Source organism: Cygnus atratus, chromosome 29, assembly GCF_013377495.2.
Source record: "Cygnus atratus isolate AKBS03 ecotype Queensland, Australia chromosome 29, CAtr_DNAZoo_HiC_assembly, whole genome shotgun sequence".
Classification (NCBI taxonomy): Eukaryota; Metazoa; Chordata; class Aves; order Anseriformes; family Anatidae; genus Cygnus; species Cygnus atratus.
This window is the reverse complement of record NC_066390.1, coordinates 458070-728982: the sequence shown is the minus strand read 5'-3', so window position 1 is coordinate 728982 and position 270913 is coordinate 458070. Positions and strand designations below refer to the sequence as shown.

Sequence of the window (270913 nt, the reverse complement as noted above, 5' to 3'; positions counted from 1 at the left end):
GGCCAAGGTTTTGGGGTGAGGGTAAGGAGGGTGCAGACATGGCAGCAGCTGCTATAAGGAATTTTTATACTTCCCTCTTCCCTTCCCAGTGCTGGAGGGAAACAGCAAAATTGAACATGTGGGACCCATAAAAGCCCAGCTCTGAGTCATAGCTGTAAGAGACCCTGCCAGGCACAACTCCTTCCCATAGCATCAGGGAATCACCCCACAGCCCGCAGCGCTCATGCGTTACACTAAGGGACACCCCTAGAATAGGGGCAGCAGCACAGGAAACCTTGCCTTCCCAAGGGAGGGAAGGTAGGACAGGGCAGGCACTCAGACACGCTGTCATCTGTCCTCCTACTGCAGCCAGTGAAGTTCACATCGAGCCTGTTCCCACCCCAACAGTTCCATTCTGCAGGATTCCTCAGAATGGGGCAGGAGTATGTCCAGGACATCTTCAGCAGTCATTAAAGCATTAAATACGCAACAGTAGTGCCCTTTAAGCTGTAGAACTGCTTGCTGAGCGGTGGAGTAAGGTAAGCACAGCACTTGGGCATTTAAGAAGTTACTCCTTCTTTGGAGCAGGAGACCCCTGCTTGGGGGGGCGGAGGGGGGGGGGGGGGGTTGTCCTCCTGCCATACCCAAAAGCTGGGGCATGTTCCTCTCCCAACGTATCTGCCACTGTTGGAGGTGAGTGGCGCAGACCCCTGCTCTTCCCGTTCCTTGAGCAGAGCCCCACTCTGCCCATCGCAACCCCAGGGCTCAGAGCCACGCTCTCTGCCATCAGCCAGGGCTTTGCTCCCCCCAAGATCAGGGGTAGGAATTTGAGAAGGGGTGGGAAATGGATGTGTGCTTGCACTACATCTGGAAGCACACACACACACACACCAGTCTCAGACCCGGATGCAGCAAAGCTGAAACCTGACTCTGTGTTTTTGCTGCTTGTTCCCAATCTGTGGCAGCTATTTTATCAGCTGTTCGCCTTGTTATTCTGCAGCTTCTGAAGGGTTTTGATGTGCCATAAGGATGGGGAACAGGGGGGTACAGTTGCCGTGTTCCTGTAAGGATTTCTGTAGGATGGGGTTTTTCTCAGTCCTTACCAAGAACCCACCCAGTGGACCCTTGGTATTTATCACATCACTGGAATTGATAAACACCAGAAGATATCAAGAGAAACTGAGGCATGCAGACAAAGAGACTCCAGTCCCAGGGATACAAGAGACTGACCAGGTAGATAAATGTGCACACATGTACAGGTATATACAAACAGGCCCCTCGATACATGCATCTGTAGGTGTGCATGCAGACACACAGATTCATACATGCCCCAGGGAATGCTCTGGGTGCAGGAACTCTCATTCTGACCAACTCCTGGGCATTAGAGGATTCCCTCTTCCAGTATGTCAGTAGAGATAGACAAGGACAGGCCCACTGTAGAAGGCAGGCAAGAAATCAACACAAATACCCTTTAGTGAAAGCCACATCACGTGTGGAAATGTGTGTATGGGTTCACATATGTCTGCATGCATATGTGAGTGTGTGTACATACGAGGCTGCTTACATGTACAGGTGTATGGATGTGCAAGGCTGTACACGCTTGTACAGCACACTGAAGTGGTGGGGAGAATCACACTGGCCAGGGAAAATGAGCTGGCCCTGCGGCTGGCGTTCTGAGATGCAGTGTGTCCCTGACAGCATCCCTCTTTTGCACGGGAAGGGCCCTCGTGGCTCCCGCCCACCTGCCCACCCACTCTCCGCACGCTCCAGAAGTGAACTGCAAATCCCCTCCAAGCCCAAGCTCAACACCCACCTCCCAGGCTGCACCGACGCGACAACACACGTCACAAGGTGTCCACGCTGACTCACACCCCCAGATGGAAACTTCCCTGCTCCGGGGAGATCTCAGCCAGCTCCAGCACTGCCAAACACAGCTCACTGCCCCCCCTCCAACTACACCAGCCACGGGGGTCTGGTGGCCTTCGACTCCAAACCTGCTCCCAATTTTCTGCTCACCTTTTTGACAGAAAAGACCCTGGTATGGGGAGGGGAGACACAACCCTCCCCGCAGAGCAACCAGGGAGATGGTGACAAGCACATGCCCTGAGGGCCTCCGGAGCCCACTCATGAGCATTGCTGGGAGCTCAAGCACACGGTGGGAGCTGGGCTGGCACACGCACGAGGGTGTGTGTGCACGGGGTCCTGCTAGGGATGTGCCACCCTCTTCAGAGGTGCTAGGATCCTCAGTAGCTCCAGAGCTGGTGGGTCCTGCCAGGCACAGGGAGTTCTGGTGTGGATCCCTCCCAGGGTCTGAACCTCCAGCTGACCCCCTTGCCTTGATGACTGACATCGATGCTACTTGCACTGGAAAAGGCTCAAGGGAGGGCATGGGCCAACCCAGCTAGCGTAATGCAGGGACAAACGCATCAATAAACCAGCTTCAGACACCCGCAACAGCACAGAAAGGACAGTAGGTGCCTTTGCCACCATCCCCTGTCCACCACAGAAGCAGGGAAAAGTTTTCCCAGGTCTGAGTTTCCGAAGGAGAAAGTTCATCCGTCTGCTTCCTCCTCCCTTCTCCCCAGTCTGCCCCTGCACCAAAACCCAGTGCTCTCCTCCCTCAGGAAGCTGCATCCATCAGCTCAGGTTTGGGCACACATCCTACAGAGCGGGGCGGGGAAAAACTCTGGTGTCTGGGCGTCCAGCTGCTTCTGCGGGGCCCCCGCAGCTGGGCACAGGATCCTGGCTGTGGCTGGAATATCTTCTAGTTTTCCAGACTCCAAACATGGCATTGCAAACGCCCCAGACATCCAGTCCCACTCAGACCCAGCCGCCTGCCTCTCCATCCTCGTAGGAGAGATGCAACCCTCAGGCTGTCGCTGTCACGCTGAGTCCCCCCCATTCTGGTTAGGGACCATCTGGACCTCATCTGTGTGTGCAGGGCCTGACCCAGGGCACCACAACACAGTTCTCTGGAGAAACGTTTCCTCTGCCTTCAGCATCCCTGGACCCCTGGCTCACCGAGGGCTTGGAGAAATGTGGGCAGCCTTGCAGTGAATTCTGCTTAAACCCCAGAAAGGTGGCCCTATGCCCAAACACGTTCAGCCAGCTCACACTCAGCTGCAGGCTGGGCTGATCAAGTCTCACGATGTCCTGCTCAGGTGCCTCTCACGCAGACGAGGAGGCTGGTTCCCTCCCGCTCCTCTGCGCCATGCTCAGCCCTGGGCAGCCTCCTCCGCCAGCCCCGGACTCCTGATCCCAGCCAGGGGTTGACACGGAGACAACGCCTGAACCCAGCAGTCCCGGAGCCTTTAGCACGGGGGCGAAAGGGCTGGCAACCAGTGAGGCACCAGAGATGCCTGGAGCCACCCACCGGAGAGCTCAGACCTGTCCTTAGCTGCAGGGGGACTTGGGGCTGAGGTCCCCCACCCAACACACCTGCCCCCAGCCCCATCTCTCTGAGTACTGAAGCCACCAGCAGTCCTTGCGCAGGAGGACCGACGGACATTCGGAACGTGCACAGACAAGGACCCCAGGTGTTCCACAAGTGATGTGAAAAAGCAGCTCTGCCCTCCCCGCAGAACCAGAGGGGTTTCCCTGGGCACGACACTTCTTTGGCCACTTCTGTGGGCCGCACAGGGAGGGCAGAAGTGATGCTCCAGGGTCTGTGGGGCAAGGGCTCAGAAGCCCAAGTGCACCGGGGCCTGGGTGTTCTGCTGCGGGTTCTGGGAGGCTCCTGAGGGTGTCCCCAGGCCTCACCCCAGCGAGATGCTGCGCACACAGCCCGGCAGGCTGCCAGGGGAGCCCCTGCGCCCCCTTGGCTCAGCACCAGACACCTCTCCCCTTGGAGCCTTGCCCAGGGCGCCCAGAACTCTCCGAGCTGTGTGGGCCAGGCCAGCCAACTCCTTCCTTGCCCTGCCGGGGCTGCAGAGGCCCAAAAGGTGGCTGGCGGAGGCCCCCACGTACACCACCACACCCGGGGCAAGAAGGCTCCGGCTGGCCAGGAGCTCTCAGCAGCGATGCGGGTGGCCCTGCTCGTGGTTCCTGCGCGTCCTGGAACCTTCCCGCAGCTGCTGCGTCACGCGGGCTGGGGCAGAAACTTCCACCCGGCCGCTGCTCTCAGCCCGACACCCTCGACCGGGCAGCAGCAGAGCACCCATGGACGGGGCTGCGGGAACCCTGCATCCCCTGCTCGGGCCACCCAGAGCTTGGGTGGCCTGGCAGAGCAGGCCCTCCCAGCCGGTGCACGAAGCCCGCTGGGGCCGTGAGGGCGTGGGAGTGGGTGCGAGCTCCTCTGGACGTGTTCGGGTGCACGGCGAGCCTGGGGAGCTCCGCTGGCCGCACGGCACCGCCCGGCCCGGCTCGGCCCCGGCCGCTCCCCAGCACGGTGCGACCCCCCGGCTCGCCCCCGGTGCCCCGTGCGGGGAGCCCGGCGGGGGTCCCCCGGGGGATCCGGCGCCGTCCGGTCCCGCGGCACCTCCAGCAAACCGAGCCCACGGCCCCAGCACCCCCGACGGCCCCGGCGGCTCCTACCTCCGAGCGGCCCCCGCCGGTCCACGCTCCCCCTTCTCCCGGCTGCGGCTCGGGGCCGGCGAGCAGCGGCACATCCAGGGGGGTCCCGGGCTAGGGACGGGACGGGGCGGCCCCTACCCCCCTCCTTCCCTAGCACTTCCCCGACCGCGCTCCCGCTCCTCCCCGGGCGGCCGGAGCAAGTTGCCGGAGCCCCGCGGGGGCGGCGCGTCCCGGTAAAAGTCGCGGCGCGCCGGGGAGCCGCTCCGCCAAGTCGGGCGGCGGCGGCGCCGAGCCCGCTCGGGACGGAGACCCCGGCCGGGAGTGCCGCCGGTCCCAGCCACTCCGAAAACCCGGGCTGGATCGTGCACACGCGCGCACGCGGGGCACGCGCGCCCGCCACGGGGCTTGCACACGCGCGGGGCCCCGGCGCGCCCCGCAGGAGCACGGCCTCGCAGGGCGGCCCGGCGCGCTCACGGCCGTGCACCCCGTGAAGCCGGTACCCTGCGTGCACACATGACTTGGTGCACACACGAGTCCGTGCACACACGAATCTGTGCACAAACAAGTCCGTGCTCACACAAATCCATGCACACACAAGTCTGTGCACACACAAGTTTGTACGCACACAAGTTTGTGCGCACATGAGTCTGCGCACACAAGTTGGTGCACACACACACGTACCAATGCAAACACACAGTTGCAGGCGTGTACATGTGGCGGTGTGCATGTGCGGCAATGCACACAAGTCCATGCACACACGAGTTCATGCACACACACATGCACCAAAGCAAACGCACGGTTGCAGGTGTGCATGCGCGGCTGAGCACACGCATGGCTCACACACATAGGGCATGTGCGCCCACATGCCTTCATGTGTGCCTCAAGTTGTGCCAGGGGAGGTCTAGGTTGGAAATGAGGACACATTTCTTCTCAGAAAGAGCGGTCAGGCGTTGGAACGGGCTGGCCAGGGAGGCGGTGGAGTCACCATCCCTGGGGGTGTTCACAGAAAAGTTGGAGGTGGTGCTTAGGGACATGGTTTAGTGGGTAACATTGGTTGTAGGGGGGTGGTTGGACCAGATGATCTTGGACAGCTTTTCCAACCTTAATTATTCAATGATTCTACACAAGTGCAACCTGCACGCATCTGTGCAGCCACTCAAATGTGTGCACACGGGGGACAAGCAGAGGGCCACGTGCACGGACACCCCTGAGCACATGCATCTGTGCAAACTTGTGCACAGAAGCACACACACATGCTTTTGCATGTATAAACACACACTTGCACGCACAGCACACACTTGCACACAGAGCACATGCACATGTAGGACGCGGCACCAGCAGCCAACACCCCTAACGCCCAACCTGGCCCTGGTGAGGCGGCGCGCCAGGGTGCCAACACCTATCAGCCCAGCCAGGAGAGGTCAACCCTCCAAGGAAGGGAGCAGGCAGAAGGGTGACACCTCAAACTGACACCTCCCAGCAAGACAGCGAGGGCTCAGCATTGCACCTCACCCAGGCACCGCTGGGCTCCAGACAGAGCATGGGCGCAGCAGCAGCTGCGCGGACGCTGCCATCCCCAGCACCGGAGCTGCAGCCCCACAGGAGCAGCCCCATCCGCCCAAGGGGAGCCTCGGCAGGCCAAAAGGCAGCTGTGACCACGGCAAGCTCCTCTGCTGCCGGGGACGCCCTGAATTGCTTCGTGGTTTGGGGGGGAACCGCTGGGACTGCGCTTGGCAGGAAGCTCCGTGTCCTGTGCAGTCTGGGGGGCTGCAGTGGTCTGGCAGAGGCCTGTGGCAGGGACACCGCAGGGCACGAGGCTGAGCAGGGAAGCAGCACATGTGACCCTGCGTCCTCTGGGGTCACTGCTGTGGCCGGGGAGGTGGCGCGGCTGGGCACAGCAGAGCCGCAGCCAGGGACCGCCGGGGCCGCTGCAGCTGGGCATCCCCCTGGGCACGCCGAGGGGGTGCACAGAGCACCCCCGCCTCAGCACCCGGGGGGGTGCGGGCCAGCGACCCCTGGTGGCACTTCGGGAGGTGGCCCTCTCGAGGGAGAGGGGCTGGGTTCCCAGACCGTCGCGGGGCTGGGGAGGACGTGGGGCTGGGGGCTCCTCTGGCCCCTACCTGGAGGTGCAGGGGGCCCAGCGAGTGGGGCAGCGGGGCGGGGGCTCTTCCTCCAGCCGAGGAGCCTTCTCCACCTTTGCCCTATTTGTGAGGCTGCAGCTGGGGCGCTCCTGGCCTGCGGAGCCCCCACGTTACCCTTCCCACCAGGGTCCCACTGTGGGGGAGCAGCTGGGCAGATCTGGAAACCCAGCCTTTCTCCCCAGGCCTCCCGGGGGTTGCAGTGCCCTATGTCTCTGCCCAAAGACCCTGAGATGCTGGGTGCAGGCTGCGTCTTGGCATCACCTTACCTCCAGCAACGATGCTCCACAACCTCTTTCATCCCTCCGGCCTTTGCAGTGAGTGCTGTTCAGCTGCGTCAGAGGATACGCCCCTCATTGCCACCTGGAAATCCGCCTGCCTCCCCATCCTGGGAGCCGCTGAGGTGCCCAGTAATCCCCCCAGGGCTGCCCTGATGTCTCCCCTCCTCATCTGGCCACAACGTCTGTGGCTCACCCAGCCTTCTCCCAGCCCAGAAGCTTCCCTGGCCACCTGGTTGCATGGCCCATAGCCTGGCTGCCCCATCCCAGCAGTTCTGGCAGCACCGGTGCCTGCAGTTGAGCCTCCCAGACATCACCCAGAAGTTTTCCCACTGCATTGACTGTTCCTGGGGTACCAGTGGTGGAGGGGTGAGGGTAACACACACTGGTGGGGGCAGAGAGCACCTTGAGGGCCCCCCCATTGGTGATTTTCATTTGCATACACCCCCCAGTCGCCATCACGGCTGTACTTCCTTGCAGGGGCAAAGTCAAGTCACACGCCACCTTTGTGGCGCAGCGCAAAAGGCGAGCAGAGAGTCAGGGCTGTCGCAGCTCAGGGGGCTGCAAAGCATTCTGCCCCCTACCTCAGATGGGTCCCATGCCCCAAAAGGGGTCTGTGCAGCCAGCCCCTTCCCCAACACAGCACAGCGCAGCTCAGCCTCATCCAGCACATGGGGTCTGCACGTAGCCAGGTCCGGACGCACACCAGGGAAGCGTTGCACAGCGCTGGTGCCTGCACTGAGGAGGGGACAAGGGTGCTTGAGCGAGAGCTAGAAACAGGACCCAGGGGCTGCTGGGGTTGCAGAGGGGTGGGGGCAATGAGACGGAAGTGAATTTCTCACCTGGCAGCACTGCTTTCCCTTGCTGTTTGTTTTTACACCGAAGGTCAGTCCCCACTGTGCCGGCGGGTTGCCACAGTGATTCAACACTGGCCCTAGGTGCAAGAGGCTATTTCAGGGAAAGTGGCCTTTGCCCACCTGCTCCCAGCCAGAACGTGACAGCGTGTGTCAATGCCAGCAGGGCACAGGGGGGACACAGGTTGATCCCCCCCACCCCCCAGACATGCTTGTGCCTCGGGAGCCTGCTCCCTCCTGCAGCTCTGCCCCTGCCCCATTTCCCCTAGTCCTGCTGCAAAGGTGCAAAGCTGTGGAGCCCCTGCCTGGAGAGCCCACGTGGGAGCTCCAGGCCCAAGGCATCCTGCAGGGAGGATGGCATGCTCAGAGCACCCGCGTGTGCTCAGTCTTCTGAAATGAGACCTAGGCTTGTCGTCGGGTGGGCACATGCCCACTCCTACTCTGTGCTGGGTCTCAGCCGTCCCCAGCTGCAGCCAGCTCTGTCCTACTCTCCAGGACAATGCCGCCCATGTCCAGTGCAAGCCTCGAAGGTGACGGGAGCTCTGCCATGCTCGCAGCCTGACCTCAGAGCCTCTTAGCAGGATTACCCCGACTGTGGGCACTCTGTGTTCCTTGGCATTAGCCCGTCCTCCCAGTGCCCCCGCATGTCATCACGCACTGGTATCCAGCATACCACAGGAGCAGCTTTCCGGCACAACGCGTGGCCACAGCTCTGGGAGATGCTCTCTGCGCTGACTGCTTGGGACCCCCAGAGCAGAGGAACAACATGGGGATGACAGCATGAAAGAGAGACTTCAGGAGACACATCAGTTCCCAGCCATGCTCGTAAAAGACCACTCCTTGCATCAGTTTCCCTCTCCGCTGTCCAAGCCTGGCCCAAACCCTTTTCCTGCCAGCTGCCCCCATCCCAGTGAGGGGTGAGCGGTGGTGGCACTGCTGCCCAGGGAGGTCCCAGCACGAAGGGAAGGTGGCAGTGCCTGTACACCCCTCTTGCCCCCCAGCCCCCGGCACCATCTGGGTCCTCGGGTGCCCTTGGACTGCTGTGGGGCATCAAGTCCCGGAGCAGCAGCCCTGAGATAGGGCCAAGGTGGTGGGTGCAGGTGAGAGGCGTTGCCTGCCTGCCAGTTTTGTAATATGCGTAAGCTGCTCAGCAGCTTTGCTTCTGAGCTGAGTGACCCTGGCTAAGCTGTCAGGAAAGACCTACCATGGCCTGGGCACCGCGCGGGGCCAGCCCTGCCCGCCCACACTTCCATGGTCCTGCACATCCTCCCTCCTCGGGACTTGCCCAAAGCCACCCACCCCTTCCCCAGGGGTGACTCCTGTGGCCACGCAGGCCCAGGTCAGTTTTGCCACCAGCGCTGAGCCCCCTTGGTGGAAGGGATGGGTACGCAGATCCCCCCGGCAGCTCTCGGCCACCAGACCCCAACCATGCCATATCCCCCACCCCACAGTTAATCTCGGCCTCCTGCTTAGGAAAGTTAAAGCGGCTCAGAGCAGGGCCAGATGATCAGCAGGATTAGACTTAATGGTACCCCTGCAGCCAGCTCAGCACCTTGCCTCGGGGCTGGCGGGTCAGCGTGTCAGTGTGTCAGTGAGTCAGCATCGGCACTCCCCCCCAAGGGACACACGCGTTCAAGGCTGCGAGGAGGGCACTGTGCTGCTGGCAAAGGAAAACCGGATACCGGGCATCCCTGCAGGACGGCGTCCCCCATCAACTGTGCTAGCTAGAGCCATAGCGCTGGTACAAGGAGGGAGCAGGGAGACCTCAAAATCTTAGTGCGTGTCCCCGTGCGCTTACCTGAAGCCCACATCTGCTTCTCCTGGCATCTGTATGGCAGCGTGTGCTATTGGGGAAGCACAGACACTACCAAGGGGCACCACTTTGTGAGCAGCACACCCACTGGAGCTGTTGGAGAGCCTGCAGGGTTGAAGCATCCTGCAGGGGTTGTTGGCTCTTCCTCACGGGTGGGGATATTTTGAGGAGCGTGGGCCATGGCCATGCTGCCCCACAGCCTGGGGGGCTGCCCACTGCAGCTGGCTGATGAAAGCTGCCCTTTGTCCGCTTGCAGGGCACAGCACAGGGCCAACCTGGGAGATCAAGTGGGTTTGTCCCCAGATAAAACAGCCCCAAACTGAGCTTTGAGCAGGTGCTTGCGCAACAAGGACCCAGGTTAGCCATGTGAGATCCTGGGGGGATGAGCGGGGGCGCTGCCTTCCACTCCAGGAGCCCCCCCATCCCGAATTGCACAGGAGAACCCCCATCAGCCACCAGCTTGTGCATCACCAGCCCCCGTGACTGGCTGCTATGGGTTGAGGATGGGGTCACTGGCTAGCGTTTAGGGTGGCTACGAGAGGGGACTGGGCTGGGTGCAATTGGGGGGGGTCAGTGAGAGGTGATTAGGGTGGGGGTTTCTGGTATTTGCAGTGGGGTCACAGGATTTCGGGGGAGAGGCTGTGGCTTGCCATCCAAGGCCATCCTCCCAGGGCCAGAGCTCCCAGAGCTGTGCTATATTGAGCTCCTCTCGGGTTTGATCTGTGTGGAAAACAGCATCTTTGGGGGGGTATGGCCCCCCAACTCTACCTGCTCTGCTGGGAAATTGTTCCTCTGGTGCTCATGCTACAGGCCACCCCCCTTTAGTCCCCACAGTGAGGTGCTATATGGTTCCCAGCCCCTGCCCTGCTCCTGGGATCCCCTGCCACAGGGGCTCATGGCGGGAAGAGCCCCCTGCACAGCCCTGCTCACAGCCTCTGTCCAACACCCCATAGCACCCAGGGAGCCCCAGAAGCAACGAAGGCCCCCTTGCCTCCCAACACAGCAGTGCTGCCCCCAGTTGCAGCAGTTTACAGCCCGTGCACTGCTCCAACACCCCCAGCACCCAACATCCTCCCAGCCAGAGCCAGATCAGAGCTGAGCAAGCCCAGGGCCAGGGGTTGGACCTTCTGGTCAAGTAGGACCATTTCCCTCACCCTGGTGGTGCCAGGAGAAAGCACTCAGAGCCTGGACATTGTGTTTCCACCCATTTATTGGGAAAGCTGCACCGAAGTATTAAAATAAATTAAAAGCACAGAGCACATGGGTGCATTGCATACATGAGCACCAGGAAGACAAAGGCAGAGTAGGATCTTCAATAGAGATGTGGGTAGACAGGACAGAGCACCAGGGAGTCCCAATTGCTGCAGAAACCTTTATGATAAAGTAGTAATAGCTGCAAAACTAGAGGTACAAAAGAAAAAAAAAAATCTGCACCTTTAATACAGCCTTAAAGGCAAAGTCTGACACAGACCTCCCTGTAAGGAGGCACTGGGTTGGAAGAAACCTGACTGGTGGGGTGGACAGCAGGGAAGAAAAGTTCGAAGCCCAGGGGAATGAGGGTGGAAGTGCATGGGAGCTGGCCAGGAAGCAAGGCCATCCTTCACAGCTGCATATCCTCCTGGGAGCAGAGGACTGCATCTTGCCGTTGTGGTTTTGGGGTCCTTGGCAAAGCCACACCCTTCATCCTCTGCTTTCCGGCCTCTTATTTGTGCCTCACTCCCCTGTCCCCAACAATAGCGTAGATTTGATGCGAGATTTGCTATAGTGGGGGAGAAAAGCAGGACTGCCTCTTGTCCCCCCAAGTTTCTCCGCTTTGAGGAAACAGACCCATTCCCCATCCCACACCATGCTCCCCATTGTGCCGCAGTCAGCCTGCAGCCCAAGGGAGCTTCTCCCCACGCAGTCCCCACCAGAGAGACAGTCCTGGAGGAGGGGGAACCCAGAAGTGCTCCCCCAGCCCTAGCTACAGCCACAGGCATCAACAATCATGTCAGGAATGTCAGTCTTGACAATGTTGCTGTTGCGATCGAAGTAGAGGACAGAGAGAGGCCGGCGTCGTGTGGGCACACAGCAGGAGTGCCCCGATGCCTGGATGTTGTTAGCTTTGACGAGGTTGAAGACGGCTGTATGGAAGGAAGATGCCATCCCAGGGCTGCCTGCCACGTGCAGAGGGCACTGGCCCACACAGTAGTTTATCTGGTAGCCCTCAGGCTTAATGATCCAGTCGTTCCAACCAATGTCACGGAAATCCACGTAGTAGTCCTTGCGGCAGCAGAGGTTGGAGTTCTGGCTGCAGCGGAGGCTGCGCTTGGCCACACGGTGTCCCAGCTCCCGCACCTTTGCCTCAGCCACCAAGAAGGGCTGGTGGGACTGGGTGGCATTGACTATGGCCACCACATCACCCCTGTCCCCACGGCTTTCCAGTTCCAGCCGCAGGGTCCTGTGTTCTCCCCTAAAGAACCTCTGCAGGGCAGGCATGAGGGAGAAGGTGCGCCAGCCGCTGCCCTTGGTGCTCAGTCGACGCTCACTCAGCAGCGTGCGATTTCCCCCCACCGCGTCACCATTCCCACCAGCCAGGAAGATGCTCAGGGTAAGGTTGGCTACCAAGTCTCTGGGAACTTGCAGGTAGAGCCAAAGTTGAGCTTGCAGGATGTGAACGTCCTGGTCTTGCGTGCGAGTGAACTGGAACTGCAGCCCCATGCCAGAGGGAGACGTGGGCTCTGAGGGGAGAGAGGAGAGAGAAGGTGAATGCTGAAGGAGGATGCTGGGGGAGGTGAGGCTGCAGCAGCATCATTAGGGCTGATCTTCTGGCTTCTTTTTGGGGAAGACCTATAAAACTCCTTCCCTCCACACAGGGTCTGTCCCTCCCTTCCCTGGGGATGCTCCCTGGGAAGGCTGCCTGTGTGTGTGTGCAACGAGGGACTGTCCCACCCTGCCTGGCAGAAAGGACTCAGAAGGGGGCAACAGGGACCTGCTCTCACCTGGCCCTTCCTTTGCCACACAGGGCAAGGCTGGAGGGTCCCTGCAGCCCCCCCAGTCCCACTACCCAGGCACCCTGATCGTCAGGAATGGGCCAGGCACTGCAGCACTACAGGCACAAGGACCTGAGCAGCCAACGCAGCAGCGAGAGAGGGGCCACGTCTCACCAGCAGCTCCGGGAGCCCTCCGGCACACGGCAGGTGCCCGAAGGAACAATCCCGTTACTGGCTGCTTGGCTCCGGGACCCCCACCTCGCTGCGAGTGGGTGGCCAGCAGTGGCTCCGCAGTCCCCCGAGGGTCGCAGGCTGCACACCCACCCCGGGGCTCCCCAGGATAGGGGGCACCGTGCCCCGGCTGTCGCGCAGACCCGGGGACCTCCCCCGGGCCGCCACCGGCCGCAGCCCAGCCGGGATGCCCGCTCCTCGGCTGCTGGGCTGAACCCCCCGGGGATCGCTGCGGGTCCCCGGGGAGCCCTGGCACCCACCTGGCTCGGCGAAGCTGATGATCTCATAGCCCCGCTCCTCGGCGTCGGGGCCCCGGCGAGCACCGGCCGCTTGCAGGCGCCGCACGGCGCGGGCCACGGCGGCTCGGGGCACGGCGTGGGCGAGCCTCGGCCGCTCCCGGAGCCGCAGCTTCTCCAGGAGCTGCCGCTTGGCCGCCTCCTCCAGCAGCCGCCGCTCCGCACCGGCACCGCACGACGGGCACCGGGGCTCCGCCGCCGCGCACAGCACCGCCGCCAACAGCAGCCACGGACCCGCGCCCCGCGTCGCCATCGGCACCGATGGGACCGGGACCGGGACCGGGACCACGAGTGGTGCGGAGCCGCCCGCCCGCTTTGGGCACCTGCAGCCGGGGGCGGGCCCGGTGTCCCCCCGCCATTGGCCGGCTCACCTGCCCGTCCCGTCGGGTTGCGGCCGGGGCGGGAGATTACCGGGATTAGCCCCCCCCCGCGGCAGGGGTAAGGGGGGGACGATGCCTTGTGGTGCAAGGGAAGGGGCTTCGAGAGCACTGGGACGCCCCCCACGTCCCCGCGAGAGGGGTCCCCGGGTCGGCCGCGGGGCTCCCGGGGGAGCGGCTCCAGCCCCCGACCCACGGGGGGCACCGCGGGGGCCAGACACGAGCGGCTGCACGCAGGGGGGGTGTGCACGGGGGGCTTGAGTGTGCACGAGGGAGCTGCACACACCCTGTAGGAACTTGGGATCTGCACGCCTGCAGCTCACCCCACCATCTGCCCAGGGTGCCAAGGGATCCGGCCAGCCCCCCCACAGGGGTCCAGGGTGCTGAGCTCCTCTGCGTGGCCCAAAACCTGCAAGTGAGGGCTGGGGTGAATCCTGCCCAGGTGGAGGAGCGGTGTTTCTGCAGGACTGATCCCAGCTCTACCTGCCTGCCCCCAGAGCCCACAGACCTGTCCCCATGCCCCAGGCATTGCTCCCAACACTCCCCGCAGCCACCCCAGCAGGGCCAGGGCGGTTCATTGCTGACCGAGCACCCTGCAGGGTGCCCAGAACAACTCCTGCAGCTCCTGGGCACTGCTCGCATCTCTGGGCTTTTGCACCCTGACCGTATGATGAGCTGGGGGGGGGACAGGTCTCATGCTTTTCACAGAATGTCTGAGGTTGGAAGGGACCTCTGAAGATCATCTAGTCTACCGCAAGACACTACCCCTTCTTTTCTTCGGACTCACCCCAGGACAGAGCTGGGCAGAGCCAGCCACAGGGCAGGGCAGGTGCATGCTGTGCACCCCCCTCCCCACAAATCTAAATGGATGTCTGTATGTACTGCAGGTTCACGAGGTGGCAGAGAGTGTCACAGCAACCTGACGATGGTCTTCAGATTCTCAGCCCTAGGCGCTGTGCTCAGAGCAGCGCGCACAGCCTGAGTGCAGGGCACAGTCTTGTAGAAACCACTCAAAGTTGGTTCAAGGTGAGATGTTGTGGGAGCAGCAGGAGAGCCCAGCACCCTTCTGCCAGAGCAGGGAACCCGCAGGGTGCACTGGGAACCTGAAACCCAGCCAGGCCTTCGGCCATGTCCTGCACCCGCTGTGCCATGCAGCACTGACTCCAAGGTCTTGACCACACAGAGCCCCTGCCTCTGGCCAAGCACAGAGGTGACGTGTAAACAGAGTGGGCTGTCTGGGAAAAAGCACCCACCGGAGATGATGCAACCACAGTGCAAGGGGTAAAGTTCTCAGCTGGCTGAGCCTGCTGGCAGCTCCCAGAATAGCCCAGGAATGTCAACAGGGAGGAAAGAGTGGGCACAGCGTGGCCTGGGAGCACGGCTCCCACAGGGGCTGTGAGCCACGGCTGCAGGCAGCAGGCAGCCAGCACTGCCTGGGTACCAGCAGGGCTGTGCGTGTGCTGCTTCCAACCAGGCTCTGACACAGGTGCACTGGTGATGCACAGACTCACATACATGTGATGCTGTCACTCCTGCTTGCACACAAAGCACGTCAGCAAGTTTCCCCGTCTGCACACATGCATATGACCACAAACATGCCTGCTTTGTTGCACGCACTTGCTTGCACAGATTGCTCTGCAGTACATACCCAGCTGCATGCTCCCTTGCACACATGCGCTCAGTCTGCCTCCCACATGCTAGGGCACGCACTCAGTTTGTGGACACGCTCTCACGTGCACCTCGTGTCCATGTACCTGTGCTGGAAGTGGAGCATTTCCTTTTGGGCTGTCAGGACAGGTTTAATTCACTGCAGGGCCGGGCTGCTGCTGCCTTCAGCTCATGGGGAGAACTGGGTCCCTGTGGCTGACAGTCCCCACATGGGGACATCCCCACTGTCCCACTGACAGGCGCTGGCTCAGGTACCACGCAGGTGGCCACAGACCAGGGGATCATTGAAGCCTCTGTGTCACCACCACCTCCCAGCCGCCACACCACTTCTTCACATAGACAGAAAAGGGAAACTGAGGCACAATGCCTTCCTGAATTCCTCCTTCCCTGCCAGATCCACAGAGCCAGGGTCAGGGCTGTGGCACAGCACGAAACGGGAGACAAAGAGTTGGGCAAAGAGAGTGAATTGCTTTCTAACCCATCTTCCTTTCCAGGCTGGGGAGCAAGATGTGCCCAAAGGGATGAATCCCTTCGAACCTACCAGGATCCTTCAGGACTAGCCGACCCCATGCAGCTGCTCCCATAAGCACCCATTTCCCTCTAGCTTAGCAAGAGCATCCAATCTGCCCCGCTCCCTCGCACTGCAGCCACGTGCCCCCTCCCACACTCTGGACCGCCAGATCTAGGCCAGGGGTCAGCACGGAGCTGTGAGCGGTTCTTGCACCCATTGCGTAAGCGTGTTGTTGATTAAGCAGTTCCCAGAAAGCAAAGACAAGGGACCAGCCTGACCAAAATACCCGCCCAGGTCCCCCTGGGCCCAGCACTCGCTGCACACATGGCTTCTGGGCCTCCGACCTCGTGTCCGGTGGGGCAAGGGTGGCACCTGCCAACCTGACCTACAGGTGCCAAATGGCTGGGGTAAGCAGGGACCCCCCACGAGCTCACGCACCGGTGCCTGAACATGGCTCCTGCTGTTGTGCCTGTTTCTGCATGGCTCTGCCCACCGATCCCAGCCAAGGAAATGCCAAATCCAGCCAGGACCATGGGTCTGGGACCGTGGCTCCATCACAGAGAAGCTCTCTCCCCACAGGCTGCAAGCCAGTGCCCAGGCTGGCTGCTCGGGGCAGCACCAGCAGGGCTGGTGGCGCAAGGCATCGCAGCGAGTCTTGAAGGCGGTTCCAAAGGCATCAGCTGGGACAGGGCGAGGGGACAGCCTCAACTTGCGCCAGGGGAGGTTTAGGTTAGAAATTAGGAGACGTTTCTTCTCAGAAAGAATAGTCACACTTTGGAACAGGCTGCCCAGGGAGGTGGTGGCGTCACCACCTCTGGGAGTGTTTAAGGAAAGGTTGGAGCCGGTGCTTGGGGACATGGTTTAGTGGGTGATATCGGTGGTAGGGGGACGGTTGGACCAGATGATCTGGGACGGCTTTTCCAACCTTAATGACCTTAATGACTGTATGACACTGCTGTACCCGGGCTTGAGGGCCTGCACCAGACAGGCACCCCGGAGCTGGGGCCCTGCCAGCGGGGCCGGGAAGAGCCGGGTCCAGCAACACCAGGGCCCGGGGCCGGGGGTCGGCGGCCCCCTTGCCCTCACTGCCGGGTCCCCCCCGGGCCGAGGGGCGAGCGGGAGGGACCAGACCCGGACCCCCGGTACCGGCCGCGCCTCTCGCGGCCCGCGGGCGCCTCCCGGCGGCCGGGCCCTGCCTGCGGCGGTCGGGGTCCGACCCCCGGGGTCGGGGCTCCCGGGAGCTCGGTGCGGGCTCGAACAGCGCCCGAGAGGCCCCGGCGAGGCTCGAGGCTCACCCGGTGCCTCCGAGCCAGCGCCGCGGGCTGGCAAGTGCCCGTGTGAGACGGCAAATTAAAGATTAAACCTTTTCAAGGCAACGCCGGAGGCTTTCAGGAATTCCCACCCCTCCCCTGCGAGCCGGGCGCTGCCAAGAGACACCCAGCTGGCGCGGCGCGCCTGGCCCTTTGCTTCAGGGTCTGTTGATACTGGCAAAGGCTCCTTGCAGGAGCCACCGGCCGCAGCTACACATCCCCGTCCCCTCACCAGAGCAGAGGCCCAGGGGGACGGCACCTCTGCACCGGGCTTGGCACAGCCCAAGGGCACAGCGCCCGTGCTGGGTCGAGGCCGGCTGCATGGCCTCTGCGGTGCTGGGCCAGCCTTGGGGGGGCTGCAGGGAAGGGGCTCCTGCTGGGTTTGTGCCCCCAGGAAGCAGCAGGACAAGCACAGCAGTGCCTCGAGGCACCTGGGCTTGCCTGCTGAAGATACCTCCTCCAGAGACCCTCCCTGTGGACGGGGAGCCCCGGCAGGAGCTCAGTGTCACAGCATGGGGCGAGGGGCCCCAGCAGTGTGAGCATCCCCCTCGTGCCCCTCGTCTTTCCTACCAGCCAGGGAAGCTGCACCCTGCTGCTCTTGGGGTTTCTGTTCTGCTCCCCGGCTGGACACTACTCTGCGCCCACGCTCAGACCAAGGTTTCTTTCGCAAAGGAGGAATAGACTTGCAAAATGTTGGGGCTGTGGTGAAGCCCAGTCAGTGGCTTTTTCACACGTGGCTTTTTAGGGCTTTAAACACACGGGTACTGCCAGGACCACCGGCCTCAGGGGTGGATGGGGGGATCCTCGTGTGCACTGGGGCCTGGCTGCAGAGAGAGACAGGGATGGGGGCTCCTGCCCTCTGCCAGCCCCCCCCAGCTGTGGGGGGAGCTCACCCCATGGTGCTGCCACTGGGGGATCCCCCAGCCTTGGTCACCCTCACATGGGGACAGGGCTGTGGGCTGCACCCAGGCATCCTGTGTGCCCAGAGAGTGGGACAGTCTGCATGCATGGGAAGGAGAGCATGGGGTGCGGGGCCCAAGCCCTGCTCAGCTGGGGAACCTCTGACTCGAAGAGGTTGGGGAAAATGCGGTCAGGTGGCTGGCAAACCCCTAGGACAATGCATTCTGCCCTGGGCTCAAACTGCCAGGGGCAGGGAAGGGCCTCAGAGGCCAGGGACCCTCTCAGGGGAGCTGCTGAGGGTACCCAGGCCCCCCCAGCCAGCAGGACCCCACTGTCACCATGGGGCACAGCACCCCAGCAGCAGGAGTTAGCATGGGGACAACTTTTGGACCCAGGGGTTAGGCAGCAGTCCCACAGGACTGGCAGGCGGACCCCACCGTGTGTCCTGCCATGTCCAAAGCACACGTTCAGCCCAGCAAAGGGCAGAACTGGGGAACAGGAGCTGGGCTGGAGAGGGGGCTAATGCATGGCAATGCATGCCAGCCCTCTCTGCTCTGAGCCCCATGGGGAGTATGTTGCTGGGTCAAGGAGGGGAACCAAGGGCACCCCAACCCCACAAGAGGCTTGTGGTACCTCAGAGCTCGGCCGAGGGTCTTTGGCTCGTGCATCCCTGAGCCCAGGCAGCTGCAGGGCCACAGGGCTGCAGTCAACATCTCCTCCTGCCCCGCACCTCAGCCCCTTTCTGCCCCAGCCTGCTGCAGCCTAGAGAGCTCAGCACTGGCCCCAGGAAAGCTGTTTGTTAAATAAATACAGACAGTGAAAAGAGGCATTGAAAAAGAAGGAGGAAAAAAAAAACAGAAAACAAAAAAACAAACATCAAATCCTCTTTGGGTTTGCGCAACTGGCCTTGGGTCCCAGACAGTATTGATCCCCGAGTCTTCCACCCTGCCCGTGCAGCAGCTGGGTCAGCAAGAACCCTTCAGGGCTGAACCCCGGAGACGCTGGGCCCTGGGAGCCCTGCCCTCAGCACCGTGCTCCTGCGACCTGACGGGGAGATGCGGGTCCCTGCCCCAGCAGCTCAGTGAGAGCACCCACCCCAGGACATGAGCCCCACAGGCAAGCACCGTTTCCTGCTCATGGCTGTTCCACCTCTGCTCACAGCACCACAGGTGCTCTGCAGCAGCCTGCAGCCCAACTCTGGCTCCAGACAGGGCCGCTCACAGCCCCAGCCACCTCAGCCTGGTCCCTCCACTGCTCCTCTTCGCCCCCCCGGTTCGGTTGTCTCCAGCTGCTGGGGTAGTGGGGTCAGTGCCTGCGTGGCTGATCACAGGGCTGCGGTGGCTCTGCTCTGTCCCAGCTGGCTGTGCACACCTCCCAGGGGTCTGCCCCCACGAGCTGCCCTCTCCCACCTCAGCACCCTCTCCCTGTCCTCTCAGCCCTCGCACACGGGGGACACGTGTGGAGCAGTGGAGAAACCCGAACGCGAGATTACATAACGGGGCCGATGTGTCAAAGCCGCCCTTTGCCCCCGGCTCTCACGGCACCGACGTGTCCCGCAGCGCTGCCAGCCAGGTTGGCACGGGGCAGGGCGGGCAGCCATAAGGCCAGAGGCCAGAGATATGCCAAGAGGCTGCTCCCAGGAAGGGAACTGGTGTGGGGCTGTAGGCGAGGCTGGGCGTCATGGGCATCGTGGCTCTGGCCATCTCCACCTACTTTAAGAGAGAAGTGTTGCTCCATTTCATCCTGAATTGGGACAATAATGGCCAAATGCAGATGGTTTTGGTGGAATGGGACATTTGGCCAAATGGTGCCTTCCCTGGTGGGAATCACAAACACCCCATGGCTGGGGTCCCACCCCATGCTCTGGATCTGGTTGAGATAGGACAGGGATTCTGCACCCCCCCAGGAAAGGCAGCCAAGGGACAGGGAGCCTGAGAGCTGTGGGGGCCAGCAGGATTACAGCTTCTGGGCATGGCGAGTCCCAGCGGTGGGTGCCCAGCCCCACTGCCTGGCTTTTATGGCCAGGCAGGTGTTCAGAAGGGGACTGTGCATGGCAGCGTGGGTCGGTTTTGTGCCATCGTGGGGCTGTCTGCGCTAGGGCATATCCATCACCTTGCAGCCTGGGGGCAGAGGGAAGATGAGCTGGCTGACAGCAGGGCACAGGCACGTGCACCCACAGACACGCACACGCTATGGCTGGGAGTCATTTATTGACACTTTCCTCCCAATAGCACCAGTTCCCCCTCCCTCACCCCTAACAACCTCACGTCCAGCTGCTGCATGGGGCTCTGCAGCATCTCTCTCCTCTCTCACCTCGCCAGCTCCCAGCTTATTCTCAGCTCCTCGGCTCCCCCAGTAGCAGGAGGTGGCCTGGCTGATGCCCATGACCAGAGGACCACACGTTCAAGTTGCAGCACCACAACATGGCCTGGGTTGGGGGAGCAGCGGTGGGGAGGCTGGGCTGCCCTGAGCCACCCCAGATCAGGGTGCTCAGCAGGGGATTTGGGCAGGAAGGTCTGGATTCCAGCAGAAGCAGGGCTGAGAGGCCATGGCACAGGGGTTGAGAGGAATCCATGGGCAGATCTGAAGGGGGAAAGAGGTGTGCAGGAGGCCAGGGTGGAGAGGACCTGCAGATTCAGCACTGCCCTGATGCTTCAGCCTCGGGAGGAGAAAGTGCCTTGGCAGGGCTCACGCCTGGCAGCAGCTCTCCAGCTCTTGCACTGCCAAGGAGGAGCTGGGAGGAGGAGAGTCCCGCACAGCACCCATCTTGCCCCCAGGCCTCCTCCGGTGGCAGGTTAGGTACAGCCGCAGGCATCAACGATCATATCGGGGATGTCGGTCTTGACGATGTTGCTGTCCCGGTCATAGTAGAGCAGAGAGAGGGGGCGACGCTGCGTGGGCACGCAGCAGGAGTCCACGGCTGCGTCTGCGTTGTTGGCTTTGATGAGGTTGAGGACGGCTGTGTGGAAGGAGGCAGCGAGGCCAGGGATCCCAGCCATGTGCAAGGGGCAGAGCCCTGCGCAGTAGTTCATGTGATATCCCTCTGGCTGGATGATCCAGTCCTCCCAGCCGATCTCCTTGAAGTCCACGAAGAATTCCTTGCGGCAGCACATCCGCGAGTCCCCGCTGCAGTCAATGCCACGCCGCTGGACCCGATGGGGCGTCCTGTCCCGGGCCTGGGCTGCCACAAACGGCCAGTGAGAATCGCTGTGGCCAGCCAGAAGGGGAGGCCCAGAGTCCTCAACCATTTCCAGCTCCACAGTCAGCCTCTGGCTCCCTTGGCTGAAGAGGCTCTGGACAGCTCGGCCCACATCCAGCGTGGCCCAGCCAGCCCTCTGCACCTCCAGCCACATCTTGCTGACCATGGTCATGTTCAGCCCCGTCAGGTCTGGCTGCAAAAGCTTCACCGTGACCTGGTGTGTCCCAGGGCCAGGGGATGCCCAAAACAGGTAGAGGTTGGCTTGCAGGATCTCGGTGCTCCCACCCAGCTCCGGGGCGAAGTGGAAATGCAGGAGGGTTCTGCGGGAAGTAGATGACCCTGTGCACAGGACCAAAAGCAGAGTCAGGAGGTGGTGGGGAGGAGGGTTTCCCAGCCTGGGAGCACCAAGGCAGAGCAGATGGGAGGCACGTCTAAACCAGGGAGCAGCAAGCAGGACACGCGGGTGTCAAGGGGCCCCCGCTTTCCAGCACTGCTTTGCTTCTCCTTCTGCCGCTGCTCTGAAGTAGCAGCATCTGGGCCTGGTGCTTAATGCAGCAACCTGGCCTGGCTCCACCTTCTCTGCCCTGAGATCCCCCTTGTCAGGGAAGCTGCTGAGGGTTTTGGAGAAGGTTATCTGGCTGTGTAAACCAACCCCAGATTTAAGGCGGTCATGCCGACTCGCGCTGCCGGCACCACCTCTACTTTCCATGGCTGGAACCACCGCCTGCTCCTGCACGTCCCACTCAGCAGCAGCATTTTGGGGCTGCCAGGCTTCCTCACAAAGGAGGGGGAGCGATGAATGCCCTTCTCTGCGGTCTGGCACAGCACAGCAGGGCAAGAGTTTGGACCCAGGCCCGTGGCTCATGCCTGCTCCTTCGTTTCCAGCAGATGTTCTGCTGAGCTGGGAGACATCTCCACATTGCCCTCATGTGCAGGAACACAATGTGCCATGGAGGAGCATTGTTCCCAGAGGTCTTCAAGCAAGCCCCCAATATCCCACATGCAAAACACACAAAGGCCTGCAAGGGGTGCATGTTCCCCCCAGCACCTCACTGAGCAGCAGCTCAGGTCTGGGCAGTGACAGCTCGGGAGGATGCTCTGCGGGGTGCGGGGCCTATTCTGCCTCTTTCCAAAGGCTGCATTTGCCTGGGAGTGGGGGTACAGGACCCCGCTTTTCCAGTGATGCCTGTAAAGGACCCCCGAGCATGTTTTGTGGAGCTCTCTCTACCCAGGAAGGCAGCTGATTCCGGAGCGCCACGTGGCAGCCCACCACTTCGGGTAGCAAGAACACCGCGGGGAGCAGACGGGCTTTGGAGTTGACTCCCCGGATGATGAACTGCTGGGGAACCGGGGCCTGAAATCACGCTTTGATTGACCTGGCCACCTGACCCACCCACCTCTAGCACAAGCGGGGAAGGTCCAACAGAAACGGACAACGACTTAACGAGACCCCGCAGCCTGTCCTTGCTCCCACCCATCCCCTTGCCCCCACAAACCACTGAGAGGGGCCCCGGGGTCTCCACGGTGCTTCCCCTCCCCGTGGTGAGGGGTGGCTGCTCGGGGCAAGCTCAGGACGTGGGTGCAAAGGTTCTGGCCGTGGAGCGTCTCGGTGCCAGCCCGTTGGTGCCTGCAGGCGCTCAGTGCCCCTGCGCGGGGCTCTCGAGGTACCTGTGCCCAGGAGGAAACCTCTCAGCACCTTCCCCGCATCCCACCATGCCCCCCACCCGTGGGGTCCCGTCCCACCATGCCCACAGGGTCCGGGGGTTCTGCACACACCTGACTCGGCAAAGCTCAGGATCTCGTAGTGCTGCACGCCCGGCACGGGGTGTGGGTAAGGGACGCTGCTGGCATGGAGCACCCCTGGGGCGACGGGCGCGTCGGTGCGCTGCACCCGCATCCTGCGGAGAGCGGTCAGCAGGGCCCCCCGGGACGTGGGCTGGGTGATGTTGGGCCTGTCCGGCAAGCGGAGCTTGGAGAGGATGCTCTGCTTCGCCAGCGCGATGAGGATGTCCCGCTGCGTGGCAGGGGCCAGGGCCGCCAGCCCACAGGCTGGGCACCACACTCCCTTGGCAGCTGCCATCCTCAGAAGGCTCAGGAGCAGGAAAGCCACCGCGGCCGTCATCCCCGGTGCCTGCAGCTGACAATTCGGGGGTCCCAGCACACCAGGTTCCTTGAACCGTCCCGATAAGCCCAAGTCAAACTGGGACAGCAGAGCCGGGGCTGGGAGAGCGGCGGTAGGGCAGTGGTGCTGGACCCGGCAGGAAGGGCTTGTTTTCCCGATGTGACCACAAATATTGGCTGATCCCGGGCGAGATAAACGCCCCTGTGATCCCACAGGAGCCTTTCCTGGGCACGGGGCAGCCGCGGGTGCTGCTCTCCCCAGGGTTAAGGTGGACCCGAGCGGTGGGTGCTCGGCCCATGCACCCGGGGCGCCAGCGCCCGCTCGGAGCTGGGGTTTGGGGCTGTGAATGGGGGGCACCGGGCCAGGCCCGTGACGGCGCCCTGGGGTACTGCTGGGAGGGGTCCCCAAGCTGTGGCAGCCCACCCGTGCGTGGGGGTCTCCACGTGTGCTGAGGGGAGATGGGGGGGGGTCCCTGTGGTGTGGGGCTGCTGGGCAGCTGGGGGGCGTCTCTGGGCAGACGGGGGGGCCCTCACTAGGCAGCGGGGGGGTGCTCACAGAATCTGGGGGAGATCCTGGGCAGCCAGGGGGCATCCCTGGACAGCGGGGGGGGGGAGGCTCTGGGCAGTCGGGGGTGGGCTCTTGGGCAGTTGGTGGGGGGGTTGTGGGCAGCTGGTGGGACCCTGAGCAGTGGGGGGGGGGGCTCACTGGGCAGCCAGGGGGGGCTCTGGGCAGACGAGGGGGACTCCTGGGCAGCCAAAGGGGGGCCTGGGCACCTGGGGGGTTCCTGGGCAGCCGGGGGGCTCTGGGCAGCCGGGGGGGCTCTGGGCAGCTGGGGGGGGCCTTCACTGGGCAGTGCGGAGACCCCCGGATAGACCGGGGGGGGGGGGGAGGGGGGCGCCTTCGCGTGGGGCCCGCCCCCAGCCCGGAGGGGCGGGGCCTCCGGGGGCGAGGGGGCGGAGGCCGGCAGGGCAGCCCCGCCCCCGCTCCTAGCCCCGCCCCCTCATCTGGGGCCCCGCCCCCTCCAGGCCTCCCCCGCACCAGGGGGCGCCACCGCCCCCGGTTGCCATGACAACGGCGGCCCGGCGGGAGCGCCGCGGTGACGCGGCACGCACGGAGCGGTGACGCAGCGCGTAAGGGACCCGCCCTCCTTCCCTTCCCTTCCCTTCCCTTCCCCTCCCTCCTCCCCTCCGCCCGCCCCTCCCCCTCCCCCTCCCTTCCCGTTCCGGTCCCGCCCCGCCTCCCCCGCGCCGCTCGCCCCGCTCCCCCCTCCCGCTCCGCCGCCCCGCCCGGGCGGCCCGCGCTGGCCCAGGCCCGGCCCCGGGGTGGCGGCGGCGGCGGCAGCGGCCCCGGCCCCGGCCCCGGCCCGGCGGCGCAGGGCCCGGCCCGGCCCGGTAAGTGCGGGGGGACGAGGGAGGCGGGAGGCCGGGACCGGGAGCGAGACCGGGGCACGGGGCTGGGAGCGGGGCGAGACAGGGAGCGGGACTGGGGCCGGCGCCGAGACCACGACCGAGACCGGGAGCGGAGCCGTCGGGGCGTTGGGCCGGTCCCCCTCTCGCTGCCCCCGGGACCGGCCCGGCCGCGGGTCTCCAGCCTCCAGGGCGAGCCCCGGCGGCGCTCTCCCGTTCCCCGCCAGGCCCCGCCGGGTCCCCGCCACCGGGAGCAGCCGGCGGAGCACCGGCAGCGCGGTTCTGCCCGGCCCGGGGCCGCGGCGGCTCCCGGTGGAGGCGGAGCAGCAACAGGTGAGCGGGGCCCGGCGTCGGGATGGCCGCGGGCCGCCCGGTTTGGTGGCCCGGGAGCACGGGGAGGGGATCCCGGCCCGCAGCGGCAGAGCCTTCGCCTCGAAACCCGGCCCAGGAACGTTAATGGCCCCCTGCCGGTAGGGAGCGGGTCACGGGGAGCCGCTGGGGTGCCGGAGGGGCTCCGGGGAGGGGGAGCCCGTGGTTCTGAGGGGGGTGCGCTGGGGGTTACACGGGGAGTTGTTTGGTGGCTCCATGGTCTCTGTCACGCGGCGGACGTAAATCCTCGCCGTGCTCTGTGTTGGGAAGCGTCGAAGTTCAGTTTTTCTGAAAACCCGGGTGTCGGGGTTGCCGCCGGCTCCTGCCGGGGCGGTGTTCTGGCAGCGAGTCTCCCAGGTAAGTGGATGTTGTTCCCAACGGGCCCCTTCGTCTCTTTGAAACGGGCTCTCAGAGGTGGCCCCGTGAGCTCCTCGCGTGGTGTGGAAGTGGTTGTAACAGGGGGGGGGGGGCTCCTACCTCTCTTCTGTCCCCCATTTTGTGAACCGCTTTTTCATCCCTTTCCTTACGTCCTTTAGTTCCTTACATTCTGTATTATATCTTTCATTGATGGCAACCTTTTCCAGTTGTTGTTCTTTCTGGCCTCTTTCTGTTTGTTTTGAGAAGCTGAGCCTGGGTCTATGCTGCTGCACTGGTCTCTGGTTTTATAAGGGGCTTGATAACTTCTCTTTCAGAAGCCACAAGAAGGGTGCGTGCCTTTCAGAAGAGAATCCAACCTGTGCCAACACCTGGTCGATAGGCAAGGCTGTAGCCAGTTGATGACTGGTTTATTGAGGGAGGTCTGCAAACCCTAATGGGTTTCTGCTGTCACTTTTATTATGGATTGCTCTGTTAGTGATCAGCTGTTAGGCTGCAGAGAATCTGAACTGGCCTGAACTCAACTGTTTCTGCGCTGCCTGCTCTCTGTATAATTTTCTGTCTTTTTATGAGGCTTCAGTGCTGTCAAAAGAGGTCTGGGGAAAAAAAAAGGCATATTTCTAATCATTTGTGCTGATAAGTCAAGTAGGTGTGCCTTAGTAGTAGGGTTTGTAGGGGAATGAGCTTCAGTGTCAGGAACACCGAGCCAGCCTCTGGCAGAAGCTGCTCAAGTGCAGAGCTTCCAACTCTCCAGGATAAGGCTTTATTTTTCCTAGAGCTCAAGGATGCCACTGGAATTGTGAATAGAAAGAAACCCTGAGTTTATTATTGCTTCTGCTGCTTTTGCAGCTTCTGTTTGTTCAAAGTGATCCATTAGAATCTGAACCACAGCTGAAGAGGATTCAGATGTGATGGGAGCTGGAAACACAAAGCTAGCCTTAGTCCTGCACATGTTGCTGAGTAGATGCAGATTACTGTCCGTCTTCTGTTTTGGAGCAAAGTTAAAGTTTAAAAAGCGGAAGGGTACTGAAAAGAAGTGTTGGTAAAGGAAGATAACCTGCTTGGGGAGCTGGAAACATTGCCAGGCTTTGGTGTCTGTTTATCACCAAACAAAGGATAGGCTGAAGAATTATATCCTAACGGTAGCAAAAGGGAGGGAAACCCTTTGGCAGAGTTTTGTGGCTGCTGCTTCAAAACCTGGGGACTAACAGCAGCAGAGCTGCCCTTACCTGCCAGCCGTGCTAGGGACACTGGCTGGTGTTAAAAAGAAAATACCCGAGAGGAGAGCAGGACATAGTCCACAGATATCATATCATTGCCATGTACAAGAATTGGTTTCTTCCATCTGCATGAGGAGCAATGGGAGTGTGTTGTAGGACCTCACCTGCTCGTCAAAAGCAAACGCCTGCCCACGTACAGATCAAAATGCTGTGCCCTTGCTGATTCCAAGTCTTTGTCTCGGTGTTCCTTTTCCCGCTGACAGCATGCAAAGAAACTCCATGTGTGGCTGGTCTCAGTTTGGTTTTCTCTCACTGGTACTTGCTGAGAATCTCGCCTCATCTCTTGCTTTGACCTGTTCTCCATCTCCCTTTGAGACCTGGGGGTCTGGTTCCCTGTAGTAACTTCGGGTAGTTCCGATTCCTTATGCTCCGTTCTTCTGTCCTGTTTGACACCTGTAGGCTGTTAAGGCTGACTGGCATAACCTCTGTGTCCTTCTCCTTGAATTCATGCTAGAAATTCTCCGTTAAATCGTACCGAGGATACTTGCAGTAATCTTCCTTCCTTACTGAATGACAATTCAGTAGTTTGCAGTTGGCTTGCTGATTTTTTTCCCCAACAGATGTTCTCTTAGGGTCTCGCTTCTCCCATCCACAGCTCTTTGTATTTTCAGTGTGCTATTAAACATTTATTTCTAAAGATTTCCCCCTGTTCATTCCTGTTTCCTTGGAATATAAGGGTGGATTCTATGTACACAAACTTCGGAAGCTTATTCCAGTGTGTGTGTATGTGTATATTTGCAAATATGAGGGTATTTTTCGACAGTCTAGATGACAAGGATAGACATTAGACTGATTATTTTTTTCTCTGTCCACCAAGCTGGCACAGTGTGATGTTTGATGGCAGCTTCACTGGATAGTAAACCATTACTTCAGACTCCAGGGATTGCACAAGTGAGGATGGATCTCAACAGGTTGCTTGCAGTGATGATGCTTTGCTGGAGACAGCCACCTGGCTTTTGAGGAGCTGGATTAAGACTCCCAACTCAACTCATGCCAGTTGTGAAGGAGAAACATCACTTGGATATGGTCCGTTCTCTGATCTCTACCCCTGCTCAGGAGTGGGGACTGACTGGGGACTGGTGACCTGGAGGTGAGTAGGATCTGGAGCCAACTGACCCCTTAGCCGTCAGGCTTTGCAGTTTTTCCCCAGTGGTTCCTGAGGGCCAGTTCGAGCTACCTGCGTAGCATGAGCGTGATGAAACCTGGAGTGATTTAACAATATCAGACTTTGGTTTGTGGCACCGTCTTCCTCTTTGGTGGGTCTTAATGGCCTTGGTTGCTCACATCTTCCTCAGACCAAAACTGAGAAGCTAAATTCTGTGGTGTAGCTGTAGCTAGGCTTCTCTCCATCCAGAGATGAAGTTAGTCGAGTGCTGCTTTGAGATTCGGCTGCGTGACCTGTGAGGGTCAGGTCTCTAGGTTGGTAGGATGTTCGGTGGAGTGGAATTAAAGGAACTAATTTCCTTTGATTTCTCACCAGGCATCTTCATTGGGGCTTGCTGTTTTGGGACAAGATCTGCAGTCTCCCAGGGTACTAGCTGTTGGGCTAGAAGAAGTGGGTGCTGCTTGCCAGGACATAGCGCATCTTGCAGCACCCTGTGTCCTCTCACATCTGTGAGCTGCGGCTGTAGAATCACATACCTGTGGATCATCTCTTGATGAGGTGGCAGAGGAAGCCAGTCTGTCCACATCCTCATTTGGTGGGGTCTCCTGGGGTCTCAGCCACAATCCGATTTACCCAGGCACGGGGCTTACATTAAATGAGCTCAAGTTTTCTGGGCCCAGCATTACCTAGGGGCTTTTTCAGCAGCCTGCTCTGTGGAGTGCAGGACTATATGCTATGCTGACGATTAAAGTTAATCCGTTCTTGGGGCAAATACTGCATTTCTCAGACAGTTGCTCCAGGCTTCCTGCAGACTCACTGCTAGGTGAGTGGTTTACAGTTGTTTACGTTGGGCTTAAGTTTTCGAGGTCGTCTTGTGGCTGAGAGCAGTCCCAGGGTATTTTGACTGCGCTGTGCCGCACCGAACTAGAAACGTGATGCAGCTGGTTTGAACATCATAGTGTTTCGTGTGGTTTTGGGGCTTGTGTGACGAGGAGGAGCTAAACCCAGCAAACGAGGCTTGGAGGGGGGCACTGCACGTGTCCGAAACCGCGCTGACTTGGCGAACATCAGGTGTTATGTCACCTGTTGAGTTAAACTCGTGTGACTTTGCATGTCTTGTTTTAGTTGAGTAAAAGCCGAGGGCTGTGAGTAAACTAACACTTCCTAAAGTAACGTGGATTTATACAGAAAGCGAGCAAAGTCCCAGAGAACTTACAAAATGACGTGCAGTCACTTCCTCTGTGGCTGGGAGACGCTTGCGTAAGGACCTGGGATTCTGCCACTGCTTGGAGGAGGCAGTGCCAGGAGAAGGGGCAGCAGCATCGCTCGGTCTCATAGCAGCTGAAGGAGTATTCGTCGCTTCTGCCTGTCCCTGTTGTAGTTGTCTCAGGTCGTCTGCAACAAGCGTTGAAAAAGGCTTGGAGGGAATAGAGGGGTCAACTGAATTAGAGGGGAAGGAGAACTGCCAGGAGTTGGTCGGGGGACAGGCAGGCTCACTTGTTGAGGGATGCCTGAGGAGCAGAGCAGGGCAGCGTGCCCGCGTCAGATCCCTAAACCCCTTCCTCCAGACATTCTGCAGCGCCTCTTGTTCTGCCCCTGATATCCTATCCTCTTGTCAGAGTGCAGATGCATCAAGTTCCCCTTATAGTAGTGATGCCATTTGTGTTGCTAAATTTAAGATTGTGTCAGTGTTTCTATTCTAAAGCTCTGTTTTCAGGGGGAAGGTGTATAAATCACCCACTTCATGAAATAGTAATGATAACCTGGAGAATAGGTTCCAGGCTTACCTTCTGTTCAGTGCTTAAACATTTTTCTGTTGTCTTCACCTATACTACCCTGCTCTGCAGTTATTTGTAAAGGCGCTGTATGAACCAAAGCTTTCTCCGATTAAAGTGGAGTTTGGATTTCACCTGCTGTGTTCCAGCTTTCCCATCTACCTACTTTAAATTTTATTTCTTGTCTTTCTTTCTGTGGTAGATGGTGACAGATAAAGAAAAGAATTAGTGTATTGGAGAAATGTTAAGTCTTAAGTCATTTTGTCATGGCGTAATTCCTGTGTAGAATCAGGTGGGGGAACAGAGAATGCTTTCATGCCAAAACGGGTTGTTTGAAAAGTGTGAATCTGTCATGCAAAGAGTTGTTTGAAAAGTGTGAAGAATGCATCAAGGTAATCCCAGCACAGATGTTTGCTAGTATATATGCGCACATGCACTGTGTTTCACCTCATTATGTATCACTTAATGGTAAGCTTCAACTATATTGATACTAATTGAGGAACTTGATTTTTTTTTTCTTTTTTGAGAAGAGGCAGCTGCAGGGTCAGAACTTACAACTTGTTCTTCAGCCCCTAAACCTAATAAAAGGCAGACAGCATCTGTGGCTCTTTGCTGTTGACGTAGCCCTGGCAGGGAAGTGTAATCCTGGGAGGAAGTAAGTGCTGTAACCCAAATGACTTTTACGGTTGGTCTGGATCTTTTTCCCTTTTTTTTTTTTAATTACGTGCTTTGGTAGCGTATCTTAAAGAGTAGCGTATCTTAAAGACTTGGAGAGGTTGGAGAAATAAGTGGCAGTGATGGTTGACGCTCCTGGGTCTGTCAAGTGAGAGGGGTGCTTCAGCTGATGCTATGCTTGCGGCTTGCTAACTGAGGCCGAAGTTTCAAATAGGTAGAATTGGTTAGTTTGGGGTTTGGATTCTGTTTCCAGCTTATGTCGATACCGATCTAATAATAACATGCCGTCCTTCTCCTGGTTTCTTTCGCCTGAGGATTCCAGTTCCTTAGGAACAACAGTTGCCCTGGGAGATGAGGTGAGTGAGTGGTGCTGCCGTACTGTTCAGGAGCTCGTAGCGTGGCACTGAAGCGACTATGCTTGAGAAGAGCCCAGAGTCCTGCTCTCCGATCACCGCCTCTGCCTGAGTGAGCTGTTATCACGGCTTCCTCTTCCTGGGACCAGATTCGATCAAACGGCTGCACTTGCTGGTGGCTTTTCCACGTGCCCGTTGCAGTTTTTTTGAAGTGTACGTATCTGGAAGTTAATGTGAGTGAAATAGGCTCTTTTAGAGCGATACGCTTATTTTGATGCTCTGTATTTTTGGTAGCGTACCGTGGTTTCTTTCTTGCAGAGGTGCTGACAGCCCTGGATATCTGGGTGCCCCGTGTTGGGCGCCGCTGGTTTCAGTGGACCTCACGGGTGGGTGCAGCACCTTCAGCTGGCAGAGCCATGTCCGTGCTGCTGCTGGAGGTCGGGCTGTGAGAGGAAGTTTAGAGCTGATGTAACTTGTAGGTTCCCTTCCTCTCTGCAGTGGAGTACAAAGAGTTGGTGTTTGGATAGTCTCTGTCCCCAGCAAGCAGCTAGTTTTGCCTAGTTTACATCAGTGCAGACATTCATTTGAGCTGATCCTTCCCAGTACTTCAGATAAGGTAGAATGGGTGTTTGCAGTGCTTTTTTTTTTTTTTTTTTTTACAACTAAAGGCAAGCTCTCTGGCTTACCTGTGAGTTGTGAATCAGAGGTAATTAATGCCACTCTTTACCTTCTGCTAGCAAAGAAGTTTTGCTTTGTATCTCTGTCTGTTAAGGTACCCCAGCTCTGAGGACCAAGCACGGTGACTATGGAAAACAAGCAACAGAGACTTACTACCGCTCTTATGTTCAGCAGTCGTAAGGCATTCAAAATACTTTTGACTTGTTTAACAAGCAAAAGTGCTGGCGAAAGACGTGTTGCTGCTCAGCGTTGTTCCATAACGTAGCAATGGATTATTACAACATCCAAACACTGTTGTGTTCCACACCTGCTCCGGCACCATCGTAGAGACTTGGCCAATTCAAGCTCCTGGCGGTCTTGTAATGTGGATCATCAGCTCCTAGATCCGCTGATAGTCCAGTGCATGTCCTGATGTTTTTTGGGATGTCCTTTCATTCCAGATACTTGGGGATCACGCAGAAACGAGCTGCCTGGCAGCATTAAAGTGCAGATATCTAAATCAATTGCACACCTCCCAACGACTTCCATTATTCTGCTAAATTTAGCCCAAGTAGAGCTGTGGCAAAACAGATTTCTGGGGACTTTAGTGAGCATCCAGGTAGACAATATGCAGTCTCCCCAAGCAGTAGAGGAGGGAGGTAGCCTCATATAAGCTCTTGTCTGCTGCCCAACTGTTTTTATTAAATCGAAATTCAACACACAAGCGGAACAATGTACATGTCTGTTCCCAGTGCCAGCTGCCCAACAGCTTGGTTTGAGACGAGAGGTTGTACTGATGACTTGATGTCATTTCTTCCTTCTGAATCATATCACAGGAATTTTGCAGCTCGGACCCTCCTGTCTGTGAAAAGCAGGTGTGGAGCTGTGCTGCTGTCAGACCTGGGCGATCTCGATGGGCTGCTAACACGCGAGGTTGGCTCTCTGTGTGTTTTGACTTGAGCACTTCAGCTTTTTGCCCTTTTTTGTCTGTCTTCTTACTGTTTTGATTATTATTGTCCCTTTATAAAAAGGGGAACTATCGCTGCTGTTTAGAAAGGAAGCAGGAGTCGGTGTACCAGGGCTTGTTGGCTCGTGGGTACAGCTGGGCATGGCCTCCTGGCGGCATGAGCAGTGGGTGCAACAGAGCACTTCTCTAGGAGAAATCTAGGGGCAATCCTGGACATGGGGTCAGACTGGGTGAAGAACTCAGTAAGAGCAGCCCTGCAGAGAAGGACTTGGGGGTTCTGATGGATGAAAAGCTCGATGTGAGCTGGCAGTGCATGCTTGCAGCCCAGAAGGCCAGCTGCATCAACAGAGGGGTGGCCAGCAGGGGAAGGAGGTGATTGTCCCCCTCTGCTCTGCTCTTGGAGGCCTCATTTGGAGTGCTGCATCCAGGTCTGGAGCCCCCAGCACAAGAAGGATGTGGGGCTATTAGAGCGGGTCCAGAGGAGGGCCACAAAGATGATGGGGGGGTGGAGCACCTCTCCTGTAAAGAAAGGCTGAGAGAGCTGGGGGTGTTCAGCCTCCAGAAGAGAAGGCTCTGGGGGACCTCATTGCAACCTTTCAGTACTTAAAGGGGGCTTGTCAAAACGATGGAGTGCAACTCTTTACTCAGTGAGATATTGACAGAACAAGGGGGAATGGTTTTGAACTAAAAGAGGGGAGATTTAGATTAGGGGTTAAGAGGAAAGTCTTCATTCAGAGGTGGTGAGGCGCTGGAACAGGTTGCCCAGAGAGGTTGTGGGTGCCCCGTCCCTGGAGGTGTTCAAGGCCGGTTAGATGAGGCCCTGGGCAACCTGATCTAGAGGGTGGCATCTCTGCCCATGGCAGAGGGGTTGGAAGAAGATGATCTTTGAGGTCCTTTCCAACACGAGCCATTCTGTGATTCTATGAAATCCATCTCCTAGCGTGGGAAGAGGTGGGGGAAAGCTTTGAGATTATCCATTAGGGTAGCAGCAAGAGGAAGGGCTGATAATTCCAAGCCCATGTCTGTCAGTGCTGGGATTCCCTTGCATGTGTTGTCAATGGGGCGCATGCAGATTTATGGTCGTCTATAAAGCCCAGTTTCATTATGTATTGTGAGCACAAGCTGTCTTTGTGTAGTGCAGACTGAGTCACTGCTGCCTCCCAGTGAATTTCTGTGATGATTATTGAGTGTGGGCAGATGCAGCCTACTCTTTATGCCAGCTCTCTTATATTTTTTTTTAATGAAGTTATAAAATTCATATATTGCTTTGACATCCTTTTCTTTGAGAAACTAATTTCTTCTGAGCTGAGTTTAGACACAAGAGCTGCTTTATTATGGAAGGTGTTCCCTGTATCTCAGAGACTGACCTCTTTGGGGAAGCTTCAGGTATGCTGTCTATTAGAAAATAGGATCCTGCCCTGTCTCTTTCCCCATGGGCAAACCAAAATGAGAAGGTGCTTCGCAGCCCAATCCTTCTGTTGTGGTTTCTTACTAGGAAGGAAGCAGAATGAAGATCTAGAACATGGGGAAAAATGCAGAGGGGTGGTCTAGATCCTGTGCCTGCGGCTGGGTGAGGTTGTTCAAATCTTAAAGCTTCTTTCCACCTTTAAAGTTACAGAAGCCCAGAAGCTGAGTGTCTGCTCCTTGCTGAGTTTTTCCCCCGTGTCAGGTTTGGACCTGGGACTGAGATGGTTTGGGCTCATTTGCGCAGGGGCATGGGGCTGACAGCAGCAGGCGCTCTGGGTGTACGCGAAGTCCTGGGCATTGGGCACCTTTTGGAGGTGGCCTCCCCAGCACGTAGCTCCCTGAATCTGGGAAAGTGGCAGATATATCAGCTTTCAGCCGCGATGTTTGTGTGGGCTTTTAGCAGCCTGAGCAGTCTGACTTTGCTCTGCTGGTCGAGTGAAAGCAACTCCGCACTCTTGCCTGATGCTGTGCTCATATTGGTACAAATGGGCTTCATCTGATACAGCTGCTGCTTATGGTAGGAGCTCTCCGAAAATGAAACCTCTGACCTATCGCTGAGCCTGTGTTCGGGGTTGTGACAACATAATTGTATGAACAAATGAACTGTTTGGTCAGCGGCAGAACTGGTCAGCCTGGCTCCTTAACGATCGGCGTTCTGCGGATGGATTCTGTGCTAAGGATTGATCTCATAAGTCTGTCTGGCCACTAGTGGGAGCATTAACAGGCTCCCTCTAGCTGGTCAACTATCAGAAGGCTTTTTTGAGGTTTTAACTGTTCTGTCAGAGTACCTTCACTGGGTCCACTGTGTTCAAATGTGAGTTGGACAGATAAGATACGAACGCAAATACTGTTGGCATAGTTGTGTAAGCTTTAACTACCCTCCCTCCCTCAAAAGCATCCTGATAACAGCATGTTATGATCGAGTTGATCTTGGCAAGCCTTATGGCTCGTGGCTGGGAGGTGTTGCAAAGCCTTTCTGCTTGGCCCAGCAAAGAACAACATCTTATAACCCTGCTGGTTGTGGACAGAGAGCTCGAACCTGGGAATCCTTAAGATTCATCCTGCTGGAACTGCAGGGCACAGCCCTGCCGCTCCTGTTGAAGTGAGCAGGGTACCTGGCTCTGCTGCAGGTGAAAATGCTGTTCTGCTGTTGGTTTTTTTTTTTTTTTTTAGTGCTTTTGTGTGTGTTTGTTTTTTTTAATTGACTGAGCTTATTTTTCTTGGCTTCAGTTTAATGTACTTTTGAGGACATGGCTTTTGAGTTTTGTGGCTGCCTGGGAAATGCCCGCTGCTGCTATTGATGTGATACAATACTTGCTTCATTACTTTATGTAGAAAAATTGGATAACGTGAGGCTTCTTCTGAACTCGCTTTGAAGAATGATTACTGCCTGCTTTTATTTTCTTTTCTCCATCAAATGCATCCTTAATTTAAAACATAACTTCAAAGCTACATATGAGTTAAAGTTGCACTTTAACAACAGGCACAAAGGTGTAGACTGTGGACAGTTACCGAATTCTCAGTGTATTTTTGGGGAGTGGTTCGTGAGGAGAAGCTCTGCTAGAAAAGCTGTCAGCATCTCCTCCGCCTGCCTGCTTTAGGAAGTCGTGGTCATCCTCACTGGGAAGGGGATCGGCTGCACAATGAGAAGGGATTTGCAGCTTTCACTCTCAAGTTGCGTGCTTGTGTCCTCTCAGATTGGTTTCCTGATTAGAAGAGGAGCCTTTGCTCTAGGCCTGGCGTCTGCCAGAGTTACAAACTTCCCAGAATTTAAACCTATAGCACTCCCATGCGCCTATAGCACTCCCATGCCCTTGGTAGGCCACGGTCTGTTGCTCTTACTCTCTATAATAATTTTGGGCCTGGATCCCACAGACTAGTAAAACACAGCGATTTTGGGGAGGGAACACTTTGCAACAACTCCTTGAGGAATTGTGTGGTTGTGTGTTGCGGAGAGAAACCCCACAGCAGTGTTGGTGGCTAAAGTAAACCAGGAAAATCGTGGGAATAGGGCTATGAAAGCCTCCTCTCTGACTGAGGCGAGGCAGGGAGTTCGGTCTGATGTCAGACCAAACGTGCCAGCAGTGGGTTTGCCTCGTAAATGCGGGTCCCCAGTGCTCAGCCTTGGCTGGGGCCTGCCCGCTGGAAATGGTGGCGCGTGGTTTTGTCAAGAGAGGGGGCACTTCATTGGCCTGCTGAAGGAGACCCCAGCTCTTAGGGGTCTTATAAAAAGGATGAAGAAGGATTCTTTACTCGGGTAGATATTGATGGAATAAGGGGGAAGGGTTTTGGATTAAAAGAGGGGAGATTTAGATTAGAGGTTAGGAGGAAATTTTTCATTCAGAGGGTGGTGAGGCGCTGGAAGAAATTGTGGATGCCCCATCCCTGGGGGTGTTCAAGGCCAGGTTAGATGAGGCCCTGGACAACCTGATCTAGAGGGTGACATCCCTGTCTATGGCAGGGGGGCTGGAACTGTGTGATGCATGAGGTCCCTTCCAACCCGAGCCATTCTATGAGGAGCAGCTGAGGGAACTGGGGTCGTTCAGTCTGGAGAAGAGGAGGCTCAGGGGAGACCTCATTGCTCTCTACAACTACCCGAAAGGAAGGTGTGGGGAGCTGGGGTTTGGCCTCTTTTCATAGGTAAACATCGATAGGACTAGAGGGAATGGCCTCAAGTTGTGCCAGGGGAGGTCTAGGTTGGAAATGAGGAGACATTTCTTCTCAGAAAGAGCGGTCAGGCGTTGGAATGGGCCGCCCAGGGAGGCGGTGGAGTCACCGTCCCTGGGGGTGTTTAAGGAAAAGTTGGAGGTGGTGCTTAGGGACATGGTTTAGTGGGTGATGTTGGTGGTAGGGTCGTGGTTGGACCAGATGATCTTGAAGGTCTTTTCCAACCTTAACGATTCGATGATTCTTCAGCTGCAATGAGCTCGTGGCTTTTTCCCTCCCCTTAAAGCCCCTTTCCAGCAGCTCACATGTCAAGCGGAACGCGATTGTGTAACTTGTGGTAAGGTAAAGGGGCCGGGAAGGCAGCGTGCTTAGTTTTAGGCAGGATTTCCATGAATATTGCATTTCAGAGAAGCAGGGGAACTCTGCTTTGCACTGCTCCATTGATTAAGGCTGAGCAATATGGCTTTGTTCACTTCAGCTCAAATTCAGGGCAAAATACGTTTTGGGAGATCTTTGCTTGAACCTAAGGGGCCGTTTGTTTATGACTTCCTGTTTAAGACTGAGGTTTTTACAAGTAGTCATCTAGGTCTGTCTTTTGAACTTCCTTTCAGTGGCCTTTTAACTTTTTTTTCCACTCATTTTTTATGCTTTCAATTTTTTTGGATATTCGGGGGGGGGGGGGGGGAAGAGAACCTGAAATATTTACAGTAAGCTGCTTCTGCCTACAGATTTATTAGGTTTTGAATTAGCTGTACATGATAGCATATTATTTTTCCCTATAAAAAAAAATAAATCTGCTTTTTCTTATTAATGGCAGCTTCCTGCTTTATAAATACTTGGGAAACTGATGTTGTTCGCCTTCGCGAGGAGGCAGGGAGAGATTGGTGTCTTTTTGGTGTTATTTTTTGAAACTCTGAGGAGAGAAAAAAGCGGCCATCTGTCAGAGTATTTCACAGGTTCTGCAGAGCCTGGAACGGCCCCTCTTTTCTGGAGAGCCGCCTGTGGCAAAGCGGGATAAAGGGACTCTGTCTGTGACCAAGGCTTCTTCATAGCTGATAGTAAATGTGAAATGTGTTTGGGTCTGCAGCTGGAAGGGGAAATTCTTTAATAATGATGATGTTATTGGTAATAATTGGTAATTGTAATTGGTAATAATGATGTTTCTGGTATTACTTACATCACTTCTGTTGTGAAAAAGGAAAATACAGGTGGCACCTAAATTGCAGATGTGCTGGGACAGGTGAATGTGCGAAGTCAGCGCAGAGGGGTGTTCTGCTGCGCAGTTATCAGTGCGGGAAGGACAGTGGAGTTTGGAGGCAAGGTAGTGGCTTCTTGAGCTCTTTGACCCTAAAAGGGTGGCGGTGGTGGTGATGCTGTGCAATGCGTTACAAAAAAGTGCGTCAAACATGGGACAGTTGGCTAGTGATGGATGGTACGTAGGATGAGTGGAAGCATCTGAACGCAAGGCAGCTGAGTTTAGGAGACTGGCTGCATAGAGAAAAGCCTCTAGCATCTACCCGCACCCCGTAGAGAGCACCGGACCGCATAAAGCTGAGCATCGCTGGTGTCCGCCGGGCACGCCTCAGCCCTGTCCTCGCCGCGGGCTTTCCAGCGTGAAGGCTTTTTCTCTTTTCTTGGGTACGTGCATCGCTGCAGGGCTGCGATCCAGAAGGGGTAGCCCTGCTTGCTGGTGCCATGTGAATAATAGTTTGGGATTCCTAATTGAAAGGGTGAGCAAATAAACATCTGCTGGGATCAGCGCATTGAGCTAGGGGGCTGCAGCGCCCGCCAGCCCACGGCTTGTTGCCACGCAGGCTTTAGTTCATGCCACCTCTCTGCTTTTCTCTCCCTCCGTTCCTCTGGCATCAGCACATGTTCTATTTTTAAACCGTGCTCTGCTCTGTATTGCGGCATTTCTCTTCCTGAATTATTTATCAGTGTTTGGAGCTGAATGGAGTGTGCTACGTCTTTTCCACTGCTCATGGTTGCCCACGTGTCTGTCTTGGGCCATTGACAGATCTGGTTCATGTCAAATCACGCTGGCCTCGGCTTGGAGGGGCTGCATGGGGTAGTGGGGCTTGGCTGCAGTCCATGTGCTAGCGCAGGATCGTTCAGATCTGTGTGGTTAATGCTCTCCTTGCTGGGGTAGACAGGGAGGGGATGGTTGCCATGATAACACATCCTCAGCTGAGCCGGATTTGAATGGAAGGTTCCTTTTTTAAAAAAAAAAAAATAAAAAAATAATATAAGTTTTCCTTTTTAATGCCTGGAGACAGGCTTCAGCCTGGGAAGAAAAGCCTTCTGGGCACACAAGGGTGGAGGAGAAAACAACATCAGAGACTGGGCATGGCTGAGGCTGGCTTAAAGCTGCTTGGTGGTGGGGTGCTGTGAGTTTTTTATTTTTTACTTAGGGAAAATCGTGTTTGTTTGTTTTTTAATTTAAAACTTCTGTTTTCTCTGCCATGCATGGTACAGGGACCCTTTTCCAACAGAGATGGCAGTACAGGCTTTAAAAGGAGCAGGAGGGCAGGATGTTTCATCTTGGAAGGATTTTTCCAGCTACTGACTAAACTTAGCTCATCCCTTCCTCTGACTTTCCTTGAAGGTCTCTCAGCATTGGTATTTTCTCCTGCTATCATTTTCCCCCCCCTTCCTCCATCTCTGATATCCCTTTGACTTTTTGTCCATCAGAGCCGATGGATTTAGCTGCTTTCCGTACCTGCTGCTTCTGAACTTTCTTCCAAGTGGAGCTGGGGAGGAGGAGGATGCCCTCCTTGAAGTCAGGCGACAGGAGGGAAGGATCTCGTTGGAGGAAAGAGCCACGCTGCTGCTGCCTTCCTGGCCTCCCTCCCTGCCTCCAGCGCCCTGGACCTTGGGCCTCACGCGTCTGGAGCACATTCCTAGAAGCAGTTGAGCAGGGGACAATCTGCAACCTACATACAGTCTATTTTCTGAATTCTTCTCTTAGGCCAAGAAAGTCTCTCCAGATGGTCGTTGTTCATTGTACCTTCAGGAGCTCCACCCCGCCCTTGCATTGCTTTAGGGTCCTGGGTGTGTAAGAGTGGTGTGTGCCTTTATTCTGCGCGCTGGTGTTTGTGCAGCACCTGGAGAGAAGTGGATTTCCAGCAGTGGGGTGAGCTGAGGATAGGGCAGGCCTTGCCTCTTGGATCTTATTGTTTGGCCCTAATTTGGATTTATTTCCCATCTGGTACAGAAGCCATTCGAAGTTCCTAACAGCCTGGGTTTCCCTGCCCCTCTCAGAAGTGTCAACCACTCACGATTCTGACTTGAGGGGAATTTGGAGGGTGGCCTCTCCTCTGCTCTGCAGGGACTTTTTTATTTTTCTTCACTCTACCATTCGCTCCCTTATTGTGGTCTCTGCTGCAGAGACCTTGGGCCCTATGAGAAATATATGCTGGTTGTAGGACCAGTTAGGAATTCTGGCTGGTCTCTTTCCTTTCTGTTCATGAGCCCCCTGAAAAAGGCTAAGAGCAGCACATCCATCCTTCAGTCCCAGCTGCGGGGATTCTGCTGGCCTCCACTTTCAATTTCTCCACAGCTCTGCTTCTGGCTGTCCATGGAGCTATTTTCTTGGGGCGTGTTAGAGGAGGTAGCTGCTATCAGCAGTGTGCTGCAGTTCTCATCCTTCCCACTTCCTGGCTCCAAACACCAAGAAATCTTTTTTGCTGCATGCACGCTCCTGCATTTAAAAAAAAAAAAAAAAAAAGGCAAGCCCGTGGCCTGGAGGACTCCTGGAAGATTTTTTTTTCCTTGTCATGTGCAGTTGTTGGTATTGTCTGCCTGCTCAAGCCGGTCCCCTAGCTCAGATGCTTGGTGTATACCTGGCAGCACTTGGCTCGTGTTAGGCACCCAGGTTTGGAAACCTCTCCTCTTGCAGCCTGCTGCAGCGACCGAGGTCGGTTCCAACCCGAAGAACAGTCCGTGATGCAGCCCTCCAGCCTCCCAAGCGCTGCCTTCCTCCCTCGCCGCCATGCAGCGCTGCTCCCCCTCTCCGGAGAGGGACGTTCTGGTCCAGGTGGGTACCTGATGCGCCCAGGCCATCGGTGATGCTCTTCTCCCCTTGCAGCTGCTGTCGGTTCCCGACGCTGCCTGGAGCACGTCTGTCGCAGGGGGGAGCCCTGTCCAGGGCTGGTGCTGTGGGTTTGCAGCGATGCCATCCCACCGCATCCGTGTCACAAGTCTGGAGGTGTTTGGTTTTTTTTCCCTCCCCTCGTGATGAGATTATATCCGCTACCTAATTGACGAGTCTCCTCTCAGCAGCAACTGGCCTGGGAAAAGTGGAGCGTAGGCTCACTTGGTACATGTCTGCCAGAGAGGGAGGTAACGTGTCGTGCCGTTGTTCTGCGCTCGTGTTGCTGGCATTTGCTCCGCGACATTACCGCGTTCGGCATAAGCAGCTTCCCTGCAAGCCGCGAGCACAGGCAACACCCAGAGCTGCGGCATCTTTTCTGTGCCCCGCTTTCCCTGACCTAGTTTCGCTGCATGCACACACGCGGTACCTGAGCAAACGACTCTCAGGTGTGAAAGGCAGAAGGCAGCAAAGTCTCTGTAGGGCTTTATCCAGTCTGCGGCAGCCGAGGCTGCTGGTGGGGCTGACTCACACTTCCTTCTCCTCATCCTCCCACCCAGGATATGCTGTCTCCCCATCTGAGGAGAAAGATGCAGCTTAGGAAAATCCTCTCACACCCTTGCTTCTTGGGTTGGCAGCGTTTTGCCTTCATATTAATAACGGGCTGTGATCTCTGGAAGGGCTGGCTGAGCCCCCAGGAGGCTGCGTCTGCTGTCTGGGGCAGGTGCTTGTGTCCTAGAGCTGGAAGGCTTTTCTTGCTCTGGAATCTGTTCTTGCTTAGCCATCTGCCAGGCCTCTTAAGTGCTAGAGACCAGGTTTTCAGGCTCAGGTTATGGAGCTTCTTTTCATGCTGCTTTAACAGCACCGTTAAGAGGTGACAACAGGGTTGAAGCAGGAGGCTGGGGTCCGTGGAAAATAGGAAGAGCTGGTGGGAGGGAAGAACAGCATCTGAAGCTGCCTCCTTTTACAGTACTGATCTTGCGACTGCAGACTTCCAAAGTAGAGGGCACCTGCCTGTCCTTAACAGTCCTGAGTCAGTGTGCATCAGACCGTAGGTATGCCTTAGCAAAATAAAGCTTTTGGTTTGCTTTTGCGAGGTTTAGTGGAGATTTTAAGGTTCCCTCTGTGGGGCCAAGATCCTTGGCCTGAGCAAGGCACGCTGGAGCACTGCTCGCGGACCTGAGCTCCTCTGTTGCTTCTTCATTTGCAGAGTAGCTGCTGGAGCTTCTTTAGGGCTGTGGACTTCAGGTCTGAAACTGCAGGGGAGTGGTTGGGTGCTGGGAGACAGGAAGAAACAACCCCAAAATAGACAAGTTAAACGTGGGGAAAATCCCCTGATGTCAAGTTGCTCATCTAATCTCCAAGTCTTACAGCTTTGCTGGGTTCAGGTGCTGCAGAGAGTCCCTCCAAGCACAGGCTTTCTGCCAGGGAGATGGGAACATCCAGCCTGGCTTCTGGTGAGCAGTCATGGAGCTGGTGCGAAGACGGCCACTCGCTACCTCTCAGTGCTGGCTGTGCAGCAGACCGAGAAGTTGCTCTCCTAGCAGAGCCCACAAGCTCAGCTGAAGGCCCTCGTCCTGCAAGCTTGCACAGCTCAGACAGCAGTGGCTATTTCCCAAAGAGCTTGGGAGATCGTGGTTCCTTGGACGGATACCTTCATTTTAAAAGATCAGAGCTGGGAGAAAAGAAATCTCGAAGTGGCCAGGAACAGAAGGCGTAAACTTCAGTCCTTTGTTTCACACCTGATGGGGAGATCTCATAATATCCATGAAGCCTTTGTGTTTCGCCAGTGCAGGGACTGGGTAATTGTGGCTCTTCTCTTGAAAACAGTCAGAGCATCACAAGTGACTGTTGTCTCATTACCTCCTGTTTGTCTTGCCTTTCTGTCATTGCTTTCTCTTCTGCCTTTAGCCATGAGAACACCTCTCGGAGTGTCAGTATTGCTGTGGGCAGGGAGCTGCTGCCCACAGGCAGCGTCACAGCAGCTTCAGCACGAAGGAGAAGGCATCTGCTCTGTGCCCGGGCATGGCAGGCTTGGCTCAGGAGGCTTTGAAACGGCAAAGACAATCTCACGTATACACTGAAATTTAGGTGCTTTGCAGGGCAGGTCTGCTGTGCAGGCTGGAACCTTAGTTTGCCATGGAGCTGAAATGTGTTGGGTTTCTGCTGTCTGTTACTGTTCTTTTTAAAAAGCATTGGACTGTTTTTTTGCCTGTGACGGGGCATCACTTAGAAGAAACTGTATTAACTTAGCAAAAGTGGTAGAGACAAGTCCTGAAGAGGGTTTACCAGCACAGCACTACGCTCCTTCGTGGTTGGTTCTGGTTTTAATGGAAGCTGTCTGTTCAAACTGCCTCCCGACCACCTTGCAGCTGTCTCACTTGAGCCTGTCTACCTTCTTGAGCCTGGGGCTGATCCTGCCTTCCCATCTTCACCTCCTTTGTCTACAGACAGCCGCCGGGTGAGCCCTGCTGCTCCTTGCTCTGCTCCTGAGCGAGGAGGTTCCTTAAGGCCAGCTGCTGCCTGACCTGGTCGCATGTGGAGTTGACGAGGCCCTGCAGAAGCACGTTCCCTCTGGCCCTGGCTGCACCTCGCCTGGGGCAGGCACCACTGACACGAAGGAGGAGAGTTTGAGGCGGGTGGCTGCTGTTAGACCGGTGTTTAGAGCCGTAGTCAGATCTCCATAACCCAGGAGGTGACTCGGGAGCCTGGCGAGGGTCAGGGAGTTGCAGGGACCGTCCCTGTCCCTGCTGGGCTGAGAGGCTCGGCCAGGGTGCTCGAGAGCAAGCTGTGATACCTGCCGAGGGGACCTGACTGCAGCCTGCATGTCTGGGATGGAAAACCCCTTTCTGGGGAAAGTTTAAGCAAGTGAGTAGTTTAAAACCTCTCTAGGGTCATTTGCATTTCCCGTTTCCTGTCTTATTAGCGATTAAGTACTGACAAAACGAGCAAGAAAGAATAACTGCGTTGAAATGGAAGCATTAAAAAAGCTGACCCCTTGGGAATGTTCATGGCACCAAGGTTAGCAGTGAAGCAAGGCCGCCTGTAACCTACCTCGGTACGTGTCAGGGGTTCCCCAAAGTGTCGTCCGTGCACTTGAATCCTGCTGGAAGATGGTTAGGCTTACTGTGCTATCTCTGCTCCTGCACCTACATTTGTGTTGCTCCAGTGCCTGGCAGAACAAGGCTGCTGTGTCTTTAAAGCCTTCTCAGGGCTTTGCGGAGGCAGTTCCATTGAAGTATTTGAATGAGAGCAGGAGGGGGGTGTGCATGTGGCTATTGGCAGAGCTCTCTGTGACATCCCTCTGAACAGCTGGGCTCTGCTTTGCTTCAGAGCTGCTTGTCAGAGCAATTAGCTTGCTGTAGCAGCAGCAAAGATTGCTAGCATTTCATTCAGGGGTGAGAGCTGGCGGGGTCTTCTAAGAAGCAAAATTACCTTGGCAAAATTCCTCTCAAACGGGTTGTGGCAATGAAGTCTCCATCGAGATTAGGAAACAGATGACCTGCTGAGAGTACAGAACCACCAGGGTGAGTTTATTTTTGGAATTAAGTCTCCAATTATTTTGGGCTTGAGAAAGATTGACCAGAGACTTTTCTTTTCCTCTCCCCTCACCCCCACCGTGCAAAATACAGCATAGGTATAAATGCAAGCAAGTGGTTCAGGGATGGGGACCTGACATCATTCATCTCTGGTAAGTGACTGCATTTCTGCTGCTTGATGGGGTTAATTTAAAAAGATGCCATACTAAAATGAATATGTGGCTCTCTGAGCCATTCATGGCTTGCTAACATACGCTGAGCTTTCTCCTTCCTCTTTTTGTGATGCTGAGAAGGCACCTCCAGGAGATGGGGGAATCCCCGATAAGCACACTGTACTCTTCCATGTCATTAAGGAGTTCCCCGTGACAGTCTCATGGGTACTCCCTGAGTCTTAGCTTGGTGGTTATGCAGCTTGCTCCTGGGTAGTTTCTGGTCATTTTACAAAGACAAAATATTCCCTGCTGTTCTGCCAGGTTATATTTTAGAGGCTTTACTTGTTTGAAGCTGGCTAGTTGATAACAAAAGTGGACTACTTGTTAATTGGCTATGTGCCACGTGAAATTCTTAGCTCAGTTCATGCAATTTAGTGTTCTGTGGGACTACGTATGCTGTATTTGTATTCACGAGTAGATATTAACCCCGTCTTTTATTTGAAAACGTCTCAGTAAATTGCATTTGGCTTTAGTGGAATCAGGAATTTGGATTCCCTTTACCTCCTTCTCACACATGCTCATCATCCACTCTTGCTTAAGAAACAAAAGACTAGAAATAATGTGTCCTTTGATATTTAGCGCTAGGAACTGGTTTTCTTGGTTGTGGTGTATTAGCCAGTTACAGTACTGCAAGATCTTTATTTTGGTGCATTGGACCTGTTTCGTTTCCCTTCATCTCTTGGAAATGCTTTTTTTTTTTTTTTTTTAAATTGGAAGCATCACCTGTAGCTTGAGGACCTGCAAGCAGCAGCAGCACCTGAGTTCCTTTTGCTGAAGGCTTGGGCTGTAGGTAAGTGGGAAGGTGAATACCTCACCTGCCCTTCGGACTCCTGCTTCGCTGTCAAGTCCAGCTCTCACAGCTGGCAGCCAAAACATGGTGTTGACTTGTAACATCCCTCCCCCCCCTTGACTGATGATCACATCAATTTGGATCTTGCATGGGAAGCAGCCACAGAGTCTATTTGCTCTGTACCTGTTGGCTGTTTAGTGTCTCAGATGCCTCAGGATCCTCTACCTGCATGCTAATAAGCAGGAGCATCAGCCTTGAAAACAGAAAGGAGAGGGAGGGAAACCCCTCTTCTCCCAAGGAGGTTTGCCAGGAGCTGGAATGATTTAGGTCTGGTTGTAAAGCTCAAGGATCTGCTTTGCCAGTCCAGGTCAGCTCGAGGATGGCAAGCTGGACTGGGGAATACCTTGCTCTCAGCCAGCTTCCTAATGTTTAGGCTCCTGCTTCTGATTGGCACGGGCAAGGCACGTGAGGAGTGTGCAGGCGAGAGGGTAAGGGGTTTATTTCTCATGTCACACATCTCTCCTGAGCCTGGGTGCCACCTCCCGCAGCTGCACGCGTTGCCTGCCTGATGTGATAGCTCACCGCGAGCGTGTTTGCTTGGCAGGAATTCCATTTGGGGCTCTCCAAAAGATTTGTGACGTGTGGCAGCGGGAACTGAGCCAGAGTCCTGCTTCTGAGCCCCGGCAGGGTTAACAGAAATCCCTGTTCTCTGCTGTCCTGTTGCATCTTGACGCTGTAGAAAGTAGGTGGATAATTCCTTGCTAGCTTTTCAGGAAACCCCTGTGGTGGACAGCCCTCATTAATTGTTGCTGGGAAACTGCTTTGACGTCATGGGAGCAGTTCCCTGGTCTTCGGATGAATACAGGAATAGCTCGTGATGGGGAAGGGAAGACTGGTGTGAAATGGAGAAGGGAACTCTCTGACAGGGGATTCTCGTCTCAGATTTCTTTTCTTTTTCTCACCATCCTGCCTAGGGACCCTCGGTGAGCCCACAAACATTTCCAGCACTGTAAATGTACATTTGGATTGAATTTGATCCCTGCCTTCTCAAGAAATGTTTATACTGATGGTTTCTGTGATCCTTTCACTCTTTAACTATCGGCTGTTTTTTTCTCCCCCAGATTTTATAAACAAAGGGGTGAGAGGGTTCTCACGTGGCTTCACTGCAGCTCCCAAAATAAACTGAAAAGGAAAAGAAGAACAGCATCACTGTTTTCTTTTTTTGTTGTTTTTGTTTGTTTGTTTCTTTTTTAAACATTAAATAAACAGTATTTCCTTGGACTAACAGAGGGGAGAGCAGAAAGACTGAAGATGGCTGCTATTGCTGTCAACTTTGGGCTAAGACAACTTTTAAGCCTCTGAGACTGTTTAAACCCCCCACTTTCTTCAGTATCATTTGAACTCATTTCTTTGCAAACTCTCCCAAGGTTTGTGCAGTAGGTTCCTTTCTCCTCTGTCCAACCTGTCGTGGGACGATGCCCCCTAGGGATATGGGCATCGAAGAACTGCAGCAGGAATTCTCTGCGTCACCTTTTCCACACCTGCAAATTGGGCATAAGCAAATTTTACCCATTGAGTTCAAGTGCTTAAGAAATGTTTGCACCCCGATGTGCTGTAGAGCAGCCAGGAATGTACCAGTTTGGCGATGGAGTCCGACGTTTCCATCTAGGGCTCTTGAGGGTCTGAAAACTTGTCTCGATTGCCTGGTTGCATCTTCACGAGATCCTTCCCCAACACCACCATTTTCTTGCTTTAAAAAGGAAACGTGCATCAAAATTTGAGCAGTAAGCACAGTCAGGGTAGGGGGAGGATTTTGGAGGGATCTGGGGATCTTTACAGCCTCTGGCTTCAGCTCTGAACTGAATTATCTTCCCCAGGATGTCTCCAGAGTGCGTGAATCCATTGATTGCCATCTTTGTGTCATCAGCTTTTTACAGCAGAAATTAGATGGGAGCTCTGATCTTGTGTAGCGTATAGGCTGCTTTGGGAGTGAAAAGAAAGGGCCTGAATATTGCAGGTAATCGAGCTGGATTCTCTGAACGCATCCCTCAGCTCTATGTTGGAGTTACCCGTCAAGCGCGAGACAACTCTTCCTGCTGCTCCTGCACCCCAGCAGCAGTTTTTGTGTATGGGGGGAGCCGGGAAGGGGAATCCTTCCCTTGTTTTGCTGCTTTTCTTTGTCTGTGAGCCCCCTCATCCCTCTGCTGACTGGGTGGGGCAGTAGGCATTGCCACCTTCGTGTTCCTGGCAAACGAAGAGAATCTGTTAATGAACCGATATTTCTCCCCTCCGTGTTGGTTCATGTGGCCTGGGTGTTTCCAAGCCTTGTGCCTGGTGTGGCCGGACACGCTGGGTCCCTCTCCTCCCCTCCTGAAGGAGCTCGAAGCTGCAAGTGGTAGTTACTTCTTCTTTGCCACTGAAACGCAGCCTTCTGCTGCGGGAGCCAGCAATTCCAGTTGCACGCAGCCAAGTGTGGCCATTCGGGATGTGAAGCAAAGACCTGTCTTGAGTGAGAACATCTGGAATCTGCAGGGGGAAGAAGCAGATTGTTCTGCTTTTAATTATTCTTTCCTGAGACAAGCGCAAAGTGTTCTACAGTGAGTTTTTCGTTCCACAAGGAGCCGGATCTGAATGTGGCAGGTGCCAGATTAAAAACCGCAGAATCCCCTGTGGAGCGTGGGGAGGCATTGGGTAGGTGGCTGGGCTTATTCGTGTTTCAGAACACAGTTCAATAGCATCTTCTGTTTCCTTCCCTCACGGGGAGGAGAGAACATCTCTTCCGCTCCCAGAAGGACTCTGCCTTCCTTCCGTCTGCTGCCTGCCCAGGGCACTGTGGTGCTCCCCTTAAATGATCCGATGAACTTTCATTGTCAGCCCCTGGTGCTGTTCTTCCTGTGGAGATTGTGAGATGAAAAGCAGCTGGGCCTTCAGTCAAAGTGGCTTTTTTTCCCCTAATTGTTGGTAGCAGCAGAACTTGTGTGGTGGAGCCCTCTTCCTGCCTGGAGCTCAGCTGCATGGCAGGCACTTGCCTCTGCTGTGCGCTGCCTTCGCTGCTGCCGGCCTGTCTCGTGCTTTCACTTAAGTGGTGGGTTTTGTTCAATCTTTTGCTGAACTACTCCTTTTCAGTGAAAACTGCTCCATTGCATCTAGGAAGGAAGCGTTTCAGTAGCAGCTCCTGAGTGCGGTGGGGTAGGTGTCCGCCCTGCCCAGGGCGGCGCAGTCCCAAAGGCTGCGGCACTCAGCACCTCTTGTTCTGGCACATCTGATGCGTGCGTATCGCAGGAAGAGTATTTTGGCAGCCCTGCCAACAGCTGTGTCACACACTCAGAGGACAGGAATAGCAGCCTGACACCTGTCCTGATGTTAGTGTTTGCATTGATCGAGGGAGGTAACAAGCTAACTTTATTTTCTTGGAGCTGTCTGGTGGTCTGAATTATTCTGCATAACGCAATCCATGCATGGACCACGTACCTGGGAAGCGCTGCCCTGGTGGTAACAGTTCCCCGGGCACCTGTGGAGGCTGGTGAGCGGCCCTTCAAAGGCCTTAGAAGTGACGTGGGGCTTGAGCAGACTCTAGCCTCTTCCCAGGGCTCTGGTCCATGGGACAGCCTCGACCGCCGCAGACCTGCAGAGGTGCGGGCGCGGGTCCCCACGGGACAGTTCTCCTGCCACCAGAACAGCCAGGAGGGCCCACGGTGCATTAAGCTGCTGCAGGCGTTTGCTCAGCAGACAAGTTTTCTCCCCTTCTGGGGATGAAGGCCACTCAGCTGGCATCTTCTAACCCACCCTGGAGTTATTTGGGACATGCAGATATCCTGCAGAATAACCTAGAGGTTATAGGTTATAACCCTAGAGGGTTTTGTCTCACCTGCATTTCCTGCCTCCTGGTTCACACGAGGCTATTTCCCCCCCCGCCTACTTTCCACCTCAAGTCCAAACCTTCCATCTGCATCACAGTTTCACCTTTCTGATGTAATGTGGGGGTGGAGATTAAGACTTAAAGCGGTGACTAAGCACAGGGAGCCTGTGCGCTGTGCAGCCAAATACAGCTGGCCCTCCTGCATTTCAGTGTGTGCGTCTCGCTTTGTTTTAGGGGGAGCTGTAAGGGCGTGAAGACTGAAGCCCCTCGCCGCAGCTAGAGGAGAGAGCTCTGGAGGGGCTGCCCGTCGGCTGAGACGGTCGCAGCTTCTGCTTGTTCCCGGTTAAGGCTTCGGGACCTTCTCCCGAAGCAAGTCTCCTCCTCGCCAGAGCCATTCCCTGTGGGAGGAGGGGGGGGGGGTGAAAGCCCCCTCACCATTTTGCTTTTGAACTGAGGCTCCAGCTTCTTGGGGGGCTGCTGGGCATCCCCATTCAGCAAAAAAAAAAAAAAAAAAAAGAAAAAGCTGGGGGCTTTCGTTTGGCCGAGCAGCCCCGGCAGGTGATGTTTCAGCAGCTGCACAGCCTTCGGGGGTCCTGCTAGCAAAGCCTATTTTTTTTTTTTTCCCCTAACAGCCTCTTGCTGCAGCCGGGAGCGCACTTCGATGCCACGGGAACTTCCCCGGCTGCCGTGCCCGGGGAAGCAGGAGGACGGAGGCCTCCCTGCAGAGGCTGGGTGCGGAGCGAGGCCGGGCTGGGGGCAGCTGGGGAGGATTCAACGCCTTCAAGGCGCAGCCCCCTCCTACGGCAGCCGCTGCGCTGGGGGGGTCCCAATTCACCCCCAGGCCTGGCTGGTTGCTCTTGGTGACAACGCTGGTTGCCACGGAGCCGCGCTTCTCATTGGGGGACCTGGAAGCCAATGAGCAAACCCATCGGGGAAGCATCCTCGTTTGAGCATCCTCAGTTAACCTTGCGGGAGGTTCTCGGTGCTGTTCGGGGCTCGCCAGCAGCCTCGTGTGGGTGCTGGAAGAGGGTCCTTGCTCCCCCCTTCCCCCAAGTTCGCTGCCTTCGGTTTCCAGCAGCACCAGCACCCCGGCTAGCCCTTCCTGCCCAGCCTGTCCTGCCCAGCTCCCGGGGCTGAGAATGCCTTGGGTCGTCCATCGGCGCTGGTGGGGACTGTCCTGCCCACCAGTGAGTCACCAGCCTCAGGGTGTTTATTTCTGAGTCCTCAGAGCGCTTCAGCTCTGCTTAGCATTGCGATTGGATCTGGTTTGTTTCTAAGCGTGCTGCCTTCGTGTTTAGAACCAGCGCGAGGACGCGGAGAGCCGAGCCTCTGGGGGCTGCGTCGGGGTTTCTTGCTGGCAGCGAGAAACCTTCCTTCCCCAGCGTGGGAGCTCCGTGTTGCATTCGTGGGGCACGTGGAGATGGCTTGGGCTGGGCCTGTCCCCTAAGATTGCGCTCTGCCCTATGGAGTGCTTCTTGGAATGAGCCTCAGAAAACAAAGATGAGCCCCCCCCAGGGAAGAGGTGGGGGGATATGAGTCAAGCCTCTCATCTTTGAAGCACGTGGCGAAGCCTGTAAGCATGCAGGCTTGACCCTGGGGCTGTGGGTTGGGCAGGAACTGAGAGAGCGGGGCTCACTCATGCTTATTTTCCTTTTTTCCAAGACCAGAGGTAGCTTAACCCTCTCGTGGGGCGGGAGAAGCTCCCTTGGGTGCCTCTGTCCTGCAGCGCCGGACTGCAGTCAAGCAGCCGTATGCCGCCTTTACGCCCTCATTTAGCTCGCAGCAGCGTCTGCGCTCAGAAAAGCAAGGCCAGGAAGAGGGTTAGCTAGCTGTAGGCTTCCTGCCCTTCCCAGCTCTGCTTCTGGACCCATTCCACCATAAATGCAGAAGTCTCTTGCTTTCATTCCTGCCTAACCAGGGCCAGCTGCTGCTTGCGTTGTCACGGCTTGGCAGCTGCAGCCCGCACGTAGCCAGGAGGCAGTGGAGGTAGAGTTCAACGTTCCCCTTTCGGGGTGGAGGTGAGGATGGAAATCCCTCGTGGCTGCCCTCGGGCTGGCCTTGGCACGCAGTGCTCGCCACCGCGACTCACCTGCCGGCTCTGCCAGCCGCCAGACCCCAAGCAAAACCTGGCGGCAGCTCGCTCGCCTTCTGTGGCTCTGTTGGTCTCTGCTCTGACCCAGATTTTGTGGCTTCCCTGATGCTGCATCTACGTAATCTTTTCATCTCCCTGGCGAAGCTCGGCTCTGTCCCGCCCACCCCACCAAGCCCTCTGAACTTCCCCTTCCCCTGCAAGCTGCTGTCTGTCGCTGCAGCTCGTGTCTGCCGCCCCCTCGCTGCGTCCCACGGCTGTCCTGGGGGAGCAGGGCTGATTCATTCACACAGAAAGGAAACCTCTTCTTGCAGGCATTGCAATTGAGAAGCACTAGCAGCACGCAACACCTCTTCCTTGAATTTTTGGAGCACTGCTGTCAGGGACAGAAGGTTTCTTGGGAGGGGGCAGCGTACAAATATCTATTCAGTGTCTCTGAGTCTTCTTTTGGGGTGAGGAAAACTGATGATTTTTTTCCCTTGTGATGCTGAAGTTGCATTGCAGTATGACGAGAAAAGATCCTGTTGCCCTTCATGAATTCTGAGCACCTTCTGAGGTGCCCGATGTGGGGGTAGAAATTACGGAATCACAGAATTGTAGGGATTGGAAGGGACCTCAAGAGATCACCAGGTCCAACCCCCCTGCCAAAGCAGGTTCCCTAGAGCAGGTTGCCCCTGTAGGCCTCCAGATGGGTCTTGAATATCTCCAGAGAAGGAGACCCCACAACCTCCCTGGGCAGCCTGTTCCAGCACTCCGTCACCCTCACCATGAAGAAGTTCTTTCGCGTGTTGGCGCGGAACTTCCTGTGCTCCATTTTGTGGCCATTGCCCCTTGTCCTGTCCCCACAACCCACTGAAAAGAGGTTGGCCAAATCCCTCTGTCTCCCACGCTTCACATGTTTATAAACATTGATAACATCCCCTCTCAGTCTTCTTTTCTCCAGGCTGAACAGACCCAGGTCCCTCAGCCTTTCCTCACAGGGGAGATGCTCTAGGCCCTGTATCATCTTTGTTGCCCTCTGCTGGACTCTTTCCAGGAGATCCCTGTCTTTTTTGTGCCGGGGAGCCCAGAACCGGACACAGTACTCCAGGTGAGGCCTGACCAGGGCAGAGTAGAGGGGGAGGATCACCTCCCTTGACCTGCTGGCCATGCTCCTTCCAATGCACGCCAGGATCTCATTGGTCCTCTTGGCCACCAGGGCACACTGCTGGCTCATGGTCAACCTGTTGTCTACCAGGACCCCCAGGTCCTTCTCCTCAGAGCTCCTCTCCAGCAGGTCATCCCCCAGCCTGTACTGATACGTCTGGTTGTTCCTTCCCAGGTGCAGGACTCTACACTTGCTCTTATTAAACCTCATTTGGTTACTTCCTTGCCCAGCTCTCCAGCCTGTCCAGGTCTCACTGAATGGCAGCACAGCCTTCTGGTGTGTCGGCCACTCCCCCCAGCTTTGTAGCATCGGCGTACTTGCTGAGGGTGGACACTATTCCCTCAAGGTTGTCGATGAAGATGTTGAACAAGACCGGACCCAGCACCGACCCCTGGGGAACACCACTTGTCACAGGTCTCCAGCCGGACTCTGCATTGCCGATCACCACCCTCTGAGCTCAGCCAGTCAGCCAGTTCTTAACCCACCTTACTGTCCACTCGTCTATCCTACACTTTCTCAGCTTTGCTAGCAGCATCCACTGCTCTCCCCCCAGTCTACCCAGCTGGTGATGCCATCATAGAAGGCAACGAGGTTGGTCGAGCACGATTTCCCCTTGGTGAGTCCATGCTGACTACTCATAACCTTCTTCTCTTCCAATTGCTTGGAGATGGCATCCAGAGCAAGCTGTTCCATCACCTTTCCAGGGACAGAGGTGAGACTGACTGGCCTGTAGTTTCCCGGATCCTCCTTCTTGCCCTTTTTGAAGACTGGAGTGACATTGGCTATCCTCCAGTCTTCAGACACCTCTCCTGTTCTCCAAGACCATTCAAAGATGATAGCGGTTCAGCGATCACCTCCACCAGCTCCCTCAGCACACGTGGATGCATCCCATCGGGACCCATGGATTTGTGTGCGTTGATCCCACTCAGATGCTTTTGAACCACTCCCTCAAACAGAGGGGAGCTCTCCATTTCCCAGCCTCTTTCTCCTCCCTCCAGGGTCCAGGAATCCTGGGGGGCAGTCTTTGAAGCCAAGACCGAAGCAAAGAAGGCATTCAGTATCTCCACCTTCTCAGCATCCCCCATTACCTGGACACCCCCCTCGTTCAGCAAGGGACCCACATTATCCCTAGTCTTCCTTTTACTGTTTACATACTTAAAAAAAAATCTTCGTATTATCCTTTATCTCTTTTGCAAGCTTCATCTCCAGCTGGGCTTTAGCCTTCCTCGTTGCGTCCCTGCAGGCCCTGACAACATTCCTATACTCCTCCCAAGAGGACAGGCCCTTTTTCTACATTTCATAGACCTTCCTCTTCCTTCTGATCTTGTCTATGAGCTCCTTGTTCATCCACGCAGGTCTCCTGCCCCCCTTCCCCAATTTCCTGCTCTTAGGGATGCACCGATCCTGAGCTTGGAAGAAGAGCTGTTTAAATGTAGCCCAGCTCTCACAAGCACCCTTGCCTTCTAGCAATCTAGCCCATGAGATACCCCCAAGTAGGTCCCGGAAGAGGTCGAAGTTGGGTCTCCGAAAGTCCAGGGTAGCAATCCTACTTTTTGCCCTGCACGGGGAGGCTGACGTGCCCGTCAAGCAAGCGCTCCTTTTCCTCTTCTGCCCCAGTTTCTGTCAGAGGCATGGCAGCAGAGAGCGGTGCCCTCAGGCGGGGGCTCCCCGTCCTCACGCTCTGCTTGCTGCAGATGCTGGCGGTTTCTCCTGGCCATGCTCGGGGCGAAGAGCAGACCCTCGCAGCTAGAGGAGGACGGAGTAACTCCAGAGGGAAGCCCCTTCCTGCAGGGTTGCTCCAGGGGCGTCTGCCAACGGGATCGGCGGTGGTGCCATACCCTGTGCCGTGGGGCCGTGCCAGGAAGGGGCAGGGAGCAACAAATGATCCGTGCAGCACAAGAACCTGCAGCGGGCAGCTTTCACCCGGCAGGCTGAGGGGCTGCCACCCTCCCCACAGCCCCACAAGGGACCTGGCATTTGGGGTCCCGCCTATGCTTAGAAACCAGCAGCAGCCAGAAGGGCTGTTTGCAGAACACTCCTGCCGGGCTAACATCAGCAGCCGGTCGCTACGCTTTTCTGCACCAGCCATGGGTGGCTGCTGGTTTCTGTCAGGAGGCTTCAGCTTGAGTTGGGCACTTCAGGCAGCGATGCGACACGGGGCTGAAGCAGCCTGGCTCAGCGCCGCAGCGGGCCCGGGAGTCTTGCCCAGTTATTTTTGCTTACACGTGTCGCACAGGTGAAGAGGGAGCTTTCCGGCCCCTGGTGTCCTCAGCACTTTCAGATGTTCGGCATAGAAAGTTGCTTGTGGAGTTAACGGCGTGCTTTTCGTCAACTTTCTGCTCTGAAATGGATGCATGTGAATAATGGCTGGGATCTTCCAACGATTATTTCTAGGCTAGTGAGAAATAGCTCATTTTATTACAGGGTGGGGATGTGTCCCCTTGCCGTAATCGTGCCCGTGGTATCCCCAGTCAGCCTCCTGCAGGTAGGTGTCTGCCTTGAAATGCCCGATCCCTGTACATAAAGCAGACAGTGCAACCTCATCAGCTTCAGCCCTGCGCCATTCCTTGCTTTCCCTGCACCCTTTTCCATCCATCTTTTGGGGTCACCAGGGTTTCTTCCCACACACCCTGAAGGTGCTGCCGACTCATCACAGCCTTGGGTTAAGTAACTTTTTCCTTTCCCCGTTCTCCCACCTGCGACTCTGAGCTGACAGCGATGAGTCTTACTGCTGGAGCAACGATGAGCCTTTAGCTCATCATAAGCCTGACATCGGCGATAGTAGGTGTGAAAGAAGGCTCAGGCGCCTGCGGCTTCCTCCATTTCTCAGTGTCCTGTCGCATCTTCTCACTTAGATCGAGCACGGGATCCAGGGCCGAGGATTCCCAGGTGCTCTCGCCGGACGATGCTGTGGTTTCTGCCATGCGGGTTTGCCTGTGACGTGTGGCGGTGTCATCCATGACGGCATCTGCCCCGGATGCCTAAAGGGGTTGGTTTCCAATCCCCCTAGGAATCCGTGAGCTCAAAGCAGTCACTTGCATTCCAGCTTTCAGTGGCTGGAACTGGAAATTATTCCAGTAGCTGCACTAAAAGTAAAACATGTTTTATGTTCAGCATTCCCACAAATTAAAAGGCAGTGAGGTTGAATTAGTTAATGAATATTAGCAGTTCCCGTGTGGAGCCAAGAGTTAATAAATCTTTGTGAAATCTGAGGCTCTTTCAGCCTTGTTCTGCCAAAGCAATTAATAAAACAAGTTGATAAACATCAGCTGTGTTCTCCAGCGCCCAGGCCTTTTGTTTGAGCCTCTCTGAAATTTAGGCTTCTACTTTCCTTTCTGGAGTCCTGTGTCAGGGGGCCTGCCTTCTACTTTCCCTTTCCCAGCCCCTTCATCTGTCACCCCACGGGCGCTGGGCCCTGCGCTGTCACCGTCTCCGCAAGCGTGGTTCTCGGTGCTGGAGCTGATGTGAGGAGCGGGTGTGTGTCGTGTCCGTTCCTCCTGATAACGCTGCCATCAGGCAGGAGCACCCGCCTTGTCTGCTTCTGCTCACTCCTTGCAGGGGCTGGCTGTGCTCCTGCTAATCAAAGGGATGCAATTAACCATAACTTCGTTAGGAAGCATTATGTTTTCCTCTTAACGTTGGCTCCCACTTTGCCTGAAGTAGCTAACCACAGGCAGTTAGAAGACATCAGGTGTCACTTTGTTTCCCAGGAAGAACCAGAGTTATCTCTTCGGTACAAGGCTGTTTTCTCACTGAAGATGCGACTAATTGCAAGACGGACTGGGCTGGGATTTGGAAAAAAGAATGCCGATTTGTTGTTGTTGTTGTTTGTCCTGGGACAGAGCACCCGTCCTCCCATTGCTTGAGTTTATTTCACCTTCTGGATTCCCTGCTTCTGCGTGTTCGTTAGCAGGAGCTCTACCCTTAGCCTCTCCCTCACATCAAAGAACTTAAAGGGCAGGGTAGGGACCTCTGCGTATCTCAGGGTCTTTGTTCAGCCCTGCTGATGTCTTCAGAGTCCTGGGAAAAATAGTGGAGCTCCTGCAAGGTCTCCTTGAAGCAGGGGCTGCCTCCCAGGGGATGAATGGGGGGGCTGTCATTAGGATGCTCGGTTTGAAGTACACCAGATGAGTTACAAGAAAGTTACAACCTGTATGTGCAAGAGTTAGCGCTATAATGGAAACCTCTCCACCGCCTGACCCCCTTCTACCCGTTCTGTCACCTCTTCTGGCAGGTGCCCACTGCTACGTTGTAGGGCTCTGAAGATGTCAAATAGCAACACAACACAGGAGTCTCTGGAAATAATGAAGGAGTCCGAAAAAAAAGTGGTCGAGGAATCTGTGAACAAAACGAAATGTGTATCCAGGTCACTGAGCAAGGAGGAGGTGGAGAAGGATGGGGAGGAGATCAGCGTGCGTCAGGAATCTCAGGTAAGCATGCAGACCGGGGGCGATCTCCTCTGACAGCTTGCAGAGCTGTGACCCCTTTAGTGGCAAACACAAGCCAGTTTCTACCCCTTCTGAACGGGGCCTGAGCCTCTACTACCGTGTCCCAAGGTGATACCACGCTGTACAGACGGTGTATTTCACAGGCTGCTCTCTTTGACTGAATCCATTCTGCTTTGGATGGAATAATTTAAATGTTCTTGGAGCCAGAGAGAAAATGAGACTGGTCTGCTCCTGAGGGCACTGTACTCAGTCCCCAGACTCCAGCCCCTTGTCTAAAACCTCCTTTCTTTGACCTAAAGATGATTTAATGACTTAATGTGAAGTGGAGGCATCCCAGTGAGAGCTCAGTTTCAGGAATGCTGCTTGGCCATTGCTTTGCTGCTGCTAAAAAATGCCCAAATAGGAAATGAATGTTTTGGGGTTTCATTTCAGCAAGGAAAAAAAAAAAAAAAACAGAAACTGTGCAAGCATTCTTTGGAGAGTGCTGGCACTCTTCCCTGCTGCTTTGCTGTCCTGTCACATGTTCTTTCAGCTTAGTCAGCTTAGTGTGGAGCTTGAAGAAATGCTCACTCTCCCCAACCTGCTGAATGCTTCTGCATTTAAAGCTGGTGGCTGCTGCCAGGTTTGGTCAGCCACTGTTTGGACAGGCACCAGTGAGGCTCAGAAAGAGCCTGACTTTGGTCGCTTTGTGATAGTGGGGAAAGGTTCCTTAGAAGGCAGCGGTAACCAATTACTCAGTCTGAATCAGAGCAGCAGCATCTCCATCATGATCCAGCATGCTAAAGTCTCCTTCCCGTCTCAGGACTGGTAGAAGACTCCTAATTTTTCCACTTAGAATTGCGTCGTGCACCTTCACACATGTGTCCTGTGATCATTCTGTTGTGCCAGTTCTTCCAGAAACAGATCCACTTGGGGCTGAGCCACCTGAAGTTTCTTAAGCAGGTTTTGCTCACCTGGGGGCTGACAGGACAGCTCAGCTCTCCAGGTCTTCCCGTTTGCACAACCTGCCACTGCTGCCGGATAGAGATGTTCTTCAGAGTCATTTTACATGCTCAATGTTGTGCTGCCTCAAACAACAAATACCTTTTCTGTATGCATTCAGATTAAGCTTCTTGCCTTCTCTATTCTTTCTCTACAGAGGCGGACATCAAGTCATGGACATGCCAGAAAAAGAGCCAAGGTATGGGATATGCTGCCATCCCTTTCTTGCTCTGTCCATTCTGAGCCAAGCCATGATCCCAGCCCTAAAACAGTTCTCTCAAGTCTTCTCAGTCTTCATAATCAACACACAGCACATGATGGTTCAGGACGGTGCCTTTGCACCCACCGGAGCATGAGTGCTCCTCTTTAACACACACTTACCCATGGAGGAACTGTTTGCTGCTCCTAATGACCACACCAGTGCCCTCCTCAGACTCTGAAATGCCAGAAAGGAAATCCGGAGATTTCATCGGAGGGACAGGGCAGCACACTTGCCTGTTACACCCTCTTGTTGAGAAAAGAGTTAAAGTGTAACTGCCTGGTTTCACCTAGAGCCCCGTTTCTTCAGGGAATACTGCATTTGCTCTTACAGTGATGCCACATGCAAGTTAGCATCTGAAATTTTTGCTAGTAACAAGCACCAGGACACCATTGTTGTAGAATGTTTTTTAAGGCAAAATCTGGGGGTAAAATGCAGCCATTGGGTTCTTTATATTCTTTAGCTTTCCTAGTATTAACCCCAGTTTTTATTTGCAAAATTTGAATTCAATAATAACTACTGAGCCAGGTTATCAAAAGTGGCCATGAATTTTCCAGAACTGGCAATTATAAAACATAGCATAATTCAGCCATCCATCTAGTCCAGCTAGGATTCATCTAGAGCAACCTCCAAGTCAAAACAGGGTCAGCTATGAGGTTGTTCAGGGCTTGATTTTAAAACTGTGATTGGGAGGGTGAAGGTCTCTCTTCTTCCTCTTTCTCCTTTTTTTTTTCCCCTCTTTCCCAAAATTCAAACCCAAATGAAGACATGTTATGCATTGAGGCATGGGAGAGAGGGGAGACCAGTTAAATTTGTAGTAATGGTTATGTCTGGTTTTAATTAAGGTAATGTATGAAAGCAATGTGCTGCTTTTATGACCTACAGGGTGTGCAGAAAAAGTATTCTAGTGGTTCTGTTTGGTCTTAGAAGCCAGGACTCTGTGCAGCACACAAACACGCTGCGATTCCAGTTCCTGCCTCTTCCATGCATAAGGCAGAATGTGTCTGTGCACCTCAGGCCTTTCCCCATATTGCCGATCCTGCCTGGGTTTCCGTGTGACTGAACGATAATGTTTTTTCCCGTTTGTCACCCAAGTGAGTCAACTTGCCAACAGTCCAGAAAGTGCAGGTTTAATTTTAATCATTTTCTCAAAACACTACTATATTACCCAAAATAACCGAAGGCATCAGGTCAGACAGGCAAGATGTAAATGGGATGACAGCCTTGTAATTAAGAACAGTAACAAATCTCACTTCGCATCTTAGAAAAGGAGATAGTTGGTTTCAGCTGTATCTTTTCTGAATGGTTTTGATTCTTATCCGGCAAGGAGGGGAGAAGCTGGGATTGCTCTGGCTGAAGAGGCCAACGAATGCATGAATTAAGGCTTTCCCACCTAAAAGTTGCTCGGTTCAAATCCTAATCACAGACCGAAGGAACAAAATAGCTGGTTCACTCTAGGGCTCCAAGCACGTGCATGTTCCTGTTCGTTGCAAGGACCTGGTTTAGTACTCCTCCATTTCAGCAGTTTAATCAACACTGACTGCAGGAGTGGCTTTGTAATGCAGCAGCATGAACTTTTAAGTGTGCTGTCTGACTTAGATGTCTTAACTGTACTCTTTCTTTTCCTTTTCCAGTCTAATTCAAAGCTTAAGCTGGTCAGAAGTTTGGCTGTATGTGAAGAATCATCTAGCCCATTTGTAGATGGCCTGCTGGAGTCCCAGGTAGGCCTAAAATCAGGCAAACTGGATTGTAGAAGCCCAGAAAATCCCCTTCATGCTGGAGGCGATGTCTTACACTGGACTTGTACCTCTGAGAGCCAAGAAGTTCCCACAAGTTCCCAGGTTTTGAAGGAAGCGGTCGTGCTCATGAGCACTGCTTGTATGCATAGTCACAATCCTTCTCTTACAAGGAATCACTTGTAATGGTGCAAGACCTAACTCACCTCGGGTACTCCTGAGCCCAAAGTGTAATAGAGTTTTATCAGCCTCGAGCAGGGAAGCACGTGACTTAGATCCTGAGCTGATCCAGGCAAGGCAGGTTTTCAGCAGTGGGAAATGCTGTTGAGTCCCATCAGATCCTGCTGAAAGCTTCTCGTTGGGAGGAGGATGGGGAGAGAGAGACTGCTTTGTCTGCTCTCAGAACTGGGCTAATTATGAAATATCTTGGATCTGCTACCTGAAACTCCTGCCTTTCCCTGATGCCTTTCTCAGCTGCCAACATCTCTAACCATGGCAGTGATTCCAGGGAGGGTCCAAGTGACTCAGACCAGCCTGGTTTGTTTTGTTCCAGGACATCATTCAGTTGCACGTTAGCTGCCCCTCTGACAAGGAAGAGGAAAAGTCCACGAAAGATGGGGCTGAGAAAGAAGAAAAAGACAAGAATAAAGACAAGGCACCAAGGAAGATGCTGTCTCGAGGTCAGGTGCTTTTATGGACAGAGCGAGTCTGGTCTTACCCGCTTTGGGGATTCTGCTGGCTGGGGGTACAGTCGCTGGAAGCAGAGGGGTTATCTCTGCTAATGACTGTACAGGAACGTGTCATCTTTATCACATCCTTTCTGGAGCAAAGCGTGGTGAGGGAGGGCGAGGGTTTCTCTAGATTGTCATGTGCCCCAACAGACTTGCAGGCTTCCTGTGCCTTTAGAGTGATCTGGTGGCTTTTTAGATGTGCAGGTGCAAAACTAGGAAGAGCCACTGCATAGGCTCCTGGTTTCAGTTTAGTTTTGATTTTCTGAAAACCTGCCACCGGTGCCAAGATGTGAGGTTGCAAGGAGGTGAGCTAAGTTTGTGCCGTATGATCCTGCATGTTTGATTTTGGGGCACAGAAATGGCTAAAAGATGCACATTTGATCTGGTGAGCAAATTGCACCTTAAATCCTTGCACAGAGAGCGTGTCTGCACTGGTGCAGATACTGTTACTGTTTTACTGTTTTTTTCTGCAGTTACTTCTAAAATTAAAAAGGGTGTGAGGAAAGGGTAAGAACCGAGCCAGCGGGGCTCTCCAGTTAAGTAGCTTGCAGAATCAAAGGTGCGGAAGTTGTGTATTTCTACAAAAGCACAGTACATTACACTTGCAGGGGCCTCCTGTAATTGTCTGGACTATCCTGAATGTGCTCTGAGTGGTTGGAATGTGCTCTGAACAGGCTTCAGGGGCATGGTTTCCCTTCGTGAACTGTGTTCTCCGTCTCTTTGGCATCCTCCTAATGGGGTCTTGTGCTCGTAGTGCCCTGTACATAGCTTTCTGGTCCTCCTGCTGCCCACAGAGGCAAGGAATGCAGTCCCCATTTCTCAGATCAAGAGACTTGACCTCAAGGTTGCGTTCAGAGTCTGTGCTAGAAGCTGGACTTTAGCCAAGGTGATGCAGGTCCCAACCCAATCAGTGCGGTAACAGGATGGGCCTTTCTTCCTCACTGCCTGCTGTGAATGGTCAGTGCTGGTAATGAGGCTGAATTTCCTGCAGCAGCCGTGTGGGGACATCATCCTCGTGCATGTAGTGAGTCATTGCTGAGACATGTACCTCTTCCCTTCAACCTATTCTTCTACTGCAGTGTTTTGTTAATTTGTTCTGCTGCTATTGTTGTTTCAGATTCCAGCCAGGAATACACAGACTCCACTGGAATAGATTTACATGAATTTTTAGTAAATACACTGAAAAAAAACCCGAGGTAGGTCCCTAGTCAGTAAAAGAACTTGCTGATGGAATGAAGGGAGGGAGTACCTGGTGACCAATGCTTCTCTGATTGACCCTAAACTCATGGTGTTTGTGGGTATGTCTGCATGTATCTTGGGAGGAGAGGGAAGCAGCGACTATGGAAAGTACTTGAAAGTGTGTTTTACTTTTTGGAATTCAGAGAGTCGTGCCGGAGCAGTGTGGAAACAAAAAACACAACTGCAACTTCATGTACTGCAGTCAATCAAAATCTGCCCATATATTATGGAGACAGAGAAAGAGGAAGAGGAATTTGTTTGAATGCAATCAGGAAGTAATCTGAATTGCCTTAAAACCCTTTACAAAAATGACTGCCAAATATTAGCCTCCAAAGGAACTGCTCCCATGTCAGTAATAAACATCATCAAGCTGAACGCTGGCATAAGAGTAGCAAAGCTGGAGTCTCTACCACTGGAGCTTCCAGCAGAGCAGGGATTCGGTATTACCAAAAGCCAAGCACAAAAAATTATTAGCAAAACAAGAACTTTAAACTGGAAAAAAAATCTGGCAATTAATTTACTATGTAGGCAAAAATACAGAGCTTTTTAGTTCATTGCTGTGGAGGACGTGTGAAGCTCAGTTAATACTGTTGCTTGCTCCTGGCGGGTACCACGCAGAGGAAGCTGTGCTTCACTATCTCTAAAGGTGACTTTTTCCTTTTTTTTTGACAGGGATAGAATGATGCTGCTAAAGTTAGAACAGGAGATTCTGGAATTTATTAGTGATAACAAGTAAGTGATCTTCAAGTTTGTGTCAAGCAAAAGAGGTTTGTAACTTGCAGTTGAGGAGCTTGGTCACCTAGGAGAGAAGAGTCTGTCTTTTGGACACAGTGTTCTCTCAGACATCTTCCACCTCCCCTCGCCCATGAATGTGGAATAGAATAGAATCATGGAATCATCTAAGTTGCAAAAGATCTTTGAGATATCAAGTCCAACCATCAACCAGACCTGTCGAGTTCCATCACTAAATCATGTCCCTTAGTGCCCTATCCACACACCTCTTAAATGCCCCCAAGAATGAAGTCTCCACCACTTCCCTGGGCAGCCCATTCCAATGCTTGACGACCCTCTCCATGAAGAAATTCTTCTTAATAGCCAATCTGAACCTTCCCTGGTGCAACTCAAGACTGTTTCCTCGCATCCTATCACTTGTCACCTGAGAAAAGAGACCGATACCCTCCTCACTGCAACCTCCTTTCAGGTGGTTGTAGAGAGCAATAGGGTCTTCCCTCAGCCTCCTCTTCTCCAGACTAAACACCTTCAGTTCCCTCAGTCAGTCCTTGTAAGTCTTATTTTCTAGTCCCTTCACCAGCTTCATTGTTGTTCTCTGCACATACTTGAGTAACTCAATATTTTTCTTTTGCTGAGGGGCCCAAAACTGAACATAATATTCAAGCTACAATAGAATAGGTGTCTGCAGGAGGGCTTGCAGAATTCTTTGTCTAATAGGATCAGAAAAGTCACTGTACATACTAATCCTGGCTCCCGTTTCTGCTTAGAAATAAGCATGTGCATTTCTGCAAAAGTTGGTCTGGTTTCAGAAATGGCCTGTTCAGCTTGAGACCTTGAATCAGCCCAGTTCTGTCTGGCAGAGAGCTGTAAGCCCACGTTGATGCTCAGTGTAAGAAGCAGTGCTTGAGTGCCGTCTGCTTCAAATGGGTGGCGCGATCTGATCTGGGATCTGCTCAAGGCCTCTGTGGCCTCTCCTTTCCCTCTCTGTTTTGGTGTCTGATTATCATTGTCTGTTTCAAAACCTTGTAAATTGTACTGCTTTCTTCCCTGTTCTCAGCAATCAGTTTAAGAAGTTCCCTCAGATGACCTCGTACCACAGGATGCTGCTGCACCGGGTAGCTGCCTACTTCGGCATGGACCATAACGTTGACCAAACCGGGAAGGCGGTCATTATCAACAAGACGAGTAACACACGCATGTAAGGGGGAGGGAGAGAGGACAAGTGGGCTAGCACTCCTTGCCCTTGCCCTTGCCCTTCCATTCGCTACAAGAGCCCTGGCATGGTCCGGAGCAGAATGAATTTTGCACCACATTTAATGCCTCCATAAGAAGGGCTTGTTCCTTCTCTGGAAGGGCCCAAAGAATCCTTCACTTCCAGTCCCCAGTGTATGTATCTGCAAGCCCTTTCCAGCTCTCTTTAGTTCTCAGAGAAGGGTTAGGGGCTCTCATTGCTGTTAGACAGAGGAGATTTAACACAACAAATCTGTTCCCCGCTCCCTACAAGGCAGTGGTTTTATGGAGACAGTTCTACACCCATTTTCACCCTTCTAATAACAGCTGGTTCTTCCTGCAGCCCTGAGCAGAGGTTCTCTGAGCACATCAAAGATGAGAAGAATGCAGAGTTCCCGCAGAGGTTTATCCTAAAACGAGATGATACCAGCATGGACCGAGATGATAATCAGGTAAGGGATGGCAATGAGTTACCTGCACACTGTGTGAAAGTCAGATTAGACTTTTCTAAGATGAGGATGACTGTAAACTCGTCTTGGGTGTCCTGCAGAAACCTTTGATAGAAGCTTCTCTACCCAAACAGCAGCAGAACGCTACCCAAACAGCAGCATCTAGATATATTCTGAAAACTTGACAAAATACTGTGAAAAAACGGGAAGAATTTGTGGGAGTTCTATGTGGGGTACCTTTCTATATCCTGAATATTGACTGGTGGCTGGGCCAGACTTTAAGGTGAAACCTTTTGCTAAGGTTTCCTTGGAAAGGTCCCAGAGCTGAGCATTGCGAAGTGTCTTTCCCATCCCTCACTGGGGCTTGCAGCAAGTCAAGCTGTGAAGTCATCAGGACCTCGCAGTGCTGCTGGAAGGAAACCATCAGCAAAGTGAAACGCTGTAGTTTTTGCGCTCAGCAGCACTGCCAGTCCTCTGCATCAGGAGGGAGGTTGTTGTGATACAGGAGGTGGAATGCACTGAGTCTTCCAGGACGTTCATCCCTAGACATAGGTGTCCAGGAGGTATGTTCAAAGGCAAGGGCTGTGTCACTGCATCCAGGCATCATGCACGTACTCCACAATCCACATCCACTTACGCTGCTATGTAGAAGTATCAGCAGCTGACTACACCCTCTGCTCCCATTGGCAACTGCTGACCCACTGAGCTGTGTTTGTCCCTTCAGATCAGACTCCCCTTGCAGGATGGGAGAAGGAGCAAATCTATAGAAGAGCGAGAGGAAGAGTATCAGCGGGTCAGGGAGCGGATATTTGCACGAGAGGTAAGCTTGGATGACTCACTTGCCAGGTACCTTCCTGGAACTTTATAGCAGAACGTGTCCTTGAATATTCTAAAAGGTCAGATCTCGGCGTTGCCTTTTCTACAAATTTCACCCTGTTCCTGGTACCTACCAGTGAATTCCAGCTCCTAACGAAGATACCTAGGACATTGAGAAAGAGGAGCCACACCTGCACTCCCCAGTCTGCTCCTTCCCTAAATTGCCTGTTTCACCTGGCAGTAGAAGTGTGGGGACTGACAGAGGAAGCAGGTTTGCTCCTTGCTGTCCAGCAAGATTATAAGCTAAAGCAGTGGCATTTCTGGAATGACTAACAAGTCAATCAATGAACCTGACAGGAGCAGCAGCCTTCTATCCCAGCTTCTCTCCAGTACTGCTGCTTTGACCTCTTGAGCAAGCAGTGCTCGCCCTAGAGTGTCTGGCAGGGCTCTGTGCCTTTACAGGATAATATAGAGAGCATGCTGAATTTTCTTCTTACAAAACGTCCAGCTTGGTTATTGTTTGCTTGAGAACTCTGGTCCCTATGTCGAATTCCTCTAAGGCAGAGCTGTGTTCCTCACTCACATCTGGCTCAGAGAAGCTGCTGTGCTCCACCTGCTATGCTGAGTGCTGTCTGCCAGCTGGAGGCAGCTCTCTGTGCTGTGCCAAGTGGCAAATGCATGGACTTGGGACAATTCCAAGTACTGATCTGCTGTGGGTCAAGTTTAAAGTCCAGCTCCTTGCCTGCTGCTCTGAGTTTCTGGAGGATGATGCTTTCCTTTGTCCTAAAGGGAATTGCCATGTGCCTGGCCAAGGAGGATGTTCAGGCAGCCACTGTGCTGAGTCCCTACTCAAGTCATCAGGCTTCAGTTATACTCTCTAGCCGATTGTAGTCACAGAGTTGTCTTGCAGATAGACTCAAAGCCATCCAGACATGCTAGTAAGCAGCTCTGCCTATAGTCCCGGAGCAGAGCAGGTGCTGTCCCATATTGACACGACACTGGGTGGTTATATACCTACCTTTTCTCCGTGTTCATGGGCTGAGCCAGTGTTTTGCATCTGACTTGCACAGGCAGGGCTGGCTGTCACAAGGGGGACTGGGCTGAGTCCTCTGACTGTTTTTCATGGCTCTGATAACTGCCTGAAAGTAAGAACCCTTGTATGTCTGGCCTGCCTTGATTGTTCCACTGACAAAGCACCAACACCAAGGCATCAACACTGCCTTTGAGCAATGAGGTAGAGATTTGAGGACTCAGATTTGGAAATTCCTGAGAGATCTCAGGGTCACAGATATTGGGAAAGGCTCCTAGCGGGCCTGGATGGAGAGCCAAATGGGATCTGGAGTGCAGAAGGCTCAGCAAGACTCCTGAGTGACCACGCAACTAGTGCACAACACCAGCTGTGTCTGAGTCCCATACTGTTAGTGCTTTGCTCCTCTTTGCTTTGAAATTGCCTGGGTTTGTTGCTTTCAAAGTTATTAAGTCTCCCTTTTCTTTCCTTCCCATCTCCATGTCTTTTCCGTGCTTCCAGACTGGCCAGAATGGATATCTCACTGACAGCAGGTTAGTACTATTTAGCAGACACCTTCTGTATCTCTGGCTTCCTCTATGGAGGACTGCCTGACTCTATAATGATGCTTTTCTCTGATGTTAACCGACAAAATCTCCAAAGAAGGCTTTTCTTCTAGTTCTCACAAACGGAGGCAGATTTTTAGGTATCTCTGTGTGATTTATTTTGTACATTGTCCTGCTGAGTAAGTTTGCCCCATGCATGGCTGCTTGTGAAGTTATCGAAGTTGTATTTTTTGCAACATCAATTTCCAAGTCCTTTTTTGCCAGTTGATCAATTAAAATGGAGCAGTGCACGGTGGGAATGGCAGGGAGGAAGGGGAAAGCCAGAGGATTTCAATAGTTTTCAAACCATTCTGCCTCTTGTTTCCCAGAGGGGTAGGAGAGCCCCTGCCCTTACAGTGGCAGGGTCAGCAACCAGATAGGGTGGAGTTGTCCCCAGTCCCCTGATCATAACAGCCGGATGACTTAATGGTGGCAGTGAAGCATCTCAGGCATCCATTTCAACCAGAGTATGCTGCAGAGGGCAATGGGAACATGTTTAAGCAGCATTTCCATATTAAGTAGTTTTTCTGTGGCTGAGAAGGCTGGAAGGATGGACTTAGCCTGAAGGGTCACCTTGCACAGCCCTCTGCCTGGCAGTGGAGGCTGTTGATGCTGCATGGATAAAGAATAGGATGAAAATGGAGAGACCCTTGTGCCCTCTGCCCTCTTGTCTAACAGTCAGAGCTCTGGAGATGAAGCATCTCCAAGAACAGGACAGGAGGATATAAGCAAGGAACAGCTTTGCTTCTCTCAACCTTCCTGTGGCTCCGGCTGCCTTTGGAGGAATGCTATAGTGGAAAATCAGGTGTCCTCAGCACAGTTACAGGGATGCTGTGCTGGAGCCTGCTGGTGGCAGTAGTGCTGAAGGCAGGACACAGTTTTCAGATCAGACATGGGGCTGTAGAAAAAGGCACGCAGCAAGTGGCAGGACGACAGTTGCTGATGTGATTGCAGCTGTAGGAGAAGCCAAGCTGCAGTCAGGGCTCTGCTAAGAGCTTTTCTGTCTGTTGTGCCCAGTCTCTACAGAGCTTGATTAACTTACTTTCTTTGTGGTTCCCCTGGTGGGGAGAGGGAGCCTGTGTGGGCCTCAGGCTCATTTTGAGATGACAGAGACAGACCACGCTCTGGAAGAGATTGGGGTTCCGTCAGTGGTGATGCTTGGAGCTGGTGTCTTGTCGAACTACAGACACCTCCCTCAAAGCCCAGCCTTCAGAGCAAATACAGCTGTCTCCTTCACTCGCTTGTAAGTCCTGTATTAACACTTCTGAACCACAGATCTGATTAAAGAGAGCTCTCTGCTGGTGGACACACTTGGAAACAGGCTGTAATAAGGCTGTTGGAAAGAAGTGGGTGAAGCTGCCAGAGCAGTGCTCTCAGAGAGCAAGGGTATGGTGGTGTGCCTAGGGTCTGAAGAGCATTCAGACATAGAAAAAGCAGAATCACTATGCAACTAGGTTAGCAGCAATCAGCTTGAGAGGGTTCTGGGTTTCAAAAGTCAGCCATGACATGCCCCTTCCCCCCCGAAACCTCTCTGAACATGCTCAGAAGCAGCCTTCAGGGTTTAGGTTGAAGAGAGTCCAAGCTCAACTGTGGTGCTTGTTAGGTCACCTGTGATTTGGGCTGTGAAGCTGCATAGTCCAATTCCTTCACCTGTTTAGTGGTATAACCATTGCACTAGTTGCTTTTCCAGGCCAGGTATTCTCTTTTGTTCTCACACGTTCCCAGCAGCCCAGGACATCACCTTAGAAGTTTCTTCCCAGCCTATCTTTTCCTTTCCACAGTCGCTTGGAGCTGCTGCCCGGCTCAGTGTGCAGCTTTACATGAGCGTCTCTTCCAGTGTTGCCTTCCTCACCATTCCTCCTCAGTGGAGGCTCAGGAACCCATGCATATATCCCTTAGCTGGGCTGGTAAACCAGGCTCACTGCTTGGGGTGCTTTGCTGATGCTCCATAAATCCTGTTCTGGCCAGACCTGGCTGGGAACTGAGGGGGCCTGATCCCTGGGAGCACAGCCCTGAGTACAGTGATATCCTGACATGTTCCAGCTGGGCAGGGAGCCTTACGAGGACTGGTGCAGAAAGAGGTCTTGCAAGATCATCCTTGTCTTGAGGCCTCTGTAAAGCTCTCTGTTCTGTGACAAGGAGGGCTTTAGCAAGGGATCATGCTCTGACCCTTGCTGGCATCTGTTCCAGGCTGGAGTCTGGTTAGGAAAAAGAGACAGCAGCCAGCTCTCAGCACACACCAAGGAAGATCAGCAGCATCTGAGTCCTCACGGTGCATGCCCAAGACAGCTGTGGCCCAGGCTGTTTGTTTGCTGCCAGATTTCTGTATGCGGTGCCCGTGTGCTGTCTCACAGAGCCAGCTGCTGGCTGGGGTCACCGCCCTGGCGTGAGAGCTAGGATGAAGCACCTGTGGGTCCTGCTTCTGCCCGTTTCTGCTGGAGGTGTTGTCTAACTCTGCTGGTCTCTGCAGGGGCAACCGGGACAGTTTGAACCGGGCCTCAGGCAGCCGCCAGAGCAGCACAGAGAGCGAGATAAAGTCGCTGGAGCCTCGGCCGTGGAGCAGCACAGACTCAGATGGTTCCATCCGCAACCTGCGACCGCCTGTCACCAAAGCCAGCAGCTTCAGTGGCATCTCCATCCTGACGCGGGGGGACAGCATCGGGAGTACCAAAGGCAGCACTGCCAGCAGAACATCCCGGGCAGGTACTGGATTGGTTCCCCTGTCTGCCTGCTGCCAAAGGGCACCTAGCAGACATGGGGTGGATGGATGGGGCTCGTGATGCTATTGTGGTCAGTGGCTGGTTAAAATGGGACATGGTTGGCATCATCTGAATGTGTTTGGTACCCAGGCAGGGATATGCCAATTGGCTTATCGTCTGCTTTTTCAATACTCACCATTAGATTACTTACTTCCCTTTAGCAGAGTTATCCAAGACAGAAGAAATTGTGCAGTCCCACGCCCTGGGACTCGAGCTACCAATCTTCTGTTATTTTCTCTCCCCTGCTGAGCTGCAAGTTATGTTCCCATTTCTTTCTCCTCCCCACGATCCCTCACAGCCCTAAGACTTACTCAGGATGAACCATCTGGCACTTTTCCTTGCTTTCCAGCAAAGGAGGTCCAGGGAATGGTGTTACCAATTAGCTTGTCTCATCAGACATACAGTCTATCTCATCGGGTAAAGGCTGTTTTCATTGGTATCTGCCTACAGTGTTCCCCCAAAATGTTTCACTGTGCTCCTGAGAGCAACATAACAGCAGGGTGCTGGGCCTGCAGCTCTCGAAGAGCTCTTGAATACAGCCCAAGGTTTCAGGAACACCAAAGGGAGTTAGGGTCAGAAGTCTCTTCGCCTGCTTCAGGTCAGTTCTTTTCCATCCAGATAGCACAAAGCATAGCCCGTGCGTGGAGAACGGTGTGGTGGGACTTCACCAGTAACCTGTAAGTGGCAACAGCTCCTTGAGAGGATGTGTGGTGCTCTTGGCAGGGCACCAGCCCACTGCCAGTGGTGAGCAGAGTCCTTTATTTACAACTGACTGCTTGTGAAGGAGGTCACTTGTGGCAGAGGCCTCACAGGTCTTTGCTCTCATTTGAATGATCTGGTGGTAAGCAAGGTAGCTGGTTACACTTGCTGTGCAACATCAGTGAGCAAAATCCAGTGCTGTCTCACTGTCTTCTTTCCTCCGTTCTCACTGGTAGGCAATGGGTCCCCAGATGCTTGAGAGCTGTCCAGCATTTTCTGGGGAGAGGGAGCAAATTGGTGCTTGTGGGTGATTAGACTGCTTCCTAAGAATCTGTCCAAATAAAGGGGTAGATCTAAAAGGCAGCCAGGCTGCTGTTCTAGCACCCAGACTGGCTTTGAAAACCAGACATTCATCTTGCAGTTTGAAGGTAGCTACATCGTCTCCTGGGACTCTGTTTCCATTGTGCTCAGGGCTGCTCTTACTCTGATTATTGCAACCACCTCCAAGACTGATTCATCAGCTGACGGGAGCAGTTATTTGAAGATCTGTCCCAGCCACGTGCAAAGCAAAGCAGAAGAAGATCTGGGTTTTCATTCTTTCTATATTTTTCTTCCAGGTCTCCCTTGAGAACAGAAGCCAATTGCTCTTCAGGCTTAATATAATGGCGAGTGATTAGAAATGCCTGGGGAGGGTGGGGGGGGCTGAATTTTCACTAGAAAAAAAAAAAAAACACCATATCCTCTGTGTTTGTTCTGTGCAGGAGGAAGTGCTTCGGGCTGTGGGGCTCTTTTCCCATGTCAGCATTCAGCCCCTGGGCAACTGTGAGCAAAATGTTTCCTTCTTCGCCCCATGCGGCTGATGGTACAGGCTTCCTTAGCAGAATGCCTGAAGATTAGCTGTTGAAATGCAGTAGATCAGAGGCAGAATTAGTTAAATAACAGCTCCTGGGCTTCGAGCAGTAGTTTCAAAGACCTTTTATTTCTGGAAGTAACACTGAAACAGTGAGGAGAGCACTTCCCAGCTGGGTGCCTTGCAGCGTGTGTCACGATCCTTCCTAACAATTTTTCCTACCAAGGGAAGGAATTGCTTTCAAACACCGCCGCCACCCCCCTTTCCTTTGCTCAAAGGGCGTGCACGTGCTAGGTCTGTATCGCCATTTAATGGATTCCTTCAATCCCCTCTGCTCTGGGTGAGCACTTGGACAAATCTCATCAGCACATAGGCATCCAAGCAGGGGCCTTACCTAGCTGCAGAACTGAGCTGTGACTGAGAACAGCTCTCTAGCTTCTTTCCACAGACTAGTTTATGCCGCTGAGTTGAAATGAGTGTGTTCAGCAGCTCCCTCATTTAGTAACCTCTCATCTCTACCAGTCAGGCACTGCTGTTACCAGCCAGGTTTCTCTTCCCAGCAGAAGTCCCATGGCATTTCTAGAGTCTGTCTTCATCCCAGACAAGACAGGACATCCTTCTGGACAAAATGTCCAGCATACAACTAGATAAATATATAATACGTTGGGGGTACAGTTGGCTGACGGATCAGGCTCAAAGAGTATCAGCAAATGGAGTTATGTCAGGCTGGCAGCCAGTCACTAGTGGGGTTCCCCAGGGCTCCGTTTTAGGGCCAGTTCTCTTTAATGTTTTCTTAAATTACTTGGATGCAGGACTTGAAGGTATATGAAGTAAGTATGCATATGACACTAAATTGGGAGGAGCTGTTGACTTCCTCAGGGGTAGAGAGAGGTCTTGCAGAGAGCTCTTGACAAATTAGAGGGCTGGGCAGTTACCAACCGCATGAGTTTTAACAAGAGCCAGTGCCAGATTCTGCACCTGGGACAGGGCAACCCTGGCTGTACATACAGACTGGGGGACAAGAGGCTGGAGAGCAGCCCTGCAGAAAGGGATCTGGGGGTTCTGGTAGACATCCAGTTGAATACAAGTCAACAGTGTGCCCTGGCAGCCAAAAGTGCCAACCATACCCTGGGGTGCCTCAAGCTCAGCACTGCTAGCTGGCCAAGGGAGGGGATTGTCCCACTCTGCTCTGCACTGATGCAGCCTTATCTTGAGTACTGTGTGCAGTTTAGTATAAAAAGGACTGAAAACTCTTAGAGAGTGTCCAAAGGAGGGCTATGAAGATGGTGAAGGGTCTAGAGGGGAAGATCTGTGAGGAGTGGGGTCACAGGCTGTCCCTGTGCAGTGAGGGTGCTAGGCTGGGGTCAGGGAGGAGGACACCTGAGGATCCCCCAAGGTTCAAAACGCCTTGGTTTGCTGTGAGGCAAACTAGTGACTTAGCCTGCAGCCTGCTCACCCCGTTCTTTTTAGAAGGAAGCTCCCTTTTGGACAGCAGGTGATGCGATCTGGATGCAGTACAGGAGGGAGTGCCAGGATCCATCCCCCCACCACTTCCTACCCGTACCCCAGGCAATGAATCGTGACTTCTCTCTCTCTTAGGTACCAACCCTGCCATGCCTTTCTCTGTTCAAGGTCTGGTACTAGGTGCCCCTGAAGCATGCAGCCAACCCCCTTCTTCACAGCCCAGCCGTGGCCTCCTTCCCTGCACATCCCAGCAGTCTCAACCGCCACCACCCCAACAGCCACCACCGCAGCCACAAGGACTACCACCAGCACCCCAGCAGCAGCCAGCCATGAGTAACCACATGATATCGCAGGTGAGTTGCTGCACAATACCCAGGGCTCAACAGACTCCTTAGGCACGCCGGTACCAGCAGAGCCGATACATACCCAGGATGCTCTGGACTCATATTTGCCCAGCAGGGTTTGGGAGCACTCACACTTGCTCCCTGTCAGGGAGTGACAGCCCCCCTGAGCTGGAGGCAGAGTAGGGGAAGTTCAGGGAGCCTTGCTGCGTCTGAAAATGATGCACGACATCTCAGCTTGCCAACAGCCCTCCTAGCGAGGCATCTGTAGCCCTTTGGTGAGTGGCAGAGTTGCACTCCAGGACTAGCTGCCCTCGTAGTAGGGAATGACACAAACTACAGCTGGGTTTGAGCTCCCCGGTGCTGAGACCCCATGGCTAGCCACCTGATGTCCTGCAGAGGGGCAGACCTGGGACTGGGCCTGGGTATATTCTCCAGACCCTCCCCAGGTTAAACCCCAGTGATGTTCCAATGCCTTGTGGGGCTATTTATGAAGATGGAGCCCTAGAGAAAGCAGTTGTGGCTGTTGTCCCTACACACTTAGTTCCCAAGGCTGTAAGAAACCACAGCACAGGAGCTGGCACATTGGGATAGCAAAGCTGCCTCGTGTTGAATAGGTGCAGAGCTGGGTAATGTGCATGGGAAGTATCCTCAGTGCCCTCAGTTGAGGTGCTGGACCTCAGCCTGCCTGTGAGTTTTATAAATGATGCACCAGAAAGGATCCCTCATGCTTAGAGTGGTGCGTAAAGTACAAATGTTTTCAGTGGGATTTGATGTGAGGAAGCAAGCCTCTTCAAGTATCTTTAACTGCAGATGATGCTAACAGATCTGTTTTTCTCCATGTCGTTTGCTGTCTTTTGCCAACTGAGTGAGGATGGAGGGAGGCTGTAGTTCTTGGGCCCTTAGACCAACCCCAGGGACATGGATCTGTTTGCAGAGGATACTGAGACTCAAAGGCAACATCTCAGTTCTAGAGATAAGGTGTCTCCCTGAGGTGTAGCCAGAGTCCAGTGCTAAAGCTAGCAGAGCACAGTGCCCTGAGTGGGTGATTTGAACACGCAGTGGTTTTGTGGAACTTGTGCAGGACCACTCCATCTTGCTGGAGCATTATTTTATGTCTTCTGCTGTTTGGCTGTTCTCCTAATTGTTTAGCTCCTGGAAACGCTTTTTTTTTGTGTATTTGACTGTTGGTGAAAAGCCTGCAGATGCACTGTTCCCCATGTGCACGCACCTTCTGGTTCACCAAAGGGCAAATCAGATGCTCAAAAAACCAGGTCAGTGCTGACCATCACAGGTCCATTGCCCAAAGCACATCATGAACAGGCATCAGCAGGTCCTCCCAGCGATAAGGTGAGAGGGGCCCCTGCAGAAGGCAAGAGTGAAGCACAGGGGTACTAGTAGGGGAGGCCAAGAAGCACTGCAGGGAGAGCTGGCAGTCAGTGCCATACATAAGTGGGCAGTGGAGTGGGAGAGGCACAAAGGTTGTGCTGGGGGGAAATGACTCTGCTGCTGCTGTTGGCCATAGCTGACCTTTGTAAACTCGTGTCATGTTCATGCCAGGCAAGACCTGCTTTGTGGACACAGTCAGCCGTCACGGCTTCCACAAAGCAACTGGCCAGGCTGTGTGTCTTCACAGAGAGATGACTGCTCTCCCATTCTGCTCTCCGTGCTTTCCAACCCTCTGCAATGCCCACTTCTGTGTGTTAGCAATCAGCTCAGTTGACTAACCTTGTTGTTCCTTCTTTCTCTCCTTCTTCCTATCCTTCCTTCCCCCCCCACCTTCTCCAACCCAAATCTCTCTCCTCTGCTCACTTCTCTGCTGATCTCAGCCGGTCCCAGCGCTGCAGCCTGTTCAGTATTCTCCAAGCTCCTGCCCCCAAGTCCTCTTGCCGGTCTCTCCACCCCAGCAGTACAACCTGGTATAAATCCCATTTCCTCTTCTGCACTGCCTCTGTTGTACGCGTGTGCTGTGTTTGTGTTGTATGAGCTTTAGCTAATCAGGTATGTCACAGACACTGCACCCAGTGGGTTTGGGATTCAGGGAGGCCCAGCGCTGCAGTGGGATGCCTGAGGCTGTGGGACCCACCAGTGCCGGGCACTGCTGGAGTGTCTGGTCTTAGAAAGAGGCTGGGGAAGAGCAAGTGCCAAGCTCAGAGCTCCACTGGGAAGAGCTGCTTGTGCCCAGCACTGGGGTCCAGGGGCCGCAGCTGCCCTGCAGTTCGTGATCAGCCCCTGTGTTGTCTTGTTGGGAATGACGCGCTCTGTGTGGCATGGAGTGCCCTGCAGGACACAGCATCTGGGCTGGGGCCACTCCTGCCTGTGTGGGGCCATGTATGGCACCAGTGTCTGCTGAGCTTTTGGGCTCCCCAGCAGCCCACATACCCCTGTCCCCATCCTGCAGAACGCTCTTGGTCTGTGGCTCAGTTCTGGGGATTTTTCCTGGGAGAGTCCCTGCACACGGAGTTGGGAGAAGGCATCTGCCACCTACTTGGTAGAGCCATGTCCTACTTGCTGTCGTCCTACATGCTGTCCTCCTCCATCCTTCCTGCTTATCCCCACTGCAGGCTGACGAACTCAGCAACCCCTTTGGGCAGATCAGCCTCAGCCGGCAGGGCTCTACAGAAGCACCGGATCCTTCCTCTGCTATGTTCCAGTCATCCCTCATCTCCCAGCACCCGCAGCAGACTGGGTTCATCATGGCGACTCCTGGGCAGCCCATTCCCACCTCCAACTACTCCGCCTCAGGGCACACGGCCCCCACGCAGCAGGTGCTGCAGCCCCAGGGCTACATTCAGCCTCCCCAGCAAGTAAGGAGACGTGCGAACCCGGAGGGGATGTTCCCCTCAGCCCAAATCTGTCAGGCAAGGGGCTGCTGGGGAGCAGGCGAGAGAATAAATAGTTCCTTGGGAGCGGGCCCCCTCTTTTTCTGCTGCTTCGTGTTGGATCGGTACACAGGGGTCAAAGCAGTTGGCCACATGCTCCCTTGCTAGGCACAGTATGATTTCGGCCGCCTTGTCACTCTGAGCTCACAAGGCACTTGCCTGGGGAGCCCTCTGTCCGTTCCTGGCTCAGACTGGGGGAGGGACAGTGACCAGATTCAGGGCTGACACCTCTAAGCTCTCTTTGGGGTCCCACAGGGCATTATGGCTCTAGGATTGTTCCCCTGAGCAGTGGTGACAATTGTGCCTACTGTGCTCATGCACTGCTGGGAAAAGCTTGGAAGTGCAGGCTGGGAGGAGCGGGCAGGGGCTGCGGTTCCCTGAGGAGCCATCATCTGGCCAGAGCCAAAGCCCTGGTTGTTTTTTTTCAGCGGAAGCCAGGCCAGGTGAGAGAGAAAACTGGTCCTGGGGGACCAGCTTTCTTGGTCCCACTTCTTCTTATGTTCTCATCACCATGTTTTTTTTGTTGTTTTGTTTTTTGTTTTTTTTTTTTTTGATAGATTCAGGTTTCTTACTACCCTCCTGGGCAGTACCCAAACTCCAGCCAGCAATACCGATCTCTCAGTCACCCAGTGGCCTACAGCTCCCAGCGCACGCAGCAGCTCCCCCAGCAAACCCAGCAACCTGGTAAGGGAAGGGGGGTGGAAGGGGGGAGGGAGAAGCACGTTTCCCTTCCCTGGCACTCTGCTGGCTCTTAAGGATCTCCCGTGCACTATCTGGGTTCTGGTACTCTTCCTTGTCCTAAGGTGCTCTTCTGCCACTCTTTGCTGGATTTGCTGGCTAGAGAGCGCCTCTTGACTGTGCAAAGCAAAGCTGAAACTCGGCCTGGCTGCAAGGGCTGTTTCGTTTCTCTCCCTCTCAGCACGCAGCGTGCACTGAGGTGCTGCAGGGTGCTGCCAGGAGCTTCCTTCAGGTCTTTTAACATCTTCCAGGAGGGAAGCCCTTCTCTCACTGTTTAATAAGAGAAGGGGCCAAAGCAGGATTTCACCTATCATACGCCAAGTCTCAGGCTGTCTACCTTGGCCAGCTGCAAAACTGCTCCATTTAAACCTTCTTCTGACAGGTTTACAGCCAATGATGTCCAACCAGCAGCAAACGTACCAAGGTGTAATGGGAGTGCAGCAGGCACAGCCCCCCGGGGGGCTCCTCAACAGCCAGAGGAACAGCATGGGGGGCCAGATGCAGAATATGATGGGAGTGCAGCAGGCACAACCTCCGAGCCTCCTCAGCAGCCAGAGGAACAGTATGGGGAGCCAGATGCAAGGTCTGATGGTCCAGTACACTCCACTGCCTTCATACCAGGTAGGCATCGGTTGCTTTTCAGCGAGGGGCTGCTGGGGAGGGGGCCTCAGCTCTGCAGGCCTTGCAGTGCCCTGGTCCTGTGCATGAGGGACGGAGCCAAAGTCAGGCACGTTCGTCTTGAGAAGATCATGCATGTTTGCCAGCTAGGGTGGGGGACACGTTCATGTTTGAACCAGTGTAGGGCAGCTCTTGAGAAGGACTGCGTGCTGCTGCTCCCTTGGCCACTGTGTTCCAAGAAGAGCTGAGGGGGGCTGCCCTTTCCTGGGCAAGATTGCTCCGGACAGCAGTAGACAACTGCCTGGGATCTCTTGTACCTTGTATGGACCTCACTGGCGTCTCTTTGGGGTCAATTCTCCCTGCTGCCACTGTCATTCCAGACAGCTGCTTCTCTCCTCCCTGCACAGGTTCCCGTGGCCAACGAGTCCCAGAGTGTGGTCCAGCAGCCCTTCCAGCAGCCAGTGCTCGTACCGGCCAGCCAGTCCGTTCAGGGGGGGCTTCAGACTGGGGGTGTACCCATCTACTACAGCGTCATCCCAACTGCCCAGCAGAACGGCACCAGGTAGAGCTTCTGTATCTCTTGCCTGCCATGGGGAGGGAGACCCTGCTGCCAAAAGGGTCCCACATCCTACTCCTGCAGCTAGGGGAGGTGGTAGGGCACCATAAATGTCTCTTCATCTTGCCCAGTCCTAAATCCCGTAGCCAGTGGTTCCTGGGCACAGCTGCCCTGCAGCATGCAGTGCTGCTCCCCCCAGAGGCAGCTGTCTTTCCAACTTCTCATGTACTGAGGGGGCTGCTTCCGCATACAGTCCTGCTGGTTCTTCCCCATCCCCTGCAGCTTCTCAGAGCACTTTCTGCTTCACAGCCCTTCGGTGGGATTCCTTCAGCCGCCCGGCTCTGAACAGTACCAGATGCCACAGTCCCCCTCGCCTTGCAACCCCCCACAGATGCAGCAGCAGTATTCAGGTAAGAGGGGTCCCCAGTCAGGGTTGGCATCAATTCTGCCTGCGTTGGATCAGGTTTTAGGGGCAAAAGGGGTATAGGGGCTGCCAATTCATAGACCAGTCTCTCTTACTGCTACCCATCCCATGGCTCACTGTGAGTCCTCAGGATGTGGCTAAGTGATTTGGCTTCACAGGCTGATGCTGGCCTGTGCCTGGTGTCCCCAAACCTTGGCAGGCAGGGTAGGAGCCGTAGTGAGTTGCTGTGGGCTGCAGACTCCCTCTGCTGGCAGCAGGGCTTAGTGTCACCAGGGCAGCTCATGGGGTGAGAGAGCTGGATCCCTGCATCCTGTCCCAGCTGCAGGGGTGTGAGGTGGGGCCTGGTGAATTACTGCTGGAGCTGGAACCAGAACACTTGGGCTCTGCGCCCAGCTCTGGGGTCAGACCCTTTGCCTGGGGTTGTGGTGTGATGCTCAGAGAGGTCACCCAAGTTGTCTTTGGCTTGTCCCCTCTGCTTGCATTTTTCCTGGATAGAAAGTCATCTCTCTGATGTAAGGCATGATATCAGAGATCTTGGCAGGGTTTTAGTAGGGCCCCTCTTCACCAACCTGGACAGGCAGGAATGGTGAAGGAGAGAGTAAGATGGAGGTGTTACTGGGAAGAGTGCAAGGCTGCAGTTGCTGCCTCTTCTTCCACAGCAAGCAGCAGCAGTGTGCAGAGCCAGGGCAATACTGCTGCTGTCCTCTCTCCCCAGGGGTGTCTCCATCAGGCCCTGGCGTGGTTGTGATGCAGTTGAATGTACCCAATGGCCCCCAGCCCCCCCAGAACGCCCCTGTGGTGCAGTGGAGCCACTGTAAGTACTACAGCCTGGACCAGCGGGGGCAGAAGCCAGGAGACCTGTACAACCCAGACACCAGTGCTCAGGTATTGAGAGGACTGGGAGGAAGGCAGCTCATCTTTTGGGAGCAGCCTGGTGGGAGAGAGATGACCCCGGCATCCATGCTGTGAGCGTGTGCTGGGAGAAGGGGGTGGGCTCATCCCACGGTGGTGAGACAGGATCGGGACTGGTCGCAAGCACTGGGAGTGTCTGACCCTCTCCCTCCCGCAGGCCAGCACCCAGCTGAACAGCCCTATCACGTCGCCCACCCAGTCCCCGACGCCGTCTCCTGTCACCAACCTCAACAGCGTCTGCACGGGGCTGAGCTCCCTCCCGGTCCTCACACAGTTCCCCCGGCCCATGGGCCCAGCACAATGTAAGGGAAAAGAGTGGGGACAGCACAGGGGTGGGTCCTTCCTGTGATTTCTTTAGACACCTACCAATATTTGCTTCAAATTTTGTAGGTGATGGGCGTTACTCGTTGCTGGGCCAGCCACTGCAGTATAATTTGTCTATCTGTCCCCCACCGCTGCTCCACAACCAGCCCAACTACAATACACACCAGGTAAAACGGGGGCAGATCCCCATCCATCCTTTTCACTGCTGTGGGAGCAGAGCAAGACCCACCCGGAGACCACACTGGGCTTAGAATTTCACCTTGTCCCTGGCTTTGCCTAGAAGCAGTGTCAGCCCCAGGTCCTTGGGAGTGTCCTGGAACCAAGGCTGTGTCCTGGTCTCCTCTAACTTCAGAAGCATGATGCCACCACAAAGGTGCCAGGGGTGCAAGTTTCATCCAGATGTCTCCATTCCCCCTAGTCACGTTTGGTCTTGCCCACCCGCTGCCCTGGGATGCACTGTGAGGCCACCATTTTTCTCCTCGGGTGACGTGCTGCTGTTTTTATTCTTTAAGGGACAGACTGGAATGAAACACGGAAACCGGAGCAAGAGACACGCCCTCAAGTCAGCATCCACTGACCTTGGGACAAGCGATGTAGGCAAGTGACCTTCCTTGAGCAATTCCCCCTTTGCCCTCTGCCTGGTCCCTCCTGCACGGGTGTAGGTGGCATTGGCAGAGATCCCAGATGCCCCCTCTGCCCACACCAGCATCCCACAGACAAGTTCCTGCCCCCACCACCTCCCCACGCACACCCCACAGCCCATGTGAGGCCTGGCTGGGGTGTGTGGGGATGCTCAGTCCCTCTCAGCTGTGTCCAGAGAGAGGTGAGGGGACAGGGGTTGCTCAGGTTGCAGTGAATGCTGCCTACACCGATCAAAGCTTTTGCAGAAGAGTGGGGAAAAACTATTTGAGAGTCAGGGATGAGCACCAGGTCACCTGGGCCCTGTTGATGCCCCCCATGAGGGTTGAAATGATGGAGCAGGTGGGGCTGGCAGGCAGAACTCAGGGTTTTTTCCTCTTTGTCAGCAGACAGTGACTGCCCAGACCTCTGATACCTTGTTCCCACCATTATCCTCCCAAGCACCCCTTCCCTCTAATGCTTCAGTTTCCCAGTGGGGCCAGGAGCTGCAAAGCCCTCATCTCTGTAAAGAGCTTTGGGATCTTCCAGGAGTGGCTGCCAAGGACCATTTCCCTCCTGTTTCCCTCCCGGGAGTCCCCACTTGCTCGTGTCAGGCAGGGAAGGAGTCTGGCTTCTCCCCGCAGTGGTGCAAGCCTTGCTGGCTGGGCATGAACCTGGCCAGCTGTAGGGTGGGCAGTTTGCACGGGCTCTCTGGAGGCTCCGGATGTGTCCCCCACATCCCCTCCTCATCACCAGCAACCACAGCCGGTTGCAGGGGGCCCTTTAAGAGCAGCTTGCCTGGAGAGCTGTCGCCCCTCCCTGCAGCTGGCATGTTCATTACATGCCATGTTAATATTAGCAAAGAATCCATTCAGCCGGCCCTCCGCTAAGCCCAAAAGCCAGGGCTGGAGCCAGGAGACAGCAGAAGTGTTTGGGTACCACAGGACAGAGGCAGAGATTTTGGCACGACACTGGCCTGGCCACACAAGGGGATCCTGCTCCCTGTGGGGGAAGCACAGCGGGCAAAGTCACGTTCAGGGTCTGCGTATGTCAAGGTGCAGCAGCCATCTGTCCGCGGGCGCAGCCTGTCTTTCTCCCTCCCAGGGCAGAGGGTGGGAGTGTTGGGCTAGCTCCCGGTCAGGGAGGGTCGGAAGATGGGGCAGGACACCTGGGAAAGCCCTAACTGAAAAGCCAAGCCCGGACGAAAGAAGCGGGGAGGACTTGGTGTTGCTGGAGCCCTGGGAAATAGCGGTCTCCTCTTGGAGCAGACCATGAGGGGACCAGAAGGGGTCAGGATGGGGCACTGCAGGGACCAGGCTGGTAGGGACGGCTTAAGGGGGAAGAAGTGACTGGCTTAAAAAAACACATTCCTATTGTAGGGGCAGCTTAGTAAAGCTCTGCTTTCATGGGTGAGGTAGAGACTGACTGCTCCAACCCCAGAGCCGGTGAGGCATCAGCTCCCTCCATGCTGTCGCCCCCCTAGAACCGCAGCTGCTGACGTGTGCTTGTCTTTCCATCGCAGTGCTGGGCCGAGTGCTGGAGGTGACGGACCTGCCCGAGGGCATCACACGGACAGAGGCTGACAAGCTCTTTACCCAGCTTGCGATGGCTGGTGCCAAAATCCAGTGGCTCAAAGAGACTCAGGGGCGTCGCGGAGATGGGGTTGGCGGGGACAGCAACGGGACTCCAGAGAACAGCAGACACACTGACCTTGCTGCCTTATACACCATCGTGGCCGTGTTCCCCAGCCCACTGGCTGCCCAGAATGCCTCCCTCCGCCTCAACAACTCCCTCAGCCGCTTCAAGCTGCGCGTGGCCAAAAAGAACTACGACTTGCGAGTGCTGGAACGTGCCAGCTCACAGTAGGGCTCATGCATGGGCACAGAGCACACTGGACAGCGGGCACTTCCCTCTGCCTTCTCTCTTCCTTTCTGCCCTCCCTTCTTCTTGCCCTCCTTCCTGGATATATTTATATGGACTTAAGAGACGAGAAATTGATTTTTCTTTTTTTGGAGTGACGCCCATGCCCACCCACCTTACCCTGTGTATATTGTTTTGTTAAGCACTGTGTTGAACTGCACATACAGGTGTTGATTGGTATGTTCACTGCACATTTTATTTAATCTGGTTATTATTTTGGGGGGTATTTTTGTTTTTGTTTGGGGGGAGGTTGTTTTTAAATATAAAAAGAAAACTTGTCCATCACTTTAACGCTGCTTTACCGTTCTCTGTCAGTACCAGTGCTAGGGGTTTTCTGTTTGCTTCTTCGAGGTAAGATGTCAGCCAGAGAGCAGAATGAGCTCCCTGGCTTTCAGGAGGGTGTGTTCCTGCCCCGGTCCTGCCCCATGCTTGGTGTGTGGAAGGGCTTGTGGCCTTGCCAAGGCTGGGAGCTGAGACTGGGAGAGGAGCACTGCACTCTTTGACCTGGGTCTGGGTCCCCCTTTTGGATTTTCATAGCGTCTTTTCCCAGCAGCTGGGCCCCACGCAGCTGCGTGGGATGGCATTTGGGGTGTCCCCAGCTGTATTTCCTGCCAGGGAGCACCAGGATTAAATGGGAGCAGCCCTTGAGCTGCTAGGTGCAACCCTCCTGCCCTGCAGGTACAGGAGTTGGGCTGGCACCAACCTCACCATGGCATTGCACGCAGCAGCTGGAGCCTCTTGCCACACCTGGATGCTACCTTCACAAGCAGGTGGAGAGGTAAAAGCTACCTGGAAGGGCTGGGATCCAACCCCTGCCCCAGTGCCACCCGCAGCCTCTCGGGGACAGAGGTCCAGGGCCTTTGGCACTGGGGTTCAGCTCCAGGAGCACAGCACCCAGCACAGGCAGCGATGGGTTCCCTGTGCACGTTTCTGTCCCAGCGGAGAGCAGACCAGCAGCGTTTGCTGCCCGGGATAGCCATCAGAGCCCGGTACCCACTGCTGCCCTGCTTTCCTTTCCCTCTCCCAGCTGCAGGGGCATTCAATGCAGCAACAATCGAGGCAGCGGGGCTGGTGGAGCACTCGACGTGTCCTGGCTCTGTGGCTGCCCCATGCCAGGGGGTGGGTGGGCCGCTGTGACGCCCAGCAACCCACCAACGCAAATAGCTGGCGGCTCCTCCACCCCGCTCCCCTCCCGGCTCGCGCATGGGCTCCAATTTCTCGGCGTCAGCCTCCGCCAGCGCTCAGCTGTCGGCTCCCCTCTGGCCTGTCACTCCCGCTCTCCACGGGACTGGGGTGGCTGCCCCCCTCCCTGCGCACCCAGCACATTGGGCTGGGGGCTCCACAGCCAGCAAAGGCTCTTGACACCGGCCGCCCCTTGCAGGGTTTTTCGTCGCGGGACGTGAGCTCCGAACACGGCGTAAGTGCACGGCTCCCCTTCCTCGTGGCCGCTGACCCCCCCGAGCCCTCCCCTGCCCCACGCACGTCGCTGCAAGGTCCCGGGGCCCCTTGGCTCCTGCAGCAGCCCTTGCCCCAGGACTCCCCAGCCCCCATCGCTGTCTCCTTAATGGTCATCCTGGGGGGTTTCCATGGGGGTACGGGGGAGCCCGGGGTTAGGTAGCACCAAACATGGTGATGTCTGGGTGGAGGGGCTGTGCGGACGGTGGGCTGGCTGTCAGAGGTGGAATCAGGAATGTTTTGGGGGGGGTGCAGGAGAGAGCCCATCCCCTTGGTAGCACTGGGCTTCTGGGGAGGAGAAAGCGGGGCTGTGCGGTGATGTCGGAGAGTGCAACAGGCACGCCTGTCACAGGGGGCCAAGAGTGGCACCATTTGCAGTTTAATTGTGAGATGGAGATGTCTGGGCAGAGATGATGCATGCAGGTAGCCCGGGGTCTGGCTCGCAGCACTTGGCACCGTGTCTCTGAGCCTGCGAGCAGCAGTGCTGCGTGTGCTGGGCTGGGAGCAGCGCCTGCTGTTCTCCAGTCTCTGCAGCGGGGCCCCAGGAGGTGCTGGGCCCTGGGACTTGTCCCCAGCAGAGGTGGCCCCTTCCTGGGGCAGGAGCTGCAGGCAGGGTGGCAGGAGGCGAGGCTGCCTTGGGGGATGCTCCCCATCCAGCAAGGTCTGGCTGTTCCTGCTCCCTCCAGGGACCTGCAGTGGGGCCAGCCCCAGCCAACACCGTGTCTTTGTTTTCCCCTGGTAGTATGACAGAGAAGGAAGTGCCAGAGCCGCCAGCTTCACCTGCTTCAGGTGGGAAACCCAAGAGCCGGGTAAGTGGGTACCTGCAGGACAGCTTGGGCAGGTGGGGGAAGCCAACTTCCTAGCACAGTCCCTGCAGCAGCCCCAGGAACCTTTGTGGGATCAGGAATGCAGGAGCCTTTGTGGGATCAGGAATGCCTACCAGGCCCCAAGGCAAGTGGGGCTCTAGATGGCGGTTTGCCAGCTTGGAGTGCTGCATCCCCACGGGCTCACAGCTGCTCCTTTTGTGGGGACCTCACTGGGCTGGGAGAAGGACCCCATCCTCCCAGCATTTCTGCCCTAGGGTGCCTGGGATCTACACCCACCCAGGGGGGAAGAAGGGGTCTCTAGGTCAGAGCACGAGAGCAGAGAGCCAGGCACCAGCTTCTCTGCCTGCCTTCCTCACCGCTGCGCCCGCAGTGCACGATGCATCCTCTCCTGTCCCAGCAGCTACAGAAGCTGAAGCAACTTTTCCAGCGAAAACCCAAGGAGGAGGTGGCGCCAGAGCCGCAGCCCAACGGGGAGCTGGTCAGCCCCTCAGGGGGACCCATCTACTACATCTATGAGGAGGAGGAAGAGGAGGAAGAGGAGGAGGAGCCTGAGCCCCCTCCTGAGCCCCAGAAACTTGTCAATGACAAACCCCACAAGTTCAAGGATCATTACTTCAAAAAGCCCAAGTTCTGTGACGTTTGTGCCCGCATGATCGTCCGTGAGTCCCGCGGGTGCTCGGGCTGGGGGCCGCGGGCAGGGCGAGGGCTGGGGGCCAAGGCTGGCGAGGGCCCGAGCCCAGCCGTTCCCACAGCTGCAGTGTCACGTTGCCTCTCCTTTCCCCCCTGCCACCCCCCCCACGGCCAGTCAACAACAAGTTCGGCCTGAGGTGCAAGAACTGCAAAACGAACATCCACCACCACTGCCAGTCCTACGTGGAGATGCAACGCTGCTTCGGTAAAATCGTGAGTGCTCCCCCCAGCCCTGGGCTCACGGCACCTCCCCGCAGGGAAAACCCAAGCACCGCAGCGGGGAGCGAGTGGCTGGGTCCCTGCGGCCGTAGCCCGGGTGCCGTCACCCTCCTGCCCTCCTGGTTCTGAGGGGTTGCCCAGCACCCTGAGCTACCTCTAGGCCCCACGTCCACCTCCGAGCCCCCACGGGTCTGGGTGGTGGCGATGCTCTGACCTCCCCACCACTCCCAGCCCCCAGGGTTTCGCCGGGCATACAGCTCGCCCCTGTACAGTGACCAGCAGTACGCCTGCGTCAAGGAGCTGCTCTGTAAGTAGCGTCCCCATGCCAGGGCTGCCCCCTCTCCTCACATCCCATGGCCGAACCCCTCTCACAGCGTCCGTGCCCCGGCAGCAGCCAACAGGAGCGACCCCGTGTTCGAGACCCTCCGGACAGGCGTCATTATGGCCAACAAGGAGCGCAAGAAAGGGCAGGACGACAAGAAAAACGTGAGTGCGGGGCTGAGCTGTCGCCCCAAAGGCACGGGGGTCCTGGCCCCGCAGCCTGCGCCCCGGTGCCACCCAGAGCTCCCTGCCTGCTGACTGCTCTCTGCCTTGCAGCCTTTGGCTGCAATGATGGATGAGGAACCCGAGGCCACAAAGCCAGAAGGGGGCAAAACGGAGGGCGGTGAGTGCATGGGGCAGGGAAGGAGCTGCGGGGGGGACTATACCCAAGGGGCCCCCCCAGGGTGGGATCTGCCCTGCAGATAAGGGGTGTCCAGTTCAGGTCTTGGCTCTCCTGAGCATAAGAGGTCCTTGAGACGAGGCTGGTGCCACGGGTGGGGTGGCAGCAGCGGGAGAGATGTCACCACCACCACTCCCCTCCCATTTCCAGGCACCTCTGAAGGGGACAAGAAGGCTGAGAAGAGCACGACAGACGATAAGGTATGCATCATCCTCACCCTACAGCCCAAAGGCCCTGAGCCCTCCCTGCTGGGCTCCCTGGAGCTGTGCCCAGTCTCCCTGTAGCCCTGAACCCCCCTTTCTTGCTCCCCAAGAACAAGAAGCCCCAGCCGGGGATGCGTGGTGGCTATTTGCAGTCTCACTATTTCGTGGCGCTTTATCGCTTCAAAGCCTTGGAGAAAGACGACCTGGATTTCCCGTGAGTTTGCAGCCACGCGGTGGGCACGGGGGCGATGGGGGGAAGGAATTGGTGTGTCCAGCGGGGAGGGGGAGATGTCGTCACCTCAACAGTGAGGTTCTCAGAGCCCGGAGGGTTCAGCCACTGAATGAGGGCAGAATTTAGGGCTGTGCTGGCTCTGGTGTGGGTTCTGTGGATTTTCTGCCCCAATGGGCAAAGCATCGAGGGGGAGCCCTGGCTCTCACTGAGCCAGCTCTCTCAGCTCCCAGGTTTTGGGCACAAGCCTCATTTCAAAGGCTGCTGCTGTTTCTCTTTTATGGTTCCACTGATTTATTGCACCCCAGACTTAAGGCTGAGCTGCTCACATACAGGACCTGTCCATGAGTCCGTGAGCTGTGTGCATCCTTCACATGGAGCCCTAAGAGTCTGTGCCACGGGAAGAGCAATTTTCCTTTTCTCCCATAGCAGGGTGGTCCCAACCCCTCTCACACCAAGCCCTTCCTTCCCTTTGCAGGCCAGGGGAGAAGATCACGGTGGTTGATGACTCCAATGAGGAGTGGTGGCGGGTAAGGCTGATATCCTGCAGGCACAGAGGGAGGAGATGCAGGGCTTAAAGAAAAGGGAGAGCTCAACTGGGGGTGCAAATTGCACTCCAAGGGAGACACAGCCCCCTAAATCTGCTGTGTCTTCATCAACGCACAGTCTGCCCGCTGAGGGAATCTGGGGGTCTTACAGATTGACTCCAACCCCTGCCTGACATCCATCCACGGACTTCTTTCAGGGGAAGATTGGTGAAAAAATTGGCTACTTCCCCCCGAACTTCATCATCCGGGTGCGGGCCGGTGAGCGGGTGCACAAGGTAACTCGCTCCTTCGTGGGCAACCGGGAAATTGGGCAGATCACGCTCAAGAAGGATCAGGTGAGGCAGGACCAGGTGGTCACAACCGGTGCTTTTTGAGACCCCCCATCTCTGCCCCAGCCCCCTTTCATTAACTGCCCCCCTCCCTCAATGTTCGTCTCCCCCAGCCCCCTGTACTGGATCTTCTCTGTTGCTCCCCTCTTCCTGGGGGTCACCCCCTTCCCCTGCTGACCGGGGCCCACGCACCTCACCCACACCCCTCTCCCCCCCCAGATCGTGGTGCAGAAAGGTGAGGAGGTGAACGGTTACGTGAAAGTCTACACCGGCCGCAAAGTGGGGCTCTTCCCCGTGGACTTCCTGCAGGAGATCTGAGCGGGGCAGCATCCCGGGGCCCCCCAGCAGGGGGGACGGATGGACCCTGGCTGCGGGGAGCTGCGGAGCCAGGCAGGGATGGCTGGCACCCTGTCCCTGATGCCTGTGGCGATGGGGCCTTCGGTGGGGACCGTCTCCACCAGGACCGGGCAGGCCGGGGGCATGGGAGGTGCCTCTCTGGGGCTGTTCCCCTCTGGGGCTTTTGGTGCCCGCAGAGACCCTGGGTGTAAGGAAGGGGCTGCTTGGATGCCACCCAGCTCCTGCGCCTTGGGTGGTGGATGACTCGGGGGTGTCAATGGGGTCCTGTCCCAGTGCTCTGGGCTGTGTAATTCTGTGTTTTGGCAATACATGTCTGCTCCTGAGCCCTCCCCGCTTTGAACGTCCTTGAGGGGGGGGTCACCGCGGCGCTGCTGCAGAAGAGGCTGCGGTGATGCTTTCCTGCGCGGCCCACGCGTGACACCCTGTGCGGCACATTCCTGCCTCGTGTGTGCCTGGAGCTACAGCCCAGCCTCCCCCAGGCCCCCCACCCAGGCCCCCTCTGCCCCCGGCTCTTCTGGTGGAGCCCTGGCACCAAAGGGTGTTCCACACGTGCAGCGAGCTGGCCCAGTCTCGGCAGGGGCCCCGTGTTCCCCTGGCCTGCACAGGGCCGGGGCCAAGCGCTGGCATTGGGCCCAGCGGGGCCCGAATAGGGGCCGTGGGTGACAGGTGACGGTGCCAGGGACGGGTCAAGTCCTTGGAACCGTGGGGCAAGCACCGAGCCAGGAACAGGTGCCCGCCCAGGGTGGCGGACAGGGAGACTCCATCCAGGCCCCCATGGCCTCGGCCCCTCGGGGGGCAGCACTTGGGGGGTCCACTATGAGGACTGGGGCAGGGCCCACCAAGGTCACAGTACCCATGGGGACAGGGATGGGGACGGGACCACTGGGGCCCCTTAGCAAGGCTCCCAGCACCAACCTCTGCGGGCCCCATGCAGCTGCCCCGGCCCTGCCTCGGGGCTGGGGGGGGCGCTGCTGCTGCACGACGTTCCCCCATGCACAGGAATGCAAATGTATGCAAATTTATGCAAAAAAGAGAAAACCCTCAGCTGCAGCGGCGCCGCCTCGTGGTGGCTCGCGGGGTAGCCCAGCGCAGTGCTGCGGGGAGCAATCATGCGAGGGTCCAAGGCCAAAGCAGCCCCGGTGCTGCCCCCCGGGGGCTCCCCGAGACCCCCACCGCTGCCCCCCACTCCTATGTCTGCAGGGATCCCGGGTCACACAGCAGGGCCCCCACTGCCTTCAGCTGCATCACCACTGCTGGAAGCAGCCCCAAAGCAAGGCACTGCCGTCCCTCGGTTCCTGCACCCCAGTGCTCGGTGTCAGACCCCCAGGAGGGGGTGACAGCCCCCAGACCTAGGGGCATTTGTTCCTTGTTACCCAGCAGGCTGGGGCCAGGTTGGTATCAGGCACAGACACCCCATCCCCCAGTTCGAGTGTCCCAGGAGCCAGCTGGGAGGTGCACTGGGTATACTGGGTATACTGGAGGTCCGTGGGCAGCAGGGAATGATGAAAAGGGAGGGGTGTGGGGGGTCAGGGGCTGCCACACACCACAGCGTGCCTGGGGGGCAGCACACATCCCTCAGGACTGTTTCCTCCCTGCTCATCTCATCTCTGCCAGGCAGCTTTTAAATGCGGAACCATTAAAATTTTCCACCTCATTTGCGGCTTCTCATATGGTTAATTTTACTGGGACTGTCTATTTATTTATTTGCAGGGCCCCGCGGGGGGGTGCTGAGGAGGGCTGGAAGCTGATTTGCTGCATCTGGGAAGTAGGGAGGAGAAGGGGGGAACCACCCAGGGAAGGGGTAGGGCTCCAGCTAATTTAACAGCTGAAGAGAACAACTTAATTAGAGTCATCTGGAAAATTGGGTAAAACCCTTTTCATCGCCCCCCCCAACCTACCCCCAGGCCCCTTCCCTGCCAGCAGCCATGGACTTCCCGGGAGGCTGTGCAAGCTTTGGGGTGGGGAGGCAGAGCTGGGGCCCCACCTCCCAAGCAGATGGCCTTCATTACATGCAGGATCTAATTGGATTGATCAGCAGTTAATATGAAATTAAAAGGTGATTCCCCCCCCCAGCACCACATGTGCATCCTGGCTGCCCAGGTGCTCCCTGCAGCCACTCCGGGCCCAGGGGTGCCGGTCCCTGGCAAGAGCAATGCAGGGAGCAGGCAGAGGAGGGGAGGGCTGGGGGGCTGTTGGCACCTAACAGGGCAAGGGGCTGAGTGCCACGGCCATCCTGCACGGGAGGGATGGATGCTGCCAGGTGACCACGTGTGCCACGCGGGCCACACTCACCCACTGGCTGCACACACCGGTCTGCATTCTCGTGACGCGCTGCGGCTGCAAGGCACAAGGTCAGCGTGTGCTCGTGCTCCCCATTAGCTCGCAGCCTGGTCGTGACCCAGCTGTGACACACAGGGGCAGTGACTCTGCTGGTGGGGGGACAGGCAGCGTCCCATTGCTAAACCCTCTGCAGCTAGATTATATGAAGGGGTCTGCTCCGTACCCCACCCCATGTGCCACGTGGGGAATGTCAGAGTGGAGGAGCCACCCTGACCTGCTAGATTAATCACCTCAATTTCTCTGTACGTCTCACAAAAGGTCAGGAGTCCTTGCGAGGCTCAGAAATTAATTGAAGTACCGCTGATCTCGTGCTGGATCCATACATCATCCCAGGAGAGCAGCACCGGCAGGGAGGGGATGGGGGCCCCCGTGCACCGTCCTGCAGGCAGCGAGCCCCAGGCAGCACGGCTGGAAGCAGGGGTCCCAGGGCTGCATGGGCACCCCACGGCCTGTCCGCTGCTTGTCCCCATGCCTGGCCCCCGGTGCCCCCTGCCTGTGAGGCTCTGCCTGAACCTTCTCCTCCAGCTGGGCTGATACGATGGTCAGAGGTTGTTCTCAATCCGGAGGCAGGAAAAAAAAATGCATTAAACTAAACCAAACGGTCTCATCTCCCCTCCCCACCTGCCCCCCCACACACACACACACCCTGACATAAATCAGCATAAATGCAATTTACATATTCATGGTATTTATCCAGTAACTGTCCTGTCCCAGATTAAACATGCCCCAGGGATCACCCCGGGCTCCTTATCTGTGCCAGGGTGCTCCCAGGAAGGAGCAGCTCCGCTGTGGGATTCGAGCGGGGTGCTCTGCGCTCAGCAGCCTCCTGCATCTCCCGCACTCCCGGCGAGTCCAGGGAGAGGAGGATGGAGAGGAAAATCGTGCTGAGCAGCAGCCCTGCCCCACAGCCTTGCTCTCCTGCCCAAAGCCCCCTTCTGCTTGGGGTCAGAGCCCAGACCCCGCTGTCTCCCACCCAGCCCAACACCTCTCCTCGGGGTTTTCTCCCGTCCCTCCTTTCCCGGTGTCCCCCCAGCCCAGCTGTGCTGTTGGGACAGACCCGGGCCCCCCCAAGGCTCTCTGCTACCTGAGTGCCCCGACCCACGCAGGACCTGTGTCATTGAGGGCTGTGGGGACCCTGCTGGTCTCCAAAGGAGGGGGCGTCTCCGGCTCTGGGGTGCTCCCTGCCCTGGGGTGTCCCCGGGCTGCGTTCCTGTGCAGGGGGGAGGTTGCGGGCCGCAGCTCCCACTCTGACAGCTCCTTGTCAGCAGTAATGACCGGCTCTGAGTCCAGCCAGGCCCCAGGGCTTGGTGCTGAGCTCGTTAGGGGGGGATTTAATGAGGGCAGGAGGCAGGCGCTGCCTCTGGCTGTTTGTCGCAGCCGCTCTGGCCTCAGCCTGCCTAGACGGCTTGGGTGTTTGCACGGTGCCCCTGGCAGGGCTCATCCTGCTGCCCCCCTCAGCCTCCACCTCTGCCCCATGCTGTGCCCCCAGCTCAGCCCCCAGTCACCACTGGGAGCACAGGTTCCTACTCCGGCACCTGTGTCCACCGTGCTGGAGCTGATGGGACTGGGGCATCCTGATGCTGTTTTCCCCCAGCCCAGGGGCTGAGGCTGCACCCCCTGGAGACAGGGAACCGTGGAGGGGCCACTTGCGCTGCTTTTCCTTGCCTGGGGGCTGGCAAAAAGGCTCCTAGGGCTGAGAACACCCCGCTGAGGGCCAGATGGAGTAAAGCCGGGGCTGCGGGACGCAGCCGGGAGGTGCCTCCCCCCTGCCCCTGCTCTGGGTGCACAGGGTGTCGGTGCGGGCTGCCCCATGCAGTGTGGGGGCTCTCCGAGGTGGGGAGAGCCCAGGTGAGAGGGCTGGAGGCTGAGCCTCCTGCCCGTGGTCCTGGCTGCAGTTTGCACCCTCTTCGCGCTGAGGCATCCAGGAATCCTCCTCGGCTCAACAACAAGCTGCATAAACAGGAGCCTGCAGGCAGCGTTAATTAGTTAAATATTTGGCAAGGCAGAAGGCACAGGAAGAATCTGAACGAGCTGGAGGGGACAATGCGCTGCCCCCTGCCCCACTGCCCACAGCAGAGCAGACTCCAGGCGTCCAGGGATGATCTGGTCCTGCTGGGAGCAGCACATGCCTGCTGCAGGGCCCGCATCCACCAAGGAGCCCTGCGTCTGCATGGAAAAGGATGCTGGTGAGGAGGGGTCCCCAGGGACCCCCAGCCACCCCACATTGCTGCCTCACTCGGAGCCAGGCAAGTGGGCAGCTCCTTGTTCACAGCCCCTGGTGGGCCCAATCCAGTGGCCCCAAACTTGTGTTTGCCCCGTCAGCTTTGCTCATGACCTCAGTGGTGCAGTAAAACCCACCTGGGCATTAACCGAGGGCAGGGATGAGCTGCAGGGGGGCACAGATTTGCCTCCAGCTGGGGGATGTCCCTGACGAGGGCTGGCAGAGGGATTCTGGCTGGTGCTGGGATGCTGAGCACCGTCAGTGGGACCTGGCATTTCAGAGCAGCCCCTGCCCCCCCGGCTGCCCCCAGCCCTGACCTCCAGACCATGGGGTCCATCCTCCCCAGTCCTCAGACGAGGCTGAAACACCCCAAAGCCCAGCTGGGGAGTGACGACCGTGTGCAGCTTCCGTCCCCACAGCCCCTGTGATGTGAACTAAATCCATCCTAATTAGCACTGATTTGCATGGGGAAATTAAAATTAATCTAGTCTGGGTTCATCGGAATTAGTGATTCTAGTTGGGCACATCAGAAAGTGGCAGACGGACGAACAGGGCAGGACTTGGTATGGTGGAAAGCCATCTGCCCCCCCGTGCCCTCTCTGGGGCTCTGCCCCAGGCCCTTGTCCTGGCCCCACAAGACCCCAGCACAGGGCTCAGACGCCTGGGGTCAGCCCCATGCCCTTCCTGGGTGCAGGGGGGGGGGGGTTGCATTCCCCCCCCCCCCCCCAATCCCATGGCTGTTCCTAGCTGCAGGACAGGGAGAGCAGCGCTTGTCTGACCCCACTGCCCTATCCCACGCCTGGTTTCTGGCAATGGCAGGAGGGCGAAGGGCACAAAGGGGCCTGTTCCTGCATCTCCAGGGTGGGAGATGCTGCAAGACCCGGGGTGGGGGGGGAGGGGTTGGAAATGGGGCACGACACGACACGGACACAGGTGTGTGATGTACACACACGCACTCATATCAGCATGCTCCTGTGCACGCATTGCCATGCATGGTTCCGTGTGAGTCCTCGCACACCTACTTCTGTGCATGGTTCCTTACACATCTGTGTGCATGTGGCCCCTGTGCTTGCCGTGCAGGAGTGCGTTCTTGTGGAGCCCCTGGCCTGGCAGGGAGTGGGCACAGCGCGGGGAGCCCAGGCCATGCCCCTGTCAGTAAATTCCAGTCCCTGCCGTCCCCAATTCTGGCGTTGCTGGGCCTGGGGGAGCACCGCGGCTCATTGGTATGGGGTCCATGGCAGTGCAATGAGCAGAATTATCAGCACGCTCATGAAAAATTAACCAGGCAAAAATAGCTGGGCAGGAGCTTTGTCTGCTGGGGCTGGGGGGGCGGCAAGGCGTGGGCAGGCTGGCGTCGTCCAGGCAGCTGCAGGATGGGAGCTGGTGTCTGCCTCTGCTTTGCAGGTCATCCCTGCCTGCCCCACGCCTTCCAGCCCCCAAAGCGGGGCCGTCAATCTGGGATTGTCCCAGACAGCTGCGTCCCCTGCCCCATCCCTGTCTGCTGGGGCACGTCTGTTCATGGTGACCCCATCACTGGCCCACGGGATTTCAGCCTGGCTGACAGGAGCGAGACCTCCATCTCCTGCGGCTGCATTTGCAAGTCAACCACGAGCTCCGCAGCAGTGGCGGGGGCTACCGGGGGACAGGGACGGGGACACCCTGGGGAGGGGAGCGGGAACAGAGCAGACCCCACCATGGAGGGATGAGGCCTTTCGTTGCTGCTCCCCCCCTCCCTGGACATCTCTGGCTGGTTTGGGGAGGGGGTGCAGCTTTTCTGTAGAGCTGTTATTGCCACCACCCCCCCCCCCCCCCCGCCCATCCACAGGGCTGTAAACACTCAATTAAGCACGAGCGCCTGGTCCTGCCTTCCCTGTCGCTGCTGGTAATTATGTAGGTTTTTCGGTGTCAGGCACCGCGGGGAAGCGCGATTACAGCTAATTGGAGCGGCTCTCCCCAGCCCAGGCCCTTCTGCAGCTGCTGGAGCTGCCATGTGACAGCAGCTCTGCACCCCCCCAGCCCTGAGCCCCCCCCCAGTTCTGCAACACCTCTCCCCCCCCCCCGCCCCCGATTTACACCCACAGGACGCCTGGGTGCTTCCCACCCGCCTGGCTGGAGATGTGGGGCTGGGTGAGGATCCAGGTGGGTGTCTGTGTGCCAGGCAGACCCTGAAGGTTGGGGTTTGCCCCCCCCCCCCCCCCCCGAGATATTTCAGGGACCCAGAGGCACCCTAAAGGCTGCAGAAGGACGGGGTGCACCTGCCTGAAGCACTGCCCGGGGCTCTGCTCTGCGGGCAGGAGCTGGCTCAGCCCCGTGCATTGCACGCAGCACCGAATGCACCCAGGGCGCATGGGTGCAAGGAGCCCTGAGGCAGCCAAGGGAAGGGTGGGGGCTCCTGGAAAGAACGGGGCATCTGCTCTGTGCCCCGCCAGAGCTGGGGCTTGGCGGGGGGATCAGAGAACTGGAGGGGGGGGGTGTCAACGATCCAATGCCGCCTGTCCCGGCAGAGACGCATCAGGAGCGCAGCGTCTGCCATTGATTTCTTATTATGGAGTTCAACAAGAAAAATGAGGTGCTGGGGCTGCGGAGCAGCAGCCGTGATTTGTCGCCTTCGCGCCGTGTCCTGGCGGGGATGGGAATTGATTTGGGCGTCGCTGGCATCACTCAGTGGGGCTGGGGGGGACCAAGGCGGGGACCGGGGGGGGGTCGGGTCCTTGGAGCTGTGCGCCACGAGAGGGCGCCGCAGGACTCCCGACGGGCCCGGGACGCCCCACGGCGGGCAGCGGGGCCGCGGACACGCGTGGGCTGCTCATGCAAGAGCACGCAGCCCCGGGGCGCACGCCTGAGGGGTGCAGGGGTTGGGGTCGTGCCCGTGCCACGGTCCCGCGTGGGTCGGCAGCAGCTCGGCAGGGATGCTGCGGGTGTCGGGTTGGGCACACGCGTGTCCCCGTGCATCGGCCGGGCACGCTCCGCACCATCGTGCACGCCTCGGCCGCGTGCGCCGCTGATTGGCACAGCTCCGGCCCCACCAGTGTCTTTGTCACGATGAAGGAAGAGGCTATTATGTTTATTAAATTGTATCGAGGCAGCATTACAGCAATTGGCAGCTGGCGACCCCGGTTATTTATAAAACATGCTTTGGAAATCACAGCTCCGGGCTTGGGCTTTTCTTCAGAGAATTATGGAAAGAAAAAAAATAAATAAATAAAAAGAAAATAAAAATCGATATTGCAGGACAAGGCCAAGGCGGTGGTTAATTGCAGGGTCGGTTCCAGGAAACGCCTCCAGCAGCCACAGAAGCGGCAACCTGCCCACTGCCATCCTGGAGCCCCTGCCTGCGGTACTGGACGCCCCCTCAGCACCCCGGCTGCACCCTGCAGGCCCATGGCTGGGTCTCTGGGGACAAGGAGGGGGTTTGTCTCAGCTGGCACTTGCAATATCTTGGGGGGTTTGGGGTCCCAAGTTATTAGGGTGGTGCCCCCAATCCTGCAGCAGTTGTGGGTCAGGGATCGGCTTTCCTGGTGCTCATCACGCAGTGCCCTGTGATTAATGGAGGGAATTAGGATGATAATAGCCCTGTAAATGAAGGTGCCAGCTATAAATGATGTGTGCCTGTGTTGGGTGATGGATGGCACCAGGGCCAGCCCTGGGTGCTGGCAGACAGGCGTGCTCAGATGCACACTGCAGCCAGGGCAAGCACGTGGGGGAGCGGGGGGGGGGGGGGGGGGGGGGCGGTCATGATGTCATAGAGATCAGTGGCATCACGGCATGGGCATGACATCGCACTCAACAGGAGGAGATGTGGGACAAGGTGATGCCCTTTGCGGAGCTGCTCCTTCAGCCCCTGTCCCCCCCACACCCCCCCTTGCCAGTCCCCTCAACCTGTTCCCGTCCCCGTCCCCCTGGCCGCCTCCTCTCCCTGCAAGGATCTGGGACCCACAGCACCCAGCCCCTTCTGCCCGTGCTGAGGCTTGTCCTACAGCACGCCTCTGTGGGGCTATGAAATATATCCCGTTAATTCACCATTTAATTATTGGCTGTTTGTTTATTGTTTGTTTGCTTTAGATGATATGAATTTTTTATGATGGTTTCCATTGCGCCCCGGCCAAAAGCCAGGGAGATTTACAGCTTTGGCACGAGCAGCGCCGTGTGGCTCCATCCAGCCCCCTAAAAAGGGGAAGGGCCTAATTATCAGAGGGGTATGACCCTATTCTTGGGGCGGGGGGGGGGGTGTGCAACCCTGTGTCACCCCCACAGGAGGTCTGGGGGGTCTGCTCTTTGCAGGGTGTGGGGGGAGTCCACACCTGGGGGAGCCTGCCTGGGGAGCAACAAATGGGGGCCAGGTGTGGGGCTAGGAGGGCAGTGAGGAGGCCGTGGGGTGGGGAGGGGGTGTGGAGCTGGCTGGGTGCTGGGGGAGGCATGCGGGGATTGGGGGGGGGCTGAGTGCCAAGGCTGGGAGCTGGAGGAAACAGCACGCTCAGGTGCAGGCACGTTCAGCCCCAAGCTGCAGCATCTCCCATTAATGAAGCACTTCATCACCACGGCGTTGCAGGGGGGGCACCCAATTCGGGATGATAAATTCCCCGCGATGGCCCTGCGCTCGCTCGCAGCAGCCGTGATTCTCCTTCATCTTGAATAATATTTTTGGAGTGGCTGTAAAATACCCGCCGCAGCAGCTGCGAGCAGCATCACCAAGGCCTGGCGGCTCCCCCCGTTCCCCCCACCCTGTTTGTCTCAGCTGCTTTCCCTGACCGGGCTGTACTGGAGAGCCCTTCTATAGGGTCTGGGACTGCACTGGCACACATGGGATTGTGTGTTGGTGCGTGTGCAAGCCTGCGTCCTGCCCATAAATGTGTGTTAGTGTCCCTGTGGTCATGCACACCTGTTGGGATCGGGGCAGGGGTGTGCATGTGTCTGCGCACAAATGTGCACACAGACAGGTGGGTGCAGCAGCACAGGCGGGGCGGGGGGGGTGGTGGTGGCTGTGCACAGGGAGGTGTGAGCGCACGTCCGTGCAGCTCTGCATCTGCACGTGTGTGTCCCTGCATGTGCCTGCTCACTGAGGTCGGGGGGCTGTAATTCTTGTCTCTTGAGGAAGTATTTGAGGGCTTGGTCCACCCCTCAAAGCTCCGACCCTTCCGCTCCGCATGGTGCCAGGCAGGAGCAGCCATGAAGCGCTCAAAAGGTTTCTATCTGCTTGGATTTATGGTGTCTCCCTCCTGGGGGGGGGGGGGGCATGCTGGCATCCTTCCAGCACTCAGCAGGGCCGAGCCCCTTGAGATGGCCGCTGTCACAGGGGTGGGTTTGCAGCACCCAGGAGAGTGCCTGAGCAGCAGGGCACGAGCTCTAATCACCATGGAAGAGAGAAGTGCGGCACAGAATTAAATGGTCTCTTAATTATAATCATTAATGAGCATGGAGGCAGCTGGGCTTTGCAGGCAGGGAATCCCACTGCTTCTCCAGGGGAAGTCCTGGGCTTGTCTGCAGGGAGCTCGGAGCTTGCGGGGTGCTCCAGAGCAGGCCTGGCTCTGATGGGGTCAGGACCCACCAGCGTCCTAACGCTGCTACGTGCCCGCTCGACATCCCGCCGAGTACCTCCTCCCTGCCAAGGGGATCCCAGCAGTGCCTGCAGGGTCACCCTTGCAACATGCGCGCACATGCCCCATCGCAAACCCTCCCGCACAGCTCTGCCCCAACCCTGCACACGCACACACACGCACCCCATGCCACCGTCCCTGCACCGCAGCAGTCGCTGGCAGAGGAAGGCAGCGAAGGACGCGAGCGCTCCTCTGCCGAGGGCAGGATGCACTCTGTCTTGGGGAGTGGCACTTAATCAATCCCATTTCAAAACTCTAATTATATCAACAAAGGCCTCAACACGGCGCTGCTGGCTGTGATTCAGGGCTCGTTTATTTATTTCCACAAGCTCCAGAGAAGTTTCTCCCCTTTGTCCTTTTAGACTTTGCTGAGAGAAAGGAGGTGAGGATGGAGTGGACGTGGCGGAGCTGGGCTGTGCGGAGGGGTGGCAGCAGAGCTCTGTGCATGTGCCAGCCAAGGCTGGGCTGGGAGGATATGGGGGTGCTGGCCCCCAGCAGAAGGGGGTGCATGTCGGGGATCAGCCTGTGCCCATCACATGCAGAAGGGACACTGGCACGTGCTCTGTGCCCCGAGGAGCCACGGGGCTCGGCCGCTGCAGGGCAGGATGCGGCCAGCAGCCATGGGGATGGATGCGACGTCCCTGCCTGCTGCGCTGGGCTGCCTGCTCCGCCAATCTCCCCAGTCTTTTGTTAAGAGCCAATGGGTACAAATAACTGGTTTCCATATGCACAGCAGCATCTGTTACTGCCAGGGAGATTTGCATTGCTAAATGTAAATGGGGTGTTATGTCATTTATCATAAAGGGGAGGGTGGCGGGGGGTGCTGAGGGGAGGCAGCAAACATCGGAGAAGTTGTCATAACAAATCACACAACTCATCTTTCGCCCTAGCACAAAGGTGCCGAGCAACCTGGGAGGGCTTTGTATGTGGAGGAGAGGGGCTGGCCCCTCATCCAGACAGGGAAACTGAGGCACAAGTGCTGGGGGAGGGCATCTAGGGGGTGTTGTGGAGAGCCCAGACCCAAAGCTGGTCACTAACCCAGTGGTGGCAGCTCAGTACAGGAGTTGCTGGAAGGGGCAGAGCGTGGCTGGGGCTCCACAGTGGATGCTCAGCTGCCCGCTTCCAGCTTGCTGCCCCTGGGCTGGGATCCCTGTCCCGCCCCGTCCCTCCCAGCCCTGCTGCAGACGCCTCCCCGTGTGTCCTGCCCTCCTCCATCCTCGGCCAGCACTCAGAGCCTCGCACCACAACCAGACCTCCGGTCCCGCTCCCTTGCCATGAAGGGCCCCCTGCTCGGAGCCATGTTCTCCCGGCACGTCAAGCGGCACCCCGGAGTGAGTCCCCCATCGCCCCTCCGGCCGGATTCCCTGCATCCTTCTGCCCCTCACCTCCTCCCAGACCCCTTGGCCCTTACCTCTCCATCTCCCCCTTCCCTCCCCTGGGACGTGTGCCCTGCACCTACCCTCACCCTTCTCCTCTTATCCCTTATTCCTCCTCCACCCACTGCTCCCTTCTCCAGCTCCGCTTCCACCCCAAGCCTCTTCTCAGCCTCCTCTGCCCTCCCTGTGCCATTCCAGGGCTGCCCCCCGCTCGCCCGCTGCCCGCTTGCACTTGGCCCGCCTGCCTCCTGCAGCATCCCGCAGGTGCTGGGGGGTCCTGTCTGTGCCCCACAGGTGAGCCACCCACATCCAGCGCCGTTGGGGTGCAGCAGGGGTGGGCTTTGTGCGCGTGGAGGCATTTGTATCCAGCCACACTCACTGGCAGCTGCGTGGGTGGACGGAGGGCACTGCTCCCTGCTCCGGGGGGGTCTTTGGAAGGGGGTGGGAATGGAAGCTGAGCGTGCTGCTGGCCAGCCCCCACAGCCCAGGTTTGATGTGCCAGCTCCTGTCCTTCCAGCCTTCCCCATTCCCTGCCACCGAAACCTTACAGACCCTCCAAGAGGACCACAGTTGTGTGTCCCTACCCTGCCAGGAAGGTCCCCCCATGGCAGAGCTCTTGCCCCTGCCAGAGGGTCCCCGGTATCCACCCTGCATCCTGTCAGGGGCTGGTGACCTGCGGAGGGTTGACGAGCTGCCGGCGCCGGGCTGGAAGTCACGTAAGCGCTTGGCAGTCGGGTTTGTGGGGAGGCAGAGCTGCCAGGCTGGAAAGGATGATGAGCCGTGGCCGAGCACCAGGCCGGCTCCGGTGGCGGGAGGCTGGTGGCCAGGCAGGAGGCGTGGGAGGCTGGGGCCTCTCCCGTGATGGAGGATGCCCGGGTGATTCTCCAACTGCCGTGAAAGCGCGGGTGTGCAGCAAGGGCCGGGGCTCTCGTGCCGGCTTCGCAGCACAGCTGCAGGACAGGGATTTGGGGCTTTTCTGCTCATGCCCCACTGCGATGTCTGCAGCTGTCAGGCAGAGGTTTGTGCACGGCTTGAGGGGGCGCAGCAGGGTCCCCGAGCAGCATGTGGGAGGGGCGGTGGGCCTCGATGCCCGTGCCTGAAGCACCTGCAGCCATCCCGCAGGGCTGGTGCCAGCACAAGTTGCTGTGGCAGTTTCTGAGACGTCGGTCTTCACACGTGACCACCCGGGCAGGTACATCGGGGCTCTCACCTTGCAGCAGAGCCCCCCACTGCCCACCCGCCTGGCAGTGAGCGACGGCCTTGCTGTGCCCAAGGAGCCTGGTACCGGTGAGGTACGGGAGCCCTGGCAGGACAAGTGCCACGGGCGTGCTGCCCACACCACCGGGCATCACTCCGGCTGCTCGCCTTTGCATGCGGACCTGCCACAGGTGCTGGGGCTGGTGCGAAGAACCCCTGGCATGAGCTGCTCAGCCCAGTGCCCTCGCCTCACCTGGCACCTGCACACATTTGCTTTCTCCTTCCCGTTGCTTTTGCAGCCAGTGTGGTGGGACGAGGGCCAGGTCCCTGCTCTGTCAGTGCTGGCTCTGGCTGTCCACAGGCTCACGGCGAGGTGCGGGTGGTGGCTGTGGCAGGGCTGGGGGGTGCATGAGGTCCTGGGGCACATGTGCCTCACTCTGGACATGGCCATCTGCAGCTCCCACCCTTAGGGTTAAGGGGCAAACACTCCTGGGCAGCTCAGCCCCACAAATGCATGCCCACAAGCAGCATTTTAACTCTCTGTATGCTTAAGGTCAAACTCGTAACGTCTTATTTATTTCCATGTGCATGGAGGAGGCTGTTCCCAGAACTCTGTAGCCCCCTTGCCTGCCACAAGCCTGGTCCCCCTGCTCCCCCTACCTTTAATTCTTCCCAGGCATTAATTACCCAGAAGGTGTCAGCAGCAGATGGTGAGACGGATCCGTCGCCCCGAATCTCCTCCAACAGACACTGCAATTCCCGGCGCTGTGGAGTTCTTCTTGATTAGCCGGCGCGGCTGGGTAGTGGCTACTGCCAGATCCTCTTGGCACCTGGCCGCACACAGCGCAAAAGATCATTATCTGCTGATGCCTCTAACCTCCTGAATCGGCACCGGCATCTGCCGGGCAAGAGCGCGGCGTGCTGCTTGGCTTGGGCTTTGGCGCTGCAGAGCAGGATGTGGGCCATGCAGGGGCATTGGGAAGGATGCGGGGTGGCCAACTAGGACCAAGGGGCAGGCAGGGAGCCTGTGGGGAGTGGGAGACATTTTATGTCAAGGTGCCTTCCCCACAAGACACCTTCCCTGTGGGGGTGCTTGGTGGAGAACAGCCCAGGGAGGTTCAGCTGGATCCTGTTTTTTGTGTTTTGGAATCCCCCCCCGGCCAACCCCCCAGCCTCATCCAGGTGGGGAAACTGAGTCACACACAGTGGGTGGGCGGGTGGGGGTTCGGAGACACTCACTGAGAGCTCGAGCTGCCAAACAGCACTGCAGATATAACCCAAGAGCTCAGGTGCTGGCAATGCAAACTGCGCTGAGCGTGAGGCACTCGCTGTGCACCGCCGGCCCCCGCTCCCGCGCTGCCACTAATGGGCACGGCGAGGCGCCGGCCGTGTTTGCCTTCCCAGGGGCACAGGTTGGCGGGAGGTTCATTACACTCCGACCGTCTTCCCTGGCGCGGGGGCCACAGCAATCTGGGGGAGGTCAGAGCTGCTGCGTCTCAGCTCCAATTGAGGCCGCGTCCCCCTGGGCACCGGGGATTGGCAGCACGAGGAGGGGGGAGCGGAGACGAGGAGATGGAGCCACTCACCCTGCAGTGGTGAGATGAAAGCTCTGCTTTGGGGGGGATGCTTGCAGGGACCCCCGCCATGGTGGCCAGGGCAGCACCAAGGGGGTGGCTGAGTGCCCCCCCACGCAGTTACCGCTTCTCCGAGCCCTGCCTTGCACCCAGCAGCACAGCACAGTGAATGCAGCACCTCAGCAGCAGCAGCAGGGGATGCAGCCCCGGCTGTCCTGTGCTTGGCAGGGATATGGGACAGGAGGACACTGGGTGCTGGACCTGCGGGGGGGTAGCTTGCTGGGGTGGGGGTCCATGCCCTGCCTGCAGACCGAAGGGACCCCATGTCCTGGGGGGCACCGCCAGCGAGGTGCAGGTACCCTCAGCTATGCCGGTGAGCATGGTGCCAGGCCGGCAGTGGGGAAGTGATTTCTCATTCTAAACCCAATTCCTCTCCAACATGAGCCGATTTTTCTCTCCCTCTTTTAATTCAGTCACTCAAGCTGACAGCTACACTGTGTACTGCAGCCCAGCTACAGGATTGCTCTGCCATATTTCCCCTGTAAATCTCCCAGTGTGTCAGCTCTCCCTTTCACTCTCCAGTCGGCCTGATAAATATTCATTTTATTGGGGTATTTTTCATTTTTCTCTCTCTCTCTGCAGCTCGTTCCCCTCATTGGCTTCATCAGTGTTGGACTGGGCAGCGCTGTGCTGTACTTGCTCAGGCTGGCCCTGTACAGCCCGGACGTCAGGTATGGGGGTGCCGGCACACAGCCCACATGCACCATGCACCTGGCACAGCGCTGGGGGGGGTCCGCAAGGTGCTCCCCCCCTGCTCAGACACCTCTGTGGGGGGCTCCGAGGGGTGGGCACGGACCAGCAGCACCGGGGGACGAGGGAAGCTGAGGCACTGCCTGCCCTGCCCCTGCTCGGGGTTGCCTCAAGGCCCGCTCCAGCCCTGCTGCTCCAGGAATAGCACCGGCAGCTGGGGGACGCAGGGAGGGGAGCGGGAGATGGGCACGTTCCGAGGAAGGGCAGAGAGCAGGGTGGGCGCAGGAGTGACGAGGCAGATAACAGCAGCGTGCGACTGATGGATGGATGGACAGACAGACAGACAGCGTGGGGCTGGATGGATTGACAGAGGGCTAGAGAGAGAGAGGGCTGCGAAAACAGCGGGACAGCTGGCTGCTGAAGGGCTGGGGCGCGAGGTTGGAGGGGTGGCTAGGCAGATAAAAAACCATGCAAGGACGAATGGCGAAGGGGAGGAAGACGAGGTGTAAGGATAGATTGATGAGGAACAGAGGCTGGATGGATTGGCATAGGGAAAGGCAGGCACGCTGCGGCGTGCGAGGCGATTTTTTTTTTTTTCCTTATAACTGAGTGGCCCACGGTCCCTGCAGCCCCACGCTGTCTAATGCCTATCTAATATTTGTTTGCTCCGGGTAAAACGCTCATTGATTTAATTTGATGCCAGCTGCCCAGGGTACTTAGCTCAGCAATTAGCAGATCCAGGCACCTTGTCTTTGATGGTGGAAGCGCAGGGGTGTGCGCGTGTTTGTCAAGGGGGGGGGGGGGATAAAACAACAGCAGCCCGCCCAGCACATTAATGCCACTAAACAGCTCCAGGGGTCCGCAATCGCAGCGCAGCTCCCCCCTCCCTGCCCCAGCACACGCATCTTCCGAGATGGAAAATTCTGCTCTTGGCCAACACCAGCGGATTGCAGGGGGAGGGAGGGAGGGAGAGGACAGGAGCTGCTTTCTCCAGGGTCCCATCCCACGGCTCTGCTGGCCTTCTGCAACCCCCCCGGGGCAGGACAGAACGTTTCCTCCTTGGTCAGAAGCCAGTCGGAGCCCCTGACCCACCGGCACAGCAGACGCAACGACGGTGTCCAGGATTAGCCCCGCACGGAGATAGGGCTGGGGGCACCCATGGGGGTGAAATGGGGAGGGGGTGTCTGTGGGGCCCTACCCCTCCCTTTACAGGTGCTGACAGCCCCATCACTTCTTGCAGCTGGGACCGAAAAAATAACCCTGAACCCTGGAATAAGCTGGGCCCCACGGACCAGTATAAAGTGAGCACTGGGGTGAACTGGGGGGCCTGGCTCTCTGGGGTGGGGGCGCAGGCACCTTTCAGGGACCAGCACCACGCTGTGCTTGGGGAAGAGTGGGGAACAGCATTAACCCTGGGATGGAGGCAGGGGGGCACAAGCCCTTGAATGCCCCCACCCCTGCTCATACCCCTCCCCTTTCCAGTTCATGGCGGTTTCCACCGACTACAAGAGCCTCAAGAAGGACCGGCCCAGCTTCTGAGCTGCTGCCTTGTGCCAGCCCCCCCCAGCACCTTCTGCAGCCCCCCCCCCAGCACTGCTGGCCTGCTCCACAACAGCCCCAGCACCAGGCTGGACCCCTGCACCAAGCCCCCTCACTCCGGGCCCCCCTGTCCTGCCCTGCAGCAGCTGCTGCTTGCACCACCTCTCCCGCCAGCCCCATCTGCATCAAACACGTAGACCGGTAATAAATAAATCACTGAGGGGAGCGAGGAGGATGGCTCGTGGCTTCCCAGGCCCATCAACACAGGAGCAGTCCAACACCCCACGCCCTGCGAGGGCCGGGGGCTTGCGTCCCACTGGAAGCCGCGGTTCCCAGCCCTGACCCCTCAGCGCCGCGCTTCCGCTCTCCCACGCTCCAGGGGTGCCCCCGGAGCTCCCCCGCGAGGGTCCTGGCCCATGGGGAGGCCACAGGAAGCCAGATCTGGGGAGGAAAAAGAGGAGGGCTGGAGGGGGAGTCGAACACAACCAGACGCGGTACATGCACGCGCCTGTTCCCCGCCCCGGGGCCTACGTGCCACACGGCACGGCCTGGCTTTTGCCACGGGCAGGGGGGGCCTGTCTGGTGCTGTTTGGTTTGGCCAAGAAGGAGAATTAAAGGCCAGGATTTTAGGAAGCGACGAGCGGGACGTGCCTAGGGCTGGCAGCGGGGGGGCTGTCGAGGCTCCGCCACCTCCAGCCAGGCCAGGACCATGGGGGCTGCCACTGTCCTCACACCCCATGGCACGAGGGGCACAGGGAGGGGTACCGGGGGAGCACTGGGGTAGGGGAGAGGGACACAGGGGACAACTGGGGGCACTGGGACCGTGTCTGGTGATGACTGGGGGTCTGGGGATGCCATCGGCCGCGTCCTCCCCCCATCTCCAGCCCCAGCTCAGTGCAGCCCACACACCTCCAGGCAGGCAGGCTCTGCCCCCACTTTTATTAGTGTACCTCCCCTACGGAAAATTGCAAGACTTCCTCAGGCAGAAGGGAGGAGGCTGGAGCCAGGATTGGTCCCGTCCCACCCCACGGGGGTTGGTTGGTCTCTAGACCCTAACACTGAGCAGGATGGGGGGGCACCCAGGGAGAGGAGGTGCCCAGCCCCAGAGGTGCTGGTGGGGACGAAGGAGAGCAGGGAATGCATGGGATGGGTTCAGCTCCCCCTCGCCCCAGAGTCCAGGCCTGGCAGGAGGGGCAAGACCCCCCCCTCAGCGGTCACTGAAGCCAGGCATGGGGAAGGCACGAGCAAAGGTCTCCACACGCTGGCGCAGCTCTGCCAAGCGCCGCTGCGTCTCCGCATCCTGCAGCAAGAAGGTCTTGAACTCCTGGAGCTTGCCTGGGTGCAGAAGGGAGAGGGGGGAGCAGGTGAGAGGGGCATGGGGGGGCACAGCAGCCCCATCCTGCCCCAAACAGAGAGGTGCCCACTCGCAGCCACAGCCCAGGGCCCTGCTAACTCACTGGTTTTGCTCTTGACATCCAGGGCCAGCGCTATGCCTTCATCGATGAATCCGACCACTTTCTGGAAATCCTCCTCGCGGAAGTGGCGGGAGGTCAGCGCGGGGGCCCCTAGGGACACATCAGGGCTGTGAGCTACACCGGGGGGTACACCCAACGGGAGCCAAACCCACCAAGGTGCTCCCAAGGTCCCTGAAGTGGTCCCAGACCCCTTCCCATAAGGGGTCCTCAAAGAGGGGTGGAAGGGAAGGGAGACACCCTGGAGAGACAACAACCTGGGGACCCCTCCCCAGGGAAGGGGCTGGGTGGGGGCAGGAATCTCCTTCCCAGAACAAGGCCTGTCCCTCACCCAGGCGCAGCCCTCCCGGCGTGAGCGCACTCTTGTCCCCTGGGCACGTGTTCTTGTTGGCCGTGATGGAGACGAGCTCCAGGACTCGCTCGGCCCGGGCACCATCGATGCCCTTGGGCCGCAGGTCCACCAGCACTAGGTGGTTGTCGGTGCCACCTGGGGAGCAAGGGACACAAGGTAAGTGGTGACAGACCCTGTCCCCTGCAACCCCCCCGCAGCCCCGCTCCCTCTGTGCCACCTTCAGAGCCCTGCCCCCGCACCCTCAGCCCCCTTCCCCTTGTCCCCTGCGGCCAGGACAGAGGCACTACCTGACACCAGGGTGTACCCGCGCTGCAGCAGCGCCTGTGCCATGGCTTTGGCGTTCCTCAGCACCTGCTGGCAGTACTGGCGGAACGCAGGAGAGCTGGCCTGGGGGGGGGACAGACCGCGTCCATCAGCATGGGGCCTGGCACAGCCCAGCCCAGCCCTGGATCCTCCCCCCGCAGACCTGCTTGAGGGCCACAGCTACGGCAGCGATGGCGTGGTTGTGGGGTCCCCCTTGCAGGGAGGGGAAGACGGCGAAGTTGATCCTGTCCTCCAGGTCATAGAGCGTCTCCTTGCCCGTCTTCTTATCCACCGAGCGCACACCCTTGCGATAGAAGATGAGTCCTGACCTGCGGGCAAGAGAGCATGGCACTGCTCCTCCCAGCACAGCCTGGCCCCTCTGCACCAGCGCAGCACCAACGCTGTCACCATGCTGCTCTGGGCCTGCCGGGTACCCTCCCTCCTGCCCCAGGTCCGGGGGCTGTCCCCAGACAGAGCATGAAAATCAAACTCTGCTTTGCACCCCCCACGGGGCGCTGGAGCCTTCCCGGGAATGGCAGTGGGATGCGGCCTCACCTGGCGCCACGCAGGGTCTTGTGCGTGGTGCTGGTCACCAGGTCCGCGTGCTCAAAGGGTGACGGGATGGCCTTGGCAGCCACCAGCCCGCTGATGTGTGCCATGTCCGCCAGCAGGTACGCCTTCACCTCCTCGCACACCTGGGGACGTGGCAGTCAGGGGCTGGCCCCATCCCCGCGGTGCGCCTGCACCCAGGTAGCGAGGGCTCCTGTCCCCGTGGCACCACGCCGCTTCCCCGCACCTTCTTCATGCGAGCGTAGTCGATGAGGCGGGCGTACGCACTGGTGCCAGCAATGACAAGGCGAGGACGGAAGAGCCGCGCTGTCACCTCCAGCTGGTCGTAGTCGATCAGCCCCGTGGCTGGCTGCAAGGGATGGACAGGCAGAGAGATGACAGAGACACACCTCCCCTTGCAGCTCTGAGCACGGCGTGGCCAAGAGCTCACAGAGCATGGCACAACACAAGGACGTAGCACAGGGGGGCAGTGGGACAGGGGATGGCAGGGGTGCTGAGGCACCCCAGGGGCACTGCTGGGGCTCAGCCAGCCCCCCCCGACTCACATCGAGCTTGTAGGGCATCGACTCAAAGAAGATGGACGTGGCTGAGATCCTCTTGACATCTGACATGTACCCGTGTGTGAGGCTGTGGGGGAAGGCAGAGGTGCAGGATGAGGCTGGGACCCCCCCAAGGGGTGCAGACTCCCAGCTGCCTCACCCCGGCACCTACTGGCCCCCGTCAGGCAGGTCCAGCCCCATCAGGCGGTCGTGGGGCTGCAGCAGGGCTGTGTAGGCTGCAAAGTTGGCCGGAGACCCTGAGTAGGGCTGAACATTCACGCCCCAGCGGGCAGGGTCCAGGTCAAACGCCTCCAGAGCCCGCTGCTCGCACAGCAGCTCGATCTGGTCCACCACCTCGGCTCCCCCGTAGTACCTGGGGGGGGAAAAGGCGGTGATTATAGGGTATCCCCCTCTGCGAACCCCACTGGGGACCTTAGGGGAGAGGAGAGCTTCCCTTCTGGTACACCCCTGCCAGCCCTGGGGTCCCTATGACCCTTCCTGCAGCTGAATCCCGACTGCAGAAGGACCCCTGACGCTGCCAGCACCCCCTGGCCAAGCCCAGAGCCCACGCCCCCCCTTTACCTCTTGCCCGGGTATCCCTCCGAGTACTTGTTGTTGAGGCAGGAGCCCAGGGCCTCCAGCGCTGCCCGGCTGCAGAAATTCTGGGGAAGAAGAGGCTCAGAGTCGGGGTGCCACAGCTCATGGGAGACGGACCACTGCCGTCCCCGCTCCCAGCGCCCCCTATCCCACCTCAGACCCCCTACTCCACCTCAGAGGCAATGAGCTCCAGCCCTCGGCACTGCCGATCCTTCTCCTTCTGGACCAGGGACCACATCTCGGGGTCGCTCTCGGCAAGGCTCTCCTGCCCTGTCCAGCCAGGCAGGTGCCCGACGGCTGCTGCTGCGGCTGTGCCATGCTGCGCTCGCCAGCTGCCAGCACCCAGCTGGGCGCATCGCTGCAGAGCCTGCACGGGACGGGGGGGCTCAGAGGTTGCCACCCCTCACGGGCAGCTGCCAGGCCCCGATACCCCCGAAGCACCCTCGGAGCTGTGAGCAGCAGCATGAGGAGCAGGACCCCCGTGCTCTGGCTCCCGCTGCCACCCCAGAGGGTGGGTGTGGGCAAGTGGGACCCCCCCCGGGGCTACCCCAGCCCATAGGCAGAGCTGGAGCAGCTCCAGTGAAGGAGCAGCAGCAACGGCCGCAAAACCTGCTGCGGGTACGCAAGGGCGCATGCAGGGGGGGAAGCTGCACGTGCGTACACGTGGGCACCTGGTGGGATGGGGGGGCCACCAGGACAGACGGACCCCGGGACAGATGGACACCGGGACAGATGGACCCCCAGCCCCAGGGGACCAGGAACCCAGGACCCTTCAGTGCGCAACGGCAACCGGCAGAGCCACGGGGTCAGCCGGGGGGGGGAGGGGGGAGCCCACAGATCCTGGGGGAGCCCGGCATCTGTGCTGGGGGGGGGGGGACCCCACGCACCCCCAGCCCCGTTCCCCACCGACGGCTTCGTGCCCGGGGGGGGGATCCGCACACACGTGTGCGGCCCCGTCCCGGTGCCGGGTGATGTAACCGCCGCCGCCCCATTGCATCACCCGCCGGGCCGCGGCCCCCCCGGAGCGGGGCACAGCGCGGAGCCGCCCCCGTCCCGCCCCGTCGGGCAGGGGCCAGGGCCAAGGCCGGCGGCGGCGGCTGCCCCCGGGTCGGGACCGCGGCCGGGGACTTTGGGACGGACGCGAAGGTCGCGGGGGGGGGGCAGGGGGGGGGCACGGGGCGGGGGGTGGAGTAGGGGGCAGTGGGGGGGGGGGGTAAAGGGCACGGCTGAAAGGGACGAGATGAAAATGGGGGGAGGAGACGGGGGCGGGACGTGCCGGGACCCCCTGCGGGCAGCGGGACCCCCACAAGCACCTGGACCCCCAACGAGCACCGGGACCCCCCCCCACCGCGGGCATCGGGACCCCCGCGGGCATCGGCACCTCCACGTGCACCGGGACCCCCCCGAGCACTGAGACCCCCCCGAGCACCGGGACCCCCTGCGGAAACCGGCAACCCCGTGAACACCGCCCCCCCCCCGGCACCGGGTCCCCCCCCCCAATACACCGGGCCCCCCAGACACCGGACCCCCCACCTGTACTGGCCCCCCCCCGAACACCGGGCCCGGCCATCAGGAGCCCCCCCTCGAGCACCGGGACCTCCCTGCGGGCAACGGGACCCCCGAGGGCACCCCCACCCCCCCCCGACTCACCGTGCCCAGGCGCAGAGGCCACATCGCGGCCGGCTGCAGGCGGGTCCCGGCCGGGTCCCGGTGCCGTCCCCGGTCCCTGCCCCGCCCCCCGGGGGGCGGGGCCGAGGGGCTGCCGGTACCGTGGGGCACGCCGGGAACCGGGGTCTGGGCCCCCTCCCGCCGGCGGGGGTGGTCCCGGGACCGGTTCCCCCCCCCCAATCCCTTTCCCCCCCATCCGCCGCTCGGCACGCCGCACGGAGGCTTTTCCGTTTTTTCCTTTTTATTTTTGTCATTTTACTTTTTTTTTTTTGTAATTATTTTTTTTACTTTCTTTTTTTTTTTTCTCCGTTTTAATTTTTCTCTTAAAAAAAAAAAAACAAAATCCGAAGAAGCCCCCTCCGGAGCCGGGCTGGGGGACAGGGACCCCCCCCCCGAACCCCCTCCCCACGGCCCCTGGGGGGCTTAGGGGGTGGGCAGGGCCCTCCCGGCGGGCGGGGGTCCGGGGGGGGGGGGGGGTCTCGGGGTGCAGCCCCCTCCCCAGCTTGGGGACCCCCGGGGGTGTCATCGTGTACGCGCAGCCCGGCTGCCCCCAGACGTGGGCACCGAGCCCGGGACCTGCCGGGACAGAGCCCACGCGTGGGGCTGAGCTCGGCCACGGTGGGGAACGGGGAACAGGGGGGAGGCAGCCCCCAGATACCCGGGGGGGGGGCACCCGCCTCCGTGCTCCCCGGCCGTCAGCCGAAGTAGGGCTTCTCGTGCTGGAAGTTGGAGTCGGGGCAGACCTTCTGCACCAGCTTGTAGTCGATGCTGAGGAAGGAGATGAAGATGCAGATGACCTTGAAGGGCTTGGCGCAGAGCCAGGCGGCGTGGCTCTGCGTGTGCTCGGTGAAGCACACCTTGGAGGGGTCGTAGAGGCAGGGCTTGTTCTTCCGCGCCCGGTTGGTCTTCTCGTACTCCACGTGGCAGTTGAGGGCCTTGGCCGGGCGCCCCTCGGGTAGGGTGCTCTGCTGGGGGGGCAGGCGAGGGGGCGGCGGGGGCGCCGGCACCAGTACCTCGAAGCCCACCGCCTTGGAGGGGGGCACGATGCTGACCGAGACGTTGCCCAGGCTGGAGGAGTTGTGGCGGAAATAGACACTGAAGGTCCCGTTGATGTGGTCCACGATCTTCCCTGTCACCAGCAGGCTGAACTTGAGCGTCTTGATGTTGAAGTAGAAGTCGCCCCAGCCGAAGATCTTCTTGGTGCGGCCGGACTTGAGCGAGGGCTTGCGTCGGGCACGGGGGCTCAGCAGCTCCCCGGCCGTCCCGTTCTTCTGCCAGTCCCAGGGGCTCTGCGCCGCACCGATGGGCTGCCCGGCGCCCCGGGGGAGCTCGGCCGGCATCAGCCGCCCGGGGTCGAGCATCGGGGGCTTTAGGGTGCCATAGGGGACATCCTTGAGGAGGCCAGAGGTGCCCAGCTCCAGGTACCCTAGGGTCTTGGCGATGTGGCCCTCAGCACACATGGTCTGGAGAAAGAGGGCAGAGGCTGCACGAGTGTGTGCTGCCACCCCTCCATCATCCTCCTGCCTGGCCCCACACGTGCATCCCTCCCACACCGTGCATCCCTCCTGCACCATGCATCCCTCTTGCACCGTGCATCCCTCCTGCACCCTGCATCCCTCCTGCACTGTGCCCTCTTCCTGCACCATGCCCTCCTGAACCGTGCATCCCTCCTGCACCGTGCATCCCTCCCACAATGTGTTCTCCTCCTGCACTGTGCATCCCTCCTGCACCCATCCTGCTCCCAGGGCCCCTCCTGTCCACCATGCCCCAGCCAAGCCCAGGTCCGAGCAGGGCTTCACACTGCCCACATCCCCCTGCACCAGCCTTCACCAGACACACAACAGCAGCCAGGACTGATTCCCCAGCATCACCCATGTCCCTGTGATGGGAAGAAGCAGGACACTGGGCAATTTGTTATTGCCTGCCCCGCTACATCTGAGCCTATTAAAACAGGGGGATGAGGGGCAGCAGCATGTACAGAGAGGGGGAGGCAGCGGAGCCCCGCACTGCCTGCCAGGGAAGCCTAATTGCATTACCCAGCGCCTCTGATCTGCAGCTGAAATTACAGAGACTCCCGCCAGGCTGCTCAGTGGCTGCTCCGCCCTCCAGGATAATTGCAGCGGGGCAGACGAAGATGAAGAGTGGGGTGCATTGTTTGCAGAGGGGCACACGTAAGGAACAAGCAGGTCCTCCTCGCCCTGTTGGGGGGGCACTGTCTGTATTCTGCCAGGGGAGGGAACTTGCATCTAAAGCAGAAAAGATGGGCAGTGGAGGGGGGGGAGCAAAAGCTAGAGCTAAAACATCCCTGCACCAGCACCAGCACGGGACCAGGACCCCAGGCACGGGCTCCCAGCAGGGTGAGGAGGGTCAGCACCTCTCCTGCCACGACAAAGCAAGGCAGCGGCCTGGCATCTCCTTATGCTGGGCCCCCATCTCCGACGTCCCATGTCGGAGCATCTCCCGTGTCTGAACATCCCCCATGTCTGGGGCCGCCTGCCTCCCCCCCGTCCCTCAGGCTGGCTGCTCCTGGCTTGGCACCTGGCATGCCCCTCGCGCCCTGCCAGCTGCTCCCGGTGCATGCGACGCTGCTCCGGCTGCCCCGGCCTCGTCAATCACTGTTGCTGCGAGCTGGCAGGTGCTGGGCTGCGCTGGCAGGTTTTGATCTGGACAGTGACCTGTTTCCCGAAGGGGATGTGGGGAGGAGGAGGACAGCGAGCGGAGGCGCCAGCTGGAAGGGCTAAGGTGTGGGGGGGAGGCTGCTGGGGTCTCATCCTGGCACCGGAGTCCTGCAACACCACCAGCATGGCTCAGCACTGCCCCACGCCTTGCGTGCACCTCCCATGGGCCCCCACCAGGGAGGGATGAGACCCCAGTGTCCCCACACTCTCTGCAGCCACCCAGGGCTGTGCATGCGGTCAGGTCTCTGCTGGCCACCGTGAAGGATGGCGCAGGCTGGGCGCTGCCACCTCTTGGCTCTGCTGCCTGATCCCCTTCCTGCTGCTTGTGCCGGGCTGAGGCTGAGCCTGTAAATCTGCCCTGACGTGCCATGTCTCGCCCGCGCCACGCTGACAGGAGTGGGCAGCGCAGACTGACGTGGCACAGGGCCGGCCGATGGACGAGCCCCTGCGTGGGGAGCCGGGTGAGGGGAGCCCTGGGCGCGGGGTGCTGAGCCCTGTGTCTGTGGGCAGGGCAGGAGATGAGTTTGTGAGGTCTGAGCCCAGGCGGACAGGGGTTGCACTGCGGTGTGAGGCTGCGCCAAGCATCCCCGCAGGCCCCCGCTTGGCCCGGCCGTCCCCCCGGCTCCCTCTCCAATCTCTCTTTGAGCACGGCTGCCGCGTTCACCCTTATCTATATTTCAACGCAGCTTCAAAGCCGGGTGCCGTTACCAGCCGGGGAGAGAGGGAGGGAGCGCGGCAGGACCGCGAGATGGAGAGGGAACTGGGGGAGGGGGAGAAGGGCAGCCCCCAGCCCCCTCCAGCTGGCAGAGAGACATTTCGGGGTGGGCACGGCTTCCCCAGCAGGACCCCGCTTCTCCTCCACTCCAGCTGCCCTCCCACCGTTAATCCCCTGCTAGCACTTATCCATCATCCCTGGGAGCCCCCGTGTCACCCTGTGGGGACAGTGGCCTCCCTGTGCCATGCAGAAAATCAATCACCGTGGAATGAGCATGGGGGGGGGGGGGGGGGCAGCACCTGATGTTCCGCAGCGGGGAGGGATGGCCCTGAACCCACCTGCACCTGCAGAGAGGGGTCGGGGCAGTGCGGGGTCTGCCCCCGTGGGGGCCCGCATGTAGCCACGCATAGTCCAAGGCCCGCAAGCCTTTCTGGAGGTTTCTCAGCTCTGCACTCCCCTTCCATTTAGAGCTGAGAGCCAGGATGCCTGGGTTCTCTCCACCAAGGCCTCCTCCCCCTGCCTCAGTTTCCCTTTCCAATTCACCCCCTCAATGAGAGGGGTCGGATGGGGGTGGCATAATGGGGATGGGGGTGTGATGGAGATGCACTGCGGACAGGGAAGTGATGGGACGCAGTGGGGAAATTCTGGGCTCCCCAGCTCATCCCACAGCCGCTCCAGGTGGGGACCAGGCTGCCATCCCACCCCAAGCCCCAATTCCCTCCCCAGGAACCTGGGATGTTGGGGGAGCCAGGGATGAAAGGGAATTGCAGAGCAGGGCTGCCACTGCCGACGCAGCCAGGGCTATCGATTGCGACACAAGCGCGGCGCAGACCCCTTCCGCCCGCAGTCCCTCTGGTGAAGCTCCCCTGGCTGGGGGGCAAAGGGGGCCGGGGGGGGCTTGGAGCCTGCTGTGGTAGAGCCAGGCCATGGCGAGCGTCTTCCACAGCAGCGGCCGAGGGGAGCCAAGGTCACCCCTCTGCGCCCTGCCTGCACTGTCAGCATTCAGGGCAGGTCCCACGCACACCTCGCTTTAAATATTAATGTTTCTGCTTGTTAGTGGTGGGGTTCAGCATGCACACACGTGCACACGAGCCTTTGGGATGGATGTAGGTGGGGGGGGAAGGGGAAAGGGCCCCATCCCGCCACGGCTGCCCCAGCTGCGGCACGCCACGCATGCACGTGGCTCGGGGTCGCTTGGGTTTCGCTGTTATTCATGCGCGTGCTACTGCATCTGCTCGTTACCCTCCGACGGCGTTACACACTGCTGCTCCCAAGCCCCCTGTGCACTTTTCTGTGCATTCGCCACGTGTCTGCAGGCCCCCGTGTTAGGTTCTACATGTGCAAAAGCAACCGGGCAAGGATGCGGGAAGGGCTGGGGGTGGCTGCGGAGGGACTGGGAAGGCTCTTGGTGCCGGCATCAATTTGGCTTGTCAGGGCCGGCCGTGATGGCCGCTCACATCCCATTTGCTGGCAAAGCCAAGCCCCGTCAGCGGCTCCCCTGAGACATGCGGTCACCTTGGCGGAGGGGAGCGAATCAGTGCAGGGGGGATTGCTGAGGACGGGGTGGGGGATGACCTCCAGTGCCCCTGCAGCAGCACCCCAAGATTGGGGCCCTGTCTAATGGGGTGCAACCTCGAGGCAAAGGCTCCCACCCCAGTGGCCCTGGACCTCTCTGACAGCCCTGCGGCCACCCTGACCCCAGCCTCGGGGGGATGCCGGCTGAGCAGGCGCTGATCCGTGGGTCGGGCTCCCCAGTTCTCCCTGCGGGCCCGGGGTCAAGCTGGTCTCCCCCCTGTCACCCTACTGCCTTCGTTAGTGCAAAGACATTAATTGGAGGTGGTGAGCGACAATCCCTGCGGGCCCGCTCCCCCCCGCGCAGCGCAGCCTGGGGCGGTGTGGCATTTCCAAAGGTTAGCAGCAAACAAGGTGCTTCTGACAGCTCCCATTTATCTCGCGGGCGCTGCGCGGGTGCTAATGCGGTGGTGGGGTGCCGCGGTGCCGCGACAGGCTCTGGCGGGCTGCAGAGAGGCACCCGAGCATGCACCTGCGTGTGCCAGGGCGTGCAACGCACACCCAGCGGCTGCGGGTGGGGAGGGAGCAGAGCAGGTGTGTGGGTGGGTGCCTGTGTCTGTGCGCGCTGCGCACGTCTGTGGGTGCCAACAGGTGTGCGTCAAGATGTCTCCCAGCGCCAGCGCATCCCAGCGTGCACCTGCACTGAGGGTGTAGATGAGCGCAACAAATGCCTGCGGCTGCTGGCGTGCACGCATCCTGCTGAGTGTGCACGAATGGCTTCCCGTGCCCTGCACGCCCTTAGGTGCGTCTCTGTGCGCACATGTGCACGACTACACACGCATGCACAAAGTGAGGCTCTGCGGCTGTGCTTTGCCAGCGAGCCACCGCCCCTTGGTGCGTGTGTTCGTGTGCCCCCCAGGGTGAGAGCGGTCACGTTGCTGCACGCTGAGTGCCCCAGCGTGGGGCCGTGGCTCACCCAAGCCTCGTGGGTGCGCAGAAGGCAGCCAACGGGCGCCCACGTGCAGCGGCAGCTCCTCGGTGTGATGGCAAGGAGTCAGCCTGCTGCTGGCACCCCCCCCGGGCTAGGGCCAGGGGTGTGGGCAGGAGCTGGGGGCTGCCCCCGCAAGCTGAGACCCAGCCCGGCTCCATGTCCCTGCTGGTGAGGAAGAAGGAGCCTGTGCTTGAGGCTGCTGCTCCGCCAGCGGTGAGAGCTCAAGGGCACAGGGATGGCATGAGGGGGGCTGCAGGGGGCTGCAGGGGTGCGCAGCCGAGCGGGGTGTGCATGGGGAGGGGACATGGGCGAGGGCTGCAGGGCACTGGGCAGGTTTGCGGGGACAACCTAGCACACGCCTGCAAAGAAAAGCGATGGTAGACAAGCTGTCCTGGACATGAGCTCAGCGCATGCAGCTGACGGCCCCACCAGTCCCCCGGCCTCTGCCGCATTTCTGGCCGGGAGGGCGCAGGGCGCAGGACCCGCAGGCAGCAGGAAGGCCGGTGGGCTCACCGCCAGGGAAAGAGCCCGGAGCAGCTCCCAGAGCCAAAGCCACCGCTGACGCCACCCACCCTGGCTGCAGCTGCAGGTACCCGCGAGGCAGCGCCCAGCTCCCGCTATGTGGCCCGCGGTGGCCTCACCCCCGCAGCCGGTGACGAAGGTGCCCGATGCCCCGCGGGGCTGGCAGCGTGCCCGATGCCTCGCAGGGCCGGGAGAGGGCTGCCTCCCACCGCCACCTCTCCACTCGCCCCCAAGCAGACACCTCTCCGCTCACAGACGGAACACATATGCAAATGCTGCGGCTTTATTAACGCGCTCGGCACGCGCTGGCTAATAAATATTTCATAGCCCGAGTAGGACTTTTTTTTTTTTTCTCTTCTTCTTTCTTTCGTTTTGGTTCCTTTTCCCTGTCATTTGTTTCCTGCCTTTTCTTTTCTCAGCTGCTGTTTTATTTATTTATTATTTTTAAGGGCTTCTTGGTGAGACAGGAGCTGGTATGTGGCTGGGGGGGGGGGGAAGAAGGGAAAAATGTACACCCCCATCCTCCCCCCCCCCGCCCCGGGTGGAAAAGAAAAGTGCTGTTAAGAGCAAAGGAAAATATATAATAGAAGGGAGGAGACAGCACAAGGCAAAGGATTCAGGGCTTGTGTGACTCATTGGACTCAAGGAAGAAAAAAGAATGAATGAGAAAATGAGGAGATAAACGGAGCAGGAAGGGGGAGAGGGGGGCGCAGGCGGCCGCTCACCAAGGAGCTGGCGAGAGGGTGGTGGGGAGGGACGGAGCTGCAGTGCCGAGGGGCTCAGAGGCGATGGAGCTGGCACCCTGCTGCCCTGCAGGGGGTCAGTGCTGGGGGGGGATGGACAGCACTGGGGGGCACAGGGAGAGGGGGGGCCCCACACGGCACCGGGGGCTCAGGACAAGCTTCCAAGGCTCAGGAGGGGGAACAAGGCACCAGGGCATGTTGCAAGGGTGCGGACAGCCGGTAGGGATGGCACGCAGGGAAACTGAGGCAGTCACCTGAGCATCCCTGGTGAGCCAGCAAGGCCCAGCCAGGATGCCCAAGTGCCCCCTCGTGGCTCTCCCTCGTTTTCCCTGGCTCCTGCCCTGCCTGACCCCTCTGGAGCTGCCCTGGCTCTTCAGCGGGAGAGGCCTTTCAGGGGGCTGCAGTGAGGGAGCTGCTTCCCCCATGTCCCCCAAAGCAGAGGGCTCCCAGGCCCACAGGGACGCAGCCCCCCAGCTCTGCCCAGCTGCCTCCCCCCTGGCCTGTTCCCCCCCCCCCACCTCGCTTCACCATTTCACTTTATTATTGCAATAAATGTAGCCATAAAAGTGGCAGGTATCGGCGTGCGAGGAGATCGCTTCTCCTGAGCTATGGAAATGTAATTTCGAGTGTGCCCGGGAAATTTTATAAGATCTTATCAGGCGGGATCATAAATTGCATTTCCAGCCCCTTCCCCCCACTGGTCTGCACCCCCCCCCCCCCCCGCCATGAGACGGGTCCTGCGCGAAGGTCAGCGTGGAGCGGAGCAAACTCGAGGTTCCCTTGGTGGGGATGCAGACATGGCAGGGGGCTCGGTGCCCCCCTGTCCACCACCCACTGCTTTCCCAGGGCCACCCAGGATTTATTCTCCCTGGGAGGAGCAGCAGCAGGGCATGGCTGCCCACCCCTCCGCATCCTCCCCGGTACCAGCAGTTGATTCCGACCCACTGGGAGACCCTCGGGCGGTCCCACCCAAAGGAGCGGGGCAGCCCCCTGTCCTCCGAGAACCCCTCTGCGCCCCTTGGGGCTGGATTTGGACTGAATTCCACCCCCTGCCCTGCCCAGGCTGTCGGCCTCAGGCAGGCATAAAGCGAAGGGATGCAAAGCATCGCTGCGCCCCACGAGGAGCCAAGGCTGGAGGTGCCTCTGCTGGTGCCAGGAGAATTGGCGGAGGAGAATTCGGAGGCTCCTTGCCCCCATGCCACCAGCCACGGCAAAAGCAGCGAGCAGGCTGCTGCACACCGGGCTGCAGCAGCAGGCAGCCCCTGTCCAAGGAACAAGGGCTGGGGAGGGGGGGGGATTAATTTGGGGAGGGGAAAATTAATCCCACTCCAAGTGCAGGTCCCCGCAGGCTCTTTGCAGCCGATCATTTCTGCAGGCTGGGCGCTCATTTCCACAATGACTTTCCTTTTGCAACAGTGATCAGGAAAAAAAAAAAAAAAAGGAAAGAAAAAAAAAGCAGGGAGGGCGGGGGGAACACGGGCACAGGGACGTGATTATTTCTTCAGTAGCAATCCAAGCGGCTGGAGAGGAAGCTTCATCTTTCCTGGGCCATTTACCTTCGGCGCCCGAGCGCGAAGGCTGAGCCAGGCAGCTCTTCAAAGATGCTGGAGCTCGGCCAGGGCAGGCGGGGGGGCAGGAGGCTGGCGCTGCCGGGGTCTCGGCACACCGGGTCTTGGCATGCTATTGCCCCCCCCCCCCCCCCCCCAGTTGTGCCACCACCCGTGGGGGCTTCGGTGCCCTGGGATGAGCTCCCAGGGAGGTGTTGATGGTGGGGGGTGGGGGTATAAGTCATTAATCTGGGAATGTTAATTGGTCCGGGTGTGATTAGCAGCAGGCCAGCAGTGTTCGGGGAGGGATGCTGTGGCAGGAAGCGCCCGTGGGTGCCCCAGCTCAGGCCCCCCTGCTCCCGCGCCAGCACCCTGCAGATGAGTGGCAATTAGAAACAAGGTGGGGGGGGGGGGACACAGGTAGGGAACGAAAGCAATAAAGCAGACCCCTCAACCAAAACAAGGCAGCTGAACAGGAATGGGTCTGGCTGGGGGGCACCCAAGGGTGCCGCTCTCCCCAGCTGCTACTGGCCCCCCCTCAGCAGGAGGCTGAGCAGCGCCACGCTCCAGGCTCCAGCCTTATTGAATCTCCCAGCTCAGGGTGCAAAGGGCACCACTGGGAAGAGTTATTAAAAAAAAGGAAATGAGTCGCTTGGAAACCTTCTTTCGGAATAACAGCGCGTGTTTGTTTGGCGATAGATTAGCTCAGCCATGCTGAGCACACAACACCCGCTGCAAAGACAGTCGGCTCGGGGGAGCCGCGGGAGCTGCACGGAGCTGTGCGGCACCGGCCCCTGCAGCTCTCAGGGTCCCCGGCGCCGTCCCGCTGCCCCGTCCCCATTTTTGTCCTCCAGCCTCACATGGGGCTACAGAGGCTGCAGGGAGAGGGGAGGCAGCAGCAGGGCAGGAGGATCCTGGACACGACCCGGGGGGGCAGTGGGGGTGTCCCAGCGCTGGCTGTCCCCGCTCAGCCATGGCGAGGGGCTCTCGGTGTCTTGGAGCTGGGGGTGAATTGAGTTTGCTGGGTCTCAGCCAAGCCCCTGGCTGCATCCTAAGCCAAGGCACGGGGCAGCACTTTGGGTGGGAAAACGCCCATGCCGGGTGCGAGCGGGACCTTGCCAGCCAAAAGCACGCGTGGCCAATACTCCTGGCACGGGGGGACTACGGCACCTTCCCCCCTTTGCCAGCGCCTGCTGGGAACGGTGCCATTCCCCCCCCACAGCTGCCGGCAGCCCCGTGCCCGGCCCCGCTGGGACAGGAGGGTCCCGCATCCCACTCCCCACGGTCTGCAGCCACCTCTCCAGCAAAGCTGCCGCAGGGACCTGGGGGCCCAGGTTCACGTCCCCAGAGCTGTCTCACGCCCTCCCCAAAATTCCACCTTCCCTCCCTTGATGCTGCGGCTGCTGGGGAAGGGGTGAGTCACCCAGCAAGCGAGGGGACCGCGAGCACAGGCTGCTCGACGCCAACGGCAACACCTGCATAAGCTCTTCCCTACACAGCCCCAGAATTAAAGGGGGGGGGGGGGGGGGGATGCCTCACACTTACCCCACTTGGAAAGGTGCTCTCTGAAGCCTGCTCTCCGGCTGTCTTTGGCTTAAGAAACAAACTGGAGGGAGGAAAGGGGGGGGGGGGGGAGGGGAGTGCTTCCCTGAGCCACAAAAGGGTGAAATTCTCCCCGTTAATAAGAGCTCGGGGGGGGGGGGGGGGGGGGGGGGGGGGGGGGGGGGGTGTCCTTGCACCAAAAGGGCTGGCAGCATCTGCTTACCGGCAAGGCCATCTGTCAGCCCACAACCCCGTGTCTTTGTGACAGCTCTCGGGTGACAGCAAGGGAAAGGGACTGCAACGGGGTGAGTTTCCCAGAGGCTGGCACCCGCTGCACCAGCCTCGCTGCCAGCGCGGCCACCAGCACCGCAAGGCAGGATTTTCATGGGAAGGGTTAATCCGGGAAGGAAAAACCTGCCGGCAGCGCTCCAGGTGCCTCGCAGCTCCCTGCTCATGGGGAAGGAGGGAAACCAAGGAACGGGGTGCACATAGCCAGGCAGGGACATGGGGACACCGGCACCCAGCTATCCCCCGGCAGCCGGAGCGGGGACCCGGGCATCCCAGCTGTCCCCAACATCCCTGTTCCTGCCCACAGATCGGTTTGTAGCTGGGGCTGGCACCCCAGGAGGCTGCCGGACAGGCACTTTTCCTCTGCAAAATGATGGCTGCTTCTTTCCGGAGCCCAAGGACGGCCGCAGGAAGCACCCGAGAGCTCTGCCCAGCCCACCCCGCGCGGTTTCTCCCACTGCCGAGGGCCCCCCAAGATTTAACACCCAACGCCCAGAAAAAAATCCAACGCACGGACACAAAAGAGCTTCCCCCAAAAGGTGGAAGGAGGACGATGACCTGGGGGGTTTGGGGCGGCAGCGCTCCCACCTGCCCCGTCCTGCGCCCGGGCAGGGGGAAGGAGAAGGTGAATCCCGGAGGGAAGCAGCCCCGAAGGGCCATGGCTTGGGGTGGGGGGGGGGGAACGGGGACAACCCACAGAGACAGGCCCACACCAGGCTGGGCGAGCACGGCCACCACCCCAGTGGGTAGATGCAGACGGACAGACCCCTGGCAGGGACACACAGGCACATGGTGGGGGGGTCGGGGGGGGCACCCCAAGGGTCCGGGTCCGTCCTTCCTGCAACAAGAGCGCTCACAAAGACCCGAAGCAGGGCTGGGGTGCCCCAGGTATGCAGCGAGCACACCCCACCACACGCCACGGGCCCCCCGCCACCCCCCCCCGGGGGCTGCAGATGCTTGTGCCCCCTCCCCCCAATGCAGATGCAGGGTGCTGGGCTCCAGGGTGGCAGCTGGGGGGTGGGGATGGGGGGGGGGGTGGCACAAGCAGGGCCCCCACTCACCAGGCTGCCGGCCATGCCCAGCAAGGACTGAAAACTTTCTCCTCAATGGGCCCAGAGGGCAGCAGGGGTGTGGGGGGGGCACCTCCTTGCCTTGTGCCCTCCGGGGTGGGGACGCACCCCCCCAGCCCCCAGCCCCTTGTTGCAACCCGCCCCATGCAGCGCCGAGGGTCCGGGGGCTCGTGCGCCTCCCGCGTTAGTCCGCATGCGGCGAGAGGCTCCCACACCTGCGCACCCACCCCATAAAACAGGCCCCACACCTCACCCCCCCCCCATCCTAATCCCCCCCCCCCCCCCAGCCCCATTCTGGTGTTTGCGGGCAGGGAGGGGGGGGGACAGGGGCAGCGCCCTGCTCCTGATTTCATCAAAACAAAACCATTTGTCTTGAAGCAGCTCCAGCACCGACAGATGCTCTGCGTTAGATGGACACGGGGGGGGGGGGGGGGGGGTCACACAGAGCCACCCCCACACGTAGACACACACACGGCTCTCTCTATACATTTATACATATATATATATATATATGTGCAGGGAAAGAGCACACCAGCGAGAGACAAGTTGCAGGAGCCTTTGCCTGGGGGGTAGGGTTATGTGTGTCGGGGGGGGGGGTCCCTGATGTGCATCCAATTCCCGGGAGGGAATTGACTCGTTTGATTTTATTCATGAAACACAGAAAGTAAAAATGGAGTGTCAGGAAATCAGAGCCGCTGGGCGCTCAGCCTGCCCCCCCCCCCCCCGGCAGGGCTGGGGGGGCACAAATCACCCTCCCCCCTTCCTTGTTCATGACCACCGGATCCAGAGGTGGCTTCGAGCCCCAAGCCCTGCGGCGGGGGGAGAGCACGGCCGGCTGCAGAGGGGGGGTGCTGGGGGGGGCACCCAGGGGTGAGCAGCTTCGGGGGGGGAGGGGGCGCTCCCAGTTCTCAGGACAGGGGACATCGCTGCAAGCATCGCAGTGCTGGGGGGGGGGGGGGGGCGCTGAATTTGCAGCCCCTCCTCAGCCAGGAAAAGGGGCAGAGTCTGAGGTAGGTGCCCCAGCTGGGGGGGGGGGAATTTGCCCCCCCCCCCCCCAGCACAGGTGGGGGCTGAGATGCAGCTGGAGCTGGACAGGACCGAGGTGTCCCTGCTGAGGGTTCTGTCACCACTCGCACCCCGCCCCCCGATGCCCCCGGGGGGGGGGGGACCCCTGCACCTCCTGTCCCCGGGGGGGGGGGGGCTTCATCCCTCCCCCCGCTGCAAGATCGCGCCCCGCTGCCCCCATGAGCACCCCACGGCGTGCTGGGGGGGGGGGGGGGGGGCGGACACGACCCCCCCCACGCGTGGCCGCCCCCACGCTCACGCCCGGCTCCGTCTCGCGTGTCTCGCTGCCCCCCCCCCGCACCTGCCAGACGGCGCCTTCCGCGCTTTGCAGCGGGGTGGGGGGGGGGGGGGGATGCACGGCGGTGGGACCGAACGCTGCCCCCCCACGACCTCCCCCCCGGCCCTAACTCCGCCCGGGGTCCGAGCGCGGAGCCCGGGACAGCCCCGAGCCCTCTCCAACTTGGGGCGAGCCGGACCCCCCCCCGATGTGCAATCCCTGCCCGGTGCCGCCCCCCCCCCACCCCGCCGCACAACTCTCTTATTCCCCTCCTTGCAGCACCCCCCCAACCCCCCCGTAACTATCCCAAATCCCGGTGACCGCCCGACCCCTCCCGTGACCGCACGGCCCCCCCCGGCCCGAACTGCACCCCCCCGGCGCCAGGATTCCCCCTCCCCAAAATTTTACCCCCCTCCCCAGAATTTCTCCCCCCTCCCCAAAATTCCACCCCCCCCCCCCCCCCCCGAATTTTACCCCCCTCCCCAAAATTTTACCCCCTCCCAAGCATCACACGCCACCCTCCCGTCACCCGCACCCCCGGTTAAAGCCCCCCCCCCCGCCCCCCCGGCAATCTCCCGGCCCCCCCCCCGCCCCCCGGCGGAGGCAACAACTTTGCCGCCCGGTACCTGCAGCAGCAGCCAGGGCCCGAGCAGGGGCAGGCGGCACCGGAGCATCGCGGGGCTCGCCGGGGCTCCGGGAGGGCGGCGGCGGCGGCGAGGGGCGGCGGGAAGAAAGTTGGAGACTTGCTGGGGCCGGGCGGCGCCTCCGCGGCGCAGCGCCAATCCCGGCCCCCCCACCCCCCCCCCGCCCCGGGAGTGGGGGGGGGGGGCACCGGCACCGGCACCGGCACCGGGGGGCGGCAGCAGCAGCCCCCGGGGGGGGAGGGCAGTGGGAGCAGCTCCGGTGCCCCCCAAGCCACCCCAGCGGCTCTCCGGGGGGGGGGGGTCGTGCATAATCCCCCCCCCTTCCACCTCCCCCCTGCTCACCTCCCTTCTGCCCACCTCCCCCCTGCCCTTCTCTCCCCCCCCCCCCCAGCCCGCAGCGGGGATTGGGACCCCCCCTACGGGAGGGTGTGTTGGGGGAGAGGGGGGACAGCCCCCAGGTGTCCCCCTGCACCCCCGGGGTGCCAGCACACGGCCACCCCGGGCCGTGCACACCCTCGAGTGTGCAAAGCCCCCCCCCCCTGCAGCCTTTGCAACCCCCCCCCCCCAGCATTGCAGGCTGGACACAGGCCCCATGTTGCATGCGTGTGTATGTGTGTGTACGCAGACGTGCACGCGTGTGCTTGCAGCTGAACACACATGTGCATGCAGATTTACACACGTGTGCATGCATGGCCATACAGATGTGCATGCATGTGCACACGTGCATGCAGGTGCACACAGGCACATGCATGTGCTCATGGCTCTGGGGGGTCTCGAGGCTCACAGAGGGTCTGCCAGGTGTTCTGGTCCCCCCCCCCCCCCCCCCCCAGCTCTGCAGGGACCCCCCCCCCAGCGCTCCCACTGCCTGTTATTCCTGCGCTCACTGTTAGCACTATTATTATCTCCTTGTCTTCCCCGGGAAGCCGCCGGCGGGGGCTTTGGTACCAGCAGGGCTGGGGGGCAAGCACAGGCTGCGGGGAGGGGGTGGGGGGGGCGGGGGGGGGGACATTGCAGGAACACGTGTACGTGTGGAGACAAAATGAATAAAAGGTAAAGGGGAAACAAGGAACAGAGGGAGAGGGAGCGGAATGAAGGCGAGCGCCAGAGAAAGGCGAGGGCAGCGCTGGTGCGGCATGAGAGGGTCCTGAGCCTGGGCTGCGGGGCCTTGCTCGCAGCACCCCATGCAGTGCACCCCCCCCGCCCCCCCGCCAGCCCCATGCAGCCCCCCCGCCAGCCCCATACATTCCCCATAGCAGCCCCCCAGCCTCGCCGGCCCCCACAGCAGCCCTGGGCAGGGGGCACCCAGCACTCTACTGGGGCTCCCAGGCCCTCGCCCTGCCTCAGGTCCATCCTCAGACCCCCCCCCCCCCCGGCACCATCTCCTCCTGTGACCCCACAGCAGCCCCCCCGGCACCCCTGTGCTGTCCCCCTGGATGCTGCCTTCGCCCCCTGCCTCGCCCCCCAGCCAAGGGGGGTGTGGGGCGGCTGGGGGCTGTGTGGGGCTGACCCCAGCCCCTGTCCTGCTCTTGGGAGCCTCACCTGGGCCCCCCCAGGAGTCTCACCAGGGGTCTCACGCAGAGCTGTAGCCCCCCCCCCCGTCCAGGCCCCTCTCCCACCCAAGTAACAGCCCTAAGAGCTGGAAGGGCAGGGGCAAGGCGAGGGGAGACGAGCGAAGGGCTACGAAATATATATATATTAAATTGGAAGAAAAAGAAGAAAAAAAGGGGGGGGAAACGGAGGAGAAAAAAAAAAAACCCTCTGGAGGAGATACAAGAAACCGATAAGTGAACAAAGAGCCGGGATGGAAATAGATCTGAGGGTCGGGCCGCGCCGGATCCTGTAGCGGGGCTCGGGGCCTTCAAAGGCAGCGGCAGAGCCGGGGGGGGGCGGGGGGGGCCGCGGCCGCCTCTGTCCCGCTCCGCTCCCCACGCGTGAGGGGTCTGAAGGGTCCGCGAGGATCGGGGGGGGAGGGGGGGGATAAGGTGGGATAGGGGGGAACGTGTGCACAGGGGGCTGCAAACGCTGGGGGGGGGGCACGCAGCCCCCCCAATTTCTCCCCCCCAGCTCCGTTCCTGAGGGCGGCGGCGCCACCTGGCGGCAGTAGGGGGGCGCAGCGCCCCGCCGGGGGGCTCGGGGAGCTGTGACACCCCCAGCAGCGGGGACCCCCCCCCAAAAGCAGCGGGGGGCACACCCGAGCCCCCTTCCCCCCCCCCCCCCCCCCGCAGCCACAACCCCGGCAGGATGCGCCCGCAGTCCCCCCGACCCCCCCCCCCCCCCATTCCCACCAACCAGGAGCCTGCGCATCAGTTTTTACAAATTTTATTTATAACAATATCTGTTTTGTTTAGTTGTAAAGTAATCCAGCAAAAATTATTAAAACATTTCCCCCCAATAAAAGGATGGGGTTGCCCCCCGCCCTCCCCCCACATGCGTTTATTTATTTCTACTATAAAAGCTAGGTCATTTCCATGTTTTGTTTGTTTTTTTTTTTTTTTCTGTTTTTCTTTTTCCTGTTAAAAAATGTGCATGTTGGAGAGCAGACGAGGTGGGGGCGGTGCCAGAGCGAGGGGGGGGGACCCTGCGCCGCAGCGGGGCTGGGGGGGCTTCATCCCCGTCCCCCTGTAACAGTCGGGCAGAGCCAGAAGACACCGGGATGCTGGGGAGCAGCGGAGAGAAAGGGGAGCAGCGTGGGGGGGGTTGTAGGGTCAGCAGAGGCTGGGGGGGTGGCAAGGAGGGGGTCTCAGGGGGGCTGCGGGTGTGGGGGGACTGGAGCCGAGAGCTGGGGTGGGCGCGGGCCCCGCTCTGCCCTCGCCGCCTGCGGCGGTTGCCCCGTCCGCCGCCAGCCCTCGCGGCGGTGGCCCCGCGAGCTCATCCTCGGCCGTCCTCGTCCCGGCACCGCGACCTTCGCGCCAAGCCCGCTGTCCCCGCTCTGAAGCACTGGCGTGGCCCTTGGGGGGGGGGGGCCGGGGGAAGGGAGGGGGGGGCCCCGATGTCGAGAAATTTCAAATAAACCAAAGCCGGATCTGGCAATGAGAGGCGCTGAGGCCAGGTACTGGGGAATATACAGGTAATAATACTGCTCACATAGAAAAGTAATAATCCTTCATTTGTACATTTATACAGTGGCTCTCGGCTCCCCCCCGCCCCCTGCCCCCCCCCCCCCACCATGGGTGTCTGTGCCAGGCCGGCAGCGGCCCCTCGCCCCCGCGCCGTCCCTACGCCAGGGGGTCCGCCAGGTCATCGTCTGCACCCCGCGACAGCAGCTCCCGCTTCTCGTCCGTGCTGGCCAGCGAGTTGCGGCTGTTGTGGGCACCCATGTACAGCGTGGCGTAGACGGGGTTGGTGAAGTTGGTGGGCTGCGGAGAGGAGGGGGGGCGCAGGTCGGGGGGGGCACAGACACCCCCTCCCCAGCACAGCTGGCCCCAGAGGGGACCCTTGCCCCAGGGTGCCAGGCACAACAGCCTCGGTGCAAGCCTGAACTGCCACCAGCGCTGTCTGGCATGGCACCGCCAAGGCTGCAGCTGGCACCATCCGTCCCCAAACCACCCCCAAGCCCCCCAATCTCCTCTGCACAGAGGGCAGCCCCCTCTCAACCCCACCTCGGGCTGGCCTTGCGCACCCAAGGGCCCTCCCGAGTCATGCGGACCCTGCTCCGCACCTTGTCAGGGTCCAGGGCAAAGTCGGCATCCAGCAGCTCCCCCACGTCGTCATCGGGCTCCCCCTCGTACATCTTGTAGGTGGGGTTCCCAATCTCCACGTTCATGGCACCGTTCGTCATCCGCTGGTGCTGGAAGCCCTTGGCGCTGAGGAGGACACGAAACATGGGGTCAGGGCACAAGGTGCAGCAAGGGGGCCTAGACCCCCCCCCAGCAGTGCCTCCTGCTTGTTTGTCCCATGCAGCCAAGGCTTTCAAGCCCCGCCACAGGGATTTCCATCTCAGCTCAGTAACGCTCCCCCAGGATCCCTGGAGTGCCCCGGCTTACCCCTTAATCCTCCACTTGTACCAGACGAAAGCCACCACGGTGAGGAGGATCAGCAGCAGCAGGATGGGGATGATGATGGAGGCCGTTCCTGCAGGACAAGGGGTGTGGGTGCTGGTCAGGGTGTGTGGCAGCTGACACCCTCCCCACGGGTCAGAGCTGGAGCAGGAGCACCCCATCCCCACCCGGAGAACGGGGCTAAGGAGCGGCCCCCCAAGCTGGGAGGGGGGCACAGGCTTCTCTTCCCGACCCCCACACTGGGGCTGAGCCTCCCGCGGCAGGGCATGCTGTACGTACGGTTGCTCTGCTGCTCGCTGACGATGAAATCCTCGCAGCGCATCCCAGTCATCCCCACCGGGCACCTGAGAGCACAGGGAGAGCAGTAGGGTTAGCGGGGGGCAGGACATCATGCGGGGGTGGGGAGAGAGGTGGGGCACAGACCTGTGGGTCGGGGGGTGGATGGAAGGGGGGGGGCACAGATTAGGGTCTGTCAGTCATGTGCTCCCTGTGCTTAGGGGGCAAGAAAGCAATCCTTCGCCCTCCCTGGGGGCCAGGAAGCCCATCCATATCCCCCCATAGCCCCCCATCACCGCCCTCGCCAGCCCCCAGCTCTGCTTACAGGCACTGGGGCAGCTGCGTTTTGTCGCTGATGGAGCAGGTCCCGCCGTGCATGCAGTAGTCATCACAGGTCAGGCAGCTGGGCGCTATCTTGCCATCAGGGCAGCTGTGGGGCAGAGCGGATCAGCACGCAGGCACCCACGAGCTCCCCTCTGCCCTATGCCCACCCCACAGTGCCCAGGACTCTGCTGGCTCATCCCACTGGCACCGCGCGGGGCCATGCTGTGCCATGCCCATGGCTGCTGGGTCACCAGGATGGGCCTGGGCAGACACCTCCACCACTGCCTCCCATCACCCTGAGGGCTCCCACCGATCTGAGCTGCCCTTCAACAGCCAGACCTGAATTACTGAACCAGCATCTCGCAGCCGTGGCCGTGCCCGGATGATCCGGCCACAGGATACAAGTTCCTTCTTGGGTCTCCGTGCCCCCCAACCCCTCTCCCTCCTTTGAGTTCAACAGCCCTGGCACGTACATGCAGGACACTTCTCCGTTCTGCTTGTTGATGCTGCACTTGCCCTCCTGGCACCGGGAGCATTTGTTCTCCTGGCACTGGGCACCCTCGAACTGCGGGGGGCAGCGGCACTGCTTGGCACCACTGGCCGTCATCTGGCACACACCCTCGTTCTCACAGTAGTCGAAGCACTGCCCTGCAGGGGATAGTAGGGGCAGGGTGGGTGGGGGGCAGCCCCACGCTGGCCCCCCTGAGACCGACTGCACGGCTGCTCGCCACCCCACTCGCCCATGGAGCATCCCACCGCCCCACGGCCCCTGAAGAGCATCCCCCAGGAGAGCGGCGCCCAGCGGTCCCAATTCCTGGGTGCTGTCCCCAGCCACCCTCGCGAGCAGCACTCACGGTACTGGCAGCGGTCCCCGATGAAGGAGGGCAGGCAGCGGCAGTTGGGCTGGTTGCCCTGGTTGACCGTACAGCTGCCGTTGTTGAGGCAGTAGTCAGTGCACACTTGCTGGTTGCACCGGGGTCCCGTGAAGCCAGTAGGGCAGCGACAGGTTGGCATGCCTGAGAAGAAGAGCTGTCAGGGCGCCGCTCCGTTGGCCCGTCCACCCAGGACCAACCCGGCCCCCACAGCAGCCCTCACCCGATGGGGAGGCAGCGCACATGCCCCCGTTCTGGCAGTAGTCCCAGCACTGGTTGATCTGGCACTTCTCGCCGTTGTAGCGAGGCTGGCACCGGCACTTGGCCTGCTTGCGGGCGTTGAGGAAGCAGCTGCCCCCATTCAGGCACACCAGGTCACAGGTGTCGGTGGTGGGCACTGGGGGCAAGGGCAGGAGGTGAGCGGGGCTGTGCCATGCCACCCTGCAGCAGCCCCCAGCCTCCTCCTGGCCCGTGGGACCACCTACCGACGGCAGAGGCGGTGGGCGAGGGGATGACCACGCAGGTGCCATTGTCCAGGCGCTTGCCGTTGGGGCAGGTGCAGACCGGGCCGCTGGGGCTCAGCAGGCAGAGCCACTCGCACTTCTTACGGTCGCAAGGGTTGGTCGCTGTGGGGAGGACAGAAGGGACGACGCAGGGTGAGGCACAGCGAGCTGCCCTGGCACCCTCCTGGCAAACACCCCCTGCTGAGCCAGCGGCCTGAGGACACCCGCTGGCGCCCCACAGCTGCCCAAGCCCTGTGCCACCCCACCTCCCAGTGCCTTCAGGTCACCAACCGACAGCTTACCAGTGCGCCTGGGTAGCCCCCCTCCAGCTCCACGTGAACCCCCTGCTTTGCCAACCAAAGGGCCCCCATTCTCCCACCCCGGTCAGATAAACTGCTCGATAAATGCTGAGTCCTCTGCCAGCGCTCCCCTCGTCCTTTCTGGCACCGCATCCTGCCCCAGACCAAGGGCCTTGGGCCCGACACGCACCCTCCGGCTGCTTGTACTGGTGGTAGAGCACAACATCGGTGGCATGATTGAGGCCCGATGTCAGGTTGGTGACAGACTTGTGCCCAAACTTGTGGATCTTGAAGATGCGGTTGTTGATGTAGGTGACACCATAGATGTAGTCCTCAAAGATGTCAATGCTGAAGGGATGGCTCAGCCCTGGGGAAGCGAAGAGAGGACACGAGCAGTCAGAGGTGGCTCAGGAGCTGACAGCACGGCTGGCCAGTCGCTGCCTTGGACAGGGGTGATGATGGATTTTGGATGGATTCTGGGCTAGGGCCTCCCACCCTGTATGAGGCGGGCAGCGGGGGGGACAGCAGTGTCAACAGGCTCTGGTCCTGCTTTGGAGCATTTAATGAGGAAGATCTGCCTTCACTACCGTTTGCTGAGCATCCCTGATCAGTGCTAGGGGTTTGTCCTGCTCCCAAGTACACCACAAGCCAGGTCACGGGCCCCCAGGGAGCCTGGTGGGACCCCAACGCAGGGACATCAACCCTGGCCAGATCAGCCGCTTCCCTGCTGCTCCAGGGGGCCTCGGGGCGCTGCTCACCTTTCTTGTTGTCAATGGCCACGACGGGGTCAGTACCGTTGAGCCGGATGCTGCCGATGACGGAGAGCTTGGCATCGGCCCAGTACAGCCGCTCGTTGTGGTAGTCCACGGCCAGGCCTGGTGCACACATACCCCAGTGAGGGACGAGCTCGTAGCCCACCCCAAGCCCCTGCTGGCCAGCAGAGCCACCCACCACCCTGCCGTGCCCTCCCACCCTACCCACGCCGGCCACGGGGCTCAGCTGTGTCCCCCTGCTGTACGCCAAGGCCTTTGCCACCCCTTGTGCCCCTCCTGGCACCCATTTTTATTCACCTGTTGGCCACTGGATGTTGTCTTGCACCAGGGTCTCGCGCAGCGTCCCATCCATAGCGGCCGTCTCAATCTTGGGGTGATTGCCCCAGTCTGACCAGTACATGGTCCTGTGAAGGACACAGGCTGGTCATTCTCAGCAGGGGAGTAAGGAGGGGAAGAGCAGAACAGTCCAACAGCCCATCAGAGGAGAAACCCTCAGCCTTCTCCCAACGCCACCCTTGAGGGGCTAGCTGACTCCAGATACAACTCAGGCTACCAATGGGGCACAGGAAGCTTCTACCACGGAAGACTTATTGGTAAGGGACTGGGGCGAGGACAGAGTAGAGAGGAAGTGAGAAAGGGCTCGAGTCTCACCCCCTAAGCGGGTCAACTACGATGGCGTGCGGCTCATCGATCATGCCCGAGATCAGTGTCTTGCGATTCTCGCCTTTCATCTGTGCCACTTCAATGACATCGCGCCCAGAGTCCGTCCAGTAGATATTCCCAGCAACCCAGTCGATGGCAATACCCCGTGGCATCTTCAGCCCAGAGATCTGGGAAGGGCAGAAAGGAGGAAGCGGTCAGGGCCGGACCCCAGCAGCCTGGCCACGTGCCTCCTGCCATGCGTGGACAGAGCTCACATTCAGGTGGGTGACGCCACCATCGATCTGGCGCCGGTTGCGGTTGGAAGCGGTGGAGGCGGCAGAGGAGGCCGGCAGCTCGCAGTACGAGATCCTGCCCGTGTGCCAGTTGGTCCAGTAGATTTTGTTGCCCTTGACGTAGATGTCCATGGCATCGATGCGCACGTTCTCGTCACCCTGGAAGGCCGGCTCATAAGCAGAGTTGGGGTTGAAGGGGTACATGCTCCGGATCTTGTTGTCATCCGCAATGTAGAGAATTTGGTGCTCTGAGCCTGCAGAGGAGGAGTTGTTAGTGCTGGACCGGGAGCCTGGGGCTAGCCCGGCTCTACATTGGGGCATGGGACTGGGTCTCTCAGCACCCCTTTGGGCAAAAACAGATGGACAGGAGACCCCTGACAGGGCCAGGCTGAGCATCCCGGGAGGAAGGATGGGATGGATTCTGCCCGAGAGGCAGAGAATACAGGGGGAGGAGAAGAGGGAATGGGGGCTGGAAGGCGCAGACATGCTCAGGATTTGTGCAAGCCCTCTCCCCCCCCCCCCCAACCTTCTGCCTTGCACATGTTGTCAGTCTTCATGAAGTTCTTGGCGCAGCTGCAGACATGAGAGCCTTTGGTATTGTTGCAGAGCTGGGAGCAGGTCCCGAAGCGCAGGCACTCATTGACATCTGGGCAGAGGGAAGACAGGGGTCAAGGGGGGACCAGGAGGGTGTCTCCAAGCAAGGCCAGGTTCAGGCCCTCTCTGGGGGCTGTGCTGTGCTAGCAGGGCTCAGAGACCCCATCTCTCCCCCAGTGCCCCAAGGACACCGTTCCTGACACCCCCGCCACTCCAGGGATATAAAGGCACATCTTATGGGTGAAAGCCAGCCGTAAACCCAATGGCCAGACCTTAAGTGCTCCCCAGAAGTGGTGTAAATACCTTGACAGGAATTCTTGTCTGGCACCTTCTGAAAGCCTCTGCGGCATGTGCAGTACGAGGTGGGCTGCGACTGGATGCACTGGGCCTCATCTCCACACATGGTGGTGTTTGTCATGCAGTCGTACGACTTGTGGTCTGCGGTGGGAGACGCGGTCAGCACCCGCCGCCCTGCAGCTCCCCCTGCATTCCCCCTCGGCACCCCCAGCTACCCACGCACCGTGGGAGCAGGACTTCTCATCGGAGCCATCTCCGCAGTCATCAAAGAAGTTGCAGCGGAGGTTGGCGCTGATACACTTTTTGTTCTCACACAGGAACTCGTTCTTGTCCTGGCTGCAGCTCTTGGGCTTGGCTGTGGGGGACTCTGCGGGAGCACGGGCAGCAGCTGTGATGCTCTGCAGCCCTGGGCACCCGGCCCCACAAGTGCGACGGGGTGAGAGCGGCCGGGGCAGGGCCCCAGGATGCCAGCGCTCGCCTCCCGATTTTAGGAAGAAGGAAGGGGTGAAGCAAACACCATTGCCTGGGTTGAAGCCAGGGCCCTATGAGGACCTGCCCAAGGACAGCAGCCAACCCAGTCTGCACTCACCACAGTCCTTCTCATCCGTGTTGTCTCCACAGTTGTCAATGCCGTCGCACTGTCGACCGATCCACAGACATACCCGGTCATTCTTGCAGCGGAACGGTCTGTTGGGGGGACACTGGAATTTCACTGCACCAGCAAACAGAAACAAACGGTGACGGTGAAAGGAGACGCCATAGCCAGGCTGTCACACTTGTCACAAGCCGCCGCTCGGCCTCTGCCCGATCCCAGAGTGGCCTGTCCCACAGGTGCGAGCAGGCTCCAGAGACTAAAGCAAAGAGACTGAAGCAAAGACAACCATCCGTCGCCGGCCCGTGCTGCAGGAAGGCTCAGCCTCTCTGCCCTGTCCTCCCCCAGCCCCAGCTCTCTGCGAGGCTGCTCTGGAGCAGAGCCTCCCCCCAACCCTGCCCTCCTGGCACAGCTGGAGGTGACAAAGGGAGGTGCCCAAGCCCCTCGGGGTGCCTGCAGCAGTGAGCCAGCTCCGGCACTGCCTCCCTTCACCGGCCGGCGGGTGCCAGGGCCGCCACACACCAGGAGCAGGTAGAGGCAAGGCAACATCACTCACAGCACTCCTCGGGGTTTTCGTCTGAGTTATCCCCACAGTCGTCCTCCCCATCGCACTTCCAGGCCAGGGGCTTGCACAGCGTGTTGTTGCACTGGAACTCGTCCAGGGGGCAGGTGCGAACTGCAAGACAGTACGGGCCAGGAGGCCGCGTGTCAGCCAGCAATGTCCGGGTGCTGCCACTCCTGCTGCCAGCACAGCTGGGGACCCTGGGAGGGCCGCATACATGTCTGACCCCCCCGCCCCACTGGAACTGGGCTTAGTGGTGCTGGCACCAGCACCCCAGGGGAGATCTGGGGTTTGACAGGACCCTGCTGCGATGGCCGGCCCGCTGTGCTCTTGCACTGCTGCTGCCAACCCCACAGCCACAGCATGGGCAGACAGCAGCCCCATCGCAGGCCTCGCGGCCACCCCACAGGGATACGGGGCACAGGGCAGGGGGCATGGCCAGCAAATGGGGCAGGAGAAGTGGCACAGCACTACCCTTACCTCCAGTGCCACAGTCTTCTTCATCAGTGCCGTCCATGCAGTCGGCGTCAGCGTCACAGCGCCAGCGCATGGGGATGCAGTGCCCATTCTTGCACTGGAACTGGTCAAACTCGCAGCGCGGTGTGCAGTCTTTCTGCAGCGGAAAGGCAGGGGACAGTGGTCAGCAGGGACAGCCCGCACCACGGCAGGCTCCTGCCCCGTGGCTGCAGCCAGGAGCGGGCCCTCAGCCCCCAGCTCTCCAGGTACCGGGGATGCCTCGCAACGTGAGGCGGACCAGTGGCAGAGGCAGATCTGGAGGACGTGGCCGCACTCCCACATGCAGGCAGGGTGGCGGGGGTGCCGGCAGAGAGCCCCCCACTCCCCAGCACCGTACCTCATCAGAGCCATCCGCGCAGTCGTGGTCCCCGTCGCACTTCCACCTGCCTGCGATGCAGCGGCCATTGGCGCACGAGAACTCGCTCTCCGAGCAGGGCCGAGGTGCTGGGGACAGACAAGAGGGGGGAGTCCCCCTGAGCACGGGCCGCAGGGGTGGCAGGGCACCCTGGCTGACTGTCGGAGGGGCACAGGACAATAGGGAAACTCTTTGGTGCCATGGCACTGGGGAGAGGGTGGGCACGCAGTTGGGGGGCAGAGCCAAGACCCCCGCCCAGCTCAAGCCCAGGGAGGGCTCCCTGCAGGGAACAGGGTTCACGGGGGGAACACCACGGCCACACAGACCCAGTTGTGGCAGCTCCCTGACATGCCTGGTCCTTGCGCCATTCCCCCCCCAGGGCGCTGCTGCAGGAGGGGATGCAGCAGAGCCCTGGCCAGGCCTGGCAGAGCCCGCGTGCCTGCGTGGCCGCTTCGCAGGGCAGTGGGGACAGAGCCCGCCGCTGGGCCAGCAGCTGGCACCGAGCTGATCTGCAGGACCACAGCACAGTGCAGTGTCCTGCCAGGGATGGCTCTTGGGACCTGTCCCCTCCCCAGTGGTGCAGGACGCATCAGGGCAGACATCCCAGCTGGCTGGCAGAGCAGAAGCCGATAGGAGTGGATTTAGGGGTAGGGGGTGTACAGGCAGCGTAGAGGGGGGCAGATGGGCACAGGTTTTGGGGCCAAGAACAAGCCATGCGTGGGTCCCGGTGGTGCCAGCGAGCAGGACTGGACCCATCCTGCCCGCAGAGTCAGTGGAGGGATGTGCTGGTGCTGACGCTCTGTAAATCCACCTGGATTGGTCCAGTCCCAACCCCTCTGCCCTCACCTGGAACTTACTGTCTTCATTTTATTTGAAAGAGGCTGCACATGGAATTAAAAAATTTTGGCAGGAACCTACCTCTGAGCGCCCCATAACGACAGTGTGAAAATGGAGAAAAACATAAGATGAAGTGAAATGGCACAAACTCAAAAACACGACGTGAAAGCAACAAAAAAGAAAAAAAAATACACCCTAGAGGCTTCAGGGAGACAGGGACGTATGGGTGGCCTGGGGTGGCAGAAGAGGGGGCTGGGTCTGCCAGGGCCCCCAGGGCCATCCGCAGACCCCAGTGCTGTCCCACTGGGCTCTGGAGGGAAGGGACAGGGTTCCTGGCTGCCCACAGCACCCCATGGACTGTGTCACCCCCCCAGTCACGGTCCCCTGCTGCTCAACAGGACAGCGCTGGCACAGCTCCGCTAACAAGCGGCTGCTCATTAAGGGGCAGCCACAGCTTCTCCAAACCGTCTATCTTCCTGCACCCCTGGGCCAGGTTTGTGGTTTGGGTCCAGCTCGTTCCAGACAGACCACATCTCCCCTCCCACGGGCAGGCTGTTCGCACAGCCGTAGGCAAACCACCTCAATGGGCACCGCCTGCCAAACTGGAGCCAAAGCGCAAGGTGACGGCATAAAGCCGAGCTGCTCCACGGCCAGCCCTGCTCCACCACGGTGATATCCAGCAGGCGAGCGTGACCGCACAATGGGCAGGACACTACCACCCACGAGGGTGCTGAGCTTCGCCCCGTGCCTTTCACCTGCTGCCACTTCTGGCCTCTCCCCAGTGCAGCCAGGAGCACCCGGGACCAAATTATCCAGACCTGTGGGGCCAGGAGGCTTCCACCCAAGGGCAGAAGGCTGCTCCCAGGGCTCCCCAGGTACCAGCCCCCAGCCGGGCCATGGCTCCCTCCCCGTGCGGCAGCTGGGTCACTAGCAGGTAGAGGGCTGGGGCGACCTGCACTGCCCCCTCTGCATCGCGCTCCAGGGCTAGCGAAAGCTGGTGAGTGGCACATACTGCAGCTCTCCTCATCCGAGTTGTCCCCGCAGTCATTGTCATAGTCACACTGCCAGCGCCCTGGCACGCAGCGGTTGTTCTTGCAGCGGAACTGGTAGGGCTCGCAGGTGCGTTCGTCTGGGAGGGATAGGGACAGGCATCAGCATCACCCACGTGCACAAACGGGAGCAGGCATGCCTATGAGCAGGGCGGGCAGCGCTGCTCGCTGCTGGGCAGCTGCACCAGAAGCCTCCCTCCGACCCAGCCTCGCCCACACTGTTTAGGAAAACAAATAGATAAAATGTCCCCAACACCCGGGGCACTCGGGGATGGAAGGACACGAGGCACCCTCAGGGTTTGTCTCCCCAGCCCCAGCCCTTGCTCACCGCATTCCTCCTTGGGCTCATCGGACCCATCCCCGCAGTCATCCTCCCCGTCACACTTCCAGCGCGCTGGGATGCACCTGCCCGAGTCCTTGCACCGGAATTCATCCACACCACAAGTCATTTGTGCTGGGGGGAGAAACAAGATGACACGCATATGGGGAGGGGAGATGGCATTGGCACTGCCCACTCACATTCCCTTCCCAAACGCCTCGTCCCCGCAGCCCGGAGCTGCGTGCAGCACCCCTGCATGGTACAGACAGGGCAGGATGCCACCCTTTCATGCAGTCCTCCGAGAGGAACATCTCGATGGGACAGATCCAGGCAGAGCCACATCACCCGCTGCCCGCAGCACCTGCAGCTCTGCCGGGACTGAGCAGGGACCCAGCTCCCGCAGGCAGATGCACGCAGTTGACTGGCCACAGCGGAGCTCCTGGTGCCTGGAGCCACCCAGCCCTCTTCCCGCAGGCTGCTTACTGCAGTTGGCAGGTTCATCGGAGCCATCCACGCAGTCGTTGTCCCGGTCACACACCCAGACGCGGGGGATGCAGCGCTTGGTGATGGCACACTGGAACTGGTTGGGGGCACAGGTCACCTCCGCTGCGGGGGGAGAGGCAGAGTCGGGAGAGGCAGCGGGCAGGCAGTGCTCTGCCAGCCACTACCCCACAAAAACCACCCCACAGTGCAGAGAGGCCCACAGATGCTCTAGGAATCAAAGCAAAGCGCTCAGGCTTCCTTGGTGACCACGTGCACAGGAGAGATGGGGAAAAAAGCCTTCTGATGGCCTCAGAGGGCTCCACTGCTCCTCGGGACAGAGCAGCTGCATGGAGATAAGGCAGGGAAGCAACAAGATCCCTCAGCCGTGCAGAAGGCTCAATGCAAAGCCATGGCAAATACTGAACTTGCCACTCTGAGGGAGGTAAGGATTTGGTTTCTACTAGGAAACAGCAGTGTCAGTAGGGGCTGCAAGGCAACGGTGGTCAGAAACTCTAAGCAGAGCAGGGTAAGGGGAAAGCTCCGTGCCCAGGGGTAGGATCACCCAGAAAGCCACTCTGCTGGTAAAGACAATACCCAAAGACACAGATCTGATGCAGCACTCCTCACCTATGCCCCATGTAGGTTCCCCATCCTAACAGGCTAAACAGCTCCCCACTTACGGCAGTCCTTCTCGTCCTCGCCGTCACCACAGTTGTCCTGACCGTTGCAGCGGAAAATGCCGGGGATGCAGCGGTTGGTGTTGGTGCATTTGAACTGGCTGGGCAGACACACGTGGATATCTGGGAAGGGAGGTCACACCGTCAGAAGCGGAGACAGCATCTCTGCTCTAATGGGGTGCTGCAGCCCTGCTGGGGTTTGAGGACCACGAGGCGGGGTGGGGAACCTACCACAGTTGGCCTCGTCCGAGTTGTCCTGGCAGTCGTTGTCTCCATCACAGATGAAGGCTGGGTTGGTGCAGATCCCAGTGGAGCACTGGAACTGCCCTGGTCTGCACTTGAACTCAGCTGTGGGGAGAGGAGGACAGGGTGAAACGTCTGCTCTGGGGAATATTTTCAGGGCAAACCTTAACCTCCCCCTCTTTCCCCTTTGGGGCCCTTTACAAGGACTCAGCAACCAGCACGCGCAACGCTGGGCCCTCACGGCTGCAAAGCGAGCAGCAGCCAGCTGCTGTCTCCCATCGGGCTACACCTTAGGCAGGGAAAGTGAATTATTATGCTCCAGGCTCCATTAACAGGGTAACCTTCCCCTTCACCAGTGCTGTCCCTCAGCCAGGACAGCAGCAGGGCTTTCAAGAACCAGTTGTGGAAGCAGAGCCCAGCTGCCCTGGCTGGCACGGAAGTGCCGTGGGCTGTCAGTGCCCTCAAAGGGCCAGGCAGCACAGCCAGGGAGCTGGGACATGGTGGGCTGCAGGCAGCCCCCTCGGCACTCACGGCAGTCCTCGGGCTCATCCGAACGGTCCCCGCAGTCATCCTCGGTGTCGCATTTCCACCAGAAAGGGATGCACTTGTCATTCTTGCAGACAAACTGTGAAAGAGGGACAAGCTTGTGAAAGCGGCTCAGATGGTGACCCCAGACAGGAAAGGAGGACCCCAGGTGGCATTGTCTCCAGGGCACCCCCTCTGCCAAGGGCCCTGACCTCCCTGCCGTCCCTTCCCAGACACTCCTGTATCTCAGTGCCCCAATCTGTCCTAAGCCCTCCACCCAGACTTCACCCTCCACAGCCTCTGGGGTTTGGGGAGGACGGCGGACAGGCAGCGTCACTCCAGAGCTGCCTCCCTTGGACACCCCAGGAGCTGCAGTCTGTATGTGCTGGGAAGTGCCACAGGAGGGAGGTGTTGCCCACGCCAGGAGAAGGCATGTGCAACGCCACCACCCCGATGCATGGCGCCTGCACCAGTGCTCGCACGGAGCTGCAGCAGCCGCTGCTGCTGGAGCGGGATAGAACCTCGCAAGAGCGATGCGCATGCAAGCCCAGGCACACGCTTGCCATGGGGACATCTCCACAGGCAGGCTGGTTGTTACCTGGCTGGCTGTGCAGTTGGAGACACAGGTCTTGCCATCGCTGCCCAAGTAGAAGTTGGTGGGACAAGCACATTTGTGCCCCCCGCCCGGCGAGAGGAGGCAGAGGTTGCTGCAGCCTGCGTTGTTGGTCTTGCAGGGGTGGTTGGGAACTGGGGAGATGGCAGGGAGAGAACTGCAAGTCAGACCAAGGGGGAGGACCTGAATGGTGCACAACCACCCAGCTGTGAGCCCCTCCTCACCACGCACATCCCTTTTTTGCACCCCCTCTCCTAGCTTGGCAGCCCCTGGCCTCCATTTGCACCCTGTGCCCTGCCCTGGCCCTCCTGCGCTGCTGCCCCGGGCTCCTCTGCAGAGCCAGGGCCCCCCGCACCCCCACATGCCTGCGGCTCACCATCGGGCTGGCGGTAGGGGTGGTAGATGTGGATGTCCATGGGGCGGTGCAGCGTGCTGATCAGCAGGGTCTTGTTGGCACCTGTAGTCTTGTGGGCTCGGTTGATGGACTTGGTCTCCCAGTCAGTCCAGTAAATGAAATCCTCAAAGAGGGTGAGGGCGAAGATGTGCGGGATGTCCTGGCTCAGCACTGCAAGGGGGAGAGGGTGGGCTCAGCGAGGGGCTGCCCCCAGCCCTCCCACCATGCTCGCAGCCCCACGCAGCACAGCCTCTCCGCAGGGTCAGCTCTGCTAGGGAGCAAACGCTTTCACTTGCTCAAATGCATGGAGGAGCTCCTGGAAGTGGGGACACCACCCCAGAATCCTGGCTCCACACCCCCAGGACCAATCCTAAGACTCCCCAAGGGCCTGGAGGAGCCCCAGCTCTCACCCGTGTGCCTGTTGGAGCCGTCGAGGCTGGCGAACTCAATGTAGTCCTCCCGCGCATCAGCCCAATAGATCCGACTGTTGATGTAGTCGAGGGTGAGGCCGTTGGGCCAAGTTATCTTGGTGTCAACAATGACGCTGCGGTTGGTGCCGTCCATGCCAATCTTCCCAATCAGGGAGTGGTCACCCCAGTCTGTCCAGTACAGGTAACTGGGAGGGAAAGAGAAGAGCAGAGCGAGGTTGAGTCCTGCGCAAGCCAGAGCAGTAGCCACGCATGGGCATGGGGGTGCTGGGGAGGGAGAAGCAGCCAGGTGTCCCGGAGGGCAGGAGGGAAGGCCCTGGCCCCAGCAGCAAGGTGGCAGAAGGGCCCCCTGCCCCAGCCCTGGGTAGAGGGGAAGGTTCCGGAGGCTCTCACCCGTTCTGCACATCCACCACCAGCGCCCGGGGCTCACGCAGGCCCGAGTTCACCAGCACCGTGCGGTAGGCGCCGTTGAGCTTGGACACTTCGATGGTGTCCCGACCTTTGTCACACCAGTACAGGTTGCCTCCCACCCAGTCCACTGCCAGCCCATCGGGGTTACTGAGGCCAGTGCGGTGAAGAACCTGTTGAAAGAAAATGGAAAAGTAGGGCCTGGACGGGCAGAACCAGGTCCTTCCCTGGGCCAGGAATGGCCACAACATTTCCATTCCCCAGGGCACGGCTCCTGCCCAACTCCCTTTCCTCGCTCTGCTCTTCCCCAAACCCTCCCTGCCCACTGCTTTGGGGCAGCACGGCGCCCATCTGATTGGGATGGTGCTGCAAAACATCCATGGAGGCCTTGTGGGAACATGTGTGAACCTTGTAGGAATCTGTGGTGACCCTATGACAGGGCTTGTGTCCCCTTCCCTGGTGACCCTGCGGCCAACCTGGGCCCCTGCAGGGAGCAGGGAGAGAGCTGCAGCCTGGGGGCTGCCTCTGTCCCCCACCTGAACGTTGCTCCCATTGATGTGCATGCGGCGGATCATGCTGCCCTGCGTGGTGACGTCCGTCCAGTAGATCATCTGCTCCCGATAGTCAAAATCCAGAGCCACTGCGTTGTTCAGGCCCTGGGAGGAAGGGAGAAGCACTGAAACCATTTCACCTGCTAGCACAGGGTGTCAGGGGCTTTAGAAAGACTAGCGAGCCCCCAGCCACAGCTCCCAGTCCCTGAGCAAAGTTAAAAGCACCCACAGACTTGTGTAGACCCTGCCTTATAAAGGTCTGCTACTGAAGAGCTGCTGTTTACACAGGACCCTGTGTATATTCACAGCAAGAGCCGTTGTTTATACAGGGCCCGCTATCAGTGTGGGAAGCCAAGAGCCCAGACTCCTGGGCTGGGAGGTTTTGTGTGTGCTGGACCCCCTCCAAGCCCCAGCTGCAGACCCCAACCCCGCAGCCTGGTGCCCCCCTCCTGCTCCGCACCTGCTTGAGCAGCGTGTAGTTGGAGCCGTCCAGGTTGAGCTTCCGAAGGTAGTACCGGTTGGCAAAGATGAGGAAGGGCTCTTCATCTGCACAGGGGATCAGGAGACGCATCAGGGGTGAGCCGCTGGCACAAGCGCAGGCACCCGCCCTCAGCAGCACACAGAGCCACCTCCCCCCATGCCCTACGTGTCCTGGCTCTCCTCCATGAGCCAGGTGCGGCTGCTTCGCCTCCGGAGCACCGCAACCAACTCCAGCGCTGGCAGCATCCCACTGCTGTCACGACAGCATCCCTGCTTCTAAACCCCGCTCACCTGTGACAGCTTTACAGCTGGTGGGGTTGTCAGGTTTGAGCTTGTAGCCCTCTATGCATAGGCACTTGAAGCTGCCCAGAGTGTTGATGCACTTCTGGCTGCAGGGGTAGGTGGTGGAGCACTCGTCGATGTCAATGCACGTCTTCCCATCATCCTTCAGCCGGAACCCAGGACGGCATCTGCACTGCAGGAGGCAACCAGGAGCTGTTAGCCACAGCCAGGGCCTGCTCGCTGGGAGGTAAGGGGCAAGTGGGGACAGGCACGGGCAGAACAGCACATGCAGACGCAGGCTGAGTGCCCACGTGCGCACTGCGGAGCAGGGCAGAAGCAACGCTCATGCTACGAGGGCTGTGGAGGAGGCAGGGAGCACTGGAGCATCGCTCCAGCTCCAGCTGCCCAACCCAGCCAGCGGGCCTCTACCTTGTACCCAATCTTGAGGTCCTCACACTCCTGGGAACAGCCGCTCATCTTCTTGTTGAGGCACTCGTTGATGAAGCAGTTGAGCTCATCCGAGCCGTCCGCGCAGTCGTTGTTGTTGTCACAAAGCAGCGCCTCTGGGATGCATTTCCCGTTCTTGCACAGGAAGAAGGAGTCGTTGCACTTGTTCTCTGCAGTGGGCAGAGAGGCAAAAGCAGTCGTAAGCACGAGCAGCTGGGCAGCCTCGCTCCCCCAGCCCTGACCCCTGCAGGTACCTGGGCTGCTGCAGCGCGGGTTCTTGGGCGCCTCGTCCGAGTGGTCATGGCAGTCGAACTCGCCATCGCACTCCCACTGGCTGTTGCTGAGGCAGCGGCCGTTGGCACAGCGAAACTCATGGGGGCCGCAGGTCGGGTACTCTGCAGGTGACAGCAGGCTCAGGAGGCGTCCCCCACCACCCTGAGCCAGCCAGCAGCGAGCAGGGCACCAACGCAGCCGCGGCATGGGTGCTCAAACCCTCCTCAGCCCGCCTGGGGACAGGAGAGCAGCACCGGGCCGAGGAGGAGGCCAAGGCAGGAGGCTTTGGACCTCTCCAAAAAGCGTGCAGCACCAGGGTGGGTGCGTTGCAGGGCAGCTGGGGAGAAGGCAGCTCTCCTGCAGCTGTCTGGCACTGCATCTGCCTGCTCCCTCTGCTCACGTCCCCCCCCTCCACTCTGTGACACCTACCACACTCTGGAGACTCATCCGAGCCATCGCCGCAGTCGTCGTCGTGGTCGCAGACAAAGTGCTTGGGAATGCACTGGCGGTTCCCGCACATGAACTCCCGCTCATCACATGTGTTGTTGTACACTGCAACGAGGCACCGCTGTCAGCCCCTGCTCCCCACGCCCTCTGCAGCCCTAGGGGCAGACCATGCACTCTCCTGCTGCTCCCTGAGCCCCAGGCAGTGGAGTTGAGCCCCCAAGGCAGCTGTGCTCCTCCCCAGCTCCAGCCCTGGCCCCACCAGGCACGCAGCCCTCTGAGGACTCACAGCAGCCAGCAGCGAGGGTCTCGTCAGCTCCATCTGCACAGTCCTTGTCTCCATCACAGAGCCAGCGCTCTGGCACGCAGACATAGGTGCCTGGGCACTGGAAGGATCCTGTGCTGCAGGTTGTCAGCCCTGGAGAAGGGACAAGCGGGAAGAAAGCTGCTGGAGAGCCTGCGCTCTTGGGCTATGCGCCCTCGTGTTCCAGGGTGCCCCAAAGTAGGGAATCCAGGAGAGCAGCGAGGATCATGGAGCAGGAGGGCAGGTGTGGGAGAAGGAACGGCAGAGGTGGGAGTGCACAGGGACGGGGCAGCATCGTGGGCAGGGACGGGGAGGTCAGAGCAGGGGCTGGAGCAGACTCACGGCAGCGGCTGTCCTCGTCAGAGCCATCCCCACAGTCGTCTGCCCCGTCACACACCCAGAGCTTGGAGATGCAGCGGTGGTTGTTGCACTCGAACTGCACGGGGTAGCAGAACTTGTCTGGGAGAGGAGAGGAGGGGCTCAGAGCTGGGGCAATGCAGCAGGACAGACGCAGCAGCAGCACATGGCCAGGCTGAGCCAGCTGGGTGCTAGGGCTGGTGCTGGCGATCCTGCTTGCCCAGACTTGGCAGTGCCCCCAAACCCGCTGGGGCAGGACTGATGTGGGATTCCCTGCTCTGGAGCTGGAGGGGGGGTTCCCAGCTCCTGGGTACTGTTGGGGGTTTGTTCAGGGAGGTTGGAACAAAAACCATCACTCAAATGAGCTGTAACTGGGCACCCTTAAAGTGACTATGGATACATGCACATGCTGAGCAAAGAAACGTGCAAGGACATTTGTTTTGGTCACGGTTAAAAGTCTGCGCTTGTGGAATAACTCCACAAAGAGGAAGAATCTGGAATCTGGTTCTTGGCCAAGGGATCTTGGAGAGAGGAGAGGTTCCTGCCTCCCTCTCTGCTGTGCCTGCTCTTACCACCCCATGCAACGGCCCCAGAGTCCCTTGCTCTCCCCACCCTGCCGCTCACTGCAGTGAGTCTCGTCTTCTCCATTCTCGCAGTCGTCCTCTTTGTCACAGGTCCAAGTCATGGGGATGCACCTCCCACTTGGGCAGGCAAAGTAATTGGCTGGACATTTGGGTTCCCTCCCACCTGGTTTGGGAAGAAAACATCCGTAAGCTTGGTGGCACAGTCCCCCGCTGCCTGGTGGGACCCCAAAGGGAGCACCTGGCTGGAGAGACTGCGCGACACCCACATCTAGGGCCGGAGCCCAGCCTGCACTCCCCACTCCTTGCCCTGCTGCTCTCACCAGGGCAGTTGCGCTCGTCTGAGTAGTCTCCGCAGTCGTTTGCTCCGTCGCACACCCAGCTCGGTGCATAGCACAGGGAGGTGTGTTCACACTTCTGGAATGTGGTCCCCTTCACCCCCAGCTTGAAGTAGCCACTGCAGTCAGTGGCAGCTGCAAGAAAGCACAGCACAAGCCCCGCTGACGGCCCTCAGCTCCGGCTCCCGCTGCCAGCACAAGCCCTGCGCACCCCACATTGGCACAGGGTAGCCTCTGACCCACGGGCCAGAGCCCCAAGCTGCTGGAACAACGCTGGCTCTTGGCACCTCACAAGGCTCTTCTGATGGCTGTGGGGTGGTGAGAGGCTGAGCAGCATGCAGGTGGGCTGAAGTGACAGGGACTAGGGTGGCTCCCAGCAGAGGGAATAACCTGGGCAAGCCTCTGCTGGTGGTTAGGAATCAGGAGCTCGCTCCTGCCCCGACACAGCACCATTCCTGTAGACCACAAGGCAATACAGGGCCCCAGCACCCCAGCCCACAGACACAGAGGGTGGAAGCATCTCCAAAGAAGCGACAGCAGGTCAGAGCTGGGGAGGCAGCAGGAAGAACAGGACACAGTCAGGGCACTCACTGCAGTTCATTTCATCCGAAGCGTCCTCACAGTCGATGAACTGGTTGCAGCGGCTTGAATTGCCAATGCAGCTCCCATCCCGGCAGCGGAACTCGGTAGCAGCGCAGCTGGTTTCTGCAACGAGGGGGAAGCCCCCGCAGAGGATGAGGCTGGGCTGGGGACCCAGCGTGCACAGCCACCCCACTCCACGCTCACTGCAGGCGTGCATGCGCACACACTGCCCGGCACAGCCACAGACCATCGATCCTGCGCTCCCAGGTCTACGTCCCCTCTTGATGGAGACCTGGCTCCCTTCTGGCTCATGAACTCCACCTGCCACATCTGAACTCGTCTGCTGAGCTGGCCTTTCACTAGCAGGCCTGGGCGGGCTCAGACATGAGCATAACCTCCACAGGCAGTTCTAAAGCAAGCAGACAGGCTCCTACAAAGCTGCAGCTCCGAACGGATGCTGCCCTTGGGGTGCTTGCGTGCCCTTTTCTCAGGAGTGCAGAAGTGGTGAGCAGTGATGCTGCACCTTGCCTCTGCCTCGTGTTCTCCCCAGATCTCAAACCGCTATTTTCACCTAGCTCTGGGTGTTGCGCTGCCATTTGTGGGAGTCCTTCCTCCCAGCTATCAGGGAATGAGTCTGACAAAGCGGTGCAGTGGAAGTATGATTTAGACCTTGACTCTCCGTCAAGCCCCAGCTCCGCTCTGATCCTGTCAAGCTGAAGGTAACCCTTTCCCAACGCCTCTGTCCCTGTCCCAGACAGCTGACGGAGCCCTGGCAGGGAGCCAGGCAGCCTGCTTACTGTTGCAGGGCACTTCGTCCGAGTTGTCCCCGCAGTCATCCACGCCGTTGCACCAGTAGCGGCTGGCGATGCAGCGCCCGTTCATGCAGTGCAGATAGCCCTTCTTGCACTTGCGGCTGCCTGCGAGAGAGAAAGGATGGTGAGCGCCAGGGGAGAGCCAGAGCAGCCGGGCTTGTCAGCGACTTGGGACCTTCAGCAGAGGAGAAACTGCACAAGCATGATTAGGAAACAGATTCCCTTGTGCTGTCCTGGCAACATCACTGGGTTAAGTTTGGCCTTTGCCCAGCAGAGATCCTCTCTGGCTGCAGAGCAAGGGTTGCTGTCAGAATAAGGGTGCTGTAAACCCCATCAGGACGGCTCCAGGTGTCCCCTTCTCCACCTGTCCCCCGTGCCCCCAGAAGAAAGTTCTGGAGCCCTTAAAGCCTGGCTGGTCCCAGCCTTGGGAGGGCAAAAGGGATGAAGAGCACCAGAGGGACATGAAAAGACGCCCATCCACGGCACCCAGGAGCCCCAGCACCCTTTGCCTGGCGAAGCTGACAGCTCGAGCAGGGTGCCTGTGCGCGTGCGTGTGTACAAGCAAAGCAGCAAGAGGAGGAACCTTACTGCAGTAGGACTGCTTCTCGTCTGACTTGTCCTTGCAGTGGACCACGCCATCGCAGGTCCGGCTGAAGTCAATGCAGTCGCCGTTGCCACACTCAAACTCGTCGTGCATGTTGCAGGTGGAGTTCAGAGCTGAGGAGAGTGCGAGGAGAGTCAGCTCCGCCAGGAGGAGCAGGACCCCTCTTCCTCCACCCCTTCCCATCCCACCAGCTGCTGGCTTCCACCTCCCCTCCACCTTTGCAGGTGAAATCCTCCTGCAGGACGCGCTCGCCACGGCAGGAGCAGTTGACGTGTCCTTTGGGCGTCAGCAGGCAGAGGTCCTGACAGCCACTGTTGTTCACCCTGCATGGGGACAGCTCACCTAGGAGAGACAGAGCAGTCACACCGGGGACAGCCCCAGCAGTCCCCTCCCCTTGTCCTTCCTGCCAGGGGATAGGAAAGGTGCGGGCTCCTCCTTGGGCCCTTCAAATAGGGCTATGGGGGGGATGCACGTGTTTGGGAGCAGCCAGTCTCCCCAGAGCTTGCAAGGAGGATGTCCTGGGAAAGGCACACGTGGGGAAAATTCCCTCTCCAGCCTGCACAGGGCTTGGAGATGGACGTGCCTCGGGCATGACGGTCAACAAGGGACAATCACAGGACAGAAGAGACATGGGGTGGAGTTGCAGAGCTGTTTGGCAGGGGGATGAGAAGTGCAGGGGAGGGGGGCAGAGGCCTGGCTGAGGCAGCAAACGGGGGCGCACAGTGGCAAGGCGTGGCAAGGTGGTGGGTGGGGTGTGGGGTGTCCTTACAGCTGTCGGTGTCGTTGGCCACGGCGATGATGCCCATGGGCTGCTGGGGGATGTCCACGCGCAGAAGCTTCATGTCAGTGCCCACGTACTTGTTAGCTCGCTGCACAGCCCTGCGCACCCAGTCTGTCCAGAAGATGTAATCGCCATAGACAGCCAGGCCAAAGGGGTGCACAGGCTCCGATTTCAGGATCACCTGCCAGACATCGGCAAAATATGAGCACGAGGGAACCTGGCTACAGGACAGCCCCCAGCACTGCCCCAACCGCAGCCTGTCCCCGTCTGTTTGCGCTGGGGGAAGCCCAATGCCCCCATGCCACGGGAACAGCCCTGCTCCAGCACCCTTCACCCTCATCCCCGATGCCTGCCAGGTCTGGACTCACGTGGCGATGGGAGCCATCATATTCACAGCGCTCGATTTTGTCCAGCGTGGCATCAGAGAAGTAAATCTTCTCAGCCCTGTGGTCAATGGCCAGCCCATTGGGTGTCCGTATGTCCTGGTCAATGATTATGAGGACGTTGGAACCAGACAGGGTGGCACGCATGATGCTGGGGTGCTGCTCGTTCCAGTTGGTCCAGAACATCAGGCTGGAAGGGAAGGGACACGGAACACCTTTGCAAACCTCAGCTCTCTGCCACATGTTTGGCTCAACCCCCCCCTCTGCTGCCTAAGGGTTTCCAAGGGCTTTGGGATAGACGGGGACATTGTCCCCACATAGAGGGGGTAGGAGGGGGATGAACGAGGACACAATCGCCAGCTGGACAGCGTGGTACTCCCTGTACTGGGATGTGCAGGGAGGGACAGGGCTTTTCCTTGATGCGCTCTGCTGGGAGCCAGTGCCTGTCCTGCAGGAGGGGGTCTGGGTCCCTGGACCTGCAGGGGTCCTCAGGGCTACGTGGACCCTGCGGGCTGACAGACCCGGCCGGGGTGACGCCACCACTCACTTCTGGCACTCATCCAGCACGAAGGCGCGTGGGTGATCATCTCCTGACATGGTGATCACCGTCTCCCTCTCAAAAGCCCCCAGGCGACTCTGATCCACGGTGTGGCGGGTGATGGTGGAAGTGGTGTAGCTTGTCCAGTACAGTGTGTCCCAGCCGCGGTGGTACGCCAGCCCCTCCACCGAGCCCACGTCTGCAGGGCGAGAGGATGGGCAAGGGTGAGCCTCTGGCCCAGGATTGCCTCCAGCCCCTTGCTCCTGCAAGGCTCCTTCCACGCAGTCAGTGCCAACCGTGATGCTCAGATGTGGCAGCCTGGACTTACTGCTTTTAATTACACCCCAAAAAATCTCTCAGAGGCATTGGCTGCTTGTTAGCACTGCACCAGTGCGACAGCGCAGGGCAATAAAGAGGGAACTCAGCAGAATAGGTCTGGTGGTTGGACATGCAAGTGAACCAAGGTCCCAGAAGACTTCAGGAGACCCCTGAGCAGAGCTTTGCTACAGATCAGGTAGCTACATCTCCTTGTCAGAAGGCTAAGGAACATTCACCTATGATGAAACAAAGACTTCAACTTGGCTTTCAAGACAGGGCTCTACTCATCTTTCCCACAGGGGCTGGCCTTGCTTCTGGTCTCCTTCTTCCTGCAATCCGATGCTGCAGTGCTCAGAAACTCACCCAGTGTCTGCTCCCACTTCTAGGGAAGGGAGAACTGAGGCCCAGAGGTGACGAGATAAACTTGAACTGCGCACCCATCCTTCCTCCCCATTAATGATCAACAAAAGGCTTAATGAACCAGCTACAAAAGACGGGACCTGCTCTCCTGATCTCAGTAATAAAAGCTATCCCGAGTGCCAAATGTAAATACAGTCATTAGTGAGCACATTTATAACCCTTGCTGGAGGTTTTCCCTAGCGATGCAGAGCAACAGACACAGTCTTTTCAACAGCTGTAGGAGCCAATAAAACTAATCAAGTGCAAACCAAGGGCTTTGAGGTGAAGACAGGGCCAGGCTGTGGCAAGGTTTGCTCAGCCTTGATGGGTCTGTCTTGGAAGTGAAGTGCAAACATAGAGCAGATCCCAAGTTTGCTGCAGTGTCTTGTTTCTAGAGCAAAGCACACCCACATGCACGCCTAAGCCTCGTGATATGCTTTCCTTGCCAGAACAAGCTCTGCAACTGCTCCTTGCATCCACGTCCTCTACCACAGAAGAGGCTGCTGCCACTTCTAGAGGCTCCAGTAGAAGATTTCCCAGCTGAACTCTTAGCAACTGTCACTCAAAATGCCTCTCAAAAGCACCAAGGAACATTAACAGGAAAACAAACACTTGGGTGAAGTAAGAGGGTGTTCAGGAGGAAGCAGAAAAGGGGTCTGAGGGCAGATGCCCTGGGACACTCACTCTCCACAATGGTCTTGCGTCCCGTGCCGTCGTCATTGATCTGCTGGATGTTGCCGAAGTGGATGTCGCTGTAGAAGATGCGGTTGCTGCCCTTGGAGCCGTAACGATAGTCGAAGGCCAGGGCGATGACGTTCTTCATGTGTTCTGCATCCTCAAAGGGCTTGATGGGTGCGTTGAGGTTGTTCTCATCTGACAGGTGGATGCTCTTGAGGATGGTGCGCTCCGAGTACAGCAGGTAGCCGTCGTAGTCCCGGCAGCTCACGCCGTCCTCAGACAGCATGCCGTGGGCGCAGGCGCACGTCCGCTGCCCGCCGCCCCTGAACAGGCAGAGCTGCTGGCAGCCCCCGTTGTTCTGGGCACAGATGTTGGTGCCTGGGCAGTAGAGAGAGGAGCTCAGAGGACTGTGCGGGAGATCACAGAATCACAGAATGGCCTGGGTTGAAAAGGACCTTAAAGACCATCTAGTTTCAACCCCCCTGCTCCGGGCAGGGTTGACAACCGCTAGAGCAGGCTGCCCAGGGCTGCATCCAGCCTGGCCTTGAATGCCTCCAGGGATGGGGCATCCACAACCTCCCTGGACAACCCATTCCAGTGCCTCACCACTCTCTGAGGGAAAAACTTCCTCCTAATATCTAACCTAAATCTCCCCTGTCTTAGTTTAAAACCATTCCCCCTTGTCCTATCACTATCAACACATATAGACAGGTGTTCCCCATCGTGTTTATACGCTCCCTTTAAGTACTGGAAGGCCGCAATGAGGTCTCCCCGGAGCCTTCTCTTCTCCAAGCTAAACAAGCCCAGCTCCCTCAACCTTTCTGCAGAGGAGAGGTGCTCCAGCCCTCTGATCGTCTTAGTGGCACTCCTCTGGACCCGTTCCAAGAGCTCCGCATCCTTTTTGTGCTGGGGGCCCCAGGCCTGCATGCAGTATTCCAGGTGGGGTCTCACAAGAGCAGAGTAGAGGGGAACAATCACTTCCCTCTCCCTGCTGCCCACCCCTCCATTGATGCAGCCCAGGATACAGTCAGCCTTCCGGGCTGCAAGCACACACTGCCAGCTCATATCCAGCTTCTTGTCCATCAGGACCCCCAAGTCCTTCTCCGCAGGACTTCCCACTCCACCCGAGCTCCCACTTGGCAGCTTTGCACCTCTGCCCCTGCTCCCAGAGGAAGCAGGTGAAGAGGGCTCAGCCCACTGCATTTTTCTTCCACATGCTCTTTCTCGAGGACACAGCAGCCTGTTTGTTTCCTTCTCCCACCTTGCATCTGCCCGTCGTACCCAGCCCAGCCAGCAGCGGGTGCTGAGCGGTGCCGCAGCAGGATGCTCAGCTCCCCGACATACCCTTCTGCCTGGCCCGGTTGAAGACTTTGATGTCCTTGAGCTGCACGCCGATCCCCGTCCGCAGGGACACCGATTCAGTAGCATTGTCCTTGCTGCCTCTTTTAATGGAGCCGTTTGCATGAGTCCTAAAAAAGGAGAGAATCGCTGAGCAAGTGACTTGGGGCTCTGCTCCAAACCTGTCCCCCAGCACCCCCAGCTCCCCTTGTCTGCCTCATGAAGCCAGCGCTCAGAGCACCCCCAGCACCACAGGGCCCGCCAGGAGCCGTACCTGTCACTCCAGTAAATGTAGTCCTCAAAGACAGACACTGAGAACATGTCCATGTTGTTGCTGGACAGGACGACCTCACGGTTTTCTCCCGTCTCCAGGTCAATTCGCTCAATCTTGTCGGTCCGGGCATCGCACCAGTACAGCTTCCCGTCCTGAGGAACCAGCCCAGTCAGCAACACGAGAGCACAGACCCTAAAACACACTCCACACCTCCCACCACACCCAGCAGAAGGCCCTAGGGTTTGGAAGACCACCCCGGACCATTTCCCCTATGCTGGAGAGGAGCCTCCAGCACCCTGCGGAGGGCAGCCAGGTCCCCCAAAGGCCTGGCTGCTGAGACCCTTCCTGCGGGCCCTGCACAATCCTCGCCAGGCCCTGGGTTGACCCCCAGATGGCTGCCGTACCTCATAGTCGACGGATATCCCATTCGGCCAGCTGATGCTGACGTTGACCAGCACCATGCGCTCGGTCCCGTCCAGGCGGGACCGCTCGATGCGGGGGTATTGCCCCCACTCTGTCCAGAACAGGTACCTGCAGGAGGGCGACAGGGATGTGACCACGGGGCCGGCCAGCAGCGGCAGCCTTGGATGAACACCTCTCTCCCTCCCTCCTCCATGCCAGGGCCTAAACGCAGTCCCCTGGTGACCAGCCAGCCTCCTGGACACCAAGGACTCGCCGCCCGCACTGTGCCGGGGGAAGGAGTGCTGCATTATGGCTGGATGCGGCCCAGGAACCAGCCCCGCGTGCCAGGCACTTAAGGCACTGTTTCTCCATCCTTCCCCTTCCCTCTCCTCTCTCAGTGACACTGCCCAAAGCCGGAGCCATCCTGGGGAGGCTCCACTCAGGTTTTCTGAGGTGCCTGGCACCCACGAGGTCAAGGGGTGCTGCTGGGAAGCAAGCTCAGCACGTTGCTGAAGGGGCAGGGAGACCCGAGGGGTTCGGATCTCCTTGGTGCAGCGCAAGGCAGGAGACCCACGAGTCCCGCTTCTCTGCTGCATGCAAACCCCAAAGGTGCCTTGGGAGGGGTGGCAGGGGTCCCAGCGCATGCCCACCCTCCCCAGCAGCCCTCTCCAGGCGGCTTTGCGCAGTCCCTCACCCCTTCTCCGGGTGGACCGTGATGGCCCGCGGCTTGTCCAGCCCCTGGGAAATCACCACGTAGCGGAAGGACCCGTTCAGCCTGGCCACCTCAATGACATCGAAACCCTGGTCTGTCCAGTAGATGTTTCCTGCGGAGAGGGTCAGTGAGCACCTCGTGCCTCCCACTCCCCTGCCGCCCCCTCCCTGCCTGCCCACCCCCCTCACCTGCGATCCAGTCCACAGCGATGCCCTCCACGCGGCCGATGCCGTTGGTGACTACATCCTCCCGCCATGTCTGGTCCCTCTTGGCCCGGCTGATGGTGCTCAGCCCCATGTCCACCCAGTATATGGTGTCGTTCTCTGAGGGGGGCCAGGTGGGAGGGCTCCTATCAGCGACCGCCTTGGGACTGCCCAAGGACAGCACAGTCCTGGGCTGAGCTGCACCCCACAGCCCCAGCATGGGGACCTGAGCCCCCCTGGCCAGACAGGACATGCTCTGGGGCAGGTGTTGCCATACTGGCGCCTGGCGACCACCCCTCCTGCCCTGTTCTCCCCTGCCCCACCCTTGCCAGCCCTTGGTTGGCCCCCACAGCAGAGGCAAGCCCCGGTGTCCCACTCTTAGATTGCACGTCACCTGCGTGGAAGTCAATCCCCACAGCCAGCGAGGTCCCTGACACGGGCACGAGGGCATCCGACTTGTCGTTGGGGTCCAGGGGAATGCCGCGGATCCCCTCGTGGACCGAATACAGGAGGAAGGAGCCAACACCTGCGACAGAGACAGGGACAGTGAACATCCCACCAACAGACACAGTCCTTCAAGGGGCAGCCACAGCTCATGGAAAACCACACAACTGCAGCACCACGGAGGAGCAAACGCCCAGCAGGGCTGGTGCGAGGGCTCCACCTTGGCGCTACGGCAGCACCCAGCATCCCCATCCTGGGCAGAGGGCCCAGGACAGCAGACGGACCAGCGGAGCAGCGCTGCTGGACACCGAGCACCTGCTCCTGCCCACGGTGCTGCAGCTCAGGCGTGCTACAAGAGCTTTGCAGCACCCTGGTTACGCATGATGGAGGGATGCTTCTGCTTCACTTGGGTCTCTGCCTGAGAGGGGACTACGCAGGATGAACTTATGGAGGAAAAGGCTATCCTCCCCTGATCGGGATGGGATGGTTTTCACCAACACAACAGGCAGGGGAAGGGATGGAAAATACTGCAGGAAAGAACCGAGAATTGATGCAGCCGGGAATGAGGCCCAGGACTGCTGGGCAGGAGAGCCCCTTACCGGCTTCACTCTGAACGGGGCTCTGACCCAGCAAGGTCCTGCCTAGCAGCTACTTGGAGGCTGCAAGTTCAGGAGGGGCCTGTTTAAGGGTTGCTGATCCCCACCAAAGCCTCTTTATGGGGTGCTGACCCGTTGAGGGACAGGGTTGGCACAAGTGCAGCCAGGACTCCTCCCAGAGCCGCCTCCAGCTGAGCGCTGGCAAAGGCTCTGCGCCGCATTTGGGTCAGGGCAGCGTTTGTTATGCAGTCCCTGCCCTGACCCAGATGGTGCGGCAACTTCGCCAGCCCCGTCCAAAAAGACCAAGAACATTTTGCACACAAACAGCCTTTGAGAGGCCCTGGCAGCAAACAGGGCGCGGGGGGGCTCTTTCCTCCTGAAGGTGACAGTGGCAAATTGGGCAGAGATTTGGGAACTGCAGGGCAAACGCTGCAGGAAGAAGCTGGGAGAAGCCGTTCGCTCCCGTCGGGGCAGGGAGACTGCACCGGGGGGGACGGCAGTGGGGCCAAGGATTGGGACTGGGCAGCCCCGCGACTTCAGTGACCCAACCCCACCACCAACAGCAAGCATTTCATCTCCCACTTGAGAGCTTCTGCTTCAGCTCCCACCACGCAGCCAGTGCTGGATGAGGTGTTTACCACCCCCCATGCGGCACATGAGCCTCGGTGCCTGTCCTGCAAGCAGCTCGGCCCCGTGGCGTGCTGGTAGAGCCACAGGGACTCTGCTCCAAGGAGGGGCACACAGACACGGGGATGGGATGGGTGTGCTCACCTTCGCAGGACTGCTGTCCACTTTTCAGACTGTAGCCAGCAGTGCACATGCAGGACCGGGAGGTCTCCGAAGTGGGGAGGCAAAGCTGCGAGCAGTCGCCGTTATTCATGCTGCAGGGGTTGGTCCCGGCTAGCATGGAGAGAAGGAAGGGTAAGGGCTGGTATGGGGCTGGGTGCAGGGGCCAGTGCTGAGACACGGGGGCTCTGAGCCTATCCCCAGCACCATGGGCTCTCCACCAGGAACATGCGCTCACCCTGCTGAATGCTCTCGTCGTACACCTTCATGTGCATCACCAATGTGGTGCTGTTGCGCAGCACGGTCACCTCCGTCCCGTCCTTCTTGTTGCAGGTCCCCATCCTCTCCGAGGCCTGGTCAGCCCACCACAGCTTGTCCCCTGGGAGGAGGGGAAGCAGGAAGATGCAGCAGCTGTCCCCGTCCCCACCCTCCCCAGCAGAAGAGCTCTTCCCCTAGCAGGGCAGAGCCGTGACTCCACGCAGATTTACATGCAATGGCATGGAAGGAGGGGGCTGAGCCCAGCCTTTAACGGAGCTGCAACCCCTCCGCAGCTGCTGGAGGTGGCAGCACGCAGCCTGTGCTCGGGCAGGGCCAGGAGAAAGGGCAAGGGCTTCCTGAACCTGCCAGCTCACGCCAGCTCTCACCCATGATGGCCAGCGCGGTCGCCTTGCTCAGCTGACCCTTCACAGACTCGATCACCTCCAGGTTGCTGCCATCCAGGTTGCATCTGTTGATGGTGCCGTTGCCAGAGCTGATCCAATACAACTTGCTCTCTGGGTAGTCAATGGCCAGGCCTGGAAAGCAAGGGAGCCTCAGCGTCAAAAAGACACGAAGGGACTGTGGCCGTCCGGGAGGGCGATGCAGAGCAGACGGGGTGCCTGCAGGGCAGTGCGACATCCGTACCAACGGGCCCCTTCTGGTTGGTGAAGAGCAGCGTGCGGTTGCTGCCATCCATGTTGGCCACACTGATGTTGTCCCCGTCTGTCCAGTAGAGTTTCCTACAGCAGGGAGGGAACAGTGAGCATGCTGGGTCGAGCCCAAAGAGACGGCCCACACCTCTGTCCACTAGGAACTCCACTCTCCCAGCCTCCCCAGCCCAGCCCCACCAGCACCCACCACCCCAGCGTGCTCGCCGGGCTCCCACGAGCTCGGGCAGGCTGATGGCCTCGTCCCTGGTGCCATGCCTGGGATGGAGCCGGGTCACACACAAAGCCCAGCCCTGCAAAGCCCCGCGCAGCGCACGGTGCTGCAACCCGTGCTCTCTCGTGCACACCCAGACTAGCACACGCTCACAGGTGCGCACGTCTCCACAGCCTGTTCCTCACGTTGGCTCTCCTACACACGCATGCGTGTACTGGAGCGCAGCCCGCTCCTTCCCACACGCTGGCAGACGCACACCTCCTAAGCTGCAGCCCCATCTCCTCCTCTCACACCTCCTACATGCACTGACACACACGAAGCACAACCTGTTCTCTCCTCCGCACCATGCACGTGCACTGTCAGGCGCGCTCACACGTGTGCCTGCACACACTCCTTGTCCTTTGACGTTCTCAGCTCGAACCCTGGGCTGCTGGCGCTGCATTCCACCACCCCATGCTCCCCACCACCGCTGTGGGATGAGACCCACCCTCTGAGGGGGTGAACCACCAGGCAGTGGGGCTTGTCCAGCCCCTGGATCACTGCGTTCTTGAAGGAGCCGTCCAGGCGGGCGACGTTGATCTGCTTTTTGTTGGCATCGTAGCTGGTCCAGAAGAGGTTTCTGGAAATCCAATCTACAGAGAGGCCGTGAGCGTTGGGCAGGTCTGAAAGGCAACAGGAAGAGCGACAGGTTAGTTGTGAGAATGGGGATGGGACAGTGCTCAGGCCAAAGAAGAAGGCCAGTTTCATGGACCCGAAGCCTCCAGAGGCCCGGGAGCAGCCACGCAGGGCAGCCACCTCCTGTGCCCACCTGCCGAGACAACAGTCTCCACGCCAGTGCCATTGATGAAGGCTCTCTTGATGGTCTGGGTGCGCACATCAGACCAGTAAATGCGCTGTTCCAGGGCATCGTAGTCCACCACCGTGACGTTATCGATGTCGGGCACCGTGAAGGAGATGATGTAGTTGTAGTAGGGGTTGTCAATGTCCACGCCCCGGATCTCCATCTGCCGCGCGTAGAGCAGGAACTTCTTAAACTCTGGGGAAAGGAGCGAGATGGGGCTGTGGTGGGACCTCAGCCAGCTCTGCACAGCTGGTCCGAAGCACTGGTGTGTCCTGCTCCCACACGGACCCCGCTGGGAGCCCTGGGCACATCCCTACCGTAGCAGGTCATGTTGTCCTTGTCCAGCTTCATGAGGTGAGGGCAGGCACAGGACAGCGTACGGTTGTAGTTGATGAGGCAGAGGTGGGAGCATGGCCCTTTGCCCCCATTGGCTTCACAGGGGTTAGGAGCTGCGAAAGGGACACAGAGTCAGAGGTGTCCGTGCCACCGGGGCCGGTGCCCACGAGGGTCTCCCCACAGCGCTCCCTGGCCATAGCACCGCTGCCGCTCCCCTGCCAGGCCTCACCCAGGGGCTGCCGGGAGGGGTGGTACACCTGCAGGTCGAACGGCTGCGTGTTGGTCCTCTGCACCACTGTGACGTTGTGCCCCGTCCATTTGTTGGCCTTGGCCAGCGTGTTGGTGCGCCAGTCGGTCCAGTAGACCTCGCCCCCATAGAGGGTGACGGCAAAGGGGTGCGACAGGTACTCATGTCCCCGCAGCACCTCGATGTGCCCTGTCCCATCGTACAGGGCTGAGTAGATGGCGTCTGACCTGTGCCCAGCAGAGACAGGGAGAGGGGGACAAGGCATGAGACCCAGCAGACAGCTGGGCAAGGGCCACCAGGCCCAGGTTTTTAATGGAACAGCCACAATCCACAGAATCTAAGCAGCCTCCTCCTCTGCTCTGCATAACGCTGCAGAGGAGGACGACCACTGAGTTACACCAGGGACTGCAGCCCCTGCAGTGGAGGAAACCCAGAGCAAAGGCTGGAAAACGTCACAGACATGAGCAGACCCCACAGAGCAAAGGCTTTTGCTCTGAGCCCAGAGGCCAAATGGCTGAACAACACAGAAGCCATTGGGAAGCTGCCAGAGCCGGGAGGGATGTGGAGGGGACAGCAACGCAGAGGGGACAGAGGCAGAGAAGCCTTTAGGAGCCGGGGCAGGGCTGAGGCGGCTGGACACGGGTGTCCTGGTCTGACCTGGCATCGATCCAGAGGATGCGCTTCTCCAGGTAGTCCACGGTGAGTCCGTTGGGCCAGCCCCCCGAGCCCGTCTCCTTGTGGATGGTGCGCCGGCCCGCACCGCTCATGGAGGCAGCCTCGATGCGGGGCAGGCTGGCGTCCCAGTCTGTCCAGAAGAGGATCCTGGGGGGACACCGAGTGGGGACAGTCAGCGTGGGGATGTGGGAGCACCGAGCTCTGCCTCCCCAGTGAGAGGTGGGGTGAGGTGCCCAATGTCCCCTCCTGCCTTACCCATAGCGGGGGTCCAGGGCGATGGCACGAGGATGCTCGATGTCCCCAGCCAGCAGCGTGGTCCGCATGGTGCCGTCCAGCTTGGCCACCTCGATCTGGTCCAGGTTGCTCTCCACCCAGTAGATATTGCCAGCGATCCAGTCCACAGCCAGGCCCTCGGGGGTGGCCAGCCCGTACTGGATCACCACCTCGAAGCTGGTCAGCGCTGCGGGGCACAGCACCAGGAAGGCTGAGGCTGGGGGCCTCCTCCCCAGCCCTCCCTCGTCCTGAGCAGGTCCCCCTCAGCTCAATCAGGGCTGATAGTGGGGGACACAGCTGACATCTACACCTTCCCCCAGCTGGCCCTGAACTGCTGGGGCTCAGCTCCACATCCATGGTCCACAGGCTGGGCTCTGGCTGCCCCCCCACCAGGACTCCTCACAGCACCCTCAAAAAGCACGAACAGGGTGGGGGCCTGGGCTTTGTGCTGGGCTGTAATTACTGCTAGGGAAGCGTTGGGAATGCTAATTGACTCCTACGTAATGAGTGGCTTTGGAGAGCAGAAAGGGATTGTTACAAGGGCTGGGGGCTCCAGCAGCTGCACCACTGGGAGCCTACCCCAGAAATGCACGCCTGCTTCTCCTTCCATCCGCCCGGCCCGTGCAAGCACGCTGTACGCCCCCAGGACTACACACCCCCATTCTCAAGCAGCTTTCCTCTGTAGATCTTGTCCTCCACCACGTCAGTCCAGTACAGCGAGCTCTGGTTGAGGTGGAAGTCCAGGGCGATGGTGTTGCGCAGCCCAGGGACCAGGACGCTGTAGTCACCCCGGTGCAGGTCAATGCGGCGGATCTCGTGGCGGTTGGAGAATATAATGAATGGCTTGAAGGGGTCTGGGGAGAACAGGGCAGGCTCAGAATGGGACATGGACAAGGCAGGGACTGAGTGGGACCAACGGCCCCCACACCTGCAGGCAGAAGCTGTCCCCAGCCCCGGTGCCCGCTGTGGGACCACCTGCAGCCCCTGGCTGAACCAGCCAAAGATGACCCCACACACTCCTCCCCACAGCCCTGTTCAGCCCACCACAGACCCCCAGCACAAACCGGAGCCACCACGTGCTGACCCCAGCCTCACCCAGGCTCTCACTCTCACCCCCCTCTTCCCTCGCTTCTTCTGGCTTGGGACAATCTCCCCGTCCCCCCTCACTGTGCCGCTCTCCCCAGGCACCAGAACAGAGCTGCTTTCTTGTGCCACTAACCCCTCCTATCCCTCCAGATCCTGCACGAACAAGGCCATCAAGGGCACACGTAAATTCCCCACTTGAAAGTCCGCTGGGCACACGGCCAGGGCTGGGCAGATCCCCCAGGACCAGCCGTGGTCCTCACGCTCTACTCTGCTGCTGCCACCCCCATGCAAGCAGGGGCAAGGAGGGGCAAGGCTGCGAGCCCCTGCAGCCCGCCTGCACCTGATCCCACCGGCACCCACCAAGACTGCGGCAGCTCTCGCCGTCAGGCTCCAGCATCCAGCCCTCGTAGCAGGAGCACTTGACATTGTATTTGTCCTGCTCGCACTTCTGGCTGCACTTGAGGTGCTTGGCGCAGTAGCTCTGGATCTGGCAGGTCTTGTTGTCTGCGCCCAGCTCCATCCCCAGGGGACAGGAGCACACGATGCCCTCGCCAGGGGCCACGGTGCAGTTGTGGCTGCAGCCACCGTTGTTCAAGGAGCACTGGTCTGTGGGGAGAGGACACGCTTGTCAGGTCCTTGTCCCCGCTCCCAGCTGGGGAAGCCCCCGCATCCCGGCCCCAGCTCACCGCAGAGCTCGCCCTCATCGGAGCCATCTCCGCAGTCGTCGGACCCGTCACAGAGCTTCTCGGGGGGCAGGCAGATGGAGGTGTTGTTGGCACAGGTGTGCGAGGGAGGTTTGCACACCAGCGACTCGCAGTTCTCCTCGTCTGAGTTGTCCTCACAGTCGCTGTCCCCATCACACACCCAGGCCTTGCTGATGCAGCGGGCTGGCAAAGCAAGAAAGGCAACGATCAGACATGGAGGAGGCAGCATTTCAAGGTGCCCACAGTCCTCACAGCTGGCACCACTCCATCTCCCCTGTCCTCAGTGTCACCAAGCCCAGAGGTGGCCCCAGCCCCTGCTGCAGTCAGCAGAAGCTCCGCAGTTCCCCTCTCACCTGAATCCTTGCAGCCAAACTTGACGTTGGGGTCGCAGACGTGGGTGACCCCCTCGCAGTTCTTCTCGTCGCTGGAGTCCATGCAGTCTGTGTCGCCGTCACAGCGCCAGCGCATGGGGATGCAGAGCCCGTCCAGCCGGCACTGGAACTCGTCAGTGTGGCAGCCCCCGGGCGGGCGCGTGGCTGGTGGGAGGCGATGCCCCGCTCACTGCCTTCGCCCAGAAAAATTGGGAACCAGAAGGGCTTGGGGGGCAGGAGTGGGGCCAGCCACTCGGCAGCAATGGGGGCACCCAGGGGTGCGGGAGGGGTATGTGGGCACCCAGCAGGGGGGCAGAAGCTGCAGGGTTCCCTACTGGGGAGCAGGGGGCTGTGCCCAGGGCTCTCCAGGTACGAAGACAGCAGAACTGGTGCCGTGGGACATCTTTCCCCACCTCCCCTTTCCCCAGGTAGAGCCTGGAAAGGGGCAGCCCTGCCTGCATCCACCAAAGCAGGGACACGGGGCCGCAGCAGGCCAACAGCAAAGGTGCAGCCCAGCCCCGTCGTGGCCCGGGGGGCTCACCCTGGTTGGTGCAGTTGGCGTGAGTCTCGTCACTGTAGTCCCCACAGTCGTTGTCCCCGTCACACGTCCAGTGCACGGGGATGCAGCGCCCGCTGTTGCACTTGAACTGGTTGCTGGAGCAGGAGTGGCTGCAGCCTGCCTCGTCGCTGTTGTCCCCGCAGTCGTTGTCTGCAGAGGGAAGGGAGGGGAAGGGGGCTCAGCAAGCGCCCAGACCCCCAGGGGAGGGCTGGCGGAGGCACAGCGAGGGGAGAAAGGCAGAGACCCCCGCTAGAGGAGGCGGCTGGGGGAAGCGGGGAACAGCAGGGCTCAGACAGAGCACGTCAACAGACAGACAGACAGATGCAGGGCGATGGGCAGCCCCTCCGGCGCTGGCTGCAGGATCTGAACAGAGAGACCCCGGTGCCCGCCCGTCCTCCAGCCACCCCCCTGGCCCCCCAACATGCTCACCAGGCGCAGCCACAGCACCAGCAGCTCACAAAGAAAATGAAACACAGAAACTGCATAGATCAGCCATGTACCTGGGGAGGCTGGGAGGGCACCCAGCGCTGACGGGGGCCGCTCTGCTCCGGAGTGGGGAGCAGAGCTTGGGGGCAGTGTGGGGAGCGGAGCACCCCCATACGGGGTGCACCCGTGGGGAAACGGGGCTGGTACGGCCAATTGTGGGGTGTCAGCTTGCCTGCAAGGAATCCCAGCTCCCGCTGAGGGGCAGGTGGGAGATTTATCCTGACACTGCTGTCACACTGGCAATGTCGCCCCGACGCCCTGCCCTGCACTCCCTGGGCTGCCAGGGCCACCAGAGCGGGGGCATGGGCTGGCCTGGCTTGCTGGAAGTACCAGGGGGCTCTGGAAGTATCAGGGGGCTCTGCTCTGTGGCAGATGCCCACCTGAGCTCAGCAGAGGGCCTTCACCTCCCCCTGGACAGGAGTGCTCAGCCCGTGCTGCCCCAAGTGGGGACGATAGCCCCGGAGGCTGCGCTGGGGCTTTGCTGGGCAGCCCAGCTCCTGCAGCTCCAGATCCTGACCTCTCCGGGCTCCCTCTAGCAGGAGTTCCCAACCCACTGAGCGAGGTGAGCTGGGAGGCGCCGTGCCCACCATTCGCCTTCCCTCTCCTGCTGCTGGAGTGCAAGGGCCGCTGCCACCGTCTGCAGAACCAGCCCCAGGGGGCTGGCAGCACTCCGGAGGGGACAGGTTTGGGGGGCTGCATGGGGCCAGGTTGGGGTCTGGTGCATGTTGATCTATGCACTAACCGGTAGGCTTTGGACAGTTCTTTTCGTCAGAGCCATCCCCACAATCTTTTTCTGAAACACAGAACCAACCAAGACAGGAGAGTGGGCACAATGACAAACAAAACAACACCACACGGCACGCACAGAGAGCAGCACAGAGACGCCGGACGGGAACACCGACACGGAAAGGGACACACAGATGCTGCGCAGGCACGCCGGGCTGCTGGCGAGGGCAGATCAGAAGCAGCAGAGGGTGCAGGGGCCTGGGGGCAGCCCCCTTGTCACTGCAGCTCCTGCCCTGTGGGTGCATGATGCCTGGCCGAGGCCGGCTCTCAGCTCTGCTGCCCAGTGGTGCTCCGTGCCAAGGCTGTCGCTTTTGCAAGCTGCTGACTGCAAGCACTTGTGGATTCCGGGGAAACCCGTGGCCCCTTCGTGGGGGTGGCTGACCCAGGGGATGAGGCCACCTGCTCATGAGGACCCAGGGAGAGGCTTGCTCACATCCTGCGGCTCCCCGCTAACCCCCTGTACGCCAGCAAGTGCACCCCGCAGTTCTAAACACACCTCGCCTGCTCTGAACCCACTAATTAAACCTAACAATGCAGAGCTGTTAGGAAGATCAAACTAAACCTGTGGGGAAGGAGGGCAGCCTTGGGGCAAACCCTTTTTCCTAGCCCTGGCCCCAGAAGCGAGGGCAGACCTGAGCTTGCTGGGAGACCTCTTGTGCCTTCCTGGGGCTGTGGGACCCAGCTCAGCCCTGCCGCCAGCACAGGCCTGGAGCAGTGGGGCACAGCGTTTAGGGCACCCCACAAAGAGTGCCAAGGCCTGCTGAAGTGATCCCTGCCAGGCTGCTCCTGCAACACCTGTTCCCTCAAGGGCAGCCAAGGAAACGTGGGTCTCGGTGCTGCAGGACGCACTTACAGCTGCAGCTAACACCTCCTCCCTCCGCAGCCAGGGCTCTGGTGGTTAGCAGCAGGCTGGGGAGCGGCCCCTGCAGACAGAGGCTAGCTGAACAGCGCCGTGGCCAGGCTGGCACCCCTGCGTCTGATCTCGCCCCTTTCCCAGCTCGGGTGCCCGGTCCTTACCATTGTCACAGCGCCAGTTGATGTTTATGCAGCGCCCGTTGTTGCAGGTGAACTGCGTCAAGGGGAAGCAGGTCGGGTAGGCTGTGGAGGAGGGAGAGGCATGATCAGCATGATCAGACACCCTTGCTCGCACCCAGCCCCGTGGCCTTCCCAGAGGCACCTGTGCTTCCTCCCCCTGCTCACCACATGAAGCAGACTCATCAGAGCGGTCCCCGCAGTCATCGTCCAGGTCACAAGTCCAGGAGATGGGGATGCAGCGCCCACTGGCACAGGAGAACTGGTTGGGAGAGCAGGTCCGAGCTGGTGCAGGGCAAGATGGACAGAGCTGTAACAGCTGGCAGTGCCTTGGGGTACTGGGGGAAAGGTGGGGAACAAACCCCAGAGGGTCTCCCGCTAGGCACGGCCACCAAACCCTCTGCAAGGTGGGCAGCAGAGACCCCCGCACGTGGCCTTAAAATCTTAGCCCCACAGTGCAAGGGGAACAGCAAAGGCTTGGCTCTCCCCCTGCTCCTTGAGGACCTGCCAGGCTCCTCACCTGAGCAGGTGGAGTTGGACTCGTCCTCGTTGTTCCCACAGTCGTTGTCACCGTCGCAGAGCCAGCGGTTGGGGATGCAGCGGTTGTTCTTGCACTTGAAGCGGTCCGAGGGGCAGGTGTGCTGGTCTGCGAGGGAGACACGTGTTCAGGACCTGCCCTCCTCCATCCCAGCCCCGCTCCTCCTCCACGTCTTGTGGAGGAAAAAATCTGAGACAGACTGCGCTCTCCCACCGCGCAGGAGGCAGCTACGCACGGCACAGCTCGGGGGCTTCATCACTGTTGTCCAGGCAGTCGTTGTCCCCATCGCATTTCCAGCGCTCCTGGATGCAGCGGTTGTTCTTGCAGGCAAATTCCCCGGGCTGGCACTGCGGAGGGGGGATGTAGGATGGGTTGGCTGGAAGGGAAAAGCAAAGGGGGAGAGGATTTTAACCAAGTGACTGGCTGAAGTGCAGGGGGACAGGGCAGTGGGGACAGTCCTGTGTCCCCATGCTGCCTACGTCACTGCCCCACAGCCCCAGGAGCTTCCAGAAAAACTTGTGCCCATGAGCGCTGGCCCCAGAGCACACAACAACAGGACGCAGCCCGATGGAGGGGGACAATCCTGGGTGAGCCTGCAGACACGGGCGTGCTGTTAGCGGAGCTTCTCCCCCCTCACTTGAGCTGGCAAAGCCCAGCCCAGGCTCCCCATCGTGAGCATGGCTCTGCTCCAAGCTTGCAGCAGAGCAAACCCACCCAACAGACACCGCTGCCCGACCTCTGCGCAGCAATCCCCACCAGGGGCTGCCCCAGGGAGGCTGCTGTCCTACTGCCACGCTACAAGAGGAGGACCCGGAGCAGGTAACACCACTTGCCCGCAGGCTCTTCCTGATCCACCTTCTTGATCCAGCCCCCACCGCACAGAGCTGCAGACCCCGCGTCCCCGTCCGCCCCTCCGGGAAGGCGGTGACCCAGCGGGAGCCATGCCCTCGGGCAGCCCTACCCTGGCACGTGACAGAGTCCACTCCCAGGATCTGGTCCTCGGCACAAGCACACTGACGGCCCCGGGGGGTGGCCAGGCACAAGCTGCTGCAGCCTCCGTTGTTCACGCGGCACTTGTTGGAGCCCACTGCGGAGGCAAGGCTGGGGTGAGCAGCTGCCTGGGCCAGCAGAAAGGGACTTCATTCGGGTGACTCTGCTGACCCAGATCCCCAGGACCCCCCACGGCTGGAACCCAGCTGGACACCCCAATTCATCTGGCCACACAAGGCACTGGGGACCCTCACGGGATGCAAAGCCTGGCTGAGCCAGACAGGAAGCCTGGGAGGGAGTGAGGGAAGAAGGAGGAGAGGAAAGGAGGGAAGGGCATGAGAAGAGCAACCACAGTGTTTATAGAAAGATGGGGTGCCAGGGACATGACCAAGAGGAAGCAAAAAGAGGTGGGAGGCGATTTGGATGGGGCACTTCCTCAGGCCCTGTTCCAGTCCCATTCCTCTTCCAGACCCCTTGTTCACCGCAGGGCCCCACGGAGCCAGGCAGAGGCGGCTCCAGCACCTTGCTGCTGCTGCGCATCGTACATCCGGATCTCAAAGATGGGTGGGCGCTCGTTCCGGAGCAGGCTGACCACTTTGGAGGCCTGGTCCAGCCGGTAGATGCTGCCGCTGCGGTACTCGGTCCAGAAGAGGAAGTTGCTGTAGTGGCACAGCCCAAAGGCGTGGTTCAGCTCAGGTCCCTCGTACACGATCTGCATGTGCAGGGTGGCAGAGGCTTGTTGTCAGCTGGTAGGGTGCTTGGAGCAGCCCCGCAGGGTGGGACAGAGGGGACGGGGCAGAGAAAGGGCAGAGGACGGGACAGGCAGCAGGCGAGCACGGCTGAATGCAGCCAGCCTCCTGCTGAGCAGACCCGCAGCTAGCACAGCCAGATGAGGCTGGACTGCCCACATCCCCTGCCCCAAGGAAATGAGCGATCAGAAGCCTGTGGGGCCTCCACTTGCCTTCCGCTCAGTGCCATTGAGGTAGACCATCTCGATGCGGTCGTAGAAAGCATCCACCCAGTAGAGGATCTTGGCTGGGATGTCCAGGCTGAGCCCGTTGGGCCACAGGACAGTCTTGGAGGTGATAAAGATGTTACGGTTGGAACCGTCCATCCAGGCTCTCTCTATCTTGCCCCTCTTGCTGTCCTTGGGATCCTCCTCCCAGTCTGTCCAGTACATCCACCTGCAACAGACGCTAAGCTGTCACTGATGCCAGAGACCTCTCCCACGCTTACGGCCACGCAGACCCCAGCCCAACACAGCAGCTCAAATGCCTCCCACCCACAGCAATGCTGCTGCTACTGGCAGCACACCAGAGGAGACCCGGTTGTGAAAGAGATGGCAAGAGAAGGGATGGGAGATGGGGAAGAAGGAATGGGGCAGCTGGGGGAGGTGGGGAAGCAGGAAAGTTCCTGGTCCCCTGCAGCCAGAGCAGCCTCTGGGCTGGAGGAGCTGTTGCCATCACTGCTCCAGGAGCTCCTGCCCTGCGTGGTCCCGTTGTCACAGCTTGGGAGCAACCACAAGCGCCCATGGGCTCAGGGACACACCGTGAGTACGCAGAGCTGCAGATCCAGGGGGGTCCTCCCCACCATGGCCATGTGCCCCCTGCAAGCCCTGCCTGCCCACGCACCCATTCAGGGGGTCCACCACGATCGCTCGGGGGTGCGTCATCTTCCCCTCTATCAGCGTCTTCCGTGTCTGGGCGGCCTTCTCCAGCCGAGCCACGCTGATGGTCTTCTTGGGGCCATCGTCAGTCCAGTACAGGTTGTTCCCCATCCAGTCCACAGCGATCCCTTCCACATTGTGGATGCCTTTGGAGAAAAGCAGGAGCATGAGTTAGGCAACAGCAGGAAGACGAGGAGTGGAAGCGATGGCCCCATAAAATGAACGGTGCACTCGTCACCGCCCGACTCCAGCTCAGCCCAACAGGGGACAACACAGCCCCCTGCCCAGGACACGCAGCTCCTCCAGAGGTGCTGGAGCCAAGGGAACTGGGCTGAGGAAAGATGAATTCAGGAGCATCCTTGGTCTGTTTGCCGATAAAGGAATTCATTGGGCAAAGTGGGAGAGATCAGCCACCTTGTAGCCCCAGGGACCTGGGCTGAGGATCCTCCACCCCTTCCTCGTCTTTGCCTTGGAAAGGGTGAGGGTGGGTCTGGGGGCAGGGGATGTCTGTGCCTGGCATGAGCCACAGCCCAGGAGTCCCTCACCCGCTGCTGCTGGGGCCCGTGCTCTCAATATCAGCCTGCAGACAAACCCAAACAGCTCCAAACCTTAGTTTTAAGGCTCAAATACGCAAGGAAGCAGACAAAAGCACTGCCGTCGTGTGAGAAGACGCACTAATGGCAGCTGCTGCCAGCTCCCAGAGCCTGGCCACACACCGATGAGGGCGCAGGCTGCACCCCTCGGCCACGCACCGTCCTTCAGGATGGTTTCTCGCTCCGTGCCATCGATCTTCTGGCGCCCGATGAGGTAGCTGGTGGTGTCGGCAAAATAGATGAAACCGGTCTCAGCATGGAAGTCCAGCGCTCGGGGGTTCATGAGGTTCTCGATGGGGATCATGTGCTCATCCGGCACCTTGGCCCCCATGTCCATCCCGCGGATGATGCCGGGACGTCCCTTCCCGTACACCAGGAACAACTCGTGCTCGGGCTCTGCAGAGAGAAGGGGGCAGCACCATTGCCACCAGCCCTACCTGGCAGGGCAGGGGCTGATGCAGACCTGCAACAGCGCAGGGGCGAGCAGCCAGGGGGGAAGGAATCAAAAAGCTCTGCTTGCTCCGGGCCCTGCGTGCTCCCTGCCCAGCCGGTCCCTCCCTCGAGCAGCGCGGGGCAGCCGCTCACCCTCCTCTCCCCCTTCCTTCGCGGCTCTCCGGCACAGGGCAGGACTCACTTTTGCAGGACTTCCCGTCACTACCCAGGCTGAACCCAGAGCGGCACCGGCAGGTGCGAGTCTTGTGGCTGTTCCCCAGCAGGCAGATATCCGAGCAGCCCCCTGGCTTGCCGAACTGGTCTGGCTCGCAGGCATGGCTCCTCACTATATTGAGAGAGAGCAGGGGATGGGTTCAGGGGTGCATTTACTGTCTCCGGAGACCATCAAAGCAGCACAAGGACAGCCTTGTCCTTGTCTGGTGGCTCTGGGCTTGGGGAGCCCCCTCACAGCCAGGAGCCAAGCATGGCACGGGGCAGAGATAGGAAGGGGCCTGCCCCAGAACTTGGATCAGGGAGGAGCAGAAAGCAGCACCCCGTGTCCCAGATTACTGCTGTAACTGCTGGGCCACGCTGCCTCTGTGCTGCCCCTGCAAGCATCGAGCCCTCCAGCTGCAGGGGCTGCTGGTGGGACACGTCCCCGTGGGGCCCCATGGCCAGAGACAGCACGCGCCTGGCCCAGAACCTCCCAAAGCACGCCCATTCCCCGTGCAGAAATCTCCTGATTAGTTTTATATTCTGGAAAATGCCAAGCAGGCTGCAGACACTAAGAGGATTTTAAACATGTAAATTGATTTAACTGCAGGAAGGTGCTGGGGGTGGAGCAGACAAACGGGGAAGGATGTGGGCAGGGGAGGGGGTGATGTCCGCAGCACCGAAGCCTTTTAACTCTCCTGCAATCTCCTGGTGTCCAGGAGCACAAAGCCCCATCAAAGGGTGAATGCAGCAGCGGGGACAGAAAGCACGCAGCACTGGAGAAGGCAGCCATTAATATTTCAAGATGCTGCATCTGCTCCCATTTCCCTTTGCTCTCTAGCGAGACGTGATCGATCAATCACACCGCGCCGCCCGGCTGGCCCTTGGGGACAGCTGTCGTTTCTAGCTCGGGGAGGAGACGGTGGTGGCGGGGGGCACCCCAGGGTGGGCGGCAGCCCAAAGGCACCCACCCCAGCGCTGCTGCCTGCGGAGCAGGAGCCCCAGGCTCTGCCCTCGCCCAGGAGGCTGCTGTTTGCAGCAGCTTCGCACGTCTCCGCAGACCACAGCCATGCCTGGCAGCCGCTGCCTCCACCCCTGCGCAGCTGCTGATTGTGAGCTCCCTGTCCCCATCCTGGTGCGCCGCAGCCCGTCCGGCGCTCTGCCCATGCAGGCAGCTCCAGCAGCCTCCCCAGCAGTGCCAGAGCCCAGCCCAGCCTGCAGGGCTGATGCAGCCCCTGAGCCCGGGTTCCCAGGAAGGTGCAAGCCTGGAGGAAGAGCCGCCCCGCCAACCTGTGCGGCAAGGAAATGCGGTCAAGTGAATGAGGCACAAGTGAGAGCGCAGCTCCCGGGCTCCCCTCAGATGTGGGAAGGGGACGGGCTTACAGCGGGTTGCGAGCCAGGACACCTGCTCTGCGGCAAGGTTTTGCTCCTGGAGAGGGCAGCAGGAAGAGCAGGGGCTGCTCCGAGCCAGCCCCTCTCCACCCTGCTGTCTCCCCTACGCAGCGAGGTGTGGGCTGCTCGCTCTTGTGGAGCAGCGGCACCCTTAAGGGCCAGGTGTCTCCAGGGTTCACAGCTGGGGATTTTGATCCAGCATGGGCACGGGAGCTGGACATCAAGCTAACTGGGCGCAGCAGAAGTGAGGTCTCTAGCTTGGGCAAGTGAATCTGGCCCATAGGAAATTCAGGAGGTGCAGCTTGTCCCCAGAACCCCAGAACACCCCCACAGCCTCACACCAGCCCCCAGCACAGCAGCTACACACGGAGGCAGCGCTGTGCCATGGAAAACTGCTCCAACGCAGCCACCGCTGACACCTGAACACCCCTTCTGCCCAGGGAGAGGGATGGTGACCCCACTTGTTGTACCAGACGGGCCACAGTTCAACCAGGGGCCTCTGCATCCCTTTCCTCCCCCTTTGGTGCCTTTCAGGGTCCAAGAAGCTGCTTTGCCCAGGTCAGGGCTCCCACCTGTGGGCTGCCGCCGCTGGTGGTAGATGTGCAGCGCTCCTCCCTTGTCCACCCTCGTCACCACCTGGTACTCGGTGCTGTTGAAGCGGTTGACCCGGATGACGCTGGTTTTCTGCTGGGCGTTGGCGTTGTCTGAGTTGGTGGCATAGAGGTAGTTCTCAAAGACGGTCAGCCCGTAGAGGTGTTCGATCTGGAAGGCACCATGCAGACACCCATGAGGAATTTAGGAGACGCAAGAACCTGGCTCCAAGGTATGTGAAGCCCCTGAATTCCTGCCCTATGGCTCTCACCCCCTGCCGCCTTTAGGGCAGGGGATGGGGCTTGGCAGTCAGGTGCAGGGCCTGCTGCTCACGGCTTTTATTTGCTGAAACGAGCAAGCAAAGCTCGTTAACCACTGCTCCCGGCAGGCTAAGCTCAGGTGTCCCTCCAGCATGCTCTGCAATAAAGGCCCCGGTCCCAACCTGCCTCTGGCCCCACTCACCAGGATGCCCTGGATGATGGTATGTCTGTTCTTGCCTTCGTAGTCCACCACCTCGATGTAGTCCAGGTAGGCATCAGCCCAGTATACGAGCCGGTTCACCAAGTCCAAGGTGATGCCGTGGGGGAAGACGATCTTGCTGTCCACCAGCTTGGTGCGGTTCTGCCCGTCCATGTCGCAGCGCTCCACCTTGGGGATCTGCCCGTAGTCCGTGAAGAACACCTTGCTGCGTGAGGAAGGCAGAGAGGGGAGCTCAGAGCCTGGATGCCACCTCCAGTCCAGAGAAAGAGAGGATGCAGACATGCAGACGTGGGCTTGCGTTTGAACATAGGTTTGCACGCTCACGGGACTGTGCACACAGGCTCCCAGCCATCCACACGTGCAAGCACGCCTCCCCGAGCACGTGTGCCATCCACAGCTGCACCTTTGTGTTCATGCAGGCACTTTCGGGCACAGGCAAGCACTGGGGCAATGCGGGCGAGCCTGTGCCTGGCTCAGCAGACACCGAGCACCCCTCACATGGCTGCTGCCAGCAGCTGAAGGGCGAGAGCGCTGCCAGGCGTGGCAGCCCTGGGAGCTCTGAGGAGCTGCAGCAACCCGGGCAGAGATGCTGAGACAGGCAGCCGGCGCTTGAACTGAGACCTGCTGGTGTCACCAGGAAGAGGTCCAGGGCCCTCCACCAGCTGACGTGTTAAAACACAACCCAGCTCATCTACTTGGGCGTCGTGCACCCGAGAGCTGCATTTCAGCAGCTGCCATGCACACCCTGAGCCTCTCCAGTGATTCGGCATCGCAGCCTCCCCATGCAGGAGATTTTGCAAAGGCAGCTGCGGGACTGGTGCTCCCTGACTGCAGCACCCCGCATAAAGAGACCCAAGGGAGCCGCTCAGTCCAGGCAAGCATCTGACACAGCTCGGTGCCCGAAAGCCAGGAACAGCTGTGATCACTCAGCCACAAGCTGGAAGCGGTGGCTTGTCCTGAGCCTGGCCACCGGGCACTTCCCTACCAGGAATGTCCCGTTGGAGCGCACGCTGCCAAGCCTGCTGCCCTGGGCAGGTGGAGCAGGACGGTGCCCTGCAGAGGGGCTTCCAGACGCAGGCACGGTGACAGGAGATGCCACCAGCCCCAGAGGCGAGGACAACACACTTGCTCACCAAGGACAGTTAATTACAAGACTCAGGTTAGACGCTGACATCCCCCAGTGCTGCTCCGGTCCAGCACTGTCCCCTGTGCAGTGTCAGCCGAGCAGACAGGCTTGGGCTGCTCTGACCCCCTTCTAAGGACTAAACCCTCTCCAAATCTAGCTGCTACTAGTGGGCTGCTTAAAACTGCTGTCACATCCATCCTACAGCACATGGCCCTGATCTCAGCCAAGGGAGAGAAAATGCTGAATTCAGGCAGAGCGGAAGCTCAGAGGGACCCTCATGGGGGTGAGCTGCTTCTTCAGCGGCATCTCTGCTGCCCACCGGACAGCTTGGGAGCTGGTCCCCCCCAGCTTGCTCCACCTCTGCAGGGCTGCAGCAACACCGACCCTCCCAGCCGGCAAGCAGCTCTTACCCCATCGCTGGGTCTAGCGCTATCCCTTTGGGGTTGTACAGCTCCAGGTCCAGCAGCGTGACACAAGTGACTCCGTTCTTGTTGCAGACAAAGATCCTGTCATCGATGTCATCCACAAAGTAGAAGTTGCCCGTGAGCCAGTCGATAGCCATCTGCTCCACATCTGGGCCATGGGAGAAGAGAGGCAAAGAGAGGTTAGGGAGGCAGGGAGGGAGACGAAGCCCAGGGAGGAGTCCTAGCAGGTTCCCTGACCACCCCCCAGCCCACCAGGCACCTCAAGCATGGATATAGCTGAGAAGTGAGTACACGTGAGCCATGAAGAAGCTGTGAGCTGCAGCACACCAAGGCCCTGGCCCTACTCACCCTGCATGGCAGCAGCAGAGCCGAGAGCAGCCCCCTCAGGCTTGCTGTTGCCCAGGCTGTGCCCACTGGCCCAGGTTGCACCTGGTAGGGGAAGGGTCTGCTTCACCGTGAAGCCTTGGATCAGTGTGGCAACCCGTCCCCTCCTCTGCACCCGCTGTCCGTCCTGAGGACCTGCCACCACTGGGCAGCGCTGCCGCTGCCAGCGTCTGCGCCACCGGCGATGCAGCACGTGGCTGCGCAGGGATCCCCACAGGAATGCCGGCCAGGCAGCAGGGAAAGGTCCTCCCGAGGATGAAGGCAGCAGAAGCTGGTTCCTGGAGAAGCAACTAGCACAGCAGGAAGAAGAGCACAAACTGCAGCGTCGAGACCAGGAGCAGCAGCAGGCAGGGCCCTGCTCAGGCGAGGAGCAGGCAGCGGTAATCCGGCGTTGCAAAGACGCCCCGAGCCCTGAAGAAGGTGAGCGACGGCATCTGGCACGCCAAGCTTAAGTATTTAATTAAACCAGCAAAAGCCTGTTAAATCGGATAAACCTGATGCACCCAAATTCTTTGCCTGTAAGCAGGGTGCTGCTGCGTGCTGCCCGGCTCCCCTTCCCTGCTGGCCCTGGCCCACGGACAGGGCGAGGGCTGCAGCTCCCGGGTACTCTGGGGAAAGTGGGGGCTTTGTCCCCCAGTGCTTTTGGCTGGAGAGGACCCCGGGGCCGCTCACCCCGACCACCGACACCGTGCTGCTGTCCCCGGCCACCTGCAAGGCGGAGCAGGGCCAGGGCTGAGGTGTCCACGGCCCCGCGCCACGACTGCCCCGCGGCGCTGGGACGCAGACAGCCCCAGAGGAGCAGAGCCAGACACTGCTGAATTATTAACTAGTGCAGAAGCTCCAGAGCGCACAGGGAGGGAAAACATGAATCAAGCCAGGACGTTTTGCAATGCCCCCAACTCCCCCTGCTTGCAGGATTCAGCCTGATTACATCAAGCCCATCCCTGCTTTAGCACCACGAGGCGCTGCCCAGCTGCTGACGAGCGCCGAGCTCATGAACACCCAGTGGTTTTGTGGGTGCCCTGTCAACACCAACCCCAAGTCCTGAGCTACCTGGGCCAGCTCCCACTGCTGCACACCCCATTCAGCTCTTCAGGCCAAGCCCTGGCCCTGGGGACAGGGATGTCTCTCTGGCAATCACGCACCCCAGGCCAGGGCTGCGCACTGATGACTGACCGGAAAGGTGAGGCTCGCCGCGTCCCGCCGCTATCACCCAGCCTGATTTATCTCATAAAAATAAGTGGAAACAGTCAGGGCTCAGGAATTAGCACCGAAGCAGCTACGCCAAAGGCACACGGAGAGCCCAATATGCAGCGAGTGATGAGCGGTGCCGGGGTGGAGGTGATTCCCCCCGGGGCCACAGGGAGCGCAGGGCAGTGGGAGCTGCTGCCCCAAGGGCTGGAGCTGGGCTGGGGGCATGGTGCGGGGTGGGCAAGGGCCGCATTCTGCCCCCCGGCTGTCGGGGAGGCTGAGCCTGGCCCCCCTCGTCTTCCCCACGCCAACCGGCCCCCGCCTCCTCCACCCCCAGCCCTGATTCACCGGCCTCTGATGAGAGGAGGGGGCGGCAGCAACGCGCACGCAGCGCTGCCAGGGCCAGGAACGCTTCACCGAAGGGACTCGCAAAAATTCCCCAAAAATCAGCTGCTGGCTGGAGCTCGTGCAGCGCTGAGTCAGAGTCACAGGACGGCCGGGGGGGAGCGGTGAGGACCCTGTGGGACAGCGCAGTCCTGGCCCCATCCCCAGCACCTGCGGGCACCCAGCCCGGCCCACCAGGCCCACCAGAAGCCCTCCTCGCTCAGGTTCTCCCGGGGGCTGGCTTCGTGGGTCGTTCGATGGCAAATCCTTCCAGCAACGGGGATTTGGCCTCTCCTCGCCACCCTCCTCCCCCCGAGCCAGGAGCTGCCGTCTGGCAGAACCCAGCGCACTCAGACCCCGTTTTTGTTTTCCTTCCAGGAGAATGGGGCTGCTGCCACCTCACCGAGCGCTCCCAGCTGAGCTCGAGCTCGTCTCCAGCTCCTCCAGCTGGGAGGAAGCTCACAAGCATGGCATCCAAAGGCCGAACACAACTCAGAAGGGAAAACGGCCAGAACCAGCTGCAGATCGCAAACCGCTCGTTCCTCAGGGCCCGCAGCCCCTTTCACGTTCCCGGGACGCTCTGGCAATGCCTGTCCCCATCACGGCTGCCACCTGGGACCCCGGGGACCAAGGGGACACCGGGAGCAGCAATGCCTGGCTCCAGCACAGAGCTGCCGGCCCGGCGGGGGGGGGTCCTTGCTTGGAGCTGGGCATCGCTGGGGCGGGCAGCGGGGCCGGGCCACGGGCTCGGAGCTGGAGGTGACGCAAGCACTTGCTCTTCTCCCAGGCTGTATTTTTGCAGCTGGAAAGCATTACGCTCCTCAAAGGCTTTTGTTTTTCAAATTGCTCCCTCTCCCTGCTCTCTATCCCTCCCTCCCTTCCTCCCCGCCCCCCCCCCCCCCCCCTTGCAGGAATCAGTTGTTGTTGTTGTTATTATTATTATTATTATTATCATCATCAGTTCTTTCTTGTAGCCTCAGCCAAACCTGGTTTTCCTCTTGAACTTTCAGTGGAAGCGAATTTAGCTAACGTAAATTTTTACCCCCCAGCATTAACGTGCAGAGAACTCTCCCCAGTTCACTACAGCTTGGGGAGGGGGGCTGAGAAGGTCGGGGCTTTCTCCTCACCCCAGCCATCCCCTGCCGGACAGGGGGGACCAGGAGGTGCCCCAGCCAAAGCCCTCTCAGTGACCCAGCTCAGGGACCACGGGAGGAACAAGGAGGGGGCAGCCCCCAGTGTCCCCTCCTGCCTGCAGCTCCCAGCGGTGGAGGGATGCTGCCTACGAGGGCATCTCCCGGCCCCCAGCTGAGACTCAAGTCTCCCTCCTTGCTCAATCGGCGCTGGGTGTTGCAAACAATTGCAACATGCAAAAATCATTTGCTAAGATTTATTTATTTGCTAGCGTTTGAAAAGGAGCTTGGGGGACAGAGAAGAAGGGACGTGAACTTTAAAGGCTTTTCCTGGAAGAAGCTAACTAACCTCATTAGGGCCGGATCGCTGCGGCCCATGCCAGCTGGCCCCACTCAGAAGCGCTGGCCACAAACGCGGCTGGTGCGGGGCCGGATGCCGAAGAGGGCTCTGCCCGTTGGGTTCCTTTTAGGGAGGAGGCACACAGAGGGAGGACAGAGGGAAGGCAGCCCCAAGAAGTTAGTCAGTGGCACATTGCTCAACGATGGTGGGCTGGCAACTTCAGCAAGCTCCAAAACCAACCCTGCGCAGATGTTTCCTGGTTTCACGCTGACCCTGACGAAGCACTTGCTGAAGTCCCTGCCACAAAATAATCTGCGTGGCACTGGACTCAGATTTGCCTTTTTTTCCTTCCCATGGTCAGTGGAAGAAGAAAGCTGAAGCAATCGCTGCAGCCCGCACGGCACAGGGGCACCGGCAGTGGCTCTTCACATTGGGCTGAAGGTCACTTCCAGCCCAGCCTCCTCCGACAGCGCGCTGAGACCCTGCTGCAGCATGAAGCCGCTCGGGAAGCGCGGCAGGAATACCTGACCTGCGCCCAAGGATGAGGCTGAAGGGCAACGCTGCTCCCAGCCAGGGAAGGGACATGCTGAAGAGGAGTTTTTAGGACTTCTGTCCTTGGCCCCACCAACCCTTACAAGTCTTCCCAGCAATACCCTTCTCTTGCCCCCGATCCCAACCTCATCCTGTGCTCAGTGGGGCTGGGAGCATCCTGTCCTGCACAAAGAGCTCCTTGGCGCACGCAGTTCACTGTCAGAGCAGCCATCCCAGGAGCTCCTGCCGGAGGCTCTCCCTTCCTTAACCCAAGCCCTGGAATATCTGATTTACCCCACAGCAAGTCAAGCACCGTAAGACTGTGGGTTTTTTGGGGAACTAGCTTTGCTGACCCAGCACATAACTTTCCTCTGCATGAATCAGTTGTTGTGCACTCTGCAAATACATCAATTATGGTCTGACACAAGGAGGAAGGAAACATGCAATCTTGTCTCAGACTAAAACATGGATTTCGACACAATTCTGGAACAGCTGCAATTAAGATGCGTGCAAGTCAGGCTCACCCTAACTCTTGCACTTTTAAGCGTGTAAGAGGCGAAGAGCTGCAGCGCTCTGGAAGAAATCCCACTCCTTGACTACTGCTAGAAGGGAGCACTCCCCACGGGGCAGCTGGAGCAGGACAGGGCAGGAATTGCTCAGGAAAGGTCCCAGCTCTGCTGGGGAGCTCTCCCTTGCCAGACTCCCCCTTTGGGGCAGCTGAAAGCATCGCCACCCTCCAACACAAGGTCAATCGTACAAGCCCCTCGCTCACCTTTCTGACGAGGTGCATTTTTACTTTACCCCAGCACACATCGAGGAGCTCAACCGAGTTCTGCTGCTGCTACTCGCATGTTGTTTTTAGGTCCAAATTCATCTCCTGAAAACAATCTACGTATTTTGCTTTCAATGCTTTGGTGGTACGGACTGTCCCTCCAAAGGAAAACCAGACGAGTTCAGCTATGGCTGCGGTGACCAGAGCAGCCTGCAGTGGGGACAGGAGTCGCACCCGGGATGCCCGAGCAGCCCAGGAGATGGGACGGGGCTGCCTCCAGCACCCAGCTGTGCCACCGCACACAGGGAGCCCCCGGCACGCGGCTGCCGAGGAAAAAGCTTGGAAAAGTCGCCAAATGTTTCAGTTCAAAAATGCCTCCAGAAGAGGAACGAAGGCTCGTCAGGAATGCAGTCCCTGGGGCTCCTCAAATACATTGGTTTCCTACTTTCTTTTTTATAGGGAATGATCCGTTTGATACATTTACATAATACCATAATCTGAAGGAATTTCTGTCTCTTCCCTCCACACACATCCTCTGCCCCGGAGAACAAGACGCTCTCTGTAATGGCAAACTGCTCTGTGGATAAACACTGCTCCTGGGGACAATTTTCCTTAATTAAAGTGTGCTAACAGGACAGGCACAAAGACAAACTCTGGCCCCTCAGGGCACCCGCCTCCCCCGGCCAGCAGGGATGGGGATGGCTGGGTCCCACAGCGCATCCCCAGAGGGCTGGGGTCCCTCCACGCCCCTGCCAATGCCGGGCAGCTGATTTTTGGCCTGGGGTCAGCTAAACCCCCCCTGGGCTGCAGGGTCTGGCTCAGCCCCTGCAGCGGAAGCTGCCATCGGCTGCCAGCCTGCGAGCGAGGAGGAGGCGCTGCGGACGGGCCAGACACTGGTGGGTACAGCCAGCACCATCACGTCAGCCTGGTCTCCTTAGAAAACCAAGCTAAAAAAAATAAATATATTTAAAAAAAAAAAAAAACTCCGTTAAGCTGTTTAGCTCAGAGGAGAAACTGCTGGGTGGGAGCCTGTGGCCCACGTCCAGGATGTCTGACTCGGCGTGCATAGGGATGCTTGCGGCCTCCATGCATGCGCCGCGTGCCTGTGAGAGCCTCGCGCTCCCCGCGAGCTGCACTGCCCCCCCCGGGGGTGGCGGCCCCCTCCTGCCCCCTGCCCAGCCCCCTCCGTTGCCTTCCCCAGCTCCAGGGCTCTTCCCCAGACCCCAGCCTGCTCCCCCCTTTCCCACCTGCAGCACTGGAGGTGGGAAGAGCAAGAACAGAGCTGGGGCAAGCTCTGTCTCAGCTGCAGAGGACAGCCAAGGGACTTTAATTACTGTTCCTTAATGAGGCAATTCCACCAACAAAAGCATTCAGCAGAGGCCGGTCGAGGGACAGGCTGCTCGGCCTGCTTGTGGGTGCAAGGAGAGGGCAGTGAGAACCCGCGGGAGCTTTATCGGGGTGCTTTGGGGAGGGCAAGGGGACAAGGGATGAGAAAGCTGAGACAAGGACGGCTGCAGGCAGGGGCGGTCCCAGCAGAGCGCGGCCGCGGTGGGGTGAGCTGCGAGAGGCGGCGGCAGCACAGGACGGACGGACGTTTGCAGGAATAAACGTGCTCCCTGCCACTTCGACTCAAACACGTCTCCGTGCACAAGAGGATCCCAATTAATGGGGGAATTAGTTTTGCCCTTTAATCTTCAGTAACGTGGAAACAGGGCTCGGCCCGTGCTGAGCAGCACCTTGCTGCTGCCGGAGGGGGACGGGAGGGCAGCGGCAGCCGCATGGGGAGTGGGGAGGGACGGGACCAGGGTGGGCAGCTGCTGCCCCCAGCACGGTCAGACCCCGGCCCTTCTCCAGCACCAGCAGCTGTGCACGATGCGCACAGGAGGCGGCACAGGCTGGGGCCTTCCTCCCGCAGCTGCCCCGCACGAGGCTTTGACAGCCACATAACAAGGCAGTGCCCCTCGAGACCGGGCTCTTGCGTAACCTGAAGCACTTTTGCTTCCTCTTCCTCCTCCCCTTTTTTTTCTTTCTTTTTTTTTTCTTTTTTTTTTTTTCCCTTTGCATAATGAAAACTTAATGCGGCCCGTTTAACCAGAACTCACAGCAGGCTCGCCGCCAGGAAAAGGACCTCACTTGGCAGAGCACACGGACACTGCCCGAGGATGGGGGGAGCGCAGGGAGCCCCTCTCCACAGCTCCACTAGGAAGAGAGCCAGCAGCAGAGCCCAACCCCCCCCCCGAACTGTCCCCTGCATCCCCCCATGGTGCCACCGTGGCACGGGGCTGTTGCCCACAGCCCTCAGGGACCCAGCACAGCCAAAGATCCGCCCCTTCCCCAGAGCGGGGGCACGCTGAACCCCTCTGCTGGGGGCTCTGCCGGCAGCCCCGTACTGCCCCCAGCCCCACGCTGCCTCCAGGCATCGCCGAGGCCCTGCTCAGCCCTCTTCAAGCCTCTGTCCCTGTCTCTCACGCAGGAAGCACAAAGAGGAATTGAACCCCAAAGAGCAGAGTCCTGCTCGGCCCCAGGGAGCAATCGATGCCTCTGCAGGTCAGCAGCCCAGCCCCTCGCAGCAACCCCACCGCGGGGAACCCGTCTCCCCCAGCAGGGCTCATTGGCCCCCCAGCTCCAGCACCCTGCCCGCCCCACGTCTGCATCCACGCTGAACAAAGCCACGCAGGCACCGGGCAAAGGGGCTGCCTGAAACCACCGCAGCCTTCATCTCCCCCCAGCACAAAGAGCCGATGAGTGGGTGCGAGCACCCCGGCCCGAGAACCCGCATCAGGTGAAGCAGGAGGAGGTGATCACGTCCCTGGCTCTCGTGAGTTGCTGCTATGAGAGCAGTCATCAACAGTTAAAAAGCAAGCAAGCAAGAAAGGAATCAGCAGATGAAATTACCAATCATCCCTCTTTCTTGCCAAAGAAGTTCACATCAGAGCCTCTTTCTTGGCTAGAACGAGGCAGCAAGGAAGAAAAATAGCTTTCCATGCAAAGTGGGGAAAGAAACGTACTTGGATTTCTCTGTAGACCAACATCTCCCTGAAATCAATTTGTCCCAAACCCTACAGCTTTTCTGCTTATTGGCAACAGAACAGGTCATTACGAGTAACAGGGCTGAAATGGAGTCAATGAAAACAACCTCCTAGACATGCTTGTTTAGATAGATGCTGCCCAGGAAGGTATTTTAATAATGGCCAGATTGTTATCATTTAAGGTTTATAATGCACTCGGGATCAAATGTCCCACTATTTCAAACCCCTTCCTGGGGGCTTGTTTTATAAAAGACAAAGAAAACAACAAACCTTAAAACAAGAAATAATAAATCAAGAAAAGGCTCCGCAGCCTTTTCCCAGCAACCCTGGCCGCGTCCCGCCAGGCAGCCGACATTCCTGGATGCCAGCCCGCAGACCCCACCGGCGCAGCCGCAGGCACGGCTGGCGTGGACCCATCCCGGCTTCCGCGGGGACGCCGGCAAAGCTGCTGCCACCTCCCCTGCAACTCCGAGGGGAGCAAGGCTCAGATACCTCCAGCTCCAGAGCCACAAATGAGCTGTACTGGCACCAGGGATCTCACAGCACAATAAATGCATTCAGGGCAAGGAACCCTGGCACTGTGGAGCTACCGGTACCATGCAAAAACTCAGGAGTTGTTTGAGAAGTGGGGAAAAAAAGAAAGGGAAAGAACAGGGGAGGGGGGAACCACCAGGAGATCCATTGAGAAACTCTGCTTTCGGTCTCCTGACACGTGTTTTCTAGTATTTTTCCATAGTAAATGCAACGAACTCTTCCCTTTCTTGAAAGCCGAGTATCACTTGATCGCGCCACTCTGGGAGCTGAGGCTTTAACGCGGCAATCGCAGCGCTCACAATAAAAGCCTGGGATGCTGAAAGGCTGGGTCAAGCTGCTGCCAATTAACGGCGTCCTTTACACACCCTGAAGGACTGCTCCTTGCAGCACCACGCGCCTCGATCCCCAGCTCGCTGCGGGGACAGATGTTGCCTTTCTCATTTCACCTGTAAAGAACCGAGGCACGAATCTGATTTAAGGTCGCCCCAACCTGACCACAAGCCCGAGCACACCGCTTCCCTCGTCCCTTTGGTGACCCCGCAGCGAGCCAGCCGAATGGCCAGCCCAGGAGGCCTGAAGGACTCAGGGACTCGTGCAAGCAGCTGCGAACGCACCGGGCACTTTCCAAAAAGCAGCCCCAGGATGGGAGCACGGGTGGCAGGAGCAGCAGTGAGGGGGGGTGGCAGGAGAGGTCCCACAGCAAACCTCCACGGGCCTCTGCAGCAGCAGAGGCTGGAGCGAGCAGTGGCCAGGGAAGGGGACGGCTGGAGCACAGCGCGGCTCACCGTGGCCAGCCTGCCGCTCACCCAGCGGGGGTTTAGCAACGTGAAAGCCTGAAAGCAGATTTTGTTTTGTTTTATTTTGCTTTGAAATTCCTTGGAAGGCCAACTCCAAACAAACGAGAACATTGTCTCAGGAAGCACGTGGAGGCTGAAATCTGGTTGAGAAAACGCACGGGACCAGCGGGTCCCCGGAGGGTCGGGGATTAGCTGCCAATCGAGGTGGGTCCGCAGGAGACCCGTGGCGCCCGAGCCTCTGCCGAGCATCGGCAGGGCAGCCAGGGAGGATAGGGCCTAACTGGGGTCAAGTCTTGCTCTGAAATGAACCCTACAAGCCTGCAGCCGCAGAGGAAACAGCCCCGTGTGGCCAGCAGGAACTGGGGACGAAGGCTGGGAGCGCCACAGAGCCCAGCGCCAGCGGCCAGACAGCAGGCGCAGCACCGGGGGCGCGGACGGTGGCAGGGAGCAGACCCATGCCCCAGCAAGGGGAACCCCCAAGCATAACAGGGCCAGGACAGGGCTGGAAGTACCGGTGGAAGGAACTGCCCCCAGGGCTCCCTGGGGACTGAGGGGGCTCCGCTGGGGAGCAGCCCCCTCACGGGGTCCCAGCTCCCCACAGCTCCGCTCCCAGCAGCCGGCTCAGCTCTGGGAAGGCCAGCAGTCCGAGCAGACACTGGGCCGACTGTCTCAGCAGCAGGGGAAAACCTCTGCAAGCTGCAGAGAGCAGCTCTTCCCCTGCACACACCAACACACACTCCTTTTTGTCCTTGAATGTGAGCATATATTTGGTGCCTGCCAGGATTTTCCCTGATTAGAAACAGGACTGGAATTTTCACACAGAGCGGAGGAGAGAGAGAAAGAGAGAAAGCGGAAAGGGAGGAAAGAAGAAACAAGTTCCCCTTTTTGCGATTCAGCATTGGCAGGAAGGACGAGGCCCTTCTCGCGCAGCTCAGAGAAGAGCTCATTTCCCAGTCTCAGCCCCGCGGTCCTACAGACCCAAGGGTGAGGGAGGACCAAGGGCAGGGGCTGCACGCGCCCAGGGGTGCTGACCGCAGACCCCGGCAGTCCCGCGGTGTCTGGATGCGAAGGTGCTGCCTTTGAACTGCCTGCAGAGAGGGGGGTGGGGAACAGAGCCAAATTCCTGCCGCGATAAGGGGGCATGCGTCCCCCACCCCTTCCCCACCGTGGGTTTTGCTGCTTTGCAACACAAGCCAGGGATCGCCTCCCACTTGCAGCGCAGCCTCCGGTGCCGGCACTGCCACTGAGCCCACGGCATCCTGCAGCTCCTGCACACGAGAGGTGCCCAGGGCTTCTGCCTGCCGCAGACAGCATGGACTGATGCAGAGAGAAATAACTCAGTTCCAAAATGAGTGTTTTTTTTGTTACTTTTTCTTTTTGCCTTCTCTTAGAGAAAGGGGTGGAAGACATCACCAGCCTCTGATTTTTAGCATGCTCCTGGAAGAGATGTGGGGGCAGGGAACAGGACGCCTCAAATCAGCTGAGAAAATCACTGCCTGTGAGAAACGTCCCCCGGGCAGCATGTCTTTGGGAACCAAGGGACAGCCACCATGAAAAAGTGCATCAATACTCAAGGCTTGTGATAGAAGAAAGGGTTTAGCAGTGCAAGGAACTGGGGAAAAGCAAAGCTTCAGCATTCAGTGGGTCTTGGCAAGCCCTGTTAATAGTATTCATTTAACACATCTCCCACAACACAAGTGACACTAATCTCTCCGCAGGAACGGAGAGGGGACAAAAAGACATGGAAGCACAGCTCCTATCAGAACTGGGCTGTGACATTTCACCATCCCAGACTTACCGGTGACAGCTGGGGGCTGCTAATTTTCAGCCCTTTAGCATCAGTCTTTCCCCATCAGATGCCAACTCAAGCCACATTAGCAGCAGGCACCAGGGTAGTCTGGCTCCTGCTGTTAGTAGATAAATGTCATAAAGCAGCAAATAAAGAGAGAAACCACTAATTGGATTGACAGGTCTCTTCAGTGTCCCAACAGGGAGAAGCAGGAGAGTAACATTATCTCCTCATCAGAACCCTCCAAAATCCAACCCAGGCTTGGGACCTGGGGCAGGGAGGATGGCCAACAGCTGTCTGAAAATCAGAGCCAACAAAATCGGCGCCAAACAGTTCAGCAACCGAAACCTGAGGTGGTTTCACACCTGCACACTGGAGGAGTGACCCTATTGCCATGTAACCCCACAGAGAGCCTCCGCAGCTTATGTGCAGGCACCCACCACACACCAGCAGCGGGGACAGCATGCAGGAGCTGCTGCCACCTTTCTTCCTGTGAAGGAGACTCTTTCCTTCATCCCGGGGCAAAATCAAGAGTTTTCCCATCCAGGCGAGCTGAATTCCCCTCTTCCTACTCTAAGCTGTAGCAACAGATCAGGAGGACAAGCAAAGCAAGGCACCTTTTCTTGTTCGGACTTGAACACGGTCTTCTTACGAGCTCCCTTCCCCTCTTGTCCATGATTAAAAGGCTGTCCTCAGAAGGTTAATAACCTCCTGGAGCCACAGCAGCCAGGACGACTGCCCCAAAGCCTGACCCCACTCAGGCACGGCAGAGGGGCAGCAGAGCAGGCGTTGAGGCTCTGGTCCTGCTCCGCTGCCTGCCCACCTCTTGGTCCAAGTTCCCTCTCCCTCCGCAGCTCCCTCAATTCGAGCACAATCCCAGCTCTCTTCTGCTGCCCACACCATTAACCTCCTGCAGTCCAAAGCCAAGCGAGAGCACCCCAGGGGCTTCAGGACGAGCCAGGGAGGCCGCTCGCTGTCAGGGATGGTGGGCCTGCCTTCCAGACACAACCTCTGCCCCAGCAGCATGGCTGGGGCACCCGGCTCACCCTTGCCAGATCACTAGATCAAGTCTGCAGGCAGCCGAGGGGCCACGGCAAGCCTTCATGCCGGTGATGTGCGCTCCTCCCTGGGGACCAGACCCAGATCATGCAGGGAGACTGCAGCAACCCAGACCGAGGCAATAAACTGGAGGACAGGGCCACAGTCGCCATCCCCTGTGCCCACGGTTCCTGGCCACCAGCCACAGCTGCAGGAAATGAAAACCCTAATGCCCCTGAAGAAACCCCACAGGACCCTCCTGTGAACCAAGGGGAGAGACCAAACTCAACTTGAGAAAGCCTTAAAAAAAGCAGAAGGAGCACACAAAAGCAGACCTCAAACCATTGGGGGGGAACAAAAAGCAAAGCTCAGCCCTGTCCTGCCTAATTTCAGGCTATCGCCTGTAAGAGCAAAGGGTGAGGCTGCTCCCTAAAAATACACACTGCCCTAAAAATACACAGCGCAAGCCTAAATGCACCGTGCCACGCACACCCTCCGTGCGGTGCAGCGGCTGGAACACGCTGAGCCCCAGCTCAGCCGGGGCCCAAGGGTGGCATGGGCCGGTCCCCAGCAGCCCCGTGCACCCCACAGTGCAGCCAGGATTTGGCCCCTTCTCCCCGTCCTGGCCGGGCCACCGTGACATTGCCGGGGGCAGAGGAACGCCCTCACCCATGGACCCGCCAGAAACTTCTGTTGGTTCGCAGAGATCCGTCCGTACATGTTCATTTAATTTGCTACGCTAGCTATTGCTCATCAGGTGAAAGCGCCCTCGTATCCACGAAGGATGGGGATCCTTATTGCATCAGGCAGCCGCTGTCTGAAAGCACTCCTGGTTTTAAGAGGTAAAATACAATGGGAGGATTACGCCAGGGAAGCCAAGGGCTGCAGAACCAGATGGTGATGCCCTGAAAATACCAAAATCCCACCCTAGCTGCCTCAGTCTGTGGTTTCAGAGGATGAAATCAGTGACAGGAAAACAGCGAGGGGCCATTTCCACATCCTGGCTGCACAGCCACGACACTCAACCACCTCCACAGCTTCTCTTCTGATCCCACCTGCCCTGCACCACGGCGCACACGAGGGCACACGAAGGAAGGGCCTGAGAAGACGGCAGCTTTCTGCCACAATCCCCACGGGGCTCTCAGGAGAGCAGACGCGGCACGCACCCACACAGTCCTCTCCCCTCCATTTTCTAGAGGGCCCGAGTCAAAGAGCACCGAAATCCCAGCAAGCAGCTTTCCTTCCCCTGCCTGACTGCTGAACTGGGACCAGCAAGCCCAAACAGGAGGCTGTGCTGTAACCATACTCATCACAGCCTGGGAGACACAAACAACACCAACCATCCACTACCGGCTGCCAGTGACTCACCCGGCTGCCTGACGGGTCGGGATTTGACACTTCTGGGTCGGGATTTTGGTCTCAATCCCTACCGAGGGACAGGAGACCGAAGCCCACTTTGGCAAGAACACAGGGCCAAAACCAAAAGAGGAAGCAGGGAGAACTGCTGGCCCCATCCCCTCTATGCAGGTATCACCTCCACTCCTCACCATATCATTTTTTGTTATATACTTGCACAAAGAAGCCCTGAGACTTGCTAGGAATAATAAGAGGGAAGGAAAAGGAAAGACGAAGGTAAAAGGAGAATAAAGAGGAGAAGTCTGTGCCAAAGCCCAGGTGCCTGGCCCTGCAGGAGGCTACCTCCCACTGAAACGCCCCCGCTTCGCGCACCTTGGGACACTCGGGGTCACAAGGAGTGGGAGCAAGCTTTGAAGGGGAACGGGCACTCACGGTGCAGGCTGAGGGAGATGTTGATGGAGCGCTCTTCCACAAAGCCCTTCAGGTTGGGGATCTTGGCACACTTGAGGATGGTCTGGGAGGCACTGTCGCCCACGTGCACCCAGCACACCGTGTCTTCGACGTAGTTGAAGTCCATGGCCGTGGTCTGCTTGGCACTGGTGGGGGTGATGTTGGGCACGGGGGCTCCGCTCAGGTAGGTGGCCAGGATGTTCTGGGAGTTGGCGATGAGCAGCACAGGAGGGCGGTCGACGGGCTCTGGAGAGGAGAAGGAGGGTCACGGCTGGGCACCACGGCTTGTGGCTGCAGCGCCACATCAAGCCGCACCTCGAGTACTGTGTTCAGTTTTGGGCCCCTCGCTACAAGAAGGACATGGAGGTGCTCAAGCATGTCCAGAGAAGGGCAACGAAGCTGGTGTGGGGTCTGGAGAACAAGTCTTACGAGGAGCAGCTGAGGGAGCTGGGGTTGTTTAGCCTGAAGAAGAGGAGGCTCAGGGGTGACCTTATCGCTCTCTACAGGTACCTTAAAGGAGGCTGTAGCGAGGTGGAGATTAGTCTATTCTCCCATGTGCCCGGTGATAGGACAAGGGGGAATGGACTAAAGTTGCGCCAGGGGAGGTTTAGGTTGGATATTAGGAAGAACTTCTTTACGGAAAGGGTTGTTAGGCATTGGAATGGGCTGCCCAGGGAAGTGGTGGAGTCACCATCCCTGCAGGTCTTTAAGAGACGTTTAGATGTAGAGCTTAGTGATATGGTTTAGTGGAGGACTTGTTAGTGTTAGGTCAGAGGTTGGACTCGGTGATTTTGGAGGTCTCTTCCAACCTAGATGATTCTGTGATCAGCACACAGCCCGGCCCTTCTGCTCCCACAGAAGCAGGGCTGTGGCACACAGCCCGACACGTACAAGAGGGAAGGTGGCGGCACAGGTTGCACTCAGAGAAGAGCAGCTTAAAGCAAAGAACTGGGGCAGGGGCACACCTACAGCAGGAGGCCATGCTTTTCAGAGCTGTCCAGAGACAACACACTTCTCTCATCCAGGATCTTACCATTCTTGGCTTTGCAGGATCTGTTATCAGGCTGCAAGAGGTATCCTTCAACACAGCTGCACGTGTAGGAACCCTCTGTGTTGGTGCAGGTCTGGCTGCAGGTCCCATAGACGGTGCACTCATCGAAGTCTGGAAAAGAAGACAAAAAAACAAGGTTTGGACCAGCATCTTTCCTTAGCTGCCTTGCAAGGGAAGGATACATTCTGCAAGGAAGTCCAGCAACATGCAGAAAGCAGAAGGACCATCACAATATCCTCCAGCAGAGTGCCTGGCAAACGTCACCTCCCAGCTTACTGCAGAAGCACCAGCAGACAAGAAGCAAAAGAAAAAGCCCTGCTTCACAGCAGGGCCTTGCCAAGGACTCGCCAACTCACTGGCCCTTCCCCCCACTCTCCAAGACCCCCACCTAAATTTCTAGTCTGAATTTCTCTAATCTTCAGCTTCCAAACCCCCAGCTCACACGCTGCTCTTTCTTCTGCTAGATGAAAGAGCTGTCTCCACCAGAAAGCTCTTACCCCTAGAGGTGCATGCAGGAGCTGTTAAAAGTCCCCTTTTCACCCCTGCTCAGATAAATGAATGATGGAGCTGCAGAAACCTCTCATTTCAAGACTTGTTTCTAGGCACTGCATGGATCTGATCACTCACTTTGACCCCCTGCTATTTTCCAGCAGCCTTCCCAAGGCATGGACAGCAGCGTGCACCAGTGCAGCGACGGCCCCTCTGACCACACAAAGCCACGTCCTCACTCCCCTTCCAATGTTTCTCAGGATTCACTGAACAGCCCCACAGCTGAAGGGAGATGATCAGAGCCCTGTCCCATTGACCTCTACAGATCAGAGATTGCTGAACCCCCCCGGTGAGCCCCAGATCCCTTCGGCCACCTCGCCAAGCCCCCTGCTGCTGAGACAGCGGCCGTGGCCCCAGGAGCATGGCGCCGGCACCCACCTTTGCAGCTCCTCCTGTCCTCGGCCAGCTGGAAGGAGTTGTTGCAGTAGCAGGCCGGACCACTCAGCGTCGGCACGCAGTGGTGCTGGCAGGCCAGGGCCGTGCAATTTGCTAATTGCTCTGAGGAGAAAGGGGATGGAGAGGAGAGAGGGTCAGAGGTGCAAGCGGCCACGCGTGCCAGAGCCCTGAGCCCGGCCCGGCCTCGCCGCAGGCGGTGACACCTTGGAGTGCCCAGAGGCCTGCAGAGGCTGGAGGAGAGACACGGCTGCCTGGCTCGCTGCTCCCCGTGGCGCAATTTCTGTTCAAAAGCACCCACGAAGCCTTCACATCTCCCAGTGCTCCCAACACACGAAGCAGGCCAGGGCTGCTGGGCGGCCTCTGCAGCTTCTGCCTTGCTCCACCACCACACAGCAGCCTCCAACGTCTCAAGGTTATTTAGCCCCAGGCCTCGTTAGCCTGCTGGGGGTCTCTGGGGAGGGGATGTGCAGTGCTACCTGGCTCCTTCGCCACCAGGCCTGAGGGAGGGCAAGCAGGGTGCCCAGCCTCTCTGTGTCACAGTGGGGCAAGAGCATGGCCGCCCCAGCTTGCCCCTTAACACCGGCAGCGGTGAGAGGCTACCGCAGCCCAACCAGCACACACAGGGCCAGGGCAAGCTTTCACAGCAGAAGGGATGCTCGCTGTGCCAGACGAGAGTGCATCAGCCCACAAAGGCCTCATTGTCTGGGGGGGCGACTTTCACTGGGTTTTATTTTCTCTGCTCACCCTGCCTAACCCAGTCATTTTGGTGCTCAGAGGGCGCTGAACTCGGGTCCCAGCAAATCTGCTTGCAGAGGGGAAAAAACAGAGTGTGCCTGCAGCCGCCCAACCACGCGCCTCTGCAAACCGGGACAATTCGGCTCTTTCCACATCCCCGTTAGCAGGAGGAGCAGAGCTCGGGTGCTGCGCTCGCACGCCAAGGGACGTCCCATGGCTTCTCCACCCCGTCGCCTCCCAGCCTGCCCAAACGCTGCTGCCCGGAGGTTGTCCCGAGGTGCAGGAATTCAGATCCCAAGCCCCACTCCTCCCCAGCCCTTGCAGTATTTGCAGAGACAAGGCCCTACTGCTGGGTGACCGTACCTGTCCTGTTCCCAGCCCCTTCGGCTGCAAAGCATCTGCACCCAGACCCCTGCCCAGCCTTGCCAGGACCAGCTCCCCTCTGAGCCCTCCAAACCCCACGGGCCTGCCCCTGCAGATCCCCCCCTTTCTTCTCTCTCACCCCCCTGCATCTCCTCCTCCTCCCAGAGCCACATCCAGATGGGAAGTTTCACGAGCAGCCACCCTCAGCCAGAGTCCCCGACACGCAGCGCTGGGAGCCCTCGGGCTGCTGGGGTTGAAGCGGCAGCGCTGTGGGGGGCTTGGCTGGGCAGGGGGGACACGCAATCCTACAAGGCTGCAGCCGCAGAGGCTCTTCTCTGTGCTTGGGGCCAGGGGGGGCCTTTGCTGGCTGCAGGAGAGATCTTCCTCCTCTGCTAGCACTGAGGGCCAAAATGACCGACTGGAAATGTTGCCCCTTGCATGTGTAATAGTTTAATAAGGCAGGCAGGGCCCAGCTGACTTGTTTACAAGGTTTATCAGCTTTGGCAAGCCCGGCTATTCATTTCAGATTCTTATCTCCTCACTGAAGCACCACATGCATCCAACAAAAAAGAAAAAACCCTCAAGAATGCAGGGTCTTAAGCAGAGAGGGCAGGGAAGACAATGGAGGGAGTTTCAGCACAAAGGCTCTAATTGCATTTCTATCTCCTATGGGTTTTTGCAAGGGCAGCAGAGGCTCCCCAGTTCTGCAGATGGGGCTCTGCATCTTTCTGCGGGACAAACCTCCTGAGGGCAGAGGAAGCTCACGTTTATCAGCGAAAGACCTCAGGGCAGAGAGGCCAGGTGCAAAGGGCAATGGGGGGAGCAGGATGAGCTGTGATTATCCAGCAGGCCAGAGCATGAACCAGCAGCAGGGCCTGGGGCTCCTCGTTCAGGCCTGAAAAGCTCCACACCCTGCTATCGGATGCAGGATGAACACATTTGCCATGGCCCGGCCAACCTCAGCTCCGCCCCGACCTCTGGAGAGGCTCCGCAGCCTCCTTCTATCAGCGCGCCCAGCTGGGCAGCGCTCGCTGGCAGGCAGCATTACTGCAGAGGCAGCACGGGTTCAGCAGCTGCCGCCCCGAGTGCCCCGTGTCCCGTGGGTACACGGGGCCCCCAACCCGCAGCGGGGATGTGCACTGGCAGCGAAGAGTAGGGCTGGAGCAGCACGGCCACCGGAGCAGCAGGACACGGGTGACGCCTTGGCACATGCTCCGAGTCCTTCTGCAGCAGCAAGGCTGCGCTCTTCACTGCCACCGTGCAGGAGAGCAGCCGCAGGCACCAGACCCGGCCGCCTCCAGCCCCTTCCCCACACACTTGCAGCCCTTCCAGGAATGGCCTTGGCTGGATGCAGGCAGCATTTGGGGCCATGCCACGCACCACAGCAGCGCACGCTTCTCACTTCATGCCTGCTCCAATTGCTGCCTTCAACTCCTGGATAATCCTGCTCCGGGCCAGATTAGCAGCACCCCTCCCTAAACCTGGAGCAAAGGCAGGGGCTGGTATGGGGTTTGGGATCAGCAGCAAAGAAATGCCTCCCTGCCAGCTGTGGGTACCGGGGACCTCAGCACCCGACGCAAACAAGAGCGAGGATTTGGGCCCGCAGCATGCCCCAAGCTGCGAGCAGCAACACAGGGTTGCCAGCACCCAGCTCCTGCCTGGTGCACGTAGGCCACGTGCTGCCCCACCATGAAAAACCAGATCCCAATTAACCAGTGGGACCTATTAACTAAATATTAATGGTCAGAGTGTGCAAAGCAGCACGAGCACCCCTGTATTGCTTCTGCCGGCGCTGCCCCAGGCGGCACCAACCAGCCCCAGCAGCAGAGGAGCTCCCAGCTCAGGGCCGGGGCAGGAGGGAGCCACTCGTGGCAGCGTGTCCCAGGCCCAGCATCAGGCTGGGGGCGATGGAAGCTCAGCCCAGCCAGAGCCCTCTGCCCGGGGAAGGGACGGGGCTGGGCAGAAGGCACGCTGCTCGCCCAGAGCCGAGACCCAGCTCCGGGGTCAGCCCAGGACACATGTTTCTGCGCGGCTAAGCTGTGCACCAGGCAGCCAATGCACATTGATTTTGGGAGAGTTTCCCAACAGGATTAGCAACCAGGGACTGGCCAGGAGGTGGAACAAAGCTCCTGGAAAGAAGGAAAAAAACATACCAGTATCTTTTATCTGAACCAGAATCCGAACTCTCCAAGCTTTTAAACCCAGGAGACAATGCAGCTATTTAATGGCCTGCAGGCTCAGGAATGATGGGCATTTACTTGCAAGCGGCTCTGGATAATCTCCGGCCCTGCTAGCTGCCAGCAAGCGCTCAGCTACCCCTACACTGGCTGCCTGCAGCTGGGAGAGGGGAGCACGCGAGCACATTGGCACCGGGGCAAAGCAGTTACACAAAGCACCAAGGCGACACACCTGAGGTTGCACACGGGGACTCACCCCAAACAAGAAAAAGGGGACCCCGGGACTCTCACCACGGTGGAGGAGGAAAGGAGGCCAGGAAGGTGTTTCATGACACAGCCCACCTTCCAGCAAGTCCTGTGTGTCCACAGAGGGTAGCTGGGGAGCAGACCCTCACCATCCCCCAGACACCTACCCCGACAGTGCGGCCCTTCGTCCGAGCCATCGAAGCAGTCGTGGAGTCCGTTGCACAGTTTGCTCATGTGTATGCACAGCTCCGTGCCCAGGCAGTTGTGTTCGTTGGGCTGGCATCGTGACACCTTGCTCTGAGGACCTGCAAGACAGCAAAACGCACAACTGTCACCACGCAGAGCAAAAGCAGCACCCAAAGTAGCCAACCGGCCCCAAATCATTCCAGCTCCCGTGGCAGCCTGGGACAAAACCAGCCCCACTTGCCCACGCCAGGCTCTGCCCTGCTCCGACACCCCCAGCTCTTGCCCGGAGGAAGCTCATGGACAAGCGCTGCGTTTCCCTTTCAAAGCAAGCGGGACTGCTGCAGGCACAGCTGTTCAGGAGGAAAAGCACGAACCCTCTGGAGTAAGCTTTCCCTTGTCCATCACAGCATGCAGCCTGCAAAACAGCAGAGCCCCAAGCAGCCAGGGTGGAAGGGGAGCCCTCACCCAGCCCCAGCGAGCCCGGCCAAGGAGACGAGCACCCTGCAAGCCTCCACAGCCAGTCCTCGGGCACCCGTAGGCGCTGGGACATGCCGAGCAAGTGAGGCACCCCCGAGGCACTCGCCATGGCACCCCCGAGCTCCCCGTTTTGAACCCTGGGAGGTCGCCCCCACCTCCCCAGGGTCCCACTCGCTGCCGGAGCACCGGGAGCACCTGGGGCCAGGCGGTGCCCAGACAGCACCGAGCACAGCGGGTCCCCATCCCCCGGGTGCCCAAAGCACACCCACAGATGCCAACAGACTTTTTCTCAAAAGGCGACTGTGCCGGCAAGCTCGCAGGGGGCCATTAAGAACCGGGGTTACACGATACAAGGAGACTTAATCTCCGTTATTAACTAGAAAAATTACAAAGGAAGCAAGGCTTTATTTTTAAGCTTCTCAGAAAAGAAGCACGGCATTAAGACAAACAACAAAACACACCATAAAACAAGTAATATCCCGAAGCCCTGCTAAAAGCTCCCCCAGTGTCTCGGTTCCAGCCCCACTTCACCCCAGGCAGGGAGACAGCTGCCTCAGGGAGCTGCGCGTGGCTGTGCCCCGAAACTGCCTGGGCTTGTGACACGTGGACTGGAGAGCTCTGAAAGCCTGACCCCTTGCAAGGGCTCTCCTGGAGTCCCTGTCCCCAAACCTCTCCAGGTTTTAGGGCTGAACAAGGAACTCTTCAACAGCTCTTACCAGAGCTAACAGCGTAGCTCGACTGGGTCAACAGCAGCACGCCAGAAAAATAGCAAAATCCCATTTTACGGTGAGACAGCAGCTATTTCTGCTGTGCCTTCCCAGCAGCAGCGCACACCACACTCCAGCCTCACAGGCAGCAGGGACGGTGCCGTGAGCGGCTCCCCACGGGGCACCACGTCCTCCCGCAGCAGGCGAGGAGCCAGGCTGACCCAGCAAGGGCACCTGAGCACATGCTGAGCCTCCCGTCCAGGCCTGGTCCCGTTTTAGACAACTATTTAGACCAGCAGCCACCTTTATCTGGGACTCGGGTAGCCCCGCTGGTGCAGCGTGTCCTAAATATGCCGGAGCTCTCCCTCGCCGGGGTCCGGCCGTGCAGCCGCGGATCCTCAGCACGCGCGGTGACCTGCGCTGCGCCGCTCGCTGCCGGCCGCTCGGCCTCACCTGCGGCTCAGCTTTTACTTCCTGCAAGCTGCCGAGTTATGCCGAGCGTGCTTTTAACCCCGGCCCTGGGGCTACCAACAGGTGCTGTTAAGCGAGGACCACACGCGTTCTCCTGCACCTGCGGCCGCCACGGGGACACTGCCAGCCCCCGGCACCAGGCAGCGACCCTGCCCCTTCCCCTCTGCCCCGGCAGCTACCAGGGCTGTGGCCGAGCTTCCCCTCCGAGCCCCGTTTCCACCATCTCTGCCACCACAACCCGTGTTTTCGGCACTGCCTAACTGGAGATGGAAGCGTGTGGGGCTTCTCTCAGGCTGATTCCCCGCAGCTGAGCCTCAGCCACAGGCCAGCAGCACACGACAGCTTCCCCTTTTCCTTCAAAGCATCCAGGACAGGTAAGTTCTTGCATTTCCCTCCCAGAACACGGCAGAGGGACCCAGCCTCCCTGCGCTGCAGAGCACGAGGAAGCCTCTGCACAGCCATCCAGCCTCCCCGACGAAGAATCAGCAAGTGGTTCCTTGCCAAGCAGACAGAGAAGGCTGGGTTTTTCCCCCCTCTGCCCTTCTCAAATGAACCAAACTCTTTGCAGAAATAAAGTCCGGCAGGAAAAGCACCGCGCGCTTCTGCTCCTGCGGAGGCAGGCAGGGCACCGCTCCCACACCAGGAGGAGCCCGCGAAAGCCTCCCGCCACGAGCACACCACCACGGCTCCTCACGGAAAGTTCCCAACTCGTCGCGGTGAAAAACTTCATCCTGCTTTTGTCCATTTCGTGCAAAGTGACTAACCCTGGGCGTATTGAATAACATGCCCTTTTTTTATTGAATAACATGCCTTTTCTTGCACAAGAGGTGCCCAAAGAATGGAAACGCGAAGGGCTCCAGCTGCCAGATGGCTCCCCACGCACGCGGGCTACTTTCCCAACACATTGCAGTATGTTTCCAGTTAGCCGACTCGCTCTGCACCAGGGAGGTGGGCTCCTCGGGATGGGGATCCGAGGTGCGTGAGATGGGAACGCTAGTCCGAGGCTCACCGCAGCCACCGGCACGGCGCTTCTCCCTGTCCCAGGGCACAGCAGCACCCAGCAGACCCCTTCCAGGAGGATCCCTCCCGAGGTGCTGCTGCGGGGCTTTCACTTCTCCAAGGGGGCTGAACCGCAGCACTATCTAGGCACCAAGTAATTGCAAATTAAGGGTTAATTAAGTACTATCAATAAGCGGGCCAAAAGAATGGAGGCACTGAAATAAAGTGCACAGTTCATCAGTCAAAACTGATCTGCCGTGTCCATTATTCGCCAGCAAAGAGCCTGGATCAAACTACTTATCACAAACAGGGCAGGATTAATCTACAAGCCACTTTGTTTGCTTTTGACTGTGTTGGCTCACTAATAAATGAGCCAATTTATTACATGTGACAAGCTTGTGGTACACCCCAAGGAGCTGAATTAGACAGGAATTTTTAACCTCTAAAAGCCACTTGGAAAGAAAAAAAAAGAAAAAAAAAGAAAAAAAAAAAAAAGAAAAAAAAAGAAAAAAAGAAAAAAAGAAAAAAAAGAAAAGAAAAAAGAAAAGAAAAGAAAAGAAAAGAAAAGAAAAGAAAAGAAAAGAAAAGAAAAGAAAAGAAAAGAAAAGAAAAGAAAAGCAATTCTTTCCCCTGTAAATACAAGCTGTAATTGACTTGGCAATGGCCCAAAGAAATGTGAAGTGGGGAAAGCTGCAAAGGAGCAGATGGGAACGTGACCCTGTGTGGGCAGGTCCTGCTCATGCCACCTGGACGGAGGGCAGCTCCCTTGGGTCCTCTCCCTTGGTTTTATTTCAGGAGAACACCATGCAAGAAACACCTAGATAAAGTGCTGCTGCATCCTCATCGCTCGATTTTTCCTCCCTGCTGCGAGTTCTCTTGCCCGACATCCTCGCAGCCACACAAACCACTGTGGACCAGCATGAAACCATGCAGCTCAGCACCGACCCCACTGCCTCAGGACCGCATCGCAGCAGGGCAGTTGGGAAATGAGCCCTGTGGCTGTGGATGACATTTTCACAGTGACAGGATGGGGTTCAGGAGGGGCAGAGTGGCTGCGATGCCCCATCTGGGCTCGCAAGACCCTGCACGGACAGCCTGCTTGAGAAGGGGCTTTCTGGAAGGCAGAGACACCTGGCAGCTTTGGAGAGACCCCCAGACCTGCTCAGCCCCATTCCTCACTCCTCTGGAAAAGCCTTGGCACATCTTCCCGTTCAAGTGGCATTTCAAGACATCCACACCGACCACTCCCTGGACCCAGGCAGGAAAGGAGGAGGCGAGAGCATCGCCACGGACCAGCAGCCACCGGGCAGCGACCACGAGGGCTCCCAGCAAGGGCTCCACACGGGGCGGCTGCGCCAGCACCACACCAAGCACCGGGTGAGAACGGGGAGCCGAGCGCTTTAAGACCTCCTCGATACCCAAACTGACGAGCCGTGCGATGCCGGATCCTCGCAAACACCCAGGTAGCTTTGCAGACTGTGGGTCCTCATGCGTCTGCAGGAAGGGTGCCGCTGCCAAGCCAGAGAGGAGAAGCATGACTGTGGCTCAGTGGTGGCAGCGTGCGGGCAAACGCAGCCAGGCTGCCCCAGGACATCCCGCGGGGGCTGAGAGAGGCCCAGGCACGAGGCCAAGTGGGGATGAAGCAGCCAGATGACAGTCGTAGCTCAGCCACCGCAAATTCATTTCTCAAAGCCCTTCATCTCCCTTGATTTTCAACTGGACGGAGGCTCTTGTCCAAGTTTTTTCCCCAAGAAAGCACCATGGAATGAAAAAACAACGGGGAAAGAATCAGCGCAAGCCACTTGCATGGACACAAGCGCAGCCACTGAGCTTAAAAAGGGAACTCTTCCTATGCTCGGCTAACACGTGAGCAAAGCCAGCAAATACTTAAAAGGATTCCCCAGAGAGGAAAACCTTTCACATAATAGACAGCATTTCAAGAGACTCCGACATGAGTACATTACTGCAACGTAAATAACCCTGCCTCACTGCCAGGGTACGAAAGGGTATGCCAAGCAGTGTGTAAAAGCAGTGTTTGCAGCCTGGGTTTAAAAAAAAAAAAGAGAGAGATTAAATAATAGTAATAAAAGTCATTCTCTCCCTGCCAAAAAGATAAGGAGGATGAGAGCCTTCTGGAAGCCCTGGTGCCAAAGCAGCGTGAGAAAAGCTTGCCTGGCAATCCCAGAGATACCGGGCCCTCCACCCTGCGTGTGCTGGCAGGTCAGACCATGCTCGCGCGAGCCCAGGCAGGAGCCTCCCTTCATGCCCCTGCCCCTGGGAAAGGGGCAGACGGGCACAGGCTCCGGGCCAGATGTGGAAGCTCAGCGCTGAGCGCTGCCCAGCCAGCACCATACAGCAGCCCGGGACTGCCCCAACCTCCCCGAGTCCTGCCGGGTGCAGGGAAAAGCCAACGCACCTCGCTGAGCGTCGGCAGCGCGTCGCACAGTCACTGCCGAGGCAGCAGGGCATGGCTACGGATTCAGTCTCTAAACTGAATTTTCTGCTGCAAAATCAGGTTTTGCAGCCTACCGTGCTAAGACAGACACGGAGGAGACTCCTGGACCGTCCCGTGACGCTGTGAGAGCAGAGGACACGCTGGTCCTTGATTCACGCCTGGCACGACACCCCTACCCGTCTGCCCTGCAGCGCGGAGCCGGCGGGCAGTAGCATCCCGTGCTCCGTCCCTGCAGAGCAGCCGCTGCAGTGCTCCTGCCGAGGGGTCTGCACAGCCCGGAGAGCCCAGGAGTGAGAGTCCCAAGGGGCATCAGCACCTGGGGCTTCAAAGCCTGGTGGCGGAGGAGGACAGCGTTGCCTTCCAGCCTCCCAAGGGGAGGCAGCAAGCAGGGAGGAGGCTCCGCCAGCACCCACCAGCGCCGCTCTTGTGGTGAAGAAATAGGGGAAAAAGGTAAGAGCTGGAAAAAAGCATCCAGGCTGTCCATCTACCTATCCAGATGGATAAAGAGAGCACGGTTAAACGGGGCACAGGCATGCACAGCTAGCGGAATACGTCAATCAGGACGGATTTCTTCCAGCGCTGGGAAAGGCCTCCAAGTCTTCCTGCAGTAATTTTCCAGGGCTGCTGATTGACTGGAGCCAGACAGCCCATCCCAGCCCCCTCATCCCTCCCACGGAGGGGATGGTTGCATCATTTCGCCTTAAGAAACAAATAACTCCAGCGCCGAACCAGAGCCTGCTTCCGAAGAAACCTTTACGCCAAGCGCAGCGGCAGCTGGGGGAGGACAAGGCGCCTTCACTCGCCGTCGAGCGGCAGCTCCCGGCTTCTCCTCCAACACTGGACACCAGCACCTGGGCTTCGGCCTCAGCTGGAGCGAGCAGCAGCATCTGCTGAAGCCACCGCTGCCCAGCAGGCACAGACAGGTCCCCGCTCCCCCATCCTGGGGTCCCAAGCCCCCTCCCCATGCTCACCACCACCACCACGAGGGCCAGGGGAAGCACAGGGCGCCACCGCCACCTCGCCCCTCACAGCAAGGTGCTTGCAGCATCCCTGCCTTCGGGAGCCTGGGCTTTCCTCACTCAAACCCGTTTGGATGGAAACCAAACCCAGCGGTGCCCAAGTCCCAGGAAACCATTGCAATACGATGGGTCACAGCCCCCATAGCGAGAGACACCGGGGGGCAGCGGCTAGGGAGATGAATGGCAGACAGACAGATGGACGGATTGAATTCCTGCTGTAAGCGGCACCCGGTGTCCCACCCCCAGGGCGCTGAGAACTCGTGCGCTACTGGAAAGCGTGAGCGGAGGTAGAGCAGTGGTGCGATGACGCCTGTTCAGGACCCTCGAACGACCGTGCAGTGAAAGAGCGAATGGAGCAAAACGCAAAGAAAATTATTAGGAAGGAAAGTCATACATACATATATCAGGTGATTCATCCGAGCCATCGGGACAATCCTTTTCCCCGTCACAGCGCCAGCCCTTAGATATGCACGTAATCTGATCTTTGCATGCAAACTGTTTAGGGCTACATGTCTTCGGTGCTGGATGAGAAAAGAAATAACGATAATAAACATGATCAGTTTCTTCCCAAAGACAAGTTATTTAAAAAAAAATAAAAAATAAAAATTTAAATTAAGGACTAGATTGCTTTTAGTTTGATTTCTTTCTAATGGCTCAGCGAAAGTTTTAGCCTGGCATCAAATCCATCAACCTTGCCCCTAAGGAAAGGAGAAAATTTAAACTGAAACATTAATTACACTGCGAGAAAACAGGAACTGAGATCCATGATGCACTAACAGATTTTAAAGATCATTTAACTTGGATGAATTAGCTCCTGGGAGCCAAAGGCGCTTTATTTTCTATGCTAGACAGTAAAAAAGAAAGGGAAAAAAAATGAGAAAACCCAAACGAGAGCAAATTAAAAAGGAATGTTTTCAAATCGAGCAGCAGCAGCACAGGTGCTGCCTGTTCGTGCGGGTGCAAGGGCCGCAGGCACCCACCGCCTCCTCGCCTGCACCCCAGCCACACACCGGGACGGGGACGATGACTGCCCCAACCCACCCCTGCAGGCAGAGACCCTGTCCTCCGCGCGCAGACCGCGATTAGAAGGGAAAGAAACCAGAGCGGAGCTTCCTTCCCCCCAGCACTGCTGGGCTTCATTTCTCTGGACAGCAGAGGCTGAAAGAAAGTTCTTTCTTGGCTAATCCACAGCTGGCTGTGACAGCGCCAAACTTTAAAAAGAAAAACGCGTATGTATTTGTACAAATAAAACACACGCACGCAGCACGAGCGGAGCCAGGCAGCTCGGAAAGCATTACAAGGCAGGGCGGGCAGCAAAAGTTCAGGTGGTTGCTGCAGGTGAGAGGGTCAAAGCGCAAAGCCCCAGCTCCATCCCCGAGCCCCCGGCAGAGCCACACCGCGGCAGGGACGTGCACCGGCAGTGCCAGCCCTCCCCGCCTCCTCGCCAGTCTCTTGGCATGTCGCGTTTTCCCGAGAGACTCAGCTCTTTGCAGCAAACACCTCCACGCTGATTGCAGCTTTTGTTATAAAACAGCAAGCCCGAGCCCTCGGGGAGGGAGGAAATCTTGAAAACACAACCAAACGCAACTCTGAATGTTTGTTAAAGGAGAAGGCAGCACAACACGCGCAATCCCAACAGGTATCTGGTGTCGTCCCTTGTCTTCTGCTCAGCTCCCCTCTCCATGGATCCTGTCACTTCGTGCACAGCCCACGGTGAGGGGGGGTCTCCGCATGTTTCCAGGCGGCTGCAGCAGGCAGCAGCACGGACGCGTGCCCAGCAGCGCTACTGCTCGTTTCATGCATTTCATGACCCAGCTCGCTCTCTGGTTCCTGACGGACCAGAGGAGGTGCCGAGATTCCTCGCTGACCTGTGTTAGGAACAGGAGATGTCTCCTTCCTCCCTGCTCAGCAGCCTTTTGCTCCGTCTGTGCTGCTGGGGAGGAAGAAGGGCAGAGCCCCATCCCCTGCCCAAACCCTGGTTCCTAAAGGAGGGGGAAACTCTCCCACCTGCCCTTGCACCCTGTGACTACTCCAGTTATTGCCTAGACCCGCAAAGGGGCTCTGTTTGCCCCCAAACTTGTCTGCTTTCTCCTGAAATGCCTGATTGGTTTGATTGAAGAGTATTGCCTCCTGCAAACCTGCCTTCGCTCAGGTCTCTACAGCATCAGAAGCGTTGGAGCTGCTGCTAGACGGAGACGTTCGATACCATGACACGGAATTTAGTGCAGTCAAGATGGAGACTGGATGTATCAAAATGGATGAAACACCCACAGCTGTGAGCCCATGCCAAGCCCTCCGATCCCAACACCATTCCTAAGACAACCAGCTTAAAGCCAAGTCCCTCCTGTTCCTCCTGCAGGACCCGGCAGTGCGGGACGGGACGGCAGGGCATCCTACGGGGCCGTTTGTCCCAGGTGCTCGGGCTCGGGCTGACAGTGATGAAACACGGGACCACTGGCTGCAGGAGCAACCCCTCCTGCTGGGCATAGCTGGTGCCAGCCCTGCTACGGAGCCCATGGTCACCACGGGGTCATTTCCTCTCTGCCCCAGGGACAGGTCAGACCCAAAGCAGAAGGGGCTGCACCCTGCTGGGCACCCGCTGCCCACTCAGGGTCCCCACGAGCACCCCGAGCCTGGCACCCGCACCCCAGCCCTGGGGGCCACATCCCCACCTGGGCCAGCTCTGCCACCCCCCTCTTCCTGGAGGAGCTGATCTTCCTCCCCCATCTCTGAGCCACAAGTTTACCCAATGCAAGATTCATTAAGAAAACCACAGCAAAGAACCGACACTCCCTTGGATTTCCTGCTCTCCCTCATCCCCCGAGGTTTCCAGCAGCCACAACGTGACCTACCGCCGCACGCACGCACCCCGACGGCCCTCGGCTGAGCCCAGCCCCAGCTCTTCCCTTCCTCCTCACCCCCGAGGGGAGCAGGAGCTGGTTTATGAGGGCAGGCCCCTGGCAAGCAGCTCCAAGCCTCCTGCCCAGCACCTACACTTCTGCTGGCCCCCAGCTGCTCAAAGTCCCCCAGGTTCGTGTCTACACAGGAGATGAAGCCAGGCCCAGGGCAGGATCTTGATGCAACCGGTTTATTTTGCACTAGAGACACCCATCCTGAAACAGAGATGCTCACCAGCAGCACGGAACATGAGCCCCTCTTCCGAAGACGTCATCCCTAGCTACCAGCACCTAAATCTTCCAGACCAGCTCCGTCTCACGGACTGGCTGCGGTTAGACAGACTGAAGGAGAGCAAGTTCTCCTGCTGCTTGCAACAGCTCCCCTACGCAGGAGCAGAACATGTGGGATTTCTTCCAAGCACTAAAACATTGCTCATATGCTTTTTTTTTTTTTTTTGTCAGGCTTCACATGTGTCATGGTTTGCCGTCAGGAATGCCACCCCTGTAGACACGTACTTGGCTCGCACCTGCCTCTTCCCGGACATGGCAGTGCACGTGCAGGTCTCCAGCTAAGTCAGCTGCAGGGAAAAAAGGTGCTTCCCCAGCACAGGTGAGCCCCAGGGAACGGTCTCACTGCACCTTGCCGCCACGGGTGGCGTTAACCTGCCACAAAGCTGTGTCTGAACTGGGCTCGGAGCTCAGACTGTCCCCGCCGTCACTCACAGAAGCAAGGATCGCCTTGGAAGCACAAGCCTGCACCACTGCTGGTGGCTCTGCACAAGGAGAAGAAAGAAGATTGCTTCCCTTTTCAGCCACTAGCTCTCCAAGCTTCTCGGTAACAAAACGCACTTTCTGTTCCTGCACAGCATGTTCCTAGTGAGTTAAATAGCCTCCAAAATGAGTGTCAAGATGCCTAAATGCCAGGTGGACAATTAGAGAAGGTGTCTGTTAATGCATCGTTCACAATGAGCCAAGTTTCTTTTTGAAAGCCAGGCGGCCGCATCAGCAGAAGCGGCAATCTCAGCGGAGAGAGGAGCTCCAACTTTGGGTAGGAGAATAAAGAAGCCTTCATGCAGTGTACAATGGCCAGCTCAGACTGCAGGGCCAGGACAGCTGCAAAAGCCTTCCATGGAAAACATTTGCCTCTTTAGCAGTCCGAGGAGAGATCCTCGCTTAAAAATAATTCAAAAGGGACAGAGGGGGAAAAAAAAATTGTACTCAAAACAGCAAATGGTTATTTCGGTACAAAAAAGGGCGCCCTTCTCTAGGGAGGGCTGGGGGCGCCTGTCCCAGCAGGGAAGCGGAGCTGCAGCAGGGTCTGTTGGGGCAGGAGAGGACCCGGACCCCGGCGGCACCTCTCGCTGCCTCAGTGATGAGGGCAAACGAAGTCAGCACCGCAACGCAGGCAGCCAGAGGGCTTCGTGTGGACGTGCAGTGGGTTCAGAATTTTTTTTTTTAAGTGTTAGCAAAAAAACACACAGCAAAACACGTTTCATCTTTGCCTAAGGCAAGAAATCAACACTTCTACTTTAAATGGACTATTCTGGGAGGCTGGTGAACAGAAGGTCCTCACCTTGAGTAGAAGCCAAATTACCTTCAGTGCACAGATGACTATGGCATAAAAACCTAGATAAACTGGAAGCAAACCACAAAAAAAAAGTTAAGGAACTTCCTCCTTAAGCAAGCCATACTTTTCTACTCAACCCAATTCTTGCTCCTCTCCTTGGAGGAGGTGGCTGGCTCTTACTTCGCAAAGGAAACAGCACTGGCAATAAATATGGACTGGAATGAGCATGATTTGCAAAACAGATGTTCTTGGGGGGGGGGGGGGGGGGGGGGGAGAATAAATCCACTCCACATTCCTCATAGGCCTCTGTTCCCCAGCTACTCCCCTCCCCTCCATGCTAGCATATACGGTCTCGCGCAATGGCCAAGCCTGCCAAAACACACATCTCCTGCGCTGCGCACGCAGAGCCGGGCTTGCTCTGAACCCTGCTCCAGGACGCACGTCAGGCTTGCAAACTCCATCCGGGTACTGAGCCCCAGCAGCTAGGGACCAAAAAGGGGCGACATAAACCAGCTGAGCCTTCAAATTTCCCTGCCAGACCCCCTCCCCCCTCAGAGCTGGCTACAGCTGCCACCAGCACAACCACTGGGATGCTTCAAGGTCCCCGAACATCGCCCTTGTGAGCTTTGCCACAGCAACACAAAAACCTGCAAGGTTGTTCTGGAGGGCAGAAGTCTGGCACGAAATTATTGAACCTCTGGAGAAGGGGGGGATGGAAAAGCCCCAGCATCCTGGTGCGTGAGGGATGAAAGGTGGCATCATTTGTGCTTCAGTACAGCCCCAGTCCTCACCTGCACCGGCACTGAGGCTTTGCCGAGGGGGCACTGGAGCACAGTTTACAATCCCATCTCCATCCCCTCAGCGTCCCTCCCTCTCAGTTTAACTCTCCAGATGTCCCTTGGCCAGAGGACAGTGCAATTTAGAGGCTGCTTTCCCAAAACAATGATCGGGCGCATGCACCTCGCATGACTCCTCCAGGGCCCCAGCACGCAAGGCCACGATGCCAAACTGAGACTTTCCAAGTTGTCCTATTAACTGAACACAAAAATTAGTCATCCTATGCTTTCATTTTTCTCTACAATCTCCCCCACATCATCCATTCTTTGTTCTCAAGTTTTGGGGTGGGGGGAGAGTGATTTATTCATTTTTTGTGTTGTCAGGACTCTTCAAATTCTCCAGAATTTCTCTGTAGCCTGAAGACAGACAGGCACGGAGAGAAAAGATAAAACACTGAGGCATGCGCACACCTCGATTCCTTCATGATGCCTTGAATGCAGGGACCAGAGCTTTGTTACAAAGCCATAAGGCCAATGACAAAAAATAATAAAATAAAATAAAATAAAATAAAATAAAATAAAATAAAAACCACAAACAGGGAGAGCAGAGCCCAGAAGGGCCATGACTTCCCCCAGCCACTCAGGCATTTCTGCACACAGCGTGCAGAATTTGCAAGCTCATGGCTAAAGTAAATTTGTCAGGTCCTTTGGCTCTGAAAAACTAGACAGGATAATAGAGACATTTAAAATAACAAAACTTAGATCTTGCAGTCACATTTTGTCAAGGGGGGGAGACTTATTTGTTTGGTTTGCATTTAAATACAAGATCTCTAAACAGTTCAAATGCATTTTTGCCATTCTTCCATCTGGCCCCCTCGTATGAGAAGATTCAAACCAGACCCGCTGCTCCATCAGAGCTGCTATTTCCATGAATGACGTTGCTGTTCGCACTCCGAGCTATTCCCATTTGGAGAAGCCGCAGGTATGCGCTGTTTGGAACTTATTTGGGTTGGAGGGGGAGGGGCTGGTTCAATTGCTAAGTAAATATTGACTTTAAAATACGCATTTTTTCCCTTTTCCTTTCAAGTCTGCCTATTGCGTCTAAATCACAAGGCATTAACTCTGGGGTTTTTTTGTTGTTTTTTAGGGGATTTTGTTTTGTTTTGTTTTTTAATAAAAGGACAATTTTGCAAAGAAAAGCCTGCCTCAGCTTTGCAAGAGAGGTTTGAACGGAAGCAAAACGCCATTCATAAGAAACACGCGCATCTGTCCCTGGGAAAGAGCTGGCTGAGGGCGAAGAACATCGGAAGGCATCTTTGAGCCGGCCTCCTCAGACCCGGCCAGCTTTTAGATACAGCAAGGAGCTGAAAACCACCCTGAAAATCCCATCCAAGCAGAGCACTGGTGGACCATCATCTTCAGGCACGTGCCTCGAGCATCCCCCAAAGCGTGCTGCGAGCTTTTGCAGATTTTTCGCCTCTGGCTCGTGCTCGCCGACTGCCTCGAGGCAACATGGGGGATGCTCACGTACTGAGGGTGCTTCAAGGTCTCGCAGCAGCCCTCAGACACAGAGGGCCTTGCCCGTGCCCCGGCTGCTCCCAGAGGCTGGCCTGGACCCTTCGCACAGAGACCATGCTCCGTGCATGCTCCCATCGCCCACAGGAGGGCACAGAGGGAGCAGCCCAAGGGTGCCGGGACCCCAGCTGCCCCCACCACCCGCCTCCAGGCCCCAGCTCCCAGCCAGGCCTCGGCACCATCACCATCACTGGGGCAAGAGGCGGCACTGCGGCCTGGCCGAGGAGCAGCCAAGGGATGAGCCACCGTGGGCCCATGGCAGCCACCACCCCATCCTCTGCCCGTTATTCCTTTATCGATTCAGACAAAGGATGAGAGGGGAATGTGGAGCAAGAGAAGGAACAACGAGGGGTGGCAGCAGGGGCTGGGCTGGCTCCCCGTAAGGGAGGACAGAAACGGAGATGGCCAAAAGCGGCCATCCCCAGCGGGGAGAGGGGGAAGGGGAATAAAATCATATTGCGACTTCCAAGGGCTCCTTTCATCTCCACGCACCGCGGTCACCTGACTTCAAACAGATCCAGGGGGAGACGATTTAAACGCTAACACGCATCAGGAAATCTGGACGCGCTGGGAGGAATGCGCTCCCCCCGCCAGCCCAGCCCCTTCCCCTCCTGCTCCCCAGGCTCCGGGCAGCTCAGCTGCCTTCAGACAAAATGCATTAAAAAAAGGGGGGGTGGAATTTGCATTTTAAACCAAATTCAGAAGCTGAGAGATCTGTGCTGGAGTGAGATCCCCCCGTCCCCCCCTTCTGCCTCCAGACCCACAGATTGATCCTTAGAAGAATGAGCTAAAAAATGGCAGGAGATGAAAACAGATGAAATGAATCCACGGCATTTTCAGAATTGGAGGGGAAAAAAAAAGCTTGATCATACAAAATGTGGTGGGGAGGGGCAGAAGGGGCAGGCTCCAGCCACGCAGCAGAGGGTGTTTCAAGAAAGAATCATGCTTTTTTTTTTTCCTCCTTTTTTCCTTTTTTTGCAGCTTATCTGCAATTTAAATGAAAACAAGAAAAAGAGAAAAGAAAAAAAAAAGCATTTGCAGCCAAGAGAAAGGGGCTTAATTCCTCTCGGTTCGGTTGGAGGGGCTGCAGCCGTGCCTGGCTGGCAGCCACCCCTTCTGGGGGTGGCTGCCCCTTCCCCTCCCCACATGAGGCAGAGGGGTGAGGAAGAGGCATTGATTTGGGGCAGGAGACCCAGCCAGATACTATGGATGCCGTGCACGATGTTCCCCCCTCCCCCCCAGATCCCGAACATCCCCTGCCTCCTCTACCTGCTCGGAAGGTTTTATTCCCTTTATTTATTCTAGCAATAAGAAGTAGGATGTTTATACCATTGGCAGTTTGGAACCCAAACAGAATATAGCGTTCTGCACCAGAGGCAGTTATTTATGGCTTGTGGCTAAAGCTGATAACGCTTCCCCCAGAGACCTGCCTGCATTGTGCAATAAAGCAATTGCACATTATAGATTAATAGGCATTTCATCTGGATAGCTGAATCACAGGGCAGGACTCTGCAAGGAGCTAAATGACAGAGCCCAGGGCTGTGTGAGGCGAAGGGGCTGGTAGGGCCGGCAGCAGGCAGGGGGCTGCGCTGGGCAGCAGGGCGCTCGACTGCATTCGGCCTGGGACGGGCATCGGCCAGCCAAGGCTCTAAAAGCGCTGGAGCCAGGCCAAAACCATTGGCCTTAATTCATTAGTCAACTCAATTTCGCTGGCTTTGCAAATAAGGACTTTGTCTAAAATGGGGAAACGGACCAGAATAGCTATTGTGAACCGGGAGCGGGCAGAAAGGGCCCTTTGAGAGGACACTCTGCCGGAATAAAAGTCACTTTTATCCCAGAATAATTAGCGTGCTCTGAGTACACTAATTATTCCAGCATAAAGGGACTTTTATTCCCAAGAGGAGAGTGCCACTCGGGGAGCTACTCTGAATTCAGGTCCACCTGTCCGTGTGAACGCCGTCTCCCGGTCCTGCCGCTCTGGGGGCGACCCAGCCTGCCGACACTTGTGACACCCACGGGTCCGGGGATGGACGGACCTGCAAGCATCCGCAGGGTGGTCACCACTACAAGTCCAGACCAGGCTGTGCCATGCAAACTTGGGCTCCCACCCCAGCCAGCGCTGGGAAACACCAGACCCCTGCCCCATGCATGTCCCCTGCACTAGGAGGAATAGGTTGAACAGACCCAGCTCCATCATCTGCACAAGCTGCCAGGTGGTTTTCATGAGCCCCATTGTTTTGGGGAGCAAACACCTCCTGCAGCTCAGGGGGACAAGGTCACGAAGCCACCGCGGCACCAGCTGCTATTTCAAGGTCTCCCCAGGAAAACCTCAGGCTCCTGCTGAAGAAAACAGCACAGGGAAGCAGAGCAATACTGTAACCCCTCCTGCTCCACGCGGACAGCATCTCCAGCTGCTCTGCCCAAGCTGGGATTTGGCTGTGACCTGCTCAAACGTGGCCGTAGCTACAGGGAGGCTGGGAAAAACTCCCCCGGCCCATCCCCTCCTTGCCTCAACGGGAGCTGGAGCCTGTCTAGGAGGAACACACCCCAAAAGCAAACCCGACCTGCTCGCCCAGTGATAGCAGACTTGGAACAAAAACGCAGCCTCCAAAGCAGGGTGGGGAAGCATCCCCTGGCTCAGGCCTCCCCCGCAGCAGCACCTTGCAGACACAGCGTGCCAGACGGGTCGCAAGCACGCACCTCAGAGGCGGCGGTGCAGGATTGGGAAACACTTGGGGTTTCCTCAAGAGCATGCTAACAGGATGCCACATCGCACTGTGGCTTTGCTGAGCACTGCCTCATCCCCCTCCGCACCACTGATTGCCCACGGCCCCGTGCCACACACAGCCAGCGGCCTCCACGGGCCGACGCCACTTCCCCATGTGCCTGGAGGAGGATTTCCCTGGGCCAGGCCCCGGAGGAGCCGAGTCAGCCATGCCAACCAAGCGCTTCGCACATCCAAACGCCCGGCAAGGCGAGGGCAGGTGGAGGCAGCAGAGGGGACGTGGCCAGCGGCAGGGCTCCAGCCCCGCCGCCTCTCCGCAGCGCAGCCCCCGCCTGCACCGCTCCTCGGCCGCCCCGCGCAAGAGCTGGCCCCGCTCCCGCTCCTCGCCGCCGCTATGCTGGCCGGGCGCCGTTCCCCCACCGCAGCACTGCGGCCCAGACACCCAGGCCGGGCCATGGCCGAGACGCCGTGCCAAGAGCGCTGCGCGGCCCCACGAGCCGCAGCTACCACCCAAACAGCAAGCTCCAAGCTCGAGCAGGGAGGGGAGGAAAAAAAAATAAAATCCAACAACAACAAAGAACCCCAACGCTGTGTCCCAGGGTCGCCGCACAATACCCGGGCTTGTTGCTTCTGCTGGCAAAAGGCAGCTCCGATCAGCTGTGCAAATTGCAGAGTAACCCGGCCGCATCCATGCACGCAGCTCGGGCCAAGGACAAGGGCAGCGTGGGGCGGGCAGAGCCCCCATGCCCCCAGGGGCACCCCCGGGGATGCAGCCGCTGGGCTGGGTCTTGAGAGGTGGAGGGAAAAAACAAAATCTTTGGCATGGTGGAGTGTCCCATCTGCTTATAACTGGCAAAAATGATTAAAGAGGAATCTGGTACAGTTATGTCTGGTCTGATTTTGTGTCCCAGACATTACTCTGCCCCCTTGGCATCTCTACCAGCACAGCTATGACCGCCTAACTGCTCGTCTGCAACAGCCTGGACATTCCATGGTGCTTGGACCTGGTGTGCCCGTTCCTACCTTCTGCCAGCTGCAGAAAAAGGAGCTTTGAGATTTCAGAGAAGCTGAAAGAGCACAGGGCAGGGCAGGTTTGGGAGGGATGCTGGCATCAGGCAGCCGCAGAAGAGAAAACCAAACTCATGAGCACAATGCTGGGCTCCAAATTCCACAGAGAAAACCCGCTGCAGGCCATGAGAGGAGACACTTGAGTGAACCCATCTGGACAGGCTCCGGCAGGAAGCGGAACCTTGCCGCGGCCACACGGGGTGACACGGAGCGGAGCAGGATCTCGCCCACCTCCCGGCCAGCCCCACAGCCACAACCAGGGCCGCGTGTCCCTGTGGCACAGATGAAGGCAGCACCACGGATCCCTCCATTCATGCTTTCAGGAGGCAGGGAGGAAATTCCCCTGCTTGGCAATAACCTCGGAAGCCCCGGTGCCCTGCTCTGGGGCAAAGGCCGGAGCTGGCCCCAAGGACGGACAGACAGACACAGCTCGGACCCCCCGCTGCTGCCCTGGGAGGCCATGGATGGCGCCTGCCCTCCCCTGCCAAGGCAGGAAGGTGTCTGAGCCCCTACGCCCCGCAGCTTCCGTGCAGGCCTTTGGAAGTGCTGTCGCTGTAGGAAGTATTAAAGCCAACTGCTTCCTTTTCCAAACAATAAAAAAGCACTACAACAGAAGGCAGCGGGCCGGGGGAGGAAGCCATTCACAGCCCGGCTCCTTCCCCAGCATGCTGCTGGGACTGGAGCTGCTCGACTGCTGTGCACGACGGCTCCAGCTCCCTCCTGGCTGCACACCCAGGAACCAGGACCCATGCTCGGCCCCAGGTGAGGCTGCTGTGAGCGGCCGCACGTGCTGGGTGCCCAGAGGCAACCCCACAACAAGCAGACCAGGCTCTGCAGAGCTGTGTTGCTGCAGGACAGGAGCAAGGTGCAGGGTCACTATTCCTCCCCAGTGTCACAGCTTCACCCACACAGCAAAAGCCGTTTTTTTTTGTTGTTTTTTTTGTTTGTTTGTTTGTTTGTTTTTTAAGGTCAAGATACTCAAAGCCTTCAGCAAATTCTGAGCACAGCACAAAAAGAAACTTGCAGAACCCCGTGGGCTGGAGCGTGCAACCAAGATGCCAGGAGGCTCCCGACCTGGGTGCAGGAAAGCAGAGACAAGGGAAACCAAGTCGCAATTAGCCCCAAGGAGACTGATTAACTGCTATAGTGCCATGGCTACTCCAGCGTGGCCTGTCGTGCCAGCAAACTGAGAGAGGCAGAGGTACACTTGACTGTTCATCAGATACAATGAGCTGCTGTGCAGACCCGTGATCCAATGAGCGCCGGGTCCCTGCGCTCAGACGTCTGTAGCGGCGCCTGCAAACAAAGAGCTGCACCATATTAAGTAAATGGACTAGATTGATGCGTTTCAAAGCTCTAGGCGGATTAAAATAACAATTTGCCTGGCAGCCCACAGAAAACAAAACCTAGCCACATCTCAGCAAGGCTGAGGCAGAGGAGCAGCAATACGAGGGCTTGGAAGGCGCTCGTTTCACCCCCGGCAGGAAACCTCCTCAGTTCATTCACTAAGGGATGGAAATCACAGCCCTGAATCCAGCAGCAACTCCAAAAGGAAAGCAGTCAGTCCGTCTCCTTCCCCAGCCCAAGTTACTGAAGCTAATCGCCTGCCGCAGGTTTCTTTGCCCTTCACCTGCCAGTCACGGCCCCACGTGCCCAGCCACGACCCAGAAACACGCGCTCACCCTCGCTACTTGCAGTGCTGCCTTTTCATTTGGAGAAACGGCATCTTGCAGGAGGCTAATTAGTCCAGACAATTAAAGATGAAACTTCCAACTCAATTAGACGCTTTCCCAGTCACCTGCAACTCACATTCAGATGCCTCAGTCCACATTTTGGAAGAAATCACAGACCTGCTCTCCCCCTCCCACAGCAGACGAGGCCACCCACTGCCCCCACAGCAAGGTTCCCCCGGGATCCCCCAGGACCTACGGGCCACCAGCAGGGTCCTGCCCAGCCCCACACTGCCCACCCCGTGAGCCTGAGCTTCAGGCGCGCTGGGACTGTCTCTAACCCTGCAAAGCATCCGCGTGATTGTAGCTTTCGTCTGCTCGGCTTCCTTGGCTAAGAAAGGACACAGTAAGCCTATATTTAGCACCAGAGATGGATGGACTGCACTGGGGAAAGCAACCTCACACAACGGAATAAGATCCAGCAAAACAGTCCTCGCAACCCACCCAGCATTTTTCCTTCTTAAAATAAGAGGCGCGGAGCGAAGAAAACAAGAAGTTTGAGCTGAATTAGAAAAGGCTGAAAATATTTGCTGCTGCTGCTTGCCGCTGGCAGGACGGGCTGCCAAGGTACATTAAATGTAAGTGACTGAAAAGTTAAGTCAACAGCAAAAACTGGTCTGTAAATAACTGCAAGCTGGTCTCGCACTGGCTTGCGAAATACGAAGGAGAGGAAAGCGCATCTCTGTGCGGACGGCGTTGACGCTCGCTTGGGAACGCCACCAAAGATGGCACAGACACGAGACCTCCACAGGTGCCGGGCACAGTACCGGCCCCCAGCCCAGCATCACCTGCAGCCCTGGGGCCCCCACCAAGGAGAGGAGCAGGCAGGGGCCGCACGCGCAGCACCGCCAGTAAGCGTCCGGCACGGCACCGCCAGGCCGGCACTGGACGTGCCCCCAGCGCACAATGCCGCTCGCTGACCTTCACCAGCGTCGGTCACGTGGCTGTGATACCGATGGAGTTCAGAAACACACACCTCCTCCCCCTCGGGGATAGCAGCTTCTTAATTTACAGCGCCCAGCAGGACTCCGGGCACACAGCGTGCGCAGCGGCAGCAGAGGGGAACAGGCCACGAACCGGGGACCTACGCCCCATCTCCTGGCAGCCACGCGCGGAGAGGACACCGACAGGGATGGAGCCAGAATGCCCAATCCAGAAGGCAGCGGAGATAAAAATTCAATCCCAGCACAACGAGAGCCTTGTCTGCTTGGCAAAGCATAGAGCCCACAGGAAGGAAACGGGTTAGATGCGTTCACCGCTCGCAGGCTGAGTCAGCCGTGCACCGCCGCGACGAGGAGCAGGCGCAATCTCCGAGGAGCCCATTTCCCAATCCTGGGATTGCTGGATTCTTCCCGACTTATCCGTGGGGTTTCAGACAGCTCTCCTACACACCCAGGCATTTCAGCCAAGCTCTGCGACTTGCTGGGGAAAACCGGGAGCACGATGACTTTGCACTGTGCCGAGCCGCACGGCACAGACAGAGCAGTGGGCTCTGGGAGCGCAGCCAGGACTCGCCTGTGGGTTAGCGGTTGAACAAGGTGCTCGACACGCATCGGGGAACCGAAATCTTTTCGGCACATGGAAGAGGAACCTCCTGCCCCATGACAAGGCCACGGTCTTGCCCGCTGGTTGCTGTCACATCAATAGTGCCAACTCAGCCAGGCTCACGAGCACCCAGCCCTGACCGCAGTGCTCTGGGCTGCGCCGCCCCCCCAGAGCTGCTGTTTCGGGAAGCATCCCCTTGCACCCTCTTCCCAGGGCCAAGGGGGCATATGGAGGCGCATGTGCCCTGCACGGGACGGCAGCGGGCAGCCCAAGCTGACCAAAGCCCCACTGAACGATCACCCGCAGCAGGCTCGGGAACTTATCCCAAAGGTGCAACCAAAATCCCCGCGAGCCGGTTGCAGACCGGGTTCAGCACCTGCACAAGGGGCCACAGCATTGTGCACGCCGGCGTTCATCTCCTAGAGGAAGGCGCCGGGCAGGGGCTTCCCCACACGGGGCACAGCAGGGCCCTCGCTAAGGATCCCCCCAGCAGCGCCACACGAGGAAGCCAACATAAAAGGTTGCTTTGCAGATGTCCCACGTGCCCAGTATCCCTCCGAGGCTGGCGCATTCACCTCCAAAACCCGCAGGGATGTTCCCTCTTTCTCCAAGAGCCAGGATCCCTTCTGCCCAAGGACTCTGCCCCTCGTTCCCTCCCAGCCCCGTCTCTCCCTGCTCAGCTCAGCCACAGGAAACACCAGGAGCTAACTGGGATGTTATTGCAGCCCTCCGGTGGCCGGGGTCCCCTCCGCCCTCCCCAGTGAGTAGGCGGCCGAGCACAGCCCCTCGCGGTGCCTTGCCAAACCACCCCGCGGGGAAGCGAGCAGCCTCGCTCGGACCACACCACCACCAGCACCACATCCCGGCATCTTCCTGCCCTCCAAGGGCCCCGCGGTGGAACGGCTCCGTCCGCGGGCACCTCCTGACCCCTGGGCAAGCCGCCAGCTCCCGCCTCCACCCTGTCCCCCAGCACTGAGCTCCAGAGGACCGTGGTTCTGGGGACACCGCGGAGCAGCTGCTTTGCACTATTTTTTTCGCCCCCTTAGCTTGCCCCTGCTTATCAGCCGTTGTTTCTGCGAGGGGAAGTCCCCCCATCCCAGGACGGGTGCAGCGCTGCTGCCACTGCTTGCCGGCTCCGCCGAGGAGCACGGTGCCCACAGCTGGCCAGTGACAGACCCGTGCCAGACCCTGGCACCCTCTGGGCACATCAAGGAGCACGGTGCCCACAGCTGGCCGGTGACAGACCCGTGCCGGACCCCAGCACCCTCCAGGCACATCATGGCCTCAGGCATGGGCGGCTCCACGCTCGTAAGGAGCCTGCTCCTACCAGGGCGGTGCCAGGCAGGCAGGACGAGGGCAGTGCCAGGGCGGAGGCATCGCCCCACCCTGCCTTGCAGCCAGCCCCAAAACCAGCTCTGGGTCGCTAAGACCCCCCCCAGACGAGCCTCCCTCGCTAAGTGAGAAAGCATCTGTGCTTCTCTCCCCAACCCTTCTCTCTGCCAGGTTCCTGGGGAGTGAGTCACTCCTGCAAAGCTATATCGAGACAGTTTGGCTTCTCCCCACATCCACACCTTGCCAATCACACAGGACTGCAAGGCTCATCCTACTCCGGCTGCAAGAGCCAGAGACACAAAAGCTGTCCCGGCTCGAAGCCGTCCCTTCACCAGCGGTCCCGTGCCCCCGCCACCAACAGCCATGCCACCCGCACCTCCCTCCTGGCCCAGGGATGCCGAAAAGCCGAGGCTGCGCCCGTCCTGTGCCAGGCAGGAGCCACCCAGCAGCTGCGGATCAAGTACGGGCTGGTGGCAAAGAGGAACCAATTAACTCGAAAGCCTCGCCAGCTCTCCTCCAGGAAGAGGCGGCTCTGGGTGCCAAGGCCTTTGAGGAACGGGGAAGACTTGGGTGGTTTGCCCTCCATTGGCCCAACTAGTTCTGACACAGGAGGAAGTGCACGAACAGCCGACAGGGTGGGAGCAGCCCCGGCACCTTCCTGCACCGCGCTCAGAAGCGGAGCACAAACAGGGGCCGGGATGCCGAGGATGAGGTTGGAAGCAACGAGGAGGCAGCGCCTTGGTTTTACCCCAGAAACGGCCAGTGCTGCTGAGGATGCTCTGCACCCCCTCAGCACCAGCACACGTCACCGGAGAAGGAGCAGGCGGGACAGGAGCCGCGGCCGTGCTGCTCCCACAGGGATCGCAGCAGTACGTGGGCACACGGCTCGCAGGAACGCAGAGATGCGATGAGAGCGGAGCGTCTGGCCACATTACGGGCCAGCACCCTGCCCTCAGCACCCCACAGACACCCCCTGCCCACATCTGCGTGGAGCTGGGCAGGCTCCCCCCAGTTAGCCCCGTTCCCTTGCGTGGCAAAGGCAGCGCCAGCCCCCCGGCCACCCCCAACAGTCCCCTGGACCCAGCCTGGCTCCTGGAAAACCCGTCCCTGCCCAGGGAGATGGCACCTGCGTGCACAAGACCCAGACAACGGAGGGGAAAGGGCTGCACCAAAACACCTCGGCCGCCCTTAACCACAGGTATTCCCAAAGCAGCATTGGGACCCGGGGAGTGCGCCGCCGCCCCGGCAGATGGGAAGAGCGCTCCGGCAGATCAGAGCCGCGCGCCGCTGCCCTTTGTCCCGCTGGAAGAGCTCCTCCACCATCCCCGCCGGCTGGACTTTGTCTCCCCTCTCTTCTGCAGCCAAAGACAGGAACAAATTAACATTTTCAGCGTCGCAACCCGAGGCAGTGGCTTTGGGGGTCGCAAACCAAGGCAGCCCCACCGCTGCACTGCTGGGGGGGAGGAGGGCTGGGGTTTTGAAACCTCCTCCCCAAGCCTCATCCCCAGACTGGGGAAGCTCTTGCCCACGGAGCTCCAAAGGACACCGTGCCAGCTGCACGTGGCTTTGTGGGGTCGGCAAGGCACAGCACCCCGCAGCAGGAGCCCACCGCCAGCCACCCGGTGAGGGGGCGTTCCCATGCTGGCTTTCACCCCGTTCCAAGTCATCGGGGTGGAGGAGAGGATGGAGGAACTTCCCTCGAGCTCATCATCGTTGCTGCAGCCTTGTTTCCAAAGGCAACGCAGCTTATGCAATGACTGATGCCTGTCCCTCCCGCCCCCACCAACTTCGGGATCCGCCGGCTGCTTCGAACCCCGACCGAGGGGGGGACGACGCCTCCGAGGTGCCCCCGAAAAGGGGAGAGGCCGAGCAGCAAACCCCGGTGTGCTCTCTGCCTACGTAGAGAGGGCAGCTCGGTGCCAGTGGCTCCAGCAACCCCGCACGGGTCTCAGCGGAGTGGGGGACACAAGCGGCATCGCCGCCGCCTCCCTCTGAGGGACGCGATTTGGGTGCCTGAAGCTCCCCCGGGGGTGGGGGGGGAGGCCAGGGCCTCCCGCCCCCCCCCCCCCCCCCAGCACTGGCCATGGGTTGGACGCTGCCGTCTCTGCCATGGCACCGAGCGCCAGCAGCTTCGTGCCGAGGTGGGTGCTAAAAGGGGACAGCGAAACCTTCCCCCAAATCCCCCCATCGATAAATTGCTCCAGGCTGCCGCCTTCGCCAGGCCCTTCCCATCTGGGCTAGAGGGAACCCGTAAGCGGAAAGCTGCGCGAGCCAACTCAAAACCCCAAATCTCTGGGCTTTTAAGGGGGGGGAAAAAAAAAAAATCAGGCTCCCGCCCCATGCATTAAAACATCTCCAGGAACTTCTCCGCTAGCGGCTCCCCGCTGGCCGGGGCTGCCGGCTCCGAGCCCCCGGTACGGCGCGGCGAGGCTGCAGAAGAACAGGGCGAGCAGATCAATTCCAGCAGGGGCGAGACGTGCGCAGCTTGAAAAGGAGCTGCTCGGTGCGGGGCTGGACGGCCCCGGGGCCACCGGCCAGCCCCGTTACTGGCCCCATTACCGGCCCCGTTACGCAAGGGCCGGGGGGGCCGCGCTGTCACCGCAGGGTAGCTGCTGCTGCTCGCAGAGGGAAAATGGGGGGGGTGGGGGGGGTGTCAGGGGAATAAAAGCGGGGGGAGCTGAGGAAAGTTACCGGGGGGGGGTCGGGATGGAGACGAGGACGCCTGCTGTAGGAATTGGGGGGTCCCTTTATTTTCTCTGCAGAAGCGGGGACCCGCGGGGCCGCTCTGCTTTGTCGCAGCGGGGCCGCCGGGGGAAGCGCCGCGGCTGCAGCGGCCGGGACCAGCCCCAGCCCCGCTTCGACCCCGGTCCCGGTCCTGACCCCAGCCCCGGTCTCGACCCCAGCCCCGGCCCCGCTCCGGTCCCGGCCCCCTGGCCCCAGCCCCGCGACCCCCCGGGTCCTGAGGGCGCCGCCAGCGGCCCGGGCCCGAGCGCAGCCCCCGCGACAGAGCCCCCCCGGCCCCGGCCCCAGCCCCGGCCCCGGCCCCGGCCCCGGCCCCGCGCCCCCGGTCCCGGCGGGCGGCTCCGCTCCGCAGCGAGGCGGCGGCGAGGGCCGGGGCCCCCGCGGCGGGAGCGCTCCGCAGCCCCCGGGGGAGCCGTGGCGGGGCCGAACCGGGCCACAGCGGGCCGAACCGGGCCGACCCGAGCCACACCGGGCCGCCCCGGGCCGTGCCGCCCCCCGCGGCCCCGCACTCACCTTCGAGGGCGCGGGCGGCAGGGGCGGCCAGCAGGGCCAGCAGGCACCCAGCGAGGGGCAGCAGCAGCGGCCCCATGCCGGCGGCTCCCGGCGGCTCCCGGTTCCTCACGCCGTGCTGCCCGCGGGGCGGCGCGTCCCGGGCCCGCGCACCGACATCCGCGGAGGGAGGGGGCGCGGGAGGGCGGGGGCGGGCAGGGGAGGGCCGGGCCGGGCCGGGCCGGGCCGGGCGGAGCGGGGGGGCCGGGCCGAGACTGGGGTGGTTGGGGGGGGGAGGGAGAACCGGGACCCTCCGGCCCTGGGCGGCGGCGGCGCCGGGGGCTGCGGGGCGGGGGCGGGGGGGCTGCGCGCGCCGCCGCCGCCGCCGCCGGGGGATGGAGCGCGCGCCGCCGCCCGCCTGACGTCACCGGGCTCGAGCCGCCGCGCGGGGGGGGGGGAGTTGGGGGGAGGGGGGGTGGGGGGGGGGGGGGTCCTACGCGGCGGGCACGCATGCGCGGGAGGTGCCGGGGCTGCGCCCCCCCGGCGGAGCGGGGATGGAGGGGGGGCAGGTACCGGGATGGGGATTGGGGAGGGGGGTGGATGGGGGGGAGTATGGGGTGGGGGTGGGGATGGTATGGGAATAGGTATGGGCATGATACGGGTATGGTATGGTATGGGAATAGGTATGGGCTTAGGTATAGGTATGGTATCAGTATAGGTATGGGTATGGTGTAGGTGTGGGAATTGGTATGGGCATGGTATGGTATGGGAATAGGTATGGGCAGAGGTATAGGTATGGTATCAGTATAGGTACGGGTATGGTGTAGGTGTGGGAATTGGTATGGGCATGGTATGGTATGGGAATAGGTATGGGCAGAGGTATAGGTATGGTATCAGTATAGGTACGGGTATGGTGTAGGTGTGGGAATTGGTATGGGCATGGTATGGTATGGGAATAGGTATGGGCTTAGGTATAGGTATGGTATCAGTATAGGTATGGGTATGGTGTAGGTATGGGAATTGGTATGGGCATGGTATGGTATGGGAATAGGTATGGGCAGAGGTATAGGTATGGTATCAGTATAGGTACGGGTATGGTGTAGGTGTGGGAATTGGTATGGGCATGGTATGGTATGGGAATAGGTATGGGCAGAGGTATAGGTATGGTATCAGTATAGGTACGGGTATGGTGTAGGTGTGGGAATTGGTATGGGCATGGTATGGTATGGGAATAGGTATGGGCTTAGGTATAGGTATGGTATCAGTATAGGTATGGGTATGGTGTAGGTATGGGAATTGGTATGGGCATGGTATGGTATGGGAATAGGTATGGGCAGAGGTATAGGTATGGTATCAGTATAGGTACGGGTATGGTGTAGGTGTGGGAATTGGTATGGGCATGGTATGGTATGGGAATAGGTATGGGCAGAGGTATAGGTATGGTATCAGTATAGGTATGGGTATGGTGTAGGTATGGGAATGGGAATGGGTATGGGTGTGGTATGGTATGGGAACAGGTATGGGTATAGTATGGGAATAGGTATGGGCATGATACGGGTATGGGTATGGGTATAGTATGGTATGATGTGGGAATAGGTATGGGCTTAGGTATGGTATCAGTATAGGTAGGGGCTTGTTGTAGGTATGGGAATGGGTATGGGCATGGTATGGTATGGGAATAGGTATGGGCAGAGGTATGGGCATGGTATAGAATGGGAATGGGTATGGATAGAGGTACGGTCATGGTGAGGGGATGGGTATGGACATGGTGTAGGTATGGTATAGGTATGGTATGGGCGTGGTGTAGGTATGGACATGGGTATGGTATCAGCAGGGGCATGGGTATGGGGGACAGGGACGTGGCGTAGGGACGGACATGGTATGGATACGGTACAAGTGCTGCCCGCCGCCCCCACCCTGCAGCATGAGGCCATGGCCCCAGTCCATGACCCCCAGCCCAGGGTCCTGGCAGCGGGGTCCCAGCAGCAGGGTCCCGCGGGGGCCAGGCCATATTTTGCTCATCCATTGTTGGGTCCTGAGCGCGTGGCTCACGGTCGGAGCTGTGCTCGGGCTCAGCGCCAGCTCCTGGCAGGGGGATGCTCCGTGAGCCCACCTGGGGGGGCCACGGGCAGTGGCTCCGGCCCCAAACAGCCACGGCATTCCTCTCACCTTACCCAAACATCCTTTTCTCCACAGGGAACGTCTCATCCCTGCCTCGGATGTTTGTTAGCAAGTGTCTCCGTCACCGTGATCTGCGTTTTGGGCCGGTTGGGGCAGCAGCCGCGCTGCCAATATTTGCAATGCTGCTGAGGAGCCAGGGACCCACCCAGGCTGTGGGGCTGGCAGTAGCGCGGACTCCCCAGCCCCACTGACAGCGGGGGTGCCCCAACCCTGTCCCTCCTTCATCGGCTGCAGGTGCGTTCCTTCAGCACCCCCTGGGCAGTGCCCCATCCCTCCCTGACCACCATGGCTGTGGCTCTGATGTCAGAGCCAGAGCCGTGACCATCATTCTCCTCGCCATACCGCTGCCTCACGGTGCTGAGTCTGGGTGCCACAGGGTCCAGGGCAGCACCGGCACCCACCCTGCAGCCTCTCTGTGGCAGGAGCCGCCTGCGCCCCCCCAGATGACGTCAGCAGTTACAACGATGATGTCATACACCTGCCCCTGCCCCAGTGAGGCAATGCTGGCAGAGGTCTTGGGGGGAAGGCGGACAGGAGCCAGCCGGGAGGGGCCCATCCGAGGCAGTGCCGTGCCAGATGTTTGGGACGAAGGTCCAGATGTTCCTGGGATGCCATCCCCGCAGAGGGGCCAGGGGTGCCTGGGGGGGGGGGGCACAGCACAAAGCGCCACTCTGCACCACGCAGCCAAGGCCCTGCGGGTTGCGCAAACCCCTGCGAGTGGAGGTGGCCGGGACAGCAGGGCCATGGCCACGCTCTTGCCAGGATTCCTCCCACATGCCCAGCCCCGGTTCCCATGCGCTCAGCACCGGTGGGTTCGTTCAGGGCCCCCCGCGGCTCCCAAGCCAGGCGGGGGAAGCCCAGTGCCCCCCTACACCCCCAGAGCGGGCAGCCCGGGGGGGGTCCTGCTGCTGGAGGGAGGCAGAGGAGGGGGATGCCACAGCAGGGCCCCCCGGTCGCTGATGGTCCCAATGCCCCGGTGAAACGCGGGCTCCGTCCCGCCGCGGCCACGTCTGGCCGTGTTCCTCCGAGGGGTGCTGTCTGCCCCCCAGCCCCACAGGGACGCGACTCTGCCCCACACCGCCCCGGCCCCACGCACGCCGCGGGAGGCCTGCAGGAGGGCATCGGGGGGGGGCGAGGAGCGGTGGGGACGAACGCGGGACCCTGGCCCCCGAGGGCGCTGCCACCGGTGCCCGGGGCAGGGGGCACGGCCGGGCCTTGCGCTCGGTTCCCCGGGGGACCGAGGAGCCGTTTGCCCGAAGCACGGCGTGTCCCGGGGGGTCCCGTCCCAGCAGTTGGGGGGCAGCCCCCCCCAGGTCCGTCCCCCTCAGCCGCCCCCACCCGGGGCCTCGGGCACCCCGGGGCCGGTAACAGGGCCCTGCGGCGGGACCCCGGTGCGGCAGCGCCCCCTGGCGGCCCCGGGGCGGCTCCGCACCGAGCGGGGGGGTGGAACCGAGCGGCCCACGGGGCACAAACGGCCCCCGGCGCACCGGGACCCCCCCGGACCTCGCTCACGTCTCCGGGCAGCTCCCGGGCCCGGCCGTGGGCCTCGAGCCCCGGCACGCGGCTGCAAACCGGGGCCAGGCCCCGGACCCGTTGAGCAGCAAAGCGCCGCCGAACGGGTGCGCGGCTCGGGGGAGGCCCGGTTCCCGGTTCGGGGAGGGGGGGGCGGTGGGCTGCACGGTGGCGGAGCCCCGGTATGGAGCAGGCTGGGGGGGGGCAGCGCGATGTGGGGCAGGTGCGGGGCGGCCCTTGGGGGGGGGCACAGAAACGGCTCCGCAGCGGGACCGGAGGGGGGGGAGGGGCGGGAACTGCGGGGACCGGGGGGGAACGTGGGGACCCGCGAGGGAGAACGGCGGGGACCCGGGGGGGGAGAGGGGCCGGGGCCGTCGGGGCCCCCCCGCGCACCCCCGCGCGTCTCCTCCCTCTTCCTGGCGCTCGGCGCTTTCCGCCGGAGCGGGGCCAGCCCCGGGAGCCCGGCCCGGCCGCGCCCGCAGCCGCAGCCCGCGCCGCCATGGAGTGAGGGGCCCCGCGGCCCGGCCCGGAGCGGCGGCTCCGCGAGGTAACGGCACCCAGCACGGGACGGGGGAACCGGGGGTGGGGGGGCGCGGGGGCCGCCGGCTCCGCGGGCCCGGGGGCACCGGGAGGGGCCGGGCCCGAACGGGAAGGGGCGAGCGCGGCTCGGGACCCCCCGGGATGGCGGCGGGACCGGGGCCGTGGAAGCCCCGGGCCGGAAGGAGGCGGCGGGGGCCGGGCCCGGTGAAGGGGGAAGTCGGCGGCTGGCTGCGGGGCCTGTGCCCGGCGGGACGCGGCCCGGTAACGGGGCCTTCCCCGGGCCGATAACGGGGGCAGGGCGGGAGCGGGGCCGGGCGGCAGCGCCCTCCGGTAAGTCCCCGCTTCCCGGGGGGGGGGGGGGGGGGCTGCGGGGACGGGGGGGCCCAGGCTGTGGCCCGGGGGGGATAACGGGGCCTGGGGGGGGGGGTTGCCCTGGCCCCCACCGCCCCAGCTCGATGCCCGCGCGCCGTGCAGCTCTGCGGCCTCCGGTTGCCCGCCGCAGGCAGCGGGGCTGGCAGCAGGCCCCGGGGTGCGGGTCAGCGCCTGCGGGACGCATCCTGCGGCTGCTGGGCCCCCGGCACCGTCCGGAGCGGGGCCTGGCGCACGAAGCGGGGCTCCCCGCAGGAAAACCCAGCGGCTTTTCAGCCCCCGGCGTCAGGAGAGGAGGCCGCAGCTGCTGCTGGGCTCTGCAGGTGCCTGCCCGTGTCAGGGGGCAGGATGGCGAAGCAGGGGCCTGCAGAGCCCCCCGGGGTGAGCCCACCGGAGCCCAGCCTGCTGCTCGTGCAGGCGGGGACGGACAGCAGTGCCGGGGTCCCTGCGGGCTCTTGGCAGCCCCAACGCAGCTGGAAGCCCGGCCCGTGCTTGGCGGGGTTGCCAGGCCCAAAGTCCAACGCGGGCGGCTACCAACAGCGCGTATGGACTGGGCCGCTGGCACCCCATCTCAGGGCGAAGGGTGCGTGAGGCAAAGCGAAAGCGCATGAGCGCAGCCCGGGGCACCTGGCAGGCGCTTCTGGGGGCAAGGGCTGCGGCAGGTCCCCAGGGGTGGGAGCTGAGGGCCTGATCCTGCCTGGATTCCCCGCGCTGTGAGTCACACCAGGGCTGGGTCAGCTGGGGAAAGCCGTGCTCTTCTCCGTCTGAACCAGGAGGGCTTTCGCTGCGGGAGGGCAGAGGGCTCCGGCCAGTCCGTGCCAACGCACGGCCTCCGCAGCATCCTCTGCGCTGTGTCCCATCGGTGCCGGGACTGAGGTCCCGCATCCTCACCTTGGACAGCGAACACCGGCAGCGTTTGCCTCCCCGGCAGCATGGGGAAACTGAGGCGTGTCAAAGGCGGTGACAGCAGCAGGCTGCGTCCCCATGGGGACGTGGGAGGGAGGCTGGTGGCAGAGCCAGGTGTCCCAAACTTCAAGCACTGGAAAATCTGAGCGTCTGTCCCTGAGGAAGTCCCAGGGAAATCTCTGCTGCACCTTGCGGAGGGCAGTGGGCTGCGTGTGTCTGCTAGCCACCGGCTCTGTCCCCAGCCGGCTCTTGGCAGGGCCTGGCCCCAGGGGGGGCGTGTGCTGGGGGATTGGGGGGTGGAGGGGAGCCGGATCCCTCGGGGGGTCCCTCACAGCCCCGTTTCCCCTCACAGCAAAGAAGTGGCACCGAGAGGTGGGTGCTGCTCTCATGAGGTGCCGGTGGTGGGTGGGTGACAGCGGTGAGACGCTTGTCAGCTCTCACTTCTGGGACGTGGACTCAGCTTCCCACTGCCCACAGAGCGAGCAGAAAGCCCATGCTGGGGAGCAGGGAGGTCAGCGATCCCCCTTCGGTGCCAGGGCCCGTCCTGCCTGACCTCCTGGCACCGCGTCCCTGCTGCCACCAAGGACGAAGCCAGGCGGGGTGGGGAGGTAGGAAGAGGGGGCTCGGGGCGGAGCTGCCCCCCTGCGCCATATCCTGCCCCGCCATTGAGCTGGAGGCGCCTCGAGGCCGCGGGGTTTTCCCAGGCAGCAGCTCCCAGCCCCGCACGCAAACGGCCTAGCCCCATGGGAGGGGGCCCTGTCCGGGGCTGCCTCCACCCGGTTCCTTTTTGGGGGCACGGAGCCCCGCTAGCGGGGGATTTGTGCATCTGCGGCAGCGTGGGCACGTTGCCCACGGAGCTGGGAGCTGCGCATGTCGGCACGAGCGAGCTGCAGGGCTGGCGGCCCGGGGCTGGAAGCTGCGGCGCTGGCTGCTTTGCCCAGGGGACGAGGCAGCGTCCCCGACCCGCAGGAGGGGTGGCCTCGTCCTGAGGCTTGGGTCTGCGTCCTGGGGCCTGCCGCAGTGCTTCCTCTTCTCGGCGCTGCAGATATGTTGATAGGGCAAACACCACGTGGCCCACCAAGCGCCAGCTGGTACTGCAAAGTGCAGGAAACCGGGGCGCCGGGCACGCCGGCCCTTCTCAAGGAAACCTCAGCCCCGGCCAGGGTACTGTTACAGGGGCACGGGCTTGGCAGGGAGAGGCTGTTGTGCAGAAGGAGCAGAGCAGGAAAACACGGAGTTATGGAAACTGCAGCGAGGACGGGAAGGAAGTGTGGCACGGCTGCGCTCGAGGAGCTGCAGCGATTGACGCCAGGAGGGGACGGGGCCGTCCCCTGCCGCGAGCTCCTCCAAGCCGGCCCTGGGCTGGTGGGGACGAGGAGGAGCGCGGCGTCTCCTGCAGCCTCGCAGCAAATTCAGGCATGCCCAGCTCACGCTCCAGGTTGTTGCGTACAAGCCAGCGGCTGCCTCCCCGCGCTAAGCAGAAATACAGGTTTTAACGAGGAGGGGGGACGGGGATTGGGCCTCTGAGGATCGCAGGATGAGGGACTGCTCTTTTCTCCTGTCTCTGATCCCTGCGTACCAGCAGCTCTGACCTCTCCTGGTCCCTGCCTTGCAGGGTCCCTGGGGGGTGGCGAGGGGAAGCAGCAGCCGCCGGTGGGTTTCCCCAGCCGAGCGAGCTGTGGAAAGGCCCCGGCCCCAGCTGCAGCAGGTGCCCTGAGCGGGGCTGAGCTGCCTGGTGAGCGCTGGGTAGGTTTCCCCAGCCGTTGATCCCTGCAGGGTCCGTCGATCCCCGCAGTAAATCATCGGGGTGGGTTTGTGCCAGCGGAGTCGGGAGCAAATTCGCTGCTGGGAGACCCAGGCACAGCACGCAACGGGGTTGCTCCTCCGATCGGTGTGGGATCCCGGGGGCTCGAGCACCTCGGGGGCTCCCTTTGCCCGGCCCCAGTGCGTCCCGGCCCCCGGAGCGAAGGCGGGGGCGAGCGGCCTCGCTTGGCGGCCGGCAGCGGGCCACGGTTGTTTTGCACTCTCTGCAATGTTGCCCTAGTGACGTTGGCTCCCTTCCCTCCGCATGGTTTCTCAGAGTCTCCGGCAGCTCCACCTCCTCCCTGCGCCTTGGCTCTTGCCGCGCGGCGAGGACCCGCTGGGGAGAGCAGCCGGCCGCAGGCGCACGTGACGCCTCCCCCTCGCTCGGCTGTTTGCTCTCAGCCCCGGCAAGACGCGCTGGCCCGCGTCCCGCAGGCCTCCCGGTCCTCCGAGGGCTGGAGCCTCGCGTCCTGCTGCAGGATCCGGCCTCCACCCCGGCCGGGCGAGGGGCAGCCAGGAGCGAGGTGCGTCTGGGCCGGGCGGCGCAGCGGCTCCTCGCCCCGGCGAGGGGTGGCGCGAGGGGAGCTGGCTCTGCGGCGGGGCCGTGGGATGGAGGACGTGAGGGTGGCGGGGAGGAAGGGAGCAGGATCTTGGGAAGCAGCCCGGGAGGCTGGGCTGCGGAGGCAGGGTGAAGTCCGCAGGCTTTAGGCGCTGCTGGAGGGCGTAGGGTGCGTCTGTGCCAGGGAGGCACCGCTGGGGTTGCGAAGCCCAGCTTGGGGGGGGTGGTGGGAGCCCCCGGGTCTTCCCCGTGGTGTTTCCTGTCTCTAGTCATCGAGCCCTCTCCTTGCTTTCCATGGAATCTGGAGACCGGTTTGTGGGGTGGCTGAGGCGTGCCCTGGGAAGGTGTTTTCCTTGGCGGGGGGAGGGCTGGGGAGGTTTTGGGGAGCAGCTTGGCCACCTCACCTCTGCAGGGCTGGGGGTCAGGGCTGTGTCTCATTCCTGAAAGCACCGCAGCAGGGCCGTTTCAGCAGGCGCTGGGGCTTCGCGCTCTTCTTGCTCCTGGCAGCTTTGCCATCTCTCCTGCGCTGAGCTCAGTAGCGCTGCCTGCCACCCCGTGTGTTCCTGTGCCTGTGGAGCAGGCCCAGGGATTCCCCAGAATTGCAGGAAACCGAGGCACGAGTGGGCTGCCAGCCTGCCAGGATTGCCCAAGAGGAATGATCAGGGATGGGTGCTTCCTGCTCCTCCTCTCCGCGCAGCCCCGGCCGTGCCAAGCAGCAGGTTCAGACGGCGGAGGGACGGGGCAGCAGTGCTCGAAGGAGCCTTCAGGACCGGGGGACAGACCTGTTCGCACGTGGCCCCAGCCCAGCCGTGCGGAGGACAGGGTTGTGGGGTGCCCGCAGTGCCCCCCTTCTCCCCATTCACCCCCCGTTTCCCTGCAGGTAACGGTTCCCAAGATGTCCCTCTGGAACATCGTCTCCCACATGCCGCCGGAGGAGTTCAGCAGCCTCTTCGCAGAGTTTCCCCGCAGCCTGCGCTGCCTCCTGGCCGACTGGCTGGAGAACCAGCCCTGGTGAGTCCCCGGCTGCCCCGCGGGGCTCTGCCCTGCCCCTCACCGCTCCCGCGCGCCCGGGATGGGGCTGGGGAGCATCCAGCTGCCCGCAGAGAGGGCTGAGCCCCCAGCCAAGGGGGCCCCAGCCTGGCCAGTGCCTGAACGTGTGGGTGCTGGTACCGGGCTCCGTCCACGGCCCCAGGTGAGGTAAGTGAGGGCGCCCCATGCATCCGTGCGGGAGCAAGAGGAGATGGGGCCGAAGATGGATGCACTGACGGTGCAGCTCGTGGTGGGTCTGAGCGCCCTGATCTGGATGGGAAGGGAGCTGGGCAGAGGGTGCAATGTCAGGTGAGGCTGGTCGGGGTCAGTCGGTGCCCTCAGCACAATAGCAGGGTCTGGACTGACTCAGTGCTGCATTCGCAGTGGCAATAACCATGGGCGCAGCCTGGCCAGCACCCCTGGTTTGCACCTAGAACATAGAAATAGCAGCGGGTTAATTAGCAGCGTCACGGTCTCGCCCAGGCGTCCCCAGGAGTGGCCTCAGGAGCTGCTTCTCCTCCGCACAGCGTGATGACCAGGTTGCAAACGGGCAGGAAATTCGACACGAAGGGGCTTGGCCACGTGTAGCCCCTGGGGCTGCGCCGCAGCAGTGGGCGAGGGGCTGCTCCAGGCCCTGTGGGGGGGGAGCGCAGCGGAGGGTGGGTGGCAGCTGGGTGTGCGTGTGGGAGAGGTTTCAGGAGGTGACGTCCTCTGCGATGAACCTCGTGATCTCGCTCAGAGTGCCGTTCACTCTCGCTCACAGCTGTAAGGTAGCAAATTTCCCCCAGAAGTCCAGCCGGCGCTGGGTGATGTGCCAGGGCAGCGGAAGCACCAGTGTCCCCTTCCTCCCCGGTGCGTGCTCACGGGGAGGGCGGAGGCTTTGTGCCCACCCGGCCTTCTCCCCTTCTCCCCAGGGAGTTCATCAATGGCTCCGACGCCTTCTGCACCAGCATGGCCAGCGGGATGCTCTCGGCCATGCTGGAGAAGCTCCGCAGTGCCGCCGGCAGCGATGGGCAGCAGTGTCAGATCCTCCAGCAAGTCAGCAACATTGAGGTGCGTGGGGGGCCGGGCGCGGGGCCCCGAGGGCCGTGTCCCACCGGGACGGCAGCTAGCAGCCACGGGAGGCAGGATTGTTGTCATGCCTTGGGTTTGCTGCATCAAACACCATCGAAGGGGCTGATGCTCTGAGCCGGTCCCCTCTCGAGGCCGGAGCCGTCCGTGACTCGTGCGGACTCAGTGCCGGCGGTGGGGTTTTGTGGGTGCTTCGGCAGGACGGGGGAGCTCATCCGTGTCCCGGGGCCAGCCCCCAGCTCGTCACAGCACTCAGGCCCTTCGTGGCCACGATTCCCCCCTGCACGCCAGATGCCGCAGCTTCCCCTCGTGGGCCGCGTCCCTGCAGCCCCTTGGTGCCCAGGAGCTGCCCCCGCGGGGACCCCCCGAGCACGTTGGCACTCATGCAGCCTCCTCACCACATGTTCCCCATTTTCTGCTTGAGCGTTCGATTTCTCCTTCCTCCATGCGGTGTTTTGTGCCGTGTTTCCTCCTGCTGCGTGTGCATGTGTACACTGGGTTTCTTTTTCTGGGCTCTTTCTCTGTTTACTGAGACCTCTGTGAATTGCTCTCTGTCTCTCTTCCTCCCTCTGTGATTGCAGATTAACCCCTCTACTCTCTCTCCTGCCAGTGGAGCTCTTAGAGTAAGGGCTGAACGGTGCTCGCGCCCAGAGCCCGGTTCTGGTTGAAAACCCTGCTTTTTTGGTAATATACAACATTTGGGAAGGGGTCAGTTTTAGTCATAACTTCTGGGGAACTGGGTGACTTTCATGAACAACGTTGCTGCTGGCTTTTGAAAATATGCAGATGTTTCAGCTTTTTTTTTTTTTTTTTTTCCAATTTAAGTTACTCAAGAAGAGCCTCCCTCCTCCCATTGTTCCTCATCCCGTAACAGCAAACCCTTTTCCCTTCCAAGCCCTTTGTTGTGGGAGTGCGCTGGGTGGGAGCATGGGCTGCGGGCGGCGGGAGCTGGGTGCTCTTGCTCAAGACAAACGTGGCCAAGGAAGCAGCTGGGGCAGGCACGGCCTCTCTCCGGGGGGTGCGGGTGCTTCGGGATGGGGCTGTGACACAGCGAGGGTGTAGCTCTGGGCTGCCACAGCGTCTCGGGAGACCAAACCCAGGGCTTTGGTCCCCTAAACCCCGGTGCTGGCAGGGCTGGCGCTGGTGCGGGGCCGCCGGCACTGCGTCGGACGCGGGGTGGGCGCAGGGGGCCAGGGGCGTGTCGCGGAGCTGCCGCCCGGCCCGCAGGGGAAGCCGCCCAGCGCGCCGTCCAGCGGTTCGCCATTGCTGTTTAGGGAAGTAGCTAATTTGGGAAATGTGCGAAGGCCGGAGGAGCTGGCGCAGGGTGCGGGGAGCTGGAGCCAGACGGGAAATTCCTCTCCCTGGGCTTGGTGGAAAGCGCTGATTCACTCGGGCCAGGGGTGGCCGGGAACGTCTTCGCCAGGTGTAGGGCTGGTGCCTCTTGAGGGGATGCTTACAGAAATATGGAATTGGGGTTTGGGTTTGGGTTTAATTTAAAGTTGCTTCGTATTTTTCATGCACGGTTGAAAACTGGAAAAGTTTGAAAACTGGAAAAGTTTTAAAGGTTTTTAAATTTTTTTAAAGTTTTCAAAGTTTTAAACTGGTTGTAAAGCTGGAAATTGGTTATGTCACAACAGCGTGTCAGCCGCGGTCTCTTCCGCGTGTCTGGCTGTGAAACTGCAGAGATTGGCTCAGCGCCCTTCGTGTTGGGCTGGGGGCCTGAAACATGTGAACGGGATGGGCTGGGGGCGGCGGGGCACGTGTCCTGCCCTAACACCCAGGGCCTTGCTCTCCCCAGAACGCGTACCGGCGGGACCCGCTGCGGCTGGTGGCTGTCCTGAAGGCGATCCTGGAGGGCGAGAAGGCCGCTGTGCTCAAGAGGGTGCGTGGCTCCTGCCCCCCGCCGGGGCAACCCATGGCCGGGCCGTCCCCGGACCCCGCTCACCCCACTCTCCTCACCCCAGGACCGCCACCTGCCCCTCAGCTTCCACCGGCGGCAGGAGGAGCTCAAGTTCAGCCTGGGCCTGCAGCGGCTGCAGCACCGCGTCCGCGAGGTCCAGGCACTGCGGGAGCACAGCTCGCAGCTGCGGGACGGCTCCGCAGGTGAGGGCTCGGGGCGGGATGGATCCAGCCCTGGGGCGTGGCGTGGGTCTGCCGTGGGGCGCAGCGGAGAACGGCGTGCCCCAGGGCGCCAGCAGCGCCATGCGGGTGCAGTCCGGCACTAACGGGGCCGCCCCGCTCCGTCCTCCCCAGCCTCTCTGCCGCTGAACCCACAGCTGAAGACAGAACCGAAAGCCCCGGAGAGCGTGAGTGGGGCTGGGGCAGCAGGGCAAGGCGGCAGTCCTGCAGGGGGGGGACAGGGCTGAGGAGCACGAAGCAGCTCAGGGGGCACGGGGCCAGTGCGGGGCTGCGGGCTCTGCCGGGGACACGGTGCCATGCAGAGCCCCATGGCTCGTGCTGCCCCCCAGGAGCTGCCCACCCTGATCCTGGAGGCCACGAAAGAGCTGGAGGTGGCCAAGCAGCAGGTCCTGAAGAGGATCCAGATTTGGAAGAGGCAGCAGCAGCTGGCGGGGAACGGAGCGCTCTTCGAGGAGAACCTAGCACCGCTGCAGAAGAGGTGGGGTGGCGATAGGGGACTCGCAGCAACCCTCGCCCTGTCTTCTCCCCTGGGAACAGGGACCCTGCTGGCCTGAGGGGCTCTGGGACTGCTGTGGCCCTGTTTCAGCTCAGGGCGCCCTTTCCCCGTGGTTTCCTCACAGGTGTGAGAGCCTGGTCGAGGTTTATTTCCAGCTGCACCAGCAGGTGATGGCAGCGAGCGCAGATCTGGGGCCCGAGCTGCTGCCCCGGCTCCTGGAGCGCTTCAACGAGGTTTTATCCAGCCTGGTCAAGAGGTAATGGACAGGGAGGGCGCTGCGGGGGCAGAAGGTGGATCTGCAGAGGCTGGTGGCAGAGCTGGCTGCCCTCGTCACCGTTGTCACCCCTTGTTCCCCCAGCTCCTTCCTGGTGGAGAAACAGCCCCCACAGGTGCTGAAGACCCAGACCAAGTTCCAGGCGAGCGTCCGGTTCCTGCTCGGCCCCCAGCTGCTGAAGGCGTCCACCAAGCCCTACATGGTGCGGGCTGACATGGTGACGGAGAAGCAGGCGCGGGAGCTGGCGCTCAGCGCCTACGGCAACACCCTGAGGTGAGCAGCTGGCCAGCGCGAGGGTGGGGGGCTGTGCCCCCGCTGCGCTGCCCTGACCCCCGCTCTGCCCAGCGAGAGCACGGGGGAGATCATGCACAATGTGGTGGCCCTGGAGACCAACCCCACCAGCGGGACCTGCTGCGCCAACTTCAAGAACGTGGTGAGTGCTGCTGGCCAGGGGCTGTACAGTGGCCCCGGGACAGGCTTGGGGCTGCGCTGGGATGTTGGGAGGACCCCGGAAGGGCTTTGTGGGGGTCTCGGGGCTGTTGGTTGCCTGGGGGTGACGCTTGGCTCTCCCCTCCCTAGCTGCTGAAGAAGATAAAGCGCTGCGAGCGGAAGGGGTCCGAGTCGGTGACCGAGGAGAAATGCGCCGTCCTGTTCAGCACCACCGTGGCCCTGAGCCCCAGCAACCTCACTGTGCACCTCCAGGTACCGGCCCCTCTCCTCAGCAGCACCGAGCCTCCCTCAGGCACCCGGGTCCTGCCACCCCTCGCAGCCCTGGTCCGGGCTGGGATGGCCCTGGGGTGGCCTCAGGGCTGTGGGACGCTGAGCCCGGGCTGAGGGGAGGGCGCTCCGTGCCCAGGTCCTGTCTCTGCCCATCGTGGTCATCGTCCACGGGAACCAGGACAACAATGCCAAAGCCACCGTGCTGTGGGACAACGCCTTCTCGGAGATCGTGAGTGCCGCGAGCGAGGGCTGTGGGGAGGGGCTGGGGCAAGGGAGGACCTGCCGGGGTGCCAGGGCTGGATCCAGCTCCAGGACGAGGAGATTCCAGGGCTGGGCCGGGGCAGTGGGCGATGTCTCGATGCTGTCCTGATGCTGTCTGGCCCCACCGCAGGACCGCGTGCCCTTTGTGGTGGCCGAGCGGGTGCCGTGGGAGAAGATGTGCGATACTCTGAACCTGAAGTTCATGGCAGAGGTGCAGACCACCAAGGGGCTTCTCAAGGAGCACTACTTCTTCCTGGCCCAGAAGATCTTCAATGACCACAGTGCCAGCCTGGAGGACTTCCAGAGCCGCAGTGTCTCCTGGGCCCAGTTCAACAAGGTTACTGGGAGGGCTGGCCAGGGTGGGCAGGGGCCAGCCTGGCCCTGGGGAGCCTCACAGCCCTCTCGTTCCCCAGGAGATCCTGCCCGGCCGGGGATTCACCTTCTGGCAGTGGTTTGACGGAGTCCTCGACCTCACCAAGAGATGCCTCAAAAGTTACTGGTCAGACAGGTGGGTGCTGGGGAGGCTGAGTGGGGTGTTCACGGACCAGATGCAGGGAGTACTGGGTCCCATCCTGGCACTGGCACGCTGTCCGTCTGTCCTTTCCTCCAGGCTCATCATCGGCTTCATCAGCAAGCAGTACGTCTGCAAGCTCCTGAGCACAGAGCCTGACGGGACCTTCCTGCTCCGCTTCAGTGACTCGGAGATCGGGGGTGTCACCATTGCTCACGTCATCCGGGGCAAGGACGGTGAGACGGGGGCTGCTGCCAGCACCGCGAAGGGGAGAGCGAGGTCACCGTGGCGCGGGGATGCTGGGCGTTACGGGGGGCAGGCAGTGGAGCCCCGTGCCATGTCACCCGCAGGCTCCAGCCAGGTGGAGAACATCCAGCCCTTCTCTGCCAAGGACCTGTCCATCCGATCCCTTGGCGACCGCATCCGGGACCTGGGGCAGCTCCGCAACCTCTACCCCAACACCCCCAAGGACCAGGCGTTCGGCAGCCACTACAACAGTGAGTGGTGGGAGCAGAGGGGCCCTGGCCTCGGGGCTGCCCCGGCTGCAAGGCTGTGGGGAGAAGCAGGGGGGGCTGCGAGGGGGGCAGAGGGATTTGGGTCCTAGGTCCTGCTGGCCCCAGGGGCTGCCAAGGCTGGCACTGCATCATCCCACGCGGGGCGGTGGCTCACAGCTGCTTCTCCTTTCCCTGCAGAAGAGCAGACGGGCAAGGACGGCCGCGGCTACGTCTCCACTGCCATCAAGATGACGGTGGAAAGCGAGAGGTGGGTGGGTGCAGGAGGCTGTCGGCGAGCCCCGATGGAGGTGTGTGCATGGGCAGATGATAGCGGCCAGCCTGAGCATCGCTGCTGGGCAGGGGGATTTCTGTCTGGGGGAAATGGGGAAATGGGGAGGTATTCGTGAGCGAGGAATCCCCCCCGGGGAGCCCGAGCCGCAGCGGAGCCCAGCTCCACGCAAATCCCACCCTGATGTCAGCGCCCCCAGCAAGTGCTGGCTTGCACACACGCCTCTTTGTAGACTGGACCTTGCGGTGCAGGAGTCCTGCCTGTGCTGAGGGGGTCGGTGCACTTCTGCAGGGACCAGCAGCCCCAGAGCACTGCAGGGGGAGGCCCCGAGCCCCCCCAGGCTCAGATGTTCAGCCTGCCCGTGCTGCAGCCCGAGCTGCGCCCCGAGAACCTGCAGTCGGTGCTCAGCCCCATCTGGTGAGTGCCTGCCCAGGGGCAGGGGCAGCTCTCCGGGCACATGCTGGGAGGGGAGGGGGCTGCCCTGGAGAACGCCCTCACCTGCTGACAACCCCCCTCCGTCTGCACTCGCAGCCCCCCTGCTCCCTTCTGCTCCCAGTCCATGTCCAGCTACCCCGCGGGTGAGAGCAACATGAACATGATGGTCCCCGAGGGCATCGGGTCCTCCTTCCCCAGGTAGGAGCAGTGCCACGATTGGGGTGGGGACAGGTTGGACCCCCCACCTCCCCCCGGCATGGCTGGGCCGTGTTTCCCCCCACACACACCTAAAACGCTCCTGCTCCTCCCCACAGCACCTCACCGATGCTCTCATCATCCCTGGTCATGGACCCTGCGCTGCCCCGCTGCCAAGACCTTGCCTTCAGGAACCCTATGTAAGAGCTGGCGCGTGGCTGGAGGGGGGCACCCTGCCCTGCCCCCCCTTCCCCTGGTCCCAGGGCATGCACAAATGGGGGAGCGGGAACCGTCCCCAGCTGACCAGTGCTCCCAGTGCTCTGCCCAACTGGTGCTGCCCATGAGGAGATGCGCTCCAGCCCCTAAACCAAGCACTTCTCCCCTGCGTCCTGGGGCTGCCAAGCGCCCTGGGGGCAGGGAGGTGCCCCCTCCATCGGCCCCCTCTCCCCCCTTTGCCCCCCAGGAGCTTTATGACCAACCAGTACATGCCCGGGGAGGCCTCCCAGCTGCTGCCCGGAGGCCCCTCGCCGGAGCCGCGGGATGAGGAGATGCCCGAGCTGGCCCCGTTCACACCGATGGACGCGCCGCTGCAGAGCTCCCCAAGGTGGTAAGCACGGGGGGGCCGTGGGGTGCCTGGGGGGGCTGCCCTGGGTCACGCTGCTCCCGCTCTCCCCCAGGATGGCGCCCAGCATGGACCTGCCGCCCGGCTCGGAGTTCGACCAGTTCCTACAGGAGATGTCCCTGGAGAGCCCCGCGCTGTGCCCCCCCTTCACGCCCCCCCTGCAGCGCAGCGGGTACCCCAGCCCCAACGCTTCGTGCTGGGGGCTGGGGGAGTCCCGGTGGGATGACAGCGTCCGGCCAGGGCACGCGTGAGGGGGCTGCGGGGGCCGTGGGACTGTGAGCCCCGACGCAGCCTCGTCTGGGCTCCTGGACTTGACACCATTTGCGCCGGGGTGGAAACTCTGGCAGGGGAGGGGAGGGAATTTTGCGGGGGGGGGCAGCACTTTGGGTGACACCCTGCCCCCCCCCCAACCTGTGTATACGCTGCACTTTGGAGCACAGAGCCGCTACCTGCCCTTGCTGCTGCCAGCGGGGGCCCCGACCCGCGTGGGGGTGCCCCCGGCCTCGCCGCCAGGCTCAGTACCCCCAGCCCACGCTGCCGGGCTCAGCCCCCCGCAGGGGCCGGGATGAGTCAGCTGCAGGGGCGAGAGAGGCGGCAGCGGGAACCGGGGGGCTGAACGCGCCAGCCTGGCGCTCGGCAGGGCCTGCAGCATCCCGAGGGATGGGGGGGGACAGAGGGACCCCCGCCCCCCCTGCACCAGCCCAGCTGGGGCCGCAAGCCCCTTGTCCACCCGGGACTGGCACCTGCTGTGGGGTTTGTGAGCTGCCCTGCGGCCCCCCCAGCCTGGAGGAGGGTCAAGGCAGGGAGAGGGAAGCCTGGGGGCGTGGGGGGCAGGAAGATAAGCCATAAAATAAAGTTTTATTCCAAAATAACAAAATAAATAATCTACTGTACACGTTACAAAGGAAGAGTTGCTAATGCTCTAAAAAGACACCACACAGTCTTAACGGGGGGGGGGGGGGGGACGACCCGGGGGCTGGGCATGGCTTGCAGAAAAGGGGGGGGGGGGGGGGGCAGCAAGGCCCCGGCACCCATCAAACACCTTCTGCTTTGTGCTGGGGGGGTTGGGGGGGGGCTCCTGTGTGACCCCCCCCCGGCACTCGGACCACACGCAGACAAATGTTGGGGGGGGCATATGGGGGGGGGGGTGCGCGTGTGCTCAGGCATGTGCAGGAGGGGGGGGGCACCGTCGTGGGGGCTGGGGGAGGTGTATTTACAGGGGAGATGCATGCATGCGGGGGGGGGCAAGGGGGGGCTTGCAGTGCGTGCGCACGGAGTGCTCGCACGTGCTTGCTGCGGGGGCGCTGGCGGCTGGAGCGCGGGGGCGCTGCGGGGGTGCGCGGTGCTGCGCGCGCCGGCACCGCCGTGGGCGGCCGGGCTGACGTGGGAGCACGCAGCGGCGGTGGCAGGCGGGTACGGGGGGGGCCCTGTGTGGGGTCTGTACAGCGGGCTCAAGTCCATCGCGGGCTGCCCCAGCCCCAGCCCCTGGGGGGGCGGCGGGGGGCGAGGGTATTGCTGCTGCGCGGAGCGTCCCGCCGCGGCTGAGGTAACCAGAGCGTCCGTGCGGGAGGGGACGGGGATATGGGGGGGGGGGGGGGGCTGCAGCCGAGCCCCCTCCGGCACCTTGCGCCCACAGCACTGCTGGCACCCAGCCCCCTGCCCATTATTGCTTCGTTAGTGGTGGCGGGGGGGCTGCGGGGCTCCCGCCGGGCGCCTCACTGCCGGCTGGTCTCCTGCTCCACCTTGATAGTGCCACGGGGGGGCTCGGGGGGAGGCGGGGGGCCCCGCTCTGCCAGCCCATCCTCGAACTCTGCGGGGAGAGGGGGAGAGTTAGGGTACCGTAGAAAGGGGGGGACAGCTCCCTCCGTCCCCACACTGGCCGCCCCCCTCCCCCGAGTCCCCAGCCCCCTGACCCCCTCCCACAGCCCCCAGGGGCTCACCTGGGCCCGGGGGCTTCCCCGGCAGGCAGGGGCTGAGCCGCCCCACGCGCTCGTGCGAGACCAGGCGGGCCAGGCGCAGCCCCTCGTCCATCAGCGTCTGCTGGAGGATGTGGCGGCTCCAGAGCCCGTGCGGGGGGAGGCCGAGGGGCACGTCAGGGGCCACGCCGGGCGGTGGCGTCAGCCGGGGACAGGCTACCGCTGCTGCAAAGAGAGGGGCGAGGGTCAGCGCTGGGGGCTGCGGGGTTCCGGCCACCACCTGCCCCCCGGGTGCGCCAGTCGGAGCCCCCACTCACCCTGCAAGTGGCTGTCGAGGCTCTCCCCAGAGAGGCTGGCCGCATCCTCCTCCAGGCTGGCACGGTACGGGGCCGCGTGGGGCTCCGGCCCCACTGGCAGCTGCAGGGGCTCCGGGCGGCTCTGCTCGCCCACCTGCCGGGAACGTGCAGCTGAGCGCGGGGCACCGCAGCCGGGCCCTGTCCCTCTGTGGGGGGGGGGCTCCACAGTGCAACCAGCCCTCGCCCCTCGGCGCCTGCCCGAGCCGGCGCAGACAGCCCTGAGCACGCCGCGCGGTCACACCCACGCGTGGGCGATCACCTGCCCACGCTCGCAGGTGTGCACGCATGCACATGCACGCACACCCCCGTGCATGCGCGTACACCCCCCCCCCCCCCCCCCAGTGCCTGCACCCCACCCCATGCATGGGGGTGTACACCCCGGGCACGCACCCACCTCCTGCTTGAGCCGCTTGGCCACGGTGGCTCCGCTCTCCTCGGGCTGCGTCCTGCGCGGGAGGGAGGAGAAAGGGCTGCATCAGGCGCGGGGGCGGCCGCGCAGGGGCCCCGCGCCATGCATGCCCGCCCGGCCCCCTGCCACGCTCTGCGGGCAGCGCCAGCCGTGACGGCGGGCGTAGGAGGCCACCCGGGCAGGGCGGTGCCGCGGGACGGCGCGGAGCGGGGCCTCGGCGCAGATGGAGCCGGGGGGGGGGGGGGGGTGAAAGCGAGGAGTGACCCGAGAGCGAAGGGAAAGCGGCAGCACAGCCGCAGCAGCCAGCACGGCGCTGGCAGGGGCCTCTTGGGGGAAGGGTGCAAGGGACGAGGCACTCCCCCGTTGACCCCCAGCTGGATCCCCATCCCCACCCCAAGTGCTGTGCATTCCAGCCGCCCCCTCCACCCCCAGCACCTCCGAGGTCAGGCAGAAACAGCCTGAGCAAGGGAAAGGGGAACTTGGGGCCACGTGGCTGCGGGGGCTGCAGGCTCCCACCCCCGTCCGGAAGCACAGGTCGTGGTGCAGCTCCCACGAGGGCAGTCGGGGGCTGGGGAGGAAACCCCGTGTGTGGGCAGGGGGGTGACAGCTGCCCCCCTAAGCCCCCCTGAGGACACTGGGCTCACCTGGCCACCTTGAGTGAGGACAGGTAGGTGCTCTCCCGTGCGACCTGCCGCGAGAGCGAGAAGAGCTCGACGCGCCGCAACAGCAGCGAGTTGTCCCGCAGGCAGAACTGGGCGGCCGCCTCGTTGATGATCAGCTGGGGGCAGAGGCCCGGGCGTCAGCAGGAATGGAGCCGGCGGCGCCAGCAGGACCCTCAGCAAATGGCACCACAGGCTCCGGGCAGGCAGAGACCGCCTGGACAGGAGGGGACCTCGGCTTCCTGCACCCCTGCGTGGTGGAGCCCCCACCCCAGCCTCCTACCTGGGACACAGCCAGCCCCAGAGCCACCCCAGCCCCCTCCCCATGCACCGGGGCCGGAGTTCCCCTGGTGCATTTGAGCCTGGCCCCTCACCTCATGCAGGGTGAGCTGCTTGCCCTCACGGCGCCGGGCCTCGCCGCGACCATAGATCGCACTGTGCCGACGGATCTCCTCCTCCTTGTGCCGGTCTCCATCCTCCAGCTGGAAGATGTGCCCCACGGCTTTGGCCAGCTTCTTGTTGAGCTTCATGAGCGCCCGCAGCTCGGCGTCGCCGCCCCGGGGGCAGCTCTGCAGGAGCCGCTCCACGCTCTCCGCCACCGTCTGCACCAGCTCCGGCTCCAACGCCTCGGCGCCCACCGGCTGCTCGCCGCTGCTCCCGCCTGGGGAGAAGGGGGGGCCCCCCGGCTCCTCGTCCCCGCCACCCTCCGACTCCGGGGTGCTCCTCCCTGGCCACGGCGGGGCCGCCGAGGGCGACAACTTCTCCCCCGGCTCCGTGGGCTGCGGGCCGGGGGCGTCCCTGTGCTGCTGCCCCCCTTGCCCGTGGCCTCGCTGGGGCTGGCGTGCCCGTTGCTGAGCGACTTGCGCCCGCCGGCCTCGGAGAGCTTGAAGAGGGGGATGCTGCTGACAGGCACGGCCGAGACGGGCTGGCTGAAGAGCCCCGGGTTGGAGGCCCACTCGCGCAGGGCCTTCTGGAGGCGGCGGACGTGCAGGGGCTTGGTGGCCATGCCCACCAGCGCCATGATCTCCAGGAACTCCTCCTCGCCCGCCTCGCAGAGCTGCTGCACGTCGTCCCCCCCTTGCTGGATGAAGGTCTCGTAGTAGCCCAGCAGGTTGGCGCGTTGCAGCACCCGGTACAGCTGCAGCTCCCCCAGCGTGCGGGGCACGGCCATGGCGAGCCTGTGGGACGGACAGCGTCACGCTGGGGCCAGGAGGGACAGATGGACACCCACGGTCCCCCAGGTCAAGCTCGCAGGAGAAGCGCACCCCATACCCTTTGGCCCGGGTGCCTGGGGGTCCCCGGGATGGGGGCACACCCCAGAGGGAGGGGGTGCAGTGGGGCACTCCACAGGCCCCACCAGGCCCCCCCTGCCCCTCGGGCCAGGTCAGACCCCATGGCCACGGCTCCCCAGACACAACACAGACACGAGTGGGGCAGAGGCCAGGCCCGGGGGCACCCCCCCACCCTCATTTTCCCTCCCGGGGCCGTGCCCAGCATCCCACGGACCCCCCCTCCTGCCGCCAGCAGCCCCCCCCAGGACACCCGTGTGGGTCAGGACACGTACCCGGGGCTGTCCCAGCCCTCCCCATCCCCAGACCCCAGCGCCCCCTCCCTCCTCTACCGCTCCCCAACCCCCCCGCTCGCTCCGACCCTCCCGGTGCCCCGAGCCCCCCCTCCCCCCGCCCCTTGCCCCCAGTCCCCTCCCGCCGCCCCCCGGTCGCTCACCGCGGGCTGGAGCCGGCTCCGGCCGCTACGCCCGTGCGTCCCGGGGAGAACCGCGGGGCATGGGCGGGGGCGCGGGGGCTCCGAGGGCCGCGCTCCGCTGCGGGCCGGGGATCCCGGGGGTGCCGGGAGCTCGGGGACCCGGGGGGGGGAGGGGGGGAGGCTCGGGGGTCCCGCGGCCGGGCCGTGCGCGCTCACTCCGCCGCGCCGCGCCGCTTCTGCGCGCCGCCCACACGGGCGGTACCGTGAAATAGCAGCGGCCCCGGCTGCGCCGCGGCGTGGGAGGCCCCGGGGGCGGATCCCGCGGCTGCCTCCCCCGCTGAGCGTTGCGAGGGCGGCCGCGGCGGGGGGGGCCGCGGGAGGGAGCCGCGGAACCGGCACCGGCACCCCCCAGGGACCGGGGGGACACCGAGGGGTCCGGCTGCCCCCAGGGCGCGCGGTGGCACCGGAGGTCCCGCACCCCACGGAGAGCAGCGCGGGGACCCCCGGTAGCTCCCCGCCCGGGCCGCGGAGAGCCGGTGGCGGCGGAGCGGCGGGGAACCGGGGCCGGTGTCCCGGGCGGGCGCTGCTCGGGGCGGCCGGTGCTCGCGGGGCGCACCCCGCACCCGGTGCCTGCCGCGCCCGGGGGACCCCCGCTGTGTCCGGAGGATGCGGGGGGTCCCCCCCTTCAGCCCCCCGGCCGGGGGTCCCGCAGGGCCGGCAGCAAGGGGGGGCTACGCTCGCAGCATCTCCGGTTCCTGCAGCAACCGGGCGCGCCCCGGGGATGCTCCGGGGCGCTGCTGCCCCGTCCCGGCAGCCCCGCACCCACCCCCACCGTGCCGGACCCGGCGCGGGGGGCTCGGCTCCCGGGGCAGCGGGAGGCGCCCGGTGCCGTCGGTAGGCTCCAGGGTGGGCACCCCCGCGGGTCAGCCGCGGCTCCGGGTCCCGTCCCGGGGGGGGGAGATGGGGAGCGGAGGGAGAGGGTTTTGGGGGACGGGGGGGGGAGGGGAATCCTGCAGCCCCCCGCCGCCTGCACCCCGAGGGAGGGTCCCGGCCCCCCGACCCCCCCAGCTCGGCGCTATTTATTTACAGCGCGGCTGGCGCCAGCCGCCCCCGCTGCCTCCTGCCCGGGGGGGGGGCCCGGGACCGGCGGGGGGCAGCGGGGGGCTCAGCGCCCCTCCCGGGGGGGGCCCGTTCCGGACCCTCAGCCCCCCCCCCCCCCCCAAACTCCCCCGCCCCCGGGCTCGGGCGTCCGGTGCGGGGGGGCCGTTCCCAGGCCCGCCGCTGCCCCCGGCTGACGCACATCCTCCGCCCACGGCCCCGCCGCTTCCCGGCTTCACCGCCCACGGCCTGGGGGGGGGGCCCCCGGAGCCCGCTCCCCGCCCCCGGCCCCCGCCGCCCCCTCCCCCGGGGTGGGGGAGGGGGGAGGGGAACGGAGCCGAGCACCGGGCTCCCCCCTCCGTGGGTGGGGGGGTCCCGGCACCCCCTCGGGGGGACCGGCACCGATGCCCTCCGGTCCCGGGGGGGGGCACCGAGGGGTCCCGGGGAGGCACCGCGAGGGGGTCCCAGGATGGGGGGGGCTGGGCAGGATGCCCCCCCTCCCTCGGAGGCAGCCAGCGGGGGGGGGCACCCGGGGGGCGGCGGGGGCCGGGCACGGAGGGGCCGGGCGGGGGTCCCGGGGGGTGCCGGGGGGTGGGGAGGCGGCGGAGTCGCCCCGAGAAAGCACCGGGACCCCCCCGACCCAGCCAACGCGGCGCTGCCCCCTGATAGGCGGAGCCGCTTGTCAATCAAAGGAGGGGGGCGGGAGCGCGCGGCGGGTCCGGGCTGCGCGCTGATTGGCTGGAGCGAGTGTCTGTCAGGGCCGTTGCTAAGGCGGTGCTCGCGGTTAGGCGGGGCCCCGCCGGGCCGTTCTCGCTGAGCGGCGCTGGTGGTGGCGGCCTTAGCAACGGGAAGGCGGGGCTAAGCCTGCGTCCTGCCCAGGCAGCGCTGATAGGCTGAGAGCCCCGTCAGTCAGCCCCGCGGGAGGCAGGGGGGCGGGCGAGGCTGCAGCGGCCTTCCTATAGGCCCGGACAGCTGTCAGTTAGCTGTGACGTCAGGCGAGGAGGGCGGGACGTGGCGGCGGAAGCGGAAGCCGGTGGCGCGGCCCGGACATGGCGGGACGGACGAACGCGGCCCGGGCCCGGCTGCGGCTCCTGGCGGCGCTGCTGCTGCTGCTGCTGCTGCCGTTGGGGGCGGCGGCGGCGGGTGCGCGGGGCGGCGGTACCGGGCGGGGGGCGGGGCCAGGAGGACGTGACCGGCGGGGGGCGGCCTTCGCAGGGCCCGGGGGCCTGGCCGGGGGGGGGCGCGGAGTCGGGGGAGGGGCCCGGGGGACTCTGGGAGGGGGCCCCGGGGGGTTCACGGGGGGTTTCACGGCGTCCTGGGGGAGTCCCCGGGGGTCTTGAGGGGGCTGGGGCCCCGGGGGGCTGGGGGGGGCCCTGGGGGAGGCCCCGGGGGTCTGGGGGAGTCCGGGGGGGTCCGGGGTTGGGGCCCGGGGGGCTGGGGGGGGCCTGGGAGGGTTCCCCGGGGATCCGGGGGTGTTCCTGGGGTCCGGGGGGAGTCTCCAGGTGGCTCTCAGGGGTTCTGGGGGGTCTTGGGGGGGTCTCTGGGGTTCCCCCGGGGGGGATGCGCACCCTGCGCTCTGATGCGGGCGGGCGCTGATGCCCGGCGTTGGCTCCGCGCTGCTGAGCCCCCTTTGCTCTGCCCCTCGCCCTGAAGGCGCGCCGGAGGCTGTGGTGGAGCTGCGCGAGGACCGTGCCTGCTATCAGGCTGCCTCTCACCGCTTCTGCTACACCAACACGCGCGCCCCGCAGTGGCACGACATCTGGACCAGGGTGCAGGTGAGGGGGTGGGGCAGGTCCTCACCCCGGCGCAGCAGTGCCTGGCCCAGCCCCGGCAGTGCCCCCATGTGCTTCCCCTCCGTGTGCAGATCCGCGTCAACAGCAGCCAGGGCATCCGGGTCACCCAGGTGGACAGCGAGGAGGAGCTGAGGGAGCTGGAGGAGTTCAGGGTGTGGAATTTCCTCTTCTCCTTCCTGAAGGAGAAGCTGAACAACACCAGCATCGACGTGGATCTCTATGGCAAAAAAACCTGCCTGAAGGTCGAGGTGCCGGAGGCCGGCACCACATACTGCGTCATGCTGTCCCGGCGTACGTCTGCTCTGCCGCAGGGCAGTGGAGCCAAGCGCCAGCACCACCAAGGGGCGGCGAGGACCGGGCACGGTCCTGGTGTGAGGGCCAGCAGGGCCGGTCCCCACAGCAAAGGGAAGCGGGGCTGCAGAGGAGGCCCGCCTTAGTCCCCCAGGGTGCAGAACGGGGGGCACAGAGTCGCACACATGGGGCGCTTGTCGGAGGCTTGCTCGGGCACCGCCTGTCCCGACTCGTTGTCAGTGTGTTGGGGTGGAGCTCGCGCTGAGGGCGCCCTGCCGGGGTTTCTCCCAACCTGGGCTTCTTCTCTTCCCAGGGTTTGACCCTAAACTGTTCCTGGTGTTCTTCCTGGGCCTGTTGTTGTTCTTCTGCGGGGATGTGCTGAGCAGGTGAGTCCCCTCCTCTCCCCTGTGAGCCGGGGGCTGAGACGTGCTGGATTCGCAGAGCAGCTCTTGTCTGCGTGCTGCGGGAAGGCCGAGGATCCCCGCCTGCCTCCCTCCGCCTGCCCAGGGGACGCCAGGCCTGCTCCGGGGGCTCTGTGGGGCTCTGGGCCATTTCCCCACACCGTTCCCAGGATGCGCGGTGCCTTTCTCTTGGCACCAGGTGCTGGGGTGCGCAGAGCCCGGCTGCCCTTGCAGCCTGCAGGCTCCTGGGGGTCGCTCCTAGCGGGTGTTTGCGCACGGGCATCCCGCAAGCTGTAAAACACTTCGTGCACGTGCGATCTCCGCAGGAGCCAGCTCTTCTACTACTCAGCCGGGATAAGCATTGGCTTGCTGGCCTCGGTGCTCATCGTCTTCTACGTCATGTCCAAGGTCATGCCCAAGGTGAGAGCGCGAGGCTGGCTGGGGGCGAGGTTGCTCGCAGCAGCCCTTTCTACACCCGCACGCCCGTTCTGGTGAGCGTGCGGGGTTTTGTGGCCTCGGGGTGTCGGGCTGTGGGTCTGGCTTTGCCTGGAGCAAGGCTCGGTAGTCAGGGGGAGGCAGGCACGGGGGCCCTCTGCCAACAGCTCCTCTTGATTCTCCCGTCTCTTTTCCTAGAAAAGTCCTGTTTACTTACTTCTGGTAGGAGGCTGGTCCTTTTCCCTCTACCTGCTTCAGCTCATCTTCAAGAACCTACGGGAGATCTGCAAGTCCTACTGGCAGTACCTGCTGAGTAAGCGTGGGCCCCTCAGACCTGCCGGCTCTCCAGTTCTTGCGGCTCCTACCACAGCCTCGGCTCGCTGCTGGGGAGCGCTGGGGCTTCCTGCCCCCCTCGTCGCTGCAGACATTGTGCTTGTGCTCCTGAGAGGCAAATCCCAGCGCCGGGGCGGTGCCCCAGCTCCCGATCCCTCTGCTCCCCTGCAGGTTACATGCTGCTCGTGGGCTTGGTGAGCTTCGGCGTGTGCTACCGGTACGGCCCGCTGGAGAACGAGCGCAGCATCAACCTGCTCTCCTGGACCCTGCAGCTCCTGGGCCTGCTGCTGATGTACTCGGGCATCCAGATCCGCCCCGTGGCCTTGGCCTTGGTGCTCGTAGCCATCTGCGCCAAGCACCTGGACCACCCTGTGCAGTGGGCCTATGCTGCCTACAGGTGAGCGCTTGCACCCCAGCCCTTGCTTGGGCCAGGTGAGCTGCTGGGTGGAGCCCGTGCTGCAGAACTGGGGCATTTTTGGTGGTGTTTTGGGCTGGGGCGGGTACACTGGGGGGCTGTGCCCCTCCCCTCCTCCCCGGGGTTGGTGTGGGGCAGCGCCGCGCTCCTCGCGTGTGGGAGCCTCCCTTGGGAGTGAGGAGCCGCGAGCTCTGCTCCGGCCCACTGCCGGCTCTTGGCCCAGCTCCCTGGGGTCTGGACCCGCGCTGGGTGCCCGGTCCGGGCTGGGAGGGCAGTAGCTGGTGCTGCGCTGCTGGCAGGAGAGCGCAGAGCGCCCGGCTGGGGCCGAGCCCCCCCCGCCTGCTGACCGAGGAGGAGTACCGCATCCAGGGCGAGGTGGAGACACGCAAGGCCCTCGAGGAGCTTCGAAGCTATTGCAGAAGCCCGGATTTCTCTGCCTGGACCGCAGTGTCCCGCATCCAGTCTCCCAAGAGGTAACGTCCCATGACAGTGTGGTCAGGAGACCTCCTCTGGGTGCTTCGGAAGGCCCCGAGTCGCTCTGTGCTGCCACCTCTGGCTTCAGAGGCACAGAAGATTCCCGCCGTGTGGGAGCAGGGCGCCGTGTGGGAGCAGGGCGCCGTGTGGGAGCAGGGCGCCGTGTGGGAGCAGGGCGCCGTGTGGGAGCAGGGCGCCGTGTGGGAGCAGGGCGCCGTGTGGGAGCAGGGCGCGCGGCTCCAGCCCTGGCCCAGCCTCTGTGCTGTGGCTCTGCCCATGGCGTTGCGTCCCAGAGCACTCAAACTCCTCACCCCCAGCTCCCTGCATGCCAGGACCTCGCAGGCCACGTGGACGTGATGGCACAGCCACGTCTTGGTGGCTTCTTCCCAGGTTTGCTGACTTCGTGGGCGGCGCCTCTCACCTCACCTCCAGAGAGATTTCTTTCCATGAGCAGGAGTATGGCCTGGGTGGCAGCTTATTTGAGGAGCAGCTCTTTGAGGAGGAGGAGGAAGATGACTCCTTTGACACAGACCACAGGAGTGGCTCCCTGTCCTACAACCGCCTGGATGCTGATTGAGGTCAGCTGCCCCGGACCCTGGAAGGCGAGAGGCAGAACTGCTGGAGTCACCCTGCTTCCCTGACACCTGCGGTGCCCAAAGCCTTGTTTACAGGGGACAGCTGGTGTCGTCTGTGCCCATCGCCTCTGATCCCACCCCAAGCAGGGCTCCTGTTCGCCCTGCAGCAGAGCCGGGCTGGAAAGAGGACACGGGGAGCTGGCGCCCTCGTTTTCCCCAGGCAGTTCCAGCCAGGCTGAGGCACCAAATGTCATCGCAGCTCTCGTTGGCAGAGGGTTGCAGGGGCTGGTCCTTGACCATGAGGTCTGTGTTGCTGCCGCAATGTAGGACACTGGTCTGGAGTTGAGCTGGACTGGAGCCACCCTGGCTTTTGGGGTGTGTGCTTGCGTGCCTCCTGCTGCACACCTCGGAGGGGCAGGGACCTCCTTCCCAGGCCTTGGCGCTGAGCTGCCTCCTGTGTGCGCTGAGCACCATGCCCCCGCGCTGTGGCTGGTGGGGGGGAGCCCCTCTCCCCCCCCCCCTTGCTCTGCCAGGGCGTCTCCACCTTTCAGGGTGGGGATGGAACAAAAGGTCCACCTCGCGTGCAGATGCCTGCAGGAGACATGTTCATAAAGGAACTTTGGACCCATCCTGCCAGTACCTGCGTGCTCAGTACCTGCGTGCTCAGCACCTGCGTGCTCAGCACCTGCCTGCTGCGAGGCTGCAGTGTGGGGCGAGCACACCGGGGGCGGCTGCTGCTCCTCCTCCTCGTGCTTACCAAAGGTGCCCGAGGGCTGCAGCTGCTCAGGCTGTGCCTCTGACTTGGCGTAATCCCCTGCAGCTACCAAAAATCCCCCAGCGCTTCCCAGGCAGAGCCCCAGCTCCGTGGGCGGGGGGGTGTGAGAGCTGGGTGTGAGGCCCCGTGCCCCGCGGGTCGCCCCCAGCACCCCTCGCGGGTGCTGGCTCAGCCTCCCCTTCTCCCAGTGCGGACGTGCGCCCTGCCCAGCGGGGTGCTGGTGCTTCCGTGCCCTTTCCTCCTGGTGCCAGCCGGCACCGGGCACCCGCGTGCTCCCGCAGCAGCACCTGGGAGTGCACCCACAAAGTGCCTGCGCCGGGGGGTGCCGGAGCTGTTGCACTGCTGCTTTCAGCCCCGTCCCCACCACGCTCCTCTTGCGGCCAGCGCAGGGCAGGAGGCCTGGTGAAGAAGCCTGGATGAAGCAGAGGTCTGGGGGGGGTGGGACGCCCAAATCTATGCAACTTCTTGTGGGAGTGTGGCCGTGGGGTTCGACAAGCCCCGTGGTTGGTGATGACATCGGACTCAACGATGAGGCCAGGAGGAACGTAAGGTGTATACGAGGAACAAAGAAGGGTGATTCAGGAGACGCCTTGCCGTTAAGGCATGGAAGTTGCTGGGTGTTTGCTGTTGTCAGGCAAAGTTGTTGACCAACAAATAATTAGTGAAAAAGTACTGCTGTAGAGCGAATGGTGTGAGAAGGGAGCCTGTCCTCAATAAGGGGAAGCCGAAGTTATGTCATTAATAACGTAGTAGCAGTTACTGATCCTAAAAGAGCCCTGGTATCCGAGTGGTCTTTACGCCACAACTTCTTTGCAATAAAACTGCCCTCCGGTAGCCTCACTGCCCTGGGCTGCTCCCCTACCCCTACCTTGCCGTGCTGCTGCCCCTGCTTACGCTTTTGATTTATTTCTGGCCTAGGTTTGCTCTGCTCCAGCACTGAGCTTTACCCCCGCGTGAGCAGCCTCTGCTGATGCCTCCCTCTGTCTCCTTGGTGTGCTTAATGCAGGTTGGCGACCGAGTATATTTTTTTAATAAAGGTATGTTTTCTAGTTAACGAGCCTCCTTTATTTATCTCCCAGCACCCCTCCTCTGCCCTGGCCCCTCCACGCATGGGAGCTGGCTTGGCCCAGGACATCGCCCAGTGCCTGGGGACGAGGAGTGGGGAGCGGAGGCAGCACCCCTCCACTGCTGGCTCCATTCGGGTGCCTTCACCGCAGGAGAGGCCGGGTTCCTGCCAGCTCCGTACCTTGCCCCGGTTTCCCGGAGCCCCGGGAGGAAGCTCCCTTTGTTTGCCTGACCACAATTAAATTTCTCTCCTTGTTCCTGCTGGAGGGGAGCTGGGGGAGCACAGCAGCGGGCTGGGACCCTGCGAGGGGGGCCCGGCGGCTTTGGCGTGCTGCGTGCCTCAGTTTCCCTGCCCTCGGCCGGGCTCCGTGCCCGGGGGGAGGGCCCTGGGCCCCCGCCCCCCCCGTGGGCCGGCCGGGGCCAAGCCCCAGCACCGGGATCTGGAGCAGCCCCGGCTCGGCAGCTCCAGCAGCCGGTGCCCTGCCAGCGGGAGGTGAGTCCCCGGCCCCTTTGCAGCCGCTGGGGATGGGGCTGGGGGGGCAGCACCCTGGCCACCACCCCACGTCTCGGGGGGCTTCACGTCCCCAGGGACCCCCGGCACGGGGGGGAAGCCCCGGGACCCGGCATCGCGGGGCTGCCCCGGGGCTGCGGGAGGGGGTCTGGGGGGGGGGGGGGTTTGGTCCGAATCCCCCCCCCACAAGCCCGGTTCTCGCCCCGGGGGTCCCGCAGCCAGCAGCGCGGGGGGGTCCGTGCCCAGCGCCCAGTCCGGGGGGAGGCTGCGGAGCCTCGTCCCGACCGCTCCCGTCCTCCCGGGAGGCTGCTCCCGGCGGGGGGGACTCCATTGCCCCCTTCGCCCCTTCCCCACCTCGCCGCCGGTGAACTTTCCCCGGGCCCCGGCAGCGGGGCTGGGTTTACAGCCCTGGAAAGGGAAAGGTAAAGCGGGGCTGAAGGTCGCCGGGGTGCGGAGCCTGGGGCTGGGTGGAGCGGGGTCAGAAGAGCCCCGGGGTGCAGAGCGCCCCCAGCCCGGCCACCGCCTGCCCGCCCGCCCCCGGCTCCCCCCTGCCAGGAAGGAGGAAGCGGAGACTGAATTCATCCCTGCCACAAGAATAGGACCCAGGTGTCCCGGCTTCCTGGCCGGGCTCCTCGCTTCCCCTGCACCAGTGGGTAGGAGCCAGGCGTCCTGCGACCCCCCCAGAACTTCCCCAACCCCACAAAGGAGCACCTGGTGCTGGGGCTGCTGAGATCCGGAGGCGTTTTGGGGAAGGGTCCGCAGCCCCCACCTGCTCTGCCCCAGGTGCCCTGGAGCTGCCCGGCCATGGAAGCCGCCGCCACGCTGCTGGACGCTGAGGCCGTCGGGGACCTGGTGCTGCTGGACCCACTCACCGAGGAGTCGCTGCTCCACACCCTGCAGGAGCGCTTCCGCCGCAGCGACATCTACGTGGGCATCGGGACGGGGACACGGGGGCTGGGTTGTGGGCCGGGGGGCTGCACGGGGCTGCACTGGGGTGGGAGGGGAGCGCCGGGATCCTGGCCGGGTCCTCCCGGCCGTGCATGCACACGCGCTGTCCCGCTTGCCCGCAGACGTACATCGGGGATGTGGTGATCTCGGTGAACCCCTACCGGCCCCTGCCCATCTACACCCCTGAGAAGGTGCAGGAGTACCACAACTGCAACTTCTTTGCCGTGAAGCCCCACATGTGAGCACCAGGCACCCTCCTCAGTCCCGCTAAGGGCTTCGCCCACATGGGGGTCCCAAGGCTTCAGGGGCTGGGGGAGTCAACTCGGGGTGTCCCTACAGCCAGAGCCAGGGCTCTCGGCACTCCCCTGAAGGCCCCTGGGTCCCCTCCAGCCCCCTTCTGACCCCTGCTTGCCCCCAGCTACGCCATCGCGGACGATGCCTACCGCTCCCTGCGGGACCGGGACCGGGACCAGTGTATCCTCATCACCGGTGAAAGCGGCGCCGGCAAGACAGGTAGAGGCTGGGCCCCCAGCGGGGCCTTGCGGGGCTGCGAGGGGGCAGTGGGACAGGCGAGCACGGCCCTGGTGCCGACGGCCCCTCGCCTGCAGAGGCCAGCAAGCTGGTGATGTCCTATGTGGCGGCCGTGTGCAGCAAAGGGGAGGAGGTGGACAAGGTGAAGGAGCAGCTCCTGCAGTCCAACCCCGTGCTGGAGGGTAAGCGCCTCGCACCCTGCGCCCATCCTGGGGCTCGGATCAGCCTCCCCAGCCCCCTCCCGACCACTACTGCATTACCCCATCCTCCTCCCGCAGCCTTCGGAAATGCCAAAACCATCCGCAACGACAACTCCTCCCGCTTTGTGAGTGACCTGGCAGGGGGTGGCGGGGAGCAGGGCTGGGGGCACGGGAGCAGGGCTGCCGCTCCCTGCTGGGTCCCTGGCCTTGATCCCAGCCCCGTCCCTCAGGGCAAGTACATGGACGTGGAGTTCGACTTCAAGGGCGAGCCCCTGGGAGGGGTCATCAGCAACTGTGAGTATTGACTGACTGTCCCCCCCCCCCCCCACCGGCGTCTTGGCCCTGTGCCACGGTGACGCTCACCTCTCCCTGCAGACCTGCTGGAGAAATCCCGCATCGTCCGGCACACCAAGGGCGAGAGGAACTTCCACATCTTCTACCAGCTCCTGGCCGGCGGCTCGGCGCAGCTGCTCCGTAGGTCTGGGCCCCCAGCACGGGGGGCTCCGGGGGGGGGGGAGGGCAGGGGCTTGGGGGGCTGTGGCTGAGCCCCCTCTGCCCCCCCAGAGCAGCTGAAGCTCCGTCAGGGCTCCCAGCACTACGGCTACCTGAACCGGGAGAGCTCCAACCTGCCTGGCATGGACGACGCAGCCAACTTCCGTGCCATGCAGGTACCATCAGGGGAGCATGGGGGCCGGGAAACTGTGACCCCCCCCCCCTCCCCAAATGCCCTGGGGCCCTTCCCATCCCCTGAGCTGCCTGTACCCGTGCCCGTGCCCAGGACGCCATGGCGGTCATCGGCTTCTCGCCTGCCGAGGTGACGGCGCTGCTGGAAGTGACGGCCGTGGTGCTCAAGCTGGGCAACGTGGAGCTGAGCAGCTGCTACCAGGCCAGCGGGATGGAGGCCTGCAGCATCGCCGAGCCACGGGGTAGGGCCTGGGGTGGGTGGGGTGGGACAGGATGGGACACGATGGGATGGGATGGAATGGGACGGGATGGGACAGGACGGGACAGGCCCCCCCCACTCAGCCCCAGCCCCGCACAGAGCTGCATGAGATCTGCGAGCTGATCAAGCTGGACCCCGGCACGCTGGAGCAGGCGCTGTGCTCCCGCACCGTGAAGGCACGGGATGAGACCGTGCTCACCGCCCTCAGTGTCTCCCAGGTGAGCGGCACCTCTCCCCATGCCCCATCACCCCCCCGCTGTGGGCTCATGCCCCGGGAGCCCCCCGGGATCTGCTGCGAGCCCTGCTCCCCTCACCCCAGGGCTACTACTGCCGGGACGCGCTGGCCAAGAACATCTACAGCCGCCTCTTCGACTGGCTGGTGAACCGCATCAACACCAGCATCCAGGTGAGCGCTGGGAACCAGCCCCCCTCGGGCCCCCGTCCCCTGCCCAGCCAGGGCTGGGACGTGGCTCAGCACCCCACCGTCTCCCAGGTGAAGCCGGGCAAGCAGAGGAAGGTGATGGGTGTCCTGGACATCTACGGCTTCGAGATCTTCCAGGTGAGCAGCAGGACCCACCTGGGCCCCTCCAGCTGCTGGGGGGGCGTAGGGTAGGGCTGGGGGCTCCAGCATGGACCTGTGACTCGGGGCCCTTCTCTCGCAGGACAACGGCTTTGAGCAGTTCATCATCAACTACTGCAATGAGAAGCTGCAGCAGATCTTCATCCTGATGACCCTGAAGGAGGAGCAGGAGGAATACGTCCGAGAGGTACCCCTAGCTCATGCCACTCGGGCTGGCTGTGGCCCTGAGGAGCCTCGGTGGGACAGGGATGGGGAAGTGCCGTAGACGGCTCTGCAGCACGTCCCTTCCTCGCCCTGCTCCCTGCCGGGAGAGGATTCAATAGCAGGAAGGCAGGGAGGGATTCGGGATCCCTGTCCCCACAACTGGACATCCGGTTCCTGCCCCACATCAGTTGGGGGTGCCTGTGGGGCAGGATCCACGCAGTGCGTGTCCAGGGGTCCACGTGTCTGACCCCCATCTGCTCCCAGGGCATCCAGTGGACGCCGGTGGAGTTTTTTGACAACGGCATTATCTGTGACCTGATCGAGAATGTGAGTTGCCTCCCACCAACATGCAGGGGGTCCGGGTCGGGGTCCCAGCTCCCCTCCCTTGTACCCTGTGCAAGCCGGCGCTGAGCCTGGAGTGGACCCGGGCTGGGGTGGTTCGATGGAGCCCCTGGTCTGTGCTGGCAGTGTTTTGGGGCACTGGGTGCAGCGTGGGCTGGGGCTGATGCTGTCCACCACGGCACAGAGCAAGTGCGGGATCCTGGCCATGCTGGACGAGGAGTGCCTGCGGCCCGGCGTGGTGAACGAGGACACCTTCGTCACCAAGCTGAACCAGCTCTTCGCCACCCACAAGCACTACGAGAGCAAGGAGACGCAGAATGCCAAGCACGTCACGGACCTCAGCCTGCCGCAGCGCTGCTTCCGCATCCACCACTACGCCGGCAAGGTCCGCAGCACCCATGGGCACCCGTGGCCCTGTCCCTGGGTGCAGCCGGGGCGCCCAGGTCCTCTTCCCAGCTTTGCACAGGAGATGCCTGCAGGGCTGGGCTGGGGCAGGGGCTGCGGTGCCTTCCTCTGTTGCCTACTCTCTCCTGCCTGCGCATTCCCCTGCCCACAGGGGTGGTGGGACCCCAGGTAATGACCCTGCTCCCACACCCAGGTGACCTACAACGTGACGGGCTTCATCGAGAAGAACAACGACCTGCTCTTCCGTGACCTGTCGCAGGCCATGTGGGCTGCTCAGCACACGCTGCTGCACTCCCTCTTCCCCGAGGGCGACCCCCAGAAAGTCTCCCTCAAGCTGCCCCCCACTGCCGGCTCCCAGTTCAAGACCTCGGTGGCGACGCTGATGAAGAACCTCTACTCCAAGAACCCCAACTACATCAGGTACCTGCCCTGGGGGGACCCCGCACACCAGGCACGTGGCGGGAGCCCCCCTGTGCCCACCACCACCCTCCTCCAGGTGCATCAAGCCCAACGACACCAAAACGGCGATGCTCTTCACGCCGGAGCTGGTGCTGGCACAGATCCGCTACCTGGGGCTGATGGAGAACGTGCGGGTGCGGCGGGCGGGCTACGCCTTCCGCCAGCTCTACAGCCCCTTCCTGCAGCGCTACAAGATGCTGGGCACCAAGACCTGGCCCCACTGGGCGGGCAGCGACAGGTATGGGGGGCATTGGACCAGGGGAGCATCCCACAGCCCCACGGCTGTGGGGTGGCGGGGTCTGAGCAGCCTCGTGCCCCTGTTGTGCAGGGAGGGGACTGAGGTGCTGCTGTCGGAGCTGAAGTTCCCCCCCGAGGAGCTGGCTTACGGCTACACCAAGATCTTCATCCGCTCGCCACGCACCGTGAGTCCAGGCAGGGGGGACCCAGCGCAGGGCAGGGTCTGATGCAGGGTGGGGACCTGCCCCACAGACCTCGAGCCCTGCTGTGAGCCCCGAGCACATCGAGGGGGCTCCTGGGCGATGTTGCAGCCCCCAGGGGCTCCCCACAGTTCGCCCTCACTCTCTGCAGCTCTTTGACCTGGAGAAGCGGCGCCAGGAGCGCATAGGCGAGCTCGCCACCCTCATCCAGAAGATGTTTCGGGGCTGGCGGTGCCGGACCCAGTACCAGCTGATGCGCAAGAGTCAGATCATCATCTCCGCCTGGTTCCGGGGCCATGCGGTGAGGAGGGGATAGGCAGAGGTCCTGGCTGCACTGCACCCTCCCCCTCTTCATCCCAAGAAGGGGTGATGTGGCAGTGGGGAGCGCTCTGCACCCCCAGGAGCCAGCCTGGAAAGCGAAGCCCAGGCTGGGCACTGGGGGAGGGTCCCCAGGTGAGAGCCCCCCTGCTCACCTCACTGCCCCCACACTCCCCCCTGCAGCAAAAGAACAGGTACAAGCAGATGAAGCGGTCGGCGCTGCTCCTCCAGGCATACGCGCGGGGCTGGAAGGTGAGGGCTGGGCACCCTGCGGGCACTTGGGGCTGTGCTCCAGGGCGGGTGGCTCTCCCAGCATGGGCAGGAGGCATGCGGTGGGGGGTGTGGGGGGCTCCGCGGCTCTGCCATGCCCTGGGGAACCGGGCTCATCCCATCTCTCTCCATCTCTCCTTCCTCCTCTCCTGCCTTTCTCTCCCTCTCGCTCCCTATGTGTGTTGGTGTTTCTCGCTCCACCTCTGGGCTCCTTTGGGCTCTGACTCTCCCGCTGCAGTCTCGCAGGCTCCTCCGGGAGCTGAAGGTCCAGCGCCACCGCCACCTGGCCGCCAGCACCATTTCTGCTTACTGGAAAGGGTACAAGGTAACAGGGCCAGCCCCGCCGTGGGGCCGCGTGCCTGTGAGCTGCTCTGTCCTGCTGTCCATCCGCTGCACCCAGGGCTGTCTGTCTGTCTGCCCTGGCCCACCCTGTCGGGCTGGGGCGGCTGTCCTGTCCGTGCAGGGCCAAAATGGGGGGCGGAGAGGGTGGGGGGGCATGCAGGCTCATCCCAAAGGGACCCGTGGGATGGGGGGGATGCGGTGGTGAGGTCCCAGTGCCCGTGCTGACGGCCACCTCCCCACAGGTCCGCAGGATGTACCGGCGATATTTCCGCTCTGGCGCCAGCACGCGCCTGGCCAACTTCATCTACCGGCGGCTGGTGAGCGGGGCAGGGGGAGAGGGGGCTCGGTGCCTTCCTGCCCCCCCCAGCGGTGGGGCTGGGCCTGGGGACCTCCTGACCCACTGCCGTTCCCCCTCCCCAGGTGCAGAAGTTTCTCGTGGGGCTGCAGAAGAACCTCCCGCCGATGTCGGTGCAGGACCGGACCTGGCCCCCAGCGCCCTACAAGTTCCTGGCAGGCGCGAACCAGGAGCTGAAGAACATCTTCTACCACTGGAAGGTGGGGGCACTGGGGACGGGGGGGTTGCGTGGTCCTCGTGTCCCTCCGTGCCAGCGGCGCTGCATTGTCCCCATCCCTTGGCAGTGCAAGAAGTACCGGGACCAGCTGACACCGCAGCGGAAAGCCCTGCTGCAGGCCAAGCTCTGCGCCAGCGAGCTCTTCAAGGACAAGAAGACGCTCTACAGCAAGAGGTGCTGCCTTGCCGGGGGGCTCAGGGCTGGGGAGGGGGGCGTGGGGATGGCACCGGCTGATGGCCCCTGTCCCCAGCCTGCAGCAGCCCTTCCAGGGCGAGTACTTGGGGCTGACACAGAACCCCAAGTACCAGAAGCTCCACGCCGTGGCCAAGGACAAGCTGGTGATGGCTGAAACCGTGATGAAGGTGAACAGAGCCAACGGCAAGGTGAGCCCCATCCCCGTCCCCGCCAAGCTGGGGGGGCTGTGATGCCGCACTCACCACTGCCACCCGCAGACGGTGCCGCGCCTGCTGCTGCTGACCACCGAGCACCTGGTCCTGGCCGACCCCAAGGCCGCCCAGCCCAAGACCGTGCTCAGCCTGAGCGACATCCGCGGCGTCTCCGTCACCCGCTTCTCTGACGGCTTGCTGGCCCTGCACCTCAAGGAGGTACCGCGCTGCTGGGGGGCCGGGGGGGGCAGGGGGGAGTCCCGGCAGCACTGACCCCCTCCCCCCTCGCCCCGCAGACCTCCACGGCGGGGATCAAGGGCGACCTCCTGCTCGTCAGCAGCCACCTCATCGAGCTCATCACGCGCCTGCACCAGACCCTGATGGCCGCCACCTCCCAGGCCCTGGCCCTGCACATCACAGACCAGTATGGGCGGGGCCGGGGTGGGGCCGGCAGGGGCGTGGCTTGCAGGGGTGGGGCAGGGTGGGTGGGGTGGGGTGGGTGGAGCTTGGGGGGGTGGGGGGGTGGGCAGGGTGCAATGGGTGGGGCTTGCAGGGGTGGGGCTCTGGGTGGGGCAGGATTGGAGGCAGCTGATTGGGCAAGAGGGGAGGGGCAGGGTGTGTACCCCCTGAGCCCTGCCCCCTCGCCCCCCCCCCCCCAGGTTCTCCACCCGCTTCCAGAAGGGCGACATGGCCATCACCGTGGTGGAGTCGGCCAAGGGCAGCAACGACGTCCCCGTCTGCAAGAAGCGGGGCAGCCACAAGATGGAGGTCCTCGTCCACTGAGAGCCCCCCCTGCCCACCAGGCACCCCCCCACACACACACACACCTCGCCCTGCCCCACTGGGCCCAGCAGCAGAACTACCGCAACCCCATTAAATGTTTTTTTTGGTGTCTGCACGCAGGTGGTGTCGTGGGGACGTGGCCCTGTTTGCGGCACGGGAGCACTGGGGGGACCCAGGCATGGGAGCCCCAGGATGTGGCAGCGCGGTGCTGGGGGGAGGGGGGCACAGCCCAGCCCAGGGACGGAGCCCCCCCAGCCCAGCGCCTTTCCTGCCGCCTGATTGCGGCGAGCGCTCGGCTTGGCGGTGATTGGAAAGGCCCCAAATTGCGGCCACTTTTCCCATTAAGTGGGAAAGCGGCTCGCTCGGCTGCAGGCGCAATTTCTGGCCGGCTGCAGGCAGCTGGCGCGTGAGGTCCCTGCCGCCTGCGCTAACCACCCCCATCTCCCACCCCCCCTGCGGTCAGCCCGCCCCACTGAAGGACCCCCCTGTTGCACCCCCCCCATCAGTGCAGAGCCCCCCTTGCTCCCACACTGGAGCCACCTTCGGGGACCGAGACCACAGCCAGGGCAGTGCAGGGGGACACCAAGGAGCCACTGCACGTCCCTGCTGCAGCCCTGTGCCTGCAGGGTCCCTGTGCAGCTCCGTGCCCCCCCTTCCCCTCACTGCCTTTTCTCTCCTGCACGCGTCAAAGCTCCAGGAGAGGGATTTTTTTTCCTGTCCCCACACGTCACCCGCGTTAACTTCGAGAGCTGACAACTCCCTGTCACGGCAGCAGCAGCAGCAGCAGCAGCTCCCAGGTGGGCCTGGAGCGAGTGGTGCGCTTTGCTGTGCACGGGCTGCATGTGCGGGCACGCGTGCCGGGGCACTTGGGCAGTGCGTGCACATGTGGGGGGCACGTGTGTGCACGGGGGGTGCCTCCGAGGGCTTGCCATGCTCCCCATGCCCCGGAGGGGTTGTGCCACCTCCCAGCACAGGGACCCCCCCGTGCGTGGAAAGAGGCCAGAGCCGTAAACAAGCCCAGGGCACCACTGCTTTTCGCGGCTGCTTGGCACCACACGAGAAGGTGTTATTAATTAATTAGGCCGTCTCTGGCCAGGCTCCGATTTAATTAACGTCCCCGGCACTGCAGATGCTGCCCTGCCCCGGGCTGTGGTGCCATGTGAGCCACCGCGCTCCTGCTGCCGCCTCCCTTCCCGTGGGGCTGCCGCAGCCGCCTGTTGCAGGCTTGAGTCTGCGACTCGTGCCAGAGCTGGGCTCCCTCTGGTCTTTCCCATCCCCTCGGCTTCCCCCCATCGCCCTCTCCATGTTGGCTCAGCTGTGGGGGGTTTTGTTGGGGGGGTTTGGTTGGGGGGGGCTGCTCCCTCCAGTGCTGGGGGGAGCAGGATCGAGCCTGGAGGCTGAGCTGGGCCGTGCTTGGAGGGGCTGCAAGGGGCCAAGCCCCCATCATCCTGGTCACAGAGGGGCTTGGGGGAATGTGGCCACACATGAGGCTGGATCTAGGGCTGCTGGGACCCCCGGAACTGGGCATGCCACTCACGGACAGTGCAGGACCAGGACCGGGCAGGAGGGGAGAGCCCCAGGACAGGACAGGAGGCACGGGTGGGCTGCACAGGGAGAGAGTGCATGTGCATGTCTGTGCATGCCGAGCAGCCTGTGTGCTTGTGCACAGGTGTGCATGCACGCACCTGCGTGTGCATCCCAGCAGCTCAGCCATGACCCACTGCGCCGTGAGCCCTCCCAGAGCCTGCCTGCACAGCCGAAGTGCTCACTGGTGGCTCTGGCAGCATGGCAGCGTGCTGGAGACAGGGGCCAGCTCGCACGGTGTGCACGCACACATGCCAACAGGCTGTGGCATCTTCGGATGCGTGTCCCACCGCATGCATGACGTGTGCAGGGCCGGGGGCTGCGTGGGCATGGCGCTGGCTGCGTGCTGGCCCCGTACCCCGAGGCGGCACGACGTGGCGGGGAGCTGGTGAGCCCACGTGGGCGCACTTGGGCCGCGGTGTGACTGCGCGTGTAACGGGTGTCACGGTGCCTGCGTGGGCGTTGAGCTGCAGGGTGGGGGTGCCACCCCCCGCGGCCCCCATTGGCGGCTCTCCTCTCACCCACCCACGCCTTGCCACGGGCAGAGCCCCTTATTTAGCTCTGCACGGCTGCTAGCTCTGGGGTGCTTCACCTCCAGGCTGAGCGTGCCCGAGAGCCGTCGGCACAGCCTGTGGCCGCTGCCCGCTGCTTCTTGCTGCTCCGCAGCCACCAGAGGCGAGGGACGCGCTGCCCGCACTGCAGCTGAGGGCTGAGCAGATCCCCGCACCCTGTGCCAGGTACCGTGGGGTCTCCCGGGGAGGCCGCTGCCACCGCTCCTTGCCCAGCGTGGGCTGGGGGAAGGCGAAAGGGAGCTGGAAGCTGCAGGAAGCGCTGGGCCGGGAGGAGAGAGGGGTGAAGGAAGGTGGGGAGGGCTTGGGGGGGTCACTGGAAGCCTGGGGCTGGGACCTTCCTGGGGGGCTGTGGCTGTTGGAGGGTGAGTGTGTGTTGATGTGGGTGTCTGTGAACGCGTGCGAGTGTGCAAGGCTGAGGGGGTGCTTGTCATCTCTGCGTGTCCGTGCTCCGTCCTGCATGCGTTTCCACTGCCCCAGCTGGCGTGTGGCGGCACAAACCCGGCACAATGGGCATGGGTTTTGGCATGGGACCCCCAGCTCTGCAGTGCAGCCATGCTCTGCCCCCCCCAGCACCTCTGCAGTACATCTCCTGCACTGCAGCCCCCCACCGCGTTCCCCCCCCTCGCCCCCCAGTTTTTCCCCATGCCCCCACCGTGCCGCAGCCCCCCCAGCTGGAAAGGGGCTGGGGAGCGTTTGCTCGACTGCTCCAGTAACACCGGCTGCCCCCGGGCCCCCATCTCTCGTTCCGCTGTTTTCCCCTCCCAAAACCTTGCCCCGGTCCGCGCCGTCCGGGGGGCGAGGGGCGACCCCGGCCGCTGAGGACCCCTCCCGCAGGTCGCCCGCCCCGGCGAGGATGCGGAGCCGCGCGGTGCTCGCCCTGCTCGCCCTGGCCCTGCCGCTCGCCCTCGCCCGCTTCGCCGCCGCCCCGCCGCCGGGCCCCGCGCTCCGCTCCCAGGTAGGGCCGAGCCGTCGGGACGGCCGTCGGGGAGGCACCGGGCGGCCCCCGCCCGCGCTCACCCCTCCGCTTCCCCGCAGAGCGGCCCCGGCCCCGAGCCGCTGCTCCCGGTGCTGCCCTGGAGAGCCCGCGGCGGCCCCGGAGCCGCCTTCACCGCCCTGCTGCAACTGCTGCGGGAGGAGGACGCCGGTGAGAGCCGGGGGGGCGGTCCCGGACCCGGTCCCGGTCCCGGTCCCGGTCCCGGTCCCGGACCCCGCCCCGACGGCAGAGCTCAGCCTCCCGCTTGTCTCTTCCAGGTCCCCCGGCGCTGGCGTCTCCCCAGAAGCGTAAGTCTGCTCTGCTCCCGGACGGTGCCAGCCCTGCAGCGGCGGCCGAGGGGGTGGTCCCGGGGCGGGCACGGAGCGGGGCCGGGCCCGGTGGGCGCTGACACCGGGCTCTCCCCGCAGGGGACATGCACGACTTCTTCGTGGGGCTCATGGGGAAGCGGACGGCGGAGCCCGGTAGGGCGGCGGGGGAAGACCGGGGGGCGGCGGAGCCGCAGCGGAGGGGCTGACCGCAGCCCCCCTGCTCCCCAGGGCCCCCCCCGGACGCCCCTAGGGCCGCCGGGTCCCAGCGCTGGGCAGCGTGAGGAGGGACCGGAGGGGCGGCGGCGCCGGGACCCCCCCGCCGGGCTCCGTTCCGGGCATCGCGGGGGGGCTCTGGGGGCCGTGTCCCGGCGCCTCGGAGCGGGCGGCGGCTGCGGGGCCACCAGGGCCCGGAGGCGAGCAGCGACTGCGGAGCCGTCGTGGGAGCCCGTCGGGGCCGGGGCCGAGACCGGGACCGGGAGCGGGGACGGGACCGGGACGGGACCGGGGATGGGGACAGGAGCGGGGCCGCGCTGCCGTCCGCGCTGTACGGGCACCTGCACCCAAACAAGCGGCCCCTCGCCCTGGCTCTCTCTGTGCCTCCGCTGCGCCTCGACGGGACCCGACGGGCTCGGGGCGGCCCCGAGGAGGACACGGGGAGGAGACGGAGAGGACGGGGGGCGGGGAGGAGGCACGGGGCGGGAGGGCTGCTCATGGGCTACAGCGACCCCCCCCACACACACCTCTCCCCCCCCCCACATCCCCCCGCCCCACATCTCGACCTGCCCCATCTCCCCTCGTCGTCGCCCCCCAATTCCCCCCGCCGCCCCCAGCTCCCCTGCCCGCGCTGTTCCAGCCCCTTTAACCGCCCCCGGCCCCGTTGCCCTCCCCCCCCCGTGCCCCCCCCCTCTCCCCCCCCGCAGTTCCCCTCCGGGCCGCGGCGGCGCTGTGGCCCCGACGGCGGGGCCGGGCGGCGGAAGGCGGCTCCGGTGGCGGCCGGCGCGGGCGCTCGTCGCGGCGGCGGCCGGCGGAGGGCGGGGCGGTGCCTTTGTGTGAGCGAGCGGCGATGGTGCGGGGCGCCGGGCGGGTAAGGAGCCCCCCCCCCCGGGGCCGCCCCCCCACACACACACCCCCAGCCCCCGGGGCCGCGCCGCCCCCCTCCGTCCCCGGCTCCTCTCGCCCCCCCCCCCCCGTTACCTCCCCTCCCTTTCTACCCCCCCCCTCACTTATCTGACCCCCCTCCCCACCTTTCTGACCCCCCTCCCCCCCGTGGCTCCCCTCGGTGCCCCCCCCACGCGTTCCCCCTTGACACCCCCCCCCGTGGTCTCCTACCCCCACCCCCCACCCCCCCTGCCGAGCCCTTCCCTGCAGAAATCGCGGCAGCGTGGCCAATTCCCACGTCCCTGTCGGGGCTGGTTGGTGCCCCCCCACCGGTGTCCCACCGCCGGTGCCCCCCCCCGGTGCTCATTCCCTCGGTGGTAGATCCGTGCCCCCTTCCCCTCGCCTCCCCTCCACTCCCCCCCATTGCCTGGTCTCTTAGCCCCCCCCAGCACCCCGGAGTGGGGGGGACCCTTCCGCAGCTCCCCCTGCACCCACAGACCCCCCCCCCAGCACCCCGGGGTGGGGGGGACCCTTCTGCAGCTCCCCCTGCACCCACAGACTTCCCACCCACCCCAGGGTGGGCAGAGGGCGAGGGGCAGGCTTGCGGGCGCACCCTGGCCAAGCACCCCCCAGCCTGCGCCCCCCTCTTCCATGCTAAGGAAGCGCCAGGGCGCTGGCGTGGGACCCCCTCAGCAAACTGGGCTTTTGAGACACGCTTCGGCTGGTTCCCCTTCGTGTCCCCACACATCGGGGGCTTTCGGTGCCCTGGGTGCTGAGGGTGGGCTGGGGGATCGTGAGCAGGAGGGGGCGGCCAGCCTGGGGGCTGCAGGATGGGCCGGGAGGTGGTCCACAGGGGGCCCAGCGCTGTGGTGGGGAGGGGAGGCGAGACCCCACCAAAGCGCCCACGTGGGCACGGGGAAGACCGGAAGCGAGGGTGGGCAGCAGGGGGTCTGGGGGTAGGGGTCTGCGAGGCAGTGGTGCTGGAGAGGCCTGGAGGTGAGGCCCCCCCCGTCACTCGGTGGGCGGCAGAGCCGAGCGCGGCGTCCAGGATGCAGCAGGAGCTTCGGGGTGTCACTGGCAGAGCCGGCGGCTTTTTTCTTTTATTTCATGGTACAAGAGGGGTTCCGGTTCGTCTCCACCTGAGGAGCTGCGCTCGTTCCCAGTCGCTTGTCAGGAGGGGGGGTGTTTGAGGTAAGACTGCCACGACACCTCCCTGGCTGTAAAGCTGTTAAAGTCTTTGACGTTTTACTCTCTGCAGAGCCCCTTGCCCTGCCACTTTCTGGATGCCAAGCACCTCCTGCGGCTGATGAGGGCGTGAAGAAGCAGCTGACCAGGACAGGGACCCCCAAGCAGCTGCTAAGATGGGCATGAGGATCAAGCTGCACAGCACCAACCACCCCAACAACCTGCTGAAGGAACTCAACAAGTGCAGGCTCTCTGAGACCATGTGCGACGTCACCATTTTGGTGGGCACCCGCTCCTTTGCTGCGCACAAGGCTGTCCTGGCCTGTGCCGCAGGCTACTTCCAGAACCTCTTTCTGAACACGGGGCTGGACACCGCTCGAACCTACGTCGTGGACTTCATCACCCCGGCCAACTTCGAGAAGATCCTCAGCTTCGTGTACACCTCGGAGCTCTTCACAGACCTGATCAACGTAGGCGTCATTTACGAGGTGGCGGAGCGGCTGGGCATGGAGGACCTGCTGCAGGCCTGCCACTCGACCTTCCCTGACTTGGAGAGCTCGGCCATCCCCAAGCAGCCCTCCCTGGCCGTGGGCGAGGGCCGGTCAGGTCCTCTGAGCAGCACCTCCTCCGAGCAGAACCATTCCGTGGGGGAAATCCGGAGCAGCGGGGAGCATTTTGGCCCCGAGCGCGGTTACATCCTGCACGGGGAGGCAGTGGGCAGCTACAAGGAGGACGACAGGAATAACGCGAGCGAAGGCAGCCAGGCCCTTGCCCTGATGCAGCAGCAGCAGCCTCCCAAGACGGAGCAGGAACCAGATGCAGGGCAGTTTGCTCCTGCCGCAAGCGTGGCAGCCCAGCCCAGCCTGGGCAGCGTGAACATCGTCGTTCAAAACACCACGAGCTCCTGCCAGCAGTATAAAGTCCAGAGCAACGGTGACTACAGCAAGGGTGGCTTCTTCACCACCGACACTTCCCTGGACATCTCCACGGGAAGCAACTCCTGTCCCAGCAACAGCGACCACTCCAAAGAGCAGGGCTTTGTGCAGATGGATGAGCTTCAGCTGGAAGATTTGGGTGAGGACGAACTGCACTTTGAAGATGCCAGCGAGGAGCTGGGCCCATCAGAAGAAGTCATTGAGCTGAGCGACGACAGCGAGGAAGAGCTGGCCTTTGAGAACGACAGCCGGGATAGCAAGGCCATGCCCTGCCAGGTGTGCAAGAAGGTGCTGGAGCCCAACATCCAGCTGATCCGCCAGCACGCCAGAGATCACGTTGACCTGCTGACCGGGAACTGCAAGGTCTGCGAAACCCACTTCCAGGACCGGAACTCCAGGGTCACTCACGTTTTGTCCCACATCGGCATCTTCCTCTTCTCCTGCGACATGTGCGAGACCAAGTTCTTCACCCAGTGGCAGCTCACCCTGCACCGCAGAGAGGGGGTGTTCGACAACAACGTCATCGTCCACCCCAGCGACCCGCTGCCGGGGAAGGTCGGCACGTTTGGCGGAGGATCCGGCTTGGAGCTGGCATGCGCCGCCTGCGGGAAGCCTTTGGCCAAAGACTTCCACACCATCCGCAACCACATCCTGGACCACGTGAACCTGAAAAGCCAGACGTGCGGCGTATGCGATCAGAGGCACGTGAGCCTCTGCAGCCTGATGTGGCATGCCCTGTCTCACTTGGGGATCTCGGTCTTCTCCTGCTCTGTTTGCGCCAACAGCTTTGTGGACCGGCACCTCCTGGAGAAGCACCTGGCCGTCCACCAGAACGTGGAGGAGGCCCTTTTCCGCTGCCACTTCTGCGGGCAGAGCTTCAAGCTGGAGGCAGCGTACCGCTACCATGTCAGCCAGCACAAGTGCGGCAGCGGCCTGGACATCCGACCCAGCTTCGGTGACCGGCTCCAGCCGCAGGGCCTGCAGAAGAGGAAGCTGCCTGAGGAGTTCCTGAGCGAAGACCTGGCGCTGCAGAGCCAGCCGGGCAACAGTAAGTACAGCTGCAAGGTCTGCGGGAAGAGGTTTGCCCACACCAGCGAGTTCAACTACCACCGGAGGATTCACACCGGAGAGAAGCCCTACCAGTGCAAGGTGTGCCACAAGTTCTTCCGCGGCCGCTCCACCATCAAGTGCCACCTGCGGACGCACTCAGGGGCCCTCATGTACCGCTGCACCGTGTGCGGCCACTACAGCTCCACGCTCAACCTCATGAGCAAGCACATAGGCGTGCACAAAGGCAGCCTCCCCCCGGACTTCACCATTGAGCAGACTTTCATGTACATTATCCATTCCAAAGATGCGGAGAAAAATGCAGACAGCTGATGGGGTGAGGCAGGGCAGGGCCAGCAAAGGAGCAAACGCTCGCGACAGAAGCTGTGGAGAAACGTCACTTATTTTATTTAATGGTCAGGTGTCATGGATGGAATCCTCTTTTTCTATTTTTTTTTTTTTTTTTTTAATTTTTGGCCTTGCTAGGTCTTTTTAGATTGGCATTGTACAAATCAACAGCACGTAAGCTACATCACTGTTTCTGAGAAGTCCATCATGTTTACTTACCTCTGATCCTGTTAGAGGCCAATGAGTTTTGTGTTTTTAGCATTTCTCACTAGGTTTTGAATCTAGATTTTATTTTTAAACCTTTTAGCCCACTTGACTAGGCTAACCCTCAGTTTGAGCTTACCCACAAACTGATGCTGCTAAGATATTTTGACACCTGACCTCAGTAGAGAGGGACAGAGCTAGAGCAGGATGGTGCTGGACTTGAAGAAAAAGAAAAAAGACAGGAAAACAAAGACTCGTTCTAGGCATCACTGGGGTTCTGCTGCTATTGTGAGGAGAGTCTGTGTCACAGGATCGGCCTTGCCACCATGGCTCCGCTGCAGGGGAGATGAGCAGGCAGTGAGGCGGGATGCCAGGGGCAGGCAACAGAGGGCGGCTGGGGGCCCTGGGCATGTTGCTGCCGTGCCCGTGATGCTGCTGCCGTCTTCAAAGACCCCGTTTTTGGACAAAGGGAAAGGAAGGAGCCGGCCACCTCGTGGCGGGGAGCAGCCCGAGCAGGGGGCTGCTCAGAGGGTATGGGTGCTGCGAGCAGGGAGGTCCCATGGAGGAATGGCTGAGCGAGGCAGGGCAGCAGCTCCGTGCTGAGGGATCGGCTGCTTCCTAGGAGGCGCTTTGCAGCGGCATCATCGTGCCCGGCTTTTGCCGGCTGCTGAGGGCGTGCTGGCATCTCCTCTGCTCTTGTGCACGTGGCGCTTGCTGCGTCCCAGGGCGTCGTGTTGGAAGCTGCAGGAGAGCAGCGTTGCTGAGGCTGCGTGATCCCGGCGCATGAGCACAAGACAAAACCGTGGCCTTATCTCTCCGTCGGTGTCGTCGGGAAGGACGGAGCTCTGCCAGAGGCATGGCCCCTGCTGCTGCCACCGCTGCCGCCATGGGTTGCCGCATCCCGGACGTGTCTCCTCGCCAACGAGCGCTGCAGGACGGTGTTGGTGCCGATGTGAGTTCGTTCGCCTTCTGTCGCGACGTCGTGACTGCGGCGTGTACCGGGGCAGCCACTGGGAGCCGCGTGTGCTGCAGTGTGGGCTCCCGGGGCCGGGCCGGCCCTGCCGGCAGTGTTTACACCAGGAAGGGTGGGACCTGCTCGTTCCCATGCTATCCTGCTGTGGGGCAGAGGTGGAGAGGAACATATTTTCCAAATACCACAGCGTGAGTTATAACTGCCCTTAGGTAACTCATACTACCTCACAAACAGGAAGCGCTTTCAAGCCACAGTCGTCATAAATTGGGCTCCTGTGCTTCTGCAAAGATATGCTGTTACAAAACAAAACTAGTGATTTGCAAACCCTGTGAGATCACCCCGCTTCCCCCTCCGCTCGAAGGGGCAACCCGCAGCCCAGCATGGTCCGGACGCGTGGTTCGTGAGCTAGGAATTCCTGGGGATTGCTCCCCCCGCTCCACTGTGGCCTTGGGCAAGTCACTTCACCTCTTTGCCTCAGTTTCCTCATCTGTAAAATGAGGGTGGTAACACTTGTGGTACCGACCTACCTCCCTGGAGTGTGCTGAAGATTACTGGCTCACATCTGCAAAGCGCGTGGAAGATGCAAAGCACCTCGTGAGTATTAACATGTAGCATCCGAGGAGATGACAGCCTCCATCCTCTCCTGTCCTGTACCGGTTTCTTGAGGTACAACGGCCACCCAGCTGGGTCATTCTACTCCTGTTACAGCCTTCCCCATCGAAAGCAACTCTTCCTTTAGTCCCATCCAAGTCCTGTGGAATGAGCTACGTAGCAATACAAGGTGAGGGGAGACTGAAACTTGTGGGTTGAGATAAGGACAGGGAGATCTCCCTCCACTTGCCATTATGGGCAAAACAGCCTTGGCTTGGGGAAGATTAATTTATTGCCAGTTAAGAACCGTAGAGCAGTGAGAACTAAAAGCAGACTAAAAACACCTTCCTCCCATCCACCCTCTTCTACCTCCTCTCCCAAGCAGTGCAGGGGAACAGGGGCTGCGGTCAGCCTGCAGCGCTTCCTCTCCACCACTCCTTCATCATCATGCTCTTCTCCTGCTCCATGCAGGGTCCCTCCCATGGGATGCTGTCCTTCCCGAACTGATCCCACATGGGCTCTCTGTGGGCTGCAGCCTCCTTCAGGCCACATCCTCCTGCTCCCCCCTGGTCCCCTCCAGGGGCTGCAGGGGAACTCTGCTCCCACACCTGGAGCACTGGCGCGCCCTCCTTCTCCCACTTCGGTGTCTGCACAGGGCAGGGGCAGAGGAGCCGACCTCACTTGGGAGGAAAAGGGGAAGTGGAGGCTGCTGAGGGGTTCGCATCCTTTCCCCCATCCGTGTCATGTTGGCCAGGTTTGGGCCAGCTGACTGCCTGCTGGAGATGCCTAACGGGACTCGTCCGCTTGGCACTTTGGTGCGTGCAGTATGTTTACAGAGGAAAATAGGTACTGAGATGTTAGGTGGCTCGTGTGGGAGATGGGGAAGGTGTCTGTCAGCCAGAGTTGCGCTTCCCGAGTGCTGGTTGTGGGGTGCTGCTGGTCAGCCAGTGGCCTTGGTGTGGGACCCCCGGCAGCAAGGAGCCGTGCCCACCCTGCTGGCTCAAAGGGAAGAGCTCAGGAGCCGCGTTGGGGGCCGGCAGCACGTCACCGGGGGGCTCGTTGAGACACAGGGTCGCCTCCGTTGTCCTGATGGTGGTGAGGTGTGCTGGTGGATGGCGCCCTGGCATGTGGGGAATGGACGTGGTCTGCTTTGGAGGTTGTTATGAAGGATGTGAGGGAGGCTTGGGACCACTGAGTCTTCAAAGCCTCAAGACCCTCCTGAAATGCCCCAGGAGCTTCAATGAGCTTCGGGACGCCTCGGGGCACTGGTGCATGGTAAAAGCCTGCAGCCCCGTGTCTAGCTAAGCTGTGAAGCAAAAGCCTTTTGTGCACATAAACCAAAAAGAGAAGCTTTTACACTGAAACAGTAGCGGGCAAAGCAAGCCCACCCTTCTGAGCACAGGGACAGGAAAGCAAAAGCCCACCCCGTCTTCTGCCGGCTGCTTTTGTTGTGTGGGTGGGGAGAGAGCGCTCAGGTCCCTGATGTTTCTGTCTTGGTTTCTTCCCTGTGTGGTCATGAATTATTCCCACGTGAAGCTGCCTGTGATTGGCAGCGAGCTCTCGTTTGTGGAGGCAGTGTGGGAACGGGGCCATGGCTGAGAGGGGCTGAGGGAGCTCTCCTCCCCTGTGGTCGGAGGGCTGCATGGCATGCCCCACACCGGGCCTGGCCCCACATCGGGCCCGGCCCCACACGGCCCCTCTGCCAGCCCCACCAGGCCTGGGATGGGGCCCCAGCAGCCCCCACGGCGCTGCGAAGGGTGCTCGGAGCTGCCTTGCTCCGACCCCTGCAATGCATCGCGCCGTTCTGGTTTGTCCTCCCCTTTCTCGAAGGATCTGGGTCTCTTAACAAAATAATTAAGCAGAAGAAAGGAAAAAAAAAAAGTTGAATTGCTGTCTAACCTTTTTGTTAAGTTAATAGTAGGTACTGACCTCCTGATATTTAAGTGTTTACTATCTATTTGCTGTAAAGTTTTGTATATTTTGTAAACTTTCCCCCCAAATAGTAGATGTCTAAAATCGTTGTACATTGGGTTCTTTTATACTCCATTGTTCAGCACAAAGTGTGGTTTTTATTTAGAATAATAAAATGAAAAATGTTGACCTCTTGTGCCTTGTTTCTCTAGTAAAAACAAAATAATAATTCTTTTTATAGTTAGCCAGTGCCAGGAGCAGGTGCTGGACAAATTCAAGCTGGGGACGAGGCCCAGGAGCAGTGGGTATTTGGGAAGTGCTAAAGGAACGTGCTGCTGGGACAGCTTCCCATGAGAGGGGACAAGGGAAGGCTGGGGGGGAGTCAAGGGGAGCTGCAGGACCTGCAGGGTTTTGGAGCCAGGTCTCTGGGTGAAGCTGTAGGTGAAACAATTCTGCCTCATGCTGTCCGCGGCGGGTTGTGAGGCCGCTCTGGCCTCCAGCACTGTGAGCTGCAGTGCACAAAGTTGCAGATGCATTAGGAGAGTTTTCTTCAAAACAAAACAAAAGTTTAATAGGTCAGATACCAAGTTGTACATGTTTAAGTAACTTGAATATAGTGCTGTCCGGGTTATGTCATGTATCAGATGTCTTGCTATTGTGTGCTTATCTTCAGTTTCTTCAGTGAGAATGAGAGGGCTTGAGCAAAGGAAGCCTTGAGAGGGTCGGGCCCAGAGCCGTGCTCAGCTGGCGGCTGCCTCCGCATCCCCTATTGAAGGGGCTGCCCTTGTGTCGGGGGGCTGACTTCTGCCCTGGCTGCTCAGCAAATATTTCTGTGACAGAGAAGGATTTGTCTTTTCCTGCCCGGGCTGGTCCCCTTCTGGAGGCGAGCAGGGACATCTCTGCGCAGCAGTCCTGGGGCGTGCAGTGGGGGAGCAGAGCGGCCCCCGGCCAGCCCCACAGTGACCGTGGGTCCGTGTCAGCCCAGCACATCCTGCCCTCCGCTGCTGGAGGCGAGCATCCTGTCCTCGGATCCGGTCCAATTTGCTTATGCCTTGCTTTTTTAAAAATGTGTTTCTTAAGCAGCTCAAGGCCTCCAGATTTATTAATTCCCTTCCAGCGGCTGCCGCTCCTTCACCTTCCCCTACCCAGGGCTTGACCCACAGCATGTGACTGAGCCGAAGCCAGATGAGGAGGAACTTTCTCTGGATGCTCCAGTTCCTTGCAGCCCGTGCTCCGAGGATGTGTGCACATGGAAGTGCCGCGGTGCACGCCTTCCATGCAACTTTGATTGAGAGGGACTGCATGTCAAGGACTGCCAGAGCCTGCCGGTACTTAGAAAGGTGCCCAGCGGCTGAGGAACCCGACACGAGATGCTTTAAAGGAGGCCGGTGTTAATGAGCTGGGTGTCCTGCTGCAGTATGCAAACCAGGAACCCTAACTCGATTCTCCCCAGTCATGTTTGAAGGCAGACTTGTGCAGCGAAACCCAGTTCTAATTGTCCCTAATTTACTGCTGGGTTTGAACAATCTCTCAACGAGTTGCTGATGTTGAGTGGTTCCTCCCCTGGTTAAAGCTCAGCTCTGTGTCATGCTCAGCACCTCCAGGTTTTGTTGCCTTCATTTCTGTAAAATCAGGCTTTCAGCTCCCTGCCAGGTGCTGCGAGGGAAGGTTTGTCTTTCAAAGGCATGAATTTCATCTTGTTCCTGCTCGGGAAAGCATCAGGGCAGAAGGGCAGTGTTCATCCCATACCTTTGCAGCGGCATATGGCCAGAGCACACGGGTAAGTGAAAGTAGGGGCTGCAGAAAACCCTGGGCTAAAGGAAGAGGGCAGCGTGTTCCCCACCCTGCGTGGCTGTAGGGAAGGTCGGGGGCTGCTGGGGTCGGGTCCCTGTGGTGGGTTTGTGGGCAGGCTTCGGAGCAGACAGTGTACAAGCGTTTCTTTGGAAAACAGGAAATATCTCTTTCTCTTATTCTTTTGTTAGCAAAACAGATCCGATAGGGCAGCACATCAGAAGCGACGTGTCTGCGACTCCCTGCACCATCTAATTTCACGTCTGGCACTCTGCCCTTGCCTTCAGAGCACAGTAGGTGGCCAGCCAAGAAGTGTTGTTTAAAAGCAAAGTGTCTGCTTAGCACCAGGGAAAATAATCTTACTGACCGCAGTGAGCCCAGGGAGCTGGCCACCCCCCTGGGGCCAGCCACAAGCGGGCAGTCCAATGCCCCGCTTAGTTGGGGGGGTTGTTGTCCTTCGTGATGACTATGGAGTGCTGTGTGGTGGAGGAGGAATTGTCTGCACCTTTCTGGCCGGCTAGGTCTTTGGGGATGTATTTCACCACGGCAGAGATGAGCTTGCTGCGGAAGTTTTTGCTTAGGAAATTGTAGAGGATTGGGTTGATCACGCAGTGGAGCAGGGTGAAGCAGTCTATGATGTCGTAGAAGAAGTAGAGGAAGTGAGCGAACGTGCAGTGGAGGATGATGTGGTTGCCGTCAAGGGTGAGCAGTGTGAGTGTGACGTGGAAGGGCAGCCAGCTGACGAGGAACACGATGATGTAGGCGTAGATGAGCAGACAGTGCTTCCTGCTCTCCGGCTTGGTGCGCTTCAGGAACCTGGCCGTCAGGATGTTGAAAACGGTGATGATGGGGAAGGGGATGAGGAACCCAATGGTGGTGGTGGCCAAGCTGACTGCCAGCGCCCACTCGTCATAGGTCTCGAAGGGGGCCATGAAGATGCAGATGGGCTCTCCGGTGTTGACCAGCTGCATGTGAGCGACCTCCAGGAAGGGGATGGCTGCTGCCAGGACCCAGCTGCAGGCGCAGATGATGCGGCGTGCCCGGTGCTGGTGCTTACGCCAGAAGAGGGAGGAGCTCGTCAGGGACACGTAGCGATCCACACTCAGGCAGGTGAGAAAGAAGATGCTGGCATACATGTTGGCGAAGTAGAAGTAGTGCGTGAAGCGGCAGAGGAAGCTGCCCCAGAGCCAGGTGTAATCCAGCATCACTTCCAGCATCCAGATGGGTAGCGAGAGCAGCACTCCAAGGTCGGCAATGGCCATGTTGATGATGTAGAGGTTCACCAAGCTCTTGTTGCCCCGTGTCTGCCAGTTGACCCAGATGACGAGGAGGTTCTCCACCAAGCCCACCACGAAGATGACCAGGTAAAGGATGAAGAGGACGACCCGCTTGACATTCTCATCCAGGCTGAACTCGCAGAACGTGTAGGTGTAGTTGAAGAGGTGGAACAGCTCAGACCAGTTGTGGTAGTCCCCATACTCATTTGGGAGAGTGGGCGCTTCGCTGGGGGCAGCGGTCGTCTCAGCCATTCTGGTAGCTGCAAAGAAAGGGAGAGCAATGAACTGCGGAGCCCTTCGGCAGGGGCAGAAAGCTGCAGCCACGCTGGGAGTCCTCCCCCTGCCGGGCACTAGAGCCAGGAAGCATCTGCACACTCAGCTTCTTGGTAACTTCAATTTCTGCTCTTGGCCATCCCAAATGACGACTGAATTGCAGCACCTGGGTATGGGACACAGGGGTCTCACAAAGACCCAGCTGTGGGAGTCACACTATGAGACTTGCTTGAATTAAGCTGTGAGACTTGCTCACCAGGTTTTGCTTTATATCCCTCTGCCTCCTTGCACTGAGGGATGCTAGAGATCCCTCCCCCCCCCAAAAAAAAAAGATGTTATTTATAAGGGGCAGGAGCTTTCATTTAGACGTAAGAAAAGATCAAAAGAGAAACTCAGACAGAAAATCTAAGTGGCTGCACTGAGTGGGGCGGCTGGAAAATAGAGAAAAAACAGCTGGTCTCTCCTGGTGAAGTTCAGTCACAGGGGGAGGTTCTGGAAGTACGTACGTATTTTTTTTAATCCTATGGGATTTTATTTCGATGGGTAAATTCCTACATCATCCCTCCAAAGACGCTGCATCAGCATTGAACGTTAACCTCACATCGCAGACAAATGCCAGCTGCAAGCAGCAGCCTCCCAGTCCCCCAGCTGTGTTCCCGCTTCCATCCCTGTTGGACCACAGCCAGCCGTGGCCGTACCCTGGGGACATGCACTGCTGGGGACCGGCAGGTGGCAGAGACAAGGACCCAGTCAGGGCACCTGCAAGCCCCGAGGCTCAGCAACATCAGCGTGGGCATGGGGCTGCAAGCCTGGGAGCCTCCCTTGCTGCTCCCTGCAGCTGCCTCCACGCCTCCTGCGCTCAGGTCCCCCTGGCGCAGAGCTGGTGGGATCCCCACTGCTGCCGCCCTGCCCTTACACGCAGAGGTGCACCCCAGCGCCGCGGTCAGGATCACAAAGCATACAGCATACAAAGCATACAGGAGACCGCAGCAGCAGCCTTGCCCCCACTGTGGTGTGCAGGTGCTGTGCAGCCCAGATCGGAATGCTCCCGCGCTCCTCCCTGCCGCGCACTGCACTGGATCCCCTCAGGGCTCTGAGTAGGTACCAAAACTATGAACTTAAGGGAAATGTAACAGCATCCTTTTATTGCCACAAGTGTGAAAGCCTGTGGATCCCAGCATGGCTGCAGCCGCACAGCAAAGGTGCCGTGGACCCTGTTGGAGAACTCCCAAGGGGACCCGTCCCCAGGAATACCAAGTGCATCGCTGCACCGGGGCACCCCACAGCACCACGCAGGGCTCTGCGCACCACAACCAGCACCCCCAGAGCACCAGCCCTGCCCAGGCGCTGTCACCCTCCTGAAAGCTTTGGCAAGAAGCCTGCAGGGCCAGAGCCTAGCTGTGCCCGGGGCTTTCGACTCCCGAGGCAGCGGTGGGAGAGGGGCGCGAGGCGTGCTGGCTCACCGGCGGGCGTGCGGAGCAGCTGCGCGGGGCGATCCTCGCGGCACGGCGGCTGGCGCTCGTCTGGACGTGCGGGGACGCGGCCGCTGCAGGGTGTGGGGTGGGCTCTGGGATCCTCCCCAGCAGGAAATGACCATGGCAGCCCGATATCCTGAGACAGCCCAGCGCGAGGGGACGTCAGACGCAGCTTCCAGCCCCCCCAGTTTGGCGTGCACCTGAGGTCACGGTGCACTGGGGAAGGGGAGGCCTCGGGAAGGTGACAGCATCAGCACCAGAGGGGCTCTGTGGGTGATTTGGAGACACCCCATCTGCTGCCTGCTCCACGCAGGACCTGGCGGCCACCAAGCCATGGGCCTAATCCTGCCCAGGGCTCGCTGGTGCTGTGGGCAGTGGGAAAATGAATCTGCTGGGAGCCCCGAGGGATAAGGTGGGTTAGGGGGAATGTGCCATGCCTGTCCCCGAGGCATTGCTCAGGGGACCTCAGGCTTTCCTTTGGGGAAGGAGCCCAAAATCGGCACACTGAGGACACAGCACATTGCTGAGGGGGCAGAGCAGCCACATCCCCCAGGGCACTGCCTCTGAGCCAGGATTTTAAGGCATGGGGGCAGCTGGAGCTGCGATGCCTCCTCAGCCGTCGGAATTCGCTGCAGATGGCTATCTCCACAGCAACACCTCTGGCCAGGCAGCAATTAATCAACCCAACGTGATTGCCTGGCAGTTTTGCAGGGGAAGGGAGGGGGCTTTAGCCTTGCCCCCACGCTGGGGAGGGGGCTGATAGGCAGAACGTTTTGCATCGAGCTGCAAGTCCTGCAAAACAATTGCAGGAAATCTCCTTTTCAAGTGCAGACAAGACATTGTGATCAACAATCGGCTCGGAAGGAAGGCACGGCTGGAACAGGGAAGCATACGGCACTGATAAGTCGGCCCTTGCACAACAACAGGCCAGTCGCCAGCGACTCCAGCAAGCAGGTACCCCGGCCCCGGAGGGTCCCAGCCTCTGTTTGCAAAGGGGAACTCGGGGTTTTGGTCCCACCCCCAGCACCGCAGGGTGCGCTTTGCCCCGCGGCTGGCACAGGGATGCCATGCTGTGCTGTGGGCCGGGAGGCTCGTCCTTTGCTGTGGCTGCACCTTCCCAGCAGGGCAGGGATGTGGTTTTGTTTCCATGTAACAGATCATGAAACTGAGGCAGGAGGAGATAAGCTGAGGGGAGTTACTGCCCTCTGCAAGCCCATGGGAAAGGCAGGAATCGGATCCAGGCCACGCACCGCAGCCACGGCCAGCAGGGGCTGATGCTAAGAGGGGGTGAGGAGGGGAAAGAAGCTGGTCCCAGCCCCAACAGCCCCTGGACTCTGTCCTGCCCAGCTGCAGCCATGGTGCTCTGCCCTGCAGGGCCAGGCACCAGCGTGAGGGCCTCGGGGTCATTTATTTGTTTTCATCTTCCTCACCTTCTAAGACTGGGGCATGTGATCCAGCTTTGATGGCACAAACACTATCCACTGTGAGCTGGCAATGCCTTGTCTTGGCATTTTATTTCCCAAGAGCTTAGGGAAGGACCAGACCTGTCTGTGGAGAGCAAAAGCGTTGGTAGATGCAGCAGGAAGGACCGAGTGATGAAGGTGACCCTGCAGCGGTTGGATCAAGAGCAACCCGAGGGATCTAAGGCTTTCCTGGGGGCGTTTTGGGGCTACCCGATCCCAGCCAGGACTTCCAGCTGCAGGAGCTGGTGGCATTTCCAAGCCAGCCGTGCCGCTGGGAGCAGGACAGGAGCTGGGGCAGGCAGCTCGGCTCCTTCTCCCAGTCTCTGCTGGGATGCTCCAAGGCCACCGGCACCCAAACGTGACCGTCTCCAGTGAGCCCAAGGGGCCCCCACCCTCTCCAGGGGCCCGCTTCTTCCATTTGTTTGGAGATAAATGGGATAAGAGGCTGCTTCCTCTCCGGAAAGGCACCGCTCCAGGGCTCGGGGCAGGACGGGAGGGGCAGCTGGGGAAGCTCAGCTCAGGGGGGGTGTCCCTGGGGCACCGGCACCGGAGAGACTTGAAGGCCCGCTGGAGCTTTTACCCCATGGAGCTGAATCTGGGCCCAAAATTCCCATGGGATTTGTACTTCATGGTTGCCGGCAGCAGGCAGGGCTGCTCTGGGACCAGCCATTCTCCCAGTGCTGCCCAGCATCGCCGCTGCGCTCTACACCCCCCTGGGGACACGCAGGGACGTGGTGCCATGCAGGCTGCTGGGGATGCTGTACCCGCCTGCCATGCCCAGCAAAAAAAAAAACTGAAAGTTTTGCTGGCTGCTGCCATGGGGCTGTGGCACAGCGTGCATGGGGGCCCCAAGTGCTCCCTGCCCGGGCTTCTCGCCCCGGTGCTGTCCCGCTCTTGCACGCGAGGGAGAAGCACTGTGGGACTTGGGTGGGTGGGAGCCAGGCTGCTGTTAACGCTGCTCTTACCCCGCAAGCAAGTGCACAACCTAAGGGGCTTGTCTCCCAGCTGATCATCGCTAATCAGCCCTTAATTAGGGTTATGAAGGATGTGAGTTGCTGCCCACGCAGCTGATGTGCCGAAACCCAGCAACATCCACCTGGTGCCAGGGGAGCCTGCAGACAGCGGGGCCGTACCGCTGGGGGCTTTGCACGGGGCCTGCACGGGGCCAGTCCCTGACTGCTCAGATGAAGCTGGGAGCTGGC

At 60.4% G+C, this 270913-nt stretch overlaps 14 protein-coding genes across 30 annotated transcripts; 7 read left to right on the top strand and 7 right to left on the bottom strand.

Annotated features, from left to right (window-relative positions):
* Positions 1 to 11533: 11533 nt before the first annotated feature.
* Positions 11534 to 13326, bottom strand: LOC118260180 (inhibin beta C chain-like). The gene is made up of 2 exons (XM_035570257.1): positions 13038 to 13326; positions 11534 to 12294 (listed from the first exon to the last, which is right to left on the bottom strand). Exons 1-2 carry the CDS (start codon positions 13324 to 13326, stop codon positions 11534 to 11536), a joined length of 1050 nt encoding a protein of 349 aa, XP_035426150.1.
* A 7308-nt stretch (positions 13327 to 20634) lies between these two features.
* On the bottom strand, positions 20635 to 23160 carry LOC118260176 (inhibin beta C chain-like). Its single transcript, XM_035570250.1, has 2 exons — positions 22815 to 23160; positions 20635 to 21377 (listed from the first exon to the last, which is right to left on the bottom strand). Exons 1-2 carry the CDS (start codon positions 23158 to 23160, stop codon positions 20635 to 20637), a joined length of 1089 nt encoding a protein of 362 aa, XP_035426143.1.
* Positions 23161 to 24480: 1320 nt separating this feature from the next.
* Positions 24481 to 81499, top strand: R3HDM2 (R3H domain containing 2). 3 transcript variants are annotated; one of them, XM_050715937.1, is made up of 26 exons: positions 24512 to 24551; positions 27408 to 27680; positions 43979 to 44037; positions 44815 to 44887; positions 56217 to 56412; positions 57569 to 57610; positions 59305 to 59391; positions 59960 to 60086; positions 61255 to 61333; positions 62049 to 62108; positions 63166 to 63306; positions 63682 to 63790; positions 64512 to 64607; positions 66132 to 66163; positions 68685 to 68917; positions 72155 to 72339; positions 74892 to 75134; positions 75767 to 75893; positions 76330 to 76568; positions 76973 to 77127; positions 77431 to 77531; positions 78261 to 78430; positions 78615 to 78759; positions 78848 to 78948; positions 79294 to 79378; positions 80922 to 81499. In XM_050715937.1, the coding sequence occupies exons 5-26, from the start codon at positions 56248 to 56250 to the stop codon at positions 81263 to 81265; spliced, it is 3066 nt and encodes a 1021-aa protein (XP_050571894.1). In that variant the 5' UTR covers positions 24512 to 24551; positions 27408 to 27680; positions 43979 to 44037; positions 44815 to 44887; positions 56217 to 56247; the 3' UTR covers positions 81266 to 81499. The 3 variants fall into 3 exon arrangements, with proteins under 3 accessions (XP_050571895.1, XP_050571894.1, XP_035426154.1); XM_035570261.2 differs by lacking the exons at positions 43979 to 44037; positions 44815 to 44887; XM_050715938.1 differs by lacking the exons at positions 27408 to 27680; positions 43979 to 44037; positions 44815 to 44887 and having other exon boundaries at positions 24481 to 24551.
* A 2018-nt stretch (positions 81500 to 83517) lies between these two features.
* Positions 83518 to 86915, top strand: STAC3 (SH3 and cysteine rich domain 3). The gene is made up of 11 exons (XM_035570258.1): positions 83518 to 83583; positions 84002 to 84260; positions 84407 to 84504; positions 84742 to 84817; positions 84902 to 84996; positions 85108 to 85174; positions 85382 to 85431; positions 85545 to 85648; positions 86142 to 86193; positions 86409 to 86546; positions 86760 to 86915. The coding sequence occupies exons 1-11, from the start codon at positions 83518 to 83520 to the stop codon at positions 86856 to 86858; spliced, it is 1104 nt and encodes a 367-aa protein (XP_035426151.1). The 3' UTR covers positions 86859 to 86915.
* An 11356-nt stretch (positions 86916 to 98271) lies between these two features.
* On the top strand, positions 98272 to 103535 carry NDUFA4L2 (NDUFA4 mitochondrial complex associated like 2). Its single transcript, XM_035570240.2, has 4 exons — positions 98272 to 98383; positions 101842 to 101930; positions 103190 to 103250; positions 103432 to 103535. The coding sequence occupies exons 1-4, from the start codon at positions 98327 to 98329 to the stop codon at positions 103486 to 103488; spliced, it is 264 nt and encodes an 87-aa protein (XP_035426133.1). The 5' UTR covers positions 98272 to 98326; the 3' UTR covers positions 103489 to 103535.
* An 863-nt stretch (positions 103536 to 104398) lies between these two features.
* On the bottom strand, positions 104399 to 109085 carry SHMT2 (serine hydroxymethyltransferase 2). Its single transcript, XM_035570241.2, has 12 exons — positions 108972 to 109085; positions 107494 to 107688; positions 107307 to 107386; positions 106897 to 107097; positions 106731 to 106812; positions 106412 to 106534; positions 106171 to 106310; positions 105779 to 105944; positions 105600 to 105699; positions 105292 to 105447; positions 104946 to 105053; positions 104399 to 104823 (listed from the first exon to the last, which is right to left on the bottom strand). The coding sequence occupies exons 1-12, from the start codon at positions 108993 to 108995 to the stop codon at positions 104696 to 104698; spliced, it is 1503 nt and encodes a 500-aa protein (XP_035426134.1). The 5' UTR covers positions 108996 to 109085; the 3' UTR covers positions 104399 to 104695.
* A 599-nt stretch (positions 109086 to 109684) lies between these two features.
* Positions 109685 to 110449, bottom strand: NXPH4 (neurexophilin 4). Its single transcript, XM_050715982.1, has 2 exons — positions 109997 to 110449; positions 109685 to 109957 (listed from the first exon to the last, which is right to left on the bottom strand). The coding sequence occupies exons 1-2, from the start codon at positions 110447 to 110449 to the stop codon at positions 109685 to 109687; spliced, it is 726 nt and encodes a 241-aa protein (XP_050571939.1).
* A 15349-nt stretch (positions 110450 to 125798) lies between these two features.
* Positions 125799 to 214508, bottom strand: LRP1 (LDL receptor related protein 1). Its single transcript, XM_035570226.2, has 89 exons — positions 214371 to 214508; positions 196299 to 196421; positions 189754 to 189891; positions 186048 to 186167; positions 185103 to 185231; positions 184052 to 184315; positions 170330 to 170492; positions 168776 to 168998; positions 168295 to 168484; positions 166320 to 166463; positions 165845 to 166081; positions 165058 to 165238; positions 164388 to 164610; positions 163949 to 164138; positions 163398 to 163523; positions 162672 to 162812; positions 162419 to 162544; positions 162067 to 162183; positions 161884 to 161964; positions 159577 to 159744; positions 159018 to 159200; positions 158647 to 158847; positions 158321 to 158566; positions 157531 to 157728; positions 156857 to 157061; positions 156584 to 156748; positions 155909 to 156153; positions 155661 to 155792; positions 155311 to 155538; positions 154990 to 155164; positions 154266 to 154360; positions 154007 to 154156; positions 153601 to 153741; positions 153348 to 153476; positions 151931 to 152062; positions 151522 to 151656; positions 151316 to 151445; positions 150624 to 150750; positions 150220 to 150371; positions 149952 to 150076; positions 148614 to 148985; positions 147222 to 147411; positions 146660 to 146864; positions 146280 to 146472; positions 145727 to 145852; positions 145495 to 145623; positions 144892 to 145011; positions 144104 to 144217; positions 143498 to 143647; positions 143206 to 143340; positions 142579 to 142695; positions 142222 to 142350; positions 141918 to 142040; positions 141470 to 141610; positions 141198 to 141385; positions 140778 to 140961; positions 140467 to 140552; positions 139992 to 140111; positions 139441 to 139628; positions 139030 to 139235; positions 138602 to 138790; positions 138211 to 138359; positions 137619 to 137712; positions 137076 to 137192; positions 136848 to 136967; positions 136168 to 136290; positions 135694 to 135819; positions 135329 to 135445; positions 133462 to 133568; positions 133089 to 133221; positions 132603 to 132722; positions 132044 to 132166; positions 131678 to 131821; positions 131461 to 131595; positions 131090 to 131209; positions 130546 to 130817; positions 130280 to 130458; positions 129926 to 130032; positions 129614 to 129730; positions 129046 to 129222; positions 128539 to 128679; positions 128277 to 128450; positions 128036 to 128197; positions 127655 to 127829; positions 127183 to 127287; positions 126861 to 126925; positions 126567 to 126654; positions 126242 to 126386; positions 125799 to 125939 (listed from the first exon to the last, which is right to left on the bottom strand). Exons 1-89 carry the CDS (start codon positions 214444 to 214446, stop codon positions 125799 to 125801), a joined length of 13635 nt encoding a protein of 4544 aa, XP_035426119.1. The 5' UTR covers positions 214447 to 214508.
* Positions 214509 to 217963: 3455 nt separating this feature from the next.
* STAT6 (signal transducer and activator of transcription 6) lies at positions 217964 to 231660 on the top strand. Of its 4 annotated transcripts, none has more exons than XM_035570232.2 (22): positions 217964 to 218146; positions 223097 to 223227; positions 224160 to 224298; positions 226115 to 226198; positions 226281 to 226419; positions 226570 to 226622; positions 226785 to 226933; positions 227076 to 227207; positions 227310 to 227498; positions 227571 to 227658; positions 227805 to 227927; positions 228082 to 228174; positions 228337 to 228543; positions 228620 to 228714; positions 228817 to 228953; positions 229068 to 229214; positions 229410 to 229479; positions 229792 to 229917; positions 230032 to 230133; positions 230250 to 230330; positions 230594 to 230734; positions 230808 to 231660. In XM_035570232.2, exons 2-22 carry the CDS (start codon positions 223112 to 223114, stop codon positions 231001 to 231003), a joined length of 2607 nt encoding a protein of 868 aa, XP_035426125.1. In that variant the 5' UTR covers positions 217964 to 218146; positions 223097 to 223111; the 3' UTR covers positions 231004 to 231660. The 4 variants fall into 4 exon arrangements, with proteins under 4 accessions (XP_035426125.1, XP_035426122.1, XP_035426120.1 ...); XM_035570229.2 differs by having other exon boundaries at positions 230594 to 230737; XM_035570227.2 differs by lacking the exon at positions 217964 to 218146 and adding an exon at positions 218485 to 218586 and having other exon boundaries at positions 230594 to 230737.
* An 807-nt stretch (positions 231661 to 232467) lies between these two features.
* NAB2 (NGFI-A binding protein 2) lies at positions 232468 to 235263 on the bottom strand. Its single transcript, XM_050715981.1, is given in 7 exon segments — positions 232468 to 232562; positions 232693 to 232893; positions 232986 to 233118; positions 233419 to 233470; positions 234078 to 234211; positions 234467 to 234873; positions 234876 to 235263. Coding segments are annotated over 7 exon segments (1410 nt in total).
* Positions 235264 to 237900: 2637 nt separating this feature from the next.
* Positions 237901 to 243436, top strand: NEMP1 (nuclear envelope integral membrane protein 1). Of its 11 annotated transcripts, none has more exons than XR_007709188.1 (10): positions 237903 to 238037; positions 238548 to 238669; positions 238759 to 238978; positions 239292 to 239364; positions 239706 to 239799; positions 240013 to 240127; positions 240319 to 240544; positions 240932 to 241035; positions 241491 to 241614; positions 243305 to 243314. XR_007709188.1 is itself a non-coding variant. In XM_035570269.2 (10 exons), exons 1-10 carry the CDS (start codon positions 237944 to 237946, stop codon positions 241611 to 241613), a joined length of 1230 nt encoding a protein of 409 aa, XP_035426162.1. In that variant the 5' UTR covers positions 237903 to 237943; the 3' UTR covers positions 241614 to 243436. The 11 variants fall into 11 exon arrangements, 10 of the variants coding, with proteins under 10 accessions (XP_035426159.1, XP_035426162.1, XP_035426163.1 ...); XM_035570269.2 differs by having other exon boundaries at positions 240319 to 240341; positions 240420 to 240544; positions 241354 to 243436; XM_035570270.2 differs by having other exon boundaries at positions 240319 to 240341; positions 240420 to 240544; positions 240862 to 241035; positions 241427 to 243436.
* Positions 243437 to 244766: 1330 nt separating this feature from the next.
* On the top strand, positions 244767 to 251694 carry MYO1A (myosin IA). 2 transcript variants are annotated; one of them, XM_035570235.1, is made up of 28 exons: positions 244767 to 244889; positions 245033 to 245148; positions 245329 to 245423; positions 245519 to 245623; positions 245720 to 245766; positions 245872 to 245935; positions 246017 to 246115; positions 246206 to 246309; positions 246420 to 246567; positions 246684 to 246802; positions 246904 to 246990; positions 247078 to 247143; positions 247247 to 247351; positions 247633 to 247695; positions 247895 to 248095; positions 248309 to 248535; positions 248612 to 248812; positions 248903 to 248996; positions 249163 to 249312; positions 249513 to 249581; positions 249838 to 249924; positions 250184 to 250258; positions 250362 to 250496; positions 250581 to 250687; positions 250764 to 250896; positions 250966 to 251118; positions 251196 to 251323; positions 251559 to 251694. In XM_035570235.1, exons 1-28 carry the CDS (start codon positions 244767 to 244769, stop codon positions 251680 to 251682), a joined length of 3225 nt encoding a protein of 1074 aa, XP_035426128.1. In that variant the 3' UTR covers positions 251683 to 251694. The 2 variants fall into 2 exon arrangements, with proteins under 2 accessions (XP_035426128.1, XP_035426130.1); XM_035570237.1 differs by lacking the exon at positions 249838 to 249924.
* Positions 251695 to 256105: 4411 nt separating this feature from the next.
* On the top strand, positions 256106 to 263625 carry ZBTB39 (zinc finger and BTB domain containing 39). The gene is made up of 2 exons (XM_035570251.2): positions 256106 to 256224; positions 257497 to 263625. The coding sequence occupies exon 2, from the start codon at positions 257600 to 257602 to the stop codon at positions 259736 to 259738; it is 2139 nt and encodes a 712-aa protein (XP_035426144.1). The 5' UTR covers positions 256106 to 256224; positions 257497 to 257599; the 3' UTR covers positions 259739 to 263625.
* A 2032-nt stretch (positions 263626 to 265657) lies between these two features.
* On the bottom strand, positions 265658 to 266752 carry GPR182 (G protein-coupled receptor 182). The gene has a single exon (XM_035570256.1). The coding sequence runs from the start codon at positions 266750 to 266752 to the stop codon at positions 265658 to 265660; it is 1095 nt and encodes a 364-aa protein (XP_035426149.1).
* Between the last annotated feature and the right edge of the window lie 4161 nt (positions 266753 to 270913).

Coding starts and splice junctions, on each gene's coding strand:
- LOC118260180 (XM_035570257.1), bottom strand. CDS start 13,326: ATGGCGACGCGGGGCGCGGGTCCGTGGCTGCTGTTGGCGGCGGTGCTG. Junction 12,295..13,037: donor CATCAGCTTCGCCGAGCCAG/GTGGGTGCCAGG, acceptor CTCTCCCCTCAG/AGCCCACGTCTCCCTCTGGC.
- LOC118260176 (XM_035570250.1), bottom strand. CDS start 23,160: ATGACGGCCGCGGTGGCTTTCCTGCTCCTGAGCCTTCTGAGGATGGCA. Junction 21,378..22,814: donor CCTGAGCTTTGCCGAGTCAG/GTGTGTGCAGAA, acceptor TCCTGTGCACAG/GGTCATCTACTTCCCGCAGA.
- R3HDM2 (XM_050715938.1), top strand. CDS start 56,248: ATGTCAAATAGCAACACAACACAGGAGTCTCTGGAAATAATGAAGGAG. Junction 62,109..63,165: donor GAATTTATTAGTGATAACAA/GTAAGTGATCTT, acceptor CCCTGTTCTCAG/CAATCAGTTTAAGAAGTTCC. Junction 63,791..64,511: donor TGGACCGAGATGATAATCAG/GTAAGGGATGGC, acceptor TTGTCCCTTCAG/ATCAGACTCCCCTTGCAGGA.
- STAC3 (XM_035570258.1), top strand. CDS start 83,518: ATGACAGAGAAGGAAGTGCCAGAGCCGCCAGCTTCACCTGCTTCAGGT. Junction 85,175..85,381: donor AGGGGGCAAAACGGAGGGCG/GTGAGTGCATGG, acceptor TCCCATTTCCAG/GCACCTCTGAAGGGGACAAG. Junction 85,432..85,544: donor AGAGCACGACAGACGATAAG/GTATGCATCATC, acceptor TTGCTCCCCAAG/AACAAGAAGCCCCAGCCGGG.
- NDUFA4L2 (XM_035570240.2), top strand. CDS start 98,327: ATGAAGGGCCCCCTGCTCGGAGCCATGTTCTCCCGGCACGTCAAGCGG. Junction 98,384..101,841: donor ACGTCAAGCGGCACCCCGGA/GTGAGTCCCCCA, acceptor CTCTCTCTGCAG/CTCGTTCCCCTCATTGGCTT. Junction 101,931..103,189: donor CTGTACAGCCCGGACGTCAG/GTATGGGGGTGC, acceptor CACTTCTTGCAG/CTGGGACCGAAAAAATAACC.
- SHMT2 (XM_035570241.2), bottom strand. CDS start 108,995: ATGTGGCCTCTGCGCCTGGGCACG. Junction 107,689..108,971: donor GGCCTCTGCGCCTGGGCACG/GTGAGTCGGGGG, acceptor CGTCCCGTGCAG/GCTCTGCAGCGATGCGCCCA. Junction 107,387..107,493: donor TGGAGCTCATTGCCTCTGAG/GTGGAGTAGGGG, acceptor CTTCTTCCCCAG/AATTTCTGCAGCCGGGCAGC.
- NXPH4 (XM_050715982.1), bottom strand. CDS start 110,449: ATGTGTGCTGAGGGCCACATCGCCAAGACCCTAGGGTACCTGGAGCTG. Junction 109,958..109,996: donor CGGTGGGCTTCGAGGTACTG/GTGCCGGCGCCC, acceptor CTGCCCCCCCAG/CAGAGCACCCTACCCGAGGG.
- LRP1 (XM_035570226.2), bottom strand. CDS start 214,446: ATGGGGCCGCTGCTGCTGCCCCTCGCTGGGTGCCTGCTGGCCCTGCTG. Junction 168,999..170,329: donor GCGCTAGACCCAGCGATGGG/GTAAGAGCTGCT, acceptor TTCCTCACGCAG/CAAGGTGTTCTTCACGGACT. Junction 135,446..135,693: donor TGAGCCCAAGGAGGAATGCG/GTGAGCAAGGGC, acceptor TATCCCTCCCAG/ACGAACGCACCTGCGAGCCC.
- STAT6 (XM_035570229.2), top strand. CDS start 223,112: ATGTCCCTCTGGAACATCGTCTCCCACATGCCGCCGGAGGAGTTCAGC. Junction 226,199..226,280: donor AGGCCGCTGTGCTCAAGAGG/GTGCGTGGCTCC, acceptor TCCTCACCCCAG/GACCGCCACCTGCCCCTCAG. Junction 229,918..230,031: donor TCGGTGCTCAGCCCCATCTG/GTGAGTGCCTGC, acceptor CTGCACTCGCAG/CCCCCCTGCTCCCTTCTGCT.
- NEMP1 (XM_050715969.1), top strand. CDS start 237,944: ATGGCGGGACGGACGAACGCGGCCCGGGCCCGGCTGCGGCTCCTGGCG. Junction 239,365..239,705: donor TGCGGGGATGTGCTGAGCAG/GTGAGTCCCCTC, acceptor CGATCTCCGCAG/GAGCCAGCTCTTCTACTACT. Junction 239,800..240,012: donor TGTCCAAGGTCATGCCCAAG/GTGAGAGCGCGA, acceptor CTCTTTTCCTAG/AAAAGTCCTGTTTACTTACT.
- MYO1A (XM_035570235.1), top strand. CDS start 244,767: ATGGAAGCCGCCGCCACGCTGCTGGACGCTGAGGCCGTCGGGGACCTG. Junction 246,310..246,419: donor CCAACTTCCGTGCCATGCAG/GTACCATCAGGG, acceptor GCCCGTGCCCAG/GACGCCATGGCGGTCATCGG. Junction 246,568..246,683: donor CAGCATCGCCGAGCCACGGG/GTAGGGCCTGGG, acceptor AGCCCCGCACAG/AGCTGCATGAGATCTGCGAG.
- ZBTB39 (XM_035570251.2), top strand. CDS start 257,600: ATGGGCATGAGGATCAAGCTGCACAGCACCAACCACCCCAACAACCTG.
- GPR182 (XM_035570256.1), bottom strand. CDS start 266,752: ATGGCTGAGACGACCGCTGCCCCCAGCGAAGCGCCCACTCTCCCAAAT.